Source organism: Drosophila albomicans, chromosome 2R (genome assembly GCF_009650485.2).
Source record: "Drosophila albomicans strain 15112-1751.03 chromosome 2R, ASM965048v2, whole genome shotgun sequence".
NCBI classification, from domain to species: Eukaryota; Metazoa; Arthropoda; class Insecta; order Diptera; family Drosophilidae; genus Drosophila; species Drosophila albomicans.
In genome coordinates, this window is record NC_047631.2 from 24061124 (window position 1) to 24300027 (window position 238904).

Below are 238904 nucleotides of genomic sequence, written 5' to 3' on the forward strand. Positions count from 1 at the left end.
CTAGCCCCCTCTCTATTTGTGTCTTGTCTGCTGTTTGTATATTTTTTAGTTGCCGTTTCACAAGCTCTCAGTAGTGCGTTTGATTTAGTTATTAAAGCTAAGTATGCATAATTATTTGTTATTGTTATTGAAATGTAACCTAGAAAGCAAACACCACACACACACACAAACACACCACACCTCACAACACAACACACACTACACACGACAGACTTGACACCACTCGTAACAAATGAGAACCGCGAACATCCTCAAAAATAAACTCAATACCAGTTCAAAGTTCACCATCAAAGTCAAAGCCAAATCATCCCCCACAAAACATAACCCAACTGAAACTGAAAACAACAAAAAATAATCAACTGCAACTAGTTATGTAAAACCAACCTATCGCATAGAGGTTAAACAAAATACAACTACAAAATTGTATAGAATCAAGAAGAAAAGCTATATAAATGTACTTTTATTTTATAAACAAACAAAAAAAAAATAAAATTTGTTAGGTACTTTTCTTTCGTTTCAAAACAAAACCAACACAAAAAAAAAAACCAAATAAATATTAAAAAAAAAAAAACGAAGAAAACATAAAATGAAAAACTGATGAATTTAATTGGGAGGTTTTATTGGGCGATAATCACATTTTACAGCATGGATTTATGTAAATGAAAAAAAAAATACTGCAAATTTCAAAGCTAACATTCTGTTTGTAAACTGTTAAAATTCAAATGGGAATTCAAGTGTCGCTCAAGCAACGCCAATCGAACGCAGCGGCCAAAAGCAGAACTAAACAAGCAACGCCAATCGAACGCAGCGGCCAATAGCAGAACTAAAAAATCTTTCGTCGCCTGCTACTCGATTCTGTTCGCCTGGTACTTCGCTGGTAATTTGGTCCGTTTTAGCTGTCGGCGCAATGCTGTTTGAGCTGTGCTGGTGTGTGTATGTGTGTGTGTATGTGAGTATGTATGTGAGTCCATATGTGTGTGTGTGCGATGCGATTTGCTCTGCTCGCAATGGCTACAAATCCAGCTGAAATACCAGGCAAACAGAAATGAGTAACAAGCAGCCGCCTGTAAAATTGCACTCATTTAAATTTAGGAGACCGCAACTATTGCTTGAGTGATTCTTACGCTCTTTACTATTCACTCGAACAACGAACTTTAAGTTGAAGCTTTTGCTCTTGAGTGAGATAATTTACAACAGTATTCAAACTCTGTTGTCGTCTTTTCAGAAATTAAAAGAAATATTTTGTTCATTTTTGTATATTAATTTAGTTTTTATTATAGTCTCGCCATAATCATTTTGTTACATAATAATATGTGTAGTTGTTTATTTCGCTTATATAAACAGGAAACAATTAACTTAGCTTTAAATGTACAATTAGCTTTAGTTAGAAATAATAAAAATATTGAAGCTTTTTTTTTGTTTTGTTTTAATTTATTATATGATAGGTTTGTTTTTATTATTTATAATTATGTTTATGTATATGTATATATATATATGTTATGTGTATGTTTGTATGTGTATGTACACTAACGCTGCTAATTGCGCCAACGAAGAGCCAACTATTCAGAATATATATATTTTCTATATAAGATGTTGGTATTTGGCTGCTCAGATTATTTTCTTCTCTTGATGATGTTGTTGGTACTGTTGTTGTTGTTGCTGTTGTTTGTTGCTGTTGTCATCGTCGTTAAGCAGTTCGTTACAAAAAATTGAGTTAATTCAACTACTAAATATACATAATTTTTCATAGTGCTTTCCGGCTGTGTTTTTCCATCAACTTCATTTTCATTTATGTAGTATGTATAATGTATTCTCATGTATTGTATGTATATATGTATATTTAACTTGTTTTTATTGATTTAAATTTAATGTTGATTAATTTATAATTCCATTAATTGTTTTTACGTTCTCATTTCGCATTAAGTTTACAATTTTCGTTAGAATTTTTTGCTTTGTTATGTACATAAAAACAAAAGGAACTATATTTTTCAGTCTTTTTAGTGTGTGTATGTGTGTGTGTGTGGGTGTGTATGTGTCTGTAGAATATTGTTTATGTTATGCATGTGTATGTGTATTTATGTATGTTTGTATATAGCGTATTATATGGTTTAATTAATTTAATTTAATTATTAATTCAATAGTTTTGTTTTCATTCAATAGTTTTGTTTTTCATAGGTTTTACAACTAGCATTTTGTATAATTCATTTAAATATTTTAAGTGTCCTTCTTTTCTTTTCTTTGTATCTATCAAATAAAATCCGATATAAATCTTTTTCTATTTGTTTGTTACGTTAAAGTCATAGTATATATATGTATAACTTTTGTATATGTATAACTTTTTTTCTTTTTCCTTGTTTTTTTTTTCTTTTTTTTTTTGTTAATAAACTGTATATAAAGAGCGAAGGCAAATATCGAATACTTTTGTTACGGTTTCTGTTATTATTTTTGCTTTATCAAAATTCCATTTGTTGCTGTTGCAATATTTGAAGAGAATGTGTGTCTGTTGCATGTATTTATGTGTGTGTGTGTGTATATATGTGTGGTGTGTGTGTGCAATTGTATTTTACTTTCTTCTGTTTCTGTTGCGGGTTTCGTTTTTATAGCAAGTCTTCTATTCGTATAGAATATTTCTAAGATATATGTATATATATATATGGTACACACATACATACATAACTGTACGTATGCATGTATGTAATTCGTCTATTGCTTTTTCCATGTATTGTATGTATTTATTTTTGTAATTGTCTATGATCCATAAATATTGATCTCTTAAGCGCCGTTTCTTCTTTTTGCATCTATTACTTGTTCTAAATTTGAGTTTATGGCAATATCATCTAGATTCTAGAATCTATCTCTCAGAGTGTTTGCATGTATGTGTATGTGTGGCGGTGTGTGTGTGTGTTTCCATAAGTGTTTGTTTTGTCTACAGTTTATCAATATGTTACAATAAAATGCGCATTTTATAGCAAATAGCGTGTACATATATAATTATGTAAAAGTTTACTTAAGCTCTCTCAATTACGTAATTTGGAAGCTTGGCTTCAAATGAAATTAATTTAGAAAACAAAAACCAAAAGATAAAACAAACACAACTCTCTCTCTATCTCTGTCGTTCTCTTTTCTATATGTGTGTGTGTGTATAAATTACTTTCACTCCTCTCTTTAACATTTTCGCTTTATCTCTTAGTTACAAACTTTTGCCAGTTGCCAAGCGCCATGCATAAAATCAGCGTATCGTTTTTATTTATTTTTTTTTTTGTTTGTGTTTTGTTTTTGTATTTAAAACGAGCAACACTTAAACATAAACGATTTAAAAGAAATTGCAACATAATGTCATTTAAAAAAGACTAAAAAAATAAAAAGGAACAACAACAAAAATAATTTGTTTGAGTACATGCAAATTGTAGTTGTAGTGTTTGTAGTTGATAATAGTAACTAATTTAAGGACATTAACTCAGTGAAGACATTTCGTTTCGTTTTGTTTTGTATTTTTGTATTCTTTGTTGTATTGCTTATTGTTGTTGCTGTTTTGTTTTGTTTTTGTTTTTGTTTGTTGCATCTTTTCGTTTCGTTTCGTTACGTTTTGCGTTTTGGTAGGTACTAAAATAATTATTATTATAATTATACATAAGTTAGGTTAGGTTCATACATACTCAAATATGTATATCATGTAATTGTAATTGTAATTGTATTGTTGTCTATGTCTAGATTTAATCGGTACTTAGGTTGGTTGGTTGTTGGCTTTTGTACTTTTGTTATTTGCATTTAGGACTTGTTTTGTTTTCTTTTTGTTGTATGTGTGTGTTTTTAACGGCGCTAGTAAATTATAAAAGAAATACTTAACAAATACGAAAAAAACATAGTATATAAATTAAGCTTAACTAGATTGTATGTATCTATATATGTATGTATATATAATAAATTGTTAGGAGGCTTGGCTCTAGGCAAAAGTTTGCTTGCGCCCTTACGTGTTAAATATATGCATATGATTTACAGTTGTTTTTATCGAGGGGATCTAACATCTCTCACTCAGTATTTACAGCAGAAACTTAACTACGAACTCAACAAATTACACTAACAATGCAGCTGCAGCCAATGCAGGAACTGCGTGAGTCAGTGAGGCTAAGCACTACATGAGCTTTGGCGCTCTCGCTCTTTGCAGCTTTCGCTCACTTATGGCTTCTGCTTGTTCGCTCTCTCACTCACTGAGTTATTCTCCACCTTCCCACTCTATGTTCCTACATATGTTTATGCTAATTGTTGTGTGTGTGTGTGCGGGTGTATTTACATGTAATTCTTTTTGAACACTTGCGTTATTACGCTTCGCGTCCTATGAAACCATTTGGCGGCGGAGGTCGCGGCGTTGGCGTTTGCCTCAGCCAATTTTCCTTGAGTATGTTGGACGAATTGCCGGTGGTTGCGGCGCTCGCTCTCGCCGTTGGCGTCGTCAACGACGTCTGCGTCGGCGTCAACGTCGGCGTCAGCGATTGTGTCTCTCCTCTGCGCGTTTGACTTACGCTGCGACTGCGCGGCTGCTGCTGTTGTTGTTGTTTGATGAAGCGTGCTCGCTGCTGCTTTGGTCGACTGAGCGGCATACGCTCCATTTTGATGTGCTCAGTATGCTCGTCCTCTTCTTCGTCGTCGTCGTCTTCGTCACTGCAAAAATCGAAATCGCATTATTAGTATATTTCAAAATGGCGCATTAGCTGTTGCGCTCTCTCTTTCTCCCTCTGCTCTCTTTTCGTTCGGGTTTTGTTCGGCACTCACTCGTCGTCGTGTTCGTCGTCATCGGAACTGCTCGGCTGCACTTGCCGATTGGCCAACAACGGTGCGTAGTTGGGATTGTCGCTGGTATAGATGGCCGCCTGTGGTTCGTTCATCATCACATAGCTGGGATTATCGCTAATCATGGCTGCCGTAGTCGACTCGTAATTGGGATTCAAACTGCTCGTGGTGAGTTGCGGTGGCCAGGCGTGGGCGTTATCCACCATGCCGCTGTTTAGCGATTCATCCAGCAACTTGTAGTTGGGATTATCGCTGATGATGGTGGTGCTGCCATTGCCACCCCCGCCTCCGCTGGGCGTTGTTGCTGTGGGCGTATAGAAACGGGGCGTGCCCGTGTAGCTGCCCGCACTGCCGCTGCCACCACTCTCGATGGTCCCCAGATTGGGTCCCATGCTGACCATGGCCATGCCCGACGGATGGCTGGTTAGATTCGTGTTGCTGCTGTTGCTGGGCGCATTCGAGATGTTGCTCTTGTGGCTGACATTGCTGCCGCTTCGCTTATGATTGAACCGACTGAGAATGCCGTAGCCAACGCGATTGCGAAACATGTCCGCCGCAGCACGCTTCAGGCTGGGATTACGACTGCTGCTGGCATTCGAGCTGGCCGCCGAGGCCGTTGAGGGTTGCAATGAGGTGGAGATGATCCCACCCCCAGGCCCAGCGGCATTGCCCACGTTGCCAATCATCTCGTCGGGCATCGATGAGCTCATGTTGGGCACAATGCTACCAACGCCGCCGCCACGTTTCGCCTTGGGCAGCAGATGTTGTTCGCCACTCAAGCGACCGCTGCCGCTGTGTGGCAACTCGACAAAATTGGGACTGGGATCGTACAGTTCGTAGCCACGTTCCGCATCCGCTGTGAGTGCCACATTCGCTTCTGCATCCGGGTCCACATCCGCCTGCACATAGGCCGCATCCTCCATGTGCGAACCTCCTGCCGTGGGCATGGTGGACAACGCATCTGGAGTGCTGCTCACAATGAAGGCCGAGTGCATGCTGAAGGGCGAGTGTGTGGTGGCCTGATCATCGACCATGGCAATGGGACTCTCCGCTGGTTGATCCAACGAAGTGTTATGCTCGCCCCGATTCGTTTTGTAGCCCGGATAGTCGCCGGCACGCATCGGCGTCGGTCCCTCATCCCCATCGACGTGTATAGCATCGAGTTGAGCATCGGCGTCCGCAAAGACATCGAGCTGCGTAGAACGCTCCTTTCGCTCCTTTTCGCGATACTGCACACCCGATTCGCTGTAGTAGAAAGCCACATCCTTGAAGCGCGGCTCCGACAGATCCTCCAGATACGCAATGATGTCGAGGAACGACGGCCGTGCCGTTGGCCTGTGACGCCAGCACTTGTGCATCAGCCGGTGGAGCACCTCGGGACAGTTGTCGGGCCGTTCCATGATGCCGCCATCGATAACAAAGCGCAGCACCTGCTCATTGGACAGTCCCTGATAGGGTTGTGAGGCAAGCGTTGCCATTTCCCAGAGCACCACGCCATAGCTGAAGACATCGCTAGAACTGGCATAGACACCATCGCGCAAACTCTCCGGCGGCATCCAGCGCACCGGCAACAAACCCTTGGTCCCCTTGCGATAGTAATCCGTCTCGTAGATGTCGCGGGTCATGCCAAAATCACCGATCTTCACGGTCAAATCGTTGGCCACCATACAGTTGCGTGCCGCGAGATCGCGATGCACAAACTTCTTCGCTGCCAAATAGGCCATGCCATCGGCAATCTCGATGGCCATCTGATAGATGCGACTATAGGGCGGCGGTGGCTCCACGCTCAAGGTGGCGCCACTGGAGTTGGTGAGGCCAATGCGCTGCTGATACGCGGCACGCACATCCTCACGTTCGTCGGGCCGATGCAGACGCAGATACGACTTGAGATCGCCCTTCTTCATCAGCTCCATGACGACCAAAGCGGGCTGGCCCCGAGAGCATACGCCCAGCAGATGGACGACATGATACGTGTCGAACTCCTTCATGACACTCGCTTCGCTTAGGAAATTGGTGCGTTCGCGATCGGTGGCATTCTCGTTGACCGTCTTGATGGCACACGGCGTATCCGGATCCCCAAGATTCTGCCCCTTCAATATGCCCTCGTACACCATGCCAAAGGAGCCCTGACCCAGGGAGCCCAGCTGGAGGACACGTTCGCGTGGCACCTCCCAATCGTCGGGCACATACTGCAGACTGGCATAGAACGGATTCACCTCCGTGTTGATGTACAGATCCTGCGGCAATTTGCGTCGCGAATAGATGTAATACATGTAGATACTAGCGGATAGCAGGACTAACATTAATGTGGCGCCCACGCAGTACAGCACCAAGGACAACACCGAAATGCCGGGCGGCTGAAAAAATCAAAAATGTAAATCGTTGATTATTGATTGTGTTTGATGAAATTGATTTGGAATTCCCGTTCGCTTACCGGCACCACAACGTAAAAGGTTTCGGTTCGAATTCCCTCGCCGGCCAGTGAGTTGGCACGAATCTGAAATCCGTATTTGCCCTCACTCAAATTGTTCACCACATAGCCGGACTGATTGACATACTCCCTACCCGAAATGCAGCGTTTCTCTTCGACGGCATTCTGCTCCTGGCGCTCATAGAAGATCGTGTACGAGACAATGGCACCGTTGGGACGCTCGGGTGGTTTCCAGCTTAGCTTGACGCTGCCACGCGTCGTGTTGACATTGGTGCCGACAAGTTCGCCCGTCAGATTGTACGCCTTGTCCACATTATCTGCAATTGGTGGATTGCGTTAATTGGATATTCGAATGATGATAATTCAATTTATTATGCAATCATGCTTACCTAACTTTAGGACTCTCTTATCGAGTGTAACCTCTTCGCTGCACGGATCGTTGAGCGAGTCGATAATCGGGTTGTCATGGTCTGGCTCTCGACATGCCATCACCGAAACAATGTAGTATGAAAAGTGTTGCAGATCGTTGAATAGAAACTCGGTCGTGTTTGCACCTACTTGGGTCCAGTGGCTTGTGATATATGTGCGGAAGGGATCCCACGTTTTGGCATCAGTTATGGAGCTGTTCGATGTGTTGTTACCATTTTGATTTGGAATGCCATTTTTCTTTAGTTGCTGTTGCTGTTGCTGTAGATTAATCGAGCGCACATGACGCGACATAACACTCTCCATTTGCCTTTCATCCACATCGAAATCATTGTCATCCATCTCCTCGATTTCGATGTCATCCATATCATCGATTTCAATATATCTTCGCCGGCGTGTCGCATTCGTGGTTGGAGCTGGGTTTGATTTCTTTCGCACGTAGACAAAGTTTTGGACACTATTTTCGAAAGCAATGGAATCCCTTACTTTCTTTTCTTCATTTTCCACATTATATTCGGGAATTTGACTTTTATCGCAAGTGCAGTTCTTCTCATTCACATTCATTTTAATCTCGATTTTGGCCGATTCATATGTGTCATTGGTGACCGCATTTGGCACAGCTAAAGAAAATATGAAAGGAAGGTTTCAGTTTTCAGATTTATAGAACATTTTTCTGTTTTCATCATTAGCCACTTACGTTCTTTGCAATAGTTGCGAAGATGTTCAATGAGACCTTCAACGCGAGTGTGCCTCACGCTCACAATATATCGGTTTAACTTGCCATTTGGGAGTAATGGAGGTTTCCATTTAACCAGCTAGATATTTGTCAAATTATTATTAATTTCTTTTTATTAATGTATTTATGTGGTACTCACAATCTGAGAAGCGTTGAGCGAAATTGCGCTTAGTTCAGACACTTTCGATGGCTGAGATGGGCTTGTTTTGTAACGTATTATCTCGCTTTGATAGTTGCGTTTCTCCGATGAAATTGTCTTGGTACGCACATAGAATGCATAATTGGTGAAGGGCTTTAGTCCGTTTATTTGAATGAGAGTCTCTCTCGTTGGCTCCGATACAATCCATCTGCGGGCGAAACGAAAGGAATCAAAATTCGTAATATAAATAATACAACACAATACTATATAAAATATTATACTAACTTATTCGAGCATGGCACATAGGAATCGATGGTCTCATTGCCATAAGGATCGATCGTGTGATAGAATTGATAACCAATGAACGATCTGTCATCATCGTATTTCACATCAGAGCTATTCATTTCGAATCTAATATATGTGCTGGACAACATTGCGAGACTCACGTTGAAGGATAACGTATTGCCTACATAAGAAGATGACATTTTAGAATAGTTCATTACATTGCATTATCAAAAATATATACTCACATATGCCCTTGTCACCATTGGAATCCTCAGCCACCTCATTCTTGTTGAACGTTTCCGGTTTGCCGGGTAAAAATGGTTTCAGTGCGTCAATCTTATCCAGACAGAGTTTCGGATTGAAATGGAAGAAAATGCTGCCATTGATGGACACGTTTTGATTCTCTGCCCAAATGCCCTCCAGATCACGATTCTCCAGCACGTAGAGCGCATAACGATCATCAATAGTTTTCTGGCCTTTGATTTCGCGTAAGTTTTTGAAAAATGACAGCGAAGGAAGTTCATAGGTCAAATGGATCTTCAGGTATGTGTTGATCGTATGTATTCTGCCCAAACCAGCTTCCAACTCCTCTAAAATGTGAGCTACAATATACAAATTCGAATAATTTCAAAGTTTTATTATATTTTCCAGTGTGTGGTAATATTGTAAATGAACTTACGTCCGCCACGCTTGATGGTTATAACCAATCCGTGTTTGTCGATGATGGTACAACCCTGTAATTCCTTGGCTCGCAATGCGCTATCAATCATTATGCCATCACAGCGTTTTTCACATGGTCCATTGCATTTAACGCACGAGTGCGTTTTTGGATCCGGGTAAGAATCTGCATCACAGATCGTTGTACACCTGCCTTTGTCGCGTATCACATCCAATTCCTTGTTATCCACGTACTTTTTGCCGATTTTGTCGCACATCTCCGCCGTAATGCAACGTTGCTCGTACTGCCGGGGAGAAAGAGACAATTTATATAGTTATTGTTATCAAAAGGTATACCAGTCGTATACGCAATACAGATTTTTTTTTGTTCGTTCGCACCAATAAAGCAATGTATTTTCTCAATGTCTCATCTCTAATATGTGCATATTACATAACTTCTCAATGTTTCATCTCTAATATATGCATATCGCATAACTACAAGATAAAGATAGAGACAGGTTGTAATCCCAAGCTTATACTATACAAATGTTATATCTGAATGGCCCAGTTCATTAAACTATCAACAAAAATTATCAACCTGATGATAACTGTGAATCTTAACACTATTACATTTTGGCAAACTTCCTAATTGCATTCTGATTAAACTGAATTGCTTTAATCTGGATTATAAAATGAATAGAGCAATAAATATTATACTAATACTATGCGACACAAAAAAATTGATCAGCGTCAACAAACGAGGCGATATATATCTATATATACTATATATATCGAAAAAAAACTATAGTTCTTAAGACTTTCAATCAGATAAACATTGTCAAAGCTATTTAAGGAATACTTTTGTAAGCGCAAAAACGCAAATACTGTAAGAGGTTGCTTTGGCTGACAATATGGTATATTTTGAACCCAATGGTTTATATTGAATGTAGTACTGTATCAATATACCAAATATTGCATTTTGAGCATTTTTAGTATTTTATGGTATATTCATTTGGTATATTTTAAACGAAGTACTGTATCAATATACCAAATATAGCATTTTGAGTATTTTTAGTATTTTGTGGTATATTCATTTGGTATATTTTAAATGTGGAACTCAACTATAGCTTTCTTCCTTTTTTTTTTTTATTGTTACGAAGTTGTTGCCTACGAATTCTGCTCCATGACTGAATTGCTTTCATCTGGTTCATAATTTGAACCCAACTATGTTTTTATTTCTAACACTTGATGTCTAACACTTATGATATTCAACCATCCACTTACCACATAGGTTCCTTCCTCGCACTTATCCGAGCAGATTTCATTGTGAATGGAGACATGGCGACAGGCGGTGCAAGCTCCAGTGACACCAGGCGCTGTGCAACTTCCAATACAGTTTTCGTTGCAGCAAGTGTTGCGATCCATGCAATTGTGAGGACATTCCGGCGGACAAACTGAAAGCATAAATATATTTGAGAGTAATAATGCCATTTGATTCTTTTCTTTTCTGAATTACTCACTTATTTGGCAAGCGTGACTGTTCCAACAGTAACTCTTATTGTCGCTGCCATAACGACATTCGGGAGCATCGCTTTGGGCGATAATAGAATTCTCGCCGGGACATCGAAGACACTCGAGTTCGTTGTTGTTATTCTTGAGGACAACAGCATCTTTGGTGGCATTCAACGATAATATCTTATCCCAATTGACCGTGGTGACAAAGCAGAGTTTGGGATTCTTCTCAATTCGTACACCGCCATTGGTAATGGCACGCAAATTGGTTAAGCTAAGGTCCTCCAAATCGGGATTTGAATAGACAACGAGGGCATAACTTTCGAATCGCACATTGCCACGTATAACGCTCAAATTGGGAAACAGTTGAGAAAGCGAATAGAGATGACTCATGCGATAAAAGACAAGATAGCCCGTGATCTCGGTGAGCAAAGGAAACGAGGTGGTGTAATTAGCTATATCCATTAACGTTATCAGCAAAAATCCCTCAACTATCGTACAGTTTTCTAATGAATTAAGTAGAGCTGGAGTGTTTCGCAAATCCATCGATTTGCAGTCTGTTGGAAAAACGACAAAAGATATAAATGTAATAAAATGATGTTATATCTAAATACTTAAAATCAACACATAAGACATTTATAATTTGAAATTCAAACAATGTAAAAATTTAAATGAATATTATAATATTAATTGAAATGTTTCAAGTTTCGACAATTTTCGAATTTGTTGTAAACATTTCCCTATCGAATAAATTATCTCTAAGTTAATGGTCACACTTACAAGTTTCGGGTCTCGCCAATCGCATGTTGTTTCTGTACTTGTCAATGAGAGTGCTGTTACTGTTACTGTTAGCAATGCTGTTATCTCTGCTGCTTCTGTTAATGTTGTCATCAATCGTATTGGGACTGCGCGAATGTCTTTCCAGCCTGTGCGCAAACGAACTTCTCGAGTACTGTTGTTGTTGTTGTGGTTGCTCTTGCTGTGCCATTGTTGTTGCTGTCTGTAATGTTAGCAACGTTATAAGCGTCAGTGCAATGCTCTGTTGTCGCCAACGTTGTGATGCCACATTATAATGCTGTTGTTTCTGTAAACGTCCTGTTGGCCTCTGATGACATCCTGTCTGGTGTCGTCGGTGTCTGGCGAGTAGTTGACCACAATAAAGCAGCCACTTTTGCAACTGCTCCGTCAGCAAGAAAATGTTGATGATCCACTTGTTGCTGTTATTTGTATTAATATTTTGTCGCGGATTGTTTCTGTAGCTGTTGCAGTTGCAGTTGCAGTGGCAATTGGCTGTTTCTTTTTGGTTATTGTCATTTGTACTATTACTACTACTACTACTACTACTATTCCCAAAATTTCGTTCATCTTGTGTTGCTGCTGTTAATAATGCTGCTGCTCGATAGCTATACGGTGCATGTTGCGTGTCGTTGGCAACAAGTGGCTGGCATTTGTGCCGATGTTGTTGCCATCGTTGTTGTTGCTGATGTTGACAGCCACAATGTTGCGCCGACGCGAGCTTGTTGGGGAATGTTGCGTCGTCTCTGCTTCTGCATAGACTGCAGTTAATGTCTGCATAGGAACTGCTGCTGTTGCTGTTGTTGCTGCATGTTGCTCGTTGACTGGAGCAACATGTTGCTGGGAAAACACGCCGGCATAACACACAAATGTTGTCATGCGATGCTGATGCGGATCCTGCTTGTTTTGCTGTTGTTGATGTTGCGCTTTCTGATAATGAAGTTAGCATCTTCGTCGTCGTCGTCGTTGTTGCTGATGTCACCATCATCGCATCTTCATCACCAACATCATATAAAAAGTAAGGCATGTTGAGTTGTTGTTGTTGTTGTGTTTCCTACACTTGGCAAATTTTTTTCGACTGTAAATTATTTATTAAATACAATGTTTCTGTTACGGGCACCGGCCCACTAAGTAATCATTGCAGCACTTTTCTCTCTATCTCGCTCTCTGTTTGTCTCCTCTGTGGCTCAGAATAGTTTTGTTTTTTTTTGTTTACATATATTATCGTCGTCAGTTGGAATGCTTTTTGTGTAGTTGTTGTCGTAGTTTTTGTTGCTAGTCGAAACCTGAAAGAAGCAGAGCAAAAAAAGTGCAAATGTTGTTGTTAATAAACAAGCAGCAAAATTACAACAATTACGTATGTAATATATATATGTGTGTGTGTGTTTGTAGTTGAAGCAACAGGCAGTCAGAGGCTATTACAATAATTTTATGCGAAAAAGGGCGCCAAGCGCTTGGTACACGTGTCGCCGCCGTTGTGACTTTTGCTGACGTAGCTTTATCGCATTAGGGTGACCATGAACAACAGCAGCGGCAGCGGCAACGAATCTATCATTACACATTCATAATTGCATACATTTGCAGTAAGTGTATTAAATGCATGGTTCAAATTGCTTAACAGCTGCTAATAACAGTCTTAGTTAAGCCGGATGCTGCTATCTCGCTCTCGCTCTCACGCTCACAACCCGCTCTAAAAGCTCACGCAAACTTTCAACACATACGTATCTAATGTGTATATGTGTGTTTATATGCTAATACTTTGCTCAATTAAGCAGCGCCAATAGTTGTTGCTTGGAATACACACATACTCTGCTATAAATATATATATGTGTGTGTGTGTATTATGCGGCAAAAGAAACAAGAATTAACATAGAAAAACACATTATAATTATTGTTGCTATTTTCAATGTTGTTGGTATTACTATTGGCCAAATAGCATTGACGTTTGTTTGCATGACGCTTGCCGTCCCGGCGTACGCCCTTCGCTTCGCCGCTTTAACGCTGACGTTTACGTCAAAACAGCAGCTGTGGCAGCGACGCAGCGCATCGCTTGTAAAAGCGTAGTAGATAGTAGTAAAACTCACAAAAAAAAAAAAAAAAACACGAGCAAAGAAAGAAAATGCGCATACTACGTTGTAATTCATCAACTTGGCGCTACCTCTTCACACACACACAACGCAACACAGGGTGTTGCCGGTTTTAATTTGATTTTTTTTTGCCTTTTTTTTTGGGGCGTAAGAAAAACAAAATGCGGCTGCGTTGTCATCGGGTATGAGCTGCTGCTGCTGTTGCTGGTGCTGAGCGCAAAACGTGGCACCAAAACAGAGAAACGAAATCGGGAGAGCTTAGAAGGAGGCGGGGCACTTAGAACACCACCCGCCCGTCTGTGTATTTTTGTTTTTGTTGTTGCTGCAGTAGTAAAAATGTTGCTGCGTAGTTAAAACGTACTCATAACATACGCATACACACACAGACGCACACGCACATACATATTTACATAGATATACGAATACTATTAGAGAGCATGAGCATGATATTCTTTCTTGTGGGCCTGTCAGAGGCTGAAAATGCTTGCAAAATATTTTCATAACAACAACAACAACAGCAACAGTTTCAAAAGCAAAACATTCGGCTCTCTAGCACTCACGCACACTCTGTTCTCTCACTCACCCGTTCTCTCACTCACTCTCTATCTACGTCTATGTGTCCTCTCTCTCTCAGCTAATGCTGTGACCGCATGTTTTATTATGCTTTACTATTTGTTTTTGTTGCTGTTGCTTTTATTGCGCAGTAAAAAATAATACACTAATAGACAGTTCCCGGGACGGCCAACAATCGGGGTTTAAAGCCAACAACGATGGCGCCATAAATAATTAAATGAAAAAAAAAATAGCAATAGTCAACTAAAATAATTAAAATGGTTATAATACATAACATTAAAAGCACATGCTAAAGCCCAATAACAATGCTGAATAATAAACGCCATGTCTCCAACTGCCAACGCCGACTGCACGTTGCCTCTGCCGACCGCCATGACACCTGCCGCCTCACTCGTACTCTCGCTCTTGCGTGCTCTTACTTCGCCCTCTCTCACACTCTTGCTTTGTTTAATTTATTGCGTTCGCGCTCTTCAGCGTCGACACATACACAGTTGGAAAGTCATCGAGCTAGCATGACTCGACTCTCAAACTGTTCAACTCTATGCTTACGCACATACAAAACTAAAGAGAGTGGTAAAGAAAGAGAAAGAGAGAGAGAGCGCGCAAGGCACGCTCGTCGTGTAGTGACTGTAAAACCGTGTAACAACATTGTTGCTGGCAGTTGACCCAATTTCTCACATTTTTGTTGTAGTTTTTGTTGTTTTTTATTTACTACCTCTATCAGGTAAAAAGCGCAACATTTCCGTCTACACGATGACATAAAACAACCAACAGTGAGTAGCAGATACTTCTTACAAAGACACACACTCATACACACAAAAACACGCTTATCAGGTGCACATGGAAAATTAACAGACGCTCCCACTCGACATTTTATTCATTTGTCATTTGTTTTGCTTTTGCTTTTGTTTTTGTGTTTTTTTTTTTTACGGGCAACAACAACAGCAATCACGGCCACACAGCCAAAGGGCAATATTATTGTAAAACTGCATTCGCTACGCACGCGCTTGACGCTGACGCGCAGCCAGCCCTCAGCAAAGCGACGACGACGACGTCGACGCGTCACGACGACGTCAAAAACGAGCACGAGTTGATGACGCCAACGCAACGCCACTCAGCTGCTCGTTTGCGCCATTGACGCAGTTCGTAGGCTGTGTAGCTGGGCTCCTGACTCATTGCTGATGAAACAATAAAAATGAAAACAACCACCTACAATTGGGAATGCACGCTGATAAAAATACCCTAACATGCAATTACCCACATTTCATCAGACAATCCTTTAATAACAGCGACCGATAGATGGTGCTAGTGTGGAGCCTTGCGACAATTTAGCTTGTATAATTGCTCTATAGTCATCATGAAAACCCAAAAATATTTGCTTGCTTAAGACAAGTAGTAAATGTCTCCTTTACAATGCCTTGGGAGTTTAATTATAACAGCAGCAACAACAAAAACAAAAACAATGCGGTGCGTATAAATTAACAATAACAACAACAATTAACGGCGGCATTGACGCTGGCGCTGTCAATAACGGCAAACAGCAACATAACAATAACAATAATAACAACAGCAGTAACGAAAAAACAAAGAGAGCACGATTAAGCCACTGCGGCATCCAAAAGGCAACAACATTCCAATCCAGCACAAAGTTGCCAGACCAGTTAAGAGCAGTGACAACAACAACAACAACAATAACAACATCGAGTGACCAAAGCTTAGCAATGCATGAAATATTTCTTATGCTCCAAATCCGCCACTGGGCAAGTTTTTATTTATTTATTTTTTATTTTATTGTCTACACGCACAGAGAAAAACAAAAGATAACCATAATAATAATCGAAAGGGGGGCAAAAATAAAGCTTAAACGATCTTTTATAGCTGATCCTTTGCTTGACGCGATGATCTAAGATCAAAAATAACAAATAATATTCTGCATATTCATACATATGTATAATCTCGGCTCGCAAACACAAATATTTAGCGAGATCTCTAAACTAAATAATCGTAAATATGCCTACGTAATCGATATTCCTCGAATCGTATTATGAGCTTAGCATTTCCTTAAAATAAAAATGACAGAAACCTTCCTACTATTAATGACACTAATTGTTTTGTCTAGTATTAACGCTTAGGTTACACATTCGTCACGTTCACGTTTGAATTGGTTCATAAACATAACCTCAAAATAGATAAATTACTTAAAAGGAAATTAAAGATTGCTTCATATTTTTGACTTTGCATTTCAATGTCATGATATATTATTATAATATGGCAATAAAATATAAAAAAAAATTAAAGAATTTCTTAAATATGATTTCTTAAATATTTCCATCATATATTTTAAATTTAACTTTGATTTATTATGATTATAATAAATTACTTACAAATTTTGAGTTCAAGAAAATATCAAAAATAAATTAATGAATTTCTTAAATATGATTTCTTAAATATTTCCAACTCATATTTTATATTTAATCTTGATTTATTATAATCCAATACATAAGATTGTAATAAAATGTTAATGACAAATTGATCGTATTGAAAATTGAACAAATTGTTGGTCTTGAAAATTTCACAATGAATTTGCAAAGTTTTGTGAAATGAATAGAATTTATTCTAGACTTCTAATTACGATGATATGCTGAGTGATTACTAGATGTCGCTGGCACTTTAGGGGGGCTTGGAGGGGGGTACAACAGCTTAATCATTGTGACTGTAATTCACGATACCACATTTAATTTCATAATTTTCTTTTGTTTTGTACTGGCGACACCTTCGGAATTCTGGATAGTCGTCAGTCACATGTAGTGCCCTAATCTCTACGATTTCGCCAAGTCATTTCACTCACTGTGAGCATAATAACAAATGAAAGAGAACAGAGAATCAGAGCGAGAGACAATACAAGTTAACAGGTGAAACTTGACTTGTTTAGTATATACTATATAATACACACATACATACTTATATAGTTATAGTTTGTTTTTCAACTCTCTGTGTGTGTGTGTGTTGTTTTGCTCGATATGTGCGGACTCAATGTGTTTCGACTCATTTGTGTATGTTGCAGATAAGCAACGTGACGCCTCACGCGAGATAAATCGAGACTCTTTTTTTTTGCCGGCTTCGGGGCCTCTCGGGTAACAGCCGAGATCGGGAATCGGTTGGAACTGGAATGCTAATAACTATAATATGACATTTCAAATGCGACGACACAAACACATCACACATCGTATGTGGAGCATGCATTATAAGACTGATAAAGAAGCCAGTACAGACCGACCCCCTGAATTCCTCTACACATAAACAGAGAGAAAGAGAAGAGATATAGTATATATGCAAAAATCATACAGTTTAGGAAAATATCTCGATAAACTGGATTGACTGCCACTAAGCTTAAATATTAAAGATTAAAATCTGACTCATCACGATTACAAATTCAGAGCTACTGCTAATCTTTCATTTATATACTGCTTTAATCGATTAAACTTTTGGAAGGCATTTATTCTACATAATCTTTCGAAATTTACATATTATTTGGAAAATTTTTCAAAGTGTAAAATTTCGGTGTTTTATTACCTTATTAATTGGTCTGTTTGGAAAATTTTTCAAAGTGTAAAATCTTTCAGTTTTATTACGATCAGACCAAAATCATGTTGTCTGAACGCGTGTCAAATAGATTCCCATGCACATTGAACAAGTGCCGACCACTTATACTTTACCCCGGTCATAACTCTCTAGGCAGAATTCCGGGAATTTCACACAACTATTTCACTCGAAAGTAAACAACTTGAATTAGATGACGTGTCCAAGGCAAATTGATTATGCCAAAAATGGTGAAGAGAGAGTGAGAAAGAGAGAGAGAGAGTTTGCTGAGACAGATAAGGCAGTCAAACTAACTTGAGAGTCTAACAATAGAACCCTCAACTAGTTAGTTAGTAAATGAGTGCCCCGATAGTTAATTCACTTGTTATCTTTTTCCTAATTAGAAAATAAACCTTTTGTTTATTTTTGTCACGAATTGTACAATTTATTATTGAGAAATGCGAAACGATTTCAGTTTCGATTTCAATCATTATTAGTTTTTTTTTTTTTATTATTATGCACTTCCCCTCCCCCATCGAGGTAGAATATCTTTAGTGGGAACACCTGGTTCGATAATTTCCAGTGAAATCCAGTCATTAACTGCACTCCACAATTACATCTAGACTTGTGCATAAATGAAATGAAAACTACCCGCAACTTTATGAATTCCTAGTTTTTTTGGTGCCAGGCGACCAAATATTATGCCCTTCTTCTTCTTCTTCTTCTTCTTCTATTTCTATTTTATTTTTTCCTTTTTATGTGCAACATTTTTATGGAAGAGTTTTAGTAGTGGCTCTTTTTGGGATTGCGTGTGACACTGGAGACAGGGGCGGGGAGGGAGTTATTTTAATAAACATTATTATGGATGGTATTAACTTTTGGGCAACTCAAGTATTCTATATAATTCTTATCTAGATATGTATATGAACGTACTTCTTTTTAATACCCAAACATAAAAAAGACAGACTCTATTTGGTTTATGAAAAGAAAAGCAAACGAAGTCTAAATACACTTTCAATCAATAAACAATGAATATATTTTGTAAAACCAATATCTTTTCATACTAATAACCATTTAATTTTGTACACATAAAGAAACAACTTTTAGTTAAAAGATGCTGTTAAGCTAAAACTTCTGTCTACTCTATAAAAGAAATCATTTGAGATAATCATAATGGTCATACATAATTTGGTTGATGAATATTCTATTGATTGATTTTCCAGTTCTTTCTCGTGTGTGTGTGTGTGATAAATGAAATCAAATGTCTCATCATTATTGAGATTATTTCAACAACCGAAACCTGATGAGACTCAGTTTGATGGTTAATGTGGAACTTGGCTTTGGAATTTTACTGTTCTTTTATTATCGGTAGCATATTTCTGTACGTTTCTCTTTCGAATTTGGATTTGGATTTGAACGCATTTTCAATGAGAGAGGTCGTTGATTGCAGCGGTTTGTTTAGTATTTTTGTTTGTTTGTTTGCACGTTCATTCATAAGCTCGTAAAAATTCGAAAACAAACAGAGCCGTTAAATGAACGTTAAACGAAATTCCAGTACACTTTTCATTAACCCAAAAAAACAGAATGAGTGAGACCCAAAGAGACGTGAAACCGAAACCGTTATGGGGCAAGTAACAATTTTTATAGAACGCGTCATAAAACGTATCGAAGCGCACCCAAGCCAAAAAGGAATGCAAGAACAAAGTTAACTAGGCCTAGAGAGAAGACCGGCGATCGAGACCGATTACAATTACAATAGACACCTGCGAAAAACATTATGAAATGCCATTGCGCGCCCCAAAAGAAATTAACTCTTACGTTACGTGAGCTGGGATTGCAAACAGGTTGGAGAGTCTAAAAAGCGTATTCCGAATACGAGCCGACCGATGAGGGAATCGGAAATTCCAAGACTCTGACGTCTTGGCATTCCACAGAGTTCGACGCTGAGTCAATATAATTGACTTGAAAACTATGCGAGCACTTTTCTAGGAATGCACAGCAGCAGAAAAAGAAGAAATGCAGCTGAAAATATTAATTAAAATGAATGAACTAAACGGTATTGATCGTCAGGTTTGTGAGTTCATTATAAGCACATTTATTATAATATGGAATTTATTATAATTAATTATTTGATCACAACGATTTCATGCAAATGATTGTTGACTAAGACGCTTGTTTTGTTCAGGATTGTGTTGTTGTTGCTTATCTAAAGCATTTTGGCAGGGGAATCACACAAGACAATACATACACACACACACACACACACACACACACACACACACGCACATGCAATCATAATCATAAGCCAGGGCGTAAACAGCTTTAACTGTGAATGCGACGACGAGGGCAGCACGTCCAACAATCGTATCAATGTTGCGCCCGATAACACTGAATGGGAAAATCTAATAGAAGTCAAAGCACATGTCCAACTCCTTCCCTTCTCTCATTTCCCTATCGTCTCTTCTCTCCCTCTCTGTCTGCCTCTCGAGCACATCCCAAAAAAAAAACAAGTAAGAAAGTTACAGTCGAGTGTACTCGACTGTGAGATACCCGCTACCCAATTTTAATAAAGGCAAAATATTGCGGTATTATTTTCAAAATATGCCGAAAATACTAAAAATATACCAAATGGTATATCGATATAGTACACCATTCAAAATATACCATAGACGGCACAATATACCAGATTGTCGGCCAAAGCAACAAGACCCCTAGTAAGAAGGCGTTTTTGCCCATACAAAAGAATTTCTTTAATAACTTCGACAATTTTTATCTGATCGCAACCAAATTTTCAGGAATCATAACTACTATAGTAATTATTGTATATACCAACTCTAGCTTTAAAATTACGCTTGTTATTCGATTTTTTTGATATGCGTGGGCGGAAGTGGGCGTGGCAAAAATTTGAAAACTGCAAAATGCTGTCGAAACAAATTATAGCTCTATCTCTTATAGTCTCTGAGATCCAGTGTTTCATACGGACGGACGGACAGACGGATATGGCTATATCGTCTCGGCTGTTGACGCTGATCAAGAATATATATACTTTATAGGGTCGGAGATGCCTCCTTTTACCTGTTACATACATTTCCTGTCGGCACAAAGTTATAATACCCTTCTACCCTATGGGTAGCGGGTATAAAAATGTCAAGTGACAAGCAATGAAAACGAAGCGCGGCTGATTAAAAGTGCCGATCGTCTTTAGCAAAAGTGCGTGAATGGGAAATGTGGCACATATGTTGGAAAGATGGAAGTGATAACCACAGTAGTAATTCATTGAGTGCGTCTAGCAATGACTAAGCGGAATTTATGTTTACATTCTCAAAATTCATTTTTCTTTTCGAGATAACATAACTTCAAGATAATTAAACTCGATTCTTTAAATCTATGTTTCTCATCTCTGACGTTCGTTTTCTTTTCTATTCTTCTTTTTGAATAATTATCAATATATTCTTATCGTGCTATCCCTAGTATTTCTATTATTACCTTCTAGCCAATGCTATTTCTGTTTGATCCACAGTTATCGTGACTGGTTAAGCATCGTTTGTTGATATCCAAGACCTTGACACGATAACACAATCACGTCGTGTTGGTCACGTCGTGACACTTCAAGGAGCTTGTCATCTCTAGGTGCTTAAAAAGCCGCCCCAGAAATTAACGTACCCCTTGCTAGACACGTTCCCTATGTTTGTTTGCTATTATTTTTCCTATCTATCAGTTGCACGCGCATTACTCGTATTCCGATTGTCTTCTTAGTCGGCATATTTATTCAATGAAATGCGTCAATAGACGACAAGTATTTTTATTTGCAATAACAATAGGAGTTCCTAAAGATTATCAGCAATAGTTCAATTATCTAGGTTAAATTTTGAATAATTTTATTAGGTAATTTGAAATCTTCTTTTTCGTTCCAATGCTCTTTTTTATTCCCGCTTCCCGTAGGGTTGAAGGGTACTATAACTTTGTATGTATGTATGTAACAGATACAAGAAATATATATTCTTGATTAGAGTCAACAGCTGAGTCGATATAGCCATGTATGTCTGTCTGTCCGTCTATTCATATGAGCACCTAGATCTCAGAGACTATAAGAGATACAGATATAATTTTTTTCGACAGCATTTGTTATGTTTGCCACGCCCACTTCTGCCCCCACAAATTGACAAAAATCGATTAAGTAGCGTAATTTTAAAGCTAATGTCGAATTTTCATAGTCTTTGTGATTCCTGAAAATTTAGTTGCGATCGGATAAAAGAATCAGAGATTATTGAAGAAAAACTTTTGTATAGGAAATACGACCACTTATTAGGGGTCTTAGTTGCTTTGGCTGACAATCTGGTATATTTTTAATTATATACCTAAATAGACTTAGGTGCATTTTTAGTTTTTGTGCTATATATTAATGTGGTATATTTCAAAATTAATACCGCACTATTTTTCTATTATTCAAAATAGATATCTGGTATCTCACAGTCCATCACACTCGACAGTAGCTTTCTTAGTTGTTCTATTTCTGAAATCAATGTATTGTACATAATCTTATATAACATTTCATTACAAAGGACTTTTCTCATTCTGCTACAATTACAAGCTTTTATTGTTTACTTCCTGAATCGCATTCCACGTAGTCAGATATAATCAAAGTCTAGACATTTAAGTCCAAGACACACATGACTACTAAAGTGTTTTGGAAGAGTAGCAATTGGAATGTGAGTAAACTTCCTGTAGTTATATGCTGGTAGGGGAAATGCGTCAACTTGCACTTTGATATCGATAAAGTAAAAAAAGCAAATCGTATAATGAAAACATTCATAATGTTCAGAATGGTCGCATTCACAGCAAATAAATATATATAAATGCCTTTCGTACAATCTAGCGCCTGTTGTTATTATTTGCCAACGACAAATATTTTGTAGTATTCGCGTAAAGTCAGAGTCAGAGTCTCGTACTACGGCGGATACGGGTTTGTGTACTACACTCAACCGGGAGTACTATATATATATATATATATATATATACATATATAGTAACAGCGATTGTGATATTTTTATGAGCAATACACTCATATATATGTTATTTCCTGTTGTTTTTGCCGTTTTTGGAATGTTTATACTCTGGAAAGGTTTGTCAAATGGGGTAGAATTATAATGTTGAAAACAAAAAAATTATCTTAATTTTTTTTAAAGAAAACTTACAAAATATGAAACAGAACATTCCCTGAAAATATTTACAGGGTATTTGCCAGTCGTTCAACAGTATTGTTGTGCATTGTTGGGGCAGTTGACCCCTTTCTCCTTTGCTAGTTGAATGAAATTCTTGGAACTGCCTCAACAAGTATCGAAATCAACGATAGAAAAACAAGCAAAGAAAAGGCAAATATGTGAGATGGCGAAAACACACACTAATTTATTAGATAACATAAAATATGGCGAATTTTCTAGTCACCCCCTCTCAATTGATTTGATTGATTTGATACGGGGATCCAGTTATCAGAAATACTTCTGCACTGCACCGAACAACAGGCGAGTATTATACTTTTGTAGTATAGTATATATAATACACCTAACTATTTAGAGAGTGGCCACTCCCCCAGTTAGCCAGTCACCAGTTTATGTTTAGACAGGTTTTTATAACCTCAATAAATCTATGTACAACTATATAAAAATGCCCATGGGCTGTAAATAATATTGTCAACTGTTATTTTTTTTTTTGGGCTTTCAATTGGAATTTTGCTTGACTTCCTGTAACAACAAAAATGTCTTAAAATATCTTTGAGTATTTACTTTCTAATTCTTTCTGTGGAACTATTAATTACTCATTTATATGTTAAATTTATTACGTGTAATCTGTTCTAGTTAATCGATTGTTTATCTCGAAAATTGAATTCAACATTTTCGTTATAGTTACAAAGTTCAAATTCTGCCCACGTTGAATGTCAAGTAAAATTTACACAACAAAACTTGTCGGCGTCGTCGTCGCGACTGCGCTGCCTCAGTTGGCGTCTCTGCTCTGGTCTGTGTTGAGGCCCGTTTGCGGATCTCAAAGCGGAAATAACGTAATTTCAAAACAACATTTTTCGTTGTTGTTGTTGTTGTTGTAGTTGCCGACAACTTTTTTGTCTTTGTGTTGTTGTTGCTTATTCCTTCACTCATTTTTTCGTTGTTGTTTTTGTTGCTTTTAATATGTATGTTTTACAAACATTTTTGTGGTTTGGCTTTTGATGTCTATGAAACGTGTTAAATGCACACACAAACAAACACACACACACACATACACAAACTCGTGTACGTAATGAAGCAAGAGATTTGAAATTACTCAATGAATGAGCCAATTGCCGGCCCAGGGCTGGTGAGCAGCAGCGATCCGGCTCCATTGCATGCTTTGCGTGTGCTCTCTTTCGCTCCCGCTCTCTCTGTCTGTCTGTCTCGCACGCTCATTCATATTGTGTGTGTGTGAATGAATGCATCGAGTGTAGCGTAAAAAGCAAAAGGCAAAGCTACGCTTGTTGTTGTTGTTGCTGTTGTTATTGTTGTTGTGGCTGACTGGCTGTGAATCAAGTGAATGAAATTTAGCGCGTATTTTAAATGACATTTTCAAGTGTTTTGTGCTGCACGTCTCGTTCATAGTGTGAATGTATGCGTGAGCTTTGGTATGCAAGAGTGTAAATAATAATTGTCAAGAGTCACAACAACAATAACAGCGAGATGTCGAGCAAACAACTTTTAATATAAAATTCCTACACTTCGATGCGCTGATTTTGATAACAAGCTGGGTGTGTGTGTGTGTGTGAGTGTGCTTTACCCACATAAGTATTTATTTATTTAGTTATTATTTATGATTAGCTTTAGTTCGTTTCACAATTGCCCGTAAACAATATGTCGCACATAGTTAAAGTGTGTGTGTGTGAGCGAGATAGCCTAATAGCCCAATTTGTACGGCATGTCGCTGTCACACACACTTAAAAGGTTATTGCTGCCGCCGTCAACGTCAGCGTCAACGTCGACATCGCTTTGGCCCTTATGTGTGCAATTGCACAAGCGTCTCAACTCCATGTGTGTGTGTGTGGTGTGCATGCGTGTATGTGTGCTGTTTATTTGATTTTGTATTTCGAAGTTATCAATGAAATTGTAGTACACACACACACACACACACACGAGTAGAGTAAATTGTAGTTATTGGGTTTCATTCACATGGCCCAGTTGTACTTGCAGACACCTCTAAAGTGTAACGACATACAAACACATGTATTCACACGCACACACACACATATTCATATTTATTTGGTATTTATGTTAGCATGTGCGTTTTATGTGTGGCCTCTTCGAAATGAATTATTGCCTTTCAAGTTGTACTCCTCTTTTCTTCCCATTCTTATTTTTTTTTGTGTGTGTTATATTTGTGTTAGATATGCATGTTTACGCATTTAGATAAGCGTTTTCTTTTTTCTTCAATTTTATTTTTGTTTTGTGGTTCTTCTCTTATCCCTTATCAGAGCGCGTTCTCCCTTCACCCTTGATTGGAACACTCGGCTGCCTCCTTTACTCACTCACACAATCGCTCTTTCTCTCTCTCTCTCTCTCTCTTTCTTACTCTCTCTGTCGCTCTGTGTACGCTAAAACCGCTATAACTTAACACGATTATTGGCTTAAGCTTTAGCTTTGTGGGTTGTATGCGCCAGTGTAAGTGTTTGTGCCTCTGTATGCGTGTGAGTTTACGTTTGCATGTGGGCAAGTGAACGTACGAAGCTTTGCTTTTGATTGGGCTTCGCGTTTTGTGAATGAAAATCTCCACAAAACAAAATGGCGATCGTTGGCAGTGTTATTTATTAATGAGCTAAAGCTTTTTTACGCAAAAAAACCAAGTACTCTAAAAATATATTAATATTAAAATTTAAAATCTTGATAACACACGCATACTAATCAAAAACTAAAATAGATTGTATTATGCATTAATACTAGTAGCGATTAAATACCTTACAAATCAATTTTGAATAATTTTAATTTGTTTGTCATAATTGTGAACTAAAATGAATTAATGTTAATCATTATCTGAGAAATCTTAATTCATAGAAAAGGCTTTAATCTGCTTAATTAAATGGCTCTTTGCACCAAGTGTCATTCCGCATTGATGGAGAATCTATTTCAATTTCACTGAAAGCGAGCTTATCAGCAAACCAATACAAACTCACAGACGCAGACACACACACACATTAAGTAAATAAAATATACTTAAGCATGTGTGTGTGGGGAGAAGCTTTTACCCTAGGCAGCATCGTCTTAACGCCCTCAGAGAGCTTTTTCTGTTCATCGTCGTCTCACTTGTCAAATTTGACATTTGCTGTTGAACCGTGCATAAAATAGGCGCCAGACAGATTGGGATTGGGATTGGAAGCATTTTAAGGGAGGGGGGAGGAGGTTATTCGAGCCCACACACAAAGCGAGACGAACGAGAGCAGCGAAAAGTTGCTTCATTTGTTTTGCTTGTTATGATTTATTAAACATTAAATTTGCTTTAATGAATTAATTTGATTTCATTTCGACAGCGTAACGGAAATATACAAATACGCAAACAGACACACACAGACATAAGAGAGAGAGAGAATAGGCCTGCGATTGTGTGCGTGAATGTGTTTTTGTTTGTTTTGTGTAAGCGCCACTTGAGAGGCGCCAAAGAGGCGCACCGCACAACGCAATTGTCTGAGCGGGGCAAGGGAGCGTGGGGAGGGGGCAGAGTAGTAAAGCAAATGCACAAAGGCAAATAACAGCCGCAACAAAAACAGCAAGTGCAGCAGCTACAAAAAAATCAACACACTCACACACACAAAAACATTACAATAACAAACAGAGCGTTATATTAGCGGCAGCAACAAGAGACGCGGCAGCAAGCATAAAATAAAACGCAATACTATTTTACAAACGGCGGAAAAACACATAACAACAACAGCAGCAGCAGCAGCAACAATAACAACAACGAAGCCGTCGTCGTCGTCGTCACTGTGGCAAAGTTAAAATAGTTGTTAAGCTATTAAGTTCCGCTTAAATTGTTTTCACATTCGCCTTGTCCGCTCTAATGCTACACACACACACACACAAACACACATGCACACAAAGACAGCGCCAGCGGCAGCAGCAATAACAACAACAATAACAAAGCAAAGTGCGAGGCACAAAAGAACCTAATCAAGAGCCAAAACGCCGCAAATAAAGCTATAAACAAGACACAATATTGTTTTTTTCCTCCCCAAGACAAAAAGAAATAAGAGCAGTGCCAATAACAACAACAGCTTGAAAGCTGCTCACTGTCTTCTTCCTCTCTCGCTCTCAATTCAAGACTCACACACACATATACAGAGACATTTCGCAGACAGACAGACGCAAGTTGAATGAACATGAAGAAGAGCAATAACAACAGCAAAAACAACAAGGAGAAGAGAACACTTGGAGCCGTTGTCGCAGCCGCTCTGCTCAAAAAGGTGCGCCCGCGTCCTAGTGAGAGAGCGAGAGCGCAAAAAAAGGAGTGCAGAGTGAGAGGGAGGTGTCGAAAAAAGTAAGCTAAACACGCACGCTTTTTCCTTTGCTTTGCTTGCGAGTTTTTGAATTAACAATTAATTAAAAATTAAGTGAGCAACCTTTTTAAAACGCTACTTATGTTGTATGCTTTTTTATTTCGTGTGTTTGCAGCTTTTTCATGTTGCATACAAAGTGCTTAATTATTGTTGTGATTTTTCACAGTCTACCGCCGCAATTGTCGATCTGCTATAAAACTTGAGATACACACAAACAAACACAACACACACATAAACACAAACTCACGCGGAGCAGACATAGCAAGCTTGAGAATGTTCAAGATGTGTGAGCGAGATGAATTACGGAGCGAAGCCAAGCAAGCCAACAACAACAACCACTGTATACGAGTTGTCTGTGTATTTCATGTGTGTGTGTGTGAAGTTACCACAGTGAGTTGGGCTTTTGTTGCTCTCAATGTGAGCGCGGCTTTTGCTCAATTGTGAATTTTGTTGTGCTTGATTACTTTGCGCGATACTCTCGTCGTTGCCTCTCCAACACAGACACACACACATACATATGCACACAAATACAGAAGAAATATTTGATGCTCTGCTCGTTTCTTTTTATTGTGTGTGCTCTTCTTGTGTTACAAAAATATTTGTATTACAATTAATGCATTACAATTACAAAATGACATTTATGGTAATTTGTTTTTCAATCTGCCAACGCGCTGCTGCTGCTGCTGTCGCCGCGACGTAGAAATAGAAATAAATTAGACAACAAACGGGTGACTGAGAACAACAACAACAACAGCAAAGAATAAGATGGCGTTTATTTTTACAATACGTAATACTCGTTACATACAAACAAACAAATAGACACACACACATACAGTGAGAATATGTAGTATAGCAGGCCAACAGCAATAAAAATAGAAATAAAACGAGCACGAGCAATAACAACGACGACATCAAAATGCCGAAGAAGAAGCAGAGCACGAAGCCAGCAAAAACTAAATAACAAAATACAAGTCTCATCGACTAAATGTATACACTATAATCAGCGACACCACCAGCAGTAGCAGGCAATGAAATCAGGTCGAGAGTAGTAAGTAATCGCTTCTCTGTCTTTTCTCTCTCCCACTCCCACTCGCACCACTACTGTCAACTGTCTATCGGCCTATCGATAACACACACTGCAAAGCTGTTTGGCGTATGCTGCGGCACGCACAATACCCCAAACAACAACAACAACAATGATAATCAACCACTGCAACAAGCTTAAGCCTACAACACATTGCGTCGCGCGTGTCCAAGTCCCAGATTTACAATTGTTGCTGCTGCTGTTGCTACAAATCAGCTTAAAGAGTGCAGAGCACAGCACACACACAAGATGATGATGACGCCGCCCGCCTTTGTCTCTCCCATTCCACCACCACTAACCAACACCAACACCACCATCGTCACCTCACCCTTACTCACCACACATATCATCATCAGCAGTGTTGCTCGGATTGAGTTGAGTTGGGTTGGGGACACGAAGAACGTGGTATAAAAATAAAACAAGAAGATCAGCAGACATTGTGAGACGTCAGCGTCGACGCCGCTGCTGGCGACAGCTGAGGCGCAAGATTTACATCGATCACACATTTTATGTCACATGAAGAGCCGCAACAACAACAAATACAGTTTGGCGAGACAGTTGGGTGACACAGACACAGCAACAGCAACAACAACAACAAAAGCAACAAGAACAAGAGACGAGGCCATTAGATGATCGCCGTCTAAATTTAAATGTCTGTGCGTTTAAGTTGCAAGGCAAAAATAAATCTACATAAGTAAAACGCGAAACGTAAACAACACACAACACAAGAATACACAGAAGAAAACAAGCAAAAAGGAAAAATAAAGAAGCGTTTCCTTTGTAATGCCAGATCACAAGATCGTCAAGATCGTCGCCGTTTGTCGTCGTCGTTGTTGTCTAGTTTGAGTTATTTTCAAAGGGGGTTGTGCCAGAGGCACAAAGGGTTGTACACCACATCGAGACAACGGACTACATACCACGACTATCGCACAACAAACTTATCAACTAAGCGAGTTTCTTCTTCTCACCATCATCATCATCATCAGCATAGTATGTAAAATAGTCCGCCATTTTGAATATATGTAAATATTGTCGAGCGACCCTAGAGTAGACACATTGCCTTAAGGGTCTGTCAATCAATAGAAAGTTTTTTAATTAACAACAACAACTTCGGCGTCTACAACAAAATGTTGATTTAATTACCAACAAAAATTAGGGTTGCCTTTCCAACAAATAGGATATTGCATATATGCACTTCCTGATAGGTTTATTGTTGCAGCGAAACTAACTTAGCTATCATCAGCATTTTGCAAGTCCCTGAAGAGAATATAGGCTGCTAAATGAGACTTAAATTCTATCTGGGATATTGCTATATTACAAAATTTTATTGCTATATTACAAATTTTATTTGGTAACTAAATACCACCAAAAAACATTCAATAAATTTCAAAATTATTTAAATATATTGTCTGTTTTTTGCACATAGAAAGTGACCATCAATTAAAGATCATTGTTCTTATACGATCGATAATCATGTTAAAACTGTGAAAAATACATTTCAAGTTTCTTGAACTGAGAAATATTAAAATAAATAACATCAATTTAATAATTTGATGCATATCTTATAGGATCATTCTTCTAAAGACTTATATATTATGTTCCTTACATTATTTTTCTTGAAATTTATCTGCTTAAATAGAAATCGTTAATTACTGGTGAATTTTTGTTTATAATCTTTAAAAACGTGTACTTTCTTTCTTTTATTTTCTTAAATCTTAATAAAATGTTCATAATATCAAAGATTATCCAAACTTAACTCCAGCTTGTCGTCTTGTTTTCCTTTAAAATTCGAATAATGTCTTTTCGAGTCGATTTTATGGTATCGAGACGGTAAATGAACTCTCATGGCCCCGTTACTCGTGCTGTGTCGCGTTGTCTCGCTTCGCAGCAATGCAACCCCCATATGATCAGTGCCAACCCCTCGCCCCTTACCGCCCGCAGACGTAACGCACCCCTGCTTCGCATCACCTGGCAACTAAATTAAATTTCCACTCTTAACTTATTTATAAAACGCATTCCTTGAGCGTTGTATTAAAAATAGCAACGCAACATTTTTCTATTACACACATACGTTAATATCTAAATATATATGTTGATAGTATATATATATTGTTCATAAAATAAATAACACGAGATACATCCCGTGTCAGAGACGGGGGGGAATTTGAAAGGGACGTTTTCTGAATATGATTTTCGTGTTGCATCTCACGATCAATTTCATTCCAATGATTGTAATTAAAAACATTTTTCTAGCTACCTTATATTTGGGGGAAGAGGAGGAGAGGAAGGGGCTGCTGGGGCAGAACAGCCCCCAACTATTGCCCGAGCTGTAGAGACGCCCACTCACGCGCCAGCTAGAAGCAACAAATTTTGCGCTCGGTTGCATACGAAAACAACAAAAATCAACAAACTATGTCTAGACGAAAGCGGCTCGAATGGCGCATACCCTTTAATAAGTTTAGGAAATGTAATCCACAAATAATCAAAGTGAAACCCTACTTTATAATTAATTTTGAGTCCTATAAATAGTAAGCGACAATTATCTAGTTATGCGCATAACCCTATATACATTATTTTCATTCACTGATTTAAAGAATTGTACGTTTCATTCCCACAAAAACTATTCCTTCTTCAATCACTTTAGTTTACAGGGTATTCAAAACAACAACGACGTCGACAAAGGTTGCCAGACAGACAGTCGTCCGGATGGGGCAGCTTGGCTACGAGGGACGAATGCTGGCAGAATGCATGCCGGCAACACCTCGGGTCGTCATCCAAAAAAAAAAAAAAAAAAAAAAAAATAGAAAAGCACATGAGTGTGTGGCGTTGCCTTCGATCCCCTCTTCTTCGCTTCCCCTCCTTTCTATTCCAATGCTCTTTTATTTAGTGCACCCCCTAACAAATTGTTGGTTACAAGCCCGAAAACCGACGACGTCGTCATCTGTTGTGCATTTCAATTTGTAATTGTATTTGTTGCTATATCTTGCTCTCGACGACGACGTGTGTTTCTGTTCAGTGTTATGGCCCATTTGGGGCATGTTGCAGTTGCAATTTTGGTGATTAGATGATGATGTTCGGGTCTGAAATAGACTGGAGTATCTCCCCAAATAGATTGGGAGATACAATTATGGCAGACGAAATTCGATCTATGTTTACTATAAACACTGTGCATGATGGATGATTTGAAGATGGAAATATAAATTATACATTTTTTTGTTATTACAATATTGATATGAATTTTTTTTGGAAAAAAAAAGAAAATATAATTCATATAATATGATTGCAAACATTTTTTTTAAAACCCTCTTCAGTCCCTTTTGCTATAGTTTCATAAATCTATTCTAATGGATCTTAAGATTATAACTGTCATTTGATGCAATTTAGTAGAAGCTGTGGCCATAAAACACACAAAGTTAACACAGGACAATGCAATTTACAGCCAAATATCGAGTGCATTAATCATACGCTGTCATAATATCGCATTCTACTTTACTTCATCATCAAGTCATCATTAAATCATCATCATTACCATCGGCAGCAGCATCTCTATCATCATCTTTATCAACACTGCCTCCCGGATGCAAGATGCAAAAATTGCAATATCAAATCCAAAAATGGGCACAATGACTCAAAGCTGGCGCAGAGATTGAGTGTGGGGGCCATAAAAAAAAAAGCAGTAACAACAACAGCCAACTAACTTTCCAAATGCCAAGCCGACTCACACACACACACATGCACAGAGAGTATAACACTATCATAGAAATAGAGACTCGCACAATCATTATGCATAGTTTTTCAATGGGTGACGACGACGACGACGACATTTAACTGAGAAATGCAATAAACAACATTCCAATCTTAACTCTTATGCACATTCCCCAAGCAGCAGGAGGAGGAGGAGACCACAGAGCCGACGGCAACGGCGGCATTGAATAAAAAAAAAAAAAAACAACAAAATAGCGTCAACGACAATAACATCAACAGTGCCAGTCATTATGCCCATTATCATATAATCATACAGAGATCTCAACTATAGTCATTAGGTCACACAGCAAACGGCGGTTAGATTGTTCAATCAACGAACTAACGAATAACGAGTGCAACAAAATGACGAGTAACGAGTGGAGTAGACTACAATTATTGTACGAAACAAGTCGGGTAAGATATAATCATTTTTGATATACAAAGTTTCTATATAACTACTATATTTAAAAAAAAAAAATTCGAAGATTCTTTTGCTTAAGAATTTGTTAAAAAATTTCCTCTAATTCATATTCCAAGAATTTCGATTTCTAATTCCATTCTATAATTCCAAGTCCTCAATAACCTTTATATTCCATAATGAAGATTGAATTGGTTGCAATATATTTTTATTGAAGATAGGAATATTTTTTTTGATAAATGATACTTAATGAATTAATTACCCTAACATTTTTAAAACTTCAGAGCCACCCTTAGACAATCTCAGTCCAGTAGCCATCCAGTATCATTTATTTCTATTCATTCACTAAAGCTATCTAATATGTCAATTATACCATTCAGATCACCTGAATCCCAAGCGATTCAAACATATTGACGTGCTACACATCGTTTTGTCGCTATGGAAACTTGTTTTCCTTTTCTTTTTTTTCTTTTTTTTTTTTTTGTTTGCTGTTGTATTTTTTCTTTCATCTGATAATCTTGAAAAGAAAACGATATCTGTATATATTTGAAAAGCATTGCCAAAGACTAGGAGACTGGGGCGACATTGTCAATGTCAATACCAAGCTCGGCCGACTGTCTCGCTTTATTTTTTTTTTGGGTCTCTCAATAAACTAAGCTGAGCATACAACTATAGCTGTCTCGCTTGCACTGGCGGCTTTTCGAGGGTTTTTGTTGTTGTTGCTGTTGTTGGTATTCGATCGAGTTTCACACTGAAAATGCGCATATCTTAAAGTCGCTCTGGTTGCATACGCTTAACGGTTTACTTGATGTGGCGTTTTGAGCATCTCTCGAGTCACTCCAAGTGATTAATGAGTGGGGCCAGCGTCAGAGTCGAAGCCGAAGTCGGAGACAGAGACAGACATCGACAACATCGCCATCTATGGTTCGTTGTTTGGGAAGCAGCATTGTGGACTTTTATGAGCAATTAAAAAACTATTATTGCCCCAGTCAAGCAACCAACAACAACTACAACAACAAACAGCTGCTGCTGCTGCTGAAATGGCAGCTGCATTGTTGTCGCCTGGGTTTAACGTGGCAAGAACTATGACGTTTTAATGGGCGCCACGAGTGATTGTGTGAGTGTGTGTGGGTCGAGATTTTCCTACCCCCTTCCCCCTACCACCATACGTTGAGGCTGCGCATGCGCCATGCTTGGAATGCGGAAACACACACATACTGTTTTGCAGTGACACAGAAACGAGTAAAAGTAACGAGTTACGACGAGTAACGAGCGATTGTCTGCGCCATTGAGTGAGGTCAGCATATGGTAAATACATACATCTGTATGTATGTCAGAGTTATTGCAATTTTACTGGCTAGACACAATGTATTTTCTAGCATAAAAGCATTGTTATTATGATGACATCACTTTATTGATGTGTGTGTGCAGCGTGCAAAGTTCTTTGCAAAACTTCAACTGCAAGTAACCCAAACCAGCTTACAATCCACATTAATCACATTCCATTGTGCCGCCATCTGCCTTTCACTCTCCCACTCCCACTCTCTCTCTCTCTCTCTCTCACTCTCTTTCGCCCACTCACTTGCCCAAAAGGTATTGAAAGCTTTTTTTTCTTTTCGCCTTTGCATTATTTGCACAGCAATTCATGGCATGTCATATGCAGCCGCATTACAACAACAACAACAACAACAACTACAAGAAGTCACTGTCTGCTGATCTCTCGCTCTCGCAGTCGCGCACTCTCCATCTCTTTTGCTCAAGCAAGTCTGGCCTCAACCTCACTCTTCTTGTCGACAACGACTCATTCACACGCCGTTCACATAACTTAAAACGTGCTTTTTACATTACACAGCACACAACAGACAGCAGCAGACAGCATCCACAAGGAGAGGCAGAGAAGAGAGAAGAGACAGACAGAGAGCGAGAGCAAGGGCCGCGACTGCAGACTGCTGCTGCTTAATCTTTGCATTCTTGACTGCTGAGACAGCAGCAACAAAGGCAATGGTAGCGACAGCAACAACAACTGTAGTTAACGAAGGTCTCTGTTGCTCTTATGCTACTATGCTCCATGCTGTTGTTGTTGCTATTGCTGTTGTTGTTTATGGTCACAGAGTGAGTTGAGAGCTGAAAAAAAATTTTACGGCATGTTATTGAGCTTCGAGCTCATAAAGCAGCCCAATGCATGAGAGCGGGCGACATAACTAAAAGGGAGTTGCGTGTAAATGTAATTGTACGTGCGTATGTGTGTGTGTGTTTGTACTTTTATTTGTGTGCGTACAAGGCGTAATTAATCATTCGTGGCGGTTTTGGTTGCCCCCCTTCATTCTCTTCCCTTGCCATCCCGTGCCGTTCTCTTTCCCCTTCATTTTCTATCTGTTCCCCCTACCACACCGCCAATCAAACAGACCCGCAGCAGTTTGGTTTTCATTTTATTATTATGAATTGTGTTAATCGTTACATTATTTCTTTTTCGTTTGTTACATCATTGCCTTTACAAGCATAAAAAGCGACATTAATAGCCAGCAACGTCGCTGTCCGCAGTCAGCGTTAGCGTCAACGTCAACGTTGCCAGCGACTGCGACAGCAGTCAGCCATCAATCACACGCACAAAACGGAAATAAATATAGGAAACATGCGCACATTTGGAGAGGCAACAACAACAACAACAAGGGGAGGGGAAGTCGTTTGGTTGCCTCTCTCTCTCACTCTCTTACTCTGTGAGTGTCTCTATGCAACGGAAGTGCGTCTAATTGAGCAACTGACAGAATGCCCGCGTCTGCGGCATGTGCTAACAACAACAAAAACAACAACAACAGCTAAGGAGAACAACAACTAGAACAGCTCGAATGCCACCGATAGACGCCCCCAAAGGCGTCTCAAGCAGCGCGCATGCATCGAGTGGAAAAAGAAAATGAAGACGACACTTCTGCTTCTGCTTCGTCTTCTTCTTCCGCTTCTTGTTTTCGACTTGGTCTCTCAATCAGAGAACGACAAGCTCTTCGGTCTCTGACTGACAGCCAGCAACACGTGCTGCAACTTCAAACGCCACAAGTTTCCTTGAAAATGCACCAATGACAATTTTCCAGCAAGCAACTCACAAATAGAGAATTAATATTATTGAGAACTGTGCCCAAATAGGGGAATGCTTCAATTTAAGATAATTGTACATAAAACGTACTAAAGAGAAACTTAGGATGCATAAATAATCAGAAATAATTTCTATCAGCTAGTTAAAAGTTGAAAAAATGCATCAAATTAGTATATTACTTAAAAAAAATTATATTTATTAAAAGAAGTAGAAAAGGGAGATATAATACCTTTTCGAATAGTTTATAAATTGGAGAGATTCCATTTAAAGCATCAATTATAAGAATCTAGCTTCACTATATTTATCATATTTAAGTAGTTTGATATTTGATACCTTTAGCGAAGTTATATAAAGTGCGGAAAGAAAATCTTTGAAAAATATTACTTTTATTTAAGATAATCGCATCAATTTTATAGAAAACGTACTAAAAAACTTGGAAACATTGCTGAATTCATATATTTTCAATTTAAGAATGAAGAATAATCCTCTTAAATATGTTTGAACTTTCGAAAATTGAAAACATCTACTGACAGAAATATGAGAATAAGAATTACATAGAATATTCTGAACAATCTTGGAAACATCGCAAAAATAATATATTTCAATTATTTAAATATATTTGAACTTTCGGTAATTGAAAACATCTACTGAAAGAAATATGGGAATAAGAATTATGTAGAATATTCCGAACAATCTTGGAAACATCGCTGAAATAACATATTTCAATTATAAGGTAGAAGAAGAATTTAAATATATTTGAACTTTCGATAATTGAAAAATCTACCGACAAAAATGAGAATAAGAATACTTATTCTAAAACTTTTTTTCAAAATTCGATAAGTGAAATAAATTTTTAAGAAATAACATATATAGAAAGCTTATGACAGAAATTAGAGCAAGGAGGAAAGATTTTCAAATAACTATAGAACAATGTATATATCTTCAGCTGAATAGTTTGCATAAATAGCAAAGTCACAGATGCCATTATAATAGAAGCGCCAATCAAGGCATTTCTTTGCATTAAATACCAATTGCGTTGCATTATCATAAGATGCAATATTTTTGTAGTTGGGGAATGTGTGTGTGCAATATATTGGAACATTTAGAGTGCTGGGCTAATGCTAATGCTCTGTCTCTCTGACTCTGGGCAATTTGAGTTGCATTAGCCGGCATTTCCGGGCAATAATAATGGCAACACTGGCCTCAAGTGAGAGGGCCAACTCACACACACACACACACACACACACACACACACACACACACTACTGTGGCAACGTGTACGAGAGCGATATCTAAATGTGCAATGGCAGTGCCACAAATCGCATGGCATGCCACATGCCACAAGCCGCATGCCAACAGACGTCTCAAGTGTGCCTCCGTCCACCACGCACACCAAGAAGACGAAAAAAAAAAATACCCAGACGGTGAGTATGCAATTGAGTGACTGACGCGGTTACCCCTCCGCTCTCCTCTCCCCTTCCCCACACCACTCCTTCCACACTTCTCTAAGCCAGCAATCTGTCCCCCTTACGTCAGTCGTCTTGAAGTATGCTGCTGTAAGAAGCAGAGCGAGATAGAGCTAACATTGATAGAGGTAGTGGGGGGTGGAGTAAAATACTCTAGAAAGTTTCGCTGTCCCCCTCCCACACCCCCCTTAGCACAGTCTTATGCGCTCTGCTGGAGGAGAGCAGCAATCGTCGCTGGCTGCCAAGTTATTATTATTGCAGCAGTTGCAGTTGTTGCTGTTGCTTTTGCTGTTGCGACAGACGCGCCATTTGTTACACATTATTTAGCCTGGCCTGGGCGCTTTCCCATTTTTCCGGAATTTTCTCAATATTTATTATAGCGCCGAGTGCCACCGAAAACTGGGCCATGCGGAAATACCGCCAACAAAAATGAAAGAAAAACTGTAAAATATTGAGGAACAAACGGAAACATTTTCTCCTCCCACCCATCTCCCCATCTCCGTCTCCTCGACGGACGCTATTTAAACTTCCATGTTCACACGTCTCTCACATTGTCAATCTATAGAAATTCCAGACGACTGTCTCATTAGCATCAATACCTAAACGACTACTGTAATACCCTGTAAACCGGTTGACTTCGAATTAGAAAAGAAGTAGTTGAAGAGAAATTTTGGAATTTCTTTGGAACATATAAAAACTATTGGAATCCTTCCAGAATGCTCCAACATTCTGTTTACTAGAAAACCTTTTTTAATTTATTAGATATAATACTCGTGATATTAGGAATATAATAAAATAAAATAAGTATTTTAATTATACTCGTGATATTAGAAATATATAAAAATAAAACGTCTTTTTATTTTAAAAAAGGAAGAAGTCCAATAAAATAATCTTGAACATCAAATGGTATTTTTAAAAACATTTGCTTTTTCCTCATAACTTTAGAGAAAAATCTTAAAATCTTTTTAAAGAAATTTGCTTTTTCTTTAAAACCTTTTAGCAAAATTTTATATCTAAAATTTGGAACATTATAAAACTTTTTTGCAAAATAAATTTTGAAATTAGCTAATACAAAATTTAGAAACTAATCTTTAATTTAAGAAAGTATTATTTGTAGCACTAGAAGGATTTTGTGTCTTTAATAAAATGAAAACCTCACACTTTTCAATAATCAAAATGAAGTGCACTTTGTAATACCATTTTTCAACTAGACATTACGTAGTTTTCCCATAATCCCACAAAGACATATTTATTATTAATTAAAGCAATATTGACAACATTCATTGTCAACATGGGCAGCCTTTTGTCGGCCTGAGTACAGGGTATACAATATACAAAGAAAGATTGGAATGTCACACAAATTTAGAGCACGCAAGAAGCGAGAGAGCAACAACTACGACTAGAAGAAGAGAGTGTAGAAGAAGCGAGAGAGCAATAACTACGACTAGAAGAAGAGAGTGTGGAATGCGGTATGCAAGCAACTTACCTAAACGGTGTTGTTGTAGTTCAGTTTTTGTTGTTGTTTTCTTCGATGATGATGATTATGTTGAGTCGATGTTGTTGTTGTTGTTGGGTAGACGAGCAAGCGAGAGCGGCAGCTCAGCAATTTATCTTATTTATTGTTATAAAATTAAAACACGTTTCGATATATTTTTTTTTATATTTTGGCTCTGCTTCTTCCTTCGCTGCTGCTGCTGCTGTTGCACTTTCTTTTGCTTTCTTCTCGCGCCGCTTCTTCTCTTCTGGCGAAAGCGTAGATAACAACAAAGTGTCAATTGTAAAAAGAAAATCGTTTAGAGAAGGAGAAGAGCTGATCCAAAGGGATTGTGCCGTGAAGAAAGACAGTCGGATTTTTTTTTTTTTTTTTAATTTCACTTTTAGGAACTCACAAAATGCACTCGACGCGACTCGTTTCTTTATTTTTCGACTCCGATTTCCGATTCCGTCACTATCTTTGCATCCTCCACTAACCACTTTGATTTCGTTTCGTTTTCGTCGTTTCTCCAAACTATTTGACTAGCAATTTTATTTATTAGGTTATCATTTTTCCTTATTTCACATAATATTTTGCTCTCTTGCGTATTTTATACTTTTTTTTTGTCAATTATATCCTTGTTGTGTCACATTTCACACGTTCCGGAACATTTTTCAAATAGATCTCACGAATGCATTTCATATAACTGCAAAGATAAATGAAAAAGAAAAACATTTATTATAATATCAAGTTTTATAAATCATAATTACTTAACATTATTTTTAATTTATGATCAACTGATGAAATTAACATATTGCCAATAACATTCTTTTTTGCTTATTTAAAGTGCAAATATTGTCAAAATTAGTGCTAAGAGTCTTCACACTCAGCTCATTCAAAATGATTATATAACACACCGTCTACAATTTAAATGAACCCAGACGAACCCTCTTAAACGCATTGCAAAAAGTTCTTAATTGATAAAGCCCACAAACCAGACAACTCGACTAGATAGACACCCTCTAAAAGCGAGTTTGCTTTAAACATTTAATAATAACATAATTATAGGGTACCAAGAGAACCTTAAGTTTGAATAAATTGTATAATAAAAAAATACTGCTAAGCTGGCAAAACGAATCAAAAAGAAAATAATGCCAGTTGAATAAAAACATAAACAGACGGTGGCAATAACTTATTACAACACCAGAAAAAGGCAACACGTTTTTTAAAATGTTTTTCCCATTTTTTTTGTGCTTCTTTTGTTTAACGTTTAAGCACGAGGAAGAAAAAATGTTGTTTTGGCACTTAAAGGCCACGCCTTCAGTGCAGTGCAAAGAAAACGGGAAAAAAATTGGAGTAGCGCTGTTGCTGTTACTGGTGCCACGCCCCCGCCAACTCCCCAAACAGTCATAAACCAGAGCAGACACAACAACGCCTCAGACAAAGAGAAGCACGAGGAGTAAAAGGCTCTATGCAAAAGTCACGTGGGGTGTTGTGTGCGGCACGCGAAGTGCAGTCAAATAAAAAGCATTATAAAAGTGGCAAGAAGGGCAAAGAAAAAATATATGATAACAAAAAAAAAGCGCAGCAACAGAAGAAAACTGCTGAAGCAAAGCGAAGCAAATAAAATAAATTTGTTGATCTTCTTGTTGTTATTGGCTTTTAATTGGTCCCAGCAATGTTTTAAATACCAGTTTATTTTGCTTGCAATTCACAGTTTGTCTAAAAAATGTATTTTGGTCAAAACAACAAATAAGCAGACAGTCAGACAGACGATAGACAGCCAGATGGACGTTCCAACAGACAGACAGACAAACAAACAGGCGCATCGAACCGACGCGTCGCGACAGCATTAAAAATGTGCTGCAGCAGCAGACGTTCTCACACACACACATTTGCAATATTAGGTTCATGCGCCTGGCAGTAAAGTATCAATTATGGGCAGCGTCATTAACGATTTATCAAAATTATAGAAAAATTATATAGAACAACATTATGTAGAACTATAATTAATAAAAATAAATTTATTTATTATTAATTATACTTGATTATATTAAATTCAATGCTGATACAAATTAATACTATATAAAATCGCATACAATCGATATGCACTGTGTTTAGCATGCCCGAAAATTGCGAGTCGATAATCATGATAACGTTCGACGCATGAACGTAGTAGTAGCGCAGTCAGACGCCGCAAAAATACGAGACATGCACAAAAACCCAAACCCAAAAACAACAACAAACGCAAACAACTGCGACGATTGACGGCGACAGCAGCAGAGACAGAGGCAGAAGCAGCCGAAGCAGCAGCAACCCTCGAGATGACGTTGACCCCGAAAAATGACGCGAAACGTAATGTGTGAAACGGCAGGCGAATGTGTATGAAAACAAAGTGAAATCTAATAACAAGTGCGAGCAAGAGAGAAACAACACACACACACACTACTTAAAAGAGATAGTAAGGCAGGCAGAGCGAGACACCGAGAACGAAAATAAGAACAGAATGAAAGTGGAATGAGCGAAAGAGAGACGCAGCAGTGTCGGCGTCTGCGTTTTAAGGATAGACGTGTAAAACGCAATGCGTATAAAAACATGCAGACGAAAGGACGACAACAAAACTCGGAAGCACAGTTAGGCGGCGGCCAAAAGAGAGCGCAGCGCACAACTACTCGTAGAGAGAGAGAGCGAAATGAAACACAAAGCGCATGTGCTCGAAAACAACACCGTATCTGTATGTGTGTGAATGTTGTGATAAGGGCGGAAGCAACGCATGCAACAGCAAAACAATAACGAAAGCAACAACAAGAACACAAAAAATCGTCAGTCAGTAGTAAAAAAGGCAGCAGCTAAGCGTACACACAGACGTACACACACACACACACACATGCATAAATAACAAAATATTTCACATGCAAGCCGCCAAATTTTTGCAGTCAACGAAGCGGCGCAGCGCAGCGCGGCGCGGCGCCGACGTCAACTGCAAAAAGCGCAATGCTTATGAATGAAGGCGCACGCCTGTCCTCAGCTATGCATGTGTATGCGACTGTGTGTGTGTGTGAAAAGAACGAGAGCGAGATAGAGAGAGAGGGCAAAATGGTGTCGTTGGCCCCTGTCTGGGGCGCTGTGTGTTGTAAAAATGTGGTACAGTGACTACCAAAAAATACTAGCGAGTGGCGCGCGTAGCGTAGTAAAAAGGCCTAAAGCAGCACAAGAGTAAGAAGGAGAGCAAAAGGATAAAAACGAACACTATGCAAGTCAGTGACGATGACGACGATGATGATGTATTTGTTGTTGTTGATGATGATTATTATGGTAGTGTGGTGTGCTGAAGGGAAGTGCGGTGTAGTGTGTTATTTACTAGTGTCGATGGTGGTGGTTGTAATAAAAATTACGAATGCGGTTGTAAAGTAGTAAAACGTTTGTAAATAGTATGTAGTAGTTTTTTCTTTCTCCCTCTTTTTGTGTTTCTTTTTCCTTGTAGTGACTGCGGCACCAAAATGTAGCAGACCATTGCAAAAAAAAAAAAAAAAAAACTTAACGAGCGCTGTGGGAGGTTAGGGGGAGGGGGTCTAGACGCTAGACAACAACAACATCAAAGGAAGCCGCCTAATTAAAAAGTCATTAAAAAGTTAAAGCCATCGCCTATGCACGCTAATCAAAACATAAATTTTGCACACAACCAGTGAGAAAGAGAGCAGAAGGAGTTCCAAAATGAAAAAAAAAACAAGGCGAAAATTAATTACCTCACGAAACAAACAAAAAAAAAGCAGAAAAGAGAAGCAACAGTCCAATAACAAAAACAACAGCAGCAGCAATCTGCAGTCGCGATGTCAACGCTGCCACGCCGTTGGGAACAGCATGGAATTGTGGCTAAAAATAAACTTTGGTGTGCAACAATGTTGCAGAAAGCCAAACAAAGCGACGACGACACATACATACACACATAAAGCACAACATACACACATACACATATGCAAACATAGTGCAAAAGAGCGAGACAGCAAAAAAGCCAAAGCTCTACTCCCCACTCCCCCTCCCTACCATCAACCGTCTGCCTAGCTGTCTGTCTGCTGAGTGCCGACGACGACTTCTCATTGTTTGGGGAGGGTTTTGGAGCGACGACGACGATGGCGGCGGCGACGGCTAAAAGGAGCAGCCGCAAAAAATATAGAGTGCCGCGACTGGCGCGTGAAGCACGCAAGAGCAAGAAGAAGGCAGAAAGCAAGCTAAGAAAGAAAAGACAACAACAACAAGCAAAACGACGACGACGTCCACTAATCGCTAAATTTACGAGTACAGTTAAAATAAAATCATAAAAATGCCTTTCTCATTGTTGTTGTTATTGCGAGTCACTCAACATACACACACAAACACACTTACACATATAGACATATTTAGATCCATCTCAGTGTTGTGCTTAGTTTACTTTTTGTTTTACATGATAAAGTAGCGCACACAGCACAAGAGACTGAGCAACTTTGAAGAGAGGAAGAGAACGAGTCAAAGTTAAGCCGCTGTTATCGATATTATAAGCGACATGCCGAAATTTAAGCAATAATGAATATTTATTGAAGAATAATTTCATTGTTAATATATGCTTAGATATTGACATGTATAAAAAATAAAGAAAGTAATTAATTTTAAATATTACATTAAAAACTTTCATTTACTATAAGAATGAATGCCGATTGAGATATTCTTACTGCTAAATATCGCATCTATCGAAAGTGAAAATATCGATAGTGTCCTATCTACAAGTCAGCTCAAGTAAAAAAAGCTCACAACGTATTTACTCACACACATGCAGGCAAAACTCACGCAGCTGTGTGAATTGAAAGTGTCCGTCTGCTGTGCCGGCTTTTTCCATTTCAATGAAGATGACAACAACAACGACCACAACAACAACTAGTACCCACATACATACATACGCACTTATGCATGTGTATTTGATGTGGAAGAAGAAGAACAAAAACAACGATAACTTACGACGACAAGCGTTGAAGTTAAAGTAAAGTGGCAGCCCAGAAAAATGTGTGGCGCGTCGTGTGTTTTAATACTCGTTATTTTATACGACCGGGGACAATGGGGAGGAAGAAGCAGCAGCAAGCACAATTCAAGGAGGGAGACAGACGAGAAAGAAAGAGAAGGAATGAGCAAGCGTAGGTGGGGAAAATCTCTTTCATTGGCTTGCGAATAATGCAGTAAAGTCGCAACTGCATTCCATATGCTATGTGCTGACCTATATAAGCAATTAATGAATGGCATAGCACAACGATAAGCTTTAAAATAAATATGCAAAATCCTTGATTACAATTTGTAAGCACGTAAGCGTACGTAAATTAATTCATTAGTCTATCGATAACAACCATCGATAGCGATAAACAACGATTTATGCTCAGTCTAATTTTATCATAAAAAATTTTCCAAAAACAATTCAAAATAACAACACACACACACAACCATAATCCAAGAGAATCCAAATTAGGTCACTCAAAGGTCGTTCCACAAGCGTAAGCAATGTGTGAGTGTGGCGCAGCGCCAAGAGGCAGGCAGAGGCGATTAGAAAGCTAAACAAATTTAAAAAAAAAATCAAAAACTTATTAACTAACAACAATTCAATGGGGGGAGAATAACGCGTCAATGCCGTCAGCACAAATCCTCCAATTCTAAGCAAATAGATATGCAACGCCAAAATACCCACGCATGATATACAAAAACACACGCACACACACACACATAAGAACAAGAACAATGCTGAGCGGGCATTGGGTTTATCTGTTAATGTTTATAAAATGCCTATAAATAGCAGCAAACGCCAGCGCCAGTGTTAAATACCCGCCCACCCAGCAGCAGCAACGGCTGCAGCGCAGTAGCAGCGACGTTCGCCGCACTCAATGCTCCAAGCGCCATACACACACACAAACACTCACACACCGTTTCATTCACACAGATGCAAGCGGCGACTTGACCGACTGCAGTCCAGTGAAAGACAGTGTGTGTGCGAGTGAAATGGCAAGCATTCAAATAGAAATGCAACCACGTGTGTTGTTTATTGCACCAGCACACACACGCATGTACGCACACCGGCTGCGGCTGCTTTATGAGCGACGTTGATACGTACATACATACATACATACATACATACATACATATAAGCGAACGTCAATACAAAACGGAATCTTTAAAAACAAGAAAAACAAATAACTGCGCAAAGCAGAATGCCGAAAACGCACACACACTCATATACATGAACGCATCGTGTATATAGAGAACAGAACAGAACAGCGACAACAACAAAAACAAACGTGAAGCGGCCACATTGTTGTTATTGTTATTGCTTTGAGTGGCCACACAGGATAAATTACAAAAATGGTGAGTTGCGAGACGGAAAAAGAAAGAGAAGGTGAAAACCGCGTTAGAGGTGTTATCAAGTGCAAATCAGACAATTATATGTCATAATTACAAACACACATGTGGCATTTGTTGTTGTTTGTCATTTTCTATTTTTTTCTGCCTTTTTAACAATGGCAGTTGTTTATTCTTTTTGATTATTTGTAGTAATATTATTGTTTTGTGCGATATTTTACAAGTGATTCATTCGCATCACACGCTTCGACTCCGCAGCACTTATCACTAAGAGTCTAAGGTCCAAGTAAATAAACAGAGACACGCACACAACAACACATATTGAGTGTGCGTGTGTGTGTGTGTTGTTGCCGCCTACGCATAAACACAGCACTACAACACAATCGTAATCACAATTTATGGTTTTCACAATATGATTTAAAAAAATGGCAACACTGGAGATAGACAGTCGTCGCAGTGCGAGAGGGAGCGAGAGAGAGCAAGGTGTGACAGGCGGGCGATGATGACGTGGTGTTGTTCTTCAGATGCTAAACGGGGGCGTTGGCGGTGGTTAATATAAGTGAAGTTGCGAGGGGGCGGTGTACGCACATCTTGTGATCATTTTTAAGTGGCTTTTTTTGGCAAGTGTCACAACAATTATGAATACTTGATAAGTATAGACATTGCGTTGCACGCACTTTAATTCATTCCATTTAAATCAAAGTACAAATTTAATGCCCCCTTATCATTATCATGCTGTTATTAAAGCTGTCTAAAGTTAATGCTTTAAAATGTATTGAACGTCGAATTATTATTTTAAATTATATAGAACACTTTATTTTTAATAGATTTCAAATTATACAAGAATACATTTTTATATTCTTGTATATTCGACGATAAAGTCAAATTTATTTTTGACTGATTATTCAATTCAATTGAATATAGATTGTTATGTTTATATCTGCAACATTTTATGATGTTTTTTATATATTCTCTTCCCCTCAATATTATATATGAATCTTTAAATAAATTTGTTTACATACAATATAATAAAATAATAATAAGCAAAATAAAGGCCAAAGGCATCTTTATATTAAAAGTTTCTTGAGTCAAGAGAAATACTTAGAAAGTTTCAGTAACTTAAAATGCTCATCAATCGATTATCTAACAATTTTTTTTTTATATTCCTAACATTTTTACAATGTTCTATATTTGAAATGCGTAAATAAAACAAAAGCCATTTAAACTTAATCTATAAGAATGTGTGGAATACAATGATGTAATATAATTTGCTAATCTAATATAATTCTGTGACGAAGGTGACACATTGCGTGGAGAGCTTGTCTTTCATCCAAACTGGTTCTAGATGGTTCTACATTATTTCGAAACCAGAAGTATCTAGATCCTTTAAATGATCATTGAGCATTATTCTTTGTGATTATTCAGTTTGAATTTAATTTGGCAAATGTTTGTTTTAGAGGGCATTGCCTTAATTGGTAAGGTTATGTTATGAAGAACGAGAGCAGTACTGATATTTTTTGCTCGTATCCAAACAACAATGTACTCAATCTATTCAAATATACTTTTAGTGTATGACTAACATTAATTATACTTATCTACACGCACACACATGCAAAACATAGAATTTGAGAGACATATATTCAAAGCCCGCATCTGTCTCTCTTGAGCAGAGTAGAGAACATTGAGTCATTTGAAAAAAATGCTATGCTACGATTTCTGAGAACGTGACCCACACACGGACCTCCCCTCCTCCCCCTGCTCCATCCACTGTTGTCTTCTTTTGCTACCCCTTCCCTTTACCGCTCCCCTGGCGCCCTGACATGCTGGCATCGTTGACCTCAATTCCAATAATATAAAAAAAAAAAATACAAGAAAACAGCAACAAACATCACAACAAGCTTTGCTTCACACACACACGCACACTAGCGCACGCATTTGTCAACAGCGAAACAATGAAAGTCGCAAAGCTTTTAGCAGCCCACCAACAACAACAACAACGAAAATAGTAGCAACAGCATCGAAAGCAACCAAATTGCGTAATTGATACCATTTTTGGTGTTGTGCGCGCCTCCTAAAAGAGAACTGTCAACAAGCAAAGCGAGCGAGCAACAAGAAAATGTGTGTGTGAGCTTTGGAGCTACAAATATGTATTAGAAAACCCGCCTAAGTTCAAGGCCAAGCAGCCGCAGTGTAGCATATGCAATAACAACAACACCAAAAGCAAGCAGTAAACGCAGCAAAAAAAACTGCAACAACAAAAACACACATGTATTGAAAACAAAAAAAAAATGTGTTTTTACCGTCACACTGCGAAAAAGGTCAATGACACCTGCCAGTTTGTCTCGCTTAACCAACACACACAAACAAAACAAAACACACACACACACAGGCACACGCATTTACACATACAGAGACCAGGCATACACACACATACATATGCACATGTACATGGTCATCAAGTCGCTTCGCTCTCTTTTTTCTTGTTGTGCTTGCACACGCGCGCCGTTTAGACATGTGGTCAAAGTATTGTTGTTGTTGCTGTAGCTGTTTTGGTTTTTGTTCTTGTTCTTCGTACTCTGCTAATTAGTGTGGCCAAATTATGCGCCAAAATTTCCAATGAGTTGCCACCTTGTGGTGAATTTGTATGTGTACATGCGTTTGTGTGTGTGTGCGCATGTGTGTGTGTGATATTCGCCTGTCATACGTCATAAAAAAATAGCGATCGCTTTTGACGTCGACGTTGACGTCGCTGCCGACGTCGCATAAACAATTTCCGGTTTTACTATATACAAAAAAAAAAAACAACAAAAAAAAAGTTGGCCGGTCCCTGTGTTGTTTTTCAACAATTTTGTTTTTGCGGCAACTTATTTTTGTCACACACTCGCAACACACACATGCAAACTCGATTTAAAAATAAATAAATTACACAGAAAGCGAACGCACAAACACAGACACACACATGTATATAATCACACATACATCGAAAAAACTACGCATGTTAAACTTTTCGACAACATTCCTTGTGCTGCCGCTGCTGATGTTGGCGTCGTCAAAAATAATATTATGATTAATACAAAGGCATTTTATGGCATTTCTTAATACGTTCATCATATACTTATGTACGCACACACACACACACACACGCGGGCTCGCAATAAAATTGATATAGAAGAAAGAACAACGTACACAGCAAGTGGGGAATTGTTGTTGGTAATGTTGTAGATGAGCAAGAGCCGAACGCACAGCGGTATGCCAATTACTGCTACGCTTTTTAATTAGCAGACACCCCAACCCACCCCACTCCACCACACCATAATCTAGTTCACCCCACCCCAAAGGCATCACACTCGACTCCCACCCTACCTCACCCCATCTCACCACAACGGAATACTTTCTAGTTCACCCCACACCACACCATAGAGACGCCTACTCACCAACTACGCAGAAGAAAGAGAGCTACTTGCACACGATTTAGTTCAACAGTGAATATCGGTTATATGCTGCATCCCTTTCATGCAAATACGTTTTAAGTGCGCACAATTGAATTTTTATAATTACGAGGGTTGCTATTTAAGTTTCTGGCCTGGGTCACTTTTAGCCATATTAGGACCAATTGGCTATTTCCCAAAAAAAGTTTGGACTTTTATCGATAAAAGCTCCATACAACTTTTTCATGTGCGACCACGTTTGATATCGATAAATGATTAATCAAAAACTTACCTCGGCAGAAAAATCGAATTAACTCGTGAACACTTTCGAGCAATAATTTTTCACAACTTTCGACTTGGATTATTACGACAAGAGTGCACCGATGAACTTAAATCTTTATAAGGCGATGAAGTGCCATCCTATAGCCCTGTGAAATACTGGTTTAATGGATTCTATCGTGGCCGATGCTCGCTGGAAGACGAAGGTTGTGAAGGTCGTCCAAAAACAGACGTTGTGCCAGAAAACATTGATGCCGTGCGTGAACTGATAATGCTAGATCGTCATGTGACATATCGTGAGATAGAGGCATCCTTTGACATTTCTTCCACCAGAATACATTCGATATTGCATAAACACCTGGTCGTAAAAAAGGATTGTTCTCGTTGGATCCCGCACAATTTGACAATTGCTCAAAAAAAGGCTTGTGTGGATTGGTTCAAAGAAATTTTGAAAAAATACATTCCCTGTGCTTCAAAAGACATTTATAAGATCGTCTCAGGTCACGAATCATGGATATATGGTTATGAGCCCAAAACAAAACAGCAATCGACCGTGTGGGTCTTTGAAGACGAGCCAAATCCAACGAACCTTGTTCGTGGAGGAAGCACTATTCAGCAAATGGTCGCCTGTTTCTTCGGTAAAACTGGTCATGTGGCGACTGTTTCGCTTGAGCAATGTAGGACGGTCAATTCTGAGTGGTACACCATAATTTGTAAGCCTGAAGTCCTTGTAGAAATTCGAAAAACGAACAAGAAAAGGTGGATCATTCCGCACCATGACAACGCGAACTCTCACACACCAGCTCAAATCCGGGCCTTTTTTTGCGGTCAAAACGTGAAATTCATGGGTCATCCACCGTACAGCCCTGACTTGACACCCAATGACTTCTTTTTATATCCGCACATCATCGAAAAAAGGCGTGGTCATCGATTTTCGATGTCAGAAGATGCTGTTAAAGCGTTCAAAAACTATGTTTTGGAGGTGCCTCAATCAGAGTGGAAAAAGTGCTTCGACAATTGATTTGAGGGCATTCAAAAGTATATAAATCTTGCTGGAGAATACTGTGACAAACAATAAATCCATTTTTTTTTATAAATATTCGCATTTTCATTATTAGGCCAGAAATATAAATAGCAACCCTCGTACTAGCCAAAATAATCGGTTTCATAGAAAGACCATGATCATGTTAATACAGCATAAACTATACATAATCTCGATCTCTATTTATTAAGTCATTTCAATTAATTAAGAAATGTTTTAAAACCCTTGAATACATTTTTATGAGGCACATAATAAGGGTTCAGCTAATTTCAGCTGATTTGCTTATAGTAAATTCATTCTACATGTTATGGCTATTGTTGCATCTAAGCAATATTTACTGTAGTTGCCGTGCAATTGTCTTGTTGTTGTTATTATTATTTGTGGTTTTCGCGCTTCCTTCGCACTTTTGCTTTTCTTGCTGCATTCACACTTCCCACACTCCCGCATACAAAATGTACTGTCAGAGAGCGCACTACTAAAAAAGAGAAGACTATCCCACAGAGCAAGAGAAAGGCAGCGCAAAGAGCACAAATAAATGAAGAGCGAGAGCGCGCCAAGTGTGTGTGCAAGTGAGATGCCGGAATGAGGTTTTTGTTTTGCTATTTTGCTCACATACACACATACACGCTCACTAGACAACATCGCTCTGTTCTGCTGCTGCTGCGCTGCTCATTCACAAAACGAGACGACGTCGGCGGCGGCGGCGACAAAGACGAAGCACAAGATATGATAGATATGGAACAACAACAACAAGAGTACCGCATAAATTTCTGCTGCGTAGTAATTTTTCGAGTATGTTTGTATTTGTATATACATGCATATACACACAGATAGACACGCACACGCATTTACAATGTATTTACCTTTTTTTGCATTCTTGTTAAGCATTTCTGTTTGTTTATGCTGCACTTTGCACACGAATACACATACGCCCACAACTACAAACACATACATAAATAACTTTGCGTATATGTATATGATGATTGTTTGTATGTATGTATGTAGAACGAGGCCCACTTTTTGTGTATTTTTATTTTGGTATCGATTTCAAAATAAAACGACGCACTTTCCTAGATGCAGGCGTAATTCAATTTTTATTCGCTTTCAACTTTTTGCTTACTCTTTTTGTTTTATATATTCGCGGGCTTTCTTTTTGCGCCGCAACTTCACAACATTTCTTCGCTGCTCACTTTGTGTATACATTCATTTCATTTTATTCATTTATTTTGCTGCTTCTAGTGAATTTTATTTTGCACCTCGCGCGCGCACATACACACACCCAAACTCAGGCATACGCACACACCACACACACCAACACTCTCGTACGCACACTCACAGACACTCGTCGTTTGCGTGTATGTATGTATGTGTGTACCTACATACATTTGTATGTATGTAGCAATTGATGTACATGTGTCGGCGGCACACGCACTTGTGATTTCTTGGAATTTACTCACTTCTTTTGCACTTACTTTTCATTTATCTTCTTATATGATTCGGGATTATTACTTATTTTGTATTTCTTTTTTATTCTCAATATATACAATATATTTTCCATGCACACAAGCACACAATATGTATTTATATTTCTTGCAACGAATTTGTAAAACGATATTTTGTTCGGGAGCAACAAACAAACAAGCGTCCGCGACACCGACACGACGTCCGCACGCTTCAAATGCCAGAATACGAATGAGCGGCAAAACAAAATTGATGAAATTCACAGAGTGCGCTCGCTCTCGCGCTCTTCCTAGCTCTCTTGATGGGCTAGTGAGAGAAAAATCGCAAAGAGTGCAGCTAAATCCTCTCTGTATATTATTTGTGGTACAGCCCTGGTAAACAAAACAAGCAACAGCTGATCGTTGTGGTTCAGCCCTCCTCCTTCATTATGTTGATATTTACTTTTTAAATTATTATCTTTTGACGCAATACAATTGCTTGGTGGCCCGTTGTTGTTGTAACATCTTTTCGACGAACTTTCATTAGATTGTATTACTTTGGTATATTTAGATCATTTATTCGGCATAAATGCCAAAAGAAGTTGGCCACATTATAATCTGACCGGTAACGTAAGCGCGGCGTTCTTGGTGTTTTTATATGCGAGTCCCTGGTATTAAACACCAAAATGTATAGTTGAAAAAAAACAAGCCCTTAATTTTAGTTCTTAGAAATAATTTTTACAGAATTTTGTTAATTAAGGAACGATTTAAATGGAATATTTTATTTTAGTCTTAACGCAAAACTAATATACAAATTGCGTCATGTAGCAATTGGGTTGCTTGCGGTCACACACCGACGTGAATGTTAAAAAAGCTTTCAAGAGATTTATATTCTTTTAAGAGAGATATATATAAGTTATTTAATAAGAACTATATCGTAATCATCTAACAAAATTGTTTAATTGTTAAATTATTGTGCTGCAAATAAACATCGATATTTGTTCAAAAGAATCGATATTTAAGTAAATTGTAAAAACAATGCAGTATCGATAGTGGCATCGATGTTTATCCATCTCTAATGTCATGAACACTTACGGTTTGTAGATGAAAAAACAAATTTAATATTTATATTTCAACAAAATATAAAACAAAAAAGAATATCATCGAACATATTAAAGCAGCGACAGCGAGTTTCGTATTTGATTATCGTTTTTAAGTGCCGTTCAACACCGTTTTATGTTTTCTCGTATGCGCTTCTGTTCAATATCCTTTTCTTTTTTTTGCCATTTTTTTTGCCCACCTCTCATTCACACGCACACACAGACACATAGAGCGAGACATCGAGACAAGAGATTTGTGAACATTTTTATGTGTAATTCTTTGTATAATTTTGTGTTATGTACAATTTTGAAGCACACGAGCAAAATCACCACAACACCTCTAGCAAAAGCACATCCACAACACCTGAAGAATTAGCAATCAAACAACAAACAAACTGAAAAAACGCAAAAACAGCATCGAAACCCTTTCCACCACAACAGCTAGAAAAATGGCCAAAATGTACGGAAAGGGTAAGAGTAAGTAAACCAAAAAACAACCACAAATAAAATACAACAATAACAATAGAAAAAAAATATAAAACACATCTTGCATTTCACGTTACTTTAATTATAATTTGTATATCGTACATGTAATTTAGACTTAGAGCTGTTGTTAAATGCATTTTTAATGACTACAACATTTAGTTTATCAAACAAATAATTAACATATTTTTTACGTTTTACATTAATTTATTTAGCGGCCATCGAGTCGGAGGAACAACAAAAACGACGCTGGCAAATCGAATTGGAGTTTGTTCAGTGCCTCTCCAATCCCAACTATCTCAACTGTAAGTTTATTATTATTATATTAAGTTATATTCTTTAAGATTATTTATTTCTGAGTCAAAACAATTTCTGATTACAATCTGTGCTTAGCGAAGACACAAACCAGTTACAATTGTAATAAATTAAATTATATATATCTTAAGCTATATTTTTAGTTTAATTTTATGATCGTTGAATTAAACATTTTGCTTATTTTGCAGTTCTGGCGCAACGCGGCTATTTTAAGGACCCTTCGTTCATCAACTACCTCAAGTATCTGCAGTACTGGAAGGAGCCCGACTATGCCAAGTATTTGATGTACCCGATGTGCCTATATTTCCTTGATCTGCTGCAATACGAGCATTTTCGCCGCGAGATCGTCAACAATCAGTGCTGCAAGTTCATCGATGATCAGGCCATTCTACAGTGGCAACATTACACGCGCAAGCGCATAAAACTGATCAATTCGGTGCAAGAGAATGCAGCGGCCGCCGCAGCAGCAGCTGCAGCTGCCCAGCAGCAACCACAACAGCAGCAGCAGCAACAACAACAGCAGCAACAAAGCAATGGTGGCCCCAATGAGGCAGCGACAGTGACTGGCACCGAGGCAACAAATCCTCAACAACAGGCAACGCTACAGAATGGCGATAGCAACTCTACAACGCAAGCCACACAACAAGCACAACAGCAACAACAGCAGCAGCAGCAGCAACAACAATTGGCTCAGCCGACACAAACGCAGACGCAGCTTCAGTTGCCAGTTGCTGTCTCGCAACAGCAGCAACAACAACAACAGCAGCAGCAGCAGCAACAAATCAATGGCCTTGCCCCAAGTGGAGCCATTAAATTAGAATTAAATTAGCAAAACTGCTACAAAACAAAATGAACATAATAAACTAGATATAAGCAAATGATGAAGAGCAACAAAAAACATGTTTTGCAATGTCTAATATACAGAAATTGTGGCTGAAGCAAGGCAGGTAAAAAGCGATGTTATATTGAGGCAGTTAATCGATCTAGAAATACTTTAATTGATGTATTTAAACTCTGTTATAGAGAAGGAATTAGTATAGAAAGCGTAAGCCTTTGAATATTGATGAGCTTATTGCAATTTAGATAGATTAATCTTGAAAATATTGAAGATGAAATACTTGTCTAAGTTCAACGTTTCTTCATTGTCGCGATGTTACTTTCCAAATCTAGCAGATGATGTTGTAGAAAGGTACTTTAATTCCGTGAAAACTGCTGAACTACTATTCTCCTCTCGCAGTTCATGATCTAGGAATACTTTTCTTTAAATTATCTTAAAAATGGCCTCGTTCATCAACGTTCTTTTCTCCCTTCACTCTTGCACCGCTGCTTTAAAATGTTTGATGTGTGTTACCCAATTTACAATTTAATTCACAAATGCATTTCGCAGGCTCTCACGAGGACCTGGCACAAAAGGGTCACTTCTACGGCGTCTATTTGCTGTGCAGCCAGAGTCTGGAGCAACGCTATCATGGCAAATGCTATGTGGGTTTCACCGTCAATCCCAAGCGACGCATCCGTCAGCATAATCGTGGCTGTGACTTTGGCGGCGCACGCAAAACTAGCAAAAAGGGTCCCTGGCAGATGGTGATGATTGTGCATGGTTTTCCCAACAACATTGCGGCATTGCAATTCGAATGGGCGTGGCAACAGCCCACACTATCGACACGCCTCAAAATCTTTCCGGAGTTGAAACGCAAGCAGTCCAAGGAGTCGCATTTTGAGTACAATTTTCGTATACTCAATCGCATGCTTAACGTGGGTCCTTGGCATCGTTTGCCGCTCACTGTGCGCTGGCTGGAAACGGATTATGAGCGCAGCTTTCCCATTGAGCTGCCGCAACACATGAGCATTGTCAGTGGCAAAGTGGCCATAACAGCATCGCAGCGAAAGCAACACTTAAATTGCCCGGCGACAACAACAATTTGGGCACCTGAATGTCATCTGTGTATGGAACGCATTGAGCAGCCGGAACGTTCGCGTCTGGGTTGCTTGAATGCCAGTTGCCGGTTGACTTGTCATATGCTGTGCTTAGCCAACTATTTGCTGGGTGATCAGCCGGGTCAATACATTCCCATTGGCGGCGAGTGTCCGTTGTGCGAGACGCACCTCATCTGGGCAACGTTGCTGCAACGCAAGCGTCTAGGATTGGGAGGTGGTGAGGCCCAGGATCAAGAGGACTCTGCTGATGAGTTGAGCGATGTGCCCGATGTGGACAGCGATGTGGAGTTAAGTGATTAAAGAGAGAGAGAGAGCTATAATATATGAATTCTTTAATGTTGTCATCATAAATCGTCTAGAGGTTTTAATTGTTGTCGAATGTTGCTGAGTATCTCTTTGTATTGCTGCAGTTGTTGCAACATCTGACGTTTCTCTTGGACATAATATTCACGAGGCATTTGCACATAGTGTTTGCCCTTAACTATTATTGTTTGCACTTCCGAGGCGTCCAAGAGCTGTTGATCATCATCGTCCAAGGGCGAGGGAGGCGCTGGGGAGGGGGACCGTGGACGTTTGCGTGTTGGAGACGGCACAACGATGACTTCAATTGAAATATGGCATTATGAGTAGAGTTATAAATTCATGGATCAATCATAACTCACTTTGCTTCAGCTGCTCTGTTGATTCCAATAGCACCACATTGTCCAGTGTGAGTTGATCGTCGTCCAGTTCGATGTAGAAGCTTTGTGCGGTCTTGGTGGCTTTCTTTGAGCTGCAGATTTCTATATTCCCATTGTCCTTTGACTTAATGTAAAGGTTTTCGTGACTTAGAGATATCTCTGGGCTCTCATTGGGATCATCTACATCCTCGGTGCTTTCATAGGCAATGGGCAACGCTTCGCCAATGAGCGTCGTGCGATGCTTGGTCACGGATAAATATTTACTGTCGAAATGCTTGGAGCACATATACAATTGCTTGGCGCCAATTTTGGGATGTACTTGGCCAAGCAGACGCCACAGCTCGGAACGCTTGGCATCCTTGGGGAAGGAAAACAAGGTGACATCGCTACAGGCGGAATTATCCACGCGAGAGTAGAAATTATGGCAATCCCTGTAAACGCAGATGCGTGTGGTCATTATTCAAATCGTACAACAATAAAGAAAAACAAACTAAAAATTTCAAGTGTTTAGAAAAACAGCTGTGTTCTTACTGCCCTGGCAGCTGACGCTCTAATGCAGCCCTAGTAAAAAGACATTATTCGTTTGAAATAAACGGTCAAGAATTGTAGAACATTGTATCTGTTTATTTCAATATTCTACAAACAAAATACCAAAACAATAACGAAAAACAATTTATTTTGGCATTTACGAAAGCTGCGATTTTAAGAGCTGCCGCTATGCGAGCGTTGCTGTTCAGCCCTGGAAAAAGTCGTTAAGCGTTTGACATAAACGATGACAACTGTTCACAAATTTTATTTGAAGAATTAGTTTTTGTTATTCATATTTTGAGAGTTTAAGAATTTTCGAAGCTTTCATTTTATATAAATACGTCCACTTTATTTTGACGTATGCTAGACTTATCGAAATTGCGATACATTTGCGAAAGTCTGGCAACGATTGCTGGCGCCTTTCTGTAGCGTGCTTTCTTGCCAAGCCAGTATTGTCAAAGCGCGCCACATATTGTGTGCACCAAATTTCCAGCAATTTAAAATAAGAAAATACATTGGATCTAAATTTTGTATAAAAATTTTGCTACATTGTAAACGTAATAGTCGATTTTGCTCCAAAGACACCTGTGTTAAGTGCATTATTAACGCATCGGAAAATAACATACGCCTACACTACGAATTATTTGAGATTTTTGGCAACCCGGCATTGCGTCGTCTGTTGTTCTGCTCTTTTTTTAAGCGGCTTCGTCGCGTGAACATTGTGTGAAAAGAGTAGTGTGTGGTGTTTTTGAGAATCGTCTTTTTAAAACACATTTTGTGAAAACTGCGAAATCAAAAATGGCTGCGGACCAGGCACACTTCCAAAACCTTCTCAACTCCTTGTTGTCCATGGACAATGAAGTTCGCAAACAGGCAGAGGTAAGTGTTGATTTCTCTTTGCCCCACAAAAAAAAAATAAATGCATCTCCGAAATTGACTAAATCATTTTACGAACTGCGCAATATTTTGCATATATTATAAGCAGCGAATGAAATTCGTTTATCCACAGACCAAGACAATTGTTTAAACAATAATTTTCAACAAAGATTAATTGGGGAAAATGTTGATATAATACGTTGGGATGCCCTGAATCATCGCGTATGAAGAATTCTATTTGAAACCACACACAAAACGTGTTTTTGCTTTCCGTTTTAGCTACGACATTCGCATGTCGTTCGCATGGGTGTGTGCTACATTTGAATGTGTGAGTGCGCCTCATGTCTGCTGCTGTATAAGTATGTGTGTTTTTGGTGTGTAAAGTGGTGCACAAAACGGAAAGACAATTTGTACAATTTGTGTATGGATGGGGAAAAGGAATGAAATATAATGTATTTTGATCATTTTTCTTTGTCGAAAAATTATTAAACGGATGCACAAACAAACACACGCATATTTCTAGCACGTTTGCTCGAAACGGAAACAAAGCACAGCTGCAAAAAGAATTATATACCTATTTATTGCTAAATATGACGCATGGTCTGAAATGCAATCTGTTCTATCAGTTGCTATATGTACCTAGAGTTATTTGTGTGTACATATATTGAATTATTTTTCGCTGTCTGTGCTTCGATAGCGCGACGTCGACAGTCACACGCACCACACACACTCACCCAGCTGTTGTTGACCTTGGCGCCACCCACGCCACGCGCTGCCTTGTACTGCATTTTTTTACATTTACATACACACGTGCAAGCACATACTCATTCATGTGTATGAGTGTGCGTGCAAGTAGTTCAGAGTTCATGTCTAGGAAACTGACAGCACTTTCAACTTTTCACACTGTCCAACAAGGAGCGCAAGGTGAAATGCCAAAAAACAGGCTCAGTAACAATTACACACGCACACTAACAACGGCTTGATAACTATGAGCGCTAGATGGCGCTAATACCGCGCCCTTTTGCTCGCTATAAACACGGTAGCTTTTTCATCTGAAGAACTTCTCTTTGCATAACTTATCTGTTATTAATGCAAATCCTACCAAAATTGTCGAATATTTTATTATTTAATTCAACACATAATTTATTTAAAATGTACATTGCGTAGTTGAGTTTTGCGCAGCTTCGTTAACGTATAATAAAAATTAATTAATATTCATGGGACCTACCAAATTCCTTTGTTCATATTGAGAAATTTAATTGCTGTTAATTAGCGGCACAGAAACGTTTCCTCATACCTGTTACATGCGTGATCATATCATCGTAGTACCTTTATTTTTAAATTTGTGTTGGGTATAAAAAGATTAATATTTGCATAGATATGGGACACTTTTGGTTTTTTTTTTCTTTTTAGCACACTGATAATTTAATATCATTTGTATAAATAGAATCTGGTCGCATTTCCAGACAAATATTGAGGGAGCATTATTTACAATTCTAAGAAATGTAGTTTAAAACCTGCAATTCTTAAGAACTGATCACATTAGTAAGTAAATAAATGAAAGTTAATCAGCTAACTTAGGCAATAATTAGTGAAAATATCAATAAACAACATATCTAAGCATTTTATTTGCTTTTTTTGAATGACTTACAAATTACCAAAGATGGAAAGATCAAAGGGACTGAAGATTAGGGATTAAGATGAAAAATGCTTTTATAGCTTTTATAAAATCCCTAAAAAACTATATTTAACCGATCTCTTGTCTACTTTCGTAAATCTCAATTCAAGGATACGTACAACAATCTGTCGCGGGACTTGAAGGTAACACATTTGCTGGGCAATCTTCACAATGGTCAACAATCGGAGGAGGCACGTCAAATGGCCGCTGTTCTCTTGCGTCGTCTCTTCACATCCGAATTTCTGGAATTCTACAAAGAGGTAAGCTAGAAAATATGCCTGGATTAAATGCAATATTTAACCATATGTTTGTAAAACCTTTGCAGCTGCCTGTGGACTCGCAGAATCAGCTATTGCAGCAAATTCTGATGGCCGTGCAACAGGATGTGACGCCACAGTTGCGTCGCAAGATTTGCGAGGTCATTGCCGAGGTGGCACGCAATCTCATCGACGAAGATGGCAACAATCAGTGGCCCGACATTTTGCAATTTCTGTTCCAATGCGCCAACTCACCAACATCACAGCTCCAGGAGTCGGCGCTGCGCATCTTCACCAGTGTGCCATCGATCTTTGGCAACCAGGAGGCGCAATACATGGATCTGATCAAACAGATGCTGGCCAAGAGCATGGAGAATGCCGGCGATGCCGAGGTACGCGTCCAGGCTGTTCGTGCCATTTGCGCATTCATTCTGTATCACGACAAGGAGAAGGAGCTGTCGGTGTACAAGCATTTTGGTGATTTGTTGCCACGCATGCTTGCAATCACTGGCGAAACCATCGAGGCTCAGGATGATCAGAGTTTGCTCAAGCTGCTCATCGAGATGACCGAGAACTGCCCGAAGTTTTTGCGTCCACAGCTGGAGAACATTTTCGACATGTGCATGAAAGTGTTTAGCTCGCAGGACTTTGAGGATAGCTGGCGTCACTTGGTGCTCGAGGTGATGGTCTCGCTGTCCGAGAATGCCTCCGCCATGGTGCGTAAGCGTGCCGAGAAATACATCATTGCATTGATTCCATTGGTGCTGCAAATGATGACGGATCTGGATGAGGAACCCGATTGGGCCACCACCGATATTATCAATGAGGATGATCACAGCGATAACAATGTGATTGCCGAGTCATCGTTGGATCGTTTGGCCTGCGGCCTAGGTGGCAAAATGGTGTTGCCCCAGGTGATGGCCAGTTTGCCGGCGATGTTGAATCACACCGATTGGAAGCATCGTTTTGCTGCCTTGATGGCCATCTCGGCCATCGGCGAGGGTTGCCACAAGCAAATGGAGGGCATCCTTGATCAGGTGATGTCCGGTGTGCTCAACTATCTGCGTGATCCCAATCCACGTGTGCGTTATGCCGCCTGCAATGCCATCGGCCAGATGTCGACCGACTTTGCGCCCAACTTTGAGAAGAAGTTCCACGAGCAGGTGAGTCTGAGAGTTTCCTAAAGTCGAAGGAATACAACTATAATTTTTTAATCCTTTCAGGTTGTGCCCGGTTTGCTGCTGCTGCTGGAGGATGAGGCAAATCCACGTGTGCAGGCACACGCTGGCGCTGCGCTTGTGAATTTCAGCGAGGATTGTCCTAAGAACATATTGACACGCTATCTGGACGCCATCATGGCCAAACTGGAGGCCATTCTCAACTCCAAATTCAAGGAGCTGGTCGAAAAGGGCAACAAGTTGGTGCTCGAGCAAGTGGTTACCACCATTGCCTCTGTCGCCGATACATGCGAACATGAGTTTGTCGCCTACTACGATCGCTTGATGCCTTGCCTTAAGTTCATCATTCAGAATGCCAACTCTGAAGATTTGCGCATGCTGCGTGGCAAGACCATTGAATGTGTGAGCTTGATTGGCTTGGCCGTCGGCCGTGAGAAGTTCATTGGCGATGCCGGCGAAGTGATGGACATGCTGTTGAAGACGCACTCCGAGGGTGATCTGCCCGATGATGATCCGCAGACATCGTACTTGATCACCGCCTGGGCACGCATGTGCAAGATTTTGGGCAAGCAGTTTGAGCAGTATTTACCCCTTGTTATGGGCCCGGTGATGCGCACCGCTGCCATGAAGCCAGAGGTGGCACTGCTCGACAACGAAGAGGTCGAGGACATTGAGGGCGATGTCGAGTGGTCGTTCATTACGCTGGGCGAACAACAGAACTTTGCCATACGCACTGCTGGCATGGAGGACAAGGCTTCCGCTTGCGAGATGCTCGTTTGCTATGCGCGCGAGTTGAAGGATGGCTTCGCCGAATACGCCGAGGAGGTGGTGCGTCTAATGGTGCCACTGCTGAAGTTCTACTTCCACGATGGTGTGCGCTCCGCTGCCGCTGAATCGTTGCCCTATTTGCTCGACTGCGCCAAGATCAAGGGCCCACAGTATCTGGAGGGCATGTGGCTGTATATTTGCCCCGAATTGATCAAGGTGATCAGCACTGAACCCGAGCCCGATGTGCAATCCGAGCTGTTGAATTCATTGGCCAAATGCATTGAGACCTTGGGCGCCAACTGCTTGAACGAGGCATCCATGAAGCAGGTGCTCGAGATTGTCAACAAGTTTGTGACCGATCACTTTGAGCGCGCCGACAAGCGTTTGGCTGTCCGCACCGAGGAGGATTACGACGATGGCGTCGAGGAGGAGTTGGCCGAACAGGATGATACCGATATCTATATTCTGTCCAAGATTGTGGACATTATTCATGCGTTGTTCTTGACGAACAAGGCACAATTCTTGCCTGCCTTTGAGCAGGTGGCACCACTGTTTGTCAAACTGCTGGATCCCAATCGTCCATTCGCCGATCGCCAGTGGGGATTATGCGTATTCGATGATTTGATCGGTAAGCAATTTGTAATTTATAATTTTAGTATTTCTTTGCTAATTCTTTATTTATCCTTATAGAATTCTGTGGTCCCGCTGCTTTGCCGTATCAGCAAATCTTTGCGCCCGCTCTGCTGCAGTATGTGGCCGACAAGTCGCCGGAAGTGCGTCAAGCAGCCACCTATGGCTGTGGTGTTTTGGGACAATTTGGTGGCGATCAATTTGCCCACACATGCGCTCAGTTCATTCCACTGCTCGTCCAGGTCATCAACGATCCCAAGGCCCGCGAGGTGGAGAACATCAATGCCACCGAGAACGCAATCTCAGCGTTTTCGAAAATATTGAAATACAACAAGTCGGCATTGACCAATGTGGATGAGTTGATAGGCGCCTGGTTCACGTGGCTGCCAACATCGGAGGATACCGAGGAGGCCGTGCACATCTATGGTTACCTTTGCGATCTGATTGAGGGTAACCATCCGGTTATACTGGGCGCCAACAACTGTAATCTGCCTCGCATTGTCTCCATCATTGCTGACACCTTCTGCACCGATTTGGTCGAAGCCAAGACACCAACAGGAACCCGCATGCTCACCATCGTCAAGCAGATTGAATCCAATCCCGATGTCATGCAGGCTTGTGCCAGCACCTTGAGTCCCGAACAGCAGCAGGCACTGCAGGAAGCCTATCGGGAATTGGCCACAGCAGCGGCGTCAACCTAAACTGGGTGGGAGAGCAGCGAACCCCAGTTCACACGCCTAAATCCCTAATTCTCCTCTAGAGCAGCGCTTCAGGCACGCATCGAGAAAAGAAAACAAAAAAAAACAATTCTAGGATTTATATATACATATATATACTTAACTTTGCAAAGATTATGGAAAATGTACTAATCTGAAAAACAAAAACTATTTAAGGAGAAGAAAAAAGATGTATACAATGTATATGCTATGGTAGAGAGCATATACAATTTCTATATATATTTATATATTGTGATTTCAAATCGAAACAAAAAACAAAACAAACTCGTCTCCCGGTCCCGCAAGGGAACGCCTTTGGAAGGAAAAAATCCCCCCAAGAAAACAAGAAGAAAAAGTCTGCGTCTCGTTTGAACTTGACAATGTTGAATTGCAAAATTCCAGTAGTTTATTTTCGTTATATAAAAAACAAGAACGTTTTTTCATATGTAATATGCATACATTTTATATTTATATATATATACATATATATGGCCATCTCCTTTCGCCGCCACCGCCCCCCAAAAAACAAACACACATCTCTTCCCCATCCTCAAAAGGATTTGAATGTAGTCCGAAACGAACGAAAATGTGTTAAATGAACATTCATACAAAATGTGTATTTTAAATTAATAAAAACGAAAAAAAGTTAATCAAATTGGATTTTAAATTTGTTATACATTTTATGGGATGAAGGGAGATGCAAAAACAAAGGAAATCAACAAATCTGAAAGAAACAACAAAGATGTCAATAGCCTCAATGTTTAAGGTGTTGCTAATGTAGCCTTTTTTTTGGCTAGATTAAGCTTCTTTTGGAGCTAGTTAGCTTATGTATATGTGAGTTTCTATAAATTTGTCACTTTTAATAAAGGTAAATATGAAAAAGTGTACATTTAAATAAACAATTCAGTTTGTTATACATATTTTTTGCGATTTTCGACGATTTTAGCTCATTTTAACTCCATATCTAACAATTTTTGGCTTTTAAAATTCGAACAACACTGTCATGTGAATTTTAAGTACACGATACGACAGAGTGTCATACAATTTTAGTGCTGGAACGTGTATCAGCTGTTTCGCCATTAGGCAACAATAGCAATCAAAACAAAACAGGGGAAACGCACGCGCTGCAAAACGCAGAAGAAACATTCGATTTTTGATGATGGTTCTCGAATAAAATAGATTTGATAAATTGCCGGACGCGATGCAATCAATGAAACAAATTGGGAAATACAACAACAGCTGGCAGCAAAGAAGAAGGTTAGTGAAAAACAAACAGTGCTAATCAAAGTTTAAGATACGTGTACAATGTATATTTTTAGCTTAATGAATAGTACGTAAAAGTCAAAGTACAAACAAAAACATAACAGCGACAAAAAGACACGGCGATTAGTCAGCATCCGGCTAAAGGAAGAGTGTGAAAGAGACGAAACGAGAGCAGAGTGCAAATACATAAAAGTAAAAGTAAGTTGAGTCCAACAAGTGGGTGGGGGTGGGTGGTGGGTTGGTTGTGTATGGTGATGTCTGGCTTGTTGACCAACAACAACATTAGCCCAGCAATTTGTGTGTAATGCAATTTTTGTGTGCTGTGTGGCGGGATAACGTCATACAACAAATTGGCAAGCAGACAGCAGAGCAGCAGCAGCAGCATCGTTGTGACGTGCTCCTATTGCCGCATTCCCTAGCGCTGTCTCCTCTCAGTTGCAATTGGTCGGTCACAGTGTAAAAACACATCACAGCAGCCACATCATGGCTCAAGAGCTCTATCAAGAAGTTCGTATATTCAATTTCAATTATATTTATGTACATATGTGATTGTGGTAGTGATTAAAGTGTTATTCTCTTTTTCTGTTTTGCATTTCACAATAACAGTAACAACGATTGTCATAATAGTGAATTTGGTACAAGGTACCATTTTTCATAGCGTGTCAATTACCTTTTGCATTGCAGTAGATTTTTTTAATGGTACATTTTCAAATTAGTGCAGCTGGTATATTTCGTACAATCATTGCTTTGTATTTTGTTCAAAATAATAGTACATATTTTCATATGAAGCATTGATAAGTGTAATTTTTGTTTATGCTGAAATTGTGAATTTTGCAATTGTTTTCTTTTCATTTGTTGTATTTTATACAGTTTACATTTACATATATAAAATTTACATTGAAGCAATGTAAATTGTACCAACTGGAACATTCTAATTGGACATGACTGTTACTTCAGCGGTCCAGCTAGATTTTTCTCAATGGTACATTTTGACAAATTCGGTACATTTCAAACGTACTAAATGCGTTTGGCAGGCGCCAGTGTCGCTAAATGTACCAAATATGTGTTTGTCAACAAATAGATAGACAGAGAAGCACATAACGTGTGAAACTACTCATCTCGCTCTCACGCACTTGTAATTGCAGTTAAGCAAAAAACAAAGCGGTTAATCTCTAAATTTCAAATGAATATGAACAAATATTAATAAATGTCGTGTTCTGCAGTTTTTAAGTGCCATGTCGACGGAAAGCGAGTTCCTGGAGTCCTACGAGGCCATCAAGCGCTCCTACAAGGCAGCCATGCAGCAGGTGGAGTTGGCCATCGGCCACGAGGAGTCTGAATCCCAGGAGGCGGCAATTGCGGCCTACGAAGAGGCGCTGCAAATGATCGAAGCGACGTTTGGCATCTCGGTGGGATTGCCGGATGAGATCGATGCAGTGCAGACGCAATGGAACGATGCGTGTGCGCTCATCCAGAAGCTGAAGAGCGCCAAGAGCGAGGTGAGCTATCGCCTCAAAGTTCTTCGCGCCCAGCAGTCGCCCATTGATGATGGCGCCGAGGAGGCAAAGGAGGAGGAGGTGGAGCAAACGGATGGCAAATCGCACAGCAAGGCACGGCCACTGCTTGCCGAGAATCCTTCGACTTTCTACGACATAGCCAATCCCAGCGGCAGACCAAAGACCTACAAGGAGCTGGCCGCAGGATTGCGTCAGCTGCTGGCCAGTCATGAGGCACAGGCGCAGCTCGATGAGTTGTTTCAGGCTCAGGTTAAGCTCTACCGGATTGAGGCAAGCGGTGTGGTCACCACGGTGTCGGGCAGCACCAAAATGTCGCTCATCATGTGCACCGTGGGTGGCAAATGGAAATATCTGAGCGGGATTTACTTCATCCAATGCGATATGCCGCAGACAGAGGGGGAACAAATGATCTGGATCTATCCGCTGATACCGAATGTGTCGAATTGCTATCGCACCGAGTACGGGGCCTTCATATTGCCGGACATGGAATCGGAGCAGCCGGGCAATGCCTTTGGCATAATGCTGGTGAAGCCACAGCGTCCGCTTAGCACCACAGCCGGCGAGACGGAGGAGGAGCAAATGGCCGATCTGCAGCAGTTTCTGCTCGATCTGCTCGAGGCGGTGCTGGCGGGCACTGTGGAGGAGCTGCGTTCGCCGCACACACAACGTGCTGCGGCCGCTGCCACACGATCCGAGCAGGTGTCGCAGCACATTGTGTGCGCCGCCGATTTCATAGCGCGCAATCTGGTGAAGGGTGCCGAGAAAACGGGCGGACTGATGATGCGCACCACGCCGTATCTGATCTCCAAGATGACGCCAGCTGCCCCGGATGCCCAGACTCAGGTTCCATCCTCAGTCCAAACTGGCGTTGAGGTCGCACAAAAGGTGACACATGCCGCTGCCGGAGTCACGGGCTGGATTGCTGGCAAGGTGGGCACAGCGGCAGTTGCTGTCGGTGGCTATTTGGCGCCTCATGTCCAGACCCAAGGCTCCAAGCTGCTGCAGCGCGGCTTTGGCTACGACAGCTCGCAGGCGGACAGCGCCATGGAGGGCGCCATGACCATTGCGGCGGGCGCCGTTGAGGGCGTCACCACGGTCTTCGATGGTCTCGAGACTTCTGCCAAGATCTTGGGCACCAATCTGAGCGAAAACTCCGTCAAGATCATTGAGCACAAGTGAGTTATCCATCGAACTTTCAAAGCTGATTGTGATACTAAAACTTCAATTTAACATAGGCTAAGAATAAAATTAATAATACACACATTTTTTATTCTGAACAAACATTCGCAACATTACTAAATATTATCTTATTATTTTAAGTTTATGCTTTATTAATTTTCGTTTTTTCTGACATCATTTTTATTAAAATAATCAATATTTTTTAGTTGTAATCTATTTTGTTTGAGAATTTGGAATAAAATTTATTTTAAACATTTTTGAGAGAACATACTAATCATTTTTAGTTGGTAGCAAATAACGTCTGTAAACTAAAATCTACTAAGATTTAATACTGAGTGTCAGTATTTAAAGCTTATTCAGTCTTTAAAAATTGTTTAGTATCTTTAATTAATAATCACATATATATATCATAATATTAATTTTAAAAGACAACTTAAAATGAATAATGGATAATTTATCTTTCAGATACGGCGCCTCCGCTGGAAATTTGGCCTGCGGTACTTTTGATACAGTGGGAAATGCTTTTGTCATCAGTCAGAATGTCAACTATATTACACCAAAGGGATTGGCCAAGAAGTTGGTGAAGAAAACGGGTGAAGCGGTTATCACCGACCATAAGCGGGACTTGCGTAAACCTGAATCTCATTATATCAATGCAGGCGCACTTTATCCGGATTTGAGAGCACTCAAAGAGGAATAATTTAAAGACATTAATGATATTAGTTGAAAACATTCGATATTATCTCCAAATAATCGTTGATATTTATATGTAATCTCAATTAGACAATACACTTTATAATTATATCGCTTTTATATGCTTTAGTTTAATAAATTCATAATATGGAAAACTGTCTAATTAATTGCTGCTTTTGAATTCGGCGCCAAAGCTCGCAAAGCAAACTTGCGATCAGCTGTTTGCATTCTATGTTAACTTAACAGGTTGAGAGAGCGAACGTTAATGCTAACCACCTGCATGTTAGCTAACAGTTCGTATGAGTAACAGCCATGTTAACAGCAAAGAGAATGCAAATGTTTATGTTATGCGACTGTTAGGCAGCCACTTTACAGCTTTCTGCTCAACCGTTTTGTTATTGTAAAATTTGTTGTCGAAGCGTGCGGTCGGTTCGTCGGTTGTGCGGTCTACGATGTTTTAACAAACAAAATATATACAAAAAAGAAGTGTCGATATCAAAATATGTATTGTTGATATACCCAACAAATGAAACAAAACATGTGTCTACGCCAATAAATGTAAGAAAGAAAAGTTTTAAATGTAATTTTGGAAAAGTAACGCCAAATTTGGCGCTTTTACATAGCCGGGCAAAAAACAACTTGAATTGCGACGACGACAATTTGTTTATTACTATTTTTGCCGTGCTCGTTTCGTTATAAAACACATTCACATAAATTATAATACAAAATAATAAAACACACCTGTGCATTGGGCAAAGAAAATTTTTCGTGAATTTAGCGCGCATCGTTCTCGGCTGCTGTGTGTCTATGTATGCGTGCCAGTGTGTATGAATGTGTGTTTTTGTATGTATGAGTGCGTGCGTGCGTGCCTTTGGATGACTGCGGATGTGTGCGTGTGCATGATGTGTGTGTGTGTGAATCTTTTAGTTGAGCTCGGTGCAATTTTACACACGTCTCGCTGAAATGAAAACGTTGCCCATTTCAAGTGAATAATAATACGAAAAAATACGTATATATACAACACAATATGTTTGTGCTTCTTAAGTTACATAGCTCTTCGTTCACATCTAATACCAGTTTAGAAAAATAAAACAACAACAAGTTAAGGCAAAGGCAGCAGCAGCAACAGCAACAGCCATAAATGGTCAACAACAACAACAATTCTAATCGCAGAGAGACACACACATATACACGGTTAAAACGTGTTTGTTTGTGTTCCACTGAGTCCGTTGCTGTTGCTCTTCTGTATGTGTGTGTGTGTCTGTTGTACACACATTTTCTAATACATCTCATTCCATTTTTTTGTTATACATGCATAGAGCGCGAGCAACAACAATAACAAGCAAACAAATCAAATACAGACTGGAAACGCGTGATCTTAAAATACGTAAATTTTTTTGTTTATAACGCACAACGAAAACGAATTGGACTAAAACTGCAACAACAGTTTGCCGCATCAGCAGCAAAAACAACAACAAGACCAACAACAACAACAATTGCTAGGCGATTTTCATATTTGCATGGTGAGTTTTTTTTCTTGCGAAAATGTGGCAACCCTTTGCGATCGTTGTCCAATTGGATTCTATTACTCACATATTGAAAATAGAGTTGATGCTATTTATTGCAAATGTAAATAATACACAAAATAATAGCAATGAGAATTGCTACCAATGCAATGAGAGCAGCTATCAATAAACCAAAATCCTTTCCTTCTTCGTTGCCTTCGGTTGTCGCTCTATCCCAAAATGGAATTGTAGAGATATCATATTTTCCCATTTCCTAGTTGATTGATGTTTGATTATTTGCTGCAACTGTAGCAACAACAGATCAGCACAATAAGCACGATCAGTGATAATAGGGCCAAGAATAAGTTATCTTCTTGTTCGCCTGGATGTGGAGTTACGTCGTCTGGCGACTGCGTTGATAATTCAGGAGTTACGTACATAAGATCGTTTTACTTTTTTTTGTTTTCGTTATATGATTTACAGCTGAGAAACTGCTTTGTTGTTTTCGCTTTTTCGAATAATCAATTTTCTATTACAAATCATTTTCACTTTGAATGTCGGCGATAATAACCATTTCGTCTCTCGTCTTTCGGGGTAATAACATTTAGGCGCTTAAATGATTATTTTATTTTTATTTTTTTGATATCATCATCAACCGTTCGGTGTTCGGCCAACAGGTTTTTAGCTAATAAGGTAATGGCAAAATACTGCAGAAAGAAAAAAAAACGAAAAAACGAAAAAAACGGCTAAATTATAATCGAGAAAGATGAAGCGAAAAAAAAAATCCATCATTGGAAAGTTGATTTGATTGCAATTGCCTGGAATGCAGCTGTGGCAGGGTTGCCGCCTAGTTGTGCGCCAGGGCGACGCATATTTGTTGTTTTTATTTGTGTGTATTGCAAATACAACTTGTCTAATATTACAAGTCAAATGCTTCATGCTTCATTTGCTTTTTGGTGCTGGCAACTTTCGCATTGTCAACACTCAATAACTAAGGGCGTCGATCTGTGGAGAAAGGCAGCTATAGAGAGATGGGGGATAGGGTTACACCCACAATGCAAATTGAATGCATAGAAAATTGGATATCTATTGCAGTGGTTAATATTTGTATATCTAATCTGAATATGATTAAAGCTCCAAATATAATTTGTACATTTAATTTGCAATATGTACACACTGTTTAGCAAGCGCACAGTTGCTGGAATTTTTCATAAATTTGATGAAATTAATTTAAATTAATTTTAGCAAATTGCTTTCTTAAATTTACCCTATTAACAATGCGAATATAAAGTTATGTAATTTGTTTTTAGTTCAGTTCTTAGAACTTCAAATGTAATTTGTACTTTTAGTTTTAAGTGTGTACACACTGTTTAGCAGCCATTACAGCTACTGGACTTTAGTTCTTTCAATTAGTTTTGCTGCCTTTTTCTTTCCACCCACAACAGCGGCCACCATAATAAATCGCTCCGACTCTCGACTGCAGTTGACAGCTGACAGTTGGCAACGTTTTATGCTTTTTAACTCTTTGGCAGTTGGCAACGCTGTCTTTGTGACTTTGTGGGGAAGGGTGACAACAAGGGACCCACCGCATTACACAATTATCCAAAAGCATTTCCCAAAGCAAAAAACAGTTGAATTTTTGCACCACACATGAAAATCAATTCACTTTTTCCCCCTTTTCCCATTTCTCTCACGCGTCTTTCCAACTGTTGATGTTTCTATCTCTATTTCTTGTTATTTTTCTTTAGTCAGAGGCATTTTAGTTTTCCGTTGTCTTTTGTTTTATTTATTGTTGTTGATTTTCTTTTGTTGTTGTTGTCGTTGTTGTTGTTGTTGCTTCCCATCTTTATATTTTTGCGCGGCCCGTGCGTCAATTTATGTGGAGGTTTTCCATAGCTACGAGGCGGAAGCCGCTTCTTAATGATACAAAAATATAATAGTATAGTACTCTCTATACACTCGCTCATGTAGTGCAGTGTAGTAGTTGCAACAAAAGGGTGGCAAGCCAAGTTATGCAGTTTGCAATTTGCGATTGCGATTGCTACGTGAAATTTGACGTCCCCCCTCAAGTCACCCCCTTTGCTCTTTTTCTCCTTGTGCAGTTGTTGCAGTTATCTCAGCTCCCCAAAGTGCCGCATGCTCGAAACTTGTTTGCCGCATAATTTCCAAAGTTGCAATTTTCATTTTTTATGGCCATTTTGACTTGAACGTTTGTTTTTTTTTGTCTTTCTTTCTTTTTCTATTGCTGCTGCTGCTGCTGCTGTTTGTGGCCGAAAGTGTTGTGGCCATTCGAGTCGCCTGCTTTTGGCCAACTAGGCGAACTGAGGTAATCAGAATTACATACATGTGATAGAGTGTGTACACACTGGCTGCAAAAGAAACATTTCATTTTCGTTTGGCGTGCTCACAATTTTGCACATTAACAAGAAAGCTATAAAAAGCGAGTGAGCTAGACTTTGAGATACCTGCGAGATAAATTTATTTTGCAGTTAAAGAAGGGAAGAGAGTTACGGTCCAATGGAATTCATTTAGAAAATGGAATAGTGATAAAAAGAGTTATGGTATAATGGAATAACGTTGCTAAAAAGTCATTTTTTTGCCTTTGGTATTTATCTCAGTTTAGCTTCCGTTAGATATCTATGGTAGAAGACATATTTATCTTATCGTTAAACTACACAACATAAATTAAGTATATTTAAGGAATTTAATTACATCATTTGAGATATTTTGAATTAACAGCATATTTTTCATGACTTTGGCTTACAATTTATCTAAAATATCAAATCACCAACTCATCATACCTTTGTTTTCCAAAACATACAGGGTATAAAAAGCATTTTACGGCATTGCAATCCATTTTCAGCCAGTTGCAACTGCAAATGTTGTGTTATAATTGAAAGTGTATCGATTAAATAGCCCGTTATGCTACTCGTATTCCAAAAAGTCAATAATGATATAACAGTATTGCTGTATGATTATGATGAAATCGTGCTGTGTCAGCGTTTTCACTCGATTTGCCGGATATTTTGATATTTTGTTTTATTTTCGGTTTTCTCTACAATCTCAAGTTCAAGTTGAACGCAAATATTTGGCAGATACATTTGTTGTTTAACAGCATCAGCAGCATCCCTTGACTTTGAACTGAAAATTGTATATGAACAATAGTCTATTTTTAAGAATACTGATTCGATTTAATAAATAAACAATTTTAGATATGTAATTAAAATAGATAGGTGAGTGATTGAAGCACAATTTCGTATCATTCGTTAAAACGAATAAAAATACATTGTTTTTGAAAGAAAATTATTGGTATTAATTCCCATTTACTGGAGTACTACAAGTTGGGAAAAGGTCTTCTATAAGTCAAAGTGTGTGGGAGTTGTTCAACAGTTGAAAAACGATATTTTTTTAGATTATTGATTCCATTTAATAAATAAACATTTCTAGATTTGTAATTAAAATGATAGGTGAGTGATTGAAGTAAAATTTCGTATCATTCCTTGGATCAAATAAAAATATATTTCAAATACGTTCGATTTTGAAAGAAAAAAAGTTTTTCAAAAGTTGAAAAACGATATTTGTCAATAGTCTATTTTTAAGACTACTGATTCGATTTAATAAATAAACAATTCTGGATATGTAATTAAAAGAGATAGGTGAGTGAAAATATATTTCAAATATTTTCCATTTTAAAAAGGAAATTTCTGGCATTAATTCCCATTTACTGGAGTAAAAAGTTGTATATAAAGCGTAGTGTGTGGGAAGTTGTTCAACAGGTGAAAAACGATATTTGTTTTGCTTAATTCTTAACAATTTGGTTTTGTTTTTTGCCAAGTCATAATTCCCATAGAGCACAGTTATGTAATACAGACAATGAAGTAGCAGAAGTACTATGTATTGTAGTAAAAGGAAAACCCACCCATGCTGGGCACTTAACAATTTAAGTGTAAGTTCCATTCAGAGCGGCGACGATCACATAAAACAACTGAGTCTTTGCCCAGCTGCGAGTTGAGAGCTGCGGCAATTCGTGTAATGAAATTACCACCCAACATATAGAGTTTACTATGCCATCGCCATCTCTTTCACTCACATTGATAAGTTCTCAGGGAACCAGTTGGTGACTTGGACTACTACTACATTGTTGTTGTTTTTTACCTGTGTCCAAGTGACACTTGTGCAATTATTGTACAAAATGTTCCTCGACAGGTGGTTCGGACTCGACTTGGCTATTCCTGGTTGTCTCTCTCTCTGTTTTGGCCATGAGACAGCGGCGTCGTCGGTAGCGTGAAACGAATTGTATTTCTCTCCCTCTCTCTTGCTCTCTATAACTCTGTGTTATTGTTGTTCGCTGACTGTCGCCGACATGGTCGCCATCCCAACAGGTACCAAAACAATGCCGACTATTTAGTGAAATGCTTTTGTTTCGACTGGGCCTCAACTTGTCTGTAGTCGTCGTCGTCGCTTATTAACTTACCTGTTATTCGAGGCATTTTCATTTTTCACACGCACACGCAGACCACGAAACTCTACGAAACTCTTTTTACAGACTGTCTGGAAAATGAAAATGCACTTGTGCCGGAGCTGGGATTAGTTTCAATGCTTCTCCCTCACTTTATATGTGTGTTTTTGTAGTTGTTTTTGGGTTTTGTCTGAATGAAACACGAACGAACGGAAATGCCACAGGGGGTGATTTCTTTTAACTGGGCCTATATCATATGCGGTGTGACAGAGACACTAGATATCTCTCTGTCATTAGGATTATTGCTGTTGTTTGATTTAATGCGCTCACAATTCAGTTCGTCTACATTTTTGTTTTGGATATACTTGAATCTGGGGGCGCTACCGGCGTCTGCAGCAGCATCATCTTATTTATTAGTTCACATTTTGGCTGCTGTCCATAATTAAAATGCGGGATCTTATCTGTCTGCTTATCATTAAAGCACGATTAACTCAATGCAATCGTTGTGGCCTGGAAAATTCGTTTGATTTTCAAATGAAGCTGCATCGTGCTGATTGCTAAACAGCTTTTAATATATATTTTTTTCGTTACCATTAGCGTCTGTCTAATTAATAGTTGTGCGTCTCATGTTGCAGCCGCGCTTGAGTCGGGTGAAATGTTATTAACAAGCTGGAGACATCGCGAGATAAAACGAAATTCGAATGCTACAATGTAATCGAGTAGCTGGCAGGTGATGGCAGAAGCTGTTGCCTATTCTATATACAATTAAGTGCAGCTTACAGCTGGTTTGGCAAATGAAAATTGAGCCTGTCTAGTTGGGTAATGTTACAAAGCTGGATGAAAGCAATTAGATTTATAATATTTATTTTTAAATAGAAAAAAGTTGTTTAATTGGGCAGTTTCAGTTGTAGAGCAATCTGGCAACATTGCACACGAGAAATGTGGCAACAGCGCTTTTAAGCATAGAGTTAACTTTTGAAATAAGCTCCCTCTCCACTTTCTTACATAACTTACAACAAACAAAGCTAATCCTGGAGTAGCTTAAATATCATATGCACAACACAATAATGTTACATATTCGGTTGTGTAAGTGCAGAGCAGCATCAGCGTATTTTCCTAAAGGATTTCCCTTTGTGTGCTCTAATTGAAAATTGAAAGCATTAGCAATTTGCTTATCAGCCCAGAAACATTTCGCATCCCCAGGCGAAATGCAAAACAATTTTTGCCAACTCAGCGCCCAATGGGGAATGGGAATGAGATTTGGAATATAAAATATACTCCATCCCCAAGAGCAATTCGTAATTAATTATAAAATACTCATGTACTGTGGTTATGAACATATTCCAGATGTGTACAACCCCAAAACACATGAATTGGAGTTTTTGCACAAAAATAACAAAAAAAAAGTGTTTGACCGATATAAACGAGTATAGATACAAGATACCAGATACAAAATACATTGTGCACATACAGTTTCAGCTGCTGTAACTGTAAATAACATTAACAGAGCGCTGTTAAGCGAACAACAGCTGTTGGAGTGGTGTTTGTTGTTTGGGATTTGGGGTGTGTCGGCGACTCCCGAAGGATAACGAGTGCAACGAAGTTGTTGCAAAAGTCGTCAGCTTGCGACCTATATTAACATGTATACACTTAAATAGTTATATACATGAATACATACAGATATACAGATATATAGATATATACAATGATTCGCTTTATGTACAGGTTTCGCTTTTAAATGGGTTAGCAAAAGTTTTGGGCATGCAAATGGTAAGCCATTGGCATCAGCATCAGCTTCAGCATCCTCCCACACGAATCGTGTCCTTTACCACAGCCAACTTGACTCCCCCGCTCATCAGTTTTGTTGCCTTCCTGTCGCCAGTTTTGCTTTCAGTGTTTCAAGCCAACTCAATGCGTCAAGTTGTGTGCGTTCGTGTCTCTGTTGTGTTTTTTTTTTGCCTCGTAAAGTTATAATATTTAATGCATGAGGCATAGTTATTATTTAGGGCGAATGTGTGCTGTATGTGATAAAGGAAGCGACTGTGGCTGTAATGTGCTCCAGATAAAAGTGCTAAATGAAAGCTAAAGCTCACAGTGCGATAAGACAGGTGCTTGTATTTTCCTTGATCGTCGGCTAATGTTCAAAGCAAAGCCTTAAAGCTTAATGTGTGGGCGTAATTATAAGTGAATACAAAATAAAGTAATGAAAGAAATACCTAGAAATTGAGTAGAAAAAGTCATAAAGTATTATATGTATTTTCCACAATGTTTAGTTGATTTAAGAGAGCATCGAATGCACTGCATGAATCCATCGTATTAAAGTTTGTTGACTGTTTTTAACTGCGTTGCACAGTCCAGCACATCTTAAATTATATTTATAGAGACTTATATATAGATAACAGCCAGTGCGAGTTTAATTTATTGCCACTTTCGTATAGATCTGCAAGTCTGTGGCATCTTTAGGGCATGCAGCTGTCAGATTTCCGGTTAAATAATTTATTGATATTGTTCTTACATTATGCACATACTTTCGAGCCAAGTCTGCTTCTTATCTCAGTGACTGATGAAAGGCGATACGCGATGCCTTCTTCCAGGGCCAGCTGGCCCAGTTATGCAAATAGTAGAACTCTGATTGCACCTACAGCTGCGCCTCAATTGAATTGAAGTGCCTGCCTGCAACGGCACATTGGAGCGTATTATTTGATTAAAGTCAACAGTTGCCAGATAGACGACACAGTGTTCACACATACTGGAATACACTATCAAAGAGCGCCAACGTTTATCAACAATTATCTGTCATATTTGTTTAGCGGCACAACGCCCTACGGCGCCCTCCAGGTGCAACAAGCACATTTAGTTTTTTTTTCTTCTTTCTTTCTTGTGATTTTGTTTACTTTTTTATAGCAATTAAGTTGCATGTTGACTTTTGCTCCAAGTGTTTGTTTGTCCAGCAAACAATGTTCAGACAATTAGAGCAAATGCTCAAATTGCAGCGATACGCAACACTGGAAAAATTGCAATTTGGCAACGCTGCTTTTTATGGCGTGTGATAAATCTCAAGATTACTCATTTATTCGTAATTCTTTTAATCTTTTTATGTGGTAATTTATTAGAACTAATTTCGAAACTTTATTAAAGGTATTTCCTTTATTTACACTTTTGTGCACTGATAAAATTTGGCAACAATGCGCTTGTGAAATTTGGCAACATCACGTTGCAAATTTCAATTTCACTGTCAACAATCAGTCATTTAATTTAATACATACTATAATTTTGGTGCTGCTCCAATTAGCGTTCAGTTTTGAGTATTGATAAGCGTTGCTTATTTAATTCTTTATTAGCAATTCGTTTGTGTATTTCATTTTTTTTATTCGATTGTGTCTTATCTATCAAATTGTCATTTGTTTATTTTCAAGCACTTTGGACTTAATTTATGAGTGAGCTTCAATTGAGAATTGGGAAATGGGCATTAAATGCAATTTACAATTTACAACTTACATTTATTGTGATCGATCTGTTTTTTATATTCGTTCTGCTTAACCCCTTCTCATGTGATGCCTAATTACCGCAGTGAATTATTTCCCATTCCAGTTTTTTATCATTATCATTGTTATGGCTGCTGCGGCTGCTGGTGTTAGCTGCTGCGAAGGTCAAACAGTGTGGGGTCACATGTCAAAGTCGATTTATAATAAAGAGTATTAAACCAGATCTCTCGCTTCACCATACCATAACCTTCAAGATCTTTCCGCTGCCCCCACAGCTGCCATGTTAATTAACGCATAATTTTCGAGCCTGTCGTACAGTTTTTCAGTTCTCCACCTTTTCTTTTTTTGTTTTTTTTTTTGGCTGTTGGCTGTTTTGTATTTTATTTTGATAAATGGGCTCGTATTACTCATGGCTACATTGACCGATCAGTTATTAAAAAAAAACAGAAAAAAACAAAACCTTTGGTCTCCGATTACCGATTAACAATTACATTGGACTGTAGATTGTTGACATCTTTTATGCATAACTAATGTCGATTTCCAGTTTCAGTTAGAAATAGCACTAGAGAAATGATATATTGATAAACTTATCTTGAACAAGCTCTTTCCATCAATTTATAATTACTATATCTTACTCGACCGAAGAGCTAATAAAATTAATCGATCCACAGCAAACGCATTTTTCACTTGAAGAGAAACAAATTGGTAAAGCATTTAATTAGCCACAAAATGCATTAATTAATTTAATTTTATTCGTATATATAATAAATTTATATACTGATAATAAAAGTGCAAGGCGAATGCCAAGCAACGACTGCATGGAAAACTCGTAAGCAAAGTAAAGGAAAAAGCAACTACAACAACGGCATTAACAAGCATAGCCGACGATATTTTGCAACATTTTCTCCTCCTGTGAAAATTTCACTTTTATTTCTATGAAGCCAGTTTAAGCTGAACACGAAAGCCACAGTCAAGAGCCAAGAGCTTACAACTTACAGCCAACAGCAGCAGCAACAGTAATAAATAAAATAAATGGCAGTTGAATTGTTTGCCATGTGGATGCGCTTTTGGAAAATGCAAGACAAACCTCATGATGGGGGCTGCCATGGACCCCAGGCACCCCAGAGTATCATCAAGCATTTCGATTGAGAGAGACCCCACGCTAATTGAAAGACTGTGCGTGTTTTCTTCGATATTGCTTTGGATGCTGGGGATGCACAGGGAATGCGTGGGCTGTGCTGCTGACTGTAAAGTGGAGCAGCTAAGAGATCACATTGATTTACAACCATCAAAAGTGGGTTAAGGTTTAAAAGAAGTCGATAAAATCCCAACTATAAAATTGAAAATAATTGACACAGGCTAAAGTGTAGCATAGAAAATACGCTTTTAGAATACATTTGTCGATTTCTCATGCATAACATTTTCATTTCTATGTTATCGAAATTTGGCAACTGCGCATGTAAAGTGATCGATTAGATTGATTAACTAGAACCTTCTTCAATTAAACCATTGGAATATGTTGAAATGAGTGCTGATTTCTATGCAGTTAAATTGCATAATATTTTCGTTTCTATGTTATCGAAATTTGGCAACTGCGCATGCCAACTGATCGATTAAAACGAAAAACTTTAACCTTGTTTAATTATACCGTTTTAATGTGTTGAAATGTGTGTTGATTTTAATGCAGTGAAACTGCATAACATTTTTATTTTCGTGTTATCGAAATTTGGCAACTGCACATGCCAAGTGATCGATTAAAACGAAAAACTTTAACCTTGTTTAATTAAACCGTTGTAATGTGTTGAAATGTGTGTTGATTTTAATGCAGTTAAACTGCATACCATTTTTATTTTCGTGTTATCGAAATTTGGCAACTGCGCAAGTGATCGATTGCAATGAAAACGATGGAGTGGAAAATGGCTGAGCATTGCCATAAAGCTATAATAAAAGTGCTTTAAAATAATGTTTTCTCTTGTTAACGATATATTTCATGCTTAGCCTTGCCATATGTTTATTTCCGTTGCAAGCTGTGGCAAATGGTACTTCAGTTAGTTAACTGTTAACTAGTTAACTTTCGGGATAAATTGCCAGTTAAAAATGTATAGCGCAAATATTTAACTACTAGTTTAACTGCCGCCTGGCCATTAAAGTGTGACAGTAAATACTTTACTTCTAGTTCAACTGCCTGTTAAATATTGATCAAAATTTACAGCTTTCATTAATATGAAATGACGCGCTGTCAGTTAGCCAACAAGTCAACGTCAAAGTGAGTGTTAGTGTCTCTCTCTCTCTCGCTCTCTTAGCATATGCACATGACAAAACGAGGCTTAAAATAACTTTTTCCTTTCGACATATCAACGTGTCTATGCTCTTAACATATGCGTGTGTGTGTGTGTGTGTGTGCACTTTGGAAAATGCAATTCCGTAAATGTCTTAGGGCATTTGGCACAAAGAAACCTGACAACCCTAAGCCAATGCCACAATCTCTCACACGTCAAACACCTCGAGGCTGGAGCATGGAGTATGCAAAAAACATTTCCTTCCTGGAACACACACACCGACACACACACACACACAAAACGCAAAGGGCAACGCTTTGGAAAATTTAAATGAAAATCGTGTTGAAGCGGAAAATGCACTCAGTGTGTGTGAGGTAGAGAGCGGGTAGAGTCAGGGAGTCTAATAAAATGCGCATTATTGTGAATTCGCTATGCCCAAGAGTGTTGGCAGCATGCTTTTAATTTGCCACAAGAGCGAGAGAGTGAGAGACAGAGAAGAGAGAGAGAGGAGAGTTACTATCTACTACTTTTAAGTTGGTTGGGTGTCTGCTCTGGTCTGCGGGCAATGCAATTATGTGCGAGTTTGCGGCCTTCACCTCGCTGTCGCTGTTGCAGTTGCAGAGTTGCGATGATCGAGGCCAGTGTTGCAAAGCGCTGAACAGATCGCTGCAGAGGAGTGACGACAGATGGCCTGGCTTTTGCTGACTGTTGTGGAATTTGCGCAATTTGTGTAGTGACTTATGCGCATGCCCCGCAAAAACAACAACAACAACACAGCATGCAACAACAACATGCAACAAGTTTTGTGCCTCCACACAACACTCGCGAGTCGCTTACAAAGTAAACAAAAGTCTCTGCAGACCTCGCTCTCCATTCTCTCTCTCTCTCTCTGTCTCCTTCTCTGGTGTATTAAAAAGCCGGTTGTTTGTTATTAGTTGGGTTCGGTCGTCACTGCCCCTCTTCCGTTGGCTCGTTGCCTTGTTGACCATATGCGTGTCTCCATCTTTCTCCTCTCTCTCTCTTTGCTTGCATCTTTCTTCTAGCCATGTTAGCGTTTGCGTTTGCGTTTGTTGGCCTCTCTTGGCTCTGCAGCAAAAGTTCACTGCACCGCTGTCGTCGTGCATCTGTGGTCACTCAGTCTCCAGATCGTCTGTCTGTCTGTCCGTCGATCACAATCAGTTTACGCTTTGCACACCAAATTGAATGAGCAGCCATTGATCAGCTCAAGTCAACTCTCAACACAACACAGCAATAGACAGACACTTCTCCACCTTTTCCCCCCTTTTCCCCTTTTCAGTCATGTCATTTAATAATGTCGGCTGATCTCGGCATGTTTTTTGCTTTTCGTGTGTTGTCCAACACTGGCGCGGTTCGTTACACTCTCTAGCACAAACACGTCAACAGCTGCGAGCCCTTTTTCTGCCAGCTAATAGCCAATTTCCGCACAACACCATCATCTGCTATTTATACGCCACGCAAGAATCAACTTTAGAATCGTCTTTATCAGTTTCACCAGAGCTTTGATAAATACGAGTATAGTTATGCCGGAACTTGACATTGTTGGTCATCACGCGATAAGTCAACTAGATTGTCGTCTTGGTTAGCCAGTGATAAGATATTTTTCTTCTTTTTTTTGCGTTAATACTGCAATTGAACAATGAATTGCATTGTCTTTCATAAAGTGTGTAGTAGACACTAGAGTAAAGCGATTGTTAATCAATTTGCTAAAGTGTGCTGTGAATGAAAGTTCTTGAATATAACTTACTAGTTTAAGTGTGTGTACTTAAGAATCGAGGATTTTCTTGAAACATACTGGATTTAATAATAAATTTAGAGAGCGATTGAAGCACAAACTTATAGTAGACAAACTACTTATAAACAGTTCTTTTTGTTTGCTTGCGACGAAAGCAAAATTTGTACAAAATCTAGATAAGATCTTTTTGAATACTTTACTGATTTATGAGTTAGTTTGCAGTACATTTTTGGGGCTGGGTGTTACTCATTGGGGCGACTTCATAAATAATAATAGCAGAAGAAAAAAAAAAAACATCTTATCAGAGACGCCAAGAAGCAAACACTAATTGCAAAGCGCAATAAACAACACGAAAAATGGAAAAATTAAAGTTCCAAGCAACTGTTGCACTTGACAATCAATGGATTTGTTGTTGTGGTTGTTGTCATTACTGTTGTTCTTCTTGTCGGCTTTTTAGCAGTACTCGTCTTTTGTCATAAATTTGTCAGACTATGCGATAGTTTATTTGGTTTTCGACTCTTCGAGTCTCTTGTTTATTTTACTTTCAAGTTGTGAGCTTCGTTTCTCGTCTCTCGTTTGCTTTTGTTTATTTAAGCATAATTAGTAATATTGTCACGCAGTTTTTCCGATTCCATTATTTAAGCTTTGTTGATATTCGGCTAAAGCCCCGCCTGATATTGTCAACTCTTTGATTAAGTTTTCATTTAAGCAGACAGACAGACAAATGAACAATCAGACTTGAGTCGAACATTCTAAAAGAGTATTCTTTTGGCGCGTTGCACACACCAGAAATATTTCTGGTGAAATGAATACGCTCTGCTCGTTCGTATGTGTTTGGCTTTATGTACTTTTGATGAATGAAGAAAGTGGCCGAAACGTCGAGGCATGACCATTCTTATATGCCCAAAATGCCATAAAGAACCCTGATTCCACACACTCCACTCCACTCTTCTTGTTTCCATTTCCATTTATCTATCTTTGAGGCTTTCGAGTTTGAAGATTGAAGGTCTAGGCCTGGGCCACTGGGCCTCTCTACTGCTTTAACTGCTACGTGTCATTGAACAATTTAACTGGGTTAGTATTAGAAAGTTGTGACATTGCTAGAGTGTGTGTTTGTGTTTGGTGTGTGCTTTTTGGCAATTACTGTGATTTGCTGTTATGGAAAGTGTTCTGTGTCGATTGGTAAACATCACTGCTAGCAAACTCTTGTACTATTACAGTTATTTACGACTTACACGTCCTCCATGGTCACTAAATGTGATCATAAAACTTGCGCACACATGTTATAACTTTTATTCTTGGCTCATATCTGAAGTCGAATGCAAGCGATTGATTTTATGAGATTTGTCCAAGGATTTGTTTGTTAAATGGGGCATGATTTCTCGCATTTTGTTTGCATTTATTATTCTACTTTTCTTCCTTTCTATTTCTTTGTTTTTTTGCTACCTACTTTCAGCCTGTTTAATCTTCTGCTAAGTCTCAGTTTCCTGTTTATTATTCTTCCCGATTCCTCCTCTGTTTCTATATCTCGACTTCGTAGGTGGCTTTCGCTTTGCAAATTGTCATTCATTTGCATGGCTCGTTGATGTTTATGGGCAATTATACAAATGATCCAATGACTGCTCTTCAAACGGGCCCTTTTGACTTGATTTTTGCTAGCGTTTGATGTTCTGCATAAACAAGCATAAGCAAACTAGCGAACAGCAAAGACAATTATCATCAGTCTCCCCATTTTTATTTTGTTAATCACTTTGCTTTGCGTTAAATGTATTTTTGGTGTCTTAATTGCAAAGTTATTAGCATTTATTGCCAAGACTGGCAATTGAAATAAATTGCACAACAAAACTTGTGCGGCGGGAAAGAGGGGAACCGGCTTTCCAGATAAACCCCCCCAAACGTAATTGAGACACAAATTGTGAGATAGAAAAAACGACGAGCAGCGCAAAGATTCAAAGTGATCCGGATCCGCGATACTTGGCGCTTTGGCGCCAGGCGACCAATAAAATGTTTATTTTTGCACACCCAAATGACGACGACCAAGTTGTTTTTTCTTTTTAATTGAAACAGCAAATGTGCGAGGCCGTAAACGCAGAAAAAACGCGACAAATTAAAAAGCATAATACGCGATACTATATAAAAGAAAACAGAGTTTGAATTATTGATGCTAAATCTTTACTCTAAGAAGTCTGAAATCCCATGAGAAATTATTCAAATTTCTTCTAAGCCAATTTCGTAATTCCCTCAAGTATTGTATACAAAAACACATCTTTCTTTTTTGTTCTAAAAGTAGAAATTGCTGGAGCCACAAACTGTGCAGATTTGTCAAGAATTTGACCAGCGGGCAAAGTGATGAATCTTCTTCGTGGAAGACAATACCACAGAATGTGGCTCATCAATTTTAATTGTTGCGAGAACCAAACAACGTTTTCAATCATTATTAATTTGAGTATGTGTGTTCTCTGTTTGTTTATCACACTTCTTTACAGACACTCGTCTTTCGATGAGCTGCCTGCATATTTTTTTTTTATTCTTTTCTAAGTTAAATATTTTTCGTTGTTGTTGTAATTTGTGAGTGTCTCTTTTTTATTTTTTGTTGAGCTGTCAAATCGAAATAGAAAATAAAAACAAAATGGCAAAAAATTTGTGACTATTTTTAATGCTGCGTGCTTGCTGCCTGGCTGAGGCTAAGGAATTTCATTTGGCTAAGCAAAAAAAATACAAAAAAAAAATGAAGATTCATACATCGACTGCACTATGCGGGTTCTAAACACTGAGCGGGGGTGTCTTTTCAGTTTAAGGGGGGGACGTTGAGGGTCTGCTAATGGGGTTGCTGTTGGGTCACTTTTGCTTGTCACTTCAAGTTTGCAAATAGATTCGTCATATGTAAAATTGCATACCATTCAAAAATAATGTTTTCATATACGAAAATACGCATCTTTAAAATATTTGCTATGATTTCATTTGACAAGCACAACAAACTTTTAACAAGTTCTTAAAATTGTTTAATATATAAATGAATTTCGATTTCATGACATGTATTTTGAATGCATTTAACTTTCATAGAAATGTGACCCAGTTTAGAAGTTCGGTTCGGTTTTTATTTCTTTTCTTGATCGGTTTTTTATAATACTTCAGTAAATGAATATAGAGCTCATATCATTGAACAATACAAATAGCCTAGAAATGCATTTTTAATATTTATTCGATTGTAACTATTCTTTATGATTGTTTATTGTTCAAGTCCGTTTCTAATCTATATTTTATGGTTTCTTTACAGGCCTAGCATAACCTACCTATTAAAGCCTTTTTATGGTAAGTGTATTGTGCAAAATGCATTCAAGTGTTTAGTTAAATGAATATTGATATTATCGATGAACGTTTGGCAATTTCTCTCTTCGAAAAGACCACACCCAATAATTTCTCGGCATGGACTTGAATTTATGATTATTATTGTAAAGTGCATTGAATATCAAGTGATTTATTTATGACTGAATGAAAGTTGCAATTACGTGAAAGGTATTTTATAGAAATTATAAAGAAAATCGGTTTTCTTTAATACAATATTCCATCGAAATAGAGAACTTGAAAGCTTTAGTACATTGTCTTGTGAGGATCGACTCTTTTAATGGAAATTGCTGGCTATAAATCAACACTTCGACTGGCAGGTTTTAATGCGCTCCAGTTCTTCTCGAATCTGACCAACTTTTTATGGCCTAACGCCAGTTCAAAGTGCACGTAACGTGCGTAAAATTCAGAAATTTCAATGCGTACATAAAAACAAAACTATATAGAAGAGAAAAATTTATAATTTATGGCGACTCAAATCAAATGTGAAATAGAGCATACAATTTAAATTAGTTGAAATGAAAATTCGATACAACATAATTAGCGAGCTGGCCAAATGCAGATGAATGGATGCTGAGTGAGGGAGCGAAGAGGGGAGAGGGAAAAAGAAAAATAAGCTTTTCCGTTGATGTGCCACTCAATAGTTTATGGCCGCGGGGACCCAGTTACTTATTGGACAGACAGTTCGACAGTCTGTCGATGGTTGCCAAACAAAACAAAGTCCAAAAAAACGCAGCGCCTAAAAATGGAGCATATAAAAATTCAACCAAAAAAAGAACAACAATTTCGGCAAGAAGAATTTAACAAAAAAAACGAAAAAAAAAGAAAACGCGACGCGTTCCAACTGCAATGAAAATTGAGTTATACACCAGATATACTAACGTATTTATATACATATATATCGCTTCATATATATATTTTTATATATGGTATAGAAGCGAACAACGCTAAAAATGCGCCACAAAAATAGAGCAAGGCATGTAGAAATGAAAGAAATTAGATGAAAATAGGCGCTATATAAATATATGCATGCATACAAAACATACACACATACTATATATACAATGTTATAGACACACACATACTGTAGCATCGGGAGATATTTGTGCTAAATCTGTGTGTGTATGTGTATGTGCCTGAGGGTTCCATCCTCTGTGGCTCTCGCCTTGGCAGACAGGAATGCTCTGGGAAATGGGCAAGAAAAGCGTACAAAACGAAGCTGAAAATTGGGAAATGCGCATTTTTACTCTATCTACTCTTCTTGTTCTTGTTTAGGTTTTTCGTTTTTTATTTAATTATTTCTTTGGTTTTCGGGACATTTGGGACAATAGAATTTATGGCGCTTTTTTTTTTGAGATTGGAATTTTTTCGCCGGCTTCTCAAATTGGCGCCAATGAAAATTATCAGACGAGAATATCTTGCGAGCTGTTGGATATATCTTTCTAAAGGTCTTCTTTATTTTTATGGTTGTCATCAAAGTCACACAGTGTTATCAGCATGATGTCAATTTCTCAGGGAAAACTGTCGTCAGAGAATCACCTTAGACGAGCTATAAAACTCTCAGCATGTCAATTTTTATATAGACACTTATTAAAGCCGTTAACTGAGAGCCTCTCTTGCTCTCGGTCTTTGTCTGGATATCTATGACTTTCTATAGATTTACGAGTGGAGCATTTAAATTGTGTTGAAATTATGCATAAAGGCAAAACTTTACTTTATGATTGAGATCATTATGATATGCATAATAAACATACAAAATATTATATGTGTATTTTTTTTTTCTTTACTTTTTAAGACACGTGTCTCGAAAGTCAACTTGTTGCCCCAAAACGCCCAAACAATGAGCAACAAGTTTGAAATTCAGAAATGTGTTTAATAAGCGCCGCTGTTTTTTGATGGACAGCTTGAATGGGCCCTCAAAGCATACACAAACACACACACACACACAGACACACTTTATAATTTGTTATGGGGCAAAAGTTTGTGAAATTCGTGAGTGTATTTGTTATGCCAGTGAATAGCGTTCATCAACTTGTTAATATTGTCGTTTTCTGCTTTTACCCCAAAAAACTTTACTCAATTTTCTGGTTGTTGTTGTTGTTCTTGGACCTTTTGTCCCCAAGGCATTATATGGGATTATCCATCACCGAAAAAGCACAAAAATATCAAGAATTTTTGGCGCACAAACTGAATTAATTATGTGTGTGGATTGGAGTATGCTGAATCTATAGAAAAAGCCACTACATTTAAGGGTTAACAATATACCCCATCAGCTCTGCTTTGTACAGGGTAGAACAGAGCAGAGAATATGTTTAAAAGTAAGCGGAAAGCGTAAACAAACTGAATTCTTTTGGAATGTAATTTCCTAGAATATGTCATAGGCTCTCTCTTGTCTCTCTTGTCTTTACCCTTTTCCCTTGAGCTGTTGTTAAACATGCAACGGAAGAGCTTGTCACACACAATACAATACAAAGTACCTTTAAATATATATATACGTAGGTATTTTCTTGTGGGGTTTGGGGAAACGCTAATTGGTAAGCGGCTACTGAATGACATCATGAGAAAGAAATGTTTGTGTACTTTGAAGTAAAGTTCTTTAAGCTCTGGATGCTGAGAGAGGATTATGTAAAATGAATGTATTAAAAATGCATGTTGATGGAATGGTATTTCATGGCCAAAAATGATTGGCAATAGCAGGCCAAAAGGGCAAAGAGCAAATGCTGCTTGGCAATGAGAACTGAACTGCGGCAAATTGTCAAAGTCGATGGCGGCATGACGAAGTAGTAGGATAATCACAATGACCACGACAACGTCGATGATGATGAAGTCAATGAAGATGATGACGACCACAAAATGTTGTGTACATGACTTTGCCTCTGGGGCATTCTTCACAGTACACACTCCACAATTCCATGCCACTTGACAAACAGTAGCAAAAATTGTGTTCAACTTCATTTGTGTTTACCTTTTCGTCTTCATCATCATCTTTTGCTTTTGCTTTGGCCGCTTCTTCTACTTATTATCATTATTATTATTATTTTCTAGTTGTTGTAAACATTAAACATTTTCTCATGTAAATTCCCACGCATATATTTCTTCACTTGTAATAAAAATAATAATGATTTTTTTTTCTCTGTGGTTTTCTGTACTCAGGCCTGGTCAGAGAGACAGCGAGAGAGAGATACTTAGTTAGGTAGGTAGATAGGGAACGTGAAAACCAGTAGCCCTTCCATTTTCATTTCCATTTCCATCTAGGCCTAATGATATTTCCCCAACTTGCAGTTCACAGAGGTTAGCCGAGATTGTTCAGAAAGACAGAGAGGAGAGTGAGGAAAGGAAGGTGATTTGATGTGTTGATAGCTTGAAGTACCAGCTGTGCATAGTTTTTTCATTTCATTTTTTATTTGGAAATGTTTTTTTTTTTTTTGAATGAACACCAACAAAGATGTACAAGTTGTTGTCTCCTTTTTTTCTTTATAACGTATATGTTTTTTTTTATGATCTCTTTGCATTTTACGTGGGATTGGACATAAGTGTTGAGTGATGCCATTCGACTGATAAGAACGAAAGTATGAATGACATTTATTTCCCTCTCTCGGGGTTTTCTGACTAACTTTAAAGCCTTAAACTGTGCGCTTAAGACAAAAGTTCAGTAATCGGGTCATGTTAAACCACACTGCATAAGCTTATTGCTCAGTTCTCCCTGTCTCTTTTTTTATTATTATTATTTTTTATTTCTGCTTAAGTTGGCCAAATAAAAATTTATATGCAAGTTGACAAGACAAGGTTTCAAGTCTGCAGATTTCATTGCTGTTGTTGTTGCTGTGGTTGTTGTTGTTGTGCTTCGACTTTGGGCTGTGGTTTTAGGCAAAGCGTTTATCTCGTCACCTTATGCACAGGTATATAATGACCGCAGAAGCTTAAATTGCTTAAATATCAGAGAGGTGTGTGTGTTTGAGTGTGTCGAAATTGACGATGCTGTTTATTTTTTTTGGGGCCAAAGAATTCGAGGAATTGAACAATAAGTCGTTTAACATAAGTTAAGATTAGTGCAAAGAGAGGAATGCATTTTTAAAATTGTATTTTAAAGTTAAATCTCACTATTTACTTGACTTACTTTATACTGACCTCGTTTTTACATAATTTGAATACAATATCGGAGGAAACCGCAAACATTTACCAGAAATACGCCTATCCATATGCCACTTGCTCGAAAATAATCAAAAACTATATTCTCGCGTCTGAAATTCAAGCAGAGAAACGAGACCAACTCAAACATTTGGCAATGGGAGCACAAATACAAATGCAAATCCACAATCACACACATGCATATGTATGTATGTGTGCATATAAACCAACACTTTAATATTCATAAATTCGCATGAATGATTCGTTTGAATGAATGAACTGAATAATGCGCATGATTGCGCATACGAATGCATTTCGGGGGAACCCAAAAACACACACAAACACACAACACACAGAAATAAAAGAGAACTTACCACTCAGAATAGCAGTTCTCGATTGTTTGGCCCTGTGTGGCAGCCAGTGAGACGTGCCCCAAAACTGAAACCAACAAAAAAACATATACATATACATATATATGTAGTATTACGACTGAGATTATAATGTAAAAGGTTTCCTCATTTTGCGCCCGATTATCATGTTAATTTGAATGTTTTTTGCATAATTTTCAACGTCTTCGTTTGTTTTTAGTTTTTTTTTGTTATTTTGGGTTCTGTTTTTGGCAAGTGTTTGTTGTTGTTGTTGCTTTGTGGTCGCTTTTAACTTTTGCCTCGTCGACTTTTTGGCGTTTCAATTAAATTATAAAAATAACAATTTGCTAATTTTTATATCTTGTGCATATTGTGTATCTGCAAAACGAGATGCTTGTTCATCATAATGTTGTTGTCATTCTCGATTATTTTGTTCGCTTTTTGTTTTTAAGGTGGGCGTTATTCGTTCTTTTAACTTTACTTGGCCGAGACTTAATGGCAGTTTATTTACTGTATGAGCAATTTTGGTCTTCTATGACACATCAAATAAAAGACGTCAGAGCTAAGCAAATATTTGATTTTAAATAATGACTCTTAACTATTCAATTATCAGCTGCTTTTTTGGAAATCTAATCTTGTTTTGAAAATTTTTTCGATTATATAGAACTGTACTATAGTATATTATTGAAAGTTTAGATGCCATAGTATTTTGCGCAGTATTATTTTTATATTCTGTATCCATTGTTTTTAAATATACAATTTTGTTTTCAATATTATTTCAATTAAATATAGTGAAAGTATTATTTTGTATGCAGTATTGTGTTCCTTAAAATTTGTTTTTCTCAGTATTTTTGCAGTATTCTTTTTTAAATTGTTTTCAGCTTTGTTTCATTTTTATAAAATCTAATCTAGGTTCTTATATTATTTCAATTAAATAATTTATAGTATTTCATGCAGTATTATTTGTGTCCCTTAAATTTTAGATTCCTTAGTACATTTTTGCAGTATTATTTGTGTCCCTCAAAATTTAGTTTCCTTAGTATTTTTTGCGGTAGCATTTTAAAATTCGTAGTGGCCCCTAAATTAGTTTCAGTATCTATGCAGTATTATTTTTATATTCTTGTCATTTTTTTAAAATACCTAATCTAGGTTTTTATACTATTTCGATCGAATAATTTTTAGTATTTCATACATTATTATTTGAATCCCTTACAATTTACATTTCTCAGTATTTTTTTCGGTATTATTTGTATCCCTTAAAATTTAGTTTCCTTAGCATTTTTTTAGGGTAGTATTTTAAAATTTAATTTCAGTATTTTTGCAGTATTAATTTTATATTCTTTGTCTCTTACAATTTAGTTTTCTCTAATTCGTCACAACATCGTATAATATATATAGGTTGATAGCCACTCTTGCAGCTTGATAAGAATCTTGCTTTCCATTGTGTTTGGCTGTCTTAACTGTTGTTACCTTTTTGGTGAATTAAATTGTTAACATTTAAGTTTCTGGACTTGAGGCACAATCGGTGAGAACAGATGCAGCGTTTGCTTATAACCCAAATCTGTCCATCAAATGCTGTACAGAAAAAAAACTCTCATTTCTGACAGTCTGACATTCCCTTTGGCTACCGATACGATCGCAGATCGTATATGTGCATGGCCTTATATATATGTCTTTTGTTCCGATTTGTATAAGTTTGCATGGAGATGGTTAATCCACCATAACTTGTACATAATTTGCCTGTCAAGTGAGTCACAGACGACAATCAGAAGGAGTCGCCCGATGCCAGTTGCCCGTCTCTAGAGTTGAGTGGAGGTTAATTTTTGTAAAGGATGTGCTGATTAAAATTTACGCACAAGGTCATTGGCGATCTTTCGACATTAAAATTAATGCAGGGCATAAATATTGTGCAGCCAGTTGGCAGCGAGTTGTGAATATGGGAAGTGGTTTTTTTTTTTGCTTGCCCCACAACAACAACCCGTTCACATTTCTGGCTTAATCAGCAACTGGTCCATCCATGAACTTGGTGGCTGAGGTTCATGGCAATTGCGTTGCGTTTTGTGTGTTGCAGCTGCAAACAAACAGCGCCAACGCTTAGAAAAGCGTTCAAACGACACACACACATACGACACATTTCTGTCATCATCAATAATGCCGACATGGAGTGCAAGAGATAGATAGAGGGAGACAAACTGAGTGTGTGTGATAGAGAGACTTTGAGTGTGGTTTGCCTGACTCTGCTCGGCTGCCTTTTTACCTTTAGCTGCAAGCAAATTGGCACAATTTCTCCAGCCGCAAGACGCGTGTTATGTTGCATACAACGCCATTTGGCCATATGGCCAAACAACTGTTGCAGCAGCAACATCGACAACGGCAACAGCTGACATTTTGCGGCTGGAAAACATTCAACGTTCAACGCTCAACGTCCGACATTCAACGTTCAACATTCAACATTCAACTCTCTTTCGCAGATTTCTTACAATATTTAACATAAATTGCAGACACCGCACAGCTGCTGCTCTGGCTGCTGCAAAGCCAACGTTCTGTTTGAGCTTCACTTTGTTTATGGGGCATAGCGAATCGATCATAGCGTATGCCACACATTTGAAGCTGCCACCTTTGAGGTCGCTTTAAAAGCGTGAGCAATTGTAAGGAATGTTTTATGTGGTAGCATAATCAATTTTCAATGTGTCTCTCTATCTTATCATCCTGAGCAAATCTTTTATTTAACTGAATTTAGCTGGCAATCAATCACTTAAGGTATCAAATATATTTGTCTATATATCAATCTATTCTTCTACTTTCATATGTGTAACTTATATTTATTTTGCTATCTATATATAGCACAGACTGTCTATATTTATGCTATCTATCGACATATCTTCCTTTAGCATATCTATGTTTCGTTGCTGGCTTTTTTCTTTGTGCTTTCTTTTCCGCTGTTTGGCAGGCGGGCGTTGCATGATCTTTAATCAAACAGTTAGCGGCGCCGCCGACGCAGATTGGGGCAATTGCAACCTTGATAGGCGTCGCTCGTTTCCTCTCAATGTTCTCCCCTCTCTCGCTGTTCCCCCCATTTAGCAATGTTCATCATGTGCATTCGAAGTGGGCTTTCGAATTGGAGCGCGTGCTGCGTTTCTAATGCAGCTGTGTCAAGGCGCTAACAAATTTATGTGGCCCAATGTGAGTGTGTGCCATATATATTCATCTCTCTCGCTCACTGCATGCTACTGTCTTGCGGCTTTAATTAACGGTCAACGGAAACTTATGCGCTTTTGTGTGCCACTTCGTCTTCGTCTTCGTCTTTCCTCCAACGTCCTCTTCAGCTTCTGCGGCTGCTGCTGCTTCTTCTGCTTCTTTTACTTGGTGTCTTCGTGTGGCCCCAACTGTTTTTCATGTTGTCTTAGGTTACCGAAAGCGTCGGTTCCGCTTTCGCATATTGCGCTTTTGCAGCTTTCTTGTTTACCAATACCCTGTACTTAATGGCCACAAGGTGTGTGATCAATTTCAAGTTTTTTAAATGATATTGAAAAGCGTTAAATTTATTAAAAGATAAAAAAGTTTCTTACTCACATTTGAAGTTATTTTTAGTTGGGTTCGCAATCGTTTTCTAGGGTATCTCTAGTGTTGTGTTGTTTGCTGTTTAATTGACATTTGCCGTTAGGGCAAAAAGGCGCCTTTTATGTTGTGGTTGAGCTATATCGATACGTCTTCTCTGCACTCCCCATCCAACCTCTCCCTATCTCTCTTTCGCTCTTGTTGTTTGCATGCTGGAATCTGGCTGGCATATGTCAATGTGCTTAATGCCTGACTGACGCTTCAACTACAACAGCGAGAGAGAGAGAGAGAGAAAGAGCACTTTGAACTTGTGTGTGCAGAACAAGAACAAACGATCGCTGTCAACTTTTGTAAACTTCCGGTTAGAGTCGCTCGTTTGGTTTAAGCCATTAATGGATTTTTATGTTTGCCCATCGCCCCAAAAACAAAGTATAAAAGAGCATACACAACGACTGGCAAAAACAAGGCTGCCCAGAAAGAACGACTTGCAGATACCCTGTAGTTGAGTGAACCTTACGGAGTTAGTGTATAAATCTTTAATTTCTTAAGATTTAAAAAATGCTATTGTCAACTAAAGCATCTAAAACCCTCACCAGAGGCACACATTTAACTGTCGATCGTATTAGTAAAAAAAACTAAACAAATTCACTGATTAACTAGAACAATTTCTATATATTGCTTAAGTGATAGTTTGCAAATTTCTAGAATATAAACTTGGATACTTTTAATTATTAGATTTCAGATTATAAAATGCCAAACTTTTTTTTAAATATTGGTTTTCAATTTTTTAGAATTCTAACATGTTTATTATAATGTCAATTCAAAAAACCCAACAATGCTTTAGTAGTTAAATGGTAAATTGATAAAGAAATTTTCAATTTACATTTCAATTTGTTGAAACTTTTATTTTTATGTCTCCAGGGTATTCACCAAAAAAGGGTTTCATATGACGAAGCTTGTAGTTTTGAGTTCGGATTTTCGGTGTATGCGTAATTCTAGGAATTCATTCTTTGTGTTTACAATCGCTAACGGCCAGTTGGCACTGTTGACTTTAGCTTACGATGACGACGACGACGACGACGCTGATGACGACAAATAAGCTAGCGGGGCTTTCAATTAATCAACGTTTGCCTTCGAGAATTTTCATTTTCATGCGATAAGCGAGCGATAGGCGATGGCGATGGCGTCTCTCGGTCACGTTTCAAAATTTTTTGCATCGCATCGATCTGCGTTTCGGTCTGTCAATTAAATTTGACAATTTGTGCGCGAACCCCAAAGCGGAAAGTCGTTTATCATTTGGTGAAATCATTGTCACATGTTGTATAAGAAAAACGAGCAAAATGTGCATGAGATATTTACAACAAGATGTTTTTGCAGATGAGCATTACACAAAAGAAATCCATTCAGTTGTGCCTCGGCCTCTATCATGGCCTCTCTCTCTCTCTCTCTCTCTCTTTCTGTTTCTTTCGGGTCTTCTCATCTACATTTCCAGCTTTAACTTGGCCGTCGTACAATCACTTTCGGCAATGCGGCAAACTTTTAGGTTCAATGTACGCCTCTCTTTCATAGTTAAGTTCGTGCGGACGCAGAGCTGTTGATAATGATAATGGTGATGATAATGATGATGATGATGACGACGACGATAATGTGAATAAGACAACACAAAATATGATGAAAATCGACAATAAACTATAAACTACAAGCAACAAGCGACATTTTGGCCACAATGTTGCAGCATTGTCCACCCAACAACAAAAAAGGCCATCAACAATATATAGTTGACTATTTGAATTTTGATTGGGTGTGGCAACAGTGTGTGCCATTAACAGCTGATCAACCATGAATATAAATTAGATGCTAGGGACAACTTTGATACTTATGATGTGGTTAGTGTGATGGCAAATTGAAGGCAAATGTTTTCCTGGCTTTTCTCTTTTAAGTTGTAATATTTTACCACAGAATATTCAAGTTTTGAATAGAGTTAATATCAAATTATATTTCCTGTACTTAATAGATGAATGTCTCCATTACTCTTAGTGCCATCAATCAATATATTTGTAATTTATTTCTGGTTTCATTTAGTTGCATTTGTCCAAAAAAAAGAAGTGATTTGTGTTCCTCGAGATTTATGTTTTCGATGCCTTCTATTCGCCAAAGTTTTGGCGTGTTTCTGCGGCCCTGGCACTAATACTATATATGTACATATATACATGCATTGTTATTGTTTTTATTGTTGTTTCTAGTTGTTGATTTTTGCATTACATTGCAAAATGCAAAACAATGAAACGCCATGAAATCATGGAAACAACAAACACTATGCAACAAAGTACAAGCGCACTACAAATGTGATGATAATTATAATTGTGTGCAGCGAAAATTGCAAACAATACGGCACCGCAAAAATAAAAACAACAACAACAACAACAAGTACAACTAAAATAATAAACAACAGAGCGACGCATAGATTTCCTTTTTGGCTTTTGCTGCTGCTGCTGCTCAGCTGTTAATTTTCTTTTAATTGCCTTTACGCGCGCACTTTTGTTAATTTCCTGCATTACAATTTGATTAATTGTTGTTTCCATTTGCTTCATTTAAATGCACGCACGTAGCGCTATCGTAATTAAAAGCACCATGCCTGGATCTTTTCCGACTCATCTCGCACCGTCTGTGTCCAAGCTTTACGATTGGGTTATTATACAAAAAGTGTATTATAAAAACTGAGTGGAAGCTATTTTCAAAATTCAATTAAATTTAATATTAAAAAGAAAACTGTGAGATAGCGCCACCTATTTTTAGTAAGAGAAGTATTTTTATTAAAATATACCACAAATTACTTAAATATACTGAATTCTATTTCTGGTATATCAATATACTATTATATTCTATTTCTTAGTAAAAAACTAACTTGGGTGGCATTATTAAAGTATACAACAAATATACTGTAGGCTATGTTTGGTATATCAATATACTATTACATTCAAATTATACTAGATTTTCAACCAAAGCAGCCCAAATTTAATTATCGATTGTGTAACTAAAAAAATATCTAAAATATTCGCTGAGTTAGCACAAATATTTCCATGTAATTAAGCCCTGTAAAATACAGGGCATTCCACAGTCGAAGCTTCTTGGCGACGAATCGTAAAACAATACTTGTCTGTTGCCAGTTGTTAAATCGAAAATCGAAAAGAATTTAAATGGGTAAGCTTATGTCATCGAATCACTTTTGTTTTGTGTGAATGAGAGAATGAATGAATAATGCGGCTAAATGTGTTTTATTTTCAAAATTAACTAAACACATGACAAGGCGAATAAAAATTTCAAATTGATGCAACTACAAAAAGTTCGCCCAAAAGAAAAAATAAAATCTTTTGTCATGATATAATGCAGCTGTTCGTTCTCTGTTGATGTTCGTATTTGTATTATTTAGTTGGTTGGCAATGAATTGAAGCCAATTGTGAAATTCCTTGGCTGGTTAAATGATGCATATCTCGTTTTAATTAATTTGTCTCGCAACAGTTGCCCAATAAATCGCTTTAAAAGGTCTCCCATTGTAACAAACATTCCTTAGCAAAATTTTGGGGAAGAATTGTTTGGGAACCTGTTTCAAACGCGCTGGGGAAGAGACAATGAGACAACTTTTGACTAGCTGCAAATTATCGAAATATGCTAATTGGTCTCTTGGCAAGTTTATTGGACAATAATTGTCTTGTATTAGGTTTTAGAACTTCTCTCGGTCTCTCGCCCTTTTGAATCCACCTCAAATTTCATTATGCATGCCCATAAATTATGGCGAAACTGTAAATTATTTGCCAAATTAGATAGATGGCAACTGGTTGGCCTTTTGCTCGACTAACTTATCTTGATCTTCTCTCTTCATGTTCATTGCTGCAATTTTTGTAGATTTCAATCGGCCAGCTTCGATTTTGGAAACCAATTTCTTGTCAAGGCCTTTTCGGCTTCTAGCATTTTGTCTTCTGTTTTTTTTTTGTAATTTGTAAAATTTGGTTTTTTATTAGCTATTTAACATTTTATTATGCCATTAAATTAGCTCCCTGTGGGTTTGAGATCACATCGGTATTAAGCTCCCTTATTATTGTAGTCGATTTGTATTTGAAGGAGTTCTTCGAACTGTTTTCATTTTTGCCATAATGAATGGTAAACTTGACTGTTGGAAACCATTCAATAAGTTGTCTATAAGTAGCCAAGCAAATAAATAGGAAAAACAAAAATAAATTGAAATGCTCGACTAAAAATTACGCTTTAATGTTGGCTAAATAAATAATATTTATGAAATATTGCTTATTTGCGATTTTTCATGTTAGTCTTCATTTTCATGTACTGCTTTTATAGGGTATGAAAAGTAGCAAGCAAACGGAAAAGAAAAGTTTAGAGAAAGAAACGTTGGCCGCCAATTGCCTTTCACATTTCAAAAATTTACAACAAGCCCCAAAAAAAACAGAAAAACAAAATAACCGTTGCCCTGCCACGCCAAAGCTTTACTCTTTAGCCCCTGCCCCCTGGCCCAGTTTAAAGTGTGAATTGCTGTTGAGTTGTTTATAGAATTTATGTTGTTTATTTGTTATGAAGAACTGCGCGTTAGCCGTTCCGTTCTCTCACACACTCGTAAACATTCCAGGCAAATGTGCAACAGCAAAAGCAAATTTATTAATTAAACTTGAAAAAGTCTAAGAGTAGCAAAACGCTAAAATTGTTTACTGAGCAAGCTTGAGGCCACCTGCCAAAATACAAAATACAAGTACATATATGCACATAAATATAGATATTTACTTTTGCTCCCCGCCGAAAATGAAATGCAAAATGCGTAGAATGAAAACGAAAGAAAAAGAATATATAAAAACGATAATGATATGCGGTTGCTCCATTTCAGGGCCATCGGGGGCGTTTCACATTGTATGAACGTGAATGTAGCACAAATCTGTCAAACGCCCTGACAATACATTTTTTTTTAAGCTCTATACAAATTTGTTCACGAAAATGGGAAAACTTTTTTATTGTGGTCGCTTGTGTGTGCATGTGTGTGTATATACAGATATTTTTATTTTCATTGCTGATGTTTTTTATGGCAGATTTTCCGCAAAATAAATAAAATGAATAAACACACAGAATACAGACAACTTTCCGGTCTCAGGGTCAGTCAACATGCTCGTCATGGCATAAAAATAAATACATACATATTAGCAATAAATAAAGGAAAATTGCAGTTTAATTTTTGTCACACATCAACTATTAAATGAAATCCGGCAACAGTAAAGTGATTTTCGGAAATTCGTAAGTCGAAGATCAAGAGAGTGCGATGAATCAAAAGTTGACATTGAAAACGCTGCGTAAATTCGTGAATAGGAAATGCCAAGAGTTTGTTAATGCAACCCAGATAAAATGTAGATTATTTTGTGTATATACTTCGATATCTATATCGTCGTGTTTATCTATCACTTCAGCATATAAAACAATCTTCCTACATGCATATGTTAGTCAAGCCAAATGCATTTGCATAATTTTGTGTTAAAACGTTCAAAGACACCTCTAAGTTTGTTGGCAATAGCAACAATAACAACGAAAAGATATTTAAGTTGAAGTTTAATGACTTTTTGCAGCTTGTTGAAATGAAAAACACAGCATCAACAACAACAACAGCAATAATATATATGACCAAACGTCGCGACGCTCTGAAAGCTTGATTGAGCATTTGTCAATTTCATTTTCGGACGCCATCAATTTTAATGCTATAATATTTCATAATTTTTGTAATTTATGCAATTTGACTCAAAATTTATATGGTGTTCATTAAATTGCCAAAAACTTTTGCCCATAGCTGCAAATTTTGCTATACTTAACGGCAATAGAAGAAGCATATTTTTGCGGTACCTTTTTCTTTTCTTTGGTTATATCATCGAACTATAACATTGGGGGCCAAAAGTTATGAAAGTTTCGTCCGATGATTTGTGGACACCGAAATTGGAGCGCTTAAATGGTCAAAGTGTGTGTCAAATGTGCAATATATAACTTACAAATGCGAAAATCAGAGATTTGACAAACTATAATTATCGTAAATAATAATAAGACGGCAATCAACGAAATTATTGAGATATAAAATACGAGGGTAACAATACATATTTTATATAACAAGCGACGATATATTAGATAAATGGCCAAAAATATGTTTATACTCCCTACACATAAGGAAGAAGGGTATTATAATTTTGAGAATTACTCATCTTCAACCTCATAAAGCCAGGAAGTTAGAGCTGCGATATTTTGTACAAACCATAATGTGAATATGGTATATTTTGCAATTTTCGGTATATTTTCAATGTAATGCTATATCGATATACCAAGTATAACCTTTGGTATATTATAATATTTTTGCGGTATATTAATATGGTATTTTTTAAATAAGATTTTATCGAGTTAGAGCTGCGATATTTGGTTCATACCATAATATCAATATGGTATATCTTGTAATTTTCGGTATATATTCAATGTAATGCTATATCGATATACCAAGTATAACCTTTGGTATATTATATTATTTTTGCGGTATATTAATATGGTATTTTTGACTGCAGTTTTCTTACTCGTTAATAATTGAAAATGTCAATATGGTATATTTTGTAATTTTCGGTATATTTTCAATGTAATTCTATATCGATATACCAAGTATAACCTTTGGTATATTATAGTATTTTTGCGGTATATTAATATGGTATTTTCGACTGCAGCTTTCTTACTTGTTAATAAAAGTGAAATATTAGTTATGTCCAATTTGAAAGCGAGCGCTGAGTCAAAGAACTTTGTATTTTGTTATAGAATAGGTGAGAATTAATTTTGGTTTATCTAACACGTCTGGCAAACATCAAAAAGCGAGAACGATATCAATCTGAAAGCAGCAGAATTATTGCTGCTATGCATAGTAGTATTTTCATGCCACGTAATTGTGTCATGGTTAGATAATCTAAATAACCGTAGAATTTTCACGTATACACAAATTAGCACATTGGAGTGTGAACATTTTCCGAAAGCAACGTTCGTTCTTTTTTCTTCTTTCTGTTAGCTGTAAACTGACAAAAAAAATGTGTATGAAAGCTAATGCCACTTGCAACTGGTACGTCGGTTAGTCAACCCACTAACTGGACAATGGGGCTAAGTAAATTTGAATGTCATTTGCTACAAACAATTTTCTTTTACATGAAACTCTGTTTACTTTTTGAGTTTTTCAATTATTTTTTTGGGTAGGGCACAATCCAAGATAGTTATGAGGAATAACATTTAAGAAATGACAATAAGTTTTTTTTTTGCTTCATTATTTCTTATGATTCTTGTTTATTTCGTTGTTTTTTTCCAGCTCTTTCCCTCTCATTTTACGACAATTAAAGCTAATTTGTGCCATTATTAGGTTTTTGTGCCTATAAAGCAAAAGTTTTCTTTTTATTTGTGAACAGAACTTTGATCTCTCTCTGGCTAAGTTTTATTGTTTTTAAATGATTATTGAATGTCGTTAGCGGTAAACGCTTTATGGGTCAAACAAAAACAAGAAAAAAACAAAAAAATATTGCCTCAATCCTTATGCCAACACCAGTTGCAGTCACTGTGTTTGTTGGGGGGGCTTTAAGGCAACCCGCGAGAGCCGCCTACTGAGCAGTAATTTTTATAAGCACATCTAAAAGCTGTAAATTTATGGCGAAGAGAGCTTAAACTGCTAATTAACTAAATGTTAAATCTATAGCTGCAGGTTAGCCTATGCTAAATGCATTAACTCTTTTAATGGCTTCTTCGTAAATGATGCGCGAACAGCTCAAGAAGTTGCACACAAATCAACGCATCGTAAAAGCAGCTACTTGATACTTGTATTTTGTATATTTGTATAGGAGAGAAGAGGGGAAGAGAACTTGGAAGAGATATGATTATCATAACTTGGAACTAACTAAAACTTTCTTATTTTCATTTCATTTGCAGAACCCAACGAATACTACAAGAAACCTCCTCAGCTGAACCATCACTTTTGAAAAGAGGTAAGCTAACAGTTAAGACAATGAATTACTGAATATTGAATTAAAAATGGAATGCCCCTTGTGGCAGTCATAAGCAAGGGTCGTTAATCAAAAAGGCATATCGGAAAATAAAATGCACAGTTTACAGTCTCACACATGGGGCATTGCATCATTAACGTTGAATCAGTGTGTGCATGGCACGCAGATAGAAGAGGTGTCTAAGCAGATATGTACCTGCCACAAAGTATCTACAAAACTGGCAGGCAAATACAGATACACAGCTAAAGATACAGATGCTTATGTGATGCACTCGTATCTCAATAGTGTGGCGAGTGAAACGGCGTCAAATTGCATTTAAATTGAATGAAATTAATTTGACATGCAAGTTGTGTTGAGTCAACTCAACTCTCTGTCTGTCTATCTGCCTGCCTGCCCGATTGTTGCAGCTTTCAACAAAGCGTTATAGTTACACGTGTATACAGATACAAATTTACAGATGCAGATACGCATATATATCTGACTGCATCTGTGAGATACAAACATAGCAGATGAAAGCAGCGGCGGCTCCTCTTGCACATGTCGAGCAAAAATCAAAATGACAGCCGGGAGAGCACAGGACCGACCGACGACCCAGCCGTGTATTCGATAGATACAATGCTTGTCTTAAGATACATATACATTTATGTGTGTGTGTGTGGGGGATTGCTTATAAATAGCCGCAGAAATGATCTATGCCTAGCTGCCGGGCTGTGCTTGTGTGCCGCTTATAAGATGCTATCTATTCTACCTATATGAAATATTTTTCATCAATTTTCACTTAGAAACGAAAAAAAAGAAAACCGTTTGCCCCGCGTTGCATTTTGCCAATTGCGTAGGCGTCGCTCTAGCTTTAGCTCTCTCTCTCTCTTTCCCCATCTCCATCTCTTTCGCTTTTGCATTTGATTTACTTCATTTATTACACTTTTCTGCCAGCTTTTTCTTAGCTTGGCGTTCCGTTAGGTTCCTTACTCTTGTAATTTCTTAATAAATAATAACACAAAAAAATAAAGCATTTGGCGCCCCAAGTCTTTGGCATCTATTAGATATGTATCTGAGCAATGTCTAGCTAGCAATGACTTTTGTGCTTGCTGCAAATGAATGATTGCTTTTCATTACGTTGCCCCTTTTGTGTTGGTCTTTGATTTGTGCTTGGTCTTTTTGTTTTTGCCTTTGCTTTCTAGACTTTTATACACTCGCCTTTGATCTACAAATTTATTTGTATGTGGGACTGCCGTCTATAATCAGATTGGGTTTGTCATAAGTTCAGCAGCGGAAGGGAATTCTTAATGCATTACTTTACTTTACCCAATTGCTATGTAGGCAGGTCACAACATGATCTATTACCAAATCTGCATAATTTTATTTATGTAGTTTTGCTTTAGATCTGACAGCTAACCTTGTTAACTCCAATGTAGTAGATCTTGTTTAACATTTTATGCAATTACATTTGTACTTTGTAGTGTCTCAATAGTTAATTCAAACCCTATCAGTTAAGGCACAATTATAAAGGTCAGTTTTGCGTGTAACAAGCGCGCCTGCCTCTCTCTCTCTCTCTTTGCTTCTCAGAGTATGCAAATGCCATGCAAAATAAATACTTAAAAGTCAGCGAAGCATGCAAGTTGCCAATGCAATTCATGCAGCCTCCTTTCCCCCTTTCCCCTCGTTGTCCACTGCTTCTCTTGTCTATTCCCTCGATCGTGTAGCGTCTTCGGCGTTTATTCACACGCATAACGCCCAAAATGGCAGCCAAAGTTAACTTGCAACATTCGCATGACAGCGCCACCTAGCGGCCTGTGAAGCGAAGCTGCCCTATTGTATTGTTAGTCTAATCTGTTGCATTACCAGAGGCGTGGCAGAGACATCTATGCCATAATAATACCCTGTTAGGTAAGCGGCATCATGAGAGAGAAAAAATCGGAGTAGATCTTAAATGAGTACCTTTTAATATTATGACAATTTTTATATTACAAAGAGAGATGTTCCTGATCAAGTTCTGAAAATTTCATCATCATATTATTGAAATTTTTTTGCTTATTAATTTGTTTTAAATTTTAATCTTTGAAACTTAGAGAGATATTCTAGGTGATGTTCTGAAAATTGCATGGTAATTGAAGTGTTTTTTGTGCCTGCTAATATTATTACCATTTTTTATATACTTCTAAATAATCATCTTTAACACTTAGAGAGCAAATTCCTTTCCTTAATCATCTTTAACGTTAAGAGAGATATTCCTGTCCATGTTCTGTAAATTTTGTAGTAAATGAAGGGTATTTTTTAGTCATGCACCTGTCTAAGACTAACATTATTACTATTATTTTTTTTGTTTATTTTTTTCTTCTAAATTTTCATCTTTAATATGTTATGCTTGCGGCTGTGTGTGTGTGTGTGTGTTGGTTGTGTGCTGTGTTCGCGTAATCAGGGTGTAACAATTACGCGTCTTGAATTGCGGGTTGCCGAGATACGAGTCGACTCGCTAGATGGCCAGCTAGTAGATACACAGATAGTCAGACATACCTATACCTACAATCTGGCTTGGGTCTCTGTTACAGTCTCTGCCGCGCCCCGTCACGTCTTACGTGTTAGCTGTGCCATAAGTACGAGTATGAGTATGAGTTTGAGTACGAATATGAACGGTGTTCTCATTCATTCGATGCAAGCCAAGACTCAGCTCTCGACTTGAGTCTTGGTCTGTGTTGGCATGCGGAGAGTGCGAATAGTATATGTGAAATAATTTTGAAATAATAGACAAATCAAGCGGCAACAGCAGCGACAGCTCAAGTCACTTGGGGTTGGCCTTTGTATAGATTCTTATTTAATTTCAACATTTTTGTGGTTGCGCTTTTGCATTTGATTGTTTTGCTTCATGCTTAATTAAACGCCATAAACTTGGCTTTTGCCAGCTCGCTAGCTACTCTCGGTAGGCCATAATTTTTTAACGATCTCGCATTAGTTTTACGATTTTAAACCAGAACAACAACAATACCAACGAAATCAAATATTCAATTCAATTTTTTCTGGGTGTTTTTTTTTTTAGAATGTTCAATCGCTAAATAATGAGTACTCTTAACGTGGGTGTGACGCCGCCCCTCCAAATATGCACAGTTAGTTTTATTGCAAATAAAAATGAGAAAAATTACATAAAATTGGTAAAAAAAAACACGTATAACATATACTTGGAAGATAAATGAGCAAATGGCATTTGCGACGTGTTTGTGGTAGGCAAATTGTTGTCTATTATAAACAAATTGCACCAAAATGAACATTTTTTGTATTCAATTTGTTTTTTTGTTTGAGAAAGGAACTGTCAGGGTTGCTGCCCATATGCGATCGATAACTCATGGAATGCAACTGGTGGCTTTGTAACTGTTGAAAAAGGAATGCATAGAAATAAATTCCCAAGAGGTTTTGTCCAAACATAGAAACTTGAATGTGGAATATGGAACAAGACAGCTGCTGTCTCGTTAATGGGATTGATATTGGGGTAAAGTTCAAATTAGAGGAATTTATTATAATAAGGAAACAACAGAGACTTACTCAAGCATATACATATATAAAATACTTTGTGAATAAGTTCAGTTGCACTTAAATTTCTTACAAGTTGCGAATGCAATATCTGAGAAATAAGGTTGCTAAATTTTCTTGGGGATTGCTGCATTCGATAAATTGATATGGGCTGCGATCTTGTGGAGGAAATCCGCCCCTGTTTGTTTAGCCATGTAAAACGAATGATATTAAATCAATTGCTTATCGAGAGACATTCGCAAGCGTAACTCTTTCGAAAATATCGACAACAACACATGACCACATCGACATCGACATCGACAGAGGCAGCAAAACGAAACAAAATTGTTCCACTTCAGTTGGGAAATACAGAAGAACAACAACAGAAACAACATCCAACTCAAACAACAAAAGCAGCACAAACAGCAAATTAACAAAAGCAACAAGCAAAGTAGGGGAAATAATTTTGCGCGATCATTGTGCTGAATCCACTCATTCAATTCTATTTGTGGGTGAATATCCCTCTCTCTGTCTCTCTCTCTCTCTGTGTGTCTCTTTTGCGCTCTCTCCGATCGATTTCTATCTCATTCTGGTTGAGCTTAGTTTTTGCTTTTTCATTTTCAATAGCGACTTTTGCTTAGATCGCAAACAACGACGAGAGAGGGTCGTAATTCAAATGAAATTGAAATTAAGTATTGATTGCAATTGGAACTGCGCACAGTTCAAGCAGACCTCACACACACACACACGTATACACACACACACACATGCACAAGCTTTATATTGCAAATTGAGCAACGGCCATAAATTATAGGCGATATGGCAACGCCATGCGATGCGCACCAGCGAAGGTAGCTATTAAGATGGCCAACAAATCGACAGCAAATGAATGGCAAATGTAACTGGAAATCGCTGCAAATTAACTAAATCAGCAGTTGTTGTGCATAGATACACAGATAGGGGGAAAACAAGAGCAAGAGCGAGTTTGCCAGCGAGTTAGAGACGTGATGCTTCTGACGTGACAGTTTTACAAGCAGTGTGACTGTCAAACAGTCACTTGGCAAGAAAGAATTACAGATAAAACGGTATAAAATATTTATAGAAATGCAATAATAACTAAGCTACAAAATATAATTTACTCTGCAATAAATCTTTTTTAAAATAAGAACATAAATTACAATTATTGATCATACAGTTTGACAAGATAGAAAGAATCAAACAATGTGGTTTTAATAGGCAATTAAATGAATGAATATTAAATTTGCGTATATGTATCTATGATGTTCACTTTTATTCTCAAATGTTTGGCTTTGCCAAATATTTCTCTTTAGTTTAGCATTTAATGCTTTCCCTCTAGCTACGCTCTATCTCAACAACAACAATATGCCATTTTTCATCATCATCCGCCTTCTCTTCCTCTCCCATTCACCCACTGTGCTCTTGCTGTGTTTCTGGCCTTCGTCCATGTGTCACGGTTTCGTAAGCATTGGCTTTGAAATGAGCCCATCAGAGCATCATATTGTACATTCTGCATTGTTGTTGTTGTTATCGTTGTCGTGTTTGTTGCCTGTTGCTATTTTTGGCATCGAGCATTTAACTAATGCATTTGCTTTTAACAAACTTATTTACGAGTAATGAGCAATTGTAATAAAAATATACATGTCTAACAATTTAATGAGGTCGCTTCGCTAGCTTCCTTTCCTTTCGGTCTTTCTTTTTCGTCATTGGGTATTTACAGCATTTTTGTCACTCGCTTTTTGCTAAAAATATGCCAGATATATATCCACATATTTGCAGTACTTTGTGATCTAATCCCTTGCGAATCGGTTACTCACTTTAATTACGTGAGGTGCATAAATGAAACTGGTATCTGATCTAAGCGCATTAGACGATGTTGTCACAGGAAAGGCTGTCAACAGTTGGCAAAGCCTTTCGTACAGTTTGACAGTGACTTTAAGCGCGAGTTGTGGTAACGTAACTTTTCGTAACCGTATTGAGTACCAAGAATAACAATAGAAAATTAAAAAGATAACAAGGTAAAGCAACGTAAACAAGAAGTTGCAACTGCCACTGCCACTGCAACTGCAACTTCAACTGCAACTTATTCGTATGCCTTTCGAGGCGCAAGTTCAAGTGCTCGATGCAACAACAACAACAACAACAAGAACAACAATGACAATGACAAGATCCCCGATCCAAATGAGCATGACAATAAACAGTGACAGCAAACTGTGACTGTGACTCTGTATCCGAGTTTGGGGGCAGCAGCAGCAATCAAGAGTCCCCAAGATGCGGTCACATTAAAGTTATGCCGGCCGGCAGTTTGCTGATTGAAGAGCGAGCCAGCCAAACGGATGAGATGCGAGGGCGGAGGGAGGAGGAAGGTAGGAACCAGAACTAAAACCAGAAATCAGAAACCAAATGCTTAGTCATCGAACTTGGCCTAATGCAAAACAGAGAGAGAACACAAAAACAACAGGCAGCCCAGTGGCTACCGTGACTTCACATCAACAGCAGCCACCGAATGATGATGACTCATCCCTGGCAAAATGTGCTACCAGTTTAGCACAACAACAACAGCAACAACAACACGGAGAAAGAGAACAACACCATCGATGCGAGCGAGCATCATCTATGGATCTCGTCTGGCTGTAGTCGATGTCTATAGAATTGTCGCATCTGCCTGCTGTCCTACTCCACTTCTTGTTGTGTGTGTGCCGGCCCAGAGTTGAGATTTTCAACGCTGTGTTTAGTATTTATGCTCCGTCATGCTTTGGCGCAACGCCCTCAACTGGCAATGCCCTCGAGATACACATGTATCTTATGGATACCTACACACATTCCTTCGTACTTCGTACTTCGTTCGTATTACGTACACCTCTCGTGTGTACGTGTTGTGGTGTACGCTCTCAATTAGTTATTCATATAACGTGCTAAAAAAAAAAGAAGAAAATCACAAAGCTTACAAAAGAGTTGCAAAAAAAAATCCTGTTGTTGATTAAGGCCCGCATGCATTGGTCGGCTACTTACCCGACTGTCTGGGCATGGGGTAAACTCAGAACTCATCCTTTTCGCCATACAACCATACACAACAACACATTGTGTTTGCTGTCTGCCTGCTTTGACAAAACTTTGCATGTCATGTTGTCATTATGTATGATGGTTCCTTTACCCTTATCCCTTAACCATGTGCCTCTGCCTAAAGCCTATGCTCGAACTCCTCACAAGCCCTGACATTGTTTGTCTACTACTTTGGTCGCCTCGTCCCGTCTCGTCTCGTCTCGTGGCAGTCGCGTCCCGGATATTCATAGACATTATATGTAAGCACTTATCATCGTATTAGGCTTCACGCCTTTTGTCTCTCAGCACCAGCTCGACGATAGGCTTTAATGCCAATGCCGCGCTGTTTGCTGTTTGCTCAGCTCATCTGCTCGGCTGCTCAGCTATGGTTAAATACATTTTCTGTTTGGCTTTTGTTAGCCTATTAACGTTGTCATAAGAGTGCTTGTATCCTAACTCCGCTTGCACTAAATATTTGAATTCAAAATGCTTACTCGGAGTTATTCAAATTTACTTCATCGTTAACCTATTTCCTGCGCTATCCTAACATAAAAAAAGGGGAAATATTTCTTCAATTCAAAATGTTTACTCTGAAAATTTTAAATTTTCAAATTTCCTCCTTTGTTTACCTATTTCCTTCGCTATCTCAACATAATAAAAAGTGATATATTTCTTTAAAAACTGAAGACTACATATAAGGATTTTAATTTATACATTTTATTGAATTCTTCTTTTAGCTTATTTAAAATTGAATTTTCAGTTAATAGTTAGACAAGTTAATTACTGTTCATTACACCTTTTTAATAGCAGACTTCAACTTGGTTTAATTGCTTAAAGTTTTACCAAATACTAGCTCTATATTTTCTTCTTCTATACGCCTCTTTGTAACTTTCCTTTGGCAGCTTGAACTAGAAACGAGTGTAACAATGTTTTAAATGCAGCTTTTAAGCTAAGCTGATATTGGTCTAATTGAATTGTATGCGGATGCGAGCAGTGATTATCAAACTGTAATTGCTGTCTGTCAAATTGCAGTCGCATCGCCGTCAAACTGTCAACACTTAAGTGGCAGTTAAACTGTAGCAGCGCATGTCAAACCACCGGCAGACAAATCAAGATGAACACTAATGAAATTCTTGTCTTCGTTGTTGTTGTGGATGTTGTTGCTGCCGCTTCACCAATCAATTCGAGTTGTGTTATAAACCAAACTCTGGTTCTATTCGTTGTGCATATTTCAATTGATCTTATGAGTCAAGCTACCATGTTTAGACATAAATCGACGTTCTCTAAGCCAAAATCGAAAACTGGTCAGGAAGCGAGAGAGCGGGGTGGGGCGCAAAATGGAGCCAGACAGTGGGTCGTATGAGTGATGTCTTTGCTTTGGCGCAGAACAAAATGAATACGAAAAAAAAGAGAGGAGAGAATTCTCGAGGTCAGCCACTTTTGTTGCGGACAAACCAACCAACTAACCACCTCATTCTTCGCCCCGTTTCCCTCTTTTTTAAACTGTTAAGCTACCTGTTGTCGTTGTTGTTGTTGTTGTTGTTGATGGTGCTATTCTCAGGCACTCTTGACCAACATAAACTCGCATCATTATAAACATACATAAAGAACTATAGCGATCATGGGTATTAGAACTTTATGAAGACGTTTGCGACGCTGCTAAAAAAAAATATGAAAAAAATGCGAATGGCAAAAGGATTTGCATTTAAATTATTATAGAATTCAAAAGCACAATTTGTAGTTCAAAATTGGAACAAATTTTATTATTTATGTGTTTGTGTGTTGAATACCCTAACACCGTTCTAATAGTCTAAGCTTTTTTCTTTTGCTTGTTCTCTGTGCTGCCTTCGCTGTCCGGTTTCGCAAACGTTGCAGTTGCTGTTGCTTTAGCTGCTGCTGTTGCTGTTGTTGCTGATGTTGCTCTCGTGTGTGGTTTTTACTTAATTTACTTTACTGTTATGTTTTGGCTTTCCGCTTGTTAGGCAAGCAACAGCAGCCTCAGCAGCCGTGGCAATTGGATGTGTGTATCTGTCAGATACTTTTGCTGATTCTATGTGCAACTTTTTCGATGCAGTCGCTGTTGCTGTTGCTGTGGCTGCTGCTGCGTCGTCTACACTTGACATTTTCTGGGTGTGCTGAGGCGTGGGCATGCCACACACACACACACATAACATAACATACATACAAGACAAGATAATTTCATAACTGATCCGTCATGCCAAACGTGGCAGCAACATAAATAATATAAACTTTAATCTCGAATTAAATGCCAAAGGTTAATGCCAACAAATTTGTACACAAAACCACTTAATAGTTTGTTGTCTTTTTTTGTGGTTTTTGTATCGACCACTTGTTATTATTTCACATATTTCTGTTTAGGTCAATCTCACAGTTATGCAATCGATTTATACTTGTGTTTTTCTTTTTTCTTCCACACTTTTTTTTTCTTTTTCATTACGTATACGACACATGTTCGTATGTTCCACTCTGTTTCTGTGTGTCTGTCTTTGTTTTGTTTGTCTTTGTAATTATCAACGCCATAAAAAATTAATACGTACGAGCTTAAATCAATAACGCATTTCGTTGTTGTTTTTACTTTTGAGTGAGTTGCGTGTGTTGATTTTATATCTTTGATTTTTATTGGTGCATCCATTTCGTACACCTTCTACTTAAAGAAGTGACGACAACACGACAAAGAGGCCTCTTTATTGTAGCTATTTGATATTAGAAGCATGGCACAGATTGCCCCTTCGACACTATATATAGTAAGTATATGGGTTAGGGTGTCATAATCGGATGACCTTATGCCATAGGCCTCTAAGTTTGGTCAAGCAATGACCCAAATATATGTTGTAAGCCTTTTGAAATGGGCAATAAATTCGTTGCAGTCACACTTGTTGACACGCTGTGCGTAAACAACGAAATAATCAAGTCATTTGGGAAATGAATCAATGCAGTCGTGAGGTGATTAGATAACTGAAATAATTTTAAAGAGATTTACTATAAGAAAATGTTAAGAATTTTCGTTGATTAATTACTATACAAACATTTTTCATTTATCTTTGCAGAAACGTAAAATATTGACAATAAAATAATTAGCACAAATTGGTAAGTTAATACAAGTTCTCTCTATGGGTTAAGTCTATCCAGTCAGCATCATTTATCACCGTGTTCTTGGCAACTTTTGCAATCGTTTCGCCATTACAAAACAACTTGAATTGTGCCAAAAGAAGCCAAGTTGTCATTGCATAACCATAAACAACAACTTAATTAACATTTGCTATGCGACTTTTTTTTTATTTGCAACTTACAAAAACAAAAAAAGCATTGAAACAAAAAAGAAACCGGCAGCGTAGCTCATATAAAAAGTAGTCAACGACTTCCGTTGCCAAAGTGCAGCCAACACTTTGAAGCACGAGGTGTCTTAAGACCAACTTTGAGAGTTGCTCGAACTGCATATGGCTAAAAAAAAAAAAACGAAGAAAATTAAACAAATAAACAGCAGACCGGGACGATTTCCGTTTTGATAAAACAGCTAGCTTTTTAATTGCAATAGACGAATTGACAAAAAACAACAACAGCAACTCCAACGAAAGACAGTTATGAAAGAGACAAAAAAGGGGTTTATTTAATTGTCACAGCAATTGGCTGTGAGTAGGCGTCGGGCCTAAAAAAGCAACCAGCCAATAAGTGGGGTGCTTTTTTTCTTTTTTAATTTATTTTGATGAATTGTTGTATACTCTATAAAAATGCAAAGTGTGGGAAAGCAGAAAAAACAAGTAGAAAAGCAACAGTGGAGTATTAAAAAAGGCAAAACAGCGGCATTATTCTTATAGTATACCACTAGAATACTAAAATATACCGAAGGCTATGTATGGTATGTTGGCATAGTAATACATTCAATTTATACCATTCTATTTTGTATTGGATGGTATATACCAGCTAGTATATTGATAGAATGCTAGCTATATATGCTAGAATGGTATAATTTGAATGTATTACTATGCCAATATACCATATATGCCAATATACCATATATAGCAATACATTAAAAATATACCACAGAGTACAAAATATACCATATTGTAAGCCAAACCAACTATGACCCTTAGTAAGTAGGCTTCACATACATTTCCTGAAGGAACAAAGATATAATACTCTTCTACCCTATGGGTATGGGTAGTGGGTATAAAAATATCAAGCTGGGATATTTTTAAAACTTTTTCTTTTTGAGGAATTAGCTGAGGATTTAAAGTATTTCAAAGTTGATCATTTACCAATTTATTATAGCTAGCAAAGCATTGAGCTTTTTGTGCTATGGTTTCTATTTATGGTCAAACACTCAGCATTTTTTTTTTATGTTTTTTGCTGTAAAACTCAAAAAAGGCATATATGTAAATAAATGGGAAATGCATCATGGCACAGATTTGCATTTTGGCTTGGCCAAGTTCTGCAGTTAACCCTTTTAAAAATAGAATATATATATTTTTTGTATGTACGGGCATTTAATTTATATTCTATTATCATAATGTGCACACAATTGCCTGGGAGCATGTTGTGCCAAGGCATGGCCTGGCACATGGCTCAGTTCATAGCCTAATTGGAATTGACGATCGAGTGAATGGCCGACAGCAATTAGCGTAACGCCTGGACGCGCCCATATTCAATCCGGAGCGGTCCGAACCGGACCCGGGACCAAAGGGGCAGCCAGCATTCAGCACCCGGCACTGGCACCCAACATAAAATCATTGCCCCAAACAATGAACATTTTATGCTTATGCTTATGCTTGTTGTTGCTGTTGGTTCTATGAACGCCAGCGAAGCGCATTAAAAACTAAAGTTTAGTTAGCGCATCTGTTGCACATGTGCGGGGCGTGGCATGTGGCATGTGGAGGCAGCTAACGATTCCATGCTGCTGCTCACATTAATGGTTCATTCTCTGCTGTTGTTGTTGTTGCTGTTGTTGTTCTCTGGGTAGGCTGGCAACATTTGTGGACTATTTGTAACCCGGAGGCACATAAATATATAAATACATCTTTTTTTTTGCCGCTGCCGTTGCCGCTGCGTATCTCAGCCACATACAAACGGCGACATTAACCTCAAAACCTTAACATATAAGCGAAGTAGAAAAAGAGGGAACGATGACGAAGTGAGAGAGCAAGAAACACAGCCTACGCATGCGCTGATTTGTTTTGCTTTTCTTTACCTTTTTTTTTATTTTTTTTTTTTGCTGGGCTTTTGTTGTAATGCGAATATCTTGAGAGGCGGCAGACAAAGCGCTAAAATGAAGCTAATGACGAAGCGTGAATGCTCTTTGCACATTGATTTTCTATATGGTCATAGTATTGGCGATTGACAGACAATGACCGAGGATGACTGGTGTCAAATCCATCCATATAGACCATTAATTGATGAGGCGCTCTTTTTGTGTAAGTCATACTCGGGGAAGAGTCGAGCCGAGTGATTGAAGCTGTCTGTCAGTTGGACAATGAAAAGCGAGAAGAAAGATTAGAATTGGCTAAAAGGGTCAAGGCTGCGCTGGTGATGAAGATTTCTAACACCATTTAAGATGAAGATTGAGGAATTATAAAGGAATAATAACTTTCTATCGATCGTTTTGTTTTATGATTTCAACAACCTTTTAAAACCATTAATGGAAATGATTTGGGAATAATAAAGGAATAATGACTTTCTATCGTTTGTTAGCTTTATAGTTTCAACAACTTTAAAGAACCATTTAAGGAAAAGATTTAGTAATATTGAAGGAGTAAAGACTTTCTATCGTTTGTTAGCTTTATATTTATAAACAGCTTTAAGAAGCATTTAAGGGAATACGATGGGAATATCAAATCCCTATCGATTGTTTAGTTTGACAGTTTCCAAAGCCAATTAAGGAGAAGAAATTTCTATTGATTGATCATTTAAACATAATTATTGCAGAATAATACATTTTTTTTAGTATTTTATCATTGTAATTGAAACAGTTTTCTATAATAATTTAAGCATATTTTTTGGTTTATATAACATCAAGAATTTGGGACTAACAAATTAATATTTTTCTATTCAAATTCTTTATGATTTGATGTCAGCATAACAAAAGCATAGTCAAACTTCCTTTATTTCATTTATTTAAATGTATTTATAGTTACATTAAAATATGTTTGAATATTCCTTTCTTTTCAATGTCGAAATATGATCGACTCCTGTTCAGTTGTCTGCTAGGTGATGAGCGTGTGTCTTGAAGGGTATAAGGCAGACCTCAACATTCCGACACACACTTGAAGTGTTCTTAACATATTTTAATTGAGCGTGAGGGAGGGCGAGTGCCTTGGAGGGCGGTTAGGTTGGCAAAGGGGGAAGGGAAGGGGGAAAAGGGGGGCGGGGGCACCGCGTCTTTGGGGCGTGTTTGCTTGTGGTTTACCTGGGTGGGTGTGTACGAATTTAAATTTTTAACATGTAACTCATTTTTAATGCAAATAATATAATATTTTCTTGTAGTTGCTGTTGTTGCTCATTCGCGTGCAGCTTGTGGCAGGGGCAACCACAACAATAACAACAACAGCAGCGAGGAGTTATAGCAGACACGCGAAATGGGTCAGGCCTCTGGCGACTCTGCTGTTTTTTTTTGGAGACTGAAAAGTGAGCGTGGCAAGCAGCAGCAGCAGCAGATTGATTAAATAACCAAGAACTGTTAGCCTTTTGTGGTTGCTGCTGCTGTTGTTGTTGTTGTTGTTAATATTCTTGTTATTAATGAAGAAATTTGACAGCTTTAACATTGGTCTTATTGCGGGGCGTTGCTGATGGTTCTTGAACTGCGCGGCGGCTAATGAAGTGAATTGCTGAATATCAAATATACACAATAATGGAGAAGTACTCTCGTACTTTTACCGAAACAGATGCTGGCAATTTGCAGCAGCTTGCAACAGTTGGCGCAACATGCAAATGCCTTTGCCACATGCACAAGACACTCAAAGCGAAAACGAAACGAAAATTGAAAACAAATTGCACGAATTGTTTGATTTGCAGCTTAGAATGCAAATGCTGCAGTTTGCAGATACAAAGAGAGAGATACAAAAGCGAAGGCAGCTCCAGTTGCAGTTGTTACCCTGTAAACTTTGGATTGATAAGCTGTAAATGTTGTTTAAACTATCAACAAATACTTATTATTTTAGGAATTAAACTTCCTTAATTTTCATGTATTTTTATGCGTGTAATTTATGTTGTAAATGTAATGAGTATCTCTTAGTTGATCACTATCTGCCACTTCAATCAGCATTTTTTTTTCACTGTACACATTTGCAGCTGATTTGGCACATTTGCAACTGCCTCTCACTCTATTTCCATTGCCTGGCTATCTGGCTATCGCAAAAGATACAGATACAGCTACAGATGCCAATGCCAATACAGATACGTTGTGAATGTATCTGTATCTCAAATGAACGTGTATGTCGCACAAACAGTTACAAATTGCAATGAAGAATGTGCCAGTGATAAGTCAATAACTGTGATTAAATAACAAACAACAGAGTCACAAAACAAAAACAAAAAATACATTGGCCATCAGATGCAATCATGCACTGATTTGTATCTCTAAGTACTTGTATCTTGTAGTTATATTGGGTATTTGCTTGGTATCTACTGTCTACTGTCGACAGTTAGCGAAAGTGCACAAAGCAAGTGGTCTTATCGATGTTGAAATTGAAATGTTAATGAACTGAAAATTTTGCGTGTCGAATTCGTCGATTGTCGATTGTTGAGAGCCAGAAGCAAACTGATTGTAACTCCCGATACAATGATATCGAGAAAGAAAAAATACAAAACCAAACCAAACTAATAGAAATGCTGAAATACCAAGCAAGATTGTTGATTGTTCAATTCGAAAGGTAACAGCTACAGCTACAACTACAATAAATGCCCAACATCATTTCACACTTCACTTTCCATTTTTGTTGATGCCCGAATTACACAAAAAAAAAACAAGAAGAAGAAAAATATACATTTCAATTAATGCAGCTAATAATGACTTTGGCCAAAAAATGAAAGAAAGAAAATGCTGAAAATGTATAAAAAATAATTTATAATTTAATCACGAATACATTTTCATATCTCTCTTATGCTCGTCATTTCAGATTCCAATTGTTTTTGCAAGCGCCAAAAATAGTTTTCATGACTAAATTATTTTTTGTTTTTATTATTACTATTTCTCTGTTTATTTTATATTTTTGTTTTTGCTTATTTTTGCTTTGTTTATGTTGATAGCGTTGCGTTTGACACGTTTTTTGTATTGCACTTGAATTCGCTGATTGTTGTTGTTGTAAGGTCTTCAAATATGAATGGAAAATTCACTTAAAGTCGTTTGATCATGATTATCGTGAGTCTTATAATGATTTATATGCCATCATTTAACACCTTCGATATAATTTAAAGCCATTTTTGGTCATCACTTTTGGCCTGATTGCTAAAAATATGCGAAAATGTTTCGTGAATTCTTTGTTGCAGTTGTTTAGAAGCTCAAGTCGCAATTTGTAAACATTTATTTTTGTCCGTGTTTAAGTGTGAAATTAACCACTTTTTGTTAATTCTAACAATTAAGAAGCCAAAACGCTGCGAATCGTTTAATTGGTTTGTTTTTCTTGTTGTACACAAATTAAGCTTAATTTGACTCAAAAGTGAAATCGAGACAATTTTTTTTAGCATGTCATAATCTTTGTCATTTAGCATTCAGTTTTTTGTAGACTACTTAAAATGATTTAGCTGCATTCTCTCATTAGTAATGTCATTAAATAACTAAATTGAATGGGTAAAAGTTGAAATATAAATAAATGCTCAATTTATATTAAAAATTCTTTAAGGAACTTGAAGAAAATACATTAAATTGAAATCTTAATTATGCGTTTGCAATTAATCGAAACGTGTGGAAGCCGTTTACGACTTTCCCTATTTTATATTATCAGATCACGTTTAAAGCACTTTAAACCCGAAATCTGTAAATGGTAAATACAACACGGTCAGTAGTTGTTCCTTCAAGCTGATCGTTGAACCACTTTAAAAACCACTTGATTATGACACAACTTTGACAACTAGCAACTGTGGCATCAAATGTAATGTAAACACAAGTGAAAATAATGTGAATTGGTAACTGCATCTCTTATGTTATGTGTATGTGTGAGTGTGGTTACATTTCGTCGTGCTACCAAATAACTGAAATTCATTCATGCGCAATGCATGAACGTTGCTTTTTGGGTTGTTGTCTCGATTGAATTGGACATAGATTCACTGTCCACTCGGACTCAGTGGTTGCTCTCTCAGTGAGTGACTCTGACTGATGGTTGCACATCAACATCAACGTCAACAACAACAGCAGCAACAACAACAACAACCAAGACAACGACAAGCGCAACGGCGACACTTTCAATTGCACGCCTTCGAACTCGGTCGCACTTTCTCGCCTGGCGGTTGGGGTTGCGCTTTGATTTTTTTTCTATCTTTTTTTTTTATTTTTATGGCTTCTTTTGGCGCTACAATTTGAATGTCATTAGTGTCAGCTCTCGGGCGACTCGAAGCTAACGGAGCTGAGAGCTGCGAGCTGCCCACAACGGCGTGACAGACCGCAGCCAACGTGCCACGCCTACTTCAGTATATACTCTGGCAGAGGAGTTGGCATCTTGATGTTGTCGCATAGTGGAATGTATAATTATGGTAATAGCTGATAGAATATGCTAACGATAGTACACGATAGTTTCAGATAGAGTGTGATAGTTAGCTTGTTAGATATTATAATTATATATGTATATTCATATTTGTTACTTTTTAAGCCGTCAAACTTAATATTCATTACTCTCAGAATGTCCACTCTACAATAGCTGATGGAATATGCTAACGATAGTACACGATAGTTTCACTTAGAGTGTGATACTTCGCTTGTTAGATATTATAATTATATATATTCATTGTGATTGTCGAGTTCGTTGTAGCAAACATCTTTTGTCACTTTTTAAGCCAAACTTAATATTCGTTAGTCTCAGAGTGTCCACTCTATAATAGCTGATGGAATCTGCTAACGATAGTATACGATAGTTTCAGATACAGTGTGATACTTGAGACTCTTTGCTTGTTAGATATTATAATTGTATATATTCATTGTGATTGTTGTCGAGTTGATTGTCGCATAGTTTGCAAACATCTTTTATCACGTTTTAAGCCGTCAAACGTAATATTTATTACTCTCTGAGTGTCAAGTCTATAATAGCTGATGGAATATGCTAACGATAGTATACGATAGTTTCACGTAGATTGTGATACTTGAACAACTTTACTTGTTATATATTATAATTATATATATTCATTGTGATTGTCGTACATCTTTTGTCACTTTTTTTAAGCCAAACTTAATATTCATTACTCTCAGAGTGTCAACTCTAAAATTTCGTTTGTTATTTAGTGTATTATCATTTAGTAAAGTTGATCTTGTTCACACAATAACGTGGACAATCGGTAGCCAGTTTTTTGTTGAATGCAATTTTAAATTTGAAGTCACGTTAAGCATTTATTACAATGTCATTTTCACTTGGTCGCTGAACACTTTTACTGTGTCACGCCAACCAACAAAAACAAAAAATAAAATAAATACAAAGAGACAACTGCGATTGCTTCCCCCCTTCCATTTTGCCCCACTTTTCCATTGTTACCGAATCTCCGAAAGTGTCGTCAGTGCCATGTTAATTTACTCGATCATTAACACCGCCTCGAAAAGCTTATCTAAGACTTCAACCTCAACTGGCTGGCAACTTAAAGGTCTGAACTACTGTTATTACCCCCTTATTGTTTGGTAGTAAGTAGTTTCCTTGGGCATTGGCAAACAAGGCAGCTCCATTGTGTTCGTTCTCTCGTTCGCTCTCCACAGTGAAAATAGTCATAATCTCTATGCTTTGGCTCATACTTAAAGTGTAATGCCGCTTTGCGTTATGATTTCACTTGGCCGATAAGCTAATATGCTTCTTGCTCGTTGGATTCAAATCGTAGATAAATATTTAATTAGGCTTTTTTTCTGAGTTTTAATGTTTCGGCGCCAGAGGGTTCTACGCTCCTTAACACCACAATGGAATTTGGTTTGCAGTCGCTTTGAAAGATTGAAAGATTTCCAAAACAAAACTTAAGGGGGGAAAAAACATTACGATTTTTATAATAATAGAACTCGTTTGTTTTGTGGGAGGTTAAAATTAATAATGACTAGAATGGCGTCTTGGCCTAGAGCTGAGTAAAAAACTAAAACAATTAACACAATATTAAATAATTATGGCGTACAATCGACAAAAATGTTAAGATCTAAATGCGGGGTTTTGTAGATAAAATATGTGGTAAACTGTAGTTATTAAGTTGGATTTCCTATAAGCTTTGTCCAAGCAGCTTAAAGTGTGTGGTTTCTTAAACAATTAGCTGAGCCTTGTCGTTTTGCCTTAATATGTTTTGTTTTAACTGATTTTGCTTATTGCATATTAACGCATTGCATGATGCAACTTCAAAGCCTTGCCATTGTGCAGCAGACTGCGGCATGCGACATGTGGCATGCGTCATACGGCGCTTTGGGTTTGCCTTTGATGTTGTTGTTGTTAGTTATGCGAATGCGGCCGTTGCTTTCAACTCTTTGTCGTCCAGCTGTTAATGCTGCTAATTAGCTAAAGGAAAGCACTGCGGCTCAAGACAATTGCTGGGCATTTATTCGCTGTCGCCAGTTGTTATACCCTGTATGAGAGGGGTATATGAGTTAGTCGAAGAATGTTTTTTATGTACCTTAACAGAGACGAATCATAGAGCAACGCAAAGTCGTTCACCTCTTGTGGGTTTTATATCAATTAATTCAGCGCCTGGCAGACGCACATCTTGATACAATTTGTAGCTAAACGTCGGCATCTGGGTTCTATGTATCTTCTTCTCTCTTTTTTTTTATTAGTTTTTAGTTAGAAGAAAGAGAGTGTATTCAGGAGTATAAGTGGAGGGGATCTCTTTACTTGAGTTATGTTTGCCGCCAAAGATCTTTGGCTTGGTTGGCTTGTTGCGCTTAGGCGCCTTTGGCTTTAAGTGGTTTACTTGCCATTTTTATATAATTATCATTTTGCAGTTAATAATTACTGCTAATATCTGCGCGCTCTCTTCTTCTCTTCTCTTCTCTTGCCACACACATTGGAAAGTTGCCGCGTGTCTTACATAAAAAGACAACTTAAGTTTAGTTTGAGTTAAATTGAAATTATTGCAATTAGTTTGTTGCTTGGTTGGTTAGTCGCTTGATTGCTTGCTTAGTTGATTGGTTACTCGGTTAGCTGGTCTGCATATGGTACACAAAGTAAATGCTTATTGTCGTCGACAACTGTTACATGCACTTTGTGTCTGTATGTATGTGTGTCCCCTCCTCACTCCCTCCCATCCCATTTAATTATTACAATTTGAAAGTTTTGCTTTAATTGTTGTTTGGCCTTTTAGTTGCAGTTATCTCAGCATCAACAGCTGCATTTTTATATGCAAATTAGCTGAGCACACACACACAGACACAAACGTTGCATTTATGCTCACGTTGATTATCATCCTCTCGGTGTTGAAAAGCCTTGGCATATGTGCTGATAACATTGCATTGCCGTAAAGCTGACAGCCCAGCCTAAGAAATATTTACCGAGAGAGAAGTGTGATCGCCACCACCATCATCATCATCGTAGTCAGCATCTTTAGCCAAGCAATCCCCATTAAAACTTGTTTTTCCTGGAATGCCATGCAAAACTTGACAACTCTAATAGATCAGCGAAAAGAATGACAGCGTCGAGCAGATCAACAAAGGATGATTAGCTCATCTTAGATCTAGGAATAGGCTACAGCGACAATGATTAATGACACCGTCAACTTCTCAACGATTTCAACTACATAAATTTTATGGACAGCTGTTCTTTGCAATGTCATTACTTTCACTCAACTCTGAAGTATCTTAAAACGTGCTTTAATTCGCATAAGCCAGCTCATTATTCAGCTCACATTGCGTTCAACAGTTCCAACCTGCTCCTCCCCCTCGTCAGCTGCTTTTTTTTCACTTTCTGTTTCTGTTTCTGGACATTACAACTGTCACTTTATAGCAGCTTAATTGTGATAGATCTTAAAATGTCTTTTATACGCCTTCGCTGTCTGTTCGCCTCCATCTCCTGTGAATCGACCTCTCGAACCTTTTGAACTCGCTCAAAAAAAGAAGCAACGACAACTTTCTAAAGGCCACGCGCTCTTTGCAACTGACAGCAAGACAATCTAGCAGTGCTCTAGTTGGGTATGCTAGACTCAGAGATACTTTTTAATTGATAATTTATTGAATATTTCGTATTACTTTTATACAAATCGAAGCTAAGAAGTATAAATTTATTTCTTTACTCAGCTGCCTCTTTCGTTGTCATTACCCATCATTAAATACAGGGTATACGTTTCTATGGTATTAATAAACAAGCTCGATTACAAGAGGCGGTCGCTAAGAACTGAGAAAATAATACTTAATTATTAATTAGTAGGAGGGCATAAAAAGCGTAACAAAACGATCAAAAAATACCGGGTCACATACTAAAGAAGCGGAGAGACAAAAGACAACACAAAAAAACAAGTCGTAGGCCGCCACAAAGTAATGTAGTTGGGGATGTGGATGATGATGACTGTGGCAGAAGTTTTATAAGATTGACCCGCATACCAGTGTGGGGGCCAGTTAGGCAGCCAGGCAGGCAGTTGAGATGCTTTTTCAGTCCGTCAAGCAGTCAGTCAGTCCATCAGTTTGTCAGTTATTCAGACAGTTGCACAATTAGATAAAGCATCTGTATGGTTTGCACTGTGATGAATGTTAATTGAACTGCAAGTTGTACTTTGAAGCATTGTTCGGCTACCGATGACTCTAATGGGGGGAGAGGGGCAGAAATCTTGAAGAGTTTTTGTTTGCATCCTTGACGGATGCTGACTGCATTCCCCAACCACAACGACATCCCCATTGAGACACTGAGACAGCAGCACCTGCCCACATTGAGCGCTCTAATGCCTTTTAAATTATGCACACTGAATTTGACACGAAATTAATATGCTTTTGAATGTATCTTGTATCTCGTTTGTTGCAGCTAATGAAATTTGACACCTCCAACAACAAGAGTAACAACGACAACGGCAACGGAGACACAGACGGCGAAGGCAACTGCAACCTAAAGTTGATGGCCCTCTGTGTGTGGGTGGCAACAAATTAGAGAGCTGTATCGCTTTTATTGATATCGACGCCGACTCTTATTTGCCGATCATGAAGTTCATAATGACGATGATGATGATGTTGTTGTTGACCGATTGACCAGCACTAGCACCATCAGAAACACCACAAAAAAAAAAAACAGAACAGAGGCGTACGACAGCCGAAGCTGCCATGTGGAACGACCGAGAGATAAAGCCAACAACACATTGAACACAGAACAAAGCATATCGACAGTAAGAGAGAAGGAGAGAGAGTGAGGCACACTCTCAGTAGGTGAAAGAGACCAAAAGATTGCGTGATTCAGATAGCGCATATCAAAGAGACAAAACATCACACACACACAGACACAAGATGGAGACCGAGTCCATGGAACAGGATGTTATGCTCGACGGCAGCGAAGATCTGATGTCTACATCAAACACATCATCCACAAATGGCGCTGGCAGCGACACAAATGGTTGCTCCAAGAAAACGGTAAGTCGCGACCCATAAAATATATAAATTCAAACTATCCGAGTCAGGCAAGGAACAGAATCAAATCTCTAGTCTGGTCAACAGTCACATAAATCAAACGTTTCATAGCGATTGTCAAGACTGCGCGACACTTATGACACTATTTAAATTGGCTATCCTATGGGATTGTTTCTAAACTTTGCTTGGTAATATCCGACAAGACTAGCTCTTTAATTATATGTTGCATAAAGTTAAAGAGTGAAAGAGCAACTTCGTACCGGAAATTTTAACAACATTCCAACTGGAAAAGGAAATGAGATATATGTATGTATAGATCGTTAAATTTGATTAAAAGTTGGTTTGCAAGTAATCTGATATTTACGATTAGTTCATTGCAAACCATATCCAATAATACACACCAGACATGAATAGGATAATTGAAAGGTATTAATTGTTCGTCATGCAAAGAAACGCACACAGAGTTATGGCTTGTTTTGGCACTCAAGACACTCGTTCAGTCAGTCAGTCACTCAGTCAGTTCAGTCATTCACTCAGTGTGTGTTGCGGTTATTGTTAGCCGTGCATTGTTGAATGCATTTTGCTTTCTTGCCTTTTGGACGGGGAGCGCGCTTTTGCTTTTGCTTTTGCTTTCAACCGAAACCGTCAACTGTCGACAACACCTAAGAGGTTTCAGCGGCTCTCTGCTTAGGCATATTTCAAGTGCTTTGACCCACCCACCCAGGCAAGAGACCAGCAACAACACATGCAGAGAAGGGACTGAGTATGAGGCAATGCAATCGCCTCTTGGATGCTTGGGTACTTCCGTCAACAAAAGCGGGGCAATAACTATGACCAGACCATAAGACGATGGCCACACTTGACTGGCACAACTAGAAAGAGAGAGGAGGAGGGAGAGGTCGGAGCTAGAGGTGCATATAGTGTGGGCAACCAAGTGCCATCGTTCTATGGAAAAACGTTTAAGCGAACGTCTTGGACGTATTCATATAGGCATTCGTATTTATTGTGGCTCCTGTTGCCAGACTTTTCCAGCTAATTTAGAGCTGGGTAACTGGGTGCAGTTGTAAAAGCTGCTTGCATCATTAGCTACCTCATAAAGGATTTAACAACAAAACACTGTAATTTTCAATATAGATTAAAGTTAATGTAACAACACTACTATAAAAAGTTGGAAGCCAGCAATTCATGTTCAAGTTAAGTAAATGAGCGATTCTGACAATAAATTATGAGACAGATTGGCAGGGCTGAATACATAAAAGATGGCAGCTCCTGAACTTATACTTAACCTCAATTTAAGCTCATGAAGGGATTCTTGTATTACAAAATCAGTAACTTGAAGGTCGTCATTTAAGTTATTACTCATTTAATAAGCTGCCAAAAGCGCAGAAGAAGCTCATGCTTAAGCGTTTTCACTCTCTATATAAGTCCTGCCAATAAATTACGAATAAAGACTCTAGACAACTTGAATATTAAATGCATTTAAAGGCAGTTCAAGGCGGCGCTGTTGTCAGCTTAATTTTAATAAAAAATACTTAATAGGCTTTATAAAAATCAGTCGGGCTGCCCACACAACAGCAAACAATAATAACACTACTCAAAACCAGGCGACAACTGTGAAAACAACTTTAGATTGACATTTTGCAACTTGAACTCCGGGGGTAGAGAGTGCAATTGAAACAATTTATGCTAATTGCGCCACTTATTTCATTATGATTATTACAATTTTCAATTAATTGCATTGCCTTGCAGTCCATAACGTCGCCCGATCCAACATCGTATGTGGCAAAGGCGCGTGTCACACGTCCCACGCCCCCGCCGCCCTCAAAGAATCCCATGCAATTTGTGCAGATCAAACCGTGCAATTTATATCAAACCGCACAGCAGCAGCTCAAAAAGGCCGAGGAGGTCAAAAAACTGAAGGAGGTGAAGAAAGAGGAGCCCGAAGAATGGCAAAATGTAAGTAAAAGAAGTCACTTAAGTAAACTAGATTTAGAATCATTACTTTAAAAGGAATAAATAATACGAATAAATAATACTTGCAAATAATAATTTAGCAACTCTAAATTTGTAACAAAAACCATTCCGAATGTGGATATTGTTCCGTCTACTATTAAGATTCGAGTTGAGTTGAGATTGTCAGCTGTCTTATCATGATATGTTAATAGTTCTTGCCACCAATTAAATAGAAGCTGTCTAGTCGCCATTTAATTGCACAGTCTACTGCATATCTGGTTACTATATAATTACAAATTACGTACGTATATATGTATATATATATATGTAGATCAAGTCTAGCTGGCAGTGAATTCAATGTTTCCTAAGATCTTACATCAAAGTCAAGCGAGAGAAACTCAATATGCTCGAAGAGCTTTTCAGCCGAATCGTGACAAATTTCTAAATCGCCCGTTGACTTTTTCTGCGATGTTTGTGTTTTCGCATATTATATGTCTTAAGATAAACGACGCACAACTTTTGGACTTGGGCTGGGCAGGGCATGGCTCGTTATGGCCATATCTGTGTAGTACTTACTACTACGACTCCGGTGAGCAGTCGGCCAAGTCTTTGCTCCAGTTTTCAGTGCACGTCGCTGGAGAGCGGACAAATGATATTGCATAATCATCGACTATTACTCGACTCGTACTTGTTTTCTTTTACTTTTTCCCCATTTGCTGTAGTTGTTAATATTGTCGTTTCTTGTGTTTTTTTTCTTTTGCTCTCCACAATTTACGTTGCATGCAAATTTATGTTGTTATAACCTCAAACAGATATGTCGCCCCATTGCAAATAGGCCTTTGACGTGACTGTACCTCATTACCCAATCATCAGTTGTTTTGCTGATGTGCATTTGTACTGCATTTGACATGCTTCGCCATTTACTATACAACAATATATTTGGCCACCGCCACCGCCATCACATCACATCACATCACATTTATTTTACATTCAGTTTTCGGCTTGCGTCGTCCATCGATTTGCCAACAACTTTTCTTGTTCCCAGACATAACTTTTGGTTTTTATATGCGAAAAATCTATTAAAATGCGAATAGCGTACACTCGAACTAGGTCTGGGTTTGGGTTTGGGATTCGGCTGGGGTTTGGGTTTGGGTTTCAGTTTGGGTTTGGGTTTGTGTTGGGCCTGCGGCTAGCGTCAAACGATGGGAAAGGAAGTTGAAAAATGCCGTTTTAATGGCCATTTTGTGAGCGACAAAAACAAACGCACTGATTGTTGTTTTTTCTTTATATAAATTTGTGTTCAAACGTGATTGGCGCAGCAAACTTTTCAATTTGCGCAAAAGTTTATAAAATTAAAATTTGATTGGCAAGTTTAGCAACGAAAAGTATCGATTAAATTGCTGTTAAGTTTTTGGCAAATGAAGCATGAAATTCTGTTAGGAATAACTTGAGAGATGATTTTCAGTTGAAAGTTGATGACAGTTAACTCAAAGCGTAGTTAGAACATTAAATATATTGTAAAGTGGTTGTATCACAAAGTCGAGCAGCTTTTTATTGATCGGCTTTATTTCAAAATCCGAATCAAATAAAAGATACAATAACGTTTCCGGGAAGCTCCAACACTGATATCATTAACAATAATAAATTATTGAAATGAAAGTCAAAGAATGAAGCAAAAGAAGCAAAACTAGAATTTGATTAATAAGTATTTAAAGCTGAATGCCGATTGAATGGCATTCCAATATTAATTCTAGATAAGTTAAAGTGCATATTTGAAGCATTTTGAACTTGAATAACTGGAAATATTGTACTCTCCGCAACTGAAAGTTTATCTCCGCTGTCTCGCACAATAATAATAAAAATAATAATGGCAATAGCAACAGACATTTCACCTTTGTCACGTCTCTCGCTCTCGAACCGAATCTGGAACCGAAGTCAGACTCTCGGGGCAAAGCCGTAAGCCAAGCAAAACTTTTTAATTGGCGGAGAGAAGAGTTTTGAGTGCGCGTATCTGTCTGTATATGCCTCGTATACAATATCTTTCTATATATAGTATATTTTAGTTGTCGTAGTCATAGTCAAAAAGTAATACAATGTGCTTTATTTTGTATGCTAACTTTCGCTACTTTTCTCTATACAAAAAGAACCTTGACAATTGGAAATCATCACGGCGAAAACGTGTCGAACACATCATCGATCGTGTGGTTGAAACGAAGAAGCTCGAGCTTGAGGAACATGATCGCACGCGACGAAAATCGAAAACATTTACCGAAATGATGGAGGAGAGGCAAGTAGTGCACACAACGCACATCGCAAAATGAATATCAAAAATATCGAAACTAGAAATATACTTATAATGAATTTCAAATTTCTTTATCGCAGAGCTGAACGCGGCGGTTCGAGAGGACGCGCTAAATTGGCATCGCTGGCTGTTTACAACGAGGATGAGGCAAATGATTTCAGTGATCTGGGCATCGGCACCAGCAGCGCCAGTGGCAAGAGCAGTTTGTCCGAGGATTACGACAACAATAGCGTTACGGTAAGTCTAAATAGAAATAAAAAAGTGAAGGTTACTTCTAAGAAGTGAATGGCAAAAAATGAAAGACGCAGTAGGAATGTTTTTATATAAAGTTGCTTAACATGTGAATCCAATTGATAACTACAAAAAATAATATTTTAATAAAATCAAGTCTGCAAATAAAGTAAAAGTTTAGATTGCTACACAAAATCCAATAAAAAAATAAAGTAGAATGTCAAAAAAAAAAGATCCGATCGGTTTCTTTCTAATTTCTTTGTAATTTGAAATATATTTAAATTCAACATTTAAAATATTGACTATATTAATAAACTACATAATATCGAAAAGTATGTAAAAGAAAAGCTAGTGGGTTTATTGTAGTAACAAAGATGTTTTTCTTTAAGACACCAAAGCCAGTAAAAGTAATTTCATTATTTGTCTTTACCACAATCACAGATACTTTGGTATTATTAACAACTATTTAATGTGTGAAAATGGTTTCCATTTTCCATTGGCGGCTTCGTTTAATTCATCTTGTATTCGTGATTATTTTATTTATTTTAGTTTTGTTGTGCAAACGCTTATAAACAATTACAACAAATTAGCAATTAAACTGAGTGTATAAACATCTCAAAGCAGTCGAAGCAGTGGCTTTCAATTGAGTCTCAAGCCGAGACTGTTGGAAAGTGTTGCGAGCTAATAAACACAAATTGTTTATTAATCAAATGCGTTCACAATCACAAGCGCACAATAAAAACTTATAAACAATAAGCGACAAACACAAACAGAAAAGCAAATACAAAAAACATTTCACATTGCCAGCAACAGAGCAACAGATTGAGCAATTAGACGCGCTTGTCGCCAACCCATAAAATGCAATCACATTATTTATATGGCATATATATTTATGATGGTTCATGGCATCTGGGTGAGATGGGTAGGCTAAGGTTAAGTCAAGGAAAGATCGCTGAGAAATTGGGTTGAAATAGAACTTTTGAATATTCAAATTTATTATGTGTTGTGGAAGATGTTTAAAAATAATGTATAAATAGTAAACAAATCAAGGTTAACTCGTTTTATGAAGAGAATAAATTTAGAAATGATAGCAATTTTTTTGTTAAATAATAAATAGATGGCAAATGTTTCAATTGAATATTGCATTCTATATCAACTGGTTGACTAATAAATTTCTCTCCTCACTTGCAGAGCGACAATCCGGTTGAACTGGACAAAGCCGCAGGCGCAGCTGGCGACGAAAGTACAGAGCAGCAGCAAAACCACATCAATAGGAACCGCCTTGGCAATGGCAACCAAGTTGCGGCCAGCACATCGAATGCCAGCCAACAGCAGGCAACTGCTGCAGCAGGAACAGCAACATCAATGGGGGCTGCCACACGCGAGTACATCTCATCGCCTGGCTACGATACGTCGTCGAGCACAGCGGCAGCCAGCTCGCCTGATCCTTGTGAATACACCTACGAGGGCGCCATACAGGACTACAAGCAGCGAGTGCAACGTGCCAGCAGCAATGGCAAGATCAGCAATGGCAACAATGGCGCAGCAGGCGAGACTATTATTGGCTATCCGACACGACGTGGCAGCAAGATCGAGGATCGTTTGAGTGGCTTCGAGGTGACCTCGCCCAGTGACACGCAGGAGGGTGCGGAAAAGCAAAAGGTGGATGTGCCCAAGGTGGATATATCGAAGCGCAAGGAAATCTTTGAGCAACGCGACACAGAGCCAAAGTCCAACCTGGCCAACGGTGGTGCAGTTCCGCCACCCAAGCTGGTGCTCCGCGAGCGTCTCACCAATGGCAATTCGAATGGCAATGCCAATGGTGCCCCAGCAGCTGCCGCTGTTGAGGTGAAGCGTCTGTCGGGCGATTTGACCAGCATACGGGATCGCATGCAGAGTCTGGAGCAGCAGCGCAATGCGTTCAACTCCAGCAAGAGCGTGGATGTGCCTGTGCCGCCACTGAAGCAGCGTCTGAATAGCCTGCAACATGCTGTAACCAAAGAGGAGCAACAAAAGAAGCCACCACTTGTGGCGCTCATCGATGCACGTCAGCTGGAGATTATGCGCAACGAGGAGCAGCGCATGCGCCAACAGCAGCAGCAACAAAGGGAGCGTGAACAAAAGCTGACGCAGCCGCCCACATTGATTGTAGAGGAACCGGCGCCAGTGGCAGCCACGCATGATGACAGCGGCATACAGGCGGATCAGCAGGAGGAGCTGCTTAAGGAGCAGCAACAGCAGCAGCAGCTAAACGAAGCCATTGCCGCCCTGGCTCTGGAGGAGCGTCAACTCGAAGAGGCGGCCAATGCTGTCAATCAAATTGAGGCGGAGTTCGATGAGTTGACCGATTTGCAGCCAGCAGAGTTGCCCAAGCCAACAACAAAGGCAGCAGCACCAGCAACTGTTGCTACTGCAGCAGCAGCAACACATGCAGCAACAGCAGCGCAACAGACGCAGCCAGCGCCCAGAGACATGGAATTTAGTGTAAGTTCTACTAACAATTTTATCGATTCAGCTATGTTAAGTCCACGTAGTGTCAATGATAATGATGTTGTAGTAGCTTCAGCTTCCCAAGCGGTGTCGGTACAAACCAACAATCCCTATTCCACTCCTAATTCCTACAACCCACAATCGCCCTGTAACTTGCGTAGAAAGCCCTCCAATGAAATGGTCCATGCGCGCAATTTGCTCAAAATGTTCAAGGAAACCTTTCAAAATGACCCCGAACTAGACGAGGCCGCCGAACAGCCTCGTTCACCACCTGGCCAATTCAGCCAGATCTTTGACTTTACCAAGCCAACTGCAAAGGCAGTTACCGTAACTCCCAGCCCAAGCCCAACTCCGCAACCCATGTCTAGCCCCCCAGCAAGTACAAGAGCAACAGCAGCAGTAACCTCAGCAGCAACCACAACACCACTTGCAACACCAACAACACCCTCTCCCACTCAAATACCACGTCCCTTGGGCAAACCACCCATGTCCCCGAAAGCGGTGCGCTCCAAGATTGCCACCCCAACAACGACAACAACGCCACAACAGTTTAGCATCAACGGACGCGTCGAGATCTTTAACTCGCGACAACTCGAGAAGCTTGAGAAACCACCAACACCTCCGCCCAGGCGTACTTTTAAATTCGATCACGACACAAGCGGAGGCGATGTGCATGTGCCGGAGGTGGTGATGTGTGCGCCACCCGTGACCATTGTGAATGCCGAGGAGCTGCCCAAACCCAATACGGTTAAATCGCTGTCCAGCTGCTTTGGCCAGCAAGAGGCAAGTGTCAAGTCAGGAAATCGCACTCCCACTTCACCCATTGGCAATCGATCTGCACTGCGTGCTGGCTGCACCTCGCCAAGTCCAAGTGCATCGCCACAGCTGCCTAAGGCGCTGCCACGCAGTCGCATACCGCAGATAACTCCTCCGGCTTCACCCAAGCCCCAACATCGGGCACTGGACATAGTGGATCATGCTCTGATCGATCGCAGTTCGGGTGATTATGCGCCAATTGTGGGTCAGACCCAAGCTGTGATGCACACGCCTCCCAAGCCACGTCCAAAGCCACCCACAACGTTGCCCAACCTGGATCCCTTGGCACCCAATGATTCGCTTCAGGTGCACGTAACATCACCCTCTCAGATGCCTGCCTTGCGCGTCTGCACGCCCAACGAGTCCAGTCTCTTTAAGCTGGCCAGCTCGGCGCCCACCTCGCCTGCCACCACCGAGCTGGAGTTGGCCCTTTGCCAACAGTTCCTGGACAGTGAGGCCAGCAAGCAGCAACTGCATTTGGCGCCCGAGGATGAGGCGCGTCTAGAGCAACAGGCTGTGGCCGAGCTGCCCTGTGATAGAATCGATGTGGCCAAGGTGCCCAAGTTGCCCAGCACAGGATGTCAGACCATCAGCAAGCAGCAGCTGCAGAGTTGCGACGGCCTCACGCGCGAACTTCCAGAGCCATCCATACCGAAGGAGGAGGATGTGGCGCTATGTATCGGACTGCTTGATTGTCTGGCACCAGCCCAGGAGCCCAGTTGCGAGAGCATCGACGTGCGGGAGCAGCCAGTGCCGGCCACAGGTTATCAGAATATCAGCGATGCGGATGTTAAGCGTTGCGATGGCTGGCAGGGTGTCAAGGAATCTAAAACCAGCATCAAGCCCGGCACCAGCAGTTCGCCCAGCTCGCCTATTGGAGATGCCCGAGCCGCACACTCGAAGGCGCTGATGGAGACTTGCGAACAGATCATTGCCGAGGAGCGTTTGGCCAGCAGCCAAATGATGCGCTCATCGTTGCCCGAGGCGAGTGGCAACACTGGTGGCTCCACACCAGGCACACCACTGATGGGTCGCAAGTCCAAGATACCCATACCGAAGCCCTGCTGCATATCCGCTTCCAATACGGACTCAATTGGGCGCACGGGTTATATGCCCGCTGCGGAAACAGAACAACCGCTGCTTGTGCGCAGTCACGTAGTGGAAACCGAGATCAATGTGAAGCAGGTGACGCCACCAAGCTCACCCAAGGCCAGCAAGACTACAGCGAAGGAGTCACACGATAAGGATAAAGAGAAGGACAAAGTGAAGGAGAAGAAGACCAAGAACATTTTTGATTTTCTGCGTCGCAATTTCGGACACCACGAAGAGTCCGCGACTCCACAACCTCATCCCACACTCAATGAGACCCTAGAGCCCAAGGTGGTGCTGACGAGCACACGCAGTGGCGTCGATGTCGTCAATGCCGATGAGTTTGTCAAGGTGGACAATTCCAAGTTCTATTTGCCCCCCGAGGAGGCATTGCCTCCACCACTACCCAAGACACCAGCCCCTGTCAATATTGAGATACGTAAAACAATCACAACTGATGAGATATTGGAGAATAACACGGAACAAGCATTGAGCCAGGAGATAAGCGATCTTCTCGATGATGAGCTTAACAAGCTGGAGGCGGCATCGGGAGTAGGATCAGGGGCGGGCGAGGGAGCGGCCGCAGTTGGTGCTGGTCACTAAAGTAACGCGATCACATTTCGTAGCCTTAGAATCAAAGTAGATTAAAGCTCACAAAGCTTCACTAAACTTGTCCGAAAGCTCTCTCAAGCGGCAATTCGAAAAATAATTTTATTCAGGGTAAAATACTCGAAAGTTAATGAATCAAAGAGACTATCCAGAAGTTTTCAGAGTTTATGGAAAAGCTCTCTTCTTTAGTAGCAATTGATACACCTTCAAAAGCTGTATAGTATATGCATCGAAATCAATCGAAATCGAATTTATTTTGTGACTATTATCGATAGAATTATATCGGTAGCAAATGATACATTTATTTAGATTTTTTGTTATACTTATTATATAATATTATATTATTTTCCATTTTATACATTTCTGTTGTGGGGCTCAAGCTACGTAAGCTACAGTTTTTTATTATTTCATTTATTTCTTTGTTCTTTCAACTACTAAAACCAATTTTTATGTATAAATACGAAATTTTATTTATGTAAAGAAAAATGTGAAACATATGTTCTATGGTTATATATTTTATACACACTACATATCGTGCTGAGTAAAACTTCTAATACACAAAAAAACGAAAACAAATGAAACAAAACCTCAAAAAGCATACCAAAATAATGAACAAAAAAATAATAGTAATGATAATGATATAATAATAATAATATTAATAATGTTGTGCTATTTTATGAATAAACAAAAACAACTACAAAAACAACAAACTCGATACTACAATACGTTGCGTAGCGGAAAAAATAATTCAAACTCGCCGGCAGTTTGAACTGCTTGCACATGCAAGCAGTGCACCCTTCGCACTTGTTCTGATTGATGTCAATTGTCTGCTTCTGCAACTGCTTTCTTGTAGCTCTTGTTAATTCCCATGGTGGTACTTTTTGAAACGAAGGGAAATTTGGTATTTGATGCCCTTGCAGAATGTTGTCTGTCGTTTTCAATACCATTATTATCAATTGTTTAAACAAAATTTCTGCAGAGGCATTTAAACTTCGGCATACCGAAGATAGTTCTTCTTTCCTGTTTAAACAAAAAACAAAGCGAAGGAAGTCTTTCGATAATACACTGTCCAATGTGCCCTGGTCCTTGTTGTGTTCTTGTCTTGTCCTATCCAGCTGATTTAGCGTAAGTAAGCTCCAAGGTTTCAAGGTTAAACATTTAAGGCTTTTCCGTATACTGTAAATACTATATTAGCTATAAAACTATCTATCGTACTATTGTCGTAATGTGATCATAATCTGTATGCATATCTATATATCTATATACATTTCTCTTACATGCCTTGCGCTCGTATTGTTGGCTAAAATTATCAAATATTGTATACATTTAAAACTGCTACTGATACGTAATTCAAATGCAAAATGCAGTTACATAGTTTACATGCTTACTGCCAGCAAAAGTTGTTGCAAGTTTACAATTTTCGAGGTAAGCGGTTGTGTCTCTATCTTTCTCTCTCTCGCTCATTTGTACATCTCATATGTCTTGTCTCATTTCTTTGGTTCTTTGATTTGTGTATTCTGTTCTGTTCTGTTGTTTTTTGTGTTTAGTACTTAAGTTCCAATGTTCCAATGCATGTTCCAGCTATACATGATGTCTGCCTATTTTACCTACATATTGTGAAAAAGCCAAAAGTCAGCGTGGTAACGTCACGACCTCCGCCCCCGCTTAGACGACCCCCAAGTGAGGTTTCAGTTCAGCTCAGCAGTGCATACTTCGTGGCGCGTTTACCCAAACCCCAAATCGTTCCATATGTACTATATATACCTTGTTATATGCTCTCCATGCGCATTCTTTTTTTTCGCTTTTCGCAATTTTGCTTTATCTGTAAGTGAGCGGGTTAATGCGAACCCTTTGCAACAGTTGCGTTTAGTTGCCTTTTGGCTTTCAACTGTTTTGCTTCGCTTCAGACACAGACCGGGTATCTGTTTCATTAGGTTTTTATCTTTATAGTGCCTCTCATTTATGTCTGTATACTATACTTATACCAACCAGCCAACTAAAAATAATCAGTGGTTCCGTCGGGGGTATACCTTCAGCGCAATAGGTTCTGCTTGTCAATAAATTAAAGTGCGTCAGTTCGGGGCAATTATTTTTTGATCGACACAACATGGTAAGCACACATATCCGGAGATCGAACCGAAATCGAGACTTCAAGTGTTATTACAAGCTGTCAGAAAATTTATCATTTTTATTTAATCAGACAACACTCAAGTTACAAATCCAAATTGACAGTGAGATTTGATTGTAATCTCTAGTAAAATTCGACGACATTTTTTCCGAAACAAAAAAATAGATATACACTGAGGGATATTCCAGAAAAATGTAAAGTAAAATTGTAAAAAAGTCATTTAAAATATATTAAATACCTTATCCCAGCTAAAATTTATAGTAGTGAGATTAGCAATATGTAGAATATAATTTTCAACTAAATAGTAGTAAAAATTCAAGAGTGTTCAGCAATGGTTGTTAAGAAATTCATAGGAATTCCATTTTATAGCCTTAACTTGCTCTTCAAATTAACAACAATCACACTGTCATTATATTATATAGTAAAACTGATAACTAGAGCTCTAGTACCCCAGTTTATAATACTATAGCTTATCAACAAGCAGTTTAACCAACTAGAGTTACTTCCCTACATTTATTTGCGTTGACTTCAGCTATCAGTTGGCCAGTTTCTTCGAGTGTCTTGAGGGAATCAGCTATATATATATATGTTCATATATTTATATACGTCTTGTGTTTATTAACATGTTCTGTGCTGATTGCTGTCAATAATGGAACCCTTTGACTGTTGCGTTCCTTCATGATTTGCGTTATTTCTTATCGTTTTTGTTTAATTTGTCCACAATTCGTGTTGATTTTGTGTTGTTTGTTATTATTATTACTTTTTTTTACATATATTTTTTTCTGTTGCTAGCTCTCAGCAATTGTGTAAATTAACTTAATTAAAATTTGTGCGACGATGGCGCATTTTTCTCTGTCTCTTTCGCACGCTTTGCCGCTTTGCTCACACGCTCAAATGTTCGCTCGCTCGCTCATCCGTTATCCACAGATCAACGAAGCTCTTGATTTGGCGCTGGAGGCTATTGACAGAGAGTCCAGCAGCAAGCCGGAGGAGGAGCAGCAGGAGGAGGAGGAGGAGCTGATCGTGGAGGAGAAACAACTACATAGACAGAATACTGAAGATAAAGTGAAAATGGTGGAGGAGGTGAAAGAGGTGAACGAGGTGAAGGAGATGCAGACGGAGACGAGGAGCGCAGCAATGCCAAATAAAACCGATGAGCAGAAGAAGAAGGATGAGGAAGAGGAACAAAAGGAGCAAAAGGAACTACAGACCGTTGATAGAAAGGAACCCATCTATGAGAACGTCAGCTCGACTATATCTATGCAACAAGTAGATAGTGAACAGGCAGCGATGACAACGACGATGATCATTAGAAGAAGCCACAGAAGAAGCATTCCAAATAAAAGCAACAATAACAATAACAATAATACTAATAATAACAACAACGAGCATAATCAAACTAACAACAATAACAATAACAGTAATAACAATCAAAATGACATAATAACAACAATAACGACAGCGGCTACATCAACAACAACAGTAGCAGGAACAACATCAACAACTAATCCTGACTTGGAGCCATACTATCAAGTGCCCAAGCCAGCAGCCGAACCCTATTACGATGCACCCAAACATCTGCGTCCCATTCCCGTGTACGAGAACATCGACATCTTCTACACGGGTCTGGAGCTGGGTCACAGCAGTGTCACGAGTCTCGTGTCCGCCATGGAGCCGCCCAAGGAGAAGCCACCGCCGCCGCCCATCGAGCCGCCCACAACGGAAGAGATGGAAGATGCGCATGCCCACGATGATGATGAACTGGATGCGGGCACCTGGTCATCGGACAACACGTACGAGACCATTTCCAGCAATACGCGCCGACAGCTGCAAGCACAACAAGGACAGCTGTTGACGCCCATGGCGCAGCCATCGCCGCCCATTAAGCGCATGAACTCGACGAAGCGCATCAAGAAGGAACTGCGCAACAAGCGTTCAAGTTTCCTGGGTATCGAAACTGACGCGGATCTGGACGATGTGGATAGCTATCTGGAGCTGACCGTAGCGCCGCCACCGGATATGGCGCAACTGCTGCAGGAGGAGCGACGGCTCGAGAAGCAACTGTACATCAAGGCGGGTCTCTGTGACAGTTCGGATACAGGTGAGTTGAGGGTACAACTAGAGGAATTGGGGCTCAATAGAGCTGATAAACGTTTAAAAAGCAAATGGGCAAATTACTACCGGGCGGGCGGAAAATGGAAAACAGAGAAGGGGAGGCTCGCTGGAAACGCACAGTGAGGTTAAGTATAAATAATCCGTTTAGTGAGTGGCGCATGGAAGCGTTAAAGGGAGGGGTGACTAAACAACGCTAAACAGTGCGGAACTATGTCATACCCTGCTTGTTAATTGGAAAGCAAATAAACAAAGTTTAGGAAAATCCCGATTGTGTTTGATCAGAAAATAACATAGATTTGTAGGGCAGTCTTCTTTGAAATTTTCGCTTCCTTTTCGCGAATTTAGGAGCTGGGTAAGGAAACATCTTCTTTTAAACCAAGAAAACTGCAATCACTATAATTGGCAGCGCCACTTTATAAAGTTGGCAAGGCAAGGATATTTGCAATCAGTGCCAAGTGGCAACGCTGTCGCACTTTTATTTGCTGACTTGGCAACATTGTTTTAAATGTTGGCTAGCAGATGATCAGTTAGCAATAATCGATAAATCTGATACAGTTGATAAATAAATAGAGAGCACGTACAACAAGTAGTATTAAGATTACTTGCTCTGCCTAACCCACTTTAATCACATGTCCTTCCTATATCGTTAGGTGAGAGCCGCGATTCGGGAGTCTCGGAGAATCACTCGCGGCAAAGCAGCGAGCACTACACGAACTCCTCCGAGGAGAACGATACACCATCGGAGGCAACACCACCGCCAATGCCGCCGCCACCAACATCACAAGCGTTGGCGCCATCGCAGCTCAGCGAGGTTATCTATCAGAATGAGAAGCTCCTCGCAGCACAGACGCCTTTGCTGCAGACTGTCAAAGGCAACTCGGCGGAGTCGTGGACAGAGTCGGCAACAGCTGCTGCAGCAGCTACGCAATCGTTGAGCGAAGCCACAGCCACGGCCAATGCCAAGATGTTATCCATCGAGGAGAAGATACGTGAGCAGGGCGAAGTGTTGCGTGTGGAGCGAGAGTTGTTGCAGTTCTCGGTAAGAAAGTATATTCTTAATTTGATATTCAATAACGATAACTAATAGTATTTATGTTTACAGCAAGAGGAACTGAAGCGACAGCGTGAGAATCTCTTGCTACGCGAGAATTTGGCCCGACGCGAACTGCAGCATGGCGCCAAGATGCTGATGTCGAACAATCGCCGCTCGCTGCAGGATCTGCATCATGGTCTGGGTATTGGCAATGGGATGCTGTCGGCCTTCCAACCGCCGCAGCCGCAGTTGCCCCAACAGCAGCAATTGCAGCTGCAACAGTCAGCGCAGCAGATCTATGCGAATGTGCCACAACAACAGCAGCGACCGCCGCTGCCGTCGCAGCATGCATTGTCACAGTATCATTACCAGCAACTGGACACGGACTATCGCAAGTCCATGTCGGATCTGAATGAGTTCTCCAAGCGTCTCATGCTGCCAGGGACGCCGCCAACGCCGCCCACAAAGCCATTGCGTGCCATGCACCTGCCTACCAATGGCCATGGCCTGGAGCCCGATTATGCCGTCAGCTCGCGACAGCGCATCCCAAGCAGCAGCGCCTATGGTGGCTCGCTAGTGAAGATTGCCGGCGCGCCAATGCCAGCAGCGCCAGCAACGCGTATCACTGCGAATCTGGCGGCCGCCTATCATCATCAGTCAGCCCAGAATCTGAGCAACATGTCGCGCAACACGCTGCTGGCATTGAGTGCCACGCCCAAGCCCAAGTACACAGATGGCTGGGTGCAAGTTCAACAGCAACAGCAGCAGCAACAACAGCAACGCAATCTGGCCAATGATGCAGCCTGGTTGCAGAAGCGCAAATCTATGCCGGACTACAATGGAGCGCTCTACAACAATGGCCATGCCAATCACTGGTTGCTGCAGGAAGCGGAACATCGCCGTTTGCTTGAGCAGCAGCAGCAACAGCAGCAGATGCAGCTGAATAGGCGCTCAATGCCCGCTGCTCCATCTAATGGAAAGCCCTTACCGGATTCCATTATACAAACACTCACAGAGCGTGTGCAGAGCAAGGGGATTGGCGAACGCAAGCGGTAAGTATTAATTGGGCTTGTGGCATAAATCTTCTTATTTATACAATTCTCTTCTTCACAGTTTCGATGGCAATGCCAACTACAGTCAGCTGAATAGCAATGGCATGGGCCTCAAACCGCTAAGCAACAACAACAACAGCAGCAACATCATTAACAACAACAGCAACAGCAGCAGCAGCAACAACAATACAAACACAAACACTGCCAGCAATCAGGAGAAGGTGCTCAGCGTCAGTGGCAAGAAGAAGTGCTCCCATTGCGGTGACGAATTAGGTAAACTTTGCTACTACGTTGGTTGTGAGTGTGGTTCTTCTACTTTCTATTCCTTCAACCTTTCGACACGTTGACACCTGATATTATTCTTCATTCTTCAAGACGTTTCCGACATTCATAGGCTTGCACAGCGAGAATCACAAGCCACCAGTATCTCAGATAGTTCCATACAACAGAATTGAAGATTATATAGTTTATCTACTAATACTAACATCTTCTAATGTAGCTACTTCATCAGCGAAATGGTTTTATGATCTATCCCTATAATATTCATTGTATAAACATGACTTTCCCTAGAAAGCTTTTTCCTTTTCACACTTTCCTAACAATTTCTTCTTACCCTTCTTGTGTCTCTTTTTTTTTTGATTTGTAACATGCTTACCGCAGATTTGGGTTGCACCCACGACAATTGTCGTCAGGTGCACAAAGCACTCAAATATATTGTCTGGGTCTAGTCCAGACATCATCGATCAAACAACTAAAGACTTAACCGAAGACTAAAAATACTAACAAAGTTTACATTTAAAATAAAATCGAATAAATAGCTGAATTTTAAAGCTGCCACTAAGGTACTTGAGAGCTACAATCAATAATCATAAAGATAATCATTTATTGTACGGTGCTCTTATAATAACATTTCGATTTGTTTGTGCATATTTCTTAGGACGCGGAGCTGCCATGATAATTGAATCCTTGCTACTGTTTTATCACATCAACTGCTTCAAGTGTTGCGTCTGCCACGTGCAACTCGGAGATGGATTGAATGGCACCGATGTTCGTGTGCGGAACCACAAGTTGCATTGCCAGAACTGTTATTCCAGCGACGATGGCATCAAGTTCAGCTGCGTTTAGATCGAAGACTATACCATATCTATAACTGTACTGTATTGAATAGTTGTTGAAGTTAACTTGTTGTTAGTGTGGCAACCTTCGATTATTGTTGTTGTTGTACTAATACATAATACATGCATAAATACATAGATACATTGTACTACAAACATACATACATATTTAATGTTATAAACAAACGCAAAGTCAAAATATCATTATGAAACAGTTTTCAGCTTAAAGTTAATACCAACGAATATTGCAACGTTCAAATTCGCTGTTCGCAAATTGCAAAATTCATTAATTAATTGATAAATGTTTTCGATTCAGATTTTAACTTTTTATATAATATTATATGTGCATGTGAATGTATACATATGCCTATTTTAAAGCCAAGCTCTCTTACTCTGTCTATATCTGATGTTTTTTGCCAAGTCAAAGTCAAATTCTATATAGACATACATATATGTGTGTCTATATACTTATATATATACATAAGATTTAATGTGTGTTGAAACCATATAAGATGATAAATTTCTATGAATGTTGTTGAATTTTTTTGGAAATTGTATATTGCCTACAGACAGATATATATATACCTACATATATATATATATCCTTGTTCGAGAAATTTATATTGTATATTAATTATAAAACATGCTGAATTGTCTATTAGCAGAAACAAATATTTACAGACTCACACACACATTTACACAAATCCATTGTTTATTCAAAATTTTGTAATCTTTTAAGCAAAATTTGTTAATTAACTTTGAAGACCAGCTCCTGAAATATACATATATACATAAAAAAAACCTTCACGACGTACCCCATGTACCTTAAATTATATACTACACATACACACGCAGACACTAACACACATACATACTTACATATCTGCATAGAAGAAGAAGAAGCAGCGATTTTAATTCTAATTGTCGTTATTAATTGTATAACATGATATAACATTTGTATTTAATATATACATATATACATATAAATATATACATATGTATTTTCTTATTCTTATTTATTGTAATTAAGCATTAACGATTCAAAATTTCAATTCATTCATTTGAATATTGTGAGAATATCTTTTAAATACCAATATTAACCATTAACCGGTATGTGAATCATTTATTTTCTGTATAAAGGCAGCTTGAATTTCGTTTAGTTTTAAATAAAGTACATGCAAAATTCAACATTATTGGGAATTTCTTTAAATCCGCTATCCTAAGAGTAGAAGGCTGATAATATGGTATATTTGCAATGTAATATTATATCAATATACCAATTATACTTTGATATATTTTTGGCATTTTTGTGGCATATTAATTTGGTATATTTAAAGAAATTGGTATATTTGCAATAGGTACCGGATATTTACAGTCGAGCACACTCGACCTTTTGAATAAAAATGAATGATCAAGTAAACAGTGTACTACACTGATATAGATACGTTAATTATTATTTCAGTTTAAACCAAATATTTAGAGACTACCACACTTCACATTTATGCACGGGATTCATTGATGAGTCTTCTGGGCATTGGAAGTCTTTGGAAAATTCATTTGAATTACTAAGCGGTCCCAATACGCGAAACTCCGATGGCGAGTGCCCGTCAGTTGTGATCAATAAATCTAAATCTTCCTTCCGATCCTTATTACACCAGGTTTGACCAACCGAAATCCAAAACATTTGCTGTGGTGTATAGTCCAGTCCAGGCAGCCTTTGTTCTGTCCCGTGCTTTTCCACCCAACGTTGGTAAGCTCTATAGGCCATCTTGATACCAACATTATCAGCAATATTCTCGCTCTGCGTATTGAAGCCGTTTAACTGGAAAGACATCACGTTATAAAATGTTAGAACACGTTGGTGTATGAGGTATTTTAGTTGAAATACTTTTAGTCCTGTTTCTGGTTCCGTATAGTTGCCATACTGTTCAGTGATGCATTGAGCCTTCTGCAGATAAGCCTTCTTTGCGGCCGATTGCCACCAATCCCGCATGTTGCCCTCTTCATCAAACTGTCGACCCTCAACGTCGAATCCATGAGAGACTTCATGTCCAATGAAATAGCCAATTGCACCGAAATTCATGTAATTTGGGCGATTGGAATTGTAGAAATCACCCTGTAAAATGCCAGCTGGAAACTCTAAAAGCAGAAAGATTTTTAGTTATGTATATTTTCCTATATATTTATAAAATCATTTCTAGTATTTACGTATGTTGTTTCCTTCAAGTGAATAGAATGCATTCACATCTGTTGATTGGGCATGATCAACCCAATCGGTTTTGTTGACGGGCAAACGCAGTTTATTGAAGATGTAGTTCGTGTTAAATATGTTTAAGGCTAAATTGGATTTTAAATAATTGTCAGGATCGATTTCAAGTTTCTCGTAGTATTTGGTGAGCTTTTCGTTATCGAGTAACTCATCGGGATAGCCAATGTAGGTGGCCATTTTGTGCAATTTATTCTTGGCCTCCAGTCTCGTCTTGTCGTCCATCCAGTTGACTTCATCAAGGATTTCGTTGAATACGTTCCGTATATTAGTAACCATTTCCAGGACACTGGACTTCGAGTTCTCATCGAAATGCTTGGGAACGTACATCGATGCAACGGATATGCCAAGGCTGATTTAAGAATGAATTAGTTACTATAAACAATCTTCTACTATTGCAAATGCTAACCTCTCGCTAACTACATCGACGCATTCCTTCCAGCGCGCCTTTGGTTCCTGATGCCCATCAACTGTCATATAATATTTGTCTTTCCGAGTATGAAACTCTTCGCTAAGATAGCTTAGGGAGAACTCATGAATTCGCCACATTAAATAGTTGGCAATCACACGATTTGGAGTTTTAGCCAGCAATTTACACAACTGATCAAAAAATGGCGGCTCAATTAGGTTTATAATTTCATCATCCTGAACACTGAGTCCCTCTGGTAACAAGGCGTTCATGTAGTTCACCCAATCAACGTAAGGATATGCGGCCTGCAGTTGCTGAGGAGTGCGAAGATTGTAAAGCTCGGTGAGATTGTGACGCTTCTCGATGGGCCAGGATATCTACGAAAAAAATTAATGATAATTAACTAGGTTTTACACATACAAATTTAGAAATCTTACATTAGCTAGTGCTATTTCGAATTCAAGTGATTGTAACAACTGCTTCTTGGCTTCGTCCTTCTTGGCACCAAAGAGGACAGCAATATCCACCATGTAGTCGTAATAGGCGCTCACTAGAGTCTCATTGAAGCCTTTTACTAGATATTCCCGACTCAAAAACAAATCCGATACATCCAACTAAAGAACATAAAACAATGACGTTTAGCTGCAACTTAATTGCATTACTTACAGTCATCATTAGTTTAGTGGTGTTCTGCAGATCAACGTCAATAGAGAACTCAATAATATAGTCCATGTTGAAACCGCCTGTGTGAAACTTTTTTATTTGATCCTGCCAAGTCCAGTTATCCTCGTCCCACTTGTCGCCCACGATCAGTGGCCAACCACCCATGGTATTCGCAATTATAGTAATGGGTATGGAGCCCAGTGATTCAATCCGAGCTGATGATGAGATACAAGTATTATATCTGAGTGCAGTAAATAAATTATACTCACTTGTATTCATGCAAGCTCTGTAGAGCATGTTCGGTTGACGAAAATGCTTAGGAGTGCTCTCAGGTGGTTCGGCTGTTATGATGTTCTTCAGTTGCTCCTGAACTTTGTCCACAATATCAGTGAACGTGTTAATATTCGTCTTGTCTTCGGGTATGATCATCTTGTCAATGTAGGTGCCGCAGGTAAACTCATAGAAGTTATCACAGGGATTAATCTGTGGGTTGATCTTGCTGAGCACCACAGAAGCTGTGTCTCTGCATTCCTTGGTGTTGCAAACGCTGTGTTCATTGTGTGTGTTAAAGGCCCAAAAGCCCAAACCCACTGCGATGAACACGAATACAATAATAGCTCCTATAAATAGGGTTTTCGACAACTTTGAACGATGCCGAGGCGGACCGGCATTGCTGAAACAAAACATAATGAAGTAAGAACACTACTACATATGAATGAGAGTGTTATTTCTCATTCTTACCTCTCGTCGTTATCAATGTCAAACTTAAGTGATGTCATTAACACAGTTTTATGAATGTTGCAATCGATTCGTTAATTTTAAGATCTTTTCTTCACTGAAATTGGAAATATATAAGTTAATGAATGTTATTCCGATCTATGATACATTAAGTACTAACAATCCAAGATAAAAAAATAATTTTAGAAATCTAGAAAATACATATAGTTTTAATTTAAAAGATTCACTACTTGCCAAATGTTTATAAATATAATTAAATCAACAATTCACAATAGTCAACAACACGACGTTTCGGCATAGACACGTGAATACCTACTGAATGTACCAACCAAACACAAATTTCTCTTGATGATCAACCCAATATATAATAATAAATATATAATAAGGTAGTTTTCGAGAGTGCAGATTTGTGGCATTGTCTGTCTGCATGTGGTGCTGCACAGTGCACTTAGCTCTTATACATATATATGTAATACACAATTATGTATTATCGGGAAGATATTCAAATCTATTTAATACAGAGTGAGTAACAAATAACAGGCAAATTGTTTCTTTCCTTTAATATATCGAACTCTTTTTCTTTTTCGTTCTCAAACTATAATTTTGCAACAGTTTTTGCATATGATTGCATCGTATTGACCGAAAAGTATGCTACACACTAAGAACATGAATTTCATTTTGACAATAATAGCTGCATCTCTTTAATAGCAAAGTGAATAAAATACATTTTTTATGCAAACTCTTATATTATAAAATCTACCACACGTCACATTTATGCACGGGGTTCATTGGTGAGTCTTCTGGGCATTGGAAGTCTTTGGAAAATTCCTTTGAATTACTCAGCGGTCCCAATACGCGAAACTGCGATGGCGAATGCCCGTCTGTTGTAATCACATAATCTAAGTATTCCTTACGATCCTTAGTGCACCAGGTTTGAGCAACCGAAATCCAAAACATTTGCTGTGGTGTATAGTTCAGTCCAGACAGCCTTTGTTCTGTCCCGTGCTTTTCCACCCAACGTTGGTAAGCTCTATAGGCCATCTTGATACCAACATTATCAGCAATATTCTCGCTCTGCGTATTGATGCCGTTTAACTGGAAAGACATCACGTTATAAAATGTTAGAACACGTTGGTGTATGAGGTATTTTAGTTGAAATACTTTTAGTCCGGTTTCTGGTTCCGTATAGTTGCCATACTGTTCAGTGATGCATTGAGCTTTCTGCAGATACGCCTTCTGTGTATCTGGTTGCCACCAATCCCGCATGTTGCCCTCTTCATCAAACTGTCGACCCTCAAAGTCGAATCCATGAGTGACTTCATGACCAATGAAATAGCCAATTGCACCGAAATTCATGTACTTTGGGCGATTGGCATTGTAATAATCACCCTGTAAAATGCCAGCTGGAAAATCTAAAAAGCAGAAAGATTTTCAGTTATATATTTGTCTTACATATATATAAAATCATTTCTAGTATTTACGTATGCTGTTTCCCTCGGCTGAATAGGATGCATCCACTTCTGTTGTCTGGGCATGATCAGCCAAATCGGTTTTGTTGACGGGCAATCGCAGTTTGTTGAAGATGTAGTTCGTTTGAAATTTGTTAAACGCTATATAAGATTTTAAATAATTATTAGGATCGATTTCAAGTTTCTCGTAGTATTTGGTGAGTTTTTCGTTATCAAGTATCTCATCGGGATAGCCAATGTATGTGCCCATTTTGTGCAGTTTATTCTTGGCCTCCAGTCTCGTCATGTCGTCCATCCAGTTGACTTCATCAAGAATTTCGTTAAATACGTTCCGTATGTTAGTAACCATTTCCAGGACACTGGACTTCGAGCTCACATCGAAATGCTTGGGAACGTACATCGATGCAACGGATTTGCTAAGGCTTATTTAAGAATGAATTAGTTACTATAAACAATCTTCTACTATTGCAAATGCTAACCTCTCGCTGACTATATCGACGCACTCCTTCCAGCGCGCCCTCGGTTCCTGATGCCCATCAACTGTCATATAATATTTGTCTTTCCGAGTATGAAACTCTTCACTAAGATAGCTTAGGGAGAACTCATGAATACGCCACATTAAATAGTTGGCAATCACACGGTTTGGCGTCCTAGCCAGCAATTTACCCAACTGATCAAAAAATGGCGGCTCAATTAGGTTTATAATTTCATCATCCTGAACACTGAGTCCCTCTGATAACAAAGCGTTCATGTAATCCACCCAATCAACGTAAGGATACGCGGCCTGCAGTTGCTGCGGAGTGCGGAGATTATAAAGCTCGGAGTAATTGTGACGCTTCTCGATGGGCCAGGATATCTAAGAATAGATATTTATAGTCAACTAGGTTTAAAACATACAAAGTTAAAAATCTTACATTGGCCAGCGCTATTTCGAATTCAAGTGATTGCAACAACTGCTTCTTAGCTTCGTCCTTCTTGGCACCAAAGAGGACAGCAATGTCCACCATGTAGTCATAATAGGCGCTCACTAGAGTCTCGTTGAGGCCTTTTACTAGATATTCCCGACTCAAAAACAAATTCGATACATCCAACTAAAGAACAGAAAACAATGAGATTTAGTTGGAACTTAATTGCATTACTTACAGTCATCATGCGTTTAGTGGTGTTCTGCAGATCGACGCTAGCAGAGAACGCAATGATGTAGTCCATTCTGAAGCCGCCTCTGTGAAACTTTTTTATTTGATCCTGCCAAGTCCAATTATCCTCGTCCCATTTGTTGCCCACGATCAGTGGCCAACCACCCATGGAATTCGCAATTGTAGTAATGGGCATGGAGCCCAGTGATTCAATCCGAGCTGATGATGAGATACAAGTGTTATATCTGAGTGCAGTAAATAAATTATACTCACTCGTATTCATGCAAGCTTTGTAGAGCATGTTCGGTTGACGAAAATGCTTAGGAGTGCTCTCAGGTGGTTCGGCTGTTATGATGTTCTTCAGTTGCTCCTGAACTTTGTCCACAATATCGGTGAACGTGTCAATATTAGTCTTGTCATCGGGTATGATCACTTTGTCAAAGTAGGTGCCGCAGGAAAACTCATAGAAGTTATCACAGGGATTGATCTGTGGGTTGATCTTGCTTAGCACCACTGATGCAGTGTCTCTGCATTCCTTGGTGTTGCAAACGCTGTATTCATTGTGTGTGTTAAAGGCCCAATAGCCCAAACCCACTGCGATGAACACGAATACAATAATAGCTCCAATAAATAGGGTTTTCAACAACTTTGAACGATGCCGAGGCGGATCGACATTACTGAAACAAACCATAATTAAGTAAGAACACTACTATGAATGTGAGTATTATTCTCATTCGCATTCTTACGTCGCGTTGTTGACAGTGTCAAACTTAAGTGATGTCATTACCGATGTGTTATAAATGATGCAACCGATATATTAAATTTGAATTCTTTACTTCACTGCAATTTAAAATACAATTCAGAATAGTCACTAACACGACATGTCGGCATAGACTGTTGAATACCTACTGATTGTACCAACCAAACCCAATATATGACAAGTAAGAAAGATACAGTCGAGTCTGCTCGACTGTGAGATACCCGCTACCCATTTTGAATAAAAACCAAATATTTCGGTAATATTCTCAAAATATACAAAAATAATATACCTCAAAAATACTAAATAATAAATAAAAATAAAAAACTAATAAATATTCCAAAATGGTTTATTTGGTGTATTGATATGGTACTACATTCAAGATATACTATAGAGTGCAAAATATACCAGGTTGTCAGCCAAAGCAACTAAGACCCCTAGTAAGTAAGCGTTTTTGCCCATACAACCGTATTATATTTCTTTAATAAGTTCGACAATTTTTACCTAATCGAAACCAAACCAAGATTCACCATGACTTTAGGTATTATTGTATATACCAAAATTCCCGACTCTAGCTTTAAAATTACGCTTGTAGTGGGTGGAGCCAAATTGTAAACATAGTATTTAGTTGGTGCTTTCGGTAGGTTATTACTCGTCTCAGAGTCCGCTTGTTAATTGTGCTGTAGCATACAATTAACGAGTAAGAAAGCTACAGTCGACTGTGAGATACCCGCTACCCATTTTGAATAAAAGCAAAATATTGCGTTATTATTCTCAAAATATACCAAAATACAACAAAACACTAAAAGTATATCAAATTATATATTTGGTATATCGATATAGTACCGCATTCAGAATATACCATAGACGACACAATATACCAGATTGTCAGCCAAAGCAACTAAAACCCCTAGTAAGTAAGCGTTTTTGCCCATACAAAAGTATTTCTTTAATAACTTCCACAATTTTATCTGATCGCAACAAAAATTTCAGGAATCACAACTCACAGCTTTAAAATTACACTTTGCGGGGGCGGAAGTGGGCATGGCAAAAAGTTTAAACAAACTTGATCAGCGTGCAAACATCACAAATGCTGTCTAAAAAAATTATAGCTCTATCTCTTATAGTCTCAGAGATCCAGTGTTTCATACGGACAGACACACAGACGGACATGGCTCGTTCATCTCGGCTGTTGACACTGATCAAGAATATATATAACTTATAGGGTCGAGGATGCCTCCTTATGCCTGGCACAAAGTTATAACACCCTTCTACCCTATGTGTAGCGGGTATGTGCAAAGTATGCGACACACTAATAACAACATGAATTTCATTATGACAATAATAACTGCATCTCTTTAATAAAAAAAATTAATAAAATATATTTTTTATAGAATTAAATCTACCACACTTCACATTTATGCACGGGATTCATTGGTGAGTCTTCTGGGCATTGGAAGTCTTTGGAAAATTCCTTTGAATTACTCAGCGGTCCCAATACGCGAAACTTCGATGGCGAATGCCCATCTGTTGTAATCACATAATCTAAGTATTCCTTACGATCCTTAGTGCACCAAGTTTGAGCAACCGAAATCCAAAACATTTGCTGTGGTGTATAGTCCAGACCAGGAAGCCTTTGTTCTGCCCCGTGCTTTTCCACCCAACGTTGGTAAGCTCTATAGGCCATCTTGATACCAACATTATCAGCAATATTCTCGCTCTGCGTATTGATGCCATTTAACTGAAAAGACACATAATAAAATGTTAGAGCAAGCTGGTGTATCAGTTATTTTAGTTGAGATACTTTTAATCCTGTTTTTGATTCCGTGTAGTTGCCATACTGTGCAATGATACATTGAGCCTTCTTCAGATACGCCTTCTGTGTATCTGGTTGCCACCAATCCCGCAAGTTGCCCTCTTCATCAAACTGTCGACCCCTAACGTCGAATCCATGAGAGATTTCATGTCCAATGATATAGCCAATTGCACCGAAATTCATGTACTTTGGGCGATTGGCCTTGTAGAGATCACCCTGTAAAATGCCAGCTGGAATATCTAAAAAGCAGAAAGAGTTATATATTTGTCCTACATATATATAAAATCACTTCGAGTATTTACATATGCTGTTTCCCTCGGCTGAATAGGATGCACCCACATCTGTTGTCTTGGCATGATCAGCCAAATCGGTTTTGTTGACGGGCAATCGCAGTTTGTTGAAGATGTAGTTCGTTTGAAATTTGTTAAAGGCTAAATAAGATTTAAAATAATTATTAGGATCGATTTGAAGTTTTTCGTAGTATTTGGTGAGTTTTTCGTTATCAAGTATCTCATCGGGATAGCCAATGTATGTGGCCATTTTGTGCAGTTTATTCTTGGCCTCCAGTCTCGTCATGTCGTCCATCCAGTTGACTTCATCAAGAATTTCGTTGAATACGTTCCGTATGTTAGTAACCATTTGCAGGACACTGGACTTCGAGTTCTCATCGAAATGCTTGGGAACGTACATCGATGCAACGGATTTGCTAAGGCTGATTTAAGAATGAATTAGTTACTATTAACAATCTTCTACTATTGCAAATGCTAACATTTTGCTGACTCTATAGACGCACTCCTTCCAGCGCGCCCTCTGTTCCTGATGACCAGCAAGGATCATTATATATTTTTGTTTACGAGTATGAAACTCTTCACTAAGATAGCTTAGAGAGAACTCATGAATACGCCACATTAAATAGTTGGCAATCACACGATTTGGAGTGTTAGCCAGCAATTTACCCAACTGATCAAAGAATGGCGGCTCAATTAGGTTTATAATTTCATCATCCTGAACACTGAGTCCCTCTGGTAACAAGGCGTTCATGTAGTCCACCCAATCAACGTAAGGATATTCGCCCTTCAGTTGCTGAGGAGTGCGGAGATTATAAAGCTCGGAGTAATTGTGGCTATTCTCGATGGACCAGGATATCTAAGAAAACAGTTAAAGCATACAACTAGGTTTAAAGCATACAAATTTAAAAGTCTTACATTGGCCAACGTTATTTCGAATTCGAGTGATTGCAACAACTGCTTCTTGGCTTCGTCCTTCTTGGCACCAAAGAGGACAGCAATATCCACCATGTAGTCGTAATAGGCGCTCACTAGAGTCTCATTGAAGCCTTTTACTAGATATTCCCGACTCAAAAACAAATTCGATACATCCAACTAAAGAACAGAAAAAAATGACATTTAGCTGCAACTTAATTGCATTACTTACAGTCATCATGCGTTTAGTGGTGTTCTGCAGATCAACTTTAATAGAGAACTCAATGATATAGTTCATATTGAAACCGCCTCTGTGAAACTTTTTTATTTGATCCTGCCAAGTCCAGTTATCCCCGTCCCACTTGTCGCCCACAATCAGTGGCCAACCACCCATGAAATTCGCAATTATAGTAATGGGTATGGAGCCCAGTGATTCAATCCGAGCTGTTGATGGAATATGTTATGTCTGAGTGCATTAAATAAATTATATTCACTTGTATTCATGCAAGCTTTGTAGAGCATGTTCGGTTGACGAAAATGCTTAGGAGTGCTTTGAGGTGGTTCGGCTGTTAAAATGTCCTTCAGTTGCTCCTCAACTTTGTCCCCAATTTCGGTAAACGTGTCAATATTAGTCTTGTCTTCGGGTATGATCATGTTGTCGACGTAGGTGCCGCAGGTAAACTCATAGAAGTTATCACAGGGATTAATCTGTGGGTTGATCTTGCTGAGCACCACAGAAGCAGTGTCTCTGCATTCCTTGGTATTGCAAACGCTGTGCTCATTGTGTGTAGGAAAGACCCAATAGCCAAAACCCACTGTGATGAACACAAATACAACAATAGCTCCTATAAATAGAGTTTTCAACATCTTTGAACGACGTGGAGGCGGTCCGGAATTGCTGAAAGACAACATAATTAAGTATGAATACTACTATTAATGAGAGGGTTATTCTCATTCTTACCTCGCGTCGTTATCAGTGTCAAACTTAAGTGATGTCATTACCGATGTGTTCTGAATGTTGCAATCGATCTATTAAATTTAAATTCTTTACTTCACTGCAATTTCAAATACAAATCAGAATAGTCACCAACACGACGTGTCGGCATTGATAGTTGTATACCTACTGAATGTACCAACCAAAGTCAATATATGACAAGTAAGAAAGATACAGTCAAGTCTGCTCGACTGTGAGATACCCGTTACCCATTTTGAATAAAAGCCAAATATTTCGGTAGTATTCTCAAAATATACACAAATAATATACCCAAAAATACTAAAATAAATATTCCAAAATGGTTTATTTGGTGTATTTATATGGTCTACATTCAAGATATACTATAGAGTGCAAAATATACCAGATTGGCAGCAACTAAGACCCCTAGTAAGTAAGCGTTTTTGCCCATACAAAAGTATTTATTTAATAAGTTCGACAATTTTTACCTAATCGCAACCAAACCAGGAATCATCACGACTATAGTTATTATTGTATATACCAAAATTTTCGACTCTAGCTTTAAAATGACGCTTTTAGTGGGTGGGGAAAAATTTGCTTTCGGTAGGTTATTACTCGTCTCAGAGTACGCTTGTTATTTGTGCTGTAACATACAATTAAAACGTTGAGGTATGTAAAATAATTTATTAGCCATAAAAACTAATCTGTTGTTTCTGTATACCAACTAACAAATGTATTTGTACTTTTTGTGAATTATAACCTTCAAGTTTAGGTAGGTTTAGAAAACGTAAAAGCTGAATATTATAAAAAACAAGTCAGAAAGGTACAGTCGAGTGTACTCGACTGTGAGATACCCGCTACCCATTTTGAATAACATAAATATATTTTGCGGTATTTTTCTCAAAATATACCGAATATACTACAAAAATACTAAAAAAATACCAAATGATATATTTGGTATATCGATACAGTACCGCATTCAAAATATACCATAGACAGCACAATATACCAGATTGTCAGCCAAAGCAACTAAGCCCCCTAGTAAGTAAGCGTTTTTGCCCATACAAAAGTATTTCTTTAATAACTTCGACAATCTGATCGCAACCAACTCTAGCTTTAAAATTACGGTTGTTATTCGATTTTTTTGATTTGCGGAGGCGGAAGTGGGCGTGGTTGAAACAAACTTGATCTGCGTGCAAACATAACAAATGCTGTCGAAAAAAAATTATAGCTCTATCTCTTATAGTCTCAGAGATCCAGTGTTTCATACGGACAGACACACAGACGGACATGGCTAGATCGTCTCGGCTGTTGACGTTGATCAAGAATATATATACTTTATAGGGTCGGAGATGCCTCCTTCTACCTGTTACATACATTTCCTGCCGGCACAAAGTTATAATACCCTTCAAGAAAGTTACAGTCGATTATGCTCGACTGAGAGATACCCGCTACCCATTTTGAATAAAAGCAAAAAAGTGCTGTATGTGTGCTGTAAAAATATTTAAAATATACTAAACGTTACTAAACGTTATAATTTGAAACAAACTTGACCTGACTGCAAACATAACAAGTGATGTTGAAAAAATTTATAGTATCTAAGATCTAGGTGTTAATACGGACAGAAGGACAGACAGACAAACGTATGGACGGACATGGCTAGATCGTCTCGGCTGTCACGCTGAGAATATGATATATACTTTATAGGGTCGAAGATGCGTCCATATGCCTGGTACAAACATTTCCTGCTTGCACAAAGTCATAACACCTTTCTACCCTATGGGTAGCGGGTATGTGCAAAGTATGCTACACACTAATAACAACATGAATTTCATTATGACAATAATAACTGCATATCTTTAATAACAAAATCAATAAAATATATTTTTTATAGAATTAAATCTACCACACTTCACATTTATGCACGGGATTCATTGGTGAGCCTTCTGGGCATTGAAAGTCTTTAGCAAAGTCTTTCGAATTGCGCAGCGGTCCCAACACACGGAACTCCGCTGGCGAATGCACGTCTGTTGTAATCGTTTCTCTTCGTTCTTTCAGACGGTCTTTAGCACACCCGTTTTGTGCAAACGAAATCCAGAACATTTGCTGTGGAGTATAGCCCAGTCCGGGCAGTCTTGGCTCTGGTTCATGGTCTCCTACCCAGCTTTGGTAAGCTCTATAAGCCTCCTTGACGCCACCATTATCGGCGATATTCTCGCCTTGCGTATTGATGCCATTCAACTTGAAATATTAATATAATAGCAATAAATAATTATTTCCATTAAATTAAAATTAAACTACAAATTAACTTACTTTCAAACCAGTTAAGCGATCCGTAAAATTCCCATACTGTTCAATTATACATTGAGCCTTCTTCAGATAAGCCTTCGCTGTGTCGGGTTGCCACCAATCCCGCATGTCGCCGTCACCATCGAACTGGCGACCCTCATCGTCAAATCCATGAGTGATTTCATGTCCTATTACACTGCCAATCGTTCCATAGTTCATATAGTTGGGACGCTGAGCGCTGAAGAAGAAATCTTGCATAATGCCAGCCGGAATCACTATAGCGGTGAAGATATTTCAATGACTTCGATCTTATACGTATACTTAATATCTTCAGACTTACGAATACTGTTCTCCATGGTTGAGTAGAAGGCATTAACTTCAGATGCTCGACTATGAAAAATCCAATCAGTTTTGTTAACGGGCAAACGCAAGAGGTTAAAAACGATGTCCGTCTCAAACATGTTAATGGCTAAACGGGATTCAAAAAAGTTGTCGGGATTTATCTTAAGATTATCATAGTATTTGACAAGCTCTTTGTCGTCGAGAAGCTCATCTGGATAACCAATGTGGGCTTCCATATTGTTTAGTTTCTTCTTGGCCTCATGTCTTGTCTTGTCGTCCATCCAGTTGACTTCATGAAGTATAAAGTAGAAGACTTTGCGAACGTTATTAACCATTTCCAGAACATTAGCTTTCGAGTCTTGATCGAAGTGTTTTCGGACGTAAAGCGAGCCCACGGATATGTCAAAGCTAATTCATTAATTGATTAATTGTGATTTATACTTAATATTGAAAATACTAACTCTTTGTTGACAATGTTGATGCACTCCTTCCACCGCTCCTCCTGCTTCTGATGACCATCTATAGTCATACGATACTTTTCTCGCCGATTATGAAAATCTTCGCTAAGGTAACGAATAGAGAAGGCATGAATGCGCCACATCAAATAATTGGCAATCACACGATTCGGCGTCTTGGCCAACAATTTTCCCAACTTCTCAAAGAATGGGGGCACATTCACGTTAATAATATCATTCTCCTGTACACTAAGTCCTTTTGGCAACAAGGCGTTTAGGTAGTCTACCCAATCAACATAGGGATATGCAGCGCTCAGTTGCTGCAGAGTGAAGGGATTAAACATTACGGAAGAGTTACGAAACTTCTCCTTGGGCCAAGAGATCTAAGAAGTGGAGACAGTTTTAGTAAACTAGACGTTTGCGTTATATCCAGGCTTACGGTGGCTAAATCTATTTCAAATTGAAGGGATTGCCTTAACTGTTCCTTGGCCTCGTCCTTCTTGGCACCGAATAGGACAGCAATGTCTACCATGTAATCATAATAGGCGCTGACCAGAGTCTCATTCTCGCCTTTCACCAGGTATTCCCGACTCACCGCTAAGTCAGCTTGATCTAACTGCAAATAAATTGAATAATCATTGAGAACTTTCTAAATGGAAATTTACTTACACTCATGACTCGCTTGGAGCTGTTCCGCAGATCGGCTTCAACGGAAAAGTCAATGATGTATTCAAAGTCAAATCCTTGAGCACGGAACTTTTTTACTAGCTCTTGCCATTTAAAATTGTTATTCTCATTCCATTTATCGCCCTCGAGCAAAGGCCAGCCACCCATAGACTTTGCAATATTGGTAATTGAAGTGGAGCCCAAAGTTTCAATCCAAGCTGTAGAAGGGATTTAAATGTTATGTCTGAATTCAACTTGATCAGAGAAACACTCACTCGTATTTATGCAAGCTTTGTAATATAAATTAGGCAAACGGAAGTGCTTGGGAGCGTTTTCAGATGGCTCGGCTGAGATAATGTCCTTGAGTTGCTCTAGTAGCTTATCTTCGATGACGTTGAACCGATTAATGCTAGTCTTGTCTTCCGGTATGATCTCTTTATCGTTGTAGGTCCCGCAGGCAAACTCATAGAAATTATTACAGGGGTCCACGTACACATTCATTTTCTTGACCACCTCGGAAGCAGTGTCCCTGCATTCCTTCGTGTTACAAACATAGGTCTCATAACGATTAGTGCAGAGCTTATAGATAAAGAAAATTGTTGTGAGCAAAACCAAAGCAAGGGCTGCTATGTATGGCACCGATCTTCGTCGTGGGGATTGGGCTTTGCTGAAATCCAACAAAAATAAATTAAAAGAGGTGTATGAAGAAGTAAAGAATTATTCAAAAGTCAAATATTTTGCACTTACTTTGCCTTACAATCAGTTAGAAATTTAAATAATGCCATTGGCACTGGTCTGTGGATGCCGCGATGTATCTTGAACTGTATTAGAACCTTTAAGATACTGCAATTAAAAATGAATGAATTTATTGTATTACAATTTACAACATTTGGATATTCAACCAAATGATACAGTAATACAGTAATATGCAGAAGCGAACTTGACATTCACCAATTTCCCCAGACCCAAGATTATTTTTAGAATTCCAACATTTGGAAAAGAAAAATTTATATACATTCATTTATACATACTATAACACGACAGAAGAAATCACTCAACTTTTAATAAAATATAAACTATTGTTTTTAAATATACAATCTATGAGAATAAGGAAATGAATATCCAATGTTTCAATGCCGGTTATATTTTCACATCTTATTCCTTAAATCAATTGATAAAATAATATTGAATTAATATGTATTTATAATTTTATCTCTCACATATATGTATTTGATAAATAAAAATTAACACGCGCACATAATTAATGAGCAGCCTCCGAGACGAAGAATAACCTACCGAAAGCACCAACCAAACAGAACTGATTCGTGATTATTCCGATACAGCATTAAATTTTTAAATATTATACTATATATCAAAGTGGTGAATTTGAAAATTTGCGAGAGTTCGATATTATCAGAACACTATGGGGAATTTGACCAGTTTTAGTGGCATTAATTCATAACTCGCAAACGACAAAGGATTTTCCAATGCACCCAATGGATATACATACATATGTATATTCTTATAAAAATCTTGTGTCGAAGGGGCGTGGTATCGATGCCGCCCATTTATTTTATTTTATTTTGATAAAATGAAGTAAAAAAAATCCTAGGAAGGAAGCATACAACATTTTAAATTGTTGACTATTGTAGAATTAACCGAAAAACTTCTGAAGCTGTTGCCTAAGTAAGCTACGCTGATCGTCTTTTAACTCATAGATTTTTGAACAGTAGCTTTTTGGCGGTTGTCCTCACTCCAAACTTCAAGTAGCCAGCGTTGAATTTCAAAACTCAAACTGCACTCTCGAGTAATAATTAGCAAAGAAAATTATTATTCTTTGGTTTATAATTGTTTTTGTTTATAATATTCAGTTTATACCTTTCCTAAACCTTCCTGAACTTGAAATTTGCACTTCACAAAAAGCACAAATACATTTTTTAGTTGTGCACACAGTTTTTAATGTTAATAATTTATTTTACATATTGTTATTTATTTTTAATTTTGGATTGCGTACAAATTTTAGAATAATCACAATGCAAATGTTACAAATGTTTGCGGGCTTTTGGTGTAAGATGTGACCACATGCCAATATAACGTCTTTCACAAACGAAAAAGTTCCAAAAATACCAGGAAAAAATTGTAAACATTATTTTTGGAACTAGTATCTAAATTAAAATAATTAAATTTCATAATACGGAACATATGTAAATATGTCAAAGCTTGAGCTCTTTTACCCACTGTGCAAAATTAGTATTTAAATTAAGAAAAAATAAGTACTTTTAATAATACGAAAGAATAAAATTTATATAAACATGCCCAGTGGTGTATCAGCTTCAATTTTTGAGTCAAATTTATAGTCTTAAAAGGAGTGTAAGTATTATCGGCTTAAGGGACATTCAAATCATCATCTTAAATTAGTAAAGTGATATCAAAATATAATATGGTATATTCAATACCATAATCTTCATTGCCCGTGGTCCAAAGGGTATCCTGAAGGATTTATAGCTTTCTTAACAAATCTTTCACGTCCACCCCTTAAAAATAATGTTTCTAAATTTAAGGAGAATATTCTGGCAATCCCTGAATGCATAGCTATTAAGTACATGAAATACTTTCCCCAATTACTCTCTATTAAAAAAGTGTATTATTATAAAAATCGTATATTCAAGACAGAAAACAACAAACTTCTTTGTGATCCGAGCACTTTATTACTTAAACGCATCAACGGCAAACACACAGTACGTAAATTAATCTTTGCTCTTAAATCTGACTTAAAATCCGGAGAACCATCCAACCAACCAACGGAGAAAGAAAATTAATTAAGCTGTTGGCAGGAATGTCAGTTTCTCGTTGAGTTGCAGCTGCGTCTTTATCAATTGGGAGAGTGTGATGACCATCAACAGATCGCGTACATTGGCATTGAACATCTGCGTAAATTGCTCATGGGACATGTGTGGCACTGAGTGAATGAGGTCGAGCAGTTGTCGCCCAACAGCATTATCCGGCGTTACTTTGTGTGCGATGACATCGTCCACATACTTTAGTATGAGGTCCAGTAGTGATTGCAGTTTCGTTGAGGCCTCCGATATCTGTGCCAAATCCAGCATGGGTGGCACGGTCTTGGGCCGATGAGCCGGCGACACACCCACCGTCTTCTGGAGCAGTTTCAGGCCAAAGGTCTCTGGTTCGTAGCTGGTCAGCTCCACGGGTATTGGGGTAAACATGCAGCCGGTCTTACCGCCAGGCACACCCAGCTGAATGCAGACATAGGCACGCAGACCCATGCGACCACCTTGCAGGGAGGTGTCCACCGTCAAGTGCACCGGGTTGTTGCATTCCCGAGCGTAGTACTCGTGTATGACGGAGCTGTGGTTCGTCACTTCGTTGCCGGTAGCCCACCAACCAACGACACTCTCATTGGCATTCACCTTGCGATTCAAATCGTACATATCCAGAGCATAGCTCAGTTCGGCTTCCACCTGGTCGTCGTGCTCCTTGTGAGGCACACAGAAACAATTGGTAACCTCGACGACTCCCTTGTCTACAGAGCCAAGCAGTGTGCCGATGACGCGATGTGAGTCAGCATTGCGGCGTTCAAAAGCGTCCACAACTTGGAAAAGCACCACGGGGTGCACACGTACGGTTAAATTTAAAGCCGACATTTTTGATATTTCATACGAATAATGCGAAAAATTAACAAATTTTTGCAATCGCCACGCTGCGTGAAAAGAACTCAAGGAAGAGTGGGACCGCAACAGGAATTTCGAAATATACTATTTGTCGACAAAAAACATACCAAATACCAGGGTTGATGTTGTACAATTTTCAGAACTGCCAACCTGTCTAAACAATACGTTCAATATTGAGCAACGGTTGCACCACTGTTGAGTACAGGGTGTCATCTTAAAAATAAATTAATTGCATAGCATACTTTCTGATAATTCAAAATTACAAGCATTTTCTAAGTCAAGATTAATAAATTTCATAGCATACTTTTCAGCATCTCCAAAAGTCCCATGCGATACTTCCAAATTGTTAAAGGATTATTGAAAACATTTGTAAACATTCATTATTCAAAATACTGGTACATAAAAACAAATTTTTATTAAATAAATGTCTTATAATATGCTCACTTAGCATAGGATACGCTAGGGGTAGTAATTGTATTTCTACGTGAGATAGGCCCTAAAACATTTTGGGCTTGTTCGTCTAGATGTCTTTGCCGATTATCTAAAATGTTCATTAGTTCACTACGAAGACACACACACACACATACAAATATGCATTGGAAATACAATCGTACAACATTTAGTCTCTACCACACTTCACATTTATGAACGGGGTTCATTGGCGATCCTTCTGGGCACTGGAAGTCCTTGGCAAAGTCCTTCATATTGCTCAACGAACCCAACACACGGAACTCCGATGGCGAATGTACGCCTGTGGTAATTCTCATCTTCAGCGATTCCTTACGATACTTGGCACACCAGGTCTGCCCAGCCGAGATCCAGAACATTTGCTGTGGCGTATAGTCGAGGCCAGGCAACTTTGGCTCTTGACCGTGCTTCTCCACCCAACGTTGGTAGGCGATGTACGATTCCTTGACGCCACCATTATCGGCGATATTCTCGCCCTGCGTATTAATACCGTTCAACTATGAAAATATAATAAAAAACAGATTAATAACTAAATTGATTTACAGGAAATATTAATGTTCTTCATTACATTCAAGCCCGTTAAACGTTCCGTGTAGTTGCCATACTGTTCAATGATACATTGAGCCTTCTTCAGATAAGCCTTCTGTGTATCTGGTTGCCACCAATCACGCAGGTTGCCCTTCACATCAAACTGGCGACCCTGATCGTCGAATCCATGAGTGATTTCGTGACCGATCACATAGCCAATTGCTCCGAAGTTCATGTACTTGGGACGTTGAGCACTGAAGAAGTGACCCTGCAGAATGCCAGCCGGAAACTCTGAGAAACCGAAGATAATTCAATTATATTTTAATATCGTACGTATACGTAATATGCGATAACTTACGTATGCTGTTTTCCAGGGATGAGTAGAAGGCATTCACAACTGCTGGGCGAGCGTGACGTATCCAATCGGTTTTGTTGACGGGCAAACGCAGCTTACTGAAGGAGTAATCTGTGCCGAAGATGTTCATGGCCAAGAAGGATTCAAAGTACTTGTCAGGATTGATTTCGAGTTTCTCAAAGTATTTGGCCAGCTTCTCGTTGTCGAGCATCTCATCGGGATAGCCAATGTGTGTGGCCATGCTGTGCAGCTTCTCCTTGGCCTCCTGCTTCGTCTTGTCGTCCATCCAGTTGACCTCATCGAGGATGTCGTTGAACACGCCGCGTATGTCATTAACCATTTCCAGGGCATTGGCCTTCGAGTCTTGATGGAAATGCTTGCGAACGTAGAGCGAGCCCACGGATATGCCAAGGCTGATATTTAATATTTTTGGTTAATTGCGATTGTAATATACGATTTTTGCATGTGGTGTTGTTGTATGGTTGGTGAAACCAGTTGTAGTTGTTGTTGAAGTTTGGAGTTGTTGTTGATGGTCAGTGCATTTTTTTGATGGTGGAATAATCGTGGACGTGGACGTGAAAATGGAAACATAAAAATGAGAATTTTAATGAAAACAATTAACATAAATATTGTAGATTAACAAATTAATGCACATTTGGAATTCAACAAAAGAGAATCGAAATACCATTTTGTGGAACAAAGCAAATGGGACACCTAAGATTGGATATCGCTAGCGCTAAAACTACCATAAGCGAAACGTAAGGCGAAGCGATACAGTGAAGCCGCGCTATAACGAATAACAGTGGTTCGTTATGGAGCAACTTTACTGTGCACACTGTAAGGAAATAAAGCCAATGCATGTTTGATTGCCATCGTTTTTTGTGGGGTATCTCGAAGTCTTTGAAGAATTATGATAACGATTTAATTTGCAGTGCCTGTTGTTAACAAGTGTGTGAGTGTGCGTGTGTGTCTGTGTGTGTATGTGGCTGTGTAGATGTGTATGTGTGGGTGTTGTGTGTGTGTGAGGTATCTATACCCTGTAAATAACTGAAATTTTGTTTGGATTTATCTGAAAATACCAACATTTCAACATTGGGTTCGAGCTCATCGACGTCACTGCAAAATCACAAAGAAATCAAACAGAAAGAAAGAAAGAATGAAAGAAGGAGAAACGAGCAAAACGAGCAGAAGAATTCACATATTGAAAACAATGGCCAAGGCATCAAAAAAACATCAGCTATCAGCTAATCCCAGACTTTCCTTCTTCAAACACTCCACTGCATCCCAACGATCCCAACTTGCCACGTGCTCTACTAACCTGCCAGAGGAAATGTCGACGCACTCCTTCCAACGCGCCTCCTGCTCCTGACGACCCGACAATGCCGTGGCATACTGTAGCTGCCGCTTGCGGAACTCCTCGCTGAGGAAACCAATCGAGAAGGCGTGAATACGCCACATCATATAGTTGGCAATCACACGGTTCGGTGTCTTAGCCAGCAATTTGCCCAGATCCTCAAAGAAAGACGGCACTGTCAGGTTAATAATCTCATCGTCCTGCACATGGAGTCCCTCTGGCAACAAGGCGTTCATGTAGTCCACCCAATCAACGTAGGGATAAGCGGCATACAGTTGCTGCGTTGTGCGGGGATTGAATAGCTCGGAGGAGTTGCGACGCTTCTCATTGGGCCAGGAGATCTAAGTGGGGATAAAGTTAGTTAAAGTCAACTCAGAATGGCAAAGAACAATTTGTCAGTCTTACATTGGCCAGCGCGATTTCGAATTCGAGTGATTGCAGCAGCTGTTCCTTGGCTTCGTCCTTCTTGGCACCAAAGAGAACAGCAATGTCCACCATGTAATCGTAGTAGGCGCTAACCAGAGTCTCATTGAAGCCCTTGACCAGGTATTCCCGACTCAGAGCCAACGCGGATTGATCCAACTGTGCAACAAGGATACAAAATTAGCTGAGTCTAGTTCACATCGTCTGTTTGTGCTACTTACGTCCATGAGGCGCTTGGTGCTGTTCTGCAGGTCAACGCCAATGGAGAAATCAATGATGTAGTCCATGCTGAAACCGGCTTTGCGGAACTTCTTAACCTGCTCCTGCCATGTCCAGGTGTTGTCAGCGTTCCACTTCTCGCCCTCGATCAGTGGCCAGCCTCCCAAGGATTTGGCAATCTTGGCAATAGGTGTGGCACCCAAAGTTTCAATCAGTGCTGCAGAATAATCAAAAATGAAGTAAGTGAATTCGATGGAAAACTCATGGGATGTGCACTCACTCTTATTCATGCAGGCTCTGTAGAGCAAGTTGGGCAGACGGAAGTGCTTGGGTTCGGTGTCTGGGCGATCGGTTGTGATGATCTCCTTCAGCTGCTCCTGTAGCTTGTCCGAGATGACGCTGAAGGTGCTGACGGACACCTTGTCGTCCGGTATGGTCTCCTCCTCGATGTAGGCGCCGCAGGCGAACTCGTAGAAGTTATCACAAGGCTCCACCTCCGGATTGATTTTGCTGAGCACCTTGGAGGCGGTGTGAATGCACTCCTTGGTCAGGCAAACGTTGTCCGGCTTGCCCTTGCTGGCCTGTTGCGTGACCGGCACCATGTTCAAGGTGGTGCTATTGGCACTCAGAGCAGTTGCCTGTGGCAGCGGCTGCGATGGCATCGCCATATTGGAGCCGCCGTGGCCGAGTCCTTTGTACAGCTCGTAGCCAAAGCCGGCGGCAATGATCGCGAAGAACAAGATGCAGAGAGCGAGCAGACCTCTCTCCATCTTGGTGCGACGGTGCCACCAGTTGGGATTCCTGCAACGCAACAAGAGAAACAAATGTGTTACTCGACAGAAAAAAAGAGTGCCATAAATCTCAATTAGACGACGCCACAGGCGAAAGATGAACTGGGAAGGGGGAGCGGTGGCAGGGGGGCGTGGGTGTGAAGTAAAAGTCGAGTAAATTTCACTGTGCGTCGGACTTGTTTTTGTCGCTATTTTTGCTGCCTCGTCTTGGCGTCATCCATCCATAATCAATTCACTTTTTCTTTTCGCTTTTATTTTTTTATTCGTTTTTTCGTTTTTTTTTTTTTTTTTTTTTGTGCTTTAGCTATCTCCCGTTGACCATCTCGTTTATCTTGTGTGTCGGCCTCGTGCTTTGGCTCTTAACTTGTTTATCAACATTGTGCCGCTTTTGCCTTGCCCCCGTCTATTGAGCCTCTTCTGTCAGCAAATGCAAAAAGTGAACAACGAACAGACAACACACTGTGCTACACATCTCAATTGGCAATCGCCAGAAAACTGATTCATAATTTCACTTATATCCAGCATTCTACTCTATAAAGTTAAAGCTCTTCTTTTCCTTATACATTGTTAATAATTACTATAAATTACATATATATCTTACTTATAATCAAATTTAAAGTAGCAAGTTAATAAAGCTAAAAAAATATTCTCCTTATTTTAGGTTTTTATTAGTAGTCAGAATAGAATTCCATTTTTTTCTATAAAGCTAAAGCTTTTCTTTTCATAATTCATTGCCAATAATTATTATAAACTACAACATACCAATCTTACTTATTTGAGGTAGCAACTTAATAAAGCTGAAAGAACATTCTTCTGATTTGAGGGTATTTTTAGAAAACACAGAATTTCACTTTATTTCAACATTCTACTCTATAAAGTTAAAGCTCTTCTTTTCCTTATACATTGTTAATAATTACTATAAATTACATACCTATCTTACTTATAATCAAATTTAAAGTAGCAAGTTAATAAAGCTGGAAGAATATTCTTCTTGTTTTAGAACAGAATTTCATTTTTTTCTATAAAGCTAAAGCCTTGCTTTTCATAATTCATTGTCAATAATTATTATAAATTACCCATCTTAACATACTTATAATATTTATGGTAGCAACTTAGTAAAGCTGAAAGAACATTCTCCTGATTTGAGGGTATTTTTAGAAAACACAGAATTTCACTTTATTTCAACACTCTATTCTATAAAGTTAAAGTTTTTCTTTTCATAACTCAGTTTTAATAATTACTATACTTATGTGTATCATATCTAATTCTATGAAGTAATCAAATTTAATTTATCAAGTAAATAAAGATGGTAGAATATTCTCCTCTGCGTAATCTCATTTCGTTTAACATGATTAAAACTTGTTATTTTTAGAAAGCATTTCTATGAAAAAAAAGTGCTTTGTCTTATGCCTCACTTCAAAACTTTTTACACATTTTATTAACTCTGTTTTATATAAATTAGTTAAATTCTTTGAAATTCACAATTCGCAGAATTTCGAAATCTAAATTCACACAATTTATATAAAATTAATGCGCTGTTGTTTCACCTTTATTATTTGAGTTCCTTATTTGGTTAATTATATATAATACTTATTGTATTCAAAATTCATAAATTGCCAACAAATATTAGAGTTATTCTGATTATATTCAGAGAACCTGTGCTTGCTCTCTAAAATATTTCTTTGATTATCTGCCGCTTTCTCACTCCCATGCCTTTCTTTTTCTTTGAATACATCACATATATTTTTTAAGCTGATCGCAAATACTTCGAAATTGCGTAACGAACAGGAATGAAATTTGATTTGAATATGAGTTTGGTTGAACTTTGGCATTTGATGGCAATGTTTACTAATGAATATGTATGTTCAACAGTAGTTTAACTCTGTTTTGTTTGTGCATCGAAATTAGCAGCAGCAAAATAATATTTGAAGCCCAAATTCGAACCAGTTGAAAACCTGTTGCACAGTGTCCCGCTCTCTAATTGCCAACTTCCTTCCGATTAACCAACGATCCAACGAGATTTGACAATTTTGCAAGAGTGGTTTTTGGTTTTCGGTTGTAATTGTTGTTGCTTTTGTTGCACATAAATAGATATCGAGCGAATGGCATGGGAAACTGGTTACATACTCGTATTGTGGGCCAGTTTGAAAAGTAATTTAACAAAAATCGTTTCAAGCTTTTAGCAGCTAAGATAAACAACACACACACACACGCATACACATAGTCGCAATGTAATATTAGCCAATGTTTTGTTGTTGTTTTCTTTTTCGGCATTTCCGTAGCTTGGCTTTTTGCACGCTTCAATTACTTTTGAAAATTATTAAATAATAATGATGCGCACTAAAGCCCAAAAGTTATGAGCCCCGAATACGCGCTTTAATGTGCGATTAAGTCTGGGCTCTATAAATATATTTATGGCTGATTACATACATTATTATTATTCGCTATTGTGCCAAAGGTCATCATCATAACTCATTCGCCCCGTGTGCCACGCTCTCTCACTCATCATTTTCACGGTACTCGATGCACGCGAGGTTGGCACTTGATTTAGATCACAATAATTCACAAATTATCTAAATTTTAGTTGATTATTTTTCCTAAATGTTTAAGTTGTTCTTGCTTGAGACTTTATCATTTTTATGAAGATGTTCGACAGCATTTGGTTTGGTAATTAAATGCCAACGTGACAAACATTTTATCTAGATATTCGTTGTTATTTAGCACTGTGATAATAAAAATTATAAAAGAAATAACTGGAATATGAGTTTTTAGGAATTATTTGCATGCATTTCGGTTCTAATTAAGCAACATCAAAAATCAGAAAACCTTAAAAATGCAAGTGCAAAGTTATAAAAACTTGATTTATGCAAATTTCAGTTAAATGTGAATAATGTGAATTCAAATTCTGTGAATTATGAATTTTTGGAGACACATTTGCATAAATCTTTGTCAGCATCCGATTACCTAAAAACCCTAAAACAATAAGTATGATCAAAACTTATTTGCCGCATGTGTTTCAAGCCAAGTCAATTTGTCTGAATTCCTTCAGCATATTTTGAAGATGTTCCCTTGCTCGTTAACAATTTTTATTAGTTTCTCCTTAAGTTTGTCTTCTACCTGTTGTCGTTAAGATGATTCATAGATTGATATATATACTCGAAAAATAAGTGTGTGCATCATAATCCTGTTTTGAAGCTGCAAAGAAACCAGCTTCAAGAGTTCGAAATTTCATTTAAACCAGCCACGAAAAGTTTCAAGAAATTCAATTAATGCAAATTCTTTTCAACATACGCCAAGTATTTGTCAGTTTATTCTATATTAGACCTGGATGACATGGCTGAGTGATCACAGTAAACGAACCACGAACCACGAGCTTCAAGCTTTAATCATATTGCAAAAAAAAAAAAGAGAAAAAACATCAACCTACTCAATCCACAATGTATCTGTAACAACAACATCTATATACTATTAGTATTCACAGCAATTATATTGTTTAATGCGGCTGAACCTTTAGCTATTGTTAACTGAACAAATGGAACATACACTAATAGTAACAACGACAACGACAACAAACTAAAATGTGAGCATTAACCTCGACACGAAATATATTTTCATTTTGCAAATAAATGTAATATAAATTGTTGTAAATATTAAATTGAATATAACAATTAAAGGGTATTTTTAAAAACTGCGTGCTGTCGATGAAGTCAACATTTTTATTTTTCTTGTCAAGCTCAAGTTCTAATTGCGAATCAAAGCGTTATTTGTCTTCATGATTTGCACTTCGTTTAAAACAAATCGAACAAATGCCAATTTCTATAATTAATGCCAGTAAATGTTAATCAGCAAAAAAAGAGACGTCAATGCTCAACCAGTTTACAAATGTTTTTTGCCGTTGTTTTTCACATTTGTTGAATTGTGCATTATGGAAATTGGACATCTTGGGCATGGACTTCAATTCAGTTGTATTAAAGTTGAATGACATTGCCAGAGATCACTGTACAATGAGTTGGATGAATGAATCAGCTACCAATTTGGAATTCATATTTGCTCTATAAGCACTCTTCAGTGTATAGTTGAATTTAAGTAAATATAAAAAACGAATAAATCAAGTAAAAGCTACCCGCTACACATTTTCAATAAAAGCAAAACAGTGCGGTATTGTTTTTCAAAATTTACTGAATTAATATACTATAAAATACTGAATTATGGTGAAGTCTATATTTGGTACATTTAAAATATGCCATAAAATGCATAAAATTTTATCTGAGTGTAGTGTATCAATTTTTCTTCGATTTGCGGAGCCGGAAATGGATGCTGAAAAAGTCTAAAACAAACATTAGCTACGTGCAAAAGGGCACAAGAAAAAATTATAGCTTTATCTCTTATAGTCTCTGAAAACCAGTTTTTCATACGGACAGACAGACATGTCTATATCGTCTCGGCTGTTGACGCCTATCAAAAATATATATACTTTATTATTCACTCCTTCAGCGTGACACATACATTTTTTGAAGACATACCTATGGGCATCGAAAACAGAAAATTATTTCGCAATTCAATGTAAATTCACATAAACAAAGAAAACAAAGAATTTAGAAGCAAATGAATGAATTCAACCGGCTGCATCTACGAGGGGCGGAGCATAGACAAGTGGAGGTCCGCAGCTGTGTCGCTATAAAGTATCTTTGTCTCAGAAGTCGCACAGTAGGGATGCATTTTTGGTAAACGCCAGTAATATCCTAAATAGTAGCCAACTGAAATGTTTCGAAGATCATTTAGGCATGGAGATTCGACGTATTTCAGCTGGAGTGGGGATAACTCTGAACATACACAGAGGAGATGCTCTAGTTCTCTCTCTTAACTCCAAACTCTTCACATTTCCTTCATTCAATTCAACCTTCATACTTTTTGTATATATAGTACTTATATGTCTTTCTCTCTCTATATATATATATGTATCTCTGCGCTTACTCAACTCGTCAATGCATTATTTTATTCAATTAAGTTATGATTTGACTGACTTAATCGATTGATTTACCTGCCGTTGCTCTTACATCTGCATTATCTAAGAGCCTAATTAGCCAGACGCAAATCGTGCCCGATCATTGACCACTTTGATCGAGCACGTTGCTCTTACCTCACACACTCACACACAGCATTCATGTCTCGATTCACAATTTGTATCTTTATTCAGTTGCCCGGTTTATGCAATTGTCATTGATTTTTGCATTGTCATCGCGTCTTATCAGCAGCAATATCAAATGATTCCATCTCTATTCGCATCTGCTGAATTTGTATCTGTTTTGTGTGTGTGACACATCGAGAGGAATGTGTGTGTGTGTGTGTATTCGCATTTTATGTCGTATTTTATTCATGAATATATATTGTGCCCAGGTGCTGTACACTAGAAACTTTATACAAGTGTCCCTCCCCCAAAAAAAAGTATTGGGTGGCACAGGGGCGGGGCCAAGGGGCCAAGGGAGGCAGGGGACAGGGGGCGTGTCAATAGGCGCCAGTTTCAAGCTGTGCTTTTGTCTCTGAGTTGCCCAATAAATGTGTCAAGTGCAGGCGGCGTTTTTGCCATTGACGTGACACTTTGCCGTCACCATCGTCATCGCCAAACACGTGAGTGTGTGCGTATTTATGAGTATGTGAGTATGAGTGTGAGTGTGTGAGTGTGAGTGTGGATGACGTTTGGCAACATTGCTTACCTTTTGGGCTTTTATTTGTTTATTTTATTTTATTATCGATACTCTAACCAAAGGAAGTTACAACCTATTGCACAAACATAAATCTTTAAGATCTCTCGAACAACCTTGAGATACAAGATTATATATCTTGGCAGTGCATTGATTTATAGTATGGTACTATATAATTATTATACAAAACATATTACATGAGTGTATAAAGTATTCGGTACAAACTGTCTTCACATTATTTATTTTGTTAAGACTATTTGTCATTTTAATATGCTTTTGATCGTTTTTGGTGTCCGATGTCGATGTCGTTGGCTTTATTAATATGCAACACTTTGATTGACACACAACACACTTTGAGTTTGTTGTTGTTGGTGTTTTTTTGGTGTTCGGAATAACGCATTTGGTGAGCCCACTTCCTAAGTGTCTTGAAGTTGTTTTCTTGTGTGTTAAACCAAATGCGATTTTAATAGCACAAGCTTTTTGTATTCCACACTTTAATCATGCTCAGTAATCAGTAATTCGGCTATACGCACTTGAATAATTAAGATGATTCGCATGTTTTTCTTTGCCGAAAACTGTTTTGATTGAGACTCAATCACATTTGAAGGGAGTTGCTAGTCACGTCAAGGAAATCAAACAGAAAGGTGATTTAAAGATTCTACTCAAAAACTAGATTTGTCAGCGCTACTCTACACTAAAGTTAATGCAATAAGTTTATATTATTACTAAACTATATATAATAGTCATAACAATAATAGCTTCGTCAGAGAAACTATGGAATAACAAAAGTATCTGAAAGATACAAATGATGGAAGCTTCAGAAGAGAGTTTAAAATACAGAAACACAAGTTTATGTGAGTCGCCTAAATACGCGTGAAATTAAAGTAAATTAAGTATTGCAAGTAGCTTTAAAATATAAAGTTAAGTTACGACCTATCTCAATTATGGGATATAAAATAGGAAAATAAATATAACTAAAAATAAATATAGTAAAAAATGCTCTCTTCTTGAATTACTATTATCATAAAATAATATAAATAAATAAATTTGCAGAGCATTGCTGGTTTTGTCATAAAAAAAAACAACAAATATTTGAGGTCATTTGTGTAGTTTATTGGTTTGTTTTTTGGCCATGTGAGAGAAGAGGCAGATGTAAAAAAATAAAGCAACAAATGCAGATGGGCTCGGCCTTTATAGTTTAAAAGTTGCAGTTTGTCTTTCTAGCTAGTTTTGCTTTTTAATTTCATTTCAATTGTTATTGTTGTTGATGTTGTTGTGGCTGATGCTGATGCTACGTTATTTAAATGTTTACAATGCATACGTAAAGCCCGAAACCAAAAAGCAACGACAAATTGCCTTCAAAGTGTTAATTTGTGCCACAGACACAATTACCTAATACATTTTAATTACGCCCGACTTGGGCCCGACAGCTTCAGCTGTCTTCTATGAAGATGAGACGCGCACACGAATGAGTTTAAGTTTGTTGTTTTTGTTATTTTTTTTGGGTTTCTCTCTCTCTCTGTCTCTCTTTTGGCACTCACTATGATTGCTTGCTTTAATTGCTCGAAATATTAGAGCTGTCATATCATTTAAGCAACTGTCTCAACTGTCGCTGCCTCTGTCTCTGCCTCAGTCGCAGTCGCTGCCTCTGCTAGCTGCGCTGTTGCGTGTGCGCTCATTAAAAAAGCCGGAATGCAGCTGCGTAGCATTTGAGGAATTAACGGATACCAAATAGAGTACAACAAATCAATGTTCTGCGTGGAGAGGTGTCAAATACAGTTTGGAAAGCATCTCATTAATATGCGTGGTATATGCAAATAAGTTCCACATACGTTCCACATCTAGAGCTTGTCTTAACTATGCGATAATTCTCTCGCTCAATGCTCAGTTTCCCTCTTGTTGTGTGTGTGCGGATTAAATTTCTTCAAAACTTTCACTCGGCTTCAACTTGAACTTGTCTCTAATATCATTTTTTTTCTCTTCTATTGATCTTGGCCCTCAAATCGAGTGGCGGCTCAGCAGCAAAATGAAACTTTGCAATCTGTTTATCAACAGGACGCGCACAATTTGCCAACAGGAAAAAATCAGCGACAATGCAATTGTCAATGGGGTGGGAAGGAGGGGGAGTATGACTGAGGGGCGTGGCAGGAAGTTGTGGCAGTTACTTTGCTGCCTTGAATAGGCCAGCCAGTCAGTGAGTGAATGGAGCAGAGATGGGGCAGGAAAAGCCAACGGAAACCCATTGAAAAACATTGAAAAGTGCAGCGAGAGTCGCAATTTCTGCACATAAATAACGGCAATATTGCAATGCTTGCCAAACTCTTAAAACCACAAAGAAACAAAAAAAAAAAAAAACAATTTAAAAAAATTATAAAAAATAGATAAAACTACGAGTGAGCTGCCAAGCCAAGGGCGTCATATGTCAAAATGTCTCAACGAGTTTTTCATTGGATGTTACGACAAGTACAAGGTGCGTTTTGCATGCTAACGAAATGGAAATGTTTTCGAAACCATTTGTTATTTTAATACTTCGTTTTTTTTTTTGGGTGGGTACAAAAATGATATTGGCAATTATGGAACAATACGCATACGATTAACAATCGCCAATGGCAAGGCAAATCATTAAATATGCATTCGGCATTTAGACTATACGATAAACAAAAGGCAAGCGAAATTTCCAACTTTTCAAAGATTGACCTCAAAAACTTGGCAAAGCATTCGTTGTAAATAAATAACATCGCTTTAAATGAGATGCACACACAACAATAAGAATAACAATTGTTTCTTGATGTTTTTTAATGTATTAGTTCCTCGAGGAAGTTTCACAGCATAAAATTATGCATATTGAAAAGTTTCCCTAACTTGAGATGAACTTGATACAGGGCGTATGCATACTTATATAACTCAGTGTTTTCCAATTTGTTGATGAGTGTGTGTGGCGTGCCCCCAAGAATGTTTTCGCATAGCACGTAGCTTGGATTAATGAGCAAACATTTGAAAAAACAGTAAGAATAACAATATATTATTATTATTATTATTATTCAACTCAAGTCAAGTTTCAACACTCAAATTGCAATAGAAGTCAAGTTCGTTGAGGCTAATTTTACGATCGGTAGCTTTCTCATAGAAGATAACTATTGTTCTAAGAAAAATTAGCAGACGCGTGGCCGATTTTCTTGTTGGTTTTGTGGGTCACGTAAAATGCTCGTTTAAATCGGAACGCTTCCCGGTTCGGGTAATTCCCTAAAAAATCCTCTTTGGTCGCATCAAATAATCGCAATTATGTGTAAACAAAACGAGTACACGTAATTTGGACTTCAATGAAAGAGTTACGAACCTTTCGAGTCGGGCTTTAGCATCCATCAATCACCTGGCTGTGACAAATCGTCTCATCGCGTCGCGTCTTTTTTTATGATGTGTAGAATGAGTAATAATCATATAATGAGAGAGAAAGAAGAAGTCAAAGACCGGGCCTATTACGTGAGCTACACGCTCCAAAATTTTCTCGCAATTACGCATTTTATATACCTTGAAGTATTTGGCCCGATTTGCCAAATGATTCACGTGCTGCACAGCGACGATCATAAGGAAGTGATGCACCTGCAGAATGTTATTTGTGACTGACCTCAAAACAAAGAGAGCCCATTACTTTTATTTCTTAATTTTTATTATACGAGTTGCACTTAAAGATTTGACCAAAAGTATGCAATAAATTCAAGTAATTGCCAAATTGTTTTTCCTGCATTTGTTTACTGACTTCTCAAAGTGTTAAGCAAATAGTTTGTTCAATCATCTACAACAATTAGTCAGATGAAGACGTTGTCTAAAGACCTATTTCCTTATATTCTAATTGATAAATGATTAAAGACTCAATGAATAGCAATTAATCATCTGATTGAAATGCAATTAAATGACTAAAGAGTCAGATGTGATAAGATAGGTTTAATATTAATTACATCTCAAGAGATTAAAGCGAATTATTATTCACTTTTTAGCTACATTTGTTATTGTTTGTCTTTGTTAGAACGATAACCTCTATGATAGTTCAAACCAAAGAATTTTTTATAATCTCTGCCCAGATAAGTGTTGACCAAACGATAATGTAAACAACACAGATTCAAATATGGTAAAGACGAAATCAGTTTTCATTACAATGTATTTTATATGCGCTGTGGCCACCGCAAGTTTCACCTTCGACTGGAGAACAAAACAACCAAAAACAGAAAAGAAAACGCAAAGAAAACGCTGCCGCATGGTCAAATGAGTGACCATAATTGGCCCGTTGCAAGTTGCAGCTACTTGCTGACCACGTTAAGGTCTGCGTGCGTTTAATTATGCAATTTGAGCAAATAAGCAGCAACTGCAACAACAACAACAACAGCAACCACAACATCAACAATAGCTATAATAAAAATTCTTAAAAAAATATACAAAACAAATGAGACGCCAAGCTATAAAAATAAAAAAACTGAAAACACTTGAAAAAAATTTCAGTTCTTGACGGATTTCGCGTTGATTTAGTTGGCCTAAATACCACTCGAAAAGAAACAGAAACAGATAAAATACATACAATCGGGTTCAGAATTTAGTCAAAGCTGTATAACCGGTAAGACGATTCCATCTATAGCCTATAGCCATCAACTACTTCGACATCACGCTAAGGTGTGATATTTTTTTATTTTGGGCCTCTACAAAGAGCTTCAATTGTGCGACTCTTCTCAACTTGGATTTTATGAAAATTGTTTTGCGAAGTGCATTAACAAAACTTACATAAACAAATGAGTAGATCGTAGACATGAGTCAGTTTAAAAATATCTCTGGACAATAAATATTTGCCCACAACGCACCTGTGTTTTGTAAACTATTTCGATTGAAATTAATTTATCTTTAGATGTCTGCAGAATTCGATTAATATGTATTTCCGGAATACATTGAACCTTCTGCCTTTAAATATATTTATTTTTAAGTAAATAAACAATAAAGTATGACAAGCACAACATTTTAGTATTTAGTTCTATTAGAACAATTGAAAAGATTCGTGTGAATGTTGAGTTAACCAAACGCATCGCAGCAATTAGAAAAAATTACTAAGGAACGTGAGAACTTAAATTCAAACAAAAGAATCTCAGACTTTCTGGCATTGTACAATAAAATACAATAATTATAATTATTGTGCAATAACAAAAAGTTTTTACATATACATATGTAGTATATCTTAAATAAATCAGTTCCATCTTTTATCTTTTTTGTGACAACAGATTTCCATTAACCTTTTTGAAGGCCAAAAAGAAGAGGCTCAAGAATAATTCTTGATTCATTTGAGTTATGATTTTTGGATTTTTTTTTTTTTGGGTAGGGCACATTCTCGAAAAGAAGTTTGGGATTGTTTCAAAATGAAGCTAGAAGGGCATTTCTTCATTTTATATAACTCTTAGAATTAAAAGTTTAAAAGTTGGCAAAAACGTATACAGAAATAATTAATTAATTTATTAGCATTCAACTAATTAATGAAAATAAATGCTCATCCATAGATGCTAATCGAATTCCAAATAAGTGTGATATTGTTGTTGGGCCAAAAATAAACCTGATAACAACAAAAGCCTCTGGGCCAGTTTTTTTCGTATTTTTTTTTTTATTTGTGAAAGAAAAAAATCAAATCGAACTACCTGGAACGTGTTTTTAATAAACATGCGCAACTTTCTTTTTTTGACGCGCCAACAAATATTGAAAAATCGAATGGAAATGGGTGGCAAACTGGCTTGCAACAAAGATAATGAAAATGCAGCAGCAGCCTCAGCCACAGCAACAGCAGCAGCATTACCATTGTATTTAAAATAAATATGTGTGTATGTGTATGTGGGACAGTATTTTTGTTGGGAGTGGGAGGGGTGGTGGGGGGGAAGGGTAACTGAGAGGAGACAACAACTTACTTAATGACTGTTTGCATGTTAACCGTTTTAACAATATTGACTTTAATGTCCGGCGCAAGTGGCTGTTACTTTTTAGTTGTTGTTCTTGCTTTTATTGTTAACGAGACGCTGTTTAGCTGTTAAAGATAAATGATTTTTATTTGCATTTAGTTAGCATTCAAAAACATTTAAACCACAAATTATAACAGTAGTAGCAGAAGCACAAAAATTTACACAACAAACAACGCTCCACACACAGCGATTTGAAATTTAACAGCCAATAAATACTATCATATGCACTCAACGTTTAATATGAACTCAACCACGAACGACGACCTACTGAACGCACAAACCGCACGCGCAATTGTATATAAAAGTTTTTGCTGAACCCCAACACCAAAAGCACGGATCCAACTTGGCCCTCCAAGCAACTAACTGTTGTGTATGCGCAAGCACATACAACAACTCAACTTAACAGAGGTCTCAAATGTTATTAACAGAATACCGGCTAATCGTCTGTTAGCTATGCGATAGTTTCAAATACGCAATCATTGCTGGCTTACATAAGAAAAATGAAATTTTCAATTCGATAAACTATGTAACACTTTTTTTTAGTAAATATTCAACACAATCAATAATTACCATTATTTAACAAAAAGTTTTTGCTTGATACTTTTCTTATTCTCAAACAGTCGATCGTTGATACGTGTACACACTGTTCATATTACAGTAAGGCCGTAACCTTAATAATATATACTAGTTGGTATAATAAAGAAATGCAATAGAAATATTCTTTGGTATTTTTGCGCTTGAAAGTGCCATTACTTACCAACTCATATGAAAAAAAGTGCCGTTACTTATTTTTCGCCCACTCATTTCGTCTAATTACGTTCTTTTTAATGTAAATTTGATCAGAAGGAGGTGTACACTGCACTTAAGAAATACAACATGTTTTTGCCCTCGTATAGTTGTTTTTGACACAATTTTTAGTACACAAATTAAAAGAGGTTTACAATAACGCGCCACTTTCTACGCGTTTGGAAAAAGAACTGGTATGAATCATTAAGTGTGACCAGGTGATACTTATCACAATATTCATATTTCGGCGTTAAAATTTATCTTTTATTAAATGGTTTTTTTGTGATCACACCCCGACTCAGGTGTTACATGAACCGTGAGGTGAAAACCTAATTATAATCTCAAAGAATAACAATAAATAAATTCGAATTATTAAGATAAGAGAAAAAGAGAAAAACATCGATGTTTGCTATAATAAATCGATGTTTCCACTACGTCAATAACATCGATACATCGATAGTGCCATCTCTATACAACTGCCATCCACGCGACCGACGAATTGATTAAAACTTAAAGCAATTTTATTGTTATTTACAAAAGTAATTCAAACTAGTTAATAGTCATAATGAGACAATTATAGTGTGGTAAGTAAGTAAAAGAGCAAGAGCACAAACCTCAAATAACGGAACAGCGTAAACGACACGCGTTTCACTTGTGGGGGTGCATCATCATATACGAGTGCGTCCGTGTCTATTTGTGCATGTGTGCGTTTGCGTTTTCTTGGTTCCATTCAAACGCCTAAAATTTTTGCAACACCGCCGCGTTAGTTGTTAAAAATACTTTTTAAGCTAAGCACACACACTTGAAAACCGCAATTTAATTGTACTCTAATACTGTTGCGAGTATTTTTTGAATGCACATTTGCATTAAGCAACAAATCGTAGCAATCTGCAAAAAGATATAAAAAAAAGAACTGGTTCAGCGAGTGGTCTAATATTAGTTCTGTACTTTAGAAATTCTTTTTTTCTGCAAACCAACCGGAGAGAGAAAAGGAAAGCAAGAGCAAACCAAGGAAAGGACGTCAATTACAAATCGCCAGCCACCAAAATGGATTTGTCACAACCGCCACCGCAGCTGTTGACGGCGCCATCAGCGCTGGCCACAAACTTCACATCGATGCCGCCGCCTTCGATGGGCGGTCAACACTACAGGCATTATCATCCGCATCATGGAGCGGGTAAACAGGGCTACAATCACTTTAAGCCCTTCATGCCGGGCGGCTTCCAACGGCCGTTTGGCATGTCACAGGACGACTTCGATGGCAAGCGATTGCGCAAGAGCGTGATGCGAAAAACCGTCGACTACAATGCCTCCATAATCAAAGCACTTGAAGTGAGTGTGAAGATCATATAATTGTATGGAAATTGTAATGAATTCAAATTACTTTTGCAGGCACGACTCTGGCAACGCGATTACCGGGATCGTCTGGCCATACAGCCGGACAGCATTTATGTGCCGCAGATGTTGCCGCCCTCCAGCTTCCTGGATAATCCGGCGAATGCGATAACAACGCGTTTCGTCAAAACCGCCACCAATAAAATGCGATGTCCGATCTTCACGCTCGCCTGGACGCCAGAGGGCAGGCGTTTAGTCACTGGCGCCAGCTCTGGCGAGTTTACGCTGTGGAATGGCCTCACATTTAACTTTGAAACGATTCTGCAGGTAAGAAGCAGTTTGCCAAAGAGAGCATTAAGAATGAAAACTTATCAATGTATATCTATTATTACTCGCTAGGCCCACGATATCTCGGTTCGCACGATGGTGTGGTCACACAACGACAGCTGGATGGTGACGGGCGATCATGGCGGCTATGTGAAGTACTGGCAATCGAACATGAACAACGTGAAGATGTATCAGGCGCACAAGGAGGCGATTAGGGGAATAAGGTATTGCCTAATGATTGTAATTGTTGTCAATTGTATTTACCATTTCGCAGCCGTCGTTGCCATCCTGTTTGGGGTTACCATTGAACCTCCACTCCCAAGTTTAGATCGCTCACAGTTGCGCAGCTTAGCATGCAAATCTCTTTTTCATCGTCATCGTTTCGTTACCTCGTTTTGTTTCTTCCGGGGGCTGTTGCAAATTTGTTATACTCAATAAAGCCGTCACTTGTGCAACATGCCAGGTTCTCTCTCGCGGTTTTTGGTTTAGTTAGGTTAGCGTAGATTGCGCGCTCGCAGTTTTCCATCCCATCAAGTCCAAGACTTTATATTTAAAATTACACAAAGCAAAGAAATTAAAACCCCAGTCTAACTATGTATTAATTACTGTGATATCTAGACTTAACTCAAAAAGACTGTGAAAAGAATATAATGAACTCGATTTGAAATAAATAAACCTTTTGATCTTTTACAAAATATAATAAAGGCAAACCAAGCCAAACAAAGAAATTAAAATATATACAAAACAAAAAAACATTGAGCAATTTTTATTTGTGCGCGGAAGAATAATAAAAATGCAATATGCGCCACTTTTCAATTACAACTCGGGGGTTCGAGTGTTTTCTTTCAAAGATCTGCTGCTGTGACTACTGCTGAGGTGGGAGAAAGATGGGCAGGTGGGATCCGAATCCTCTTGGAAGTTTACTCTTCCTACTCCACACACTCATCATACTCGTATTTTATTTGTGATTCTCGTTTTGCATTTTATCTAACCTCGCTGTCTCTCCGCTTCCGCTTTTCCCCCGCCTCTATCAACAACCTCAGTTTCAGTCCGACGGACAGTAAATTTGTCAGCGGTAGTGACGATGGCACCTTACGCATCTGGGACTTTATGCGCTGCCAGGAGGAGCGAGTGTTGCGCGGTAAGTAGAGCATTGAGTCCACATTCCCTTGCTCTTGCATCCTTCATAATTGGATCACTTGGTCACAGGTCATGGTGCGGATGTGAAATGCGTGCATTGGCATCCCCAGAAAGCGATGATTGTCAGCGGGAGCAAGGACAACCAGCAGCCCATCAAGATCTGGGATCCCAAGAGCGGCATTGCGCTGGCCACGCTGTAAGTACTCAACTCTGTATTATTGGAAAATGTTATATATTTAGTCCATTTTCTGCAGCCACGCCCACAAGTCGACTGTTATGGATCTCAAGTGGAATGACAATGGCAACTGGCTGGTTACGGCATCCAGGGATCATCTGCTGAAGCTCTTCGACATACGTAATCTGAAGGAGGAGGTACAAGTCTTTCGTGGCCACAAAAAGGAAGCCAGCTCCGTCTCCTGGCATCCCATACACGAGGGTCTCTTCTGTTCTGGTGGCTCTGATGGCTCCATTCTCTTCTGGAACGTGGGGTGAGTTTTACTTCGGATCAAATCCCTTATTCCAATTGCTTAAAGCGTTATTCTTTTACAGTACGGATAAGGAGATTGGCTGTGTGGAGACGGCGCATGACAGCATTGTGTGGACACTCGCCTGGCATCCGCTGGGTCACATTCTCTGCTCCGGCTCCAACGATCATACGATTAAGTTTTGGACACGCAATCGACCCGGAGATCTGATGCGTGACAAATACAATCTGAATACGCTTCCCGCCAGCTTAGCTGCGCTCGATGAATGTGAATATGGTGGGTAACCAGGGCAAGTCAATTGACCTGCAGATGTTTTAATGTTTCACTCATTTCTAGATGATGCCGTCATTCCCGGCATGGGACCGGAGGACAAGGTGGAGTTCACAGAGAGTCTTACAGCCGACAAGGGCTTCATTCCCGGCCTCGATTTGGACCCGAACAGCAGGGCGGCCAGCGATCGGGATCGCGAGAAGAAGGTGCCCTACAGCAAGCCCATTCCACGCAATTTCCAGGTGCAATGGGCGGGGCCGCGTCGCGCCGACGATCCCAGTGTGCTCAGCATACACGACGAGCTGGCGGCCCGTGAGTCGAAGGACTCGAGCAACGGCCTTACACATCAGCAGATCAGCGAGAACACATTGGAGGGCATTCTGGCCAGCGGGATGCTTAACGGCCTTGATCCCCAGACAATTGTTGGCGTCTTTGCCTATGGTCGCTTCATTCGCGTGCATCCCGATTCGCGTCTAATGGGCGCAATACGTCAAGGTGCCGAGTACCTCAACAAGTACATCGATGCCGGCAAGCTGGAAGAGCTGCGCGATGTGGTGCCCACACGGGAGCGGGAACGCGACCGAGATCGGGAGCGAGAACGTTCGCGTTCGGTGTCACCGGCGGGAGACACGCCGCAGTCAAGGGGCGAGGTCTCACCACCGTTGAAGAAGTCTCGCTTTGAGCCGCGCCAGCACAATGCGCAGTTGGTTTGTGTGCGTGAACTGCTGCTGCTGAAGAAACCGTTCCTGCCCTCGCTGCTGACAGTGAAGGCGCAACAGCCGAAGACCGAGTTCATCGATGATCCCGCGAGCTATGGCAGCGCTTCGCCCATGGATCAGGCGTCGCGTGAGGATTCGAGTAGACCGAATCCTTGGGCTTCCAATGCGCCCTGGAGCAACAACTATGGGAATGGCAATGGCAACAATGGCGGGCCATCCAATCAAAATGGTTATGGCAACAATGGCGGGGGCGGAGGCGGCGGTGATAACTTCAATGATCGTGATCAGCGTGACAATTACCAAAAGAGCGGCAACAATAACAACCGAGACAACAACGGAGGGCAACGTCGAAGACGTGGCAACAATGGAAACTCGGGAGGCGGTGGTGGCGGAGGAGGAGGCGGCGGCGGCGGAGGTCGAAACCGTGGTCGCAATAACAGACGCTTCTAAGTTTACCACACACACACACATTCTGAACGCTCGTTTTGTAAACATACAAAAGCAAAAAAAGAATCAAATACCTTTTTGGCATCCTCCCACTCCAACTCTCCCTCCCTATTTTATGCTTAACACAATTTATATTATTATTTTAGTAATACGGCAAACACAACTGATTGTAAATTGTATCTGCTCACAACAGGCGCTTATCTAATTATATGGTTTGTTTGTTGTGATTTTTCAAAATTCCTTTGTTTCACTTGCACAAATTTAAATACATGCCGAACGTTAACATAATACGATACGATAGCAGATAAATCGGCATTTGCTTGAGTTCAATAATCAGCCTACCGCCACAATTAATCGAATTGCCGATCGTTCACCAAATAATTCCAAACTTTTATCGAATTTGAATTGCAAGTTTTTATTATAATTATGTGTCATCTAAATGAGAACTAAAATCGAATTACTTATGCTAGGTAACTAGAGAATTGCGACGACTGCTTCGCTTATTGCCATCGCCATCCAATTCTCTTGCACTGGTATCCAACGCATCGCCATCATTATCCATATGATTATCCTGCAGTGTGCTGGAACTGGTTCGTTGATGCCGAAAGTTCTGCTTAATCTCACGCACCTCTTCGCGCATACGATCCTTGGTGTGCTGTTCAATGGTGCGTTGTATCTTCTCGGCCGATGCCACCAACTTATCGGCCTCCAGCACGACGCGCTTGGATGAATTGCTGCGACTACGACTGCGACTGCGGCTACGCAAGCGACGCTCACGACGTGAGTTGGACCGTCGAGAACGGGTACGAGAGCGTGAACGGGAGTAGCTTGTGGTGCGTGAGCGACGCGTTGAGGCCAATTTACGATTCTTTCTCTGCGCCGGCGAATGGCTACGACTGCGCGAATGTGAATGGGAGCGAGAACGACTGTGGCTGCGTCTAAAGATGCAAGTATAAAGATTAATGATTTATTTTTGGAATGAATGTATTTTCGCCTTACCTGGAACGCGATGAATAGGACGACTTGCGGTAGTTGGAACGGCTGCGGCTGCGACTACGGCTTCTGCTGCGTCTCGAACGACAGATGAGACTGCAAATGAAAGACTGTTTTAGTTACAGTTCTCTTAGATATCTCTCTGCTACTTACCGACGACCACGAGAGCGACTGCGACTGCGTGAATATGAGCTGGAACGTGATCGATTTCTACGGCAAAATAGTTTAACATTAGTCAAGTGAACTTCATAAAGAATTCAGTTCTCTTACCTGCCGCGTGACGACTTGTGATAGTAGCCATCATCTCCCTCGTCGCCATCATAATGATTTGGATTGTAGTACGAGGAGGAGTGACCATCGTAGCCAGCGCGACCACCACGACCGCGACCTCTCCCACGACCGCGTGGTCGCGGCGCAAAGCCACGATAATTACTGGAGACGGGAAAAGGTGGAGCTGCCGGTGGACGGTAAAGTGCAGCGCCAGGGAAAACGGGAGGCATGCCATAGCCAAACATGGACAGTGACTGCATCCATTCGGTGGCCGCCTCGGCGCTGTAGGCGGCGGCAGCAGCTGTGCCTGGCACAGCGCCAGCTGCCAAAGCTGCAGTTACTGCCTTGAAGGGATTGAGCACACCAGGTTGAGCAGCTGGAGCAGCAGTGGACGCGTTGCCATTTGCTGCCACAATGTTGCCATTCAACTTTGCCTTCTTATTTGCTGCACTTGATGTATCTTCCTCTTCGCTGCTGGCTGCTGTGCCGCCGCTCTTTTTCGACTTGCTTTTGAGCAGTCCCATGAGAGGCGTATTACTCTTGATTTCCTGCACAATTTTGCGCTGATCACAGACCAACTTTTCCGTGGCAGTTTTATACTTTTCGACCAGGCGACCGCGTTGCACGTCCTTGGCATCATCGTGATGGCCGCGATGCGATTTTTCCTTCTGTTTGAGCTACCGAAAAAAGAAGATTATAATAAATATTAAGTTCAACTAAAGCAATAGCTGGAGGCATTGACTTACCTGTATGCGCTCGAAGACCTGCTCCAGGATGCGTATGCTCTCCAGCTTGCGCTGTGCTATCATCAGTTTGCGCTCCTCGACGCGTATCTTCTGCGAGATCTCCACTTGGCCGCGCTCCTGGATCTTTTTCAAATGCTTTTCTTTGCGCTTCTCCTCGCGTTCGCGTTGTTTCTCCAACTCGGCCAATTTCAATTGGTCTTGCTTTTGCCTGTAAATTTGGTTGCAACAATTTTGCGCATAGTTTTTGTGGTTGATTTGTTGTTGTTTGATTGATTTGCAATTTTGTTTTGTTTTGTGGATTTGCTAAAAACAACTTGTTAACTGTTTCGTCTAAAAGAGTCAGAAAACTGTGTAACATTCTCGGCACTAAAAGTTAAACACACTTCGGATTGGATAAGTGGAAGAGTAAGCAGGCAATGAAAGCAGAGCAGTTAACTGCCTGTAAAAGGTAAAGTATACAAATGAGAATCCCAACCGGACCGAAAAGAGTTATAGCGAACATTTCCCCAACTTAGTTTTAGAAACAGACAAAATTAATCTATTTAATCGCAGTAGCAGCTGCCAAATCCCAACGGTATTAATCCCGTCAGCTCTTCGCTTTCATTGCCTGTTCGCTGCGCACACTACAAACATTAAATCACCAAACCTTTCACGCTCCGCCAGCTCGACTTGTTTCTGCTTCTCGCGCTCCCGTTCCTCATCCTCGGCCTGTGCCTTGGCTACACAGCGTTTCCTCATGCGTTCGCGTCGCTGCACATGCGAATCACTCAGATGCTTTTGCTTATCGAAGTTCACATTGATATTGATGGCTTGTGTTTTGTCCACAAACTTTCGCACCATCTTTGTACTTCTAAACTCATCCATGGCACGCACAAAACTCGAGTACTCTTCAAATTGCACATAGCTAAAAGAAATTAATAGACCAATTAGCAACAATATTCAATATTCTGAAACGGATACACTTACGCCTCAAAAAGCACATCCTGCTCAAAGCTAAAGGTACGCATACCACTGATATCAGATTGCATACTCTTGCGATACGGATCACAAATGGGTATGTCGACGGCACGCACACGCCCAAACTTCTCGAAGATACGCTTGAAGATACTCTCGCTGGGCTTCACCTGCTCCTCATGCTCCGAATGCCGTGGGCAGAACCAGCGTATGGGCAGATGGGTCAAATGAATCGTGTCGGGACGTTCGCCCGCCTTCATTTCGTCCATGTTACGGGCATCTCGAAAATACGAGTCCCAGTCATGACGTGTGGGAAACTCATCCTTGGCTTCTGTGCAGCGCACACGGAAGGCCTCATTGAAGCCGGAGAGGCGCAGAGAGACTCCATCGAGACGTTCGATGGCCAAGCGCAAACGTTTGCGCTCATCTAACTCTGCCTCGAAGCGTATGTAATTCACAGTGCTCTTAGAGACCTGTAAAACAGATTCCAAGATTAACATTTTTGAGGACTGAGATTATACTTGTACTTACTTTAAGCACTAGGAATTTATCGGGTTTGAGTTCAGCACTGAGTTTCTCCATGATTTCCAGATTTGAGACGGATTTGCCGGTTTTAATTTTTTCGGGTAATGCAACCGAGATTTGCATTTTCGCCAGTGGCTTGAGGTACAAGCTATGTGGCAAGTAAAGCGGCGTGCAATCTGCCACATTTTCTATAGTCTGAATGTTGATCATATTGTTTTTTTTATGGGGATTTTTGTTCGTGTGTTTTATGTTGTTGTAATAAAATACAATATAATTAAGGTAAAATACAAATAGTAAAAATTAATATATAAAACTATTAGCTAAAATACATCTAAATAAGCTTAAAGGACTCTTCTTAAAAAGTCGACAAACGATGATGTTGTGTGTGTGTATGACATGTGTGTATGTGTGTTCCCCGCCCGTGTCTCTGGCCTAGATCCGACGATGACGATTTTTCTGTCTGTTTGTCTGTGTGTATTCGCGTGCAAAGCGGTGTGTTTTTTCTTTTTTACGCCGAAATCGTCACCCCGGTGTTAAAGCTACTTAAATCTAATAATGCCGCGACTTTTTATGCCGAAGTTCGCCTAAAATAAATCAGTTTTATAATTCTGTCTTGCACTTTTCTTCACTCTGAGAACACTTTTCTTTAGCGGTGGAGAAATATCTAGCGATGGCCAAAAATATGCATCGATATATTGACAAGTTTTTGAACTTGAGTTTCAGACGTCGATGTTTTTTGTAATGAAATTAATTATTATAAATTTACTTCAATAAAATAAGTTAAAAATAAGATTTTTTTCTTAGATTATTAATTTTTAAAGGCTTATGATATAATAATACAACATTTCAGGAATATACCAAAATAAGGTATAGTCATCGACAGGTATATCGCACAGTCTCATTTTAGCGTTAACATAAGTTATCGATACGAGACCCTTTGAATTCAAATCGTTTATTTTTCATTTAACTCGCGGAGTCACTCATTATTGTTAATCTACTTATTTATTCAAACATCATTTAACAGTTATATATTGGCTGAGTAATAAAAAGTGCATCAAAAAATTAAAAACATTGCTCGATTTGCTCAGCGCTGTTAATAACAGTTGAGCTAATGTTAAAGTCATTGTGTATGTTATTTTCGCTGTTATTATTAAGTCAGAAGAAGAAGAAGGAGGAACTACGAAAGTGCGTTATTTCATTTTTATACCATTTAATTTAATTAGAAATATAAGTAACTCAACAATATGTGTGTGTGAAATTTATATAATAATAAAAACTAACAAAAGCCCCACGGCAAGGCGTGCAAATGGCAAGAAAATCGACGTGAAATTAAACTGCCAGCAACAACAACAGCAACCACACAGCAGCAGCAAACAGCACACCAACAACAACAACAGCAGCAGCAAAGCAGCAGCAACAACAACAACGCAATTGTGATAGACAAAGAAATAGATTAAGAAGGGGGAAAACAACAACAACACCAACAACAAAAACAGCAAAAAGACCCAAAAAGCAAAAGCACGAAAAACAAAAACAAAACGCAACATTTAAATATTTAAGCATATCGCGCGAGTTTATTTATTTTGGGCAGCTTTTTACACATTGATTGGATTTGATTTTGATACGCAACGAACAAGAAAATAAGCAAATACAAGGCAAAACAAAATTTTGCGAAAATAAGGGAAAAGCAATGCGATAAAAAATAAATAAGAAAATACATAACATAAAAAGGAAAAGAGAAAAACGCTGGCGTTGACGCCGCGACACAAGAAAAAGGTGCCGAAGGAGTGGAGTGGAGGAACTGGTGTAAGGAAGGAGAAGTGTGAAAAAGGAAGCCAAAGCTGGGGACCAGCAGCTTTTGTTTTGGACTGCGACTGCGACGACGACATCGTCGCTGTTGCTGCTGCTGCTGACACACACTCACACGTAAACACAGACACATATACACATAGTCACAGCTGATGTCAAATCATTTGCAGCGTTCGTTCGTGTTCGTGTTCGTGCGCGTTTACAATTGATTAAAACCAAAACACACTAACACAAACAAACAGAGACACTGACAGACTCGCCATTGTGATTGAAATTGATTAAAGATTACAAGGTAAGTGCAGCCGCCTCACATAGTCTTAATTAAACGTCATAGTTTTAGTTATCTATATACATAGTTTATAAAACAAACACACGCATGTGGATGCAACTCACGCAACACAAAGGAATTGCCGATGACGCCCTTTTTACTGCATAAATTTCGAATGGCCGCCCACAAATGCCTTCCTCCCCCTCGCACTCCCCCACGTCAATGGCCTGCCTGGCCGCTGTTATTTTCATTCTCTCGCTCGCTCTTTAGCCAAAGCGAATGCAGCTCTGCACCTGCTGCCATTTTCTTTTTGAACGTCAGGCAACCCTTGCTGCAGTGTTGTTGTTGCTGTTATTATAATATTGTTATTGTTGTCTGTCATTTTCTGAGTGTAATGTTTAATGGTGTGTGTGTGTGTGCGTTAGGTCGGTTCGAGCCAAATTACAATTAATTGCAACAATTTACATATTTCAAGTGGTTGCTGCATTTCTAAATGACTTTTCGTTTTCGCAGAAATTATAATGTTGGTAATTGCAGCGTATCTCTCTCTCTCACTATCTCACATTTTGGTTCGCTCTCTGCGTCTTCTCAATTCCTTCTTTTTTCGAGTTTTAAGCCGAAAACATTTATTCAGTGTGTGTGTAGACAAAATGCAACGTAATGGAAAATAACAAAGTGCAGGCCAAAACAATACACAAACACGCACGCATCACTTACAAGCACACATACATACCGCACACATGCACATGCACGCACACAAACATTCAGTGGCCAGTGCTGCCAACCGAGCGACAATTCTATCATATGTACATCATTGCATTTAGTGTTGTTGTTGCTGTTGCTGTTAGTGCAATGTTAACGTGGTGTGATCAAGCATCAGCTGTTCACAAACAGCTGCGCAACGGCCTCAAAACAAGGTTTATTAATATTTTCGGCAAATCTGAGACGTGTGGATGTATGTATGTGTGTGAGTGTTTACACTTGTTTCTCTCCATCTTGCTTATCGCACTTCGCTTGTCTCGCTTGCTGCCTTGAAGTTTTGCAAACCCTGGCAGCTTAAATAGGCTCTGCTTATTTAATTTACATTGATATACTTATGTACATATGTATGTATGTGTATTTGTGTGGACTCGTATATTTACAAGACCATTGCCAGCAATAATAATAACAATATTTACTAACCTACTTTAAGCGACAGTAGCAGGACAATAACAAAATAAAATACGTATAAAATTCAATTATACCCACTAATACATACATACATACATATATCCACAAAATGTGACATTCTTAATTAATGACCACTCGATGAATAAGTCTGTGTGTGTGCATGTGTGTTACGGGTTCTTCGTCTTCTTCTTTGCTAGCTCATAAAAGTGTTTTCATGTTGTTGTTTTTGCCCTCCTGCAACGACGACACCACCGAGTGCTGATAAACTTTGACGTCGTCGTCGTCGTCGGCGTCGACGCTGCGGCTGCGACAGCGACAGCTGTTGTTTTGCTTAACATAAACTGTAATCAGTTAACAGCAGTGTCTGAGAGAGATGCTGCTAAAGTGACCCCAGCAAATAAAGTTCAGGGGAGTCTGCACAGTGCACCCCATGCCACCCCACTCCCACAGTAGCTGCTGTTAATAACAGCCTGTTGTATTATCTGCTTTGTTTGTGCGGTAAACTTGATTTATATGCTTTAATTAGACTCTGCATGTCACAGGTACCATTTATATACATATGTATACATACTGTATATACAATATATGTGTGTGCTTGGTCTTTGTACTTAATTGGCGTTGATAAGCGCTTATCGATTGGACAACGTGTAGCGATCTTCCTCTTCGATTGATGAGTAATCGAAGAATTAAGCTGCTGCACTTGCTAATTTCATTTGAAAGTGTAAGACGCCAACGAATGTCGCCGTTTTAAACCTGTTTAAGATATCATTTTAATGGTTCTCTTCTCAGTTTCTGGTTTTCTTCGAAATTTCGGGACATATGTTGGCTTTAAACATTTACAACTCTAGGAATCCAGGAAAAATTACGCGTTTTTTCCACAAATTATGAAATTCGCGTAGGTAAAAAGAAAACAGCAAAAGCCCAAGCGAAGGTAACAAAGGATGAAAAGCGAGCAGGTAATCCCAAAGAAGTAGCTCCATCTCGCTCTAGCCACACTCTTTTGCCGTGTATCTGTCGCTCTTCGGCACACACACATTCAAAATGCGAGGGATCGCGAGAGTGAAGTACACGTGTAGCGTCGACGTCGGCGTCAGCAGCGGCGGCGACTGCGTCGCTGACGGTGGCGTCGACGTTGACGGTGTCGACTGCTGAGGTTGTCAGTTGTATTCGTTACGCCCGAATGTCTAGACGTTGTTTTATTTTTTGTTTTGTTTTGTGAGTTAACTAAGGTGCGTTGATAATAAGTGGTAGTGGTAGTATGTGTAGAAATATTGTGTGTGGTTTGCTTGATAGTTGTGCGCGTGTGCGCCATTTACATACACACACACAAATAGAGTCTAAGCAGAGTCGCTATTTTTGAATTAGCTTCTTATCGCTTTTTGTGTTTTACTATTGCTACATCATCGTTTTCACATAAGCGCCAAAGTTTGCTAGACAAATTGTAAACAAAATGCCGATTGTTTATGTGTGTGAGTGTGTGTGTGGATGTAAAAATATAAGTTGAATAAGCAGCAAATAACAACAATAATTTTGTTTATTGCGACTTTAAAACGTGAGCAGTGACCAGAGCGAGCAGCGTGCTCTGCTTTGTTTATTAATTAACATTCAAACTGCGCGCTGTCTGGCGCCCCCAGCAGAGCGCCACTGTGTCTAATCTCTACAACTAAGTTAACAGCAGATCAACTAATAACAGCGCTGTCTACTGTTAACAGCGCTGCAACTCCCACGTGCGCTGCATACATACATGCATATGTTAAGGCCAATCCCTGTTGCACACTGCGCCACTGTTACTTCAATGCTAACGAGAAATGTCTCTCTTTGTTTATGTTTATGTTACAGCCTCTCAACGCTAGGTGGCGGCAGCAAGCACACAGTGAGAAGCGAAGCCATAAGCACTGCCAACACACACACATACATACACACACACACATCAACACTTAGTCACACTCTTGGAGTTGGTGGCGGAGGAGCGGAAACAAAGGCAGCTCCATGATGCTGTACGTATTCCATGTGGACGTCGGTCGCATGCTCAGCTTCGACATGACCGTCGCCCTCTCCTCGGTGGAGAACCTCAAGGAGACCATATATCGCCTCCACGGCATTCCCGCCGCCAGCATTGTGCTCCTTGTCAGCGGTGGCGAAATGCTGACACACTCCACACAGGTGTCTTGCTACTCGGCGGGCACCGACACCAATCCCATCTACATGTTTCTCACCGGCGAAGAGCGTCTGGCGCCAACGATAGCCAGCGGCAGCTCGGGCGATGCAGCGGACGCCGAGTTGCGTCGCCAGGTGGAGGAGAGCCACAAGCTGTCGGCGGTGCTGGAGACAGTGCGTCAGCGGTCGCAGCTGGCGCAGCATATGCGCGAACTGGGACGCAAGGAGGAGCAGCTGTGCGAGCGTCTGGTCCACGAGCAGCATCTGCAGCAGCAGGGCTGGTCGGCGGTGGTGGCCAACATGGAGGATCTGACGAATGAGTTTGCCGACCGATTTCACAACTTTTGCCAGGCCTTCGATCGGCATCTGCAGCAGCGCGACAGCTACTTGGAGCTGTTGCGCAACTTTGGCGATGATCTCACGCAGCTGGCGCGGATTCCCATTTTGCCAGCGCTAATGGCACTGGCCGAGGGCGATTTCCATGGCTTCGATGAGCTGCTGGACAACGATGGCGAGTTGCCAACGGTTGCGGGCGCAGGCGAGAGCAGCGTGGAGAAGAGCAGCAGTAGCACATCGCCCAACAAGAAGCTCAAAATGGGTCACGAGGCCGAACAAGAGCCGGAGACATCAGAGGAGCCAACACAGACACAAACACAAACACAGACGAGGCAGCAGCATCAGTTGAATCTGCTGCAGTGGATCAGCTCCAAAGGCAACCATGCGGCACTCCAGCAAATGTGCGACGAGTGCGTCCAGGGACTGGATACGTTCTCCGTGGAGATCTACGAGAAACTCAAGCTCGAGGTGCAGAACATCATCAAGGTGGCCAAGAAGGATGATGTCAAGGAGATCAAAGGCTTGAGTGATCGTCTCTATCGCCTCGACGAGTTCAAATACAAGATCCAGAAGATGGTCCAGGATCAGCGGGAGCAGGCGACAGCGTTGCAACAGAATGAGGCACGAGCCCTCAATTTGCGGGACAATTCGGTGCTGCCCGATCTGTGTTTGTCGCATCGCTCGCAGCTTCAGGTGATGCTCGACAATCACATCAAGATACGCGAGTATTGCCGTTGCATTGCCAACTCGAAGGACGAGCTCGGACGCAATCTGCACACCCGGCTCGGTCGCGTCGTCTGGATCGAGAATGGCATGAGTGACTTTGACAATCGGCTGTTGTTCTATCTGCGGTGCCTGCGACGCGCCGAGCGTCACATCAACATCATCGAACAGATCCATCGGGCGCCGAGCACTTATGTGGCCGCTGTCACCGAGGTTGTGCGTCGCAAGATCTTCTCCGATCAGTTTCGTCGCTGGGCCTCCCGACTATCGGTGGACTTCAATCGCATCCATGGCGAGGAGCTGCAGCGGCGACAGTTGTTCAATGCCAGCTTCGATGGGCACTTTTTGAACATCCTCTTTCCGGGCATGGCGGATATGCCGCCCACGTTTGCCAACGAGCATCCCGAGCTCAGCTTCGACACGCGTCTGCCGCAGCTAAGCCAGAGCGACATCGAGATGCTGTCCACGCAGCTGCCAGAGCTGGCCACGCAGCTCCAGCTGCCTGATATGACGCCTGTGCTGCAGTTCTTCGAATTCAGTCAGCAGACAACGGAGCAGCAGCAGGTTCAGGAGATTGAGGCAGGAGAAGAGCCGCCAGCAACGAAGCAGAGCGTCAGCACCTCCACTTGCCACAGCCTCCAAGTGGAGCAGATGGCACGCAGCACGGCCACCGAGCAGCTGCTGATGCTCAGCGCCAGCACGCTGACCGAGGAGAATGCGGGCAGTGTGGAACGTTTGCGTACGGCGATGCAGAGCATGTCCAAGCTGGCGATGCAGTGTCTGTCGATGGCACGCTCGAATCTGAGCAGTTTGCGGCAGGAGATGGTCACACACTATCAGGATGAGCTGCAGTCGGAGCTGCAGCTGCTGCAGGACAAGTGGCAAGTGCTGCGCATGCAGTCGGAGCAGCGGCAGCAAGAGCAGCTCGAGGAGCTGCAGCAGTTGCGTGAGCAGCTCAGTACAGCGGAACAGGAGAAGATTAGCGCCGTGGCTCAGGCGCGTGAACAGCTCATTCATGAGCACAAGACGGAGCTGGAGTCGTTGCGTTGTCGCTTCAAGCTGATGACCTCAATGGAGCGTTCGCCGTCGGACAGCAGCCTGGAGAAGCTCGAGCGGCCGACGAGCAGCGCCAGTGTGGCCAGCCTCGATGTGGAGCAACTGTTGGCGCAACAGCGTCAGGATATGCTCGCCCAGCGGGAGCGCGCCATCAGCGAAGCCGTCGAAGCGGAGCGCGCAGTGTGGCAAGCGCGACAGGCGCCCGCTGCAATGTCGCAACTGAACTCGGAATCTGTGATGGCCAATGTGTCCATACTGCGGGACATGCTGGAGGATAAGGAGCGACAGCTGGACATGCTGCGCGAGCAGAACAATCTGCTCATCCAGGAGAGCTATCAGCTAAAGACACGCTTGGATGTGCTCACCAACGAGGATGGCAGCAGCTGGCTAAAGGAGAAGATTGACTATCTGAATCGCGACAAGTGTCGACTTGAGGAGGAGCTCAACATGGAGAAAAGCAAGCGCATCGAGATGGAGTCCAGCGTGGCGGCGTTGCGAAGGTGAGCAAGTGAATTATTTCCCCTCTTTAACAGTCAACTAATATGTTGTTTTCTATTCACTTGCAGCTCCACTTACGAGTTGGGCGGCGGCACAATGACGCGCTCTAGGTCGAGCGGCGCCTCGTCCAGTCATCGCTTTATTACGCTGGAGAATTGCGCCAAGGGCGATCTCGTCTTTGTCGTGTGGAGCATTCGCCACAGTCAGTTTATGGTGGTGCAGGATTCCCTTACGCTCTACTTTGTGCACGCCGACAGTTTGGCTGGGCTGCAGCTAACAGCTCCCGTTCCAGTTCCTGCTGTGCCTCCAACTGCGGGCGATGCTCCGTTGGCTGTGCTGGAGTTGAATCAAATACCGCTGCCCTACTACGCCATTGGGCGCGTCATTGACAAGGAATATTGTCAGGCACGCAAGGTGAGTTTTTGAGTCTTGATTTCCTTTGATACACCTAGCTAATCCTTTTTTTCGCACCTAGGATGAGAACCGCTATCGCGTCAGCAAGGGATCCAAGTTCTATCGCATCAAGCTGGCGCCTTTGGTGTCGCGCAATCCGCTGCGTCGCGAGCGTTTGGAATGTAAGTGAGTGAGCATGAGCGGTTCAACAGTCGCTGAATTGAATGAGCTGAGTTAATTTCAACAGCAGCCAAGTTCATTGCTGGCTAACAAAAGTTTCTCTCGCTCAAGTTAACACTTAATGCTTAGATTAAAAATAGTTGACTAACCTCCAGTTCTAAATCAAACGCATAGTTAAAACGTTTTATAGTTAACTAACCTCCAGTTAGAAATCAATCACTGATCCTTTAGAGACAATAGTTAGCTGCTATCGAACGTTGAAATGTATTTAGGCACTAAACAACTAACGCTTTAACTTGAGCATGAGAAACCTATATATTAAGAAGTCCTCTTTTAACTGCTACTCCGTTCAGCGACTGTTGCCAAACAGCTGTCAACTCTCTAGCAACAGCTGTTAATCTTTCCGTTAATAACTAAACTAACAATGATCTTTTCTTTTCTTTTAGCAAGCGGTTCGGTGGCCGGCTTTATTAGTCGCTCGCAGTTGACGACAGCTGTGCGCGATGCGGTGGACGCCTCAATGGTGTCGATGTCGGGAACGAGCCTGAGTGGCAGCAGCGTCTATCAGAGCTTCAAGGAGCGGACGGTGAGCATTAGCAGCGTCAACGAGGAGGAGGATGAGTCGACGTCATTGATAAGCGAGCGTTGTCGCTACATCAGCGTCAGCGAGGAGGATGAACTGTTGGCGCTTGCCGCTGGCAGCGACAGCACAGCAACAATCACATCAACAACGGCAGCGGCAGCAGCAACAACAACAGCAGCAGCAACAACAACAGCAGCAGCAACAACAACAGCGACAACAATAACAGAAGCAGCAGCAACGGCGGCAACTCAAGCACAGTCTGTGATAACAGAGCAGCCAACATCCAGAAAACTGCAGTTGGATTTACTGAAGCTGGATCTACTGAAGTTGGCCTCTGCTGATATAATAATACAACCCTTAACACAACAACAACAACAACCAGAACGAAAGGAGGAACAAAAGGAGAAGTTAAAAGAGGAGGATGAATCACAGTCGGAAACTGTGGCAGATGCAACCACAACAACCACAACGATGACCACAAATGAACCCAATCCTCAATCGGAACTGACCGATGATCAGCCAGATAATGTTGCAACAACAGCAACAGCAGCCACAAGTGTTGCTGTTGTTGAGGCAACAACAACAACAACGGCAACAATAAGCGAGGACTCCGATGAGTATCGCTCGCTGGAGGCCAAGGATGAAGCTGATTTTCCCATTTCCGAATAGTGTACGAGAATCGCAGGAGTTATGATATATCTAGCTATATATTATTAATAAACTATAGCTATGACTACAGCTATAGCGATGTGCTGGATCGTGTTTATCTAGGCTAACACTCTTACTATTTATATAGGACCGACCGATCGACGATCCCCCCAGAGAGAATCCACGCATAACCCTCTTCCCCATTATAACAAATAAGCCACAGAAGAGCCGACTCACACTCACACAAACAAACAAATACATACCACCACATATACACACATACACATGCGTACAGCACATTAAGATGAAAGTTATATACTTAAATAATTTAATGTTTACAAATTCAGCAAAGAATGCAAGTGAAAACAAGAAGAAAAAAACAACAAAAACAAAAAAAAAAACAAAGAAACTAACGGCTAACGTTCTAATTGTAGTTTGTCTATAGTCTTTACATCTACTATAATGTACTATAATCTTATCAACAGATCTGTAAATGAGTTCGACAAAAGTCCCACACTCCAACACATACACATACACACTCACACACTTTACACACACAAACAAAACAAATCAATTTTTATTTCAAATAAAAATTACCACAAAATATGAAATAATCAAATTAACTAATTAGTTTTTTTGTTCAAAAAGCAAAGAAAAAACAAAATCAAAAAAAGAAAAAATACAATACAAAACAAAACGCAAGTAAAAATAAATATTTTGAAATTCCCTTTTAACTTTTTAGTGCCAAGAAAATTGTTTTGCAAATTCTTATTAATTTCCCTAGCAAGTAAATACCAAATAAAAATTAATATTACAAATATACAAACACAAAAAAACACACACACATAAATTATATTTTTTATAGGAATTTTCACAGCCCAGAATGAAAATCTGAGAACACTCAAACACACAAACAAAACAAAACACACACAAATACACACCGCACCCACCCAAGACACAACAATCTGAAACTGAGTAGTAGAATTCTTCCCCTCTTTTGGGTTACGGAGGCGTAGCCCCGCCTATATTTTAACATTTATGCTCAGCTCTCACACTCTCTCGATATAAGTCTTCTCTTTTGATTTCTCTGTAAATATCAAACGACGAATATTTTGCCTTTCTTATATATTAAAAGAAGAAAAACAACAACAACAGAAAACAAAAAATACAAAACAAAAAACACAAAAAATGATACACATTTAATGAAACAAAACAAAAAACAATAAAGAAGAAAATTGCTTAAAAAATCAAAGCGCAATTGTAAATAGATAAATGAAAAACCAACTAAATTTTACTTTAAACAATTTAAAATTAAATTTCAAAGCGAAAAAACATAAATAAACAAGGATGTAACAACAAATTGTCAAGCATACAACAAAATGTGTAAAAGCGAAAATCAAATAAAAAAAAGTGTAAACATATCGAAAGTGCATTTTACAAGAAGTTAATAATTCTAGTATTTTAGATTTTCTTCGAATATTTGTTGTCTTAATGTGTTGACTGACTTTCACGATCTCAATTGGAATTTAAGCTATTTTAATTGCACAAATTCCATCTTCCAAATGCGGAAATGGAGGCGGATGGATGCGGAATTATGTTCACATGGATGCGGAATTATGTTCACATGGATGCAGAATTGTTTACACGGTAATAAAATAATGTCAAATGCATGTATTTAATTTATACAAAATAATTTATTAGTTTCATAATTATAGGCTTAGGTAATAATAATAATTGTGTATAGTTACGAGTACATTGATATAGTTTACATACAGCTAGATAGTTAGGTTGTAGTACAATATATATTTGCATTTATTTGGGCTGCAGACGAAACTTCTCACGTGTGTGGGCCCCACACAATTTGCATATTACACTAGACCACACTGGGTTACGACGACACGAATATATCATACATACATATATCGTCTATGAGATGAGATGCCTCTTAATTAGCTAATAATTAAATGAGTTGAACAAATTAATTGCACATTTGCCAAGGCTAATTGGCAAAGGATTTCACACGAAACACCTGCATCGCCTTCCCCCTTGGCGTGCCAAAAAAAGCTTTAGCTACAAATAGAGATTAGTACGAGTAAAATAATAAATACATACATACAAACACAGTAATTTCACATACAATATCGAATGGAGGTTTTGCCGCATCAGTCTCCGTTATAGAAAAGTCGGTTACATCTGCTTATCTATAACTAATTAGGCTCAAATTTGAGTAGCTGCATAAATATTAATAATAATGAATGCATCTTTATGCATCTCTCTGCCTGTTTGCTTCTTTTGCTCTATTGATTGCATCTACCCTTCCAAAACGGGGGGGACTAACAACATTTGCTTAAGCTTTTCCCTTGCATGCTATTTTCAAGTTATTTCGTTAAAGTGCAGTTACAGTTTTAACTGCCAGATAAAGTATAGTTTAAAGTTTCAGTTCTTAGGGAACGCCATTTGTGCCAACAAAGTCTAGACTCGTTAAAAGTAATTACAACTTCTTATGCATATCTTAAGTTGCCTCACTATTATTTTACTAATTAATTTACTACAGGCAATTATTTCATAAATTTGTGTATAATTTTGGAGTAGCATAAATAATTTAAGAACTGTTTTAGTTGAGTTACAAATAAGAGCATTTGCAGTTCGTTACTGCCGAAGTTTGTTTGCTTTTTGTGCGCTATCTGGTTTATTAGTGAGTAAGTTTTGCCGTATTCTCCCCCTAAACATTATCCTCTCCACACATCATGCGATAACTGCGAACATTGCGGAGTCTGTGCATGACTAGTGAATGGCTGTGGCTCAAACTGTGCTGTTTGCTCTATGCTCTGTGGTTGCAGCCAACGCTTGGCTGCTCACATGGCTACAACTTGATTTGGGCTCTCTAAAAAATATGATTATTAAGCGTTAAATATGCTCCAGTTATTAATTGCCAACAGCTGTAGATACACACATTTGTATCTCTCCCTCCTCCAACTTGAAATCTTCAATCACCTTCAACTTCATTCTCTCCCCGCTCGCTATTCTCGCTATCTTGAAAGTTTCATCTCTCACAATATTCCACACTTTTTGAGCACAATTTTGCGCTTTCGCGCTGCACTCGAGCCGCTGCCTTTTTTGGCCGGACGCAGGACAATTGTGCCGCTGCTGGACTTGGTGAATGTCGGACTGAAGGCGCTGATTGTGGGCGTGCTGCTGAAGGGCGGATGTGTGGCATTGTTTTGACTGCTGCTGTTGTTCGCCTGATCGTAACTCTGCGTCATCAGCTGATGGCACTTGGTGGCCAAATACCGAAACACAGACGCCACATTGATGTCCTCCTTCACAGAGGTGCGTATCAGTCGACAGTTGAGCATCTTGGCCAGCGTTTCCACCTCATCGGCACTGACCACCGCCTGCTCGATCAGATCGATCTTGTTCTGCACTATCACCGTAGGTATCTCATTGCATTCATTCTCCACCTTTCGCTTCCATTCCTTGATCGCATCGAACGAGGCGCGATCTGTGGTGGAGAACACCAGCACTGAGGCCTGTGCTCCTCGATAGTATGCCTTTGTGATGCAATCGAACTCCTCCTGACCCGCCGTGTCCCACAGCATAATGCGCACATCCTCGCCATCGATCTCGATCTGTCGCTCGAGGAAGTCCACGCCAATTGTTTTCTTGTAGTCCTTGGTGAAGATGCCTTTGCAATAGCGCTGGATCATCGAGGATTTTCCAACGCCGCCATTGCCCACAATGACCTGAAAACGCATAAAGAAAGTTGATTAGTATATTAATTAATAAGAATTGCTTAGGGAGTATGTGATCTGCAGAAAATCATATTAAGAATCGGTTTGAAATTTGGAGATAAACTTCCGACATATTTTGAATCTTTAACAGATAGAATTTGTGTTTTGATTGGATGAATCAAGAATTGAAAAAAGTAATTCTAAGTTTATTTAGGTATTAATAAATAATATTAAAATTGGAATTGTGAAACGATAGTTTCAAAGTATATTGATTTTATAAAGAACTGTTTTTCCAATATATTTCTCAAGCAAATTTATATAAAATTTCCTCATTTTTATAAACGTAATTTATTTAAGGAAATATAAAATTAAAGAAAACAAATAAAAAATTCGAAATAACTTTGTTTAAAGAAACTGGAAGTTCAGTCTAAAATAAATTTGTATCTTTGAAAGAAAGTCAGTTCGAACAAAACCATTTATAATGTGTTTATAAGGAATACCCATATAACTGACAGCCTGCAGATCTTTATGTTAACAACTAAATTTAATATTAACTTGAATTGTTTGACGATTAACCTGAATAGTTTGACTCTTTTATAGCGCTTGGTAACTGCTTTTGAGTAAAGACGAGACTAATGCGTATCTTTGGCTATCTTTAGACTTCGAATGATGTTAGGAAGTATGCAATTAATCCGAGTCTCGACAGCTGTGACTGCGTACGAAAAAAAAGTTGAATCTTATTTGACTTTCACAACTTAATCCTCCAGCTCTCCAGTATAACCAGTAGCAGGTTCGTTCAAGAGACTGACAATTCCAAAGAATTCTTGAGCGCAAAAAAAAGAGAGACAGAAATGAAAGAACCGTTCCAAATACGACTAGGTAAACTATCAGTGATTGTTCTGGCTGTCTATTAACGAGTCGTGTTGGCTGCCATGGGGTTATTATTTAACGCTTATCCACGGCACATCCGATATGATCTATCATGATGAAGGAGACGGGATACAAGGGGACAAGGGGACAACTTACCACCTTAATGGCCAGCTCGATGTCGTCCTCACGCATGCTACTGTAATTGTATTGGGACTGCGAGTATTGGGACTGTAGAGCAGCTGCAGCAGCGCCGCCCGTTGCCGTTGCCGTTTGGATTAATAGACGCATCGGCGGCCGCAACGAACCGCTTTAATCGCTAAACAGGTGCTCCTTTTTTTGGCAATATTATCCGTGTCCAGTTTGACCACGCAACAAACTGATTTTCACTTTCTTCTTAGGCTAATGCGTAATGTCAATTGGCGAATGCAATTGTAACTTCACTTTCTACACATTGATTTCACCAAAATCGAATCGAATACTGAAAAACTGGAACTGAATGGAAAGGAAAAAAAAACATCATCATCAACATCACGAAAAATCCAATGCAATAGTTAACATAAAGTTTTTCTTTTCATTTTCACAACACACACACACACGCACACACATAACCGGTTTTTGCTTTTATTTTGCTTTTATATCATTTCTTTTATTTGTAATTTTTTGGTTGGTCTTTTTGCTTCTTCTTGATTTCCTGTTTCGGGTGCGAGTGCCGCCTCAAATAATAAGACGCAACGCAAACGCAACTTGAGCCGGTTACGCTTACAGTTTGTAGCTTACAGCTTACAGCAGGTGCCTCTAAGAACACACCTGAGTGGAGTGAGTCGCGACACGGCACGACACGACACGATGCGACACGATTCAACACGCATCGCGTCGTCGCACAGTGGTTGCCATTAGAATTGGGAATGTGGCAAGATCAGAGGTGAGACCTGGGTGTGTGTGTGTGTGCCTGTGTGTGTTTGTCTGCATGACATTAGCGTGTGCTTATGAATTCTATAGAAATGGAAAAAGTTAACTGTGGGCGAGTAGAGCTCTCTGCGTTCTAACCATTTAATTAGCATAAGTCACAAATATTCATAATAACAATAGAAATGTAAAACCCTATTTCATATTCATGCATTTGCTTATTAATTTTTATAGTTAATACTAATTGGGTTGCTCTAGAGTTATTTTTAGTTTTAAAATGGCTGTCAAATTGAAAAGCTGCCTATCGATAAATCTGTAAGTGGCTGCCATTTGCATTCGCATTGCCATTAACCAATCAAAATCGAGCACTCACTGCAATCAACTGTCTCGCTGTCGTTCTCTCTCTGTTCTGTCTGTCATTCTGATTGCGCTTGTAAGCAATATCAATTTAGTTGGTCACACTGCATTTGCATTTAGATTACTTTCGGCCTTTCTTTCCCCAGCCTTTATTAGCACCTCTTACTCTTCATCAATGTATCTGTATGCAACCCACTGTGCAACAACATTTGACCGCGCGCTTCTTCTTTTTTTTACGTTTTGTTGCCTTTCGCTCGTTCTAATTATGTTGTGACTTTTTCGCTTTTGGGCCACATTCTTACAAGCACAATGTTGCCCCGGGTTATTCCAGTGTTTGCTTTGCGTCTTTGCGTTTTTGTCTATTGTGATGATAATTAAGGCCAGCGGTTATAGATTTAACTAGTTCAATAATCATACATCTCTCTCTACTATCTAAGCAGTATGTGTGGGCCACAAAGAGCAAAAGAGCGAGAGGAGAAGAACGAGAGCGAGAAGTCGTGTCAACGAAGCTTGACATAAAATCCAAATGGATTTTGTATACATGTGTTTGTGTGTGTGGGATGCAAAGAATGAAAAACTGCACGCAGTCGCAGTCGACGTCACTACGCTGATTGAGGCGGCCTCTGCCTACCTGTTTCACTTGTATGCGTGAGCGTGTGTGTGTACAAATTACAAATAATGCACATCATTGCAGTTGTCTTCGTGCTTGGGCTAAATTGTCTAGAATGCGCAATTATTTTGAAATTTGCTCAAACTAATAGATAAGTTGCTGCTGTTCTTATAGTCGTTGTTGTTGTTCTAGCTGCTGCTGCGGCTGCTGATTGCCGTTTCTTTGCCACTTCCTTCTTCTGTGTATTGTGTATTGTGGTTGTTATTCTTTTGTGGAATGTGGATTCTAACTTGTCCATTTAAGTACACAGCGAATGCAGCTGTGTGCAGAGCAACAACAATAGGAACCAATTCCACTTGTTGTTGTTGCTGCTGCTTTTCCTGACTACTGCAGTGGCAACACCAACAACAACTACAAAAGCGAAGCGAATTCTCTTGACGTTTCTTGCTGTATGTGTGGAAAATTATGCAAATGCAAGAGGTTCACTATGTTGTTGTTATTGTCTGTTGCGCTACTTAAATCAATTATGAGCGCAAATTCCTCATTATTTAAATTAACTTTAAATACTCGACTCGCGCACTAACGGTAAAATCTCGTCCGTCGTCGTCTCCCATCTGTTTTGGTGTCGGCGACAAAAGTCTCTTCTCTTTTAACTGTTCCATATCTTTTTATAGCCCTTTTTCTCACACACAAAAAATAGCAAACAGACAGCGCATTGTGTTTCTTGGTGAGAAATTAACAAATATCCAAGTTGAAATATTAAACAACATACATATGCGACTGCGAATGCGAAAAAGCACGACAACAACAACTCACGGGGTGGTGAAGAGAAGAAACAAACTCATAAGCATCATCACATCGCATCCACAAGAAACCTAAAACAACTCTTGAGGAGAGTTCGAAATAACGACAACGCGTGCGAAGCGCATTAATTAATGTTAGCGCTAACGTTAACGTTAGCGTTAGTTACTGCTGCTAGTGGCTTGGGCTTTGAACCGTAGTGAAAGTCTCTTCTTCTACACACACGCACACCCCAAAACAAAGGGGGAGCGAGAGAGAGACAGGCAGATAAAAAAAACCGAACCCACGAATCACGAACACGAAGTCACGAAACGAAAGAAGCATCCGTCTTACACACCTGTTGCTCGGCGAGTTTCAGCGCAAACTAAGCCACCAAAACTTGGCTTACAACGAACCAAAGCTGAAAAACTAGCAAAAGACCATAAAGAAGAAGAAGCAGCAGCGCGAGCCCGGTAGCTGCAATTATGGTTTTAATTGAGCTGCATATAACTGTTACATCAACTAAATTTGGCTTTCTAATAGTTAGGCAATATTTTGAGATTTTAAATTTTATATTTATACTGCTAATTTTAAATTAAAACCTGTTTTTAATTTGAATTAATAACGACTGACCCGCTATATTTATATATGCTAACGTTTTTCAACACCGTTTTATAGATTGCGATGTGAATGCCAACCACAGCCCAGTCAGCTGTTCAGCTGCAAACGATAAATTGTGGCGGTCGGTCGACTACACCATACGCTGTGTGCGTGATTCAAGCGAATGGTGTCCAATTGTTTACTTATGGTTATTATTTTGCTTTTGTTTGGCGGGCGATAAGTTGATTGTAAATTAAAAATAAATCTAATTTTACATGCAGCTGTGTAACTTGCAAAAAAAAAAGAAAAAATGTACATAAAACGTCGAACGCGCAATTGATTAGCATAAAAAGTGCCCGCGTTTGCTTATTTGCCAGCACCAAACGCATGCGCTCCAAATACGCAGGACGACGAAGGACGTTCGGCAAAATAGAGAATGGAATGCCTCAGCTTTGTCGGCTTGATGGGAGCATTGGAGCCATTTGTTGTAGCGATACCGATTCAGTACTCTACGTAATTTCGCAGCGTTTTGGCGTCTCTCCGGTCTGCGTGTGTTTTGTTCATGCCACAAAATTCGGTTCGTTTGCCTCATATTATTTTGTTGCAAGTCTACGCGTCTGTGTGTGTGAGCAATTGTGTGCGTGAAGAAAAGCAAAAAGTAAACTTAAAACCGAACAAAAAAGCAAATGCGAGAAAAACATTGCGAAACCATAGAAAAGTTGAATTTGTAAATGTTTATGCAAAAGTAAATTCCAACATTGCCATCGAGCGACGTTTTTAGGGGTGACTCGTGTCGTCTTCCCTTTCCCTCCACTGTCGTTGCCCCCTGCTTGCTTTGCTTGTGGTGGTGTCTCTCGTCCTCCCCGTCCTCTTGTCTTCCTTGTCCACACACATTCCTATTTCTGGCAGTCGCGTGCGAAAAAAAACCCCCAAGGAAAGAAGAAGCGACTTTGACTTTTGCGAATGTGAAGCGGCAATAAAGTAAAGTGAAGACTTCACTATGAACAAAGAGGGCGGAAGGCGGGGAAAGAGAAAATCAATATTGATAGTAAACGCGCCTGCTGATGAGTTCCAGTTCCCCAAAATACTAAAACAATCCGCCATTATAAATATCTAGCCCTAAGTGGCGCCGTCAGGTGGTCATTGTCCTTGCTACTAAAATGCCGTTAGTCTCGCAGTCTCTCTCTCTCTCTCTCTAGCTCTCTCTCTTTCGCCCCAGTGTGACTCATGCAGAAGTTGCTCCTTCGTTTCCCCTCCTCTAAAGTGGAGCGCGACGCATTTGTCGCATGTTAATTTTTTAAATATTGATTTTAGTATTTTTTTGTTGTATTTTTCGCTTTCCAACAATTTCCCCATGCAGCAGCCAAAACAATTAAAAAGCAATTAGAACAACAACCAAGCGGAAAGTGAATTGCAAAATAAACAAGCAAAATCAAAAACAGAAAACGTTACAACACAACAAAAAAGAAAAATGATAAAATGTAATTTGCATGCTCAATTTAACACGAATTGCATTTAATTTTTCAACTCGTAACATTGAAAAACAAAAAGCAAGTAACAAAAACGTTACGTTAATCTTAAAGTGAGGAAAACTATCAATCAACAAGCAAGCACAAGATGAAAACTCGACTCGTCTCGTTGACCTATCGCGGAACTGCATCCGTCGATCCCCGTTATTCGGCGTCCATGTTGCCCTGGACCATCAATGATATACGATCCACAGAGAACTATACAAAGGTGAGTCAAATCATGAGCTTATTCAATGTACTGAACAATATTTATTTCTGGCAACAAAGCTAAAGTGCAGCTGCTCTCGATCTATGATGATTAATTTTGTTCCAGAAATATTTATTTCCTATCACGAAACCTCGAACAGGAATACACATGTGAAACACAGTTATATTTTTATGTCTAGGAACCAGAACAAAAGCAAAGTAATAAAAACAATATTAATTATATTTTAAATTCGTGAAACATTTTTCCTATTTTTATCATAATTAGACAAAATATGACTAACTATCTACAGCTCAATGTTTTATTTATGTCTAGTAAAAGAATAAATATTGAATAGATTCCTAATAGGTTTTGTGATAACTCGACCTTTGTTTTATACAAAGAAATTGAAAGCAGATATTCTATTAAGAAAAGTAAAAATGTTGATCACAATTATATTTTTTTTCCAAGCCGAAAAGTATGCAGTACATTTTATCACACTGTCTAGGTTGAAGATAGCTTCTGTTCATGGATTCGCATTATTGAATAATCAGATTTAATGCCATCTCATTCTGGCAACAAAGCGTGTGTTTGTCCTTTCTGACAGACAACGTTGATGATTATGTTGATGATGATGGGAAAACGCTTGAAGCGTTTTTTAATGTTAATCCAATTGCAGTTGGTGATATTCGTAACACGCTTTTATCTTTTGTCAAAAACAATTAAAAGCAATTTGCAATTATTACGGCTCAATAAATCAATTAAACAGCCCAACAGGCACAACTCGAAAGCAAGCACAAAGCGTATGAAATTTTATTAATAATTTTGCGCTCCATAAACGATAATTACACTGATTAGCTACCGTTGGCAACCCATGAACGGAGCGGAGCGATTGTTCATGAGACGTCACAGAACGGAGCCAAAATTAGTGCCACAATTCCAAAAGGTGAGCCACTAAACCAAAATCACAGTCGTATTAGGGGTCTTCTAGCTAATTGGCAGGACAACGTTATCTCGCAATATTAGCAGAGGCGCCGACAGACAGACAGCTCGACATGAATGTGCCTATGCATATATAGTTGGATTAGGCGCGAGGGTTGTTCCAAAAGTTTGGCAAGATTCTCTATTAAAGATAATGAATTTATTAAGTTTTCTGCAGGGTTGCCAAATACTTTGTTCATTTAATTAACATCTAAAAATGGAATGAAGTGACTAGGATCTTAATTACAAACAGAACTTTACGAACTTTTAGAAATGATTAGCATCCAAAATTCTTCAAAAATATAATTTAGATTATGAAAGTTCCTGGCATGAGTTAAAAGTTTAATTGACAATTTCTTAACATGTTTAATTTGATGTCTGGATTTTTCAATTATTGATAAATACTTAAAAAAAAAATTGAAAAAAATTTATAGTCATTAAAAACTACTTTCTGAAAGAGTTCACATTATTTTGGAACTATTCTGAGCTATATGGGAATATATATTTATATATTTTCTTTACTATTAGATGTATTATATATATGTATATAATAAAATATTGAAATTCTCTAACAAATTGAAGAACTCTGTAATCACATTTTTGAACAACGTTTAATAGTGATTTATTCCAGGCAGCATCATAATATTCCTGTCTGTATTGTTAGTGTTTATGTTAATGATTATGCCAATATTAATTTCACATTCAGTACGTGTTGATCCGCTCTCGTTGTGAGCCTATATAACATTCATTCATATACATTACGGCTATACAGAGATATCACCTGGCTGACGCATTACGCATACGACGCGTTGAGCACGTGCAGAGGGGACAACTTGTTCGCCAGCCTTTGTAACGCTCCCACACTCGCTTTCTCGCTCGCACTCGCAGTCTGGGGTCCCATGGCTAATATTATTTGAAGCTTGAAATTAATTTTAGCAAAGCTTGCAATTAGTCGCCCATCAGTCGAGTCGCATGTGTGTGTACGTTTGAGTATGTGTGTGTGTGTGTGTGCGTTGTCTTGGTGTGTGTGTGTGTTTGGGTGTGTCAGCTAACGATGCTCTGGGGTTTTCTTTGGCGGGGACTTTGGAAGTTGTTCGGGTCCAGGGTCCAGGGTCCAGGCAAGCGCATAATTAAATTCCCCACAGCTGCCTGCCAACAAGTTTTGTGCTTTCGGGTGCGGGTTCAACCTGAGTGAAAGTGTTTGGCAGAGGAGCGAGAAAGCATCTTCGTGGATTTGTCCCAAAAGCCCCCGTCCTATTTGCGAGTCATGTCCATTTCGGTTTCATGTTCTCAACAGACTCAGGTGGCAACTCGGGGCATTAAAATGAATCCTTTTTACGTGCTTGTGGCAACTTCTTGTCCGGCAATTGTTGTTGATGCTCATTGAATGGAAGCCAACACCCCGCAAAACGAAGAAGACTGTGTGTGTGTGGTAACTAATGGGCGGGGCAACATTTTTATAAAATGGCAGCCGCAACAATCTCGTGTGGCATGCAGCCAGCAGCAGTTGGTTTCACCTGATCCAGCCGCAGCTTTGCGGTCTCTCTTAAATGGAGAATTATGCGAAATTGTTGTTGCTCTTGTTTGCTCCTGAGGCCATCAAAAGATTTTGATTAACTCCTGTTGACTGATGCTTGTGCTTGGTTAATTTCTTAAGCATTAACAGTCCTGCAACAAGTAGCAGCTGTTGTGGGTGTAATAATAATAATACTGTTGATATTACATGTTTATTTGTTCAGCTATTGTAGATTAAGTATACGCAGTGTTGCACTTGAAATGGCAGCGAGCTTTATGCTACTGAATTGGTAGTTGAAATGAAGTAAAATTATTTCCATTATAAACACTGATTTTACAATGCTTTAAAATATCAAAATTTGGCTGTTTCCTTAAGAATTTAAATTCCCCATTTTTAAAGAAATCTTTTATACGCGGCAAGATGATTCTTTTTATTTAAAATATTTAACATTACAGTTGGCAACTTAAGTTATTTTTCTATTTCTAAAAATGTCGACAGCAATCTTTGCTCTCTTTGCAAGCTTGAGCTCTACATCACAGCTGGCTGCTAAGTAGATCATTTCTCAGATATTTCTTTGCATATTTTTTCACAGCATTTTCGCCCATATTCCCAGGCAAATTATGCATGCACAACAAACGCACACACGCACACACACAAAGCGTACACTCAGACTGAAACTCTCTCTTTGCTTTTCACTACTTTCCCTCCACTTCCCTCCTTCCTATTCTCTGCTCTTGTCACGATGGTAAACCAGACACTACAGACCCAACGACCAGACCATAATTTGATGCATATTTTCTTGTATAAATATTTACTAAAGCCTGCACTTTTGTTTATTATTTCATACCCCGCCGCTGACCCCGCTGCTCAACGTCATTGCCACTGTAAATTGACACAAAACAAACACGCACGAGCAAGTGAGACAGAGACAGAGACAGATAGAGCAAGAACGAGAACGAGATATTATATCAAATAGGAAAAGCGAAAGAAATGGAAACAGAGACACAAATGTTTGCCCAAGCTCTTCATATCTCTGACAAATGCTGTGGCGGCTTATTGCTTTATTATGTTAAATAGCGCATGAAAATTATAACAAGCTGCCTTTTGCCTGTCTGTCAGACGCTCAAGTGCGATACATGCCACGCCCACTTTGGCAAATTGATGCGCCTTCTCATCAAAGTTTTATGTCAACTTTTGTGACGCTTCAATAACCAAGCAAACAAACTTTTACCCCAAAAGAATTGACTTAGTATGAGTGTGTGTGTGTGTGTCTGTCTGTCTGTGTGTGTGTGTAGCGTGTGTGAACTTTTATAAATATTTGCTTTGCATATTGGTAAGCAATTAGTGCAACAAAATTGATGGCATTCCATCAATTCAGTTTGTATATAATGCATGGGTCAATAACTTGAAGCTATGCACACATGTCAAGATCTTTATTACACGCCATCTATAAAGCGTTTGCTAACGATCTTTAATTAACAATTTTATTGTTTCTGATTTATAAACAAATAACTCGTTGTTGCAAAAATATTGAATATAAAATTTATTGAATATAAAATGCGTGTAAACTTGATTGTGCAGCGTTGCTCCGACCTTGATTTGGTTTTTAAATTATGAAGCGACTTAAATTAAAGAATCTTGTATATATGCTATACTTTCTGACATAATTTAAGAAATTCCTGTTTTATATAATCATTTGGCTCAGTTTTAATTTATTTCAAACTTTCGTGTAAAAAAAAATGTTATTTTGTTCAACAATGTAAAAATAATTGGAATTTTATACAATTACAAACTTTTCTACCTTTATAATATTTTCTTCTTTTTTATATAGCTGTTTTGTTGTCTCGGACTTAAAATAAATTAAAAAATAGTATACGAAAAACAATTATTTCGTACAACAAAATGAAACTGAAAGAGATTTAAAATGTATTATTTGTTTCATTATTTGTCTTCTTATCCAAACTAATATTTTCGTTGACGTAAGAATATTAGTTGGTACATCAAAATGAAATTAATTGGTATTTTCTTCTACTTTTATAAAATCAATTTCAAGTCAGAATATTTGATACAAATCAGGCAGTAAACAAGAGCAACAAGAACATTTATTGGCAGTATCTCACAATCTGCCATAAAAAATATATATTTTTAACGAGCCAGATCATTTATTATGCTCAAATTTCTTCAGTTTTTTGTTTATGATAAGAGGATGAGCGAAAGAGAAAGAGAAAGAGGAAGCAGTGACAGGTATTTACCTCCGCTTTCATTTGCCACACGCATCCCAAGCAGAGGCAGCAGCTTTGGCTTTGTGGCATGCTTTTCATTGACGTCACAGCGACGCGGCGGAAAGTTGATTTGAGCGAGCTGAAGAAAAATCAATAGGCCGCTTGTTTCATTTGCCAGCACAACACACACACACACACACACACTCAGAGAGTGTGTGCTGTTCTGTTCTTTTTTTTCGCTTTACATTTTTATTTCGATTTTTGTGCTGGTTTGCTGGCTGGGAAGTCACTCAAGTCCCAGCGCTAATCCGCTTCTGGTCTGGGTCGAGTCACTTGAGCTGCTCCTGCACTCCCCTCCAGCTCTCCACCTCTGTTTGCTCCTACTTCTCGCCTCGTTGCAGTGTCGTAAATGGTTTCACACTTCGCCATCGCCATCGCAGCGAGTGGAGGACTCGCTCGGTGCTCGCTGCTTGGGCTTACGCGGCGTATGAGTTACGTTTCGCTGTGTGTCCCCGTCGCGCTGTTTTGGTTGGGTTCCCACTCGATTCCATTTGGCTGACGTTTTGCATTTGATGTTGCACACACACACACACGCATTCGCACTCATATATAGGCACACACCATCATACTGTGGTCGCTTGATTTCTGGATTTGCTTGCCACTTGTCAACTGCCACATGCCACCATCGCAGTCGTCTCCACTCACTTGACATGCTTGGGCATCAGTAGTGTGTGCCACAAGCGGTCGCATGTTGAGTCCTGTTGTCAACTGCGGAGTTTGGGTATTAAAGCGAGAGAAGTGAGAGTAGTGTGTTTATCATCTATCACACTGCTAATTACAGGGTATCTTGTCCTACTTATTCATTTTATTGTTTTGATTATGTTCCCTAGCTGGCTTACATTGCGTATGTGTAATAATTATATTTTCGCACCAACCATTGACATCTTGGCCCCTTTTTTTCCGTTGTCGCACCGTTCTGCCTCCATTAACTTGTTTTCCCATTCTTTTCATTCCCTTTAGGCGTATTTTCCCTTTTTCTTCAACTCTAGTTGACGTCAAGTTAAAGGAAACTCGGTTTATGTCTGTTTTGTTTGCTTTACGTTCTATTTTCTCAGCTATTATTGTTGCCACTCACTCACACACACATTGAAGTGCAGTTAGCGCCATGTGAAAACAATCCCCTAAGCAAATTGCTGTCTATTGTTCGAGTTTTTTGCTTGCTTTGAAACAAGAGATGTGAAAATACTAAATATACAAGGAAAACTATAAAACATAAAAATACTAAATATATAAACTAAATTAAAATACTTTTCGGCCAAAATTGTTTGGTTAATTTACAATTTGATTGTAAATTTGTAGTTTTTGTTCTTCTTAAATCAAAGAATATAAAAATATACAAATAACAATTACTAATACGCAATATATATAAACATACCAAATATATAAAGGAATATACTAATTATTAAAATACTATGCTTAACATTTAAAAGATGTTTAAATATGAAAATATACAAATAAATAAAAAAAATACTACATATTAATAAAAATACTAAAAGTGTAAATAAAAGTTGAAATTCTTAACATTTACCGTTTTGTACTTTATACATTTTCTGCAATTACTTACCTGTTATATGATTAAAATACCAAAAGTTGTAGAGAAAACAATCAATGCTAATTTAAGCTTTGCAATTTAAAGCGAAGGTTTCACGCCGTGCGTGTCACGCGCACATCTCGAATTAGAATCACGACGCGTCGTCATCATCGCGTGTTATTGCTCAGTGATTTATACATTTTAACTGTTTCTTCATTACGTTTTCATGTGCTGCCAGCTGACGTTTGCCGTTCTTGTTATGCATGCAATTTGATTTGTTGTTGTTGTTGTTGTTGCTGTTGTTGTTGCCTAATAAATTGTCTACAATTGCTCATTACAATGCTGTTGCTATTGTTGTTGCTCTGTTGTCAGCAGTGTAGCCATATAATTTGCATTAACTGCTGCTGCTTGGAAAATGGGGCCAAAAGGGTCAGAAATGTCTACTGCCATTGCAGCTGCCATAAATATTATGTGAGATGTATGATATAATGTCAAAATCGGATACAACTGTAATTATCATCTTCTGCCGGACTTGGTATTAATCTTTGCTGGCAGGCTTCAGACTACAATTCATAATTCATTCATTACAAAATCTGAATATTGCAAAATGAATTCGTGAAAGTTATTTAATTTAAGTATTTTATTTATATTCGATAACTATAGAATCTGTAGAAACTGACTAACATACAAAATCACGCTATACAGTATGAGGATTATTTATTTAATTACTCTTTTCAATTACTTGTGTTATATAATTCACTTTCAATTTGCTTCAACCTCGCTAAGCTTAATGAAAAATGCTTCCACTCTCTATACTATATTTTGAGTTTAGTATTCTAAACATTTTTCGCATTCTTAAACATGCTAATCAGATGTTCTTCATTCCGTACGAACGCGTTTGAAATCCCAAATCGCTTTGTTCACTCACTGATTGCATTACAAAACAGAAGTTTAACAAATTGGCAACTGGTAATTGGCAATTGTCAATTGGTCTGGGGGCATAATTGGATTTGCTGTGTGTCAATGTCAAACGCGAAACAACAGTTAAATCAATCTCTCGCACTCGGCGCACAATTTACCTCATTTCATTTCGGGCCGTCCGCCTCTCTCTGCGATTCTCACAATTCTTCGTCGAGTGGAAATCGCAAATTAATTGAAAATTGGCATGCGCAACGAAGAGGGGAGAGAGGAAGGTTGCTATCCTGGCCAGCGGCAATAGAAATATCATCAGACAGTGTGCTAAAATCTCGTTGGAACATTGCCATTTGAAAATTAATTTCAAATGCCAAAGGTGAGCTGTGCTTAAGCCAAGCGAAGCCGAGCCAAGGTGGCATCCCTAATGATTACCGCCCGCCAGGTAGCCTCATTAGGCGCTCTTTCATCCTGTCGTTGGCTTGCTCAACTCTTGCTTTTTTCTTCTACATTTTCTGCTCTTACTAAAATGTTATTAATTACAAAGTTTTTTTCCCTTACGCAACATCACTTTTCCACTTCGTAGTGCATTTAAGTAGTGTTCACGAGCTGTCGCCTCCGTTGGAAATGGCATCTGAATGGCAACACTCTTATGTTTATACCCTACATTGTTCAATAACTTAACTTAACAAACTTATACAAGAATTATCTTTCGTCTTTGTTCTGAATATTTCATGAGATTTATTGCCATAGGGCAACTTCCAGTCGAGCACTTTCATGTTTTAACACTTATTTTAATTCAATTTGTCGAAAAAGTTTTAATTTTAAGCTGCGTCGCCTGCGCATATCCTCCGACATCCTTTGAACCGGAAGCCGTCTCAAGTTGCTCAAGCTGCCTCCTTACAGGATATTTTCAGCGTTGTTTACGTTGTGTGCCTCAATTAGTAAAATGAAAGTTTATATTGTGGCCTGATATGTGCGAGCATTACAATGATTATTTGTGCACGTAATGAACGCTTTGCTACATCGTAAAGTGCAAGAGAAGTGTGCCAATTAAACTTGCAAAAAATTATTGGAAGGAAAAGAGCAATGGGAACTCTGCTTATTGTATTGATTCAAGGCAAGTAATTATCGGTAGGATGAAAGCAAACCCATAGCTCACTCTTAAATATATTTATTTTAACGTCAGGAGTTGAAATGGTTTGCCGCAAGTTTTCATTTCCGTTAACTTGACTCGTTGGGTTGATTATATTTACGTTTTCCTGGAACACACCCTGAACTAAAGTAGCGTCTGCTTAACTAACTGAACATAAATTTCATTTGCTTCCCTTTTATTTTAGAGCAAAAACAAAACCTTTTGATAGCGCACAAAAAACCTAACCGACGCCTCAAATGGGGCGACCTGCTTTCTGTCAACTACAGTCGACGCCAGCCACAACATCGGCACACCCATTCAACAAGCTCCTCTGCTCCTCTTCGTCCTCTTTCTCCTCCTTCCTGCCACATTGACACTCCCTAGCTACCCCGACATATAATAAAAAGTGTGCATAAAACATGTTACATGTACTAGATAGGTTAAAAGACTTAACCGGGGATGTTGTTGCTCCTATTCAATTTTGAAAATATTGAACACAAATCATGTTTTGGAAAATTAAAGATATTATCTTTTCATAATACACTTTTCGAATTTTAGTTAGTAAGGTTAAAAGCACAGTTTGAAGTCCTTATCATCTTTAATACCCCATTTTGTGTAGTTTATGACTGCAGGGTATTAAAAGGGGCCAAGAACAAAAAAGCAACGAGCATTGAGAATGGCGGCACATGTTGACGCAGCCGTTGACGATGACGATGTGGATGTGGATGACTGTGATGAGGACGCCGGAAATGGAGCAGCCGCCATGTTTGCAATGTTGTCAGGCTGCTGTCAGTCTCTGCTTGTGCTCGTTCTGTCTTTCCTTTCTGTCCGACCGTCGTCCTGCCATTTCTCTCAGTCTCTCTGTCTCTAAGCGAACCGCTTTTGTACTTGTGCATGCAAGTAAACTGATTAAAAGAATTTAATACTGTTAATCTGCTTCGCCTAGTGGAAACGAAACGACATCGGAAAGGGTTGGGATGGAGAGAGGACGGGAGGAATATGCTCCGGGTATTATGCTGCGTAGCCTACTGTAAATGCAAAGGATTAAACGAGCCGAGTTAGGACTGAATGCAGAAAGCAGACAAATAAAAGATACCGATTTACTATTTACAGATACACGTACTAAAATTTGAGCTTTAAACAAACATATCAGAGACAATGTGTGTTATAATCGGCGATGCGTTGCGTCAGTCGTGCAATAGTTTCCTTCATTTCTTGAACTAAAGCCTGCTTAGTTCTCACCTTCTCCACAGTCTCATCGTAGTCATGCATTAGCGCAGGCATCGCCAGAAGACCGCCCTGATAGGTAAGATCAACGTGCTTTTTACGCAGACGTGAACGCTCCATCTTGGCATTGTAGAGACGTTCCCGCAGACTTCGTTGAATCTCGAGTTTTTTGCTCAATTTGCGACTGTGCTCTTTCAGTTTGGTGGCCATGGCGATGGATCTCTCCCGATTATGCTGAGCTATATGCAATTCGCTGTGATAGGTAAACCGCAGCCTTTTTAATTCAACATTACGTTCTATGGGGGGGAATACAGAATGAAGTAGGTTATGTTAATTTTAAACTTGCCCTTACCTTCAATCTTTTTGTTTATGGCTGTCACTTGATTCTGAATGCTGATAAAATCGTCCATCACAAGTTCATCATTGATCTTTTCCAGTTTCGCTAGTTTCTGCATAAGAAACAGAAATAACAGAAGCAGTAATTCAATAAATGGGATATCGACTTACTTCCTTAATTCTTCCCAGCGTGTGTTTCCTAGTAATGAGAAAGCGTCGCGTATCGCTGAGTTCATTGCGCTTCTCTCTCATCAATTTGAGTTCGCGTTCCGTTACTCGGTAGAGATAATCCGACCTCTTGCCAAGAATGCTAAGCATCACCAGCTCCAGATGTTCCTCAGACTGTCTGCCAATATTATCAATATACGAGAGATCCATCATGACGCTGCCTAAGAGATAGGAGCTTTTTGTCTTTGTCTTGGCCATCGCATTGATGTGATAATCATAGGTAAAGAGAGCTTGTTTATACCGGGTATATTCTCTAGCCTCCGTGGATTTTGGCAGTGTCGCAAATGGTCGAGTATTTCGACCACGTTTGTAATAATCGCACATTCGCGCATTGAGAAACGTGTTGACATCACGTTCATAGAGGTACGAGTCTCGGGCCTCGATTAACTTAAGAATTAATTTGCGCTTATCCAATTGATGTTTAAATCTACTTTCCCGTTTCTCGTCTTCTACCTCCTTGACCACCATGTAGATGAGGTCGTCCATGAAATCCAATGTTATTCTCAATGTTTGTTGGTGTTGTCTCATTTTTTCCTCATATTCGTGTGCATCGAATGCTATCGTGGGAGTTAGAAACTCTCTGGTAAATTTTCCAAAGACATCTTCATTGTCGGGAGCAATAACTACAGTTGTTTTGATCGCGGCCAATTCATCAAATTTATCTAGACGATCCTTCTCATCTATGGGGGCCAACTGAGCAAAGTCCTCTTCGGAAGGTTCAGAAACTTCCGTTGTCGATGATGATGAGCTACTTGTCACGCTTAACCCAGTGAGTGGATCTACAAATCTACCTTTGTCCTCCTTGGCAACGGGCTGCATCGATACTGTCGATTCTTTTGATTTCATAGTAGGGGACCGAAGGTCATCGAAGTCCTCGGATATATCTGAGACTGAGGGGATCTCGAAGTCATCTAAGAAAATCTTCTTTGCCTGCACAGAATCGACTTGCCGAGATGGTTTTATTATACGATCTTCAATATCCTCCTCTTCGTCGTCATCCATATTTAAAAGTTCATCGATTGTCCCTTCCTCCATTTCATCTGCAACACTTTCGGTCTCCGCTGGTTCGTCGTCTACCTCTTCGCCTTGATCAGTTCTCATTTCAAAGTCATTTGCAATCGACGCTCGTGTGGGAGTAGAAATAGCGGTTGGTTCATCCTGACTCTCACAACCCACTGGGCTACCAATCGGAACAGTCGGCTCGTCAACTACAAAGCGTATATTTCGCGCATTCTTCAACCGTTCTCTCCTTGCTTCACGGCTTTCTTCCGGTCTTTTTACTTTAAGCTTCTCATCATTTACCTCCTCTGATATTTCGCCTTCAGGTGCTTGGTCTTCTCCCATTATCGCTGAAAGTATGGGGTTTTGAGGTATACTCTCTGGTTGAGGTTCTTCGCTATGAACATCGTCTGATATGTTATCTTCCTCATTATGCAGTTCATCATACTCGATGGAAACAGTTTTCTTTGGAGACTTTCCGTCAGCGATCGTTTCATCAGGATCCACCACGTGAAAAGATCCAATGGTTATGCTTTCTGACCCACTGGCCATTAATAAAAATGTTATTTTTTTTTTTATGTTTTTTAAAAAATGTTTTTTTTTTTTGTTTATAATGTTTTTATGTTTTTTTCCGTTTTGTATTATATTATGTTGTCATATTGTGTAAGTTAAATCGTTACTAACACTGAAATCAAATGTAAATTGTTATTGAGTTTGAAACTTTTTTAATACAAAATGGAAAATCCAACGATACTGCAATGAGCTCTGTTGACGACACATTTTAACAGTGCTCTGTTAAATAACATGGACACAAAATGCTAACAGGACAAGAGTCTGTTAAGCGTTCTCTATAAGTTCAGTTACTGAAATAAAACCAGCTGTGAATTAAATTCGTATACATTTCTTTATTAATATCAATGGAAATGTGTCGTGTGGTTGTATCACAAGCTTATGCCAAAAGTACATCCATGACATTGTTGTGGAATCAAGTAGAATGGGATTTGTTAGACTACGGTGGAAATGGAATTTGCTTTACCAACAATTAACTCAAATTCAGCGATACGATTGCTAATACGTGTATGCATCTCTTTTAATTCATCCACTTTAGCTTGCCGAACTTCTATCCTCTCCATCGTCTCATCGTAGTCGTACATGAGCGATGGCAAAGCTAGAAGGCCGCCTTGATAGGTAAGATCGGAATTTATTTTTCGTATACGCTGACGTTCCATTTTGCCAACATAGAGTTTTTCGCGTAAAACTCTCTGCCGATCTTGCACCCGAGTCAAATGAGCTTTACGTGATAAAAGCTTGTTGGTCAATGACTGAATTTTCTCACGATTGTGTTGGGCCATATGTAAAGCTGAATGATAGATGCCGCGAGCCTTTTTCAAATCCAGATTACGCTCTGAAGCAAAGGAATTAGAAAATTAATTTAACCAAACATCTCAAAACATACCTTCGATTTTTTTATTCAATGCTGCCACCTGATTTTGGAGCGTAATAAAGTCATCCATTGATATATCCTCATTGATTTGTTCCAGTTTATGAATTTTCTGCAAAGCAAATAAGCAAATAATTAACATTGAATAGTTATACATATATACTCAAATATTTACATCAGTAATACGCCCTAATGTGTGTGTTCTTGTCAATAGAGAGAGACGAATATCGCTAATCTCATTGCGCTTTTGACTCATCAGTCGAAGTTCGCGTTCCGTTACTTTCCTAAGGTATTCGGAATTCCGACCTAATGTATCGAGCATCCTGTCGTTGAGCACTTGTTCAGAATGTCGGCAAATACTTTCGAAATATGACAGATCCATCATGACACTCGGTAAAAGATATGAAGACTTTTTCTTCGCCTCCGCCATAAGGATTAAATTGAAATCCAATTTAGTTATAGCTTCACGATAACGTTCGCGTTCTTTTTCATGCAATTCAAGCGGGAGCTTCATGAAAACGCGTAAATTTTTCGCTCGCTTATGATACTCGGACATTCTTGAGTTCAGATAAGCGTTGATGTCTTTTTCGATGTTGTATTTCCTAACTACATCTGACAAGTGGTTGTGCAGCTTCCATTTGTTAATGCTTTTGTTAAACTTTAAATCCTCTCGGATCTGCTCGGCAGTGATGACCACATTTTTGATCAGATCGTTTAGAAAATCGGCTGCAATTTGAGTAATCAGCATTTTCGCTTTAATTAGCCCAAAATCTGCAATCTCAACTGGTTCCACTGAAGCAACGAAACTCGATTTGAATTTGCTATATAAATCCTCATCAACTTCTGCCTTCGCTGCATCCATTTTAAAGTCCTGCATACTTTTCAACTCAAACGCATCGCCACTCGAACTTGATATGCTGCTCATGACCACAGGCTCGCTGCTGCTGCTCGATGAGCTTGACGAGATGCTTTCCCCCGTCAGGGGATCGACAAATTTACCAATATCTTCGCCGACGTGCGATGAAGAACGCTCCATGGAGATCAGTGATTTCAAACGCTCAGTTATAGAGTCGATTTCATCGTCAGAGATATCTTCCAAACCGGGTATCTCGAAATGTTCGAGAAAATATTTCTTTGCATTTATGGAATCGCCACCCTTTATTGAGCTGCGCTCTTCCTCCGTTCCATCGTCTTCCTCTGTGTCCAGGCCTAAAAGCTTATCGACATCCTCTTCAATTTCCAATTCAGGTAGCGTTAGTTCTTCCAACTCGAAAGAACCTTCACCAACATATCGAGTGGGCGTTGAAATGGCTGTTGTGACCACATCATCGCTTTGCTCGTCTAGTGTAAAAAATGATGTCTTCTTTTCATTTTCTGGTATCTTGTCCTGAATATCCGGCTGACTGTCGCCAATTGTGAAGCGAATAGAACGCGCTTGTTTCAGTCGAGCTTTCCGAGCAGCCGCTTTTGCTGCAGCCTCCTCATCGGTATCATTTGGCACATCCTCAGTGGGAGCATCAGCTGTATTAGCTGCATCGGATGACTGCTCGAGAACCTCCGAGGGCTTAGCTACTGACCCAATGGACTTTGCATCGGCATCGGGATCGGATTCAACTACAGTTAACTGCAAAGTGGGGTTTGAATCTGTGTCCATTGTGTAGTGTATTTGATGAACTTATTTGTGTTTTCTTAATGTCTGTGTTTATGTGTATTAAGTATATGGTGTGTATGTTTTCTAATAAGGTTTCTACTCTAATAACAAACCTGTCGAAGCTAAAGTGTCATAGTCATTTTCTATATATTGAAATCTCTTGTACTTGCAGCTATCCGTTGGCATCGAACATGGCAATCTGGACTCCTATAACTCGGACTTTGAGGTACAGTTTAGCCATCCCTTAAAGCATATCGTTGGCATGTGCCGCATCATTCACAAGCCGCAAGCGAAGAGCGTCGGCAATGGTTTCATGCAGCTCAAATCAAATGCTGGCCACTCCTCCAATTGTGCAACATCCTCATCATCGTCATCGTCGTCGTCAGCATCATCATCATCGTCATCGGGCTGCACTGCGGCTGGCAACTCATTAACCGCAAATGGAACTCGACACACGCTCACAACATCCACATCCTATGGCTCGCTCTCGTCCAGCGCCGCAGCCGCTTATCAGTTGCAACAGCAACAGCAGCAGCAGCAACAGCAGCAGGCAGCTGCAGATGCAGAGCAACCGCAAAACTTTATGGAATTCCAGGGTCCCATCACTGGTTTGGTCTACTTGCTAAAGGATCCCAAGGATCCGTTGCTGCACATTTATCTATTCGAATGCGAAGCCATTGAAGAGGTAAGCTTTAACTTGAATTTTACATTTTCAACTGCCTCTTTTGTCCCTTTTGAAACTTTTCCCTTTGGCAGAGTCCCACCTTTTAAATGTTTTTGCAAAAGTTATAACAATGCTTTTTTGTTTTAATAAAAGCCAAGTCGAGTGAAATGCATTCAACGATTTGTTCAGCAGCAGAAGCAGCAGAAAAAAACCATAAAGTTTTCCCCTGCTATAAATAAGCGAAACTTTCCGCCATATGTATGCACATTAAATCCTTTTTCCAACGATAAGGTCATGGCAACTATGCTGTGGGTAACACACAAACACACACACATAAAATTCTGCCAACCTGATCGCCCCCTTTTGTTTACCTAATTATGCGCGTTCCCAACTCCAAATTTTCCATCGAGCAATTGGCGCTCAGCATGCCATAAAAAAACTTCCGATTGTGTTTCTAATTAAAACCACTAGAAAATAGCTAAAACTGGGCCAACACCCAAATAATCAACCCTTAACTAAAAGTAGTACAAGCAAAGCGGCGCCACAGTTTGCCACAATTCAGTAACTGACCTTCGGTGTGGGGCAAGAGAAAAAAAAAAGCAAAAGAGAAAAACTTCAAACGCTGCCACACGCAAAACATTCATTTCGTATAAACAGACTGTCGAAATAGAAAACAATTTCCTATTGCTGACACGCCCAAAAGTGAGCAAAAAGTAGAACAATTTTTAATTGCTTGGGTGTATTTGTTATATTTTTGTTTTTATTCATTTTGGAACCTTGATACTACAGATTAACTTTGCGTTATAAAATAATTTCTTGAAATATTGTGTTGAAATCCAATTAGACGCTTGTGGCCATAAACATTGTTTTTGCTATAATTATTTTATAATTTAACAGCAGTTAAGATTTAGTTAGTGCAACTTCGATGTTGCAATTTTAACACAGAATAAATTGTAGTTTCTGATACAACAGTTTAGCTCCATGAAATACTTTTATTCTTAAACATATTAGGTTGTTTGGTAATGACATACCGGTTTTTACATTCAAATTTCGCGCTTCGCTTGTGAAGTCAAATATAATCGTATCTGGCAATGCTGTATATCGTTTGAAAGGTATTGTCATCACCTTTAAAATGGCATATAGTTTGTTTACATGAGCTTCCACGTTAAAAAATTACAATCGATTGAAGTGGAGTTCCCAAACGCAGAAACACGGGCAATTTTGAAATTTTATTTCGCACAGGGAAAAACTGCTGCGGAATCTCGCAAACAGATTATTGCTGTCTTAGGAGATAACAAATTTTCGATTCAAACCGCCGAACAGTGGTTTAGGCTATTCAGAAGTGGTAATTTTAATACCAAAACTCCCACGCCTTCCGGACGACCAGTGACCGTTGATACGGATAAAATCATGGAAATAGTGGATCGAGATCGTCATGTGACTATTAGAACCATCGCAGAGGAGCTGCAACTAAGCACGGAAACCGTCCATAGGCATTTAAAGTCGAAAAATTTAACAAAAAAGCTCGTGTATGGGTGCCTCATGAGTTATCCCGAAAAACCTTTTCGACCGTGTATCAATCTGCGAATCTTTGTTGCCCCGTAATAAACTGGACTCATTTCTGGATCGGTTATTCACTAATGATGAAAAATGGATCACATATGACAACATAAAGCGTAAAAGATCCTGGTCGAAGCACGGTGAGTCGTCTCAAACGGTGGCAAAGCCAGCAACAGGTGTTGCTGAGTGTATGGTGGGATATCAGAGGAATTATCCATTATGAAGTGTTGCCCTATGGCCAAACCATCAATTCTGACCTCTACTGTGAACAACTGGAACGATTGAAGATTGCACTTGAACAGAAGCGGCCAGCCATGGTGAATCGTAAGGGCGTTGTGTTCCATCATGACAACGCCAGGCCCCATACATCTTTGGTGACGCGTCACAAGCTACGGGAGCTTGGTTGGGAAGTGTTAATGCATCCACCTTATAGTCCGGACATTGCCCCAAGCGATTACCATCTGTTTTTGGCCATGCAGAATTTTTTCGATGGACAAAAATTAAGTTCAAGGGAGGATTATGAAAATCGAATGACCGAGTTTTTTGCCAGTAGGGACAAGAACTTCTTTAGGAGAGGCATATACAAGTTACCATCAAAAAGGCAGAAAATCATTGAAGAGAACGATACATATAGCACTTAAATCGGACAATGCTAACTATGTTAAAATCGTCGTCAAAAATCAATAAAAAACCGGTATGTCATTACCAAACAACCTAATATTTCATACTCGTGGTAATAAACAAAGCTTTTTGTTGATTTTAATTAATTTTGCCAGCTAAAATTTAACAGCAGTTTAGATTTAATTATTGTTCTTTGATTGCAACAACAGTGTTTTAATAAACATTTGCTGCAGTTTTATTAATATAGCATAGCAAAATAAATTGTAATTTCTGAGCTGTTTTTGCCTTTGCCATTGTTGTTGTTATTGTTATTGTGGTTGCTGCTGCTGTTGTTGATTGCATGTCAGAAGTCATTTTGGGTAGCGTCAGTTGGCCACGCCCACACGCCTCATTCACAAAATGAAACTGTGTCTGTGTGTGTGTGTGTGTGACTTGCTTTGTTTCCAAATTGTATGCGGCAATGGTGTTGCCTGTGGCATGGGCTGCGTCGTAAAATTTATGGGTCAGCTTTGCTGTGTCGAGAAAGTTGGCTATAAATAGTGCAATCTTTATTAAACTGTTGACGACACATTTAACATTAAAGAATATAAAGTTTGTGAAAATATATACATTTAAAGCAATGAAGGATTTATAGTAGAAGTTTAAGCTTTTATGAAAATTAACAAAAATTAATATACCACAGTTCATTTTACATTTTTAATTTATACTAAAAAGTGAATGAAATCAAACACATACGAAACTCATAAATCATAAGTATCTTTTATTTAAGTAACTAAACTAGAACGAAACGAGTTGGGGAGTAATGAGAGAGCTAATTTGTATATGAAATAAAATTTTATCATCAAACATATCTTCAAGTTAAATAAGTAATAACAAGTAACAAGTAAGTAGTAAATAAGTAGTAACAGTACAGTGTGCTCGACAGTAACATACCCGCTACCCATTTTGAATCAGAACAGTGTGGTATTATTCTTAAGATATACCAAATGCATACACTGTAAGAATTTACCGAATATTCGGTAAATTGATATAGTACTTAGTTATAGTACAATAGTTATAGAGTACTAAACAATCTGTTAAAAGCAAAAATATATATATTTTATGGGGTCGGAGATGACTCCTTCTTCTTGTTATATGCATACATTTACTGCAGGCACAAAGTTATAATACCATATCAGTAGCGGGTGTAATAAACATCAAACACATAAGAAACTCATACGCCTTTATCACAGATTTATTTCCTTTAAATAACAAAACTAGAATGAAATGAAATAAAAAGCATTTTCTAGATAATAATTTTTAAGTAAAATAAAAACTTATCATCATAAATATCGTTCTTTAAACGTTTGCTACTACATTTCTTATATACTCCATTATGGTTTATAGTTCCGCGATAAAATCGATTGTAGTATTCGTTTTACTTATCGTCTGCTAGAGTATTAAATTTAATGAAGCCCAGCAGCAGAGGAGCACTTAAGGCTCTTAACAGGCTGCCCAAAAGTCATAATTGCCCGTGTGCAACTCGTCGCTCGACGGTGTAACATCCGTTCTCGCTAATAGGCATCATTAGGCGGCGAGGGAGCACAACAACAACACAAACACAAGAGAGAATAAAACAAAAAAACAAAAAATATGAAAATATAAAGTGGAAGCCATTAGAAAGCGCTGGGAAAGTCGACAAAAATTTACCTAATTGCAGGGCCGAGATAAGCGTACAGCATACTTTCAGCACAGACTGTTAACAGCTGTGGTCTCAGCGGTGACAACGAAATTTCATAAGCTGCTGAATTTTTAAAAAATACAAGCAAAAAAACAAAAATGGGACGGCTTTATTTCACCACGTGTCTCACACGGCGTATGCGTAATGTTAAATGTGATTTTTGTTGTTTTCGTTTTTAATAAGCGCACTTTGTGACTGTAAGTGTGTGGCCCTCGGTGCGTTTAACTGGTAACCAGTCAGGTTGGCAACCTGGCAACAGACAACCAATTCACGTTGATTGCATGTCCTTGCGGCAAGTTCTTTGACTCTTGTCCTGCTCAGTGTCCTGTTGTCGTCGTTGTGCAAATGACGCATGACGCTGAGCTGCCATTTGCATGGACCATCATCGCTGTTTAAACATCGCTTTTATTGTGCGAGCAACTCCTGAACTCCTCCCAGCCAGAAACAGCTTCACACTCGAGAACTCAGGGAATGAGAAGTGGGAAATGGCAGGCAGTCAGGCAGGCAGGCAACTACTATGCTATGTTATAGTAGTACTTACCTCAAACTTGAGAGAGGCATTCACCGAAAACGCTTTGGCAAATGTCGCTTCCGTTGCCATAGTCGAGACATCATCGTTGTCATTCGCAACGCTCTTCTGACTTTTAATGGCCTTTGAGAGGACTTGCCCTGCCGCCTTATCCTGGCCCCCCCCCGCCTGCTGTATGACTGCCTGCCTGCTGCCTGTGTTGGCCAACATAATCGAATCGAGTGCGCACCACAATGCAAATTGTATCAAATTTAAAAGCCAAGATAGTACGCTTTATGCTTTTACTACGCTGACGCTGCCTTTGCCAAGTTATAGTTTTGAAATTCCACTGCTAGTAGGATAATGTGATACATTTTATAATAGCATCATTTTTCTTTAAAGCCTTTCAATGCAGAGCGGATCTTGGCTTAACTTTATGTTGCCTACTTTTAGGAGCGCTCCTTATGTCACTTTTGCTTAGCCAATTTGTGAAAACATAGGCTAAGGAAGTAGCTTTTAATAAATGGTATTGATGACTCAATTCGATTTACAAGATTGTTGTAAATACTTTTTTATATAAATCTTAAATTTGAAATTTTATATTGGTTATTCTTTAAATGCATCGGTTTTTCGTGAAGGGAAAATACGAAGATAGTTTAGGCTTCGTTAGTTTACTTTTAGCTGTTAATTTAATATAATTTATAAGGCTTTTCTGAATACTATTTTCTCTAAAAATATAAAAATTATGATCGTCTTCAATAAATTAGTCTCTTTCAACAAAAAATGTGAAATTAGCGAATACATTTTTCGCTCACTTTAAAGTTATTATCCATATTGTTCTTTAAATTAATCCCTTATAAAATTTATTTTCATATTATTCTAATTATGACTTTTTATTCAAATAAATTATTTTATATAGTATAGAAGTCTAAATACTGAACGTTCCTTATTTATATATTAAGTAATTGTGGAGACTGTTTTTACTTGTATTTTCTACTTCGATAATCACATTGTATAGACCAATGATATCTGATTTAAAACTCTATCAGTCTATCTAAATTATATTTTCATTTATAATTTCCTTCAACCAAATGAAGGGTATCGTTTACACAAACAGTTTACCTAGCTTTCATTGCTTTTATTTCCGTTCTAAAGTCTAGCACTTGTTCCCTTTAATAGCTGCATGAAATCGTTCAAAGTGCACACATAATGCAATCAAAAGTGGCGCGGCGCGAAGAGAGGTGAAAGTGAAGGACGAGGGCGGGGTGCAAAACGGATATTACAGCCCGCTGGCAAGAACTTTAACCTGCATTTGCGTTGCTACAATGGATGCTTCATGAACTGAACTTTTTGGCCCGACTGCTGTTTGCCTGACTGCTGTCGAAATTTGCATATGCTCGAATGCTTCGACGTTCTGCACGGCATTTTGTTGGCCTTGGCCTGATGGTCGCTTTCTGGCCGGTAACTTTTTGAAATTGATATTGAGCTAGCTCTGTGTTGTCCACCTCCGTCTCCGTCTCTGCCTTCGCCTCCCTCGAAGAAGAAATTGATAATTGGCTTTTAGTTTTAGCATTCCTTGTTGTTATTTTTGTTCACTTCCCTTTGCTGCTTTGCATTGCCAGGACAAAAGCCTACACACGACAACAAATTGAATTTGTCGCACATATTGACAGAAATAGCATTTTATATACTATAATACTAGAGAAATCAAATTGATTTGCCTCTGTGCGCACTCTTCCTCGCTCCGCTCCCTTTGCCAACTGTTGACCCTGTTGGCTGTATTGATGGCACAATTTTCATTACAACTTTTGCATATGGCTTGCATTTGTCTAAGCCACTCTCTCACTCTCGTGTTTGACAACTCAATATTGAGCTAGAGTGCTTTTATGGCAAATTCTAGTTTAGCCTCATTCAAGTAGCTGCAATTTTGGCTTCAATTTGAAGAGATTTATTTTAGTGCCGGAGCAGTTTATTAAGTTGCAATGAATTGGTCGGCTCAATGTTGTCTTGCAGGTTTCAGATGCAGCTTTTGTTGAGGTTCAATTTCAACTTCATGCATTTTATTATTTATATTGAAGAATTCTTTTAAGCTTGCACATCAGCTTAACTTAGAGATACACTTAAAGTTGAATTTGATATTTAATAACAAACTTTTCACATAATTTTATGAATTAATAAATAATTTACACAAATCTTTAACTTAAAGAAACACTTAATCAAAATAAATCATTCTTCAATTTAAAAGCAAACTTCCCCTTAATTTAAGAATGAAGAATTCTTAAAAAATGCACATAAATTTGACTTAGCGAAGCACTTACATATATTTGAGAGTTGGATTTAAATTTTGAACTTAACTTGTTAAGTTTTATTTAGGATTTTATGCGAAATTGTCCACATGAATTTGTGAATGAAAAATTCTTTAAAAATTATGCATACATTTAAGAAATACTTCTGTATAGTAAATTACGCCGACTGCAATTGGGTGATAGCTGTTTTGGCTGACAATGTGGTATATTTTGACCTCTATGGTATATTTCGAATGTAGTATTTCATCATTATACCAAATATGGGCTTTGGTATATTATTTGGAATATTTTAAGAGTAATACTGCACTGTTTTGCTTGTATTCAAAATGGGTAGCGGTTATCTCATAGTCGAACACTCTCAACTGTAGCTTTCTTGCTTGTTTTATTTAAAAACTTGTTAAGAATCAATAATTAAATAAGCAATTTTTAACACTAATTTAATTTTTATTTATTTTTATTCATATTATAGTTAAGTAATATTTATTAAACACTTGAATTGATTATTTTTGATCTTACATTGTTAATGGTTTTTAATTTTTTTGTATTGCTTTTCAACTAAATTGTTTTGCCTTTGCTGTCGATCGTCTAAATCACACATACGCAGCGTTGCCTGCGCGCACTTTGACACTTGCACTCTCTCTCTCTCTCTCTCTCTTGCCCGTTCCCTCTCACTCTCGCTCTCTCACACTCTCACTATTGACAAACACTCTCAATGTTTTCACTGCGACTCACTCGATACTCATCGAGAAACAGTTCAAACTGTTTTTTCGCTATTTCTTTCATTTCGCATGCGCAGGTTGCCTCGATGTTCGCTGTTGTTGTTGTTGTTGTCGTTGTTGTCTGTGAGCAATTCTCTCTTGTTGTGTGTCGTCGGATCGGAGGCCAGCGAATGGGATCCCCTTTGTCAGTTGTCTGGCGGCAATTGAAACGCGTGCGCGCTTAGCTGAAGGCAGCGACAGCTACCAAAACCAAAAAACCAAATCCAACAAAACAAAGCGACAAATTATAATCACAATAATAACGAAAGCTGTTAACAAAAAAGTAATGAAACGACCTTATAATTAACATTGATTAATTGAAATTTGTGCAAATGCGAGTGCATCTGCACCTAAGATGAAGTGTTTTGTGTGTGTAGAAACTTGTTTATTCTGCAACTTGTTTAATGTGCGCAAAGTGCTTGGCCAACGAAACAAAAACAGAAAGCACATATAGAAAATATAAATAAATTAGTTACTTAAACGTGCCAGCCAAAAGCAAAACAAAGTTCCATTTGGTATATAAAAATGCTTGTACATAAATAAATTTACATATGTACATATATGTATGTATATAGAGTGGATATATTTATTGTCTTCAAATTGCGTCAGTTGGGGAATTCTTTCATTTCAACATCCAATTGAAGGCAAAAACTCACAAACAAATAAATTAATTGAATGATGAAGGGAAAAATACACAAGCATCTAAACACAATATACAACAATTTTATTAGCTGTCTGTCAATTAACTGAGAGTTCTATAATCCTTTCGATGCAAATGATATTCGGTTGGATAAACAAGTGTTACATAAAGACACTTGCACAAAGTATATTTGCAATGTCCCAAATACTTAAACTGTTGGTTTCGAACTCAAATCAAGTAAATGAATTAACGCGACAATTAGCAGAGAGTGAGAGATATATAAGCGAGTATATACATATATGAGATACAGACAGATACAGATACAGATACAGATACAGATATAGCTGCAGAACAATGCCTCAGCATTCACGGCAACAATCACATTGTATTCGTCATTAAATGCCGCCTCTGGGAGCATTTAACTAAATGCGTATCGATAATTGCGAGTTTTATTTTTTTTATTTTTCATTTATTCATCACAATCGAGCGTACTTTCAACTCACATCCAAATCATATTGGAAATATTTAAGCTTATCTACAGGTTTGTTTTAATGCTGCTGGCGCCCTTATATAGTATCTATATAGTGTACTTTAGAATTTGTAATTCACTTGCTTTGCGGTTCTTGTAACCGGCAAAATTCAACTCGCAACTCAAACGAACCGAAACGTTCGTTCGGACGAGAGTCGCTTGTGTTTCTTTCTATTTATTTGTTGGCATTTATTTTTATTATTAAATATTCTCTCAGCTGGCGGCAATATAAATAAATAGTTTGACTTTCAAATATCTTTCTCGTGCATAAATCTCTTGAAAATTGGCGCTCGACTATAACAAATGAATTATTGTCAGAGCAAATAACATGCACAGTGATTTTTTTTGTTTTTTTCGTTTATAAATATTTAGTTTTTATCATAGACCCACACAAACAAAAAGTTTAAAGCCATATCCGGGTATTATAAATAAATCAAATTATAGTTAGTTACAAAAATAAATTAAGAATCATCGTAGTAAAGTGAAATTCATTACGAGTATAATGCAAAATAAAACAACGAATGAATATAAGCCAATATTTCGTGTGTAAGCCAATTTATTTACGACTCCAATGGGATTAATGAAGTGAACCTTGAAACAAATCAATATTAAGTAAAGTCAATATTTAATATTTTAATCCGCAATAAAAAGGATAAATAGAAAATAATAATTTTCTACTTTTTAAAGTTGAAGCTGTATTGAATTGGAATTAAAAGTGAAGTGATAAATAATAACAACAATACAAAAAAAAAATATCAAAATGACAAACACAACAAACTTGTGATAGTTGCAAACGTAAAACACAAATATTAGAAATCAAAGTGCAACAATAAATTGTGAGCTAAATTGAAATTGCAACGAAGCCTGGCGGCAATTGCAACAGTAAGTTTCGTAACTGCGGCAATAACAACGACAACAACAACAACAACAACAAACAAAAAAAGTGACAACAATAAGGGAAAATATAATACAATGTTTACGGTGCCATTTCATCGAGACACAATTCTGACGGCCTCCGTCAGCGATGCATCCGTGCTGAATAAAAGCCGCACCGTATGTAGCGGGTATATCCCGATATACCCCTCTTCTTCTTCTTCTTTCCACTTTGTCGCCTGCTTCAATTGATTTCAATTTCAGTTTCAGTTTAGATTTCATTTGATTTGATTTGATTGCTTTTTATTTGTTGCTTGTGCAATTTGGTTTTTGCATTTGCCAATTGTGTTTGCTTTTTGTGTTTGTTTACTTTGCCGCGACTCTTCGCTGCTTTTGTTTTTGCATTTTGTTTTTGCTTTTTCCTTTTTCGTTTTCTTCTTATGTAATGCTTATGCATGCGCTTGCATTGTACTTTACTTCGCTGTTCGTAGCTGTTGCTGCTTCCCACAGCAGTAATTGCTTAGTGCTTTAGTCGAAGTTTAACAACTACACACGATTCTTCTAACTGTTAAAAGCACGCCCTGACATTGCCGGCATGCCACTTGACTCTAATTGAAGTGCCCTTGAGACGCGTATGTGTGTGTATGCGTGTGTGTGTGGAGTGTCTTTCAATATTCCATTCAATCTTCCCCAAATTCAATTCGGTTTCCAGTTTCGTCTGCACTTTCATTACATATTTAAATAAGAAACAATTCCCATGCAAATCGAGTGGCCCACAACTGCATTACCATATAGAGTGTTTTCTTTTATTTTATTTTATTTTATTTTATTTTATATTCATTTATCTTTAAATGTAATTTTCTCGCGCGTGCCACGAACCAACATCGACTAAACTGACGCATCAGCTTCTTTCTTTTTCTCTATACAGTTTCCATGTTATCCTTTTCTTGTCTCATAGGCGCCAAAAAAGTTGCTCGGACATTCGAGTTTTTATCGCGTACACACAGAAACAGAATCAGCGCTTTTGGCTCTCTTGACCCTGACCATGATGATGTCGTGCTTAAAGGAGCGTAACGCTGTGTAAACAGTTTTTCCAGCAAGAGTTGAAGGATTGTCCAAAACTGTTTTACAAATTTGTTGGTCAACTTGTAGTGCGCATTGTATAAAGCTCACAAAAGCGACTATAAATACAAATGTTAAGGGTTATGAAAGCGAAACACAAGAGCTATGAATATACATAGTAAATAGTTTAAAGGGTTTCCTAAAAAGACTTTAGAATACTTATTAAAAAAAAGTTTGTTATTTGATAAATTATACACATTCAATTATATTTTCCATATATGAAAGTGATTTTGAAAAGCTACGAATATATTAAATATGTAGTTTGCTAGAAAGACTTTAGAATACTTATTTAAAACAAATTCCTTATTTGATAAATTATACTTTTCATATATGAAAATTGCATTCAAAGTTATAAAAGCGAAACACAAGAGCTATGAATATAGTAAATAGTTTGAAGGGTTTCCTAGAAAGACTTTAGAATACTTATTTTAAATAAGTTTGTTATTTGATAAATTATACTCATAAAATTACCATTTCTATATATGAAAGCGATATGAAAAAGCTACGATTATAGTAAATAGTTTGCTAGAAAGACTTTAGAATACTTATTCAAAACAAATTCCTTATTTGATAAATTAAACTTTTCACATATGAAAATTTCATTCAAAGTTATAAAAGTGAAACATAAGAGCTATGAATATAGTAAATAGCTTGAAGGGTGTTCTAGAAAGACTTTAGAATACTTTTTTGAAATATGTGAGTTGATGATTTGATAAATAATATATGTTATATATGAAATGGAAGTTTGAAGGTTTTCATAGAAAGACATTAGAATACTTATTTAAAATAAGTTTGTTATTCAAATTACATTTTCCATATATAATATTAAAGTGTTATGGAAAAGCTACGATTATAGTAAATAGTTTGAAGTGTTTGCTAGAAAGATTTTAATATACTAACTTAAAATAAATTTATCATTTAATATGTTATACACCTTTTTAAAATTTGAAAATTTCATTAGATATTTGTTGCGTATTTCTTCAACAATTATTTTGCAATTTGTCTAATTTAATTAGCAAATTTTGTTGCGCATTAGATATTATATCAATCACTTCTCCGAATAATATGTTAATATATTTGGCTAAAATGTGAAATGCCAAAGTAAAGTTCAAAGCTGTCTGCCAACGCTTTATTAAAACACTTGAAATAAATTTGCAAATTTCATGTGAAAATGTTAATTAGAATTCATTGTAAAATCAGCAGACGGGAGCGAAAGATAATGTACTCTCTATATGATATTAAAATGCAGCAATAATATATTATTGACCCCAGTGAATGTATTCGTGTTCCACTCAAATCAATTTGCCTCTTGCCAATGTTCAAGTTTAACGAGATTCAGTTAATCTCCAGTGTGTTAATGTTGATTTCCAGCGACCCTTGTTAGCTTTTGAAATAACATATAATCAAATTGCACAACTAATACGACAATATTATAACATATTATTTAAGCTAAATAACGTTGTCTAAAAATTACAGTTTTAGTCGCATGCTCAAGTAGCGTATTAAATTTAATTGCCATATTTTTCCCATTGCTACTCGAAACATTTTCCTCGTTGTTTTTGCATGCTGAACTTATATAATTTAGTTCGACTTGTTGATAAACATACATCGTATTTGTGTCATAATTGTAAATTGGCGTTAAATTAACAAAAGCCGGAGTACACAAAGGTGTGTGTGTGTGTGAAAAAAGTATTTGTTGTTTTAATAACAAGTAAATAGCTAATTATGAACAAGTTCGACACAAATTGCAGAGCATTTCAAATTGAAAAAGTAAACCGACTTCTGAATATGCAAATATATCTTGACACTTACAAAAATCATTAGAACCCGCAAATAAAAATGATATCAATTGGAATTATTTAGTTGACAACTGTTTCAACTGCACTTTTATTTTATTCCTCTAAGTTATTCATGCGGTTTAACTAACTGCAAATTCAAACAAGTGCGTTGAATTTGCATCGCGAATGGATTTGAATTTGTCATTCGGTTATTAAACATTTGCTCAGAGTTCAATAAACCATTCGCGCTGCTCTTTAAAATGCATGTGGCGACTTTTTTCCAGTTGCCATTGTCATTTTGCTTTCGCAATGCGACAGACGATGAAAATCAGCAAAACCAGCGAATGGGGAAAAAATATGATAAAAAGACATTAAAGTTGTAGTGCAGCCACATGATTGACGACATTTACAACACATTTGACGACTGCAAAGTCAGAAAAACAATATAGCTTTTATACACATGTAAAATCACGAGGATTGTGACAGCTTTAGGAATGGAAATGAATGTATATTTTATATATGTTGAATTTATTTTATACCAAAATAAACTGTAGTAAACTAGAAATAGCATGAAAGATTGCTATAGAATCAGTTTATTATTATAGCATGAAAGATTACTTTAGAAAATATATTGAAATGTTGTATATTTTGAATGTAGTACTTCATAGATATACCATATATAGCCTTCGGTATATTTTAGTAATTTTTGGTATATAATTTAAATATGATTTTATTGAACATGGCTAGCGGGAATTTTGCTGTAACTTTTTTACTTGATTTATTTATAGAATCAGTTTATTAATATAGCATGAAAGATTGCTTTAGAAAAAATATTGAATTGTTGTATCTTATGTTCTATTTTGAATGTAGTACTTTATAGATATACCATATATAGCCTTCGGTATATTTTTGAATTTTTTGGTATATAATTTAAATATGATTTTATTGAAAATGGGTAGCGGGAATTTCGCTATAACTTTCTTACTTGATTTATTTCATTATCAGCACTTTCAATTGTAGAGCATTCGCCTCGTCGTTAACTCGTTACAAGCGTTGCATTTTCATTGCCCTCTTTTCGTTTACACAAATTGAGTTTCCATTTTAGTTCAAGTTCAGTTTTGGTTTCGACAACGTGGCAAACAAATTAATAAACACGACATATATATTTCGAACGGGGCGTGACTAAGCCTGAAGGACATTAGCCAGACAATCTGGCGACACATAAAAATGTCAAAATGAAAAAATAAAAACAATAATAAAACCGGCGAATCTCTCGCGACATGTAATTGAAGTTCGTTTTTAGGGCTTGTCATGTTCCCTGCTTTTGAAATGCTGTTGATGTTGCATTAAATATGCATATCGTATGTAAATATCGATGTGAAGTCGTCACATTTAACAAAAAATAACAATAATAATACGGCAAACAGTGCAAACAACAACAACAACAACAAAAGTTGACAGCACGTAGACGAGCTTGAGAATAAAATGAAATGAGAAAAAAAGTAAAAACGAAATACACACAAAAATAAAAATAAATAAAAAATGGAAAAAGGCGTAAAGAAAAATGCGCAAAAAACGCGAGGCGAACGTGACGTTGAATTGAATTCCTGTGAAATATTTAACAACAAGAAAAAAAGTATGTGCTCATGTGTGCATACAAGTGGATTTTGTTTGTAGCTTATGTATATGCATAGATACTATGTATAAAAGCCTTGATTTACCCTGTAAACATGAGCTAGATTCTAAAAGGGATATAATTAAATGACAGCACTCGAAATTAATGCCTGTAATTTAAATTGTACTGTAATACTGTATACCGTAAGAAATACTGTAATACAGTATTTTATAGCTGTGATTTAATCATACCAAGCTGCTGGGTAATTTGCAGTCGGATTCAAATTGAACTTCACTTGATTCTTATATTATTTTTTTGGGGGTAAACATGAAATTATGGAAAAAGCATATTTACTGATGTGAACCCACACAATCTGTATGTATATTAGAAGAATATATGTATATATTTGGCAGTCAGCACACACGCGTTGCCAAGCGTGTCCTCTGTAGATACAAATGTATCTGTTGGATACTCAATTGGTCAACGCGTGACGTCACGATCACTCAACCAGCGGCTGATCAGCTTTTAGCAGCGACATCACAGAACTAAATAATTTATCTCAATTTTGGTAGCCAAGTGCCACCAGAATGAACAAATTTAGCACTAAACCTATGCTATTTTTACCAATACCAATTAGTTGGGAGAGAGCGTCGTTAGTTAATGTGCCTCAAATGTATCTTAAACGATAGACGACGGACGCATTTCTATGCAGACAGCTGCTTAATTATTATGCACTGACATTGGACTTTGGAACTTTCACAGTCAACGATGTTTTTCTTTTTTTTTGTTTAATTTCACTTGATTTGCACTTTTGGCAGCATTTCAATGCCGCACAATTTGGGCCACACACAAACAGGGCAGCCAATAGATCAGCGAAACTGAGAGCAAACTGAGAACTATGAGAAACAGCTGATGTTTCTGCTTCTGAGTGTTGTGGATGCCACAAACTGCGCGCGAGATTCATCATCAGGTGTTGCTCCGACAAACTATGATGCATTACTCAGAAATTTCGCGAGAAACTACGCAAAGCAGCGCAGACACGATGTCTGCACATGAGTAACGAACGTGATACAGCACTTGACGTATAGTTTCTCGAACAAACTCATTTCAAGTATTTATACGGGATATGGCAAGAAATTTCTTTAATAGATGAGAATGTTAAGTGCTTGAAAAAGTTGTTTGTTTGTTAAGCGATGGTTGGAAATATAATTATAATAGAAAGATAATGAAGAAATATATACATACTATTATAAATGAGAATAGCTTTTCAAATTATTAATTTCTTCACAAATGTATAAACAATAAATATTATCCAATTTAAATTGTTAGTCTAATATAAAGTTAAAGATCGTTAAAATAAATATTATTGAATCTACAAGTAATTGGTGACCACAAAACAACGCTAAGTATCTTCAAAATTGTTTAATAAAAGCTTATCTTTTATATGGAAACCTTTCACTACAAATCAGAAAAATTAAACTGAAAGTCATAAATCTTATACATCTATTTCAAATACTCGTGATTTCAATATAATTTCAATTGAATGTCATACCTCACACATTTTTAATTGAAATCCTTTTGATTCCAACTTAACTTGGTTTGAAAGTCGTAACTCTCATACTTCCATTTCAAATCCATTTGATCTCAACTTCGTTTCAACTGAAAGTCGTAATTTTCAAACCCCTATTTCAAATCCTTTTGATTTCAACCTCAATCCACGCGAAAACTTCAACTTTAAACATGAATTTAAGTTAAATTCTTAAGCTGTTGCTGTAGTCTCATTAAGCAATTCAAGTTTGAAAGCGCCAACTTCTCAGATATTTATGAGCTATGAGTCGTAAAAAAAGTTAATTTAATGCAGATTCCCTTTACATCCCTCGGCAGTGTCAGTGTCCAGTTTTTGTCGCCCTTAAAATAACATAATCATAACATAACGTAACCAAAGTAAATCAACTTTGTCGGCGGTGTCATGAAATTGATGTCTGCAATTTCCAAAAGAGAGCAGAGAGACCGAGACAAAGCCCACACAGAAAAACCCAAACTCAAACCCGAAAAAGCGAGAGCGAAAAACGAAAAGCGCCGCTTAAGTGACAAAGTCGTAAAAAGTGTCATAAACTAAAGACAAAAGTCATAAAACTGAACGGGATGACAGACCGGAGACCGGAATCGGTCCGGGACTAAGGCAACAACCAAAAAAGCGCAGTGAACAATGGCTGCCAATGTGGGGACTGCGGGGAATGCGGGGTGGGGAGCATGTGCATCCAAAACTGGCCATTAACTTCTGTCTGCTGCATGAATATTTGCCGCATGCACTGTGCTGACTGTCATAAACATAATCATTACTAACTTTTGGCATCGCTCTCTCTCTCTCTCTCTGTCTCCCTCTCTTTTCAGATGGCCGAGCTGATGCATCAGATGAGAGATCCGGCGCATACGCTCGGCGGCTCTGTGGGCAGCATACCACAGAATCTGATTGCCAGTGGAGGTGTTGTCGGTGGTCATGGACACAACGGTTCACTGAACGGATTGCATGCCACGCCCGCGACGAATCTGAAGATGAGCGAAGCGCTGCGCAATGCCCAGCACGATGCTAGTCCCAATCCGGTGAGCAGCAAGATGAAGGCATCCAAATCGTATACGCACGGTCTGAGCAGCTCCTCGGGTACCGTCAACATTCCCACATCGACGTCGGCGCAGAGCAATCTATCGCTGCTCGCCGACATCTCGCCGAATCACACGCACTTCTTTGAGGTGATGTACGTGGGCAAGATACGTGTATCGCAGAAGCGAGTGCCCAACACCTTCATCGACGATGCCCTGCCCAAGTTTAAGGCGTATGATGCCCAGCGGCTGCGACTGTTGCAGAATCGCAAGATGTCGCTGAGCAGCGAGGGCGGTGTGGGCATTGAGGCCAAGAGTGCGGCCAGCACACTGAAGAGTCACGAGCTCAAAGAGGAGGACGAAGAGGAACACGAGCAGGAGCAGCATCCAAATACGCAGCCGAAGCCAGAGCTACAGTTGACGGGCGCGGAGGCGGATGCTTTGCCACAGCCGCTGGAGGAGAACAAGGAGAACAAGTCGCCAATAAAGCGCAAGTTGTTGCGCGGCCAGAGTCAAGTGGATATGGGCCATAAGGAGATGTAAGTATTGTCGAGAAGTTGTGCTCTGTTTTTTTTTGTCGAATTGTGCTATTTCCATTTGTGCAATCTTCTCTACTGACCCCCCCCACAACGAAATTGTAATGCAAGCAGCTCGGAGGAGCAGCAGCAGCAGCACCAACTGGAGGCGCCCAATGTCATTGTGAACAAGCAGCCCACGCCGCCCAGAGAGGAGGGCGAAGCGGCAGCAGCAGAAGCTGCAGCGGCGGCTGCCACAGCAAGTGGCAGCGGAACAGCAGCTGGTCAGCTGCATCCACACTACGCGCTGGAGAAGTAAGTGGCGACCACGCCCCGAGTCCACGCATGCCTCTCTTTTTGTTTGTGTTCCCGTTTCAGTTTGCGTTTGAGTTTGAGTTTCGCTTGTGTTATGTTCTCCTTTAGCATGTCCCGCCTGCAACTTTTGCTCACTTCCCAGCTGACTCTGCTCTCTTGTCTCTTCTTACAGCATCCCCAAACTGCGGGATCGCTCCGCTTCGCAGGGCACAATTCCTCCTTATGCGGAGCAGAATCGCACCATGGTCTTCTTGGTGGGACGCAGCGATCTGCGCTTGATCTCGCCGGATCGCAAGCAGGTGCTGCTCTACAAGGACTTCAAGGATGTGGCCAGCTGTGTGCATGGCCAGAAGTCACTCGATCACTTTGGCATCATTTGTCGCGAGCTCAACAACGACGGCTACATTGGCTACGTGTTCAAGTGCCAGTCGGAGCATGTGTGCGATGACATTGTGGCCGCCATTGCCCAGGCTTTTGATACGTGCGCGGAGCAAAAGAAGAAACAGGAGAGACAGATCTTTAGCTGCGAACATTGTCCGATGTTGTGGTATCACAAACTGTGCACCGATGTCGAGGGTTTGTCCGAGAAGAAAACACAGGCAATGATCTGGCGTCACGTCGACACTCTTAACGAGGACGAAAGGGATATGGTGTGGGCCAAGTACCGTGGCTCCGAGAAGAACAACTCACCGATAGGCGAGCAGAATCAGTTCCTCATCATGCTGTTGCGTGCCCACTGCGAGTCGCGGCAACAGCGCCACATTCACGACACCGCCGAGAATCGCTCCGAGTTTCTCAATCAGTATTTGGGCGGCAGCACCATATTTATGAAGGCTAAGCGCTCGCTGACCAACTCCTTCGACACGCTGCTGAAGCGCAAACCCTCCAAAGATGACATTGCTGTGCCACCGCACAATCTGCGCGACATTCGCGAAGGATCCGCCGAACCCATCGGCAGCGAAACCCCGCCCGAAGGATTCCGATCGCGCTCGAATACTGTGGGCGCCAGTCCCAGCAACAAACCTTCGGCAGATCAGCTCAAGAGCCCCATGATGGATATGTAAGTAGAAGAGAATATTATATATAGACAAGCATTTGGTGTGAACAGCCCAAAATCCCCAGTACAACTAAATGTACTAACCCTTTGTGAGGACTGAGAGTTTCATCTTTTCTAATCTTTTTTTGAGCACTAAGAAAAGTTTCCCAACAATCTGCGCATTAGTTTGCAAACTGTATTATTCATTAATTCTCATTTGCCATATTTCAAAGTCATGGAAAAAACCGAACGAAATAATGGTTAAACTATGTTTTGTTAATGGGAAAAATTAATTTTAGACCATTGCAAGCAACGTCATTCATTGTTCTGCAGGACTTCAAGTTTAAATAACCTAGAGCAAAATGCTAATTAGGAAACCTGTACAATAAAATCTAGCTTTATGATATCATATCGGTATCAGAATACTGGTTTAATAAGATATAATAGACCGAAATATATTTTTGCATTTGCTAAAAAGCAAAAATATCAAATTTGTTTTTTAAGATGTTTAAGGAATAAAGAATTGAATAAGATAGTTAATATGTTATATGTAGTCAAACTAAATATATCTTACTATGAACTTTACAGCTTCATCAAGGTGGGCAACAGTCCCAAGGAGGCGGAGACGCATCAGGGATCCTGGCGCCAGGCTATACTCAACAGCGTGGTGACACCTTCGAAGGGTTTGGAGGGCGAGGCTCCCACCGAGTTTCTATCGCCCATGCGCAAACGTAAGTGCCTCAAATTCCAACAACTAATCAAATCACAATAGCACATTAATCCTTGTCTCTACAGCTGCCAAGCGAGGCAAACGCGATGCTGCCGAACTACGGGAACTTTGGCGCACCGCCATCAGACAGACGATCATGTTGAATCGCATGGAGACGGAGAATGCCATGTTGCAGGCTCGTCAGAATGAGAACGAACTGAAGCGCATTAAGCTGGACTATGAGGAGATTGTGCCATGCGACAAGCAGCTCATCGAACGCTGGGAACAGATCATTGAGCGCAACTCCATGCAGATTGGCAACAAGAAGGATCCCAAGGTGTTGCGTCATGCCATACGCACTGGAGTGCCGCGCTCCAAGCGTGGCGATGTCTGGACTTTCCTGGCCGAACAGCATTCGATGAACACGGCGCCAGTGGACACGAAAAAGTTTCCCAACTATAATACACCTTATCACACGCTGCTGAAGCATCTAACTGAGCATCAGCATGCGATCTTTATTGACTTGGGACGCACGTTTCCCAATCATACGTTCTACAAAGATCCATTGGGTCTGGGACAGTTGTCGCTGTTTAATCTACTGAAGGCCTACTCCATACTCGATCCCGAGCTGGGCTATTGCCAGGGCTTGGGCTTCATCTGTGGCGTGTTGCTGTTGCATGTAAGTGACAACAACTTAGAAAAAGAGTTAAAAGAAAATTGTGTTAATTAATCTTTGCTTTTCAGTGCGATGAGGCGAGCGCATTTCAGCTGCTCAAGCATCTGATGTTTTGCCGCAACATGCGCACCAAGTACCTGCCGGACATGAAGAAGTTCCAGCTGCAGCTCTATCAACTGTCGCGTCTTGTCAAGGATCATCTGCCCGATCTGTATGTGTGGCTCGATCAGAATGATGTTTCGCCTACGCTGTATGCTGCTCCCTGGATACTCACTGTGTTTAGCTCACAGTTTCCTTTGGGTTTTGTGGCGCGCGTCTTTGATTTAGTGTTCCTGGAATCCTCGGATGTTATCTTTAAGTTTGCCATTGCGCTGTTGTCGGTGCACAAGCAACAGTTGCTGGCACGCGACAACTTTGAGGAGATTATGGATTACTTGAAGACGGTGGTGCCCAAGATGGAGAACACGTGCATGGAGCAGATCATGAAGCTGGTCTTTACGCTGGACATTGGCAAGCAGTTGGCTGAGTACAATGTGGAGTACAATGTGCTCCAGGAGGAGATAACTACGACGAATCATCACCTGGAAATGCTGAATCGCGAGAAGTCACAAAACCAACATCTCGAGCAGCAGCTGCAGGTGAGTTTTACAATAATATTCTATCAATAGTATGATAATTGGTATCTTCTTTGTTTGTAGTTTGCTCAGTCGTCAATTGCACAGCTGGAGACAACGCGTTCGTCGCAACAAACGCAAATCTCGTCGCTGCAGTCGCAGGTGCAATCGCTGGAGCTCACCATACAGACGTTGGGACGTTACATTGGCCAGCTGGTCGATCACAATCCGGATCTGGAGCTGCCCAGTGAGGTGCGGCGCATGCTGCAGCAGTTGGATGACTTGGAGCGGCAGCGACGCAAACCGATCTTTGCGGAGCGTAAAATTGGCAAATCAATTTCGGTCAACAGTCACTTGGGGTTTCCACTCAAGGTCCTCGAAGAGCTGAGCGAAAGAGACGAACATGGTTCGCCACAAAAGCAGAAGAAGGAGAAGACACCTTTTTTTGAGCAATTGCGCCAGCAGCAGCATCAACTGCAAATGCAACGCAACCACAACCATGCGGCCAACGGCCATTTGACAAGCGTGGAGCAGCCACCGCAACAACAGAATCCAACACCACCGACACGTCCCAATCGATTGCTGGACAATGCCAGCGCACGGAGCGTCATGCAAACGAAACTGGATGAACTCAAGCTCCCAGAGCATGTGGACAAATATGTGGCGAACATCAAGAGTCCGCTCGAGGTCGATTCGGGCGTTGGCACACCGCTCAGTCCGCCCAGCACCGCCAGCAGCCACAACAGCAGCAGCAGCCATAACAGCAACAGTAGCAACAGCATCAGCACTGGCAGTATTTTCAGTCGCATGGGCTACAAGACGACGCCCGCCTCCCTCTCGCCACTGGCACCACGACAGAGCTACATTGATGCAATCGCCATTACCACAGCCCCGGAAACAGCACCGCTGGAACAAATGGTCACGGCGACGGCAGCAATATCACTGGAAGAGGCTGCCGAGCCAGAGCCGGGTATGCATCCGTTGAGCATGGTCGGGGGCGATGTCAATGTCCGCTTCAAGGGCACCACACAGCTCAAGTCCATACGACCCGTGCATCATATGCGAGCCATCACCTTGTCCGGGGTGCCAGCGGTGGGCAGCAGTGGGGCGGAGGCGGCGACACCGGCTGCGACGACGGGTCGCAGCTAACGGTTCTGATTCATTGGCAAGCTGCTGCGGGGCCTCTACAAGGAGCCCATCATGGAGCAGACGACCTAGAGCTAATGCTTAACAGTACAACTTGGTTGCGGCTTCAACAACAACAACAACAGAAAAACAACAAGAACTAAAAGCTACAAGATTTTCATTATGTTGCATGTTGCGCACAAATTGTTGCCATAAAATTTACATAGAGTAATCGAAATGAAAAATGAAAACCACAAAAAAAAGAACGCTCCCTCAAAATTACCTAATCGTTATATACAGTCCCCCCGCCCTGCTCCCCCCACATATATAAAGTAGATATATATAATATAGACATGCTTATATATATATATACAGAAGTACTTAGATACATGATATAATTGGATAAATGCTTTTGCAACAATTTTATAAACATGAATTGTGTGTGGTAAACAACAAATCGAACTTAATCGATGCTTAAGGAATCGCTAAACAGAGTCTCAGTCTCAATCTCTAGTTTCAAGTTTAAGTTTTCACAATTAATTTGTATCTCGAATTTAATTAGTTTGTACTTGTTAACTTTTATGTTTCTTTAGTTTTAGTCCAATTAGTTTTTAAAACAAAACGCTTAAGCATAATTTGTATATTTCTATTTGTTTTTATTGTATACCTATGAAATAAATGAGAATCCCACAATGACATAAATATTGAATGAATTCCAATAATATATTTGCATGTTTGTGTACATTATATAGTAGCTATCTAAATTTCGAAATTCTCTCTTCTTGGACCTTGGATTAACTATATTGATTGTTTAAATATACGTAAAACAACAAAACAAATACAAAAGAAAATCGATAATATGTATGTACTTATATACGACAAATTTAATAAAACAAAAACCAACAAATGCTTCTTTGTTAAGTAAATTGCTTAGCTGGACTGTCGTCATAGAGTTCATGCAGTCCAGAATTCTTGTGTAGC

General features: G+C 39.0%; 20 protein-coding genes across 46 annotated transcripts; 8 read left to right on the forward strand and 12 right to left on the reverse strand.

Moving 5' to 3' along the window:
• Positions 1-2351: 2351 nt before the first annotated feature.
• On the reverse strand, positions 2352-51667 carry LOC117576747 (insulin-like receptor). Its single transcript, XM_034261780.2, has 14 exons — positions 50829-51667; positions 38860-39553; positions 11755-13055; positions 10983-11531; positions 10747-10916; positions 9485-9767; positions 9051-9407; positions 8806-8986; positions 8521-8728; positions 8343-8460; positions 7609-8265; positions 7223-7536; positions 4771-7145; positions 2352-4659 (listed from the first exon to the last, which is right to left on the reverse strand). Exons 3-14 carry the CDS (start codon positions 12794-12796, stop codon positions 4320-4322), a joined length of 6594 nt encoding a protein of 2197 aa, XP_034117671.2. The 5' UTR covers positions 12797-13055; positions 38860-39553; positions 50829-51667; the 3' UTR covers positions 2352-4319.
• A 773-nt stretch (positions 51668-52440) lies between these two features.
• On the forward strand, positions 52441-54216 carry LOC117576329 (mediator of RNA polymerase II transcription subunit 31). Of its 5 annotated transcripts, none has more exons than XM_034260996.2 (4): positions 52441-52500; positions 52728-52981; positions 53203-53292; positions 53491-54216. In XM_034260996.2, exons 2-4 carry the CDS (start codon positions 52954-52956, stop codon positions 54129-54131), a joined length of 759 nt encoding a protein of 252 aa, XP_034116887.1. In that variant the 5' UTR covers positions 52441-52500; positions 52728-52953; the 3' UTR covers positions 54132-54216. The 5 variants fall into 5 exon arrangements, with proteins under 5 accessions (XP_034116887.1, XP_034116892.1, XP_034116890.1 ...); XM_034260999.2 differs by having other exon boundaries at positions 52483-52500; positions 52818-52981; XM_034261001.2 differs by lacking the exon at positions 52728-52981 and having other exon boundaries at positions 52473-52500.
• On the forward strand, positions 52458-55540 carry LOC117576328 (structure-specific endonuclease subunit SLX1 homolog). Its single transcript, XM_034260995.1, has 2 exons — positions 52458-52500; positions 54690-55540. The coding sequence occupies exons 1-2, from the start codon at positions 52488-52490 to the stop codon at positions 55538-55540; spliced, it is 864 nt and encodes a 287-aa protein (XP_034116886.1). The 5' UTR covers positions 52458-52487.
• A 2-nt stretch (positions 55541-55542) lies between these two features.
• Positions 55543-56490, reverse strand: LOC117576330 (uncharacterized). The gene is made up of 2 exons (XM_034261002.2): positions 55903-56490; positions 55543-55841 (listed from the first exon to the last, which is right to left on the reverse strand). The coding sequence occupies exons 1-2, from the start codon at positions 56375-56377 to the stop codon at positions 55585-55587; spliced, it is 732 nt and encodes a 243-aa protein (XP_034116893.1). The 5' UTR covers positions 56378-56490; the 3' UTR covers positions 55543-55584.
• Positions 56491-56907: 417 nt separating this feature from the next.
• LOC117576325 (importin-5) lies at positions 56908-63206 on the forward strand. The gene is made up of 5 exons (XM_034260993.2): positions 56908-57327; positions 59113-59262; positions 59328-60422; positions 60483-61833; positions 61896-63206. Exons 1-5 carry the CDS (start codon positions 57247-57249, stop codon positions 62534-62536), a joined length of 3318 nt encoding a protein of 1105 aa, XP_034116884.1. The 5' UTR covers positions 56908-57246; the 3' UTR covers positions 62537-63206.
• Positions 63207-63619: 413 nt separating this feature from the next.
• Positions 63620-67361, forward strand: LOC117576327 (protein spartin). 2 transcript variants are annotated; one of them, XM_052007433.1, is made up of 4 exons: positions 63620-63808; positions 63871-64012; positions 65038-66506; positions 66976-67361. In XM_052007433.1, exons 3-4 carry the CDS (start codon positions 65050-65052, stop codon positions 67208-67210), a joined length of 1692 nt encoding a protein of 563 aa, XP_051863393.1. In that variant the 5' UTR covers positions 63620-63808; positions 63871-64012; positions 65038-65049; the 3' UTR covers positions 67211-67361. The 2 variants fall into 2 exon arrangements, with proteins under 2 accessions (XP_051863393.1, XP_034116885.2); XM_034260994.2 differs by lacking the exons at positions 63620-63808; positions 63871-64012 and adding an exon at positions 64240-64321.
• A 243-nt stretch (positions 67362-67604) lies between these two features.
• On the forward strand, positions 67605-139353 carry LOC117575863 (uncharacterized protein CG43427). Of its 7 annotated transcripts, none has more exons than XR_007955371.1 (16): positions 67605-67761; positions 68523-68726; positions 83962-83996; positions 100061-100116; positions 109764-109803; positions 120819-121414; positions 123161-123367; positions 125509-125651; positions 125747-125903; positions 127089-128381; positions 133957-135130; positions 135795-136183; positions 136247-137229; positions 137291-137526; positions 137890-138071; positions 138167-138258. XR_007955371.1 is itself a non-coding variant. In XM_052007420.1 (15 exons), exons 6-15 carry the CDS (start codon positions 121292-121294, stop codon positions 138352-138354), a joined length of 4869 nt encoding a protein of 1622 aa, XP_051863380.1. In that variant the 5' UTR covers positions 67605-67761; positions 68523-68726; positions 83962-83996; positions 100061-100116; positions 109764-109803; positions 120819-121291; the 3' UTR covers positions 138355-139353. The 7 variants fall into 7 exon arrangements, 5 of the variants coding, with proteins under 5 accessions (XP_051863380.1, XP_051863381.1, XP_034116175.2 ...); XR_007955372.1 differs by having other exon boundaries at positions 137291-137502; XM_052007420.1 differs by lacking the exon at positions 137890-138071 and having other exon boundaries at positions 137291-137502; positions 138167-139353.
• Positions 139354-139793: 440 nt separating this feature from the next.
• LOC117575482 (neprilysin-2-like) lies at positions 139794-142737 on the reverse strand. The gene is made up of 9 exons (XM_034259715.2): positions 142655-142737; positions 142424-142517; positions 141952-142355; positions 141686-141897; positions 141457-141633; positions 141020-141396; positions 140553-140962; positions 140233-140483; positions 139794-140166 (listed from the first exon to the last, which is right to left on the reverse strand). Exons 2-9 carry the CDS (start codon positions 142459-142461, stop codon positions 139828-139830), a joined length of 2208 nt encoding a protein of 735 aa, XP_034115606.1. The 5' UTR covers positions 142462-142517; positions 142655-142737; the 3' UTR covers positions 139794-139827.
• A 325-nt stretch (positions 142738-143062) lies between these two features.
• On the reverse strand, positions 143063-145919 carry LOC117575481 (neprilysin-2-like). The gene is made up of 8 exons (XM_034259714.2): positions 145772-145919; positions 145299-145702; positions 145033-145244; positions 144804-144980; positions 144369-144745; positions 143902-144311; positions 143582-143832; positions 143063-143515 (listed from the first exon to the last, which is right to left on the reverse strand). The coding sequence occupies exons 1-8, from the start codon at positions 145807-145809 to the stop codon at positions 143177-143179; spliced, it is 2208 nt and encodes a 735-aa protein (XP_034115605.1). The 5' UTR covers positions 145810-145919; the 3' UTR covers positions 143063-143176.
• A 1201-nt stretch (positions 145920-147120) lies between these two features.
• Positions 147121-149909, reverse strand: LOC117575480 (neprilysin-2-like). The gene is made up of 8 exons (XM_034259713.2): positions 149762-149909; positions 149295-149698; positions 149033-149244; positions 148804-148980; positions 148368-148744; positions 147901-148310; positions 147587-147837; positions 147121-147523 (listed from the first exon to the last, which is right to left on the reverse strand). Exons 1-8 carry the CDS (start codon positions 149797-149799, stop codon positions 147185-147187), a joined length of 2208 nt encoding a protein of 735 aa, XP_034115604.1. The 5' UTR covers positions 149800-149909; the 3' UTR covers positions 147121-147184.
• Positions 149910-151587: 1678 nt separating this feature from the next.
• On the reverse strand, positions 151588-154812 carry LOC117576187 (neprilysin-2-like). The gene is made up of 9 exons (XM_052007430.1): positions 154801-154812; positions 154252-154347; positions 153780-154171; positions 153508-153722; positions 153278-153454; positions 152845-153221; positions 152382-152791; positions 152066-152316; positions 151588-151993 (listed from the first exon to the last, which is right to left on the reverse strand). The coding sequence occupies exons 2-9, from the start codon at positions 154287-154289 to the stop codon at positions 151655-151657; spliced, it is 2199 nt and encodes a 732-aa protein (XP_051863390.1). The 5' UTR covers positions 154290-154347; positions 154801-154812; the 3' UTR covers positions 151588-151654.
• A 1377-nt stretch (positions 154813-156189) lies between these two features.
• On the reverse strand, positions 156190-157251 carry LOC117575637 (eukaryotic translation initiation factor 3 subunit F-1). Its single transcript, XM_034259917.2, has one exon. The coding sequence runs from the start codon at positions 157164-157166 to the stop codon at positions 156324-156326; it is 843 nt and encodes a 280-aa protein (XP_034115808.1). The 5' UTR covers positions 157167-157251; the 3' UTR covers positions 156190-156323.
• Positions 157252-157569: 318 nt separating this feature from the next.
• On the reverse strand, positions 157570-173794 carry LOC117576982 (neprilysin-2-like). 5 transcript variants are annotated; one of them, XM_034262164.2, is made up of 10 exons: positions 173177-173273; positions 172964-173079; positions 160821-161341; positions 160543-160757; positions 160304-160480; positions 159863-160239; positions 159628-159660; positions 158548-158957; positions 158230-158480; positions 157570-158158 (listed from the first exon to the last, which is right to left on the reverse strand). In XM_034262164.2, the coding sequence occupies exons 2-10, from the start codon at positions 172978-172980 to the stop codon at positions 157820-157822; spliced, it is 2340 nt and encodes a 779-aa protein (XP_034118055.1). In that variant the 5' UTR covers positions 172981-173079; positions 173177-173273; the 3' UTR covers positions 157570-157819. The 5 variants fall into 5 exon arrangements, with proteins under 5 accessions (XP_034118055.1, XP_034118058.1, XP_034118057.1 ...); XM_034262167.2 differs by having other exon boundaries at positions 173248-173266; XM_034262166.2 differs by having other exon boundaries at positions 173200-173218.
• Positions 173795-174247: 453 nt separating this feature from the next.
• LOC117576980 (pre-mRNA 3' end processing protein WDR33) lies at positions 174248-178738 on the forward strand. The gene is made up of 9 exons (XM_034262159.2): positions 174248-174384; positions 174754-175132; positions 175193-175462; positions 175535-175686; positions 176506-176603; positions 176672-176798; positions 176857-177090; positions 177152-177363; positions 177424-178738. The coding sequence occupies exons 2-9, from the start codon at positions 174848-174850 to the stop codon at positions 178524-178526; spliced, it is 2481 nt and encodes an 826-aa protein (XP_034118050.1). The 5' UTR covers positions 174248-174384; positions 174754-174847; the 3' UTR covers positions 178527-178738.
• A 192-nt stretch (positions 178739-178930) lies between these two features.
• On the reverse strand, positions 178931-182676 carry LOC117576983 (A-kinase anchor protein 17A). 3 transcript variants are annotated; one of them, XM_034262169.2, is made up of 9 exons: positions 182577-182593; positions 182018-182206; positions 181499-181959; positions 181179-181436; positions 180533-180740; positions 179787-180463; positions 179670-179726; positions 179523-179612; positions 178931-179461 (listed from the first exon to the last, which is right to left on the reverse strand). In XM_034262169.2, exons 2-9 carry the CDS (start codon positions 182132-182134, stop codon positions 178990-178992), a joined length of 2340 nt encoding a protein of 779 aa, XP_034118060.1. In that variant the 5' UTR covers positions 182135-182206; positions 182577-182593; the 3' UTR covers positions 178931-178989. The 3 variants fall into 3 exon arrangements, with proteins under 3 accessions (XP_034118060.1, XP_034118059.1, XP_051863388.1); XM_034262168.2 differs by having other exon boundaries at positions 182018-182671; XM_052007428.1 differs by lacking the exons at positions 178931-179461; positions 179523-179612; positions 179670-179726 and having other exon boundaries at positions 180291-180463; positions 180533-180879; positions 182018-182676.
• A 480-nt stretch (positions 182677-183156) lies between these two features.
• Positions 183157-192548, forward strand: LOC117573775 (RB1-inducible coiled-coil protein 1). Of its 3 annotated transcripts, none has more exons than XM_034257176.2 (5): positions 183157-184112; positions 187098-190030; positions 190097-190442; positions 190504-190607; positions 191048-191212. In XM_034257176.2, the coding sequence occupies exons 2-5, from the start codon at positions 187248-187250 to the stop codon at positions 191073-191075; spliced, it is 3261 nt and encodes a 1086-aa protein (XP_034113067.1). In that variant the 5' UTR covers positions 183157-184112; positions 187098-187247; the 3' UTR covers positions 191076-191212. The 3 variants fall into 3 exon arrangements, with proteins under 3 accessions (XP_034113067.1, XP_034113065.1, XP_034113066.1); XM_034257174.2 differs by having other exon boundaries at positions 183158-184112; positions 190504-190603; positions 191048-192548; XM_034257175.2 differs by lacking the exon at positions 183157-184112 and adding an exon at positions 186395-186487 and having other exon boundaries at positions 190504-190603; positions 191048-192548.
• A 962-nt stretch (positions 192549-193510) lies between these two features.
• Positions 193511-199465, reverse strand: LOC117576250 (ras-related protein Rab-23). 2 transcript variants are annotated; one of them, XM_034260876.2, is made up of 3 exons: positions 199445-199465; positions 196590-196925; positions 193511-195575 (listed from the first exon to the last, which is right to left on the reverse strand). In XM_034260876.2, the coding sequence occupies exons 2-3, from the start codon at positions 196719-196721 to the stop codon at positions 194883-194885; spliced, it is 825 nt and encodes a 274-aa protein (XP_034116767.1). In that variant the 5' UTR covers positions 196722-196925; positions 199445-199465; the 3' UTR covers positions 193511-194882. The 2 variants fall into 2 exon arrangements, with proteins under 2 accessions (XP_034116767.1, XP_034116766.1); XM_034260875.2 differs by lacking the exon at positions 199445-199465 and adding an exon at positions 199123-199418.
• Positions 199466-200004: 539 nt separating this feature from the next.
• Positions 200005-238189, forward strand: LOC117576699 (TBC1 domain family member 4). 7 transcript variants are annotated; one of them, XM_052007424.1, is made up of 10 exons: positions 200005-200344; positions 201047-201423; positions 215811-216323; positions 232727-233472; positions 233584-233763; positions 233936-234823; positions 235388-235530; positions 235595-236187; positions 236253-236822; positions 236883-238189. In XM_052007424.1, exons 2-10 carry the CDS (start codon positions 201304-201306, stop codon positions 237945-237947), a joined length of 4818 nt encoding a protein of 1605 aa, XP_051863384.1. In that variant the 5' UTR covers positions 200005-200344; positions 201047-201303; the 3' UTR covers positions 237948-238189. The 7 variants fall into 7 exon arrangements, with proteins under 7 accessions (XP_051863384.1, XP_034117587.1, XP_051863385.1 ...); XM_034261696.2 differs by having other exon boundaries at positions 200005-200263; XM_052007425.1 differs by lacking the exon at positions 233584-233763 and having other exon boundaries at positions 200007-200344.
• On the reverse strand, positions 210820-213163 carry LOC127566033 (uncharacterized). Its single transcript, XM_052007431.1, has 3 exons — positions 211491-213163; positions 211336-211432; positions 210820-211279 (listed from the first exon to the last, which is right to left on the reverse strand). Exons 1-3 carry the CDS (start codon positions 213096-213098, stop codon positions 210906-210908), a joined length of 2079 nt encoding a protein of 692 aa, XP_051863391.1. The 5' UTR covers positions 213099-213163; the 3' UTR covers positions 210820-210905.
• Positions 213451-215744, reverse strand: LOC127566034 (uncharacterized). Its single transcript, XM_052007432.1, has 3 exons — positions 214163-215744; positions 214003-214099; positions 213451-213951 (listed from the first exon to the last, which is right to left on the reverse strand). Exons 1-3 carry the CDS (start codon positions 215639-215641, stop codon positions 213551-213553), a joined length of 1977 nt encoding a protein of 658 aa, XP_051863392.1. The 5' UTR covers positions 215642-215744; the 3' UTR covers positions 213451-213550.
• Positions 238190-238904: the final 715 nt, after the last annotated feature.

Bases quoted from the DNA above. Each gene is read 5' to 3' on its own strand.
- LOC117576747 (XM_034261780.2), bottom strand. From the start codon at position 12,796: ATGCCTTACTTTTTATATGATGTTGGTGATGAAGATGCGATGATGGTG. The intron at 8,461-8,520 runs GTGAGTACCACA...ACAAATATCTAG, and splicing joins CGCTCAACGCTTCTCAGATT to CTGGTTAAATGGAAACCTCC. The intron at 4,660-4,770 runs GTGAGTGCCGAA...CGATTTTTGCAG, and splicing joins GACGACGAACACGACGACGA to TGACGAAGACGACGACGACG.
- LOC117576329 (XM_034260996.2), top strand. From the start codon at position 52,954: ATGGCCAAAATGTACGGAAAGGGTAAGA. The intron at 52,982-53,202 runs GTAAGTAAACCA...TAATTTATTTAG, and splicing joins AATGTACGGAAAGGGTAAGA to CGGCCATCGAGTCGGAGGAA. The intron at 53,293-53,490 runs GTAAGTTTATTA...CTTATTTTGCAG, and splicing joins CAATCCCAACTATCTCAACT to TTCTGGCGCAACGCGGCTAT.
- LOC117576330 (XM_034261002.2), bottom strand. From the start codon at position 56,377: ATGACCACACGCATCTGCGTTTACAGGGATTGCCATAATTTCTACTCT. The intron at 55,842-55,902 runs GTGAGTTATGAT...TTTCAATTGAAG, and splicing joins AACAGAGCAGCTGAAGCAAA to TCATCGTTGTGCCGTCTCCA.
- LOC117576325 (XM_034260993.2), top strand. From the start codon at position 57,247: ATGGCTGCGGACCAGGCACACTTCCAAAACCTTCTCAACTCCTTGTTG. The intron at 59,263-59,327 runs GTAAGCTAGAAA...AAACCTTTGCAG, and splicing joins TTCTGGAATTCTACAAAGAG to CTGCCTGTGGACTCGCAGAA. The intron at 61,834-61,895 runs GTAAGCAATTTG...TTATCCTTATAG, and splicing joins CGTATTCGATGATTTGATCG to AATTCTGTGGTCCCGCTGCT.
- LOC117576327 (XM_034260994.2), top strand. From the start codon at position 64,298: ATGGCTCAAGAGCTCTATCAAGAA. The intron at 64,322-65,037 runs GTTCGTATATTC...CGTGTTCTGCAG, and splicing joins CTCAAGAGCTCTATCAAGAA to TTTTTAAGTGCCATGTCGAC. The intron at 66,507-66,975 runs GTGAGTTATCCA...TTTATCTTTCAG, and splicing joins GTCAAGATCATTGAGCACAA to ATACGGCGCCTCCGCTGGAA.
- LOC117575863 (XM_052007420.1), top strand. From the start codon at position 121,292: ATGGAGACCGAGTCCATGGAACAGGATGTTATGCTCGACGGCAGCGAA. The intron at 121,415-123,160 runs GTAAGTCGCGAC...ATTGCCTTGCAG, and splicing joins ATGGTTGCTCCAAGAAAACG to TCCATAACGTCGCCCGATCC. The intron at 123,368-125,508 runs GTAAGTAAAAGA...CTATACAAAAAG, and splicing joins AGCCCGAAGAATGGCAAAAT to AACCTTGACAATTGGAAATC.
- LOC117575482 (XM_034259715.2), bottom strand. From the start codon at position 142,461: ATGACATCACTTAAGTTTGACATTGATAACGACGAGAG. The intron at 141,898-141,951 runs GTGAGTATAATT...TCTCATCATCAG, and splicing joins CAGAGCTTGCATGAATACAA to CTCGGATTGAATCACTGGGC. The intron at 140,963-141,019 runs GTTAGCATTTGC...TTCTTAAATCAG, and splicing joins GTCGATGTAGTTAGCGAGAG to CCTTGGCATATCCGTTGCAT.
- LOC117575481 (XM_034259714.2), bottom strand. From the start codon at position 145,809: ATGACATCACTTAAGTTTGACACTGTCAACAACGCGAC. The intron at 144,312-144,368 runs GTTAGCATTTGC...TTCTTAAATAAG, and splicing joins GTCGATATAGTCAGCGAGAG to CCTTAGCAAATCCGTTGCAT. The intron at 143,833-143,901 runs GTAAATACTAGA...TCTGCTTTTTAG, and splicing joins AGCCGAGGGAAACAGCATAC to ATTTTCCAGCTGGCATTTTA.
- LOC117575480 (XM_034259713.2), bottom strand. From the start codon at position 149,799: ATGACATCACTTAAGTTTGACACTGATAACGACGCGAG. The intron at 149,245-149,294 runs GTGAATATAATT...TTCCATCAACAG, and splicing joins CAAAGCTTGCATGAATACAA to CTCGGATTGAATCACTGGGC. The intron at 147,838-147,900 runs GTAAATACTCGA...TCTGCTTTTTAG, and splicing joins AGCCGAGGGAAACAGCATAT to ATATTCCAGCTGGCATTTTA.
- LOC117576187 (XM_052007430.1), bottom strand. From the start codon at position 154,289: ATGGCATTATTTAAATTTCTAACTGATTGTAAGGCAAA. The intron at 153,222-153,277 runs GTAAGCCTGGAT...TCCACTTCTTAG, and splicing joins TTGAAATAGATTTAGCCACC to ATCTCTTGGCCCAAGGAGAA. The intron at 151,994-152,065 runs GTAAGTTAATTT...TAATATTTCAAG, and splicing joins ATCGCTTAACTGGTTTGAAA to TTGAATGGCATCAATACGCA.
- LOC117575637 (XM_034259917.2), bottom strand. From the start codon at position 157,166: ATGTCGGCTTTAAATTTAACCGTACGTGTGCACCCCGTGGTGCTTTTC.
- LOC117576982 (XM_034262164.2), bottom strand. The intron at 160,481-160,542 runs GTAAGTAGCACA...CTTGTTGCACAG, and splicing joins GCACCAAGCGCCTCATGGAC to TTGGATCAATCCGCGTTGGC. The intron at 158,159-158,229 runs GTAATGAAGAAC...ATATTTTCATAG, and splicing joins AACGTTTAACGGGCTTGAAT to TTGAACGGTATTAATACGCA.
- LOC117576980 (XM_034262159.2), top strand. From the start codon at position 174,848: ATGGATTTGTCACAACCGCCACCGCAGCTGTTGACGGCGCCATCAGCG. The intron at 175,133-175,192 runs GTGAGTGTGAAG...TTACTTTTGCAG, and splicing joins CCATAATCAAAGCACTTGAA to GCACGACTCTGGCAACGCGA. The intron at 177,364-177,423 runs GTGGGTAACCAG...ACTCATTTCTAG, and splicing joins GCTCGATGAATGTGAATATG to ATGATGCCGTCATTCCCGGC.
- LOC117576983 (XM_034262168.2), bottom strand. From the start codon at position 182,221: ATGATCAACATTCAGACTATAGAAAATGTGGCAGATTGCACGCCGCTT. The intron at 180,464-180,532 runs GTAAGTCAATGC...TTTTTTCGGTAG, and splicing joins AGGTCTTCGAGCGCATACAG to CTCAAACAGAAGGAAAAATC. The intron at 179,462-179,522 runs GTAAGGCGAAAA...TTGCATCTTTAG, and splicing joins TCCTATTCATCGCGTTCCAG to ACGCAGCCACAGTCGTTCTC.
- LOC117573775 (XM_034257174.2), top strand. From the start codon at position 187,248: ATGATGCTGTACGTATTCCATGTGGACGTCGGTCGCATGCTCAGCTTC. The intron at 190,031-190,096 runs GTGAGCAAGTGA...ATTCACTTGCAG, and splicing joins AGCGTGGCGGCGTTGCGAAG to CTCCACTTACGAGTTGGGCG. The intron at 190,604-191,047 runs GTAAGTGAGTGA...CTTTTCTTTTAG, and splicing joins GCGTCGCGAGCGTTTGGAAT to CAAGCGGTTCGGTGGCCGGC.
- LOC117576250 (XM_034260876.2), bottom strand. From the start codon at position 196,721: ATGCGTCTATTAATCCAAACGGCAACGGCAACGGGCGGCGCTGCTGCA. The intron at 195,576-196,589 runs GTAAGTTGTCCC...ATGCGTTTTCAG, and splicing joins TCGAGCTGGCCATTAAGGTG to GTCATTGTGGGCAATGGCGG.
- LOC117576699 (XM_052007424.1), top strand. From the start codon at position 201,304: ATGAAAACTCGACTCGTCTCGTTGACCTATCGCGGAACTGCATCCGTC. The intron at 216,324-232,726 runs GTAAGCTTTAAC...CTCTCTTTTCAG, and splicing joins AATGCGAAGCCATTGAAGAG to ATGGCCGAGCTGATGCATCA. The intron at 233,764-233,935 runs GTAAGTGGCGAC...CTCTTCTTACAG, and splicing joins CCACACTACGCGCTGGAGAA to CATCCCCAAACTGCGGGATC.
- LOC127566033 (XM_052007431.1), bottom strand. From the start codon at position 213,098: ATGGCCAGTGGGTCAGAAAGCATAACCATTGGATCTTTTCACGTGGTG. The intron at 211,433-211,490 runs GTAAGTCGATAT...TTTCTTATGCAG, and splicing joins CGCTGGGAAGAATTAAGGAA to AAACTAGCGAAACTGGAAAA. The intron at 211,280-211,335 runs GTAAGGGCAAGT...TCCCCCCCATAG, and splicing joins CATAAACAAAAAGATTGAAG to AACGTAATGTTGAATTAAAA.
- LOC127566034 (XM_052007432.1), bottom strand. From the start codon at position 215,641: ATGGACACAGATTCAAACCCCACTTTGCAGTTAACTGTAGTTGAATCC. The intron at 214,100-214,162 runs GTAAATATTTGA...TTTGCTTTGCAG, and splicing joins CATTAGGGCGTATTACTGAT to AAAATTCATAAACTGGAACA. The intron at 213,952-214,002 runs GTATGTTTTGAG...CCTTTGCTTCAG, and splicing joins ATTGAATAAAAAAATCGAAG to AGCGTAATCTGGATTTGAAA.